The 243,793-nt window shown below is 38.8% G+C and overlaps 2 protein-coding genes and 1 pseudogene across 8 annotated transcripts; 1 reads left to right on the forward strand and 2 right to left on the reverse strand.

Moving 5' to 3' along the window:
• Positions 1-55,597: 55,597 nt before the first annotated feature.
• Positions 55,598-242,597, reverse strand: LOC121820822 (uncharacterized). 7 transcript variants are annotated; one of them, XM_076563829.1, is made up of 9 exons: positions 242,460-242,567; positions 196,436-196,482; positions 181,718-181,810; positions 175,341-175,440; positions 173,160-173,210; positions 139,414-139,496; positions 122,869-122,995; positions 122,615-122,675; positions 119,180-121,476 (listed from the first exon to the last, which is right to left on the reverse strand). In XM_076563829.1, exons 6-9 carry the CDS (start codon positions 139,423-139,425, stop codon positions 120,195-120,197), a joined length of 1,482 nt encoding a protein of 493 aa, XP_076419944.1. In that variant the 5' UTR covers positions 139,426-139,496; positions 173,160-173,210; positions 175,341-175,440; positions 181,718-181,810; positions 196,436-196,482; positions 242,460-242,567; the 3' UTR covers positions 119,180-120,194. The 7 variants fall into 7 exon arrangements, with proteins under 7 accessions (XP_076419942.1, XP_015843689.1, XP_076419944.1 ...); XM_076563827.1 differs by lacking the exons at positions 119,180-121,476; positions 122,615-122,675; positions 122,869-122,995; ... (1 more) ...; positions 173,160-173,210; positions 196,436-196,482 and adding exons at positions 55,598-57,485; positions 58,812-58,872; positions 59,067-59,193 and having other exon boundaries at positions 175,341-175,586; positions 242,460-242,597; XM_076563826.1 differs by lacking the exons at positions 139,414-139,496; positions 173,160-173,210; positions 196,436-196,482 and having other exon boundaries at positions 175,341-175,586; positions 242,460-242,597.
• LOC102916272 (mitochondrial intermembrane space import and assembly protein 40 pseudogene) lies at positions 136,882-137,616 on the forward strand (annotated as a pseudogene).
• Positions 217,794-242,594, reverse strand: LOC102915951 (uncharacterized). Its single transcript, XM_015988200.3, has 5 exons — positions 242,460-242,594; positions 225,122-225,226; positions 223,858-223,984; positions 223,602-223,662; positions 217,794-222,550 (listed from the first exon to the last, which is right to left on the reverse strand). Exons 1-5 carry the CDS (start codon positions 242,484-242,486, stop codon positions 220,858-220,860), a joined length of 2,013 nt encoding a protein of 670 aa, XP_015843686.1. The 5' UTR covers positions 242,487-242,594; the 3' UTR covers positions 217,794-220,857.
• Positions 242,598-243,793: the final 1,196 nt, after the last annotated feature.

Consider the following 243,793-nt stretch of genomic DNA (forward strand, 5'->3'; position numbering starts at 1 on the left):
AAGATGGTAAATCAGCAGGAGAGAAAATAAATTGATCATTCCTTTTCAATTTTGAAATTTATTTCTAAAATTTTCACGGTCTGAAAAAAAGTGGAACAATGTTCAGTTTGGTTTCAATATCATTAGTCCTCTAAGCATTTGTTGTAATCATATGTTAGAACTTTTTACAAATGAATTTTATGGCATCTGGGAGATATATGCATATATGTGTATATGTATTTATGTAGTCATTCTCTTTATTTCATACATGGATATTTGAGACAACAGCTCTCTCTCTGTCGTTTACTCCCATCAAGCTCACAATGATCACATGGGCTTTAGTCACAGAGCAGCTGTCAGGGCAAAAGTAGCACACTGCTGATGTGCTTCTATTATGTAAAAGGAGGAGCTGGAGGAGGAGGAGGGAAGGAGGGGGTATAATAGGAGAAGGAGGAAGAGAAAGCAAAGGAGGAGAGAAAGGAGGAGGAAGAGGATGTAAAGAGGAGAAGGAGGAGGAAGAGAAAAAGAAGAGAAAGCTCATTCAGCTGGAGGAGTAGGAAGAGCTGTTGTTGAGCCAACCCAGAGTTCCAGGTTCAGTTTTCAAGAATTGTAAAACTTTTAACATTAGACCTTTGTTATTAAACAAGTCAAGCTTGAGAGCTCCACAACACATAGTAAGAGGTTTATTTGGAAAGAATTAACAATTTTATGAACTCAAGTAAATTTTAAGTTCTTATCATATAGGCCATCGAAATATACCATTAATACTGGGATTCCACATTCTTAGATTGTCTTGCCTGTCTATTGCAAAATAACAAAGGCAAGGACCTCAATGACAGTGCCACAACAAGGGCAAGAAACAGAAAGGGAGATGATGCTGTTCAGGAAGTATCTGTTTACAAAAAAAGTAAACAACAACAAAAACGTCAGACAGACTCACTTGTTTACAAAACCCAATTAACATGTGAACTAGTAGACTGTGAGGCCTAAATTACTCTATAAGACAGCTACAAATCATATCATAAGTGGTGAAGGGTTCACAACACGCCCCCACGGTTGCATATACCAGGCGAATACTTCTGCCTAGCCAATTCCAGGTCAGGATAGGCATTTCCGGGTCAAGACGTCTCTCGTAACCAGGATATCTGTCAGACCTGGACACCTCTGCCTAGCAAGTTCCGGGTCAAGGCTTCTCACGTAACCAGGATCCGTGACGTTACATGGCCATGTAAGCGCGCAACATGACCATGTGATCTACGCAAAGGCGTGGAGTAGTGACGTGATCTGGCCACGCCCCCAACTGGTTTTAAGTGGAGCGCCATGTTCCCAGTCTCCCTTCTCCACGCACGTGTCTCTCCCACAGGCCTGCGCACTCTCTATCCCTTTATCTCTAATAAAACTCTTATAAGCGGATTCTGTCGTGTTTTGTGACACTTCATTGTAGGGTAAGAACACAACGCAGTCAAATAACTAACATTTTGGTGCCGAAACCGAGCAGGCGCTTCCGGGCGCCCTACGCCTGGAAACCCGCGAACTAGGTAATCTGCTCCGTACCTGACAGACCGCTCTCCATTCGCCTGAACTGTATCCAAATTGCATCCAACACCGCTTTCTTTGATTGGTGAGTTCCCCCATTTTCAGCCAGCGTAAACGGTTTCCTGAATCTGTGAGAATGACCGTTGATCGTCTGGCGCCTCACACGTGTTCTTGAGACCGGGGAACCCCCCGACCACAGTCTTCATTGGCTACGGTCAGCCCCTATTGCAGGCCTAACTTTTCTAGACGTCTCCCACATCTGCAGCCCGAGATATTTCTCGTGTTGGGGCCACTGTCGTGGTGTGTCCTGGGAGCCACCTGGGGACAACGGGTTCATCCCCTCGATGGAGGGGCAAAAGCCGTCTGGATTCCCGGGGAATCCTTTCCCTCACCATGGAGGGGGACACTGCTTCTGGCTGACGAGTGAGGAGCAGCTTGCGCCTGGTATCCGCCCTTGACCTTGGGGACGCCTGGGGTCTTGGCTCCGGATCACGTTTATTTTTTATTTTTCTTCTTATTTTTTTTTTTCTGCCTCTCTGCTGCAGACATGGGAAACAAGGCTTCCAACCCTGTTAGTCCTTCCTCTCTGTTAGGCTGTCTTGTTGAAGCTTTAAAACCTCTCAGTTTAATGCCTTACATAAAGATTTCTAAGCTAACTCATCTATGTTCAAAGAAGTGGCCAAAGTATGCTTTAGAAAATAACAAAAACTGGCCGCCTAGCGGCTCCTTGGATCCCGATATTTTGCGGGAGCTATCCAATTACTGTCAGCGTTCAGGCAAATGGAAAGAGTTGCTCTATGTGATAGCGTTTTTCTTTCTCAGTGCTAAACCGTCTCTTCTAGATTCTTTTTCTCCTGCTCATATGATGTTAGCTATGCCTAAACTGGAGGATTCTCCGACTCCAGAATCTCTAACTTTAGACCCTGCTAGTGAACCTCCACCTATCTGACCTCCAGCTCCAACTCCTAGAACAACCGTTCCTTCCGCTCCCCCTCCAGACTCTTCCTCTTCTAAAGCTGTTTCTTCCTCGGCAGCGGCTGCTTCCAAAGGCCCTGCCCTGGCTCCAAACTTCACTCCCCCTACCACCCGCTCTTGAGCTGCTAAATCGGCTGATTCCAGCCATCCAGAACCTTCCACTGTTCTCCCTTTCCGAGAGGTGGCAGGTGTGGATGGACTGGTTAAAGTTCATGTTCCATTCTCTCTAGCAGAACTCTCTTAGATAGAAAGTAAGCTGGGTTCTTATACGTCTAATTCTGCTTCCTTTATGAAACAATTTCAATATATAACTCAATATTATAGTCTCACCTTTCATGATATATTCATGATACTTTCTAATAATTTACTCCCGGAGGAGCGCAGGCGGGTATGGGAGCAGGCTAGGACTCATGCAGATGAAATTCATCAAACTAACCTTTCACACCCCCCAGGAGCTGAGGCGGTTCCTGACCGAGAGCCACACTGGGACTACAACACCCAGAGTGGCTGTCTAGCCAGAGATAGATTTATTACCTGTCTCCTGACAGGCCTCCGTAAGGCTGCCCTAAAACCAGTAAACTATGAAAAACTAAAAATGGTAAATCAGGATAAGGATGAAAATCCGTCTCATTTTTTAGAGCGGCTCACCAAGGCTCTACTTCAGTTCACCAGCTTAGACCCGGAGAGCCCTGAGGGCAGGCAGCTGCTAATGACCCACTTTGTCTCTCAGAGCTTCCCCAACATTAGAGATAAACTTAAACATTTGGAGAATGGCCCACTGACTCCACAGGCAGATATGCTGGCGATAGCATTTAAGGTGTACCATGGTAGAAATGAAAAAGCCCATAAAAGGAGCTGCCAGATGCTGGCAAGCACTGTCCAACCAGCTCCCCAAAAGCCGTCCGGTCCCTGTTACAAGTGCGGGAGAGAAGGCCACTGGGCACGGGCGTGCACCACCAACTCACAAAAGGCACCAGTGAAGCCTTGTCCAAAATGCTACAAAAAGGGTCACTGGTCAGATGACTGTCCTGATGTCCCAAGCGACACAGGAACGCCAGATGAGGACGAGTACGACCACGACCCCCTGGCTGACTTTGTAGGCTTGGCCTACAGCGAGGACTGACGCTGCCTGGTTTCCGCCTCGGCCACTCCCATCTCACACAGGGAACCAAGGGTAATAATTAAAGTAAATGGACACCCCATCTGGTTCCTTTTGGACACCAGAGCTACCTACTCTGTCCTGAGAGAGTTTTGGGGGCCCACTTCTCCTGCTTGTCTCCCTATTGTCAAAGTTGGGGGACAGCCTTATCTACCTCAGCAGACACCGCCACTTAATTGTATTTTTAGAGGCATCCCTCTCACACACACATTCTTAGTGGTGCCAATCTGCCCTGTACCTTTAATGGGGAGGGATCTCTTAGCTAAGGTAGGAGCGTCCATTTCTTTCACTCCACACATTCGCCTCCTCCCAGACGCACCAGCAGCTCCTCTACTCCTCCTCCTAGCCACTAACTCTTCTGACTCTAACAATTCTCAGGTAGACCCAAAAGTCTGGGATACGCAAAATCCTTCTATTGCTAGACACCATCAGCCTGTTATTTTCCAGCTACAAGATCCTGCCAGGTATATCACCCAAGCTCAGTACCCTCTCTCACTCCAGAGCCTAAGAGGACTTATGCCCATTATTTCTGACCTCCTCAGGAAAAAGCTGCTCCGCCTAACCTCTTCACCTTTTAACACCCCCATACTAGCAGTTAAAAAGTCTAACGGAACCTACCGCCTGGTTCAAGACCTCTGGCTCATTAATTCTGCAGTGGTCCCTCTCCATCCTGTAGTGCCTAACCCTTACACTCTCCTACCCACTATCCCCTCAGGAACCTCTCACTTCTCAGTTCTAGATCTCAAAGATGCCTTCTTTTCTATTCCTCTCAGTCCTCAGTCTCAAAATATCTTTGCTTTCACCTGGACTGACCCTGACACACACCGGTCCACACAGCTGACCTGGACTGTTCTGCCACAGGGATTCAGAAACAGTCCACACCTATTTGGTCAGGCTCTGGCCTTTGACCTGCTTTCTCTGTCTCTCCCTGGTTCTAAGCTAATACAGTATGTAGATGATATTTTACTCTGTAGCCCCTCTTTACAGGTTAGCCAGACTAACACTTCTGCTCTCCTAAATTTCTTATCCAGCCGGGGTTACAGGGTATCTCCTTCTAAAGTTCAGCTCTCAACTCCCCAGGTCACCTATTTAGGTCTATCCATTACTCCAACTCACAAGGCTATTACTGTAGACAGAAAACATCTAATCCAGTCCCTCACAGTCCCTTCCACTAAACAGGAAATCCTGTCTTTCCTAAGAATAGCTGTCTTTCTATGGTCTTGGGTTCTGTCTTTCTCTCTACTTGCTCACCCCTTATATGAGGCAGCTCAGGGCTTGCCACATGAGCCCCTTCTTCATCATGTCACTAAACCTTTCCAAAGGCTTCAGCAGGCTCTTCTTCAGGCTCCAGCGCTCCATCTCCCAGACTTAACCCGTCCCTTCTCCCTTTATGTAGCAGAGAAAGAAGGATTTGCCCTGGGAACTCTAGGGCATCAACTGGGACCCTCCTTTGCACCTGTAGCCTGTCTGTCAAAGAAGCTAGACCTTACCAGTCTGGGCTGGGCACCTTGTATCCGTGCCTTAGCAGCTGCAGAGCTCCTTATTCGGGAATCAAAGAAGCTAAGTTTTGGGTCATCCATTACTGTTTTCTCTCACCATAACCTGTCCCATCTTTTAACTTATAAAGGCTTACAAACTTTACCTCCTTCCCGAGTTCTTTCTCTCCAGGTGGCATTACTAGAGGATGCCACACTTACTTTCCGGACTTGTCCACCTCTTAACATTTCAAGCCTCCTTCCTCAACCTAACGCTGACTATTCTCCTTCTCATTCCTGCACTGAAACTTTAGAAGAGCTGTTACCTCACCCTTCACACATACAGGAGGGCACATTGCCTCGGGCTACTTATACCTGGTACACAGATGGCAGCTCCTTCCTATATGAAGGGACCCGTAAGGCAGCCTATGCCATAGTGTCAGACACTGAGGTGATAGAAGCGCAGGCATTGCCCACACACACCACTAACCAACAGGCTGAGCTGATAGCTCTCACCCGTGCCTTCCAATTGGCACAGGGACAATCTCTAAATGTTTATACAGATTCAAAATATGCTTTTCCTATCCTCCTGTCCCATGCTGCTATTTGGAGGGAGCGTGGACTTCTCACAGCAAAGGGAGGATCCATATCTAACTCAGGTCAAATAATGGCCATGTTGGAGGCTTCCCACCTCCCCAGGGCTATAGGAATTGTCCACTGCTGGTCTCATCAGACTGACAGCTCCATCATCTCTAGGGGAAACAACCGGGCTGACCAGGCTGCCAGAACAGTGGCCCTCCAGGGCCAAGTCTCACCTCACCCACCACAGGGAATCCATACAGTACAGCCTACACCCTCACAGGAAACTCCGGACACCAGACAAATTCTTTCCTATCTACACCAACTCTTTCATCCTAATAATCTTGCTCTGTCTCAATTCGTAAAAGCTCACCTGCAGGCCACCTCTGAGGATCTATAGTTTTTAAGAACGATTACTGCCTCTTGTGAGATCTGCCAAAAAACAGATCCCAATACCAAGTACAGGAGTCAGCCTTTTCCCATCCACCAGGCTAGAGGTTCCCTTCCAGGGACTGACTGGAAGCTTGATTTTACCCATATGCCCACTGTCAGAAAAATTAAATATCTCCTCCTGATGGTGGACTCATTTTCGAACTGGGTGGAGGGATTTCCTGTGTCTAATAAGCGGACCCAGACAGTTGCAGACCTCCTTCTCCAAGAAATTATTCCTCGGTTTGGAGTCCCTGCTTCTCTCCAATCTGATAATGGTCCAGAGTTCACTTCCCAGATTTCTCAGACACTAGCTAAGGTCCTTAATATCTCATGGAATTTCCATATTCCATACCACCCCCAGTCCTCAGGAAAGGTGGAGCGTACCAACCGGTCTTTAAAGACTATTCTTACCAAGATGTCACAGAACTTCATCTCGACTGGGTAAGATTATTGCCTCTAGCTCTCCTCAGGCTCAGGGCTCTTCCTAAAAAGCCTCTTTCAATCTCTCTGTTTGAACTAATGTATGGAAGGCCAGTTCTAACACCAGGTCTTTTTTCCAAGCCTCCAACTGTTCCAGATAGCCTGTTAACTCCTTTTTAATGTCACCTAAGGTCTATTCTATGGAGCTATGCAGACTGTCCGCTGCCTCAGCCATGTGACAATCCTTGCCCATCTCCAATACACATTGGGGATCAGGTTCGTCTCTTTCCTCCAGGCCAGCGCCCTTTACCCCTTTCCCCTAAGTGGCAGGGATCCTTCAAAGTAATTCTTGTAACCCCCACAGCTGCTAAACTCGAGGGCTTTCCTCACTGGGTCCACCTGTCTCACCTAAAACATTTTATCTCACCTCTATCCCAGAAAAATCTCTCTTCATATACAGTGAAACAAACAGGGCCTTTCACTCTCAAGCTCCAGAGGACATCAGGATCCACTGCCTTGTCACCAATTCCAGAGGAATAAGGTATCACCCCTCCCTTTCCCAACCAGGGCCACACAGAGCCGGAGGCAAAAAGGACCATCAAAAATATCCAGGTGGTAAGGAATAATGTAATACAACAATTTATCATTGTTCAATACTCAACAACTGATCACCTGTGTTTCCTAAGTACTAACCTAATAAGGGAAACAGGTGCCTTAAATAAACTACCTCCAGCAAGGCTTGCCTAAGGAAAACAGGTGCCTTAAATAAACCACCTCTAATGAGGCTTGTCTCAGAAATTAAGCAGAGTACTAAGACCAGATCTACCTCAGGTAAATGTCACATGCCTCTATCTGGGCAGGCCAGATCTACCTCAGACAAATGCCAACTCCAAAATAAAATAATAATGATTCTTTCTCTCTAAGCTCTTTCTATGTCAACAGTATCTTGTCAAACAGAAGGTCCCCAGCCACAGCACAGGAGGTCCCCAACCACAGCACGGATGGACAGCTGCAGAACGAGGAGATGGCAAAACGTCATTCCAGGACCTCCACCATCATCCCAGGACTTCGCAAGATACCCCTCACCACCACCACCCCCAAGAGCCAACCAATGCCCACTATTCAGCTGGAAGCAGTCTTTGAGAGAAATGTTGCCCCCATACCCAGTCAACCACAATTTTTTCTTTTTTTAAAATGGAAAGAGTTGGGAATGAAGGGTTCACAACACGCCCCCACGGTCGCATATACCAGGCGGACACTTCCGCCTAGCCAATTCCAGGTCAGTATAGGCATTTCCGGGTCAGGGCGTCTCTCGTAACCAGGATACCCGGTGGACCTGGACACCTCCACCTAGCAAGTTCCGGGTCAAGGCATCTCGCATAACCAGGATCCATGACGTTACATGGCCACGTAAGCGCGCAACGTGACCATGTGATCTACGCATACGTGTGGAATAGTGACGTGACCTGGCCACGTCCCCAGCCGGTTTTAAAGCGGAGCACCATGTTCCCAGTCCCTTCTTCTCCACGCACATGTCTCTCCCACAGGTCTGCGCACTCTCTATCCCTTTATCTCTAATAAAACTCTTATAAGCGGATTCTGTCGTGTTTTGTGACACTTCCTTGTAGGGTAAGAACACAATGCAGTTAAATAACTAACAAGTGGTAGCATGACCTACATGCTTCATACTAGACATCATATCTGCCAAATTCTACTTCCTGACCAACATCACAATGTAACCAAGCTTCTAACACATGCCCTTCAGGAATAAACCACATCCAGACCACACATGAAGTTCTTACTATGAGAACACACTGTTCTTGGGACTTGGCATTTGACCTGTGGGTGAACACAGTTCGTTGACTAATGGGTACCATGTGACCTGATCCAAAGATGAAAAAAGGGTGTTTGGAGGGTGCTGGATTTCAGGATTCCATTTCTAATAAAGGAAGCTGAGAGGAAACTGAAGTTGAGTGTTTCCCTCTTTTTAAGTAAATGAGGTTCTCAATAGAACCTGAATATAAGTCTGTTTTAACATAGTTTCTCCATCAATATGAGGATCTAGAAATCTGAGGATCAGAAAGCACAGAAATGGGTTTCAGATCACAATGTGGTTCAGTTCTAGACAAAGAAGATGTCTGTCTTAGTGACCTTCCCTATTGCTGTAATGAAAAGCCATGTTAAAAGGAATTTAAAGAAGAAAATGCTTAGGTTGGCGCACAGTAGAAGGTATAGTGCATCATGGTGGGGAAGCCACAGTAGGAGGAACTTGAAACATCTGGGTTTTAAGAATACATAGAATTCACCTAGTCAGGAAGAAGAAAGAAATGAATATTCCTGCTTAGCTACCTGTTTTTGACTTATTGTATTCAGGACCCAGGTCCAGTAAATGGTGCCTACCAGTTTGGGGACAGGTCTTCCTACCTCTGATAGTCAAATGCTAATAATCCCTCACATGTTTGGCCATGGCCAAACCCAAGATAATCCCTCACTTTTGTGCCTGGAGGCACACAAATTAACAAATTGATGCTGCCAAATTGACAAGACTATTCATTGTGCCCCTTTCTACACCACACTGCCCTAAAAAACCTAGTCACTAACACACAGATGTTTTATAAAATCAGGTACAACATTGGCATCTTCATCTTTAACCTAGATATGTGTGAATGGTGATGATGCCAAGTATTAACTTTGAGACAATCAAGGGCCTCATATGAAGTGGCTGCCACCTTTAAGGGTCAATGAAGACTAAGGACACAGAATCCAAAAAGGACAAAATATCTCAGAAGTCAGGGGCAATCCATAGAGGCACATATCCTGTATCTGGAGAACAGAAGAAGGCCACTAGTGAGAGCTACCTCTGGGACATAGAGGCCATTCAACAGTAAAATTAGTTTTTCTTGTCTTCCCCTGAAAATAGGAGTACCTATTAGTTTTTCAGGTCAGCTACAATGTGTTTTGTTTCTAATTTCCACTGAAATACTTCACCAAACACTTTTTAACCCCTTGTACAGAGGGAGAAAATGTAAGTCTAAGGGGCTTAACTCAGTTGCCCAAATCCTAGGCATATACTCTTCATAGGTCAGTGTGAATGGGTTAAATTCTCCCAGTTTCACAAATGGGTTTAGGTTCCAGTTCTCTGAGAAGGACAAAGGACCATTTATCTACAAGGCCCATACACTCAGGGTTGAGGGAGAGAACAAACACAGTTGACCTCAGTCAGCCTCACAGTATCTCAAGGACAAACCCAAAAGTCCACCTTCTTAGTCACATCCAAGTTTGTGCTGATGTGTCCAAAAACAATAAGACTAAAGTTTACCTCAGCCAATTAAAGATATACTAGTGTGACCTCTACTTGCTTAATCAATTATGCAGCTGACCCTGAATCTCCCCTCAGCTGTGCTTAAAAGAAGTTTGCACTTCCCTGTGGGGGTTGTTGCTATTTTGTACAGGTTAGTGACTCCACATGCATGATAGTATAATAAACTCTCATTGTTCTTGCATACTATTTGAGTCTGGGGTCTTCCTTCAGCATTTCCTTAAACCTTACATATGGTGCAGTGGCTGGAAATGCTCTGGACCCCAAAACTCATTAGTGGGGTGTTTAGGAGAGCAAGTTCTGTTCTCCTCTGACCTGTGGTCTTTGTTCTGTCTTTATCCTGGTTTGGTGATCAGACAAGAAAAACTGGTTCTGGTTTGGTGGCTGGACAAGAAAAACTGGTTCTAGTTTGGTGCAAACTGGAGACCAGCTCAGAAACGGAGGATGCTCCAATACTTTCCTCCTGGTCAGGAGTCTGAGCACTCTCAGGGAGGATGCTCCAATGCCTTCCTCCTGGTCAGGAGTCTGAGCACTCTCAGGGAGGATGCTCCAATGCCTTCCTCCTGGTCAGGAGTCTGAACAATCTCAGTGCTCCCTTCTGGTGGAACCAGGAGTTTCAATTTGTTGGAGTTAGGAGACTCCAGTTTGAATTTTGTTCTGGTACCTAGTGACAGGTAGCACCCATCAGGCCATCAAGCAGAACAAGGAAGAGACTGCCTTCTGTATCTTTTCAGTTCCTTTTTTGAACAACAATGGGTTTGTTTTGTGTGTGTGTGTGTGTGTGTGTGTGTGTGTGTTGTTTTGTTCATCCTCTTTTGTGTTCTTGAAAAATACTATGGGGCAGTCAGCAAGCTCCACCCGCCCTGGACCTAGTCCGAACCCATTTCAAGGACTTCAAGTGCCAAGAGGAGAGTTTCGGGCTAATTTTATGTCCAGGAAGCTAACGATCTTTTGCAGGAATAAATGTCTGGCATTTCGTGTAGGATGGCCAGAAAGTCATCTATCAGGTTAAAGATATTGTATATTGGAACCCTGGACACCCTGACCAGGTCCATAAATCATCTCACCCAGCAATACCTGGTGGAGAGCCCCACACCTGGTTGAAACACTTCCAGCCACCAGCCCCAATGATCCTGCAAGTGAAGGAGGCAGAACAGCAGAGGGATCATAAGCCAGAGGAGTTCTACCCACCTCCTTATGCTCCAGCCTCCTTACCAGTACCGTCCTCTCTGCCCCCAAAGTAGCTGTTCGTGAGCTCGGCCCTTGGGAAGGGAAGGGAAACATGGCAAGTCCTCCTCATATCCAAGTCTGGACAGCACTTCAAGTAGCACAGACAGATTCCACTGTGGTGGCCCTGCCCCTGCAGACACAATGGGGCCACCAGATCAGGAAGGTCATCAATATATGACCCACATATCCTTTTCTACTAGTGATTTGTACAATTAGAAAATGCAAAACTCCAAATTTTCAGAAAAAGTCTCTGCCCTGCTAGATTTGTTAGATTCTGTAATGTTCAATCACCAGCCTACTTGGGACAATTGTAAGCAGCTTTTGCAGGTACTATTCACAACCAAGGAGAGAGTGGGTCCTAGCAGCTGTCCAGAAGTTGGTTATGGGGGCAAATGGCCAGCCCAAGGCTATTCAGGCTGGCATTGATGAAGCATTCCCCTTAACCCATTTGGAATGGGATCTTAATGGCCCTGCAGATAGGGAGAGGCTGAAAGTCTATGGCCAGATTTTATTGGGAGGTCTCCAGGAAGCTGTAAGAAAGCCCATAAATTTATCCAAGGTAGGTAAGGAAGTTCAAGATAAGGATATGAATCTGGGAGCTTTCCTGGAGCAGCTGATGGAGGCTTACAGAACTTTGACTCCTTTTGACCCAGAAGCAAGAGAAAAGCAGTCTGTTGTGAATATGACTTTTGTGGACCATGCAGCGCCAGACATCTGATGAAAGCTACAATGGCTGGATGGGTTTACAGATAAGAAACTGGCTGAGCTTGTCACAATAAAAGAGAAAGTTTACAACAATAGAGAGACTCCATAAGATAAACAGACTAAGGGGCTTGCCAAAGAGTTGCTGGCAGCCACAGCGAAAGGCCAAATGCAAAAGAACTCAGAAAGACAGTACATGGCAAGGGGAAGAGGACACAACTCCCTTCCCAAGAGGAGCCGTGGCCATACCCCTGCCTTCAGAAAGGCCAGAAGTGCAAGAAGTGAATGAATGCCCACAAAGGCAAAGAGAATAGGGGACAAAGGTCTTAGAGATAGAGGAACTCCACGACTGAGGATGTTGGGGCTCATGTCCCCTCCATGAGCCCTGGGTAACCTTGAAGATGGAGGGGAGGCCTGTGAATTTTTTGGTGGACATAGAGCACAGCATTCCATCTTAAAACAGCCCATGGGACCTTTGTCTAACAAAAGGACCTGGGTGCAAAGGGCCACTGAGACCGACTGATATTCATGGACTACCTGGAGAGAAGTGGATTTAGGAGTGGGATGTGTAACCCACTCCTTTATGGTCATCTCTGGGTGCCCATACCCATGACCTCCTGACAAAAATGGGAGCACAGATCCACTATGTCCCTGAGGGAGTGCAGGTCCTAAGTGAAGATGACCCCATACATGTTTTAAACATGGCACTGGAAGAAGAATATAAGCTCTATGCCATACCACCTCAGACACTGACAACAATCTGTTCCTGGAAAGACTATGGGAAGAGACTCCAGGATGTGGGTAGGAAAGATGGGACTGGCTAAGCACCAGGTCCCAATCGTAGTGCAGCTAAAGGCCAAGGCCAGGTCAGCCAGGGTCCACCAATACCCCATGACCTGGCAGGCCAAGTTGGGAATAACATCACATGTAAACTGATTCTGGGAGCAAGGGATATTTGTCTCTTACCAATCAGCCTGGAACACTCCCCTCCTTCAAGTGAGAAAGCCCCATTCCAATCCCTACTGACCTGTACAAGACTTGTGGGAAGTTAAAAAAAGGGTAGAAGACTTACACCATATAATCTCCAATCCATATACTTTATTAAGTAGCTTGCCACCTGAGTGGGTCATTTATGCTGTGCTGGATCTCAAGGATGCCTTCTTCAGTCTGCCACTGGCCATAGTCAGACAGCCTCTGTTTGCTTTTGAGTGGAATGATTCAGACCATGGCTTTAATGGACAATTGACCTGGACCAGGTTGCTACAAGGATTCAAGAACTCACTCACCATTTTCTTTTTCTTTTCTTTTCTTTTTTGTCTTAATTAAGAAATTTTTTTTATTCATTTAACATACCAACCACAAATCCTCCTCTCTTACCTTCTCCCACTCCCCCCTCAACCTTCTGCCCAACCCACCCCCAATCCCTCCTCCAAAAAGGTAAGGCTTCCCACGGGGAGTCAGCAAAGCCTGGTACATTCAGTTGAGGTAGGTCCAACACCCCGCCCCCCACATCAAGGCTGTGCAAGATGTTCCATCATAGGTAATAGGCTCCATAAAGCCAGCTCAGGCACCAGGGATAGATCCTGATCCTACTGCCAGGGGCCCCTTAAGCAGACCAAGCTACACAACTTGCAGAGGGTGTAGTCCAGTTCCATGCAGGTTCCACAGGTGTTGGTCTAAAGTTCATGAGTTCCTTTGAGCTTGGTTCAGTTGTCTCTGTATGTTTCCCCATCATGACCTTGATGCCCTTTGCTCATAGAATCCCTCTTCTCTCTCCAACTGGACTCCTGGAGCTTGGCCTAGTACTTAACTGTGGATCTCTGCATCTGCTTCCATCAATTACTGGATGAAGGCTCTATGATGACAGGGTATTCATGAATCTGATTACTAGGGTAAGTGAGCTCAGGCACCCACTCTGCTATTGCTAGTAGTCTAATCTGGGGTCATCCTTGTAGATTCCTGGGAACTTCCATAGCACTAGGTTTCTCCCTATCTCCATGATGTCTCCTTCTATCATGGTATCTCTTTCATTGCTCTCCCACTCCATCCCTATTCCAACTTGACCATCCCATTCCCTTAGGTTCTCATTACCCATCCCCTACCCTATATTGTCCCCCTCCACCCTCAGTTTACTCAGGAGATCTCATCTATTTCCCCTTCCCAGGATTATCCATGTGTCCCTCTTAGGGTCCTTGTTAGCTAGCTTCTCTGGAGCTGTGGTTGTTAATATGGCTATCCTTTGCTTTACATCTAGTATCCACTTATGAGTGAGTACATACCCTGTTTGTAGTTCTGAGTCTGGGTTACCTCGCTTAGGATATTTTCTAGTTCTATCCATTTGTGTACAAATTCCATGATATTGTATTTTACTGCTGAGTAGCACTCGTTATTGTATATGTACCAAATTTTCTTTATCCATTCTTTGGCTGTCCATGTACATGTTGACAATTATGCCTCTGACCATCTGAAGGGCCTGGATCAGGGCAATCAGTTCAGCCCATTGGGCAGAGGTCCCTGGTGTCAGAGCAGAGGCCCATTCTATGGAGTCCAATGCTACCACTTCAGCACCTGCATACCTGATTCCATTCTGGACAAAACTCCTCCCATCTGTGAAGTATATTACCTCAGTGTTTGGCCATGGGATGTCTGTCAAATCTGGCCTCTAGCTTTGAACTTGACTCAGCACCACCATGCAGTCATGATTTACATCCAAGTCAGGGACAGGCAAGAGAGTGGCTAGGTTAAGGGCAGAAGAGCTGTGTCGGATCCTGGGTGGATTCAGGAGCAGTGCCTGGCAATGGGCTAACTGAGCATTGGATATCCACTGATATGGGGGCTTTTAAGAATCCTCTCGGTGGCAATGATAAGTTTTTGTCCTATGATGATTTTGTCTGCATCCTTAACTAATGATGCAGTGGCTGCCAATAATGCAAAGGCAGGCTGGCCATCCTTGGGCTACTGGGTCCAGTTTCTTAGACAAATAGGCCATTGGTCTCTTCCAGGGGCCCAGAATTTGTGTTAATACCCCTTTAGCTATACCCTTGTTCTCATCCACATTTAAGTGAGAGGGTTTGCTGTAGATGTAACCAACCATCTTATTAAATAAGAAACACAGAACCAATGCAAAGAAGAAAGCCAAGAGGTCAGAGCTAAGAGCTAAAACCTTACCCTTCCTCCTGTGGTGGTCCTACCTCTCCAAAAGAGAGCTACTTCCTGTGTTAAAGTCTTTATAAAGACTTTCGGTTCTGCCTTCTCATTAGTTGTAAACCCAAACACATGACCGCCTCATCACTGCCTGTCTGTACAGACCTCCAGGTCTTCTATGGTTGGTATTGAGATTAAAGGCGTGTGTATCCAATGCTGGCTGTATCCCTAAACACATAGAGACCTACCTAGCTCTGCCTACCAAGTGCTGGGATTAAAGGCGTGCACCACCACCGCCCAGCTTTCCTATGGCTTGCTAATAGCTCTGACCCCCGGGCAACTTTATTTATTAACATACAAATAACATTTTAGTACAAATAAAATATCACCATAGTTTGCAGATATCTGGTAGGGCAAAGACTAGGACCTTTAGAAGGGCCTCCTTTAGCTTATGGAAAGCCTCATCCATTTTAGGAGTCCAATTCAAAGAGTGTCCCTGCCCTCTAGTGGTCCCATAGATAGGTGTTTAGCAATTTCTATAAATCCTAGTACCCAGAGCCTACAAAATCCTGCTGACCCCAAGAACTCCCAAATTTGCCTCCTTGTCTTAGGGGTTAGGATATTAAGAACTGTCTCTTTCTGATCCTGGGATAACAGATATTAGTGCTTGAATATGAATCCAAGATGCATCACCTCTCTCAGGTTTTACATTATTGGGATCCAACAATGGACCTGACTTCATCTCTGAGGTGATATAGTCACATGTTAAGGTTACGGGGACAGATTGGAAACTCCATTGTGCATACAGTCCCCAAGGTTCTGCACAAGTAGAATATATGAATTGGACTTTAAAGGAGACCTTAACTAAATTAACCCTAGAAACTCGAGGTAACTGGATAGCCCTCCTTCCCTATGCCCTATACAAGGCAAGAAACAACCCCTAGAACACTCCTCCATTGTTGGTGGGAGTGCAAACTTGTACAGCCACTGTGGAAAACAGTATGGCAGTTTCTCAGAAAACTGGCAATCAATCTACCTCAAGAATTAATGATACCACTCTTGGGCACATACCCAAGGGATGCTCAATCATACCACAAGGACACGTGCTCAACTATGTTCATAGCAGCATTATTTGTGATAGCCAGAAACTGGAAGCAACCTAGATGCCCCTCAACCAAAGAATGGATAAAGAAAATGTGATATATATATTACTCATCTGTTAAAAAAACCAATGGCATCAAGAAATTTGCAGGCAAATGGATGGAATTAGAAAATATCATCCTGAGTGAGGTTACCCAGATTCAGAAAGACAAACATGATATGTATTCACTCATAAATGGATACTAGTTGTAAAGCAAAGGATAATCAGACTACAACCCATAGCTCCAGAGAAGCTAGGAAACAAGGAAGACCCTAAGAGGGATGTACGAATCACCTTGGTTAGGGGAAACAGAGGAGATCCCAATGAGGAAACTGGGGATGAGGAGGGGTGCAATAGTGGGTAGGTGATGGGGGATTAGAACATGAGGTAATGGGATGGTCAAGCTGGGGGAGGGATGGAGTGGGAGGGCAATGGAAGAGATATCTTGATAAAGGGAGATATTATGGTCTTAGGGAGAAACCTAGTACTAGGAAAATTCCCAGGAATCCACAAGGATGACCCCAGATTAGAATTCTAGCAATAGTGGTGAGAGTGCCTGAACTGACCTTCCCTGGTAATCAGATTGATGAATACCCTAACTGTCATCATAGAACCTTCATCCAGTAACTGATGGAAGCAGATACAGAGATCTACAACCAAGCACCAGGCCAAGCTCTGGGAGTCTAGTCAAAGAAAGGGAAGAGGGATTATATTAGCAAGAGGGGTCAAGATCATGATGGGGAAATCTACAGAGACAACTGAAGCAAGCTCAAAGGAACTCACAAACTTTAGGCCAACATCTGTGGAACCTGCATGGGACCAGACTGGACTAGGCCTTCTGCGTATAGAAACAGTTGTGTAGCTGGGTCTGTTTGAGGGGACTCCGGCACTGTGATCAGGATCTATCCCTGGTGCATGAGCTGGCTTTCTGGATCCCATTACCTATGGTTGGACACTTTGCTCATTTCTGATAAAGAGGGAAGGATCTTAGCCCTGCCTCAACTGCCTTCCTCCCCAACACACCCTCCATTCCCTCTTATAAGAAGGTAAGGCTTCCTATAGTGAGTCAGCAGAGAGTGGAACATTGAGTAGAGGCAGGAGCAAGCCCCTCCACCTGCCTCAGGGTTGTACAAGTTGCCCCCCCCATAGGTAGTGGGCTCCAAAAAGCCAGCTCATACACCAGGGATGAATGCTGATTCTACTACCAGGAAGCCCCATAAGCAGACCAAGCTACACAACTGTCTCATTTATGCAGAGGTCCTAGTCCAGTCCCATGGAGGCTCCACAGGTGTTGGTATAAATGTCATGAGTTCTCTCACTACTTTCGTTTGGTTGTCTCTGTATGTTTCCCCATGATGATCTATGGTGTTATTTTATTTGTACTGAAATGTGATTTTATTTGTATGTTAATAAATAAAGTTCCCCAGGGGTCAGAGCTAATAGAAAGCCGTAGCAGAGCTGGGCATTCATAGCACACATCTTTAATCCCAGCACTTGGTAGGCAGAGCTAGGTAGATCTCTGCGTGTTCAAGGATACAGCCAGCATTGGAGACACATGCCTTTAATCTCAATACCAACCATAGAAGATCTGGAGGTATGTACAAACAGGCATTGACGAGGCGGTCATATTGTTGGGTTTACAACCAATGAGAAGGCATAACAGAAAGTCTATATAAAGACAAACATACAGGAAGTAGGTCTGTCTTGGCTCAAGAGGCTAGCTGCAGCAGATGGGTAAGGCTCTTAGCTCTGATCTCTTGGCTTTCTTCTTTGCATTGATTCTGTGTTTCTTATTTAATAAGATGGTTGGTTACATCTACAATGATCTTAATGCTCCTTGCTCATTGAATCCCTCTTCTCTCTCTTTGACTGGACTCCTAGTGCTTAGCCTGGAGTTTGGCTGTGGGTCTCTGCATCTGCTTCCATCAGTTACTGGAGAAAGGCTATATGATGACAGTAAGGGTATTCACAGATCTGATTACTGGGGTAAGCCAGTTCAGGCACCCTCTCAACTATTGCTAGCAGTCTAAGCTGGGGTCATAATTGTGGATTCCTTGGAACTACCATAGCACCCAGCTTCTCCCTATCCCCATGATGTCTCCTTCTATCATGGTATCTCTTTCATTGCTCTCCCATTCTATCCATGTTCCAACTTGACCATCCTGTTCCCTTATGTTCACATCCTCCATCCTCTACCCTCCATTACCACCCCTCATCCACAGTTTACTCATGGAAATTTCATCTATTTTTTCTTCCCAAGGAGATCCATACATCCTTCTTTGTGTCCTCCTTGTTAGCTAGCTTCTCTGGTTGTAGTCTGGTTATCCTTTCCTTTACATCTAGTATCCACTTGTGAGTGAGAACATACTATGTTTGTCTTTCTGAGTCTAGGTTACCTCACTCAGCACGATATTTTCTAGTTCCATCCATTTGTCTGCGAATTTCATGATGTCATTGTTTTTTACTACTGAATAGCACTCCATTGTGTATATGTACCACATTTTCTTTATCCATTGTTTGGTTGAGGGGCATCTAGGTTGTTTCCAGGTTTTGCTTAAAACGAATAATGCTGTTATGAACATAGTTGAGCATGTGTCCCTGTAGTATGGTTGAGCATCCCTTGGGTATATGCTCAATACTGGTATAGCTGGGTCTTGAGGAAGACTGATTCCCAATTTTCTAAGAAACTGCCCTACTTGTTTCCAAAGTGGCTGTACAAGTTTGCACTCCTACCAACAGTGGAGGAGTGTTTCCCTTGCTCCACATCCTCTCCAACATAAGCTGTTATCAATGTTTATTGATGTAACCAACCATCTTATTAAATAAGAAACACAGAAACAATGTAAAAGAGAAAGCCGAGAGGTCAGAGCTCAGAGCTAAAATCTCACCCTTCCTCCTGCTGTCCCAGCTTCGCGAAAAGAGACCTACTTCCTGTCGGTTCATTTTTTTATAGTATGTTGTTCTGCCTTCTCATTGGTTGTAAACCCAAACACATGACTGCCTCGTCACTGTCTGAATGTACAGCCTCCTAGGTCTTAAAGGCATATGTCTCCAATGCTGGCTATATCCCTGAACACACAGGGATCTTATGGGATTAAAGGCGTGTGCCACCAACGCCACACTCTTGCTATGGCTCTAATAGCTCTGACCCTGAACACACAGATATCTTATGGGATTAAAGGCGTGTGCCACCACCGCCACACTCTTGCTATGGCTCTAATAGCTCTGACCCTGAACACACAGATATCTATGGGATTAAAGGCGTGTGCCACCACCGCCACACTCTTGCTATGGCTCTAATAGCTCTGACCCCCGGACAACTTTATTTATTAACATACAATCAAAATAATAATTCAGTACAATTAGATTACCACCACAAATGTTTTTGATCTTAGCCATTCTGACAGGTGTAAGATGGTATCTCAGACTTATTTTGATTTGCAGTTCTCTGATGACTGTGGTGGTTGAGCAATTTCTTAAATGTGTTTCAGCCATTTGAGTTTCTTCTGTTGAAAATTCTTTGTTTAGCTCTGTAGCCCATGTGTTAATTGGATTGTTTGGTATTTTGATTTCTAGTTTCTTGAATTCTTTATATATTTTTGAGATCAGCCCTCTGTCAGATGTGGGGTTGGTGAACATCTTTTCTCATTCTGTAGGCTGTCATTTTTTTCTTATTGACTGTGTCCTTTGCTATACAGAAGCTTTTCAGATTCAGGAGGTCTCATTTATTATTTGTTGCTCTCAGTGTCTGTGCTACTGGTGTTTTATTTAGGAAGTGATCTCCTGTTCCAATGCATTCAAGACTACTTCCTACTTTCTCTTCCAGCAGGTACAGTGTAACTGGTTTTATGTTGAGGTCTTGAATCCACTTTGACTTGAATTTCATGCATGGTAATAGATATGGATACATTTGCAATCTTCTACATGTTGACATCCAGTTATGCCAGCACCATTTATTGAAGATGCTCTCTCTCTTTTTTTTTCTACTGTACAGTTTTGGCTTCTTTGTCAAAAATCAGGTGCTCATAGGTGTGTGGGTTAATGTCAGGGTCTTCAGTTCAATTCCATTGGTCCACATGTTGGTTTTTATGCCAATACTAAGCTGTTTTTATTACCATAGCTCTTTAGTAAAGCTTGAGGTCAGGGATGTTGATGCCTCCAGAGGTGGCTTTATTATATGGGATTGTTTCAGCTATCCTGGGTTTTTTGCTTTTCCATATGAAGTTGAGTATTGTTCTTTCCAGGTTTATGAAGAATTTTGTTGAGATTTTGATGGAGATTGAATTGAATCTATAGATTGCTTTTGGTAAGATTGCTATTTTAACTATGTTAATTCTACCTATCCATGAGCATGGGGAATCTTTCCATTTTCTGATATCTTTTGATTTCTTTCTTCAGAGACTTAAAATTCTTGTCATACAGGTCTTTCACTTGCTTAGTTGGAGTTACCCCCAAGGTATTTTATATTATTTGTTGCTATTGTAAAGGGTGATGTTTCTCTTATTTCTTTCTCAGCCCATTTATCATTTGTATATAGTAGAGCTACTGGGTTTTTTTTTTTTGAGTTAATATTGTATTCTGCCATATTACTGAAGGTTTTATCAGCTGTAGTTCTCTGGTAACTTCTTGGGGTCACTTATGTACACTATCATATCACCAGCAAATAGTGAAAGTTTGACTTCTTTCTTTCCCATTTGTACACACTTGATTTCCTTTTATAGTCTTATTGCTCTAGCTAGGACTTTGAGTACTATATTGAATAGACAGGGAAGAGTGCACATCCTTGTCTTGTTCCCGATTTTAATAGAATTGCTTTGAGTTTCCCTCCATTTAGTTTGATGTTGTCTGTTGGCTTGCTGTAAATTGTCTTTATTATGTTTAGACATGTTCCTTGTATTCCTGATCTCTCCAAGAACCTTTATCATGAAAACGTGTTGGATTTTGTCAAAGGCTTTTTCAGCATCTAATAAGATGATCATCTGGTTTTTCCTTTCAGTTTGTCTGTATGCTGTATTACATTGACAAATTTTTGTATTTTGAACCATTCTTAAATCTCTGGGATGATATCTACTTAATCATGGTGGATAATTTCTTTGATGTGTTCTTGGATTTGGTTTGCCAGTATTTTATTGAGTATTTTTGCATCAATGTTCATCAGAGAGATTAGTCTGTAACTATGTTTCTTTAATGTATCTATGTGCGGTTTGATTATCAGGGTGATTGTAGCCCCATAAAAAGAGTTTGGCAATGTTTCTTCTGTTTCTATTGTGTGAAACAACTTGAAAGTATTGGTATTAGCTCTTCTGTAAAATTCTGATAGAATTCTGTACTGAAACATTCTGGTCTTGAAATGTTCTTGGTTTGAAAACCTAATGATTTTTTTTCTCACTCCTTAGGGGTTATGGGTCCATACTTAGCCAGAAAATTTTCCATTTCTTTTACGTTTTCCAATTTTGTGGAGAATAGATGTTTGAAGTATGACCTGATGATTCTCTGGATTTCCTTGTTATCTGTTGTTATGTCTCCCTTTTCATTTTTGATTTTGTTAATTTGGATGTTCTCTCTCTGCCTTTTGGATAAAGGCTTGTCAATCTTGTTGATTTTCTTAAAAAAAACAACTCTGTTTCATTGATTCTTTGTATTGTTCCTTTTGTTTCTATTTTATTGATTTCGGCTCTCAATTTGATTACTTTCTGGAGTCTATTCCTCCTGGGTGAGTTTGCTTCTTTTTGTTCTAGAGCTTTCAGGTGTGCTGTTAAGTCACTAGTGTGAGGTTTCTTCATCTTCTTTATGTGGGCATTTAGAGCAATGAATTTTCCTCTTACCACTGCTTTCATCATGTCCTATAAGTTTGGGTATGTAGTACATTCATTTTCACTGAATTCTAGAAAGTCTTTAAGTCTTTCTTTATTTCTTCCTTGACCCATTGGTGATTCAGTTGAGCATTACTCAGTTTCTGTAAGATTGTAGGCTTTCTATAATTTTTGTTGTTGTTGAAATCTAACTTTAAGACATGGCTGCCTTATAAAATACAGGAGGTTAGTCCAATTTTTTTTGTATCTATTGAGATTTGCTTTGTGATCAAGTATGTGGTCAATTTTAGAGAAGGTTCCATGGGGTGCTGAGAAGAAGATATATTCTTTTTTGTTAGTGTAGAATGTTCTATAGATAGCTATTAAGTCCATTTGAGTCATAACTCTTAAATATTATTATGGACCAGCCTTAATAATATTCTTCCCAGGGTCTCAGAAGAGAGGCTAAGATTGGCGGAGAATTATTTTTGGGAAATGAATCCAAGTACACTGAGCTCTTAGTTCATCTAATTTATTCCTCTGCGATAAAATTCTATCTACAAAGCTTCAATTCTGTTCTCACACCTAGGTCCATTCTTGCCTGATTTCTCTCTACATTTATCTGCTGTTCCCTCTAAGTTCTATCTTAATTCTTTCATCTTATTTCTGTGCTTTCTTGTTCTTTCACATCTCATTCTTACCTATCTTGTTCTTCTTCATCTGGCTCTTCCACATCTTCCATCTCATTTTTCTAGATTTCCATATAGTTCCCCAGTCAAAATCTTCTCCAGTCCAAATCCTCAAAAATCCTCTCTTTGTCTCTGAGGTATACAACTATATACCCATACAATAGCAGTGCTCTAGCCAAAGCAAGGTCACCAGGCTTGAATTCTTAAAGGGTCATAAAGATAGACAAGAGTTTTCCTCAGACAGTGGCGGTAAGACTTTCTTTTGCAACCTAAAAAGGGAGTGGTAAAGGAGGAGGTCAGCTGAGAGCTAAAATTGGTTAATATATCAGAAAAAGAGAAATTATGTGCTCAAACTACATTCCTAGGGGTGGTTAGGTAAATGTTAGGAATCTATAAGTTAGTATAAATATCACTAAGGCTATAAAGAAAAGAGGGCCTGAGCTTAATTTACCTTAATTCAGGAGATCATTTGGCCTTGGAGGCTTGATAGATATTTCAGAAAAAGATACACTGTTTGGAGTTCTTGGAAGCACACACAGCATACCAGAAAATCATTGTAGAAACCAGATATATATATATATATATATATATATATATATATATATATATATATATATATATATATATATATATGCCATGGATTGACCTTCAGAAATGTCCTTGACCTTTCCAAAAAGTAGCCTTTGTGATAGCAGCTGGATTCCAATACATTTTCCCGCAGCTTGCAGCACATAACATCTGTTAGATACCTTATTTCTATGTTAAGTTTCTGTCTGGCAGATCTGTCCATTGATGAGAGTGGGGTGTTAAAGTATGTAATGTCCTTCCCAATCTCTTTTGATTGATTTTAGTTTGAAATCTCTTTTGTTAGATATTAGGATAGCTATATCAGCTTGCTTTTTAAGTCCATTTGATTGGAAAGTCTTTTCCCAGCCTTTTACTCTGAGGTAGTGTCTGTCTTTGAAGTTGAGGTATGTTTCTTGTATGCAGCAGAAGGATGGGTCCTAGTTTTGTATTCATTCTGTTAGCCTGTGTCTTTTTATAGGTGTATTGAGTCCATTGATATATGGGCTATTAGTGACCAGTGCTTGTTAATTTCAGTTATCTTTTGGTGATAGTGTGCATGTATTTCCCTTCTTTGGGATTTGCTGCTGTGGGGTTATCCATTGCCTATGGTTTTGTGGTTGCATTTGACTTCCTTATGTTGGAGTTTTCCTTCTAGTGCCTTCCATAGGGCTTTATTTGTGGATAGCTATTGTTTAAATCTGGTTGTGTCTTGGAATGTCTTGTTTACTCTGTCTATGGTGATTGAAAGTTTTGCTGGGCATAGCAGTCTGGGCTGGCATCCGTTGTTTCTTAGTGTCTGCATTTCATCTGTCCAGACCTTCTGGTTTTCAGAGTCTCCATTGAGAAGCTGGATGTTATTCTGATAGGCCTGCCTTTATAAGTCACTTGGTCTTTTTCCTTTGCTGCTCTTAATATTCTTCCTTTATTCTGTGTGTTTAATGGTTTAATTATTATGTGGCAAGGGGACTCTTTTGGGGGTATAATGTATTTGGTGTTCTATAAGCTTCTTGTATCTTCATAGGTATTTCCTTCTTTAAGTTGAGAAAGATTTCTCCCATGATTTTGTTGAACATATTTTCTGTGCCTTTGAGTTGGTACTCTTCTCCTTCTTCTATCCCTATTATTCTTAGGTTTGGCCTTTTCATTGTGTCACAGATTTCCTGGATGTTTTTTTGTTATGACTTTTTTTGGCTTTGGTGTTTTCTTTGACTGACAAATCTATTTCCTCTAATGTATCCTCTAAGCCAGAGATCCTCTCTTCCATCTCTTGTATTCCTTTGGTTATGCTTGCATCTATAGTTCCTGTTCTGTAAGACAAATTGATAAACAGTCTTATTAATAAAAAACCTGGAGCCAGATATTGTGGTGAAAACTGAAAGATTGGAAAAATAGAACAAGCCACAGCCAACCTCACCATACCAACTCCTCAGCCTCCAGAGAGAGCCACTTCCTGTATATTCAGGCCTGTAAACCTTTCTGTGCCCTGCCATCTTACTTCTTTCTGCCCAGCTTCATCACTTCATCTTTCCATCAAGCTCTATCACTTCCTGTCTGTCTGTCTAGACCTCCAGACCTCTATGGTTAATTAGCACTTCCTCTGTTCCCAGTATGGCCTTGAATTCACAGAGATCTGGATGAATCTCTGCCTCCTGAATGCTAGGAATAAAGGCCTGTACTACCACTGCCTTGCTTCTATGTTTAATATGGTGGCTGGCTTATTCCTCTGATACCCAGATAAACTTTATTAGGGTGCACAAATAAAATACCACCACATTTCCTCTTTTTTTTTAATCTAAAAAAGTTATAACTAATGTAAGAAAAACTATATACAATAAGTACAATAACTATATATAATATATACAGGCAATAAATACATCAACAATGTCTAATCCATTTGCATTTGACAAATTCAGCAAAATTATTACATTTGCATTTGACAAATTAAGCAGAATTCTTCCATTATCTATCCTATCTTTCTTTCTTTTTTTTTTTTTTTGGTTTTTTGAGACATGGTTTCACTGTGTAGCTTTGCGCCTTTCCTGGAACTCATTCTGTAGCCCAGGCTGGCCTCAAACTCACAGAGATCCTCCTGCCTCTGCCTCCCAAGTGCTGGGATTAAAGGTGTGCACCACCACCACCCAGCTATGTATCCTATCTTGGTGAGTCCAAAATGTACCTAATTCACTTTCTATCCTAACTTGTATTACCAACCAAAAACTATCTTTTGATGTCTTTCCAACTTATATACTTTATACCTCTCTAGTGACTTTCTTTACTGAATTTCTTAACAAAGAAAACTATAACTATAACTATCTAATCTTCAACTCCCTCAAAGACCTGAGCAGGAAATAATATTACCTAGTTAAACAGAAAGTGCAAACAAGTGACTTCCCAAAAATGTCAGTTTTGACAGAAACAGCTGGCTGCCTGGACAGTTACCGAGGTTTCTCTGAAACATTGGGGCACCCATCTTTGGCCAACAGGCCTAGTATATCTGACAGACTCATCTGTGAAGCAGGGTTTTCTAAAGAGCATTCCTATCTTGTCTTGGCAATGATCAGAAGTCCTTTCTTTTGTGTTCTGCTTGTCCATTATCGACAGCATACTATCAGCAGTGCAGCCAATGCAAGGGCACTTTCTTGCCCAGTGGCTAACTTTTGCCACAATGAAAGTAAGCTCTATATGGAGTTTCTTCAATGACCATCATCTTCTCTGATGTAGATTGGTGCTGCCAGAGTGCAGACAAGTCTCATTGTCATTAAAAAAAAGAAAAAAATCTGTTATTAAAACATCTAAAATGCCATATTCTGTAGATCTCTGAAGTGTTTGAAGATGACCTGTCTACCTAAAATATATTTCTGTTTGATAGTGAAAACATATCTAATATGACTACAAGTTTAATTGTAATGACTAACTACTAACCTGCATTTCTTTATGTCCTAAATAGTTGGTAATGATTTTTAAGGACCAGAAAATTTCATTAAATTGTTAAATAAACTGTATAGATACAATACCTTGAACAAGATTAGAAATATATGTACAGTATTTTCTAACAAAATCAATCTCAAATTTTTATCAGTATACAAAATTTGTATACAATATACAAATATACAATATACAAATACAAATATAAAAATACAACCTACAAAAGTTCAATCCAATGTAAAATATTTAAAACTTGTAGTTGCTTTCTAAAAGTTGATTTAACAATCAACCTTCTTATCTTATCATATCTATATAAATCAATCTCAAATTTGTAGCAATATACATAATCTGTGTATAATATACAAAAATTCAATATAATATAAAATATTTAAAATTAGTAGTTGCTTTTTAAAAGCAGATTCAAAAATCTACCTTTTTATCTTATCATATCCATATTCTCTCTTTTTTCTTTTCAGAGTAGTGGTGATATTGTATTCTCCAAAATATTGTTTACCTTAATAAACTTATCTGGGGTCAGAGACAGAACAGCCACAATATTAAACATGATAGGCAGTAGCAGCATATGCCTTTAATCCTAGCATTCCAGAGGCAGAAATCCATTTGTTCAAGGATACAGCCAGGCATGTTGACTCACGCCTTTAATCCCAGAAAGTGAGCCTTTAATCCCAGGGAGTAGTGGTAGAAAGCAGAAAGGTATATAAGGCGTGAGGACCAGAAACTAGAAGCATTTGGCTGGTTAAGCTTTCAGGCTTTGGAGCAACACAGTTCAGCTGAGATTCATTCTGGATGAGGACTCAGAGGCTTCCAGTCTGAGGAAACAGGACCAGCTGAGGAATTGACAAGGTGAGATACCTGTAGCTTGTTCTGTCTCTCTGATCTTCCAGTGTTCACCCCAATAACTGACCCTGGGTTTGATTTTATTAATAAGAACCTTTTAAGATTCCTGCTACAGAGTAGATTAATAAAATCTACATTTTATTCTATCATTTATATTTTTTTAGAGTAGATTCAATAATCTACCTCTTTTCTAATCCTCTTTTTTTTCAAACAAGAACCAGGAATCTAATTTGTTTTGTTTAACTTTTTCGTGACCATTAACAACAACAACTCGTAACTAACCATTCTAAACAATGACAGTTATTCATAACCCATTGGATGACAGAAAACCACCCACCCTACATCTTGAGAATGTGGGTGTTGTGTTCTTAAGATTACTTCCTGCTGTCTGGGGCAAAGGCATCTTTAGGGGTTCTTGAAAAGAATATTTTTGAGTGAACTGCCAAGTCCTGGGAGAGGTAGCTGTATCATTTGTTGTTCAGTCTCTGCATAATGCAAAAGTGCAGGGCTTATTTCAAGTCCTTACTCAAGTATTCTGTGATGCTGGATCATCTCAGCTAGCCACCTAAAAATTATCCTGAGCAATTTTCTGTCTAAAGCTGATCTTTGGGTGGTGTTTGTCCTGATGGAATCATCTTTGTGGAGCCCCATCATCTTTTTGGAGACTACAAATTTGCTGTTAGACATGGTCATGTTTCGCTGCAAAAAACTGATAGAGACTCAAACATGAAAACATGTACAGGCACCTTGATGAAGCCTTTTTTCTAGAATTAGTTAGTACTCTATGTGAGCATTAATATCATAACAAAAGTTTAAAATATATATCTTACAAATTTTAATATAATATTCATATCTTAAGAAAAGTTTTACAGAAGCAAAATGCCACCAAAGAATTATGAGATTAGTAGCAGTAGAATAGTCCATTAATTTTGGTTTTTCTTCTGTCCAATATCAGGTGGCTTTTCCAACATGATACAGAGATTTTGCATTTTCTTTTAACAAGCATGCTTGGGTTTAGAAAAGGAAAGAGCCATGCTCCAACTCCAAAGCCAGCTTTAATTTTTAATTGAACTGGGACTACATGAAGACCATTTGTGTTATGTGTCTATAGAGAACAGCAGAAACAAACATTTAGGAAGACTTGTAAAATTTGATCCTGTTAGATATGTGATATACTAATAGGCCAATTTTTTTTCCTTGGGACATTTCTTTTTCTGTATTATTTGTCCTTTTTCTTCAGATGTCTCATTTGTCTACTGTTTTTTAGATTCCTTATCATTCATTCTCCTAAAAGACAAAAACAAAAACCCTTCCCCAATCCTAACTTTTGGGAGGTTTCCTTTTGGTAAGATATATCTGATTAAATGAAAAGCATTAGTTAGTGGTATAAGTTAGTTTAAATTGAATGATCATGCTGGTTGATTAACCATCACCTCTTTTAATGAAGAGGTCTCTCTTGTTCAAATAGAACCTTTATCAATTTTGATGGTATCCATAGCTTTTCTTCTCCTGTAGAAACAAAAGGAAAACCTCATCCCCAATGTAATACATATCCTGGTTTCCATTCTGAGGTCAGTACATCCTTAAAGTATATTGCTGATTTAATTCTGTAGTTTTTTTCTATTATCCAGTGTCTCTCCACAGTTGTTCATTTCTTATTAGCACTGAGAAAATTCAAAGTTAAAAGAGCATTATGTAATCTATTTGGGGGGGTTGTTACCCCTTTCTGTTTATTTAGCATATCCTTTAGAGTTTGACTTGATCTTTCTATGACTGCTTGGCCTGTAGGATTATATGGTATACCTGTAATATGCTTTATGCTGTAATAAGCAAAAAACTGCTTCATTTTACCAGAAACATATGCTGGAGTATTGTCAGTTTTAATTTGTACAGATATACCCACAATGGCCACAACTTAAAGCAAATGCATGATCATAGAATCAGCCTTTTCAGAACTCAGAGCAGGTGCCTATTGAGATCTTTTTGTAAGACTAATTTCAGCTGTAAATAAAATGATATCAGATACAGAAGTTACACACAAATTAATTAAATCTTTGGCTTTTCACAATGCTAATTCAAAATGAAAAAAATGTGATTAGGCCTTTAAAGGCACAATAATCACCTATACATGAATCCAAAATACAGGTGATATTGGATCTCACACTTATGATAATATTTGGATAGCAGAAATGATTTCTAAAATTTTTTTAAAAATCAAATGTTTAGACATTTTTATTGTGGTAAACAAGGTTATGTGAAAAGGGATTATAGGCAAGGTATTCCTAGAAACAATCTTTTTTTTTCCCTAGAGATAATTCAAACAGAAGGTAACAGCCTTCTGGAATATACAAAAGGTACAGCAAAGACTAAAATTGGACTAATGAATAAAGATCAACAAGGGAGAGGCAAAGTAACACTTTGCTATCTGGAAACACCTTAGGAGGCCACTCACAGGCCCCATTGTCCAACTTTGCTCAATCATTCCCTTTCAGCATTGGTGAAACTCCTCCACAGAGTGCTTAAAAAATCTTATGCCTATTGTTAAAAACCATACTGCTCTGGATGATAGAATAGCTTCAGTAAACAAAACAAGAATTTTAGGAGAGAAAATAACACAGGTATTTTGGCAAACATCTATGAATGATCAAAGTTTGAAGCTAAAGACATGAATGAATGATATTATAGTTTAAGGTTTGTTAGACACAGAAACAGATATAACATTAATTTCACTGAAATCTTGGCATCATGATTGGCCTCCTCAGGAAGTAAACGTTCGGCTTCTAGGAATTGGAACTTTATCTCAGGTAAAACAAAGCACAAAGTGGGTCAATTGTATAGGGACAGAAGGAAAAGTGGGAAAATTAAATCCATGTGTGTAGCTGGAGTTTTTCTGGTCCTGCCTGGCTCACAGTGAGGACAAATCTCTCTCACCTGCCCACAGCCGCTCAGACCCAATCAAGTAAATACACAGAGACTTATATTGCTTACAAACTGTATGGCCATGGCAGGCTTCTTGCTAACTGTTCTTATGTCTTGAATTAACCATTTCTATAAATCTATACTTTGCCATGTGGCTCATGGCTTACTGGTACCTTACATCTCCCTTGTCATGGTGGTGGCTGGCAGTGTGTCTTTACTCAGCCTTCCACTTCCCAGAATTCTCTTCTCTGCTTGTCCTGCCTATACTTCCTGCCTGGCTACTGGTATATCAGTGTTTTATTTATTAACCAAACAAAGCAACACATTTGACATATAGAACATCCCACAGCACATGTGTGCTTAACAGCAATGAATTCATGGGGATCTGATTTGTCGCAGCAATTAAAAACACAGATTAATATTCCTCCATTCTCACAAACAAACCATAAAATAAAGAATGCTTCTGATAAAAATAATAAAAAGTACTACCAAGAATAGTTACCTACCATTCAGGTTGTACTTAAGCAGGACTTAACTGCTGGTGGTTTTTCAAAGGTACCAATAGCCCTACCTTTGAAATGGTTAACTGACAAACAAGTCTGGGTGGGACAATGGTCTTTGACACCAGAAGAGTTACAGGCACTAGAGCAGCTGGTACAAAAACAGTTAAATGCTCAACATATTGAAGAATTGACTAGTCCTCAGAATTCTCCTATATTTGTCATTAAGACAAAATCTGGAAAATAGACAATGTTAACAGACTTAAGAGCCATAAATAAGGTAATCAGCCAATGGGCTCTATACAGCCTGGGATTCCCTTGCCTTCCTTATTACCTAAAAGGTGGTCTACCATAGTGAATTATTTAAAAAACTAATTATTTACTTTCCCATTACAAGAACAGGATAGAGACAAACATGCTTTCACAGTGCCTACTTATAATTACCAGCCTATTAAAAGGTATCAGTGGAAAATTCTTTCACAAGGGATGTTGAACATCCCCACCTTATGTGAAATTTTTATACAATAGCCATTAGAAATAATTCATAAACTGTCCTCTCAATTTATGATTTACTATTCTATGGGTGACATCTTACTAGCTGATTCAGACACAGATAGTTTTTTAGGAAAAACTGTTTAAAGAAGTAAAGAAAAATTTGCCTTGTTGGGTATTACAAGTTGCTCCTGAAAAATTACAAAGAGGTGATTCTATTATTTTCCTAGGATATCAGATAAGTTTACAAAAGATTCAACCACAAAATGTACAAACCAGGAAAGATTAATTACAAACTCTTAATGATTTTCAACAATTTCTGGGAAATATTAACTGTTTATGGCCCACATTTGGATTAACAACTCATGAACTAAGTAATTTATTTCAAACATTACAAGGTGATAAGGACTTAAATATTCCAAGCAAATTATCAGCCAAGGCTGAGAGAGAATTGGTTTTGGTAGAAAAGAAGTTATAAGATGTATATGTAGATTGGTTGGATCCAGGGCTTGGTTGTATCTTGAAATACAACCTTCTATGCATTCTCCCACAGGAATTCTTAGGCAGAGAGAAGACAATATCTTAGAATGAATATTTTTTACCACAGAAACAGAGTAAAAGTTAAAAATATATGTAGAAAATGTTTTTGAATTGATTCTGAGAGGAAAATTGAGACATTGTCAATTAACAGGAATAGTGTAAGTATTAGAGCTTGGATGGAAAGGTATCCTGGCAGTTGGTAACCAAAAAAATACCACAAAAACACATGGCACAAGAAACCTCATGCAAGAGATTTATTGGGAAGAAAAAAACAGAATGATGGCTGCCTCTGCTCAGGTGAGAAACAGCAGTAAACTGAACAGGATATAGGGCTTTTATAGAATTTCTTGGGAAGATGGTGGAACTTTTCAAGGTGGAGCTTTCCAGGGTGGAGATTGGTGGGATTTCATGTCCATAGATTAAGCTTTTTACTCTGCAGGAAGGGGGCAGGGTCAAGCAGTTAGGGCAGTTAGAATATTCTGTGGGTGGAACCTGTCAGTTGGAGGTTCTCAGGGGAGGGGCCTTGCTAGTCATGTGACTCAAGGAACTTACCAATAGACCCAGCAGAAATTATGGTACCTTTTACTAATGTTGAAATTGCCTCATTATGGACAGAAAATGAACACTGGCAAAAAAACTTGCAGTAATTTTTTGGAAGAGATTAGCAACAAATATCACAAGAACAAGAGACTTCAGTTTATAAAATGAATTAATTGGATCTTTCTTCACATTGTATAGGATACACCACATTCTGGAGCTCCTACATTCTATACTGATGCAAATAAATCAGGAAAGGCAAGTTATAAGTCAGGAAAAATAAGCAAAATGGCCCAAAGCCCTTATGATTTAGTACAGGAATTAGAATTATCTACTATTCTCATGGTATTATTAGATTTTCCATAACCTCTTAATATAGTTACTGACTCTCAATATGCAGTGTTGTTTTAGATATTAAAACTGCTGCACTTATTCTAGAATTAACTTTCTTCAATACAAGAAAAAATCAGAACTAGAAATCACCCCTTGTAGATACTTGTTATATAACACATAGTAGATCCCATATGGATCTACCATGCTCTCTAGTACAAGGTAATGAAGAAACTGATCAGCTATTGGTATGAAATGTGCTAGAAGCCTTAGAATTTCATATGAAACAACATGTTAATAACAGAGGTTTGAAGAAAAGTTTTTTTTATCACTTGCCAACAAGCCAAAGAAATTATAGGAAAATATCCTACTTTCCTTCATATAACAAAACTGCACCACCTGCAGGAAGTAAGCCCAAGGGTACTCAAAATATGATATTTTGAAAATGGATGTGCTTAATTTTGAGGAGATTCAAAAATTAAATTATATGTGCCATACTATAGATACTTGTTTAGGATTTCAATGGGCAACATCTTTGAGTTTGGAAAAGGCTGATCTTTAATTACACAATTATTAAAGTATGGCCATCAAGGGGATACCTGCACATATTAAAACTGACAGTGCTACAGCATATGCCCCTAGATAAATGAAAATTTTTTGCATATTACAATATAAAGCATATTATAGGTATACCACAATCCTACAAGACATGCAATTACAGAAAGATCTAATTGCACTTTAAAAGATATGCTCAATAAACAGAAAGGGGTAATAAAGACCCACAGAGATAGATTGCATAATACTTTATTAACTTAAAATTTTAAATGCTAATGAGAAAAAAGACAGTTGCCTAGAGACATTGGATAGTAGAAAAAACACCTGCTGAATTAAATCAGTCTGTATACTTTAAAGATGTGTTGACTTCAGAATATATTATATTGAGGAAGAGGTCTTGATTTTGTTTCCACAGGAGAAGAAAAGCAATGGATACCACCATGATTGATAAATATTAGATTCAAATAGGGAAGACCTCTTGATTAGAAGAGGCATTAGTTCATCAAACTGCATGGCCATTCCACTTAAAATAACTTACAAGGCTAACAAATGTCTTTCATTTAATCAGACATAACCTTCCAAAAAGGTAAACTCCCCGAAGTTAGGGTTGAGGCTGGCTTTTGTTTTTGTCTTTCCAAGAGAATAAAACCATTCAACCAAGGAACCTGAAGACTACTGTACAAATGAGATATCTGAAGAACAAATTATCCAATGAAAATGTACCAAGATTAAGAGTAAATTGGCTTAATGGTATAACACATTTTCCAACAGAAAAAAAATGCATAAATCTTCCTAAATGCTTTTTTCTGCTGTTCTCTATAGACATATATGGCAAATAATCTTTTTGTAGTCCTAAATCAAATAAAACTTAAAGCTGGCTTTGGAGTTGGAGCATAGCTCTCTCCTTCTCCAAACCCAAGCATGCTTGTTAAAGTAAAATCTAAAGTCTCTATCTCATGTCAGAAGAGCCACCTGATATGGGGCAAAACAAAGTGACTATTCAATTGTCACTAATCTCCCTCAGATAGCAGGAAGTGATTTTAAGAACATAATACTTACATTCCCAAGAGTTGGGGTGGGTGGCTTGTCATTGAGTGGGTTATGGATGCTTATCTTTGCATAGGGGAAATGGTTACAAGTTGTTATTGGTCATGGGCAGGGAGGAAACTAAGCAAAGGAGATCAGATTCATTCTGAAAAGAGGGTGTATATAGGAATAATAGGATATGAGTAGATTATTGAATCTGCGTTTAAACTAAACAAGCAACTACTAGTCTCAAATATTTTATATTGGGATGGATTGTTGTATATTGATGCAGATTTAAGTTTATTTTTGTTATACCATAAATGTTTCTCCTCTTGTTTAAGGTATCATACCTACATTACCTATTTAATAATAAAAAGTTCTAGTCATTGAAAGCTATTAATGATAGTAAAGAAAGACAGGTTATTAGTCATTTATAACAATCAAACTTATAGTCATGTGAGGTATTTTTTCAAAGTCAAACAGATATATTTTAAATAGATAGATGATCTTCAAACACTTCAGAGGCCTGCAGAATAAGACGTTTTAATAACATAAGTCTTTTCATGAGAGTGAGACACATCTGCTCAGGGTAGCACCAATTTATTTCAGAAAAGATGATGGGCACTGAAGAACCTCCATATGGATTTTGCTTCCATTGTGGCAAACAGCCAATGTGCAAGAAACTGCCCTTGCCTGAACTGTTGACAGCACGCTGTCCAAATTGGACAAGCAAAAGAAGGTGACTGACAAACTTTGTCAAGACAAGATAGGACAGACCTTAAAATTTCCTGCTTCACAAAAGAAGTCTGACAGATATTCTAGTCATGTCAAAGGATAAATATTTACTCCTCAGACACTGCTACTTTAAAATTAGGGATGGTTGAAATATTTTGACCCTGGCTTTGAAATCTGCCTATGTAATGTGTATTTACATTTTCTGAGTAACACAGGAAAAGATACATCTTTTTAATGCATTCATTGTACTACCTACCCAAACTTTAAGAATTAGAATGGATGCTATGGCTTGTTTCTATCATTTGCATACCATCAAGATATCTCTCCTGGTGAAGGAAGCCTTGAGTATACTTCCAATATGCTTTGTTCAAAAGTAAGTATTTCCCATAATCCAATAGTTTAAAATATTTATTGCATACTGATGTAGCATGAATCTTAAAGGTACTTATTAATAAAATCAAACCTAAGGCCAGTTATTGGGGTGAATGCAGGAAGATCAGAAAAGCAGAACAAGCCACAGCTTCCTCACCTCATCAATTCCTCAGCTGATCCTGTTTCCTCAGACTGGAAGCCCCTGCGTCCTCATCCCAATGGCTCTCAGCTGAACTGCTGCTCAAAAGCCTAAAAGCTTAACCAGATAAAAGCTTCTAGTTTCTGATCTTCACGTCTTATATACCTTTCTGCTTTCTGCCATCACTCCCTGGGATTAAAGGCTCACTTTCTGGGATTAAAGGCATGAGTCACCATGCTTGGCTGTATACTTGAACACACAGAGATCCAGGTAGATCTCTGCCTCTGGAATGCTAGGATTAAAGGTGTTAGTGCCATCATTTTCCAGCCTTTGTATCTAGTGGCTGTTCTGTTCTCTGACCCCAGATAAGTTTATTAGGGTACACAATATTTTGGGGAACACAAAACCACCACATATACCAAAGTATAATATTTAGCTCTGCCTTATTTCTCAAACACTGGAGGAGTTGCTATGTGTAATTTAGCTGAGAGGTATAATATAAAATGTTCATCATCCTATACATATGAATGGAAAAAAATGGTCAACTATAATATGGTGACTTGTGCTTCAGATGAGGACATTTTTAAAGAAAAATGGGAGGAAATTATTTTAAATGGAAAATTAAAACTATTTCTGTTGCTGATTTTGATATTTGAAATTCTTGAGGAAAATAATTACAGAATTCAATTCTGAATGAAAATGTGTCAATTACATAAATAAGTAAAGAAAATGTCCATATAAACATATTTCATGTCAGTGATAAACGGAACAATGTATGACAGAGAGAAATATGGCAATTAAGAAGACTCCAGAATTAAAGGAGAACAAAGGAGGCAGAGATGAAAAAGGGGGAAGGGGTCCAGATGATCCTTTCCATGTTCAATAAATTGGACCATCAAATCCTAGCTACTCCCATCATATTATGTTGGAAAGATGCTGGGGGATATCTTTCTGTATGGTGTGAATATGTGTAGTGCCCATTGGTTAATAAATTGACTGTTTTGGCCTATGGCAAGGCAGCACATAGGCAGGTGGGAAATCCAGGACAGAGACAGGAAAAGGAGGGGCAGAGGCAGAGAAGAGATGCCAGCTGCTGCCAGGAGAAGCAAAATGTGAAAGTACCAGCAGGCCATGGCCACATGGCAACTTATAGATTAATAGAAATAATTAATAGAAAGTTATAGGAGATAGCCAGCTAGAAGCCTGAGCCATTAGGACATACAGTTTATAAGTAATATAGGCCTCTGTGTGTTTACTTGGGTCTGAGTGGCTGCAGGACCAGGCAGGACACACGAAAACTTCTAACTACAGGAAGCAAATAGCCAATTTATAAAATGTAATCCTTATTAAACACGAGTTTTCCCTATTTGTGTGATAGTATATGTATCTAGACTTAGAAATATGGTAAATTTAAAGGAGAAAAAGCCAAGTTTATAATTGCTTTTCAATTTTGAAACTTGTTTTCAAATTTTTCATTATCTAGAAAAATTAGGCAATGTTCAGTGTGGTTTAAATATCATTAGTCCTCTAAGCATTTGATATAAACATATTTCATTATATTGGTTAGGATTTTATACAAATAAGTATAGGAAATCTGGGTACTTTTAAATATATGTAGTCAATATTTTTTCTTTTCTATATTGAAATTCAGATTACAGTGTTCAGTAGCTTGCTCCCATCAAGCTCCCTGATGATCATATGGGACTTAGACTCAAAATGACTAATGGAGCAAGAACAAAGGGAGAATGGTAGCACACTGCTCATGGGTTTGTTTACATTAAAAAAAAGGAGGAGACATATGGGAGAATGAGAGAAAAAGAGGGGAAGCAGAGGAGGAGGAAGAAAAGTAAAAGACAGTGCATTCAGCCGGGGGAGTAGGAAGATCTGTTGGTGAGCCAACCAAGAATTCCAGAGACGGTTTTCAAGAATTGTCACATTTTTTAACATTAGATCTTTGGTATTAAACAAGTAAAGATTAAGAGCTCCATGAAACAGTAAGGAAATTATTTGGAAGGAATTAACAATTTTATGAACTGCAGTTAACTTTAAGCTCCTATCATACAGCCCATGATAATATGCCATTAGTACCTGACATTGCACACTGTCTTAAAGTGTTTTTCCTATTTCAAAATAGCCAAGGCAAGGACCTCATTGACAGTGCCACAACAGGGCCAAGACACAGAAAGAGAGACATCTCTGTTCAGGAAGGGCCTTTGTACATGAAAGTAAACAAAAATTGGAGAAGAACCAGACTCACTAGTTTACAAAAAACAACTGTTATGAGAACTAATAGACTGTGAGACCTTAGCCACTCTTCAAGACAGCTATGAATACTCTCATGAATAGTGATACTGTTGTGACCTACATATATTATACTAGATGACACCTTTGCCAAATTACACTACCTGACCTATAGCAACTTGAGACCAAGCTTTTAGCCTATGCACCTTCGGGGACAAACCTCATCTAGACCACAGAGTACACTCCTTACTATGAATACTCACTGTCCTTGGGAGTTGCCACTTGACTCATTAATATAGAGATACTGGCTGATCTGATCAAAACATAAAAAGACAGTGTTTGGAAGGAGCTGGACTTCAGTATTCCATTTTCAGTGGAGGATAATAGGAAAAGGTAGTTAGGTGTTTACCTATTTCTACATAAATCAGGTTCTGGGTGGAACCTGAAAATAAGGCTTTGGTAAAAGTTTCTTCATCACGATGAAGATCTAGAAATCTGCAAATCAGAAAGCACAAAACTGGTTTCACACAGTGTGTTTCAGACATGGACAGTGATGATGTCTGTTTCAGTGGCCTTCCCTAGAGCTGTAATGAAATATCCTAATAAAAGTAATTTATAGAAGAAAGTGCTTTATGTTGATGCACAGTAGAAGGGTATGGTGCATTGTACTAAAGAAGTCACAATAGCAGGAATGTGGAACATGTGACCATATAGTATTCACAAAGTCTGGAAGAAAAGAACAATGAAAGTTTCTGCTTTGGTACCTGTCTTTATGTTATTAAGTTCAGGATCCAGGTCCAGGAAAAGGTGTCTCCCATTTTGGGGGTTTGTCTTCCTACCTCAAATTGCCAAATGATAATAATCTATAGCATATGTGACCATGGTCAAAGCTAAGACAATTTATCTGTGTGCCTGGAAGCCTCTCTCCAGGTGAATGTAGATACTGCCAAGATGACAAGATTAATTATCACACCTCTTCTCACTCCACATTGCCCTATACAAAACGAGTCACTCACAGATGATGTGCTTAGAGACTCAGACACAACACTGGCATCTTCACCTTTAACCTAGATGTGTCTGATTGAAGTGATGATGCCATGTGTGAACCATAACACAAACAAAGGACCCATATGAAGTGGTTACCAACTCTGAGGGTTAATGAAGACTAAGGACAAAGAATCCTAGAGAGGACAAAAGATCTCAGAAGTCAGAGGTAATCCAGAGAGGCACATAAGTAGGTGTCTGGAGAGGAGAAGAAGACCCCTGGTATGGAGCTCACTCTAGGAGATAGGGTCCATTCAACAGTAAAATTGGTTTTTCTTGTCTTCTGGTAATAGGAGTACCCATTGGTTTTTCAGGTCAGCTACAATCTGTTTTGTCACTAATTCCCACTGAAATACTACACCAAAACACTTCTTAATCCCTTTCATGGAGGGGGAAAATATGACTCTAAGGCGTTTGACTGAATTGCCAAATGCTGGGCATATACTCTTGGAAGATCAGGGAAATCATCCTTCTCTCCCAGATCCCATCACTGCAGTGGGGGTAGACTAAAACTCTTGATACAGAAGCATTTAGAAATAAAAATACAGCCCATGACATTCCACAAGAAACTTTCTACCCTATTTCCATCCCATTTGTGGTGGTTTGAATGAGAATAGTGAACTAATATGTTTACATAATTAGTCCTCAGTCAATGAAACAGTTTGGGAAGAATTAAAATGTTTATCACCAGGGGTGGAATTGAGAATTCAAATACTGATGTCATTCCCAGCATGTTCTCATCCTCTGCTTGAAGTTCTGACATGTGAGTTATTAGCTGTTCCTGCTACTATGTTTTTGATGAACCATCATGGATTCCAACCCTCTGTAACCATATCCCATTTAAATTATTTCTTTTGTAAGTTGCCTATGTCATGGTCTTTTACAACAGCAATAGAAAAGTAAAAAACATACAAGTATAACCCGCTAACTTCCCATGCCCTGCATTACTAACTCCCATTATCTTCAGGTTTATCACAGTGCAAATTTGTTCTCTGGAAGATGCCAGGAAGTGATTGTTGTAGGTGGACTTTTCTTTCCTGACCTCCAGTTTCCAAACCAAAAAACAGAGACTTATATTATGAAAGCTCAGGCAATAGCTTAGCCTTGTTACTAATTAGTGTTTGTAATATAAATTAACCCATATCTATCAATCTACATGTTGCCACATAGCTTATGGCTTTTACCTGTCATCTAGCATGTCTTGCTCTCTTTGCATCTGCTAACAACTCCTCTGATTCTGCACTTCTCCTTCCCAGTGTCCTAAGTCTGCTGCTTCTGCCTAACCTTATACTGTCTAGCTATTGGCCAGTCAGCTTCTTCATTAAATCAATCACAGTGACATTTATACATATTTATATAGTGTAAAGGAATATTCCACATTTCCTCCTATTTGTCTAAATGAAAAGGAAGGTTTTAACTTTAACATAGTAAATTTACAACAAAAAGAATTATTAAGTAAGAATTAGTTATAATATCCAGTTCTTTTGTATTTAGCAAATTTAGAGATGAAATACTCTACTATTTCTTACCTTTGTGAGTCTAAAGTTTTATACCTAATTTACCTTTTATCATATGCTGTGGAATGTTCTGTATGTTAAATGTGTTGCTCTGATTGGTCAATAAATATAACACTGATTGGCCAGTAGCCAGGCAGGAAGTATAGGCGGGACAAGGAAAGAGGAGAATTCTGGGAAGTGGAAAGCTGAGACAGAGACACTGCCAGCCACCACCATGGCAAGGGAGATGTAAGGTACTAGTAAGCCATGAGCCATGTTGTAACTTAGAGACTAATAGAAATGGGTTAATTTAAGATATAAAAACAGCTAGCTAGAAGCCTGCCATGGCCATACAGTTTATGCATAACGTCTCTGTGTGTTTACTTGGTTGGGTCTGAGCAGCTGTGGGACTGGCAGGTGAGAGAGATTTGTCCTGACTGTGGGTCAGGACCAGGAAAACTCCAGCTATAATCATAACTAATGAAAATGTTAACTATGACTATCTAGTCTTCAACTCCATCAAAGGCAACAGAAGGGTGAAGTGTTATGTAATGACAGAAACATTTGGGTGCCTAGACAGTCACCCATGGTCCTTCTGCAATGTTAGGGAATCCATCTTTGGGCTATAGACCTAGAATATCTGACAGACATTAATGAGAACCAGGGAATTTTGCAGGACTTCCCTACCTTGTCTTGGCAAAGTTTGGCAGTCACTTTCTTCTGTGTCCTGCTGATTCAGTTTAGACAGTACACTGTCAGCAATTGAGGCAAATACAGCCTCTTTGCCCAAATGGATAGCTTTTCTCATAAAGAAAACAAACTCCATATAGAGATTCTTCAATGCCCATCATCCTTTTTTAAAGTAAATCATTGCTGTCAGGAGCAGACATGTCTCACTGTCATAAAAAATCTTATGTTATTAGAATATTTTAAATGTCATTTCTATAGGTCTTTGAAGTGTTTGAAGATTACCTATATATCTAAAGTATATCTGTTTGACCTTGAAAACCTACCTAACATGACTACAGCTTGTATTGTGATAGGCATTTCATCATTATCCTAAATAGTCCGTAATAATTACTTTCAAGAACTAGAACTTTACATTTTTAAATGAGCTGCATAAGTACAATATCTGAAACAAGAATATAACCATATATACAATATAACAAAAATAACCTTAAATTTGTATCAATATATTAAAAATCCATACCAATATAAAATATTTGAGACTAGTGGTTATCTAATAGTAGACTTAGCAATCCACCCTTTTATCTCATTTCTATACTATATCCCACTTTTTTCCTTCAGAAAGAGATCCTTAAATCTAACTTCATTTAGCTTTTTTCCTGACCATGACCAATAACAAATTGTAACCAGTACTCTGCCAATGATGACAAACACCTATAGCCCATTAAATGACCAAAATTCATCCACCTCTGAGGAATATGGACTTCTTATTATATAGACTGCTTCCTGTTGTTATGAAGTGCTGGGATATTTGAGAGACCTTGAGAAATTGAGATGATGATCAAGTCTGGGGAGAGTTAGCTGTATTATGTGTTGTCCAGTCTCTGAGCAATGGGAAAATTCAAGGCCTAGCTGAATTCCTGGCTGGAATAGTCTATGAGACTGGACCATCTCACCCAGCAGTCTTGAAGCTGTTTTGAATGTATAATTCTGAGGAAACTGCAACAGAGGCAGTCTGAGATGCTGAATCACCTGGGCCATCTGTTTTCATTAGTGTCTCATATCCTTGTTCAGAAAATACATAAACTTTTAAGGTAAAATACATATCTGTATTAATACAAATATAGACTGTGCATTAAACACAAGTTAGTCAGAAATGATTTTTTGTTTTATGCTTGAGCCAATAAAATATACATTATATGTTTTGTTCTTTTCTTTTATCTTTTTTTAGGTTTATTTCTTTATGTTTTTAGTCAGGATTTTCAGGGGTCTTCCTTGACAAAACCTGATCCATATCAATTTGGAATGAATCCACATCCTCTCATTTTCTGTGCAAGTAGAAGTACAACCTCCCCTAAAAAGCAACATAACCTTTGACTTCCATTTTGAAGTCAAGATGTTTTAAAAAATATATATGTTGGTTTAATCTAGCAGCTTTAATAATCCAGTGTCACTTAGCAGTCAAAAAATTTAAAGATAGCACTATAACCTACAGAATCCAGAATTTATTTCCCATCTTTACATGGCTCTTCTCTATTACTTTACTCCCTGTTTAAGGACTTTGTTATTTTAAAACTATATATATATATATATATATATATATATATATATATATATATATATATATATATATATATATTGGTTTTTCGAGACAGGGTTTCTCTGTGTAGCTTTGAGCCTTTCCTGGAACTCACTTGGTAGCCCAGGCTGGCCTTGAACTCACAGAGATCCACCTGGCTCTGCCTCCCGAGTGCTGGGATTAAAGGCGTGCGCCACCACCGCCCGGCAAAACCATATTTTTTAATTAATTAATTAATTTTTTAAATTGCACTCATCACTCATGATATTCATTACTTACACTCATGAAATTAATCACATTTGTGGTATTCATAGATTATATTCCCAGCATTCATTCAATTATATATATATATATATATATATATATATATATATATATATATATATATACATATATTAATTTTAAGTTTCGAATGTCATTTCTTGAAGGGGGTAGGAGGTTAAATACTGGCTTACAGCACAATGGGAGGACCCCGAAGGGCAGAAGTTCGCTACTGATGTTTTACAATCTTGCATCTAAGCTGTTAACGCCCATTATTCAGGATACACAGACAAGGAACTTCCCTTAAGCATTCAGGAGGGTGGAATCTGGCAGGGAGTTAGCATTGGGAGGATATCAATGTCAAGGTCCACAAGCAAGGCAACAGTTACCCAAAATGGGGGCCAGGGCCCTGCAGGTCCCCCTCTTATTAAAAAATAAGCTTCTGACTTGGGTTGTGTGGGATGTCAACAGGTTACCTTACCCATCATGGAGACGCCTGCCCAGGCCACACAGTAAAACCATATTTTTTAAAGATTGTGTATACCCTTTTTCTTTTCTCTCCCAATCTTTTGTACATTTTAAAACACAATGTAACCCATTTAGATGTTTTATTTTCCATCTGGCTCTGTCTTTACTGAGCATCTGCAACCCTTTCTGCTTGCATGAACAAACTTGGAAACCATCACACAGCACACTGGTAAGGCTCTCATTGGCAGCTCAAGCTCACAAGAAGTGGTTGGAAGACACCTACCTGTATCATGTCCCATGTAAAAGACTGTGAGAACTGCCATGCTGCTTAGTCCATGGCATGCTGGTAGCTTCAAGGAGAAGTGTATTTATTGCGGCTGGCATGAGAGGCACAAGACTCAGTTTTTGTGTGTTTAGAAACCTTTTTAAGCTTTCTTGGGTCTTATGTTGATGTAGTTACCCCACATTGGGTGTCATCTATAGATGGATTTTCCTTTCCCACCCACCAGTTCATAAATCATGACACAGAGACTTATTATTAATTATGAAAGCTTGGCCAATAGCTTAGGACAGTTTCTAAACAGCTCTTGTAACCTAAAGTAACTCATATGTGGTGGTAATCTAATTGTACTGAAATATTACTTTGATTGTATGTTAATAAATAAAGTTGTCCGGGGGTCAGAGCTATTAGAGCCATAGCAAGAGTGTGGCGGTGGTGGCACACGCCTTTAATCCCATAGATATCTGTGTGTTCAGGGATATAGCCAGCATTGGAGACATGCCTTTAAGACCTAGGGGGCTGTACATTAAGACAGAGACGAGGCAGTCATGTGTTTGGGTTTACAACCAATGAGAAGGCAGAACAACATACTATAAAAAAAAGAACAGACAGGAAGTAGCTCTCTTTCGCGAAGCTGGGACAGCAGGAGGAAGGGTGAGATTTTAGCTCTGAGCTCTGACCTCTCGACTTTCTCTTTTATATTGTTTCTGTGCTTCTTATTTAATAAGACGGTTGGTTACATCGACATCTGGCGCCCAACGTGACAAGAATCCATTAAAAACCGCTTGGCTTGGCGGCATGTCCGCTTTCCCGCAAGGGCGGCAGACCGGGTGGTTGGCGTCCTAGTCCGAGCACCAGCTTCCTAGTCCGAGCGGCGGCCCCCTAGTCCTTGGCCTCAGGCCGGACTAACTGAGCTGCTTGCTTAAAGCCTGCTTGCTTAAAGCCGGTGCTACAAACAACTCAGACCTGACCTGCCGAACAGGGCCCTGCCTGTAAAGCCAACACACGTGGTTGGAGCTTAAGGAAGTCAGACCCAAGCCTTGACTCGGCACAAGAGGGAACACGTGGCTGCATTTAAACTTTAGCCAGCTACGCTTTCTTGTTCTTTCTCTCTCTCTCTCTCTCTCTCTCTCTCTCTCTCTCTCTCTCTCTCTCTTTCTCTTTCTCTTTGGATTTACACCTGGGACACTAGGTGGCTATTTTGAAAATCCTCTCGGATTTCTACTGTTCTACGCAGATTTGGTAAGTCATAATATATCAGATATTTTAAAGGAAACTATCTAAAAGAGAATTTTTTTCCACATTAAAAAAAAATGGGTTTTATGTGTACATTGGAAGAAAATTGGTTTTTGTTCGAAATTTTAGGCAGTCTGGCAATGGAACAACTATATAATATTAGTATTGGTGGAATTATGCACCTTATCACTATGCTAATCCACATTTTAATATTTAAAAAGATAGTCAATTTAAGTGCCAGGATAACAGCTTTAGAAGAACTTGTTAAACCTGTAAAACTTCAGACAGAAGAAATTAACAGTGAAGTTGTTTCAAGTCGGGATCATAAGGTTGCAGAAAGAAAGCCTGTTTTCACACAGTCACCCTTAATTTATCCTGTAACCGTACAGCAGATGCCTGATCAAATGGCTACACAAAATAATTGGGCTCCAATTGAAATGTTGGATTTAAAAAGGTTTAAGGAGGCAATAGTATCTTATGGCATGCATTCCCCATATGTAAAGCAAATGTTAAACTCTTGGTCAACATATAATAGGATAGTACCACAGGACTGGCGGGACCTTGCACAAGGTGTTCTGGAACCCAGCCAGAGACTTCAATTTCTGACTTGGTTTAAGGAGGAGGCTAAAAACATAGAAAAACAATGGAGGGATAAAGGAATACAAGTTTGCCAGGATCAGCTTATGGGCGAAGGCCAATATGCTTCAGCACAAACACAATGTTTATATGATGTCCAAACCCTAATTTTATGTCGAACGGCAGCCTTGAATGCATGGGACAGAGTTGAGGAACCAGGAAAAAAATCTGAGTCATTTACAAAGGTGATGCAAGGCCCAAAAGAGTCTTTTACAGATTTTTTACAAAGACTGGCTTCAGCAGTAAAGAGAATGGTCTCGGATTCAGAAGCTAGTAAGGCAATAATTGAATCTTTGGCCTTTGAGAATGTGAATGCAGCATGCAAAAGAATAATCAGGCCATTAAGGGCAAGATCTGCACCTATGGAAGATTGGATTAGAGAAACAATTAATGTTGAAGCTGATGAGCATGATGATACATGGGTAGGAGAAGTAATTTCAAAAGGTTTGAGGAGTGTTAGATGTTTTGGATGTGGAAAGCAAGGACATTTGAAAAGGGACTGTAGACAGGTCATTCCCAGAAACAATGTTTCTTCAAGGAACAATGGCAACAGAATGCCCCTTCCTTCTGGAGTATGCAGAAGGTGTGGTAAGGGAAAACACTGGACCAACGAATGTAGATCAACAAAGGACAGACAGGGTAATCCTTTGCCTCAGTCTTTGGGAAACTCTCAGAGGGGCCTCAGGCAGGCCTCCAGTGCAAATCCAGTTCAAACCTTTCCTGTAGCCATAGAGGAAATGCCTGCTCTGGAGAGCGATTAAATAACCAAATGCCTATTGGAATAAATCATGCTGGTCAGGATGATGAAACAGAGAGAATAGAAAATTCAGGAGAACACATAAAGAAAATTTTTTGCAAACTTCTATTAATGAACAAAGACCAAAATTAACGATAAAAATAAATGGTGTTTTGTTGTCTGGTCTGGTAGACACAGGTGCGGACGTTACCATAATTGCACCAGAATTTTGGCATCCAACTTGGCCTCTTCAGGAGGTAAACGTTCAACTGTTAGGAATTGGGACATTATCTCAGGTGAAACAGAGTGCAAGATGGCTCGAATGTATAGGTCCAGAAGGACAGAGAGGAAAATTAAAACCATATGTGGCTAACATAACTATGAACCTGTGGGGTCGAGACTTGTTGCAACAATGGAATACTCAGATTAACATCCCTCCAATCTCAGAAACAAATCATAAACTAGCACATGTTACTGAGAGAAATATTAGAAGATATTGTTCTAATGAGTGGTCACCAGCCATCCATATTATACAAGAACAGGGCACAATAACTGATGATCTTCCAAAGACACCAACAGCTCTACCTTTAAAATGGTTAACAGACAAGCCTGTATGGGTCCAGCAATGGCCTTTAACAACAGAGAAACTCCAGGCTTTAGAAGAGCTGGTAGAAGAACAGTTAAATGCTCAGCATATTGAAGAATCAACCAGCCCTTGGAATTCTCCTGTATTTGTTATTAAAAAGAAATCTGGTAAATGGAGAATGGTAACAGACCTTAGAGCAATTAACAAAATAATTCAGCCAATGGGCTCTCTACAATCTGGGATGCCTTTGCCTACTCTGTTACCAAAAGGATGGCCTCTCATAGTTATTGATTTAAAAGACTGTTTCTTTTCAATACCCTTACAAGAAAAAGACAAAGAAAGATTTGCTTTTACAGTGCCTACTTATAATAATTCTCAACCGGTTAAAAGATTTCAATGGAGGGTCCTCCCACAGGGAATGTTGAATAGCCCAACTCTGTGCCAATATTTTGTACAACAGCCATTGGAAGTGATACGTAAAAAATTTCCTAAATCTATAATTTATCATTATATGGACGATATTTTACTAGCTGACTCAAATGCAGATACTTTAGAAAAAATGTTTGAAGAAGTAAAGAAAATTTTTCCTTGCTGGGGATTACAAATTGCTCCTGAAAAGATACAAAGAGGAGATTCTATTAATTATTTAGGATATAAAATAGAGCTACAAAAAATTAGACCCCAAAAGGTGCAAATTCAGAGAGATAGACTACAGACTCTGAATGACTTTCAAAGATTATTTGGAGATATTTCTCATCTACGAACTATTGTTGGGGTAAAAAATGATGAACTGACTAATTTGTTCAAAACGTTAGAAGGTGACAAGGACTTAAATAGTCCAAGAGAATTATCACCTGAAGCTGAGAAAGAATTAGCCTTGGTAGAAAAGAAAGTGCATGAAGGACACGTGAATCGTATTGATCCAAAGCTGGATTGCATTTTGGTTATTTTACCTTCTAGGCGTTCTCCTACTGGAATATTAATGCAGAGGGAACATATTATATTGGAATGGATATTTTTACCAAATAAACCAAATAAAAAATTAAAAACTTATGTGGAAAAAATCTCTGACTTGATTTACAAAGGAAAATTGAGACTTCGTCAATTAGCAGGCATAGACCCAGCAGAAATTGTCGTACCATTAACTAAGGAGGACATTGAAAAATTATGGACAGAAAGTTAACCTTGGCAAAGAGCTTGCAGTAATTTTTTGGGAGAAATTAACAGCAAATATCCCAAAAGCAATAGAATTGATCTTATAAAGAGAGCTGAATGGATCTTGCCTCAAATTGTACGGCAAAAACCCATATCTGGAGTTCGTACATTTTATACAGATGCCAACAAAGAAGGAAAGGCAGGTTACAAATCAGAAAATTTGAGTAAAGTGGTTCAAAGTCCGTATAATTCAGTTCAAAAATCAGAATTGTATGCTATTCTGTTGGTATTAATGGATTTTTCAGAACCTCTCAACATAGTAACTGACTCTCAGTATGCTGAAAGAGTGGTGTTACATATTGAGACTGCAGAATTTATCCCTGATGCTTCAGAATTAACTTCACTATTTATTCAATTACAAGATACAATCAGGAAAAGGAATCATCCTTTATATATAACTCACATTCGATCCCATACTGGTCTGCCAGGACCTCTAGCACAAGGCAATGATGAGATTGATAAATTATTGATAGGAAATGTGCTGGAAGCCTGAGAATTTCATAAAAAATATCACAATAGTAAAGGTTTAAAAAAGGATTTTTCCATAACCTGGCAACAAGCCAAAGAAATAGTAAAGAAATGTCCTACTTGTTCCTTCTACAATCAAACGCCATTACCAGCAGGATGTAACCCAAAGGGTACTCAGAGAAATGAAATCTGGCAGATGGACGCATTTCACTTTGCAGAATTTGGAAAACTGAAATATGTACACCACACCATTGATACTTTTTCAGGATTTCAATGGGCAACTGCTTTGAGTTCTGAAAAGGCTGATTCTGCAATCACTCATTTGCTAGAAGTTATGGCCATCATGGGTATACCTGCACAAATCAAAACTGACAATGCTCCATCATATGTCTCTGTTAAAATGAAACAGTTTTTTGCTTATTACAATATAAAGCATATTACAGGCATACCACATAATCCTACAGGTCAAGCAGTTATAGAAAGATCAAACAGAACTCTAAAGGATATGCTAAATAAACAGAAATGGGTAACAAAAACCCCCAGAAATAGACTGCATAATGCTCTTCTAACTTTGAATTTTCTGAATGCCAATGAGAAAGGAACAACAGCTGCAGAGAGACATTGGATAATAGAAAAAACTACAGAATTAAATCAGCCTATATACTTTAAGGATGTGCTGACCTCAGAATGGAAACCAGGGTATGTATTACATTGGGGACGAGGTTTTGCTTTTGTCTCTACAGGAGAAGATAAGCTGTGGGTACCATCAAAATTGATAAAGGTTCGATTTGAACAAGAGAGACCTCTTAATTGAGGAGGTGATAGTTCATCAACCAGCATGAACATCCAATTTAAAGTAACTTGTACCAGTAACACATGCCTTTTCATTTAATCAGATAATAACTTGCCAAAAAGGAACATCCCCAAAATTAGTCTTGGGGAAAGGTTTTTGTTTTTGTCTTTTAGGAGAATGAAGGTTAAGGAATCTGAAGAACACTGGACAAATGAGACAACTGAAGAAAAGGGACAAATCATCTATCCCAAGAAACAGAGTGAAACGGTGTATGGGTATATATTATCTAAAAAATTTTATGTCTTCCTAAATGTTTGTTTCTGCTTTTCTCTAAAGATTTAACACTATTGGTTTTCTAACAGTCCCAGTTCAATTAAAATTTAAAGCTGACTTTGGAGTTGGAGAATGGCTCTCTCCTTCTTTAAAATCAAGCATGTTGTTAAAAGGAAAATGCAAACTCCCTGTATCACGCCAGAATAAGAGCCATCTTCTGCTATGGTACAGGACAAAAGCAAAATTAATTAAGGGACTATTCTATTACTAATCTCAACTCTTTGATTCTATTCTGATTCTTTAAACTTTTCTCAAAGTATAAATTTTATATCAAAATTTACAAGATTAATATATATATATACATTTTAAACTTTGTTAAGATATGAATGGTCACATAGAGTACTAACTAATTCTAGAAAAAAGGCTAGCTGCATATATATGTTTTTGTGTTCGAGTCTCTTATCAGTTTTCTGCAGGAAATCACGGCCAGGCCTAACATCAACTGAAGTCTCCAGAAAGAAGATGGGGCCCCACAACAACAACAATTCCACGTGGACAATAATAATATCATTAAGCTGACAAACATCATCCACAGATCATCTTTGAACTACAAGGTGCTCAGAGCAAATTTGAGATGACTAGCTGAGATGATCCAGTCTCAAAGACTACTTGAATAAGGACTTGAGATAAACCCTCAACTTTGGCATTATACACAGACTGGATAATGAAGGATATAGTTACCTCTCCTAGAATTTGACAATTAACCTAAAATTTTTCTTTCAGGATAAAGAAAACTTCGCCCATACCCAGCAGGAAGCAATTTTACGAATACGATGCCCACATTCCCAAAGAGGTAGGGTGGGGTGGGTGGTTTTTTGGTCCTTTTAATGTGTTTTGGGTCTGGGATAATTTTCAGTATTTAGGGGGGTTGGTTACAAGTTATTGTCAAGGGATAAGAAAAAGGCTAAGCAAAGGAGATTAGATTTAAGGTTCTTGTTTAAAAAAAAAAAGAAAGAAAGAAAAGAAAAAGACAATTACTAGTTTTAAATACTTTACATTGGATTGAATTGTTTTATATTGTATACAAATTTGAAACTGATATTGTTAGAAAATGCTATATGTATATTTCTAATTGCATTTATACCATTCATTTAACAATGTAATGCAAATTTCTGATCCTTGAATGCTATTATTACCAACTATTAGGATATAAAGAAGTGAAAGTTAGTAGTTAGACATTACAATAGAACTTGTAGTCATATTAGATATGTTTTAAAAATTGAGCAGAGATGTTTTAGACAGGTCATCTTCAAACCCTTCAGAGATCTACAGAATATGGCATTTAAAATGTTTTAATAACTTAGAAAATTTTTCTTTTTTGAGACATGTCGGCTTCTGGCAGTACTAATCTACTTCAGAGAAAATATGGGCATTGAAGAAACTGCATATGGAGTCAACTTTCATTTTGGCAAAAGTTAGCCACTGGACAACAAAGTATCCTCAAATCAACAGGACAAAATGGACAGACAGATCACGAAACAAGGGACTACTGATTCTTGCCAAAACAAGTGTGGTTATGGCTTTATCAAAAGGCATCTTCTGAGGCCAGGACAATATGGCCCCATCCCTGAAGTGGCCTTCGCATCCGGAAAAGGTACGGTGCCCTTTTCTTCGAAGGCAGCTTAACAGGCAGAGGGCTGATGGATTCTGTTGTACAATGGAACAGCAGCTGAAAGCTCATGCCTCTCAAAAGTAGACTGGCATTTAATAGAGGGATGTGGAGAAGAAGGGGATGCTGAGATGAAGCCATATATACACAGCCAAGAAGAATGGACAGCTGAATTAAAAAACTGTCAACAATTTCCAGAATTTAAAATCCTGAATCATGACAGGACACTAGTGGAATTCAGGTGTTTCTGGTACGTGGACTGCTCTCACCCAATGTGAGGTTGAACTGTTGACCTTGTGTACATCCTACTTCACAAATGAGTCTGTCAGATACACTAAGCCTATAGGCTGAAGATGATGCCCCAACACTACGGAGAAACCTCAGGTGACTGCCCAGGCAGCTGGCTGTTTCTGTCAACTCACAAATTTTTTGGAAGTTGCTTGCATGCACTTCCTGTTTTTTATTTTTGTTAGCTAATTATTCCCTTCTTGGGTCTCTGAGGGAGTTGAAGATTAGTTAGTTATGGTTGAATATTAGTTAGTTATAGTTGAAAATTAATTAGGATAGAAAATACATTAGATACATCTTGGAATTACCAAAATAGGATAGATAATGGAATTATTTTCTCTGATTTGTCAAATACCTGTTTAGGTATTTATTACTTGTATATATTGTATATAGTTATTGTACTTTTGTATATAGTTTTTCTTTTGTTAGTTATAACCTTTTGCTTTTTTTTCTTTTTATTAAAATAGAAAAGGGGAAATGTGGTGGTAATCTAATTGTACTGAAATATTATATCATATCTTCAATCTACATGTTGCCACATGGGCCATGGCTTTTACCTCTCCTCTAGCATATCTTGCTCCCTCTGCATCTGCTGGTTACATCCCTGACTCCACCTTTTTTCTCACTGTCCTTAGTTTGGTTCTTTTGCCTAACCTAATCCTGTCCAGCTATTGTCCAGTCTTTATTAAACCAATCAGAGGGACATATATTAAGACAGTGTAGAGGAATATTGCACAGATTGTACTTGCTGGATCTAGGATTATGGAGTCCAAGTATCCTGTTTGACTATACTTCAATTAAATTTATGAGTATATCAGTAAAACATTGCCAAAGGGGGTCATTTTAAGAGCAGAATTACTTCATTTCCAGCACTAAGAATCTATTAGGAACTTCCGCATGACTTAACTGGGGATCTCCAGGAGAGATGTGGAAGAATAAGCCACAAGTCAGGTACATCTAGACTGTGATGGTTGGAAATCATGGAAATACACATTTCAATCTGTCTCTAATTGGTGAGTTACTAAGACCTCAAGATGTCTTGAAGGGCCAAAGTAGATTCAAAGGGAACTACAGAAGGGAAGAAAGATAATCTCTGCAAAACTCCTCTAAGTCCCTTCCAAATTCACCATGAGTAACCTCTCCCTTGCAGCTTCCTCTATTAAATATTTCTCTTCCATAACCATGTATCCAACTGTTGTTTACTTCTAAGACAGACACTCCGTTTATACTGAAGGAGCCAAAGCACCCCTTCCCTCTAAAGGGCTAAATCTCAGATTCCAGTAGCACTGACACTGGACAGAACAGATTCCAAAAGCTCCATGATACTGGGTGCTAATTCTTGGCTACTTGCTTTTCATAATGTACTGTTATTGCACAATCCTACTTGAACTCACAGATGAATGTCTTCCAGGAATAGAATCTTACATCCTCTTCCCCAGTCCAGCATGCCTCATGGAATGGAGGGACTACCTGTGAAGGGATGCACAGGGCATAGAACATAGAGCCAGAGTCCAGAGCATTGGCACTGTACATCAAACATCTACAGCAGGGGGCCAGAGAATTCAGTTGATGATTCAAATAACATTACTTCATTATATTCTCTCTCTCTCTCTCTCTCTCTCTCTCTCTCTCTCTCTCTCTCTCTCTCTCTCTCTCTCTCTCTCTCCATCTTAAAAACATTTCCCAGAAGAAATGTGTCTAAATTCTGCAACTTTGGGGCCTTTAGCGCCATTGACCAAGCCCAAAATATCTGATGAGGTTGCCTGGCTCTAAGCTCAGTACTCTCTGTTTACTGCCTGAGGATGTCAAGTCTGACTTAAAGCCCCTGTGATGCTGGCAGAGGAGGAGTGTTCTTTGTAGTACAGTCCCTATTACTCATCAGTTGGGTTATTCACTATTTCCTTTGTCCTGCTGCTTGGTGTCCATCATGCTCTGAGTGAGTCTTCTCACCAATGCTTCCTCTTTGAGAGTTTACATTTTTTTTCTTGCTGATACCTGTGATTCATTGCTAGTTTTATTAAAGCAGCAGCTATTCATTTTCCCACAATCCTGGAGCCTAGAAGTATAGATTCAAAGAGTCCACAGAGCTGCTCTCTTCTGTGGCTCCTCTCCTTTCATTGTTGATCACATATTCTCCCTCTGTCTTGACACATGAGCCCCCGCAGTGTATACAGTCTTCACTTCATGCAACCCAACCAGTCATGTTAGACTGAGACCCACCCTAATGATCTCAATTGATCTTACCCTCCCCTATAAAGATTCTACAACTAATATATATCACATTTTGAATATTGGGGTTTGTGGCTCTGACATATGACCTGGATGTTGTTCATCCACATGTCCACACACATGCCTGGTCCTTTTAACTTTCCCACAGGATCCTTTATTTCCCTGCTTCTTGTGGCAGGCAAGATTAGCCACATTCCAGGCCTACTCATCCTTCCCTAATACAATTCACTGTATGCAGTCCTGTCCTGAATCCAAATCCATTGCCTTATATCTGGACCTAACAACTCTTAGTGCCCAGTTTAGTCAGAGGGCCAGCATATACCTTTTAAAAACATTAAAAAATTTTAATTAACATTATTATTTTCATAGCACACAAGGCCACCCCTAAATGATGAGTTCAGATGAATTTAGAATCTTTTACTCCTTACTTGCCAAAGCACCCTCATCTCCCTGCAATAGCTTTTACTATTATTCTGTTCATTTGGGGAAGGACACTGAGGCAGAGAGAGGGATTGCCTACTATTACTGTCTTTTTCATCAAAGAAGCTCAGAAGTAAATCTATGCTACCCAATTTGAGATTTTTTCCCTCTGACTCCTTCCTTCATGCCTTGTTTCCTTACTTTGACTTTAGAGTTGGGGCTTGAAATCATTGCCTCACACATGCTAAATTCATGCTCACTATTGGTTTACAAACCCAGACCCAACACCATCATAGTTTCTTCATTTTTACTACAGTATGCTACTAGGCTTTTTGGAATAAGGTAATTGCAGAAATAATTTTTAAAATGCATGAAAGCAGACAGAAATATTCACCCCTCACCCACACAGGCATTGTTTGTAATAACTGAAGTTCACTGATTTAGAAAAAAAAATGTGTCTTGGCTCTCACTAGCTGTCCAATGTGATTTCTGATTTCTAATACAAAGGCAGACTCAGAAATGGACTTACTAAATTCCAAACAATTGTCATTACAATCAGTTTGAAAATTGTGATTAACCATCATATGACATCAGTCAAACCTTAGTGTGAATACTCACATTCTTGTAAATGTGTTGTCTTTCTCTCAATGCATATACTTTAACAAGATTTCCATAGTGTTAAAGTTCTGTGTACTTTAAATGGCCTATATAGTAGCATGGAAGGGTACAATTTTACATGTTTTATGTGCATGGAATCATATGTGTATGTTTGTGCATTAGTGTACACACAGACAGGGCTTTAAAAATATCTTTACTGTTACTTTAATTTTTCAATTCATATAATATTTACATAGGACTGTAGGTTCAAGTTCTGTTTCACTCAAAATTGTTCCCTACCCACTTCTCCTTTTCTTGTAACTCATAAAACTCACCTAATTGTTTACAGTAGGTAAACTATCTTCTTAGGAAAATAATTTTTTTCTCAAGACTGAACTTCTCTTCATTACTCCCCTTGCATTCATGGAGGAATGCATTGACAAAGAATACAAATGCAATAGTTTGGATATGTTCCCTAATTGTTCATGAGTTTTAATGGGTTGGTCCATAGTGTAGATTTCCTAGAATATTCTGAGACCTTTAAGGGAAGAGAGTGGGAAGGTCTTGTTATTAGGAGTTTCAACATCTCTCAACAACAGCTACTAGAGCTGAGTTCAAATTCAGTAGCCTGACTGTGGTCAGAAATTCATTACTTTTTACAGATAATTTGATCTTTCCTATGAGCTTTCTCCAGTTCTCTCAAAAGGTATTGAGAAGAGTGAACTGAGCATACAGATTATTTTTCTTCTGGACTTTTTCAGTTTCCTCTCTATGTGAAAAATGATTTTCCTTCACAAGGCCATATACACAGAAACTGAGTTTTTGACAAGTTCCATATGATCATCAATTTAAAAATGTACTTCAATGGCATGGGGATGTCACACTGAGCAATTCATATATGATGCAAACTTTTATTGGATACTTACTATGAGCCAGAGGCTATTATAGGAACATGTGTATCATTGTGGATAAAAGAGACAACATTGTTTCCCATATGGATCTTAGGTTCTACTAGGGGGAATGATAGTAATCAAAAAATATGTAAATATAATACTTCCTTAAAAAATGATACATGGTAGGAAAAAAATGTCCAGATGGTTAAAGAATTGAGGAAATCTGTTGGGGAGTCAGATCCTGAAAACAGAAAAATGTGTGTGAGTATAACTGGGAAGAGAACCTTTGAGCAAAGACTAAAATAAAGTCCAAGGCTGAGCCATGTGGACATAATATAAGCAGGCAAAAAGAATTCATGTCCACCAAACCATCAGTACAGAGGATATTGGAAGTGACACTTCAGATTGAGGAGAGGAATAAGTATAGCAAGAAAATATAATATGAAAATAAAGCTATAATTCCTGAAGCACAAAATAGAACCAAGAAAAAAAGACAGCAATAAAATAACAAACAATACATGCCTTTCAACAGTTAAACATTTATCTTTTAGACTTCTCATAGAGCAAAGAGGCCTTTTACCCATAACTGCTTACATAGGGAGTAGTTTTAATAATTGCCAGAAACATGGGTTACTTTACATATTTTAGAGTCCAATACAACTATTTTTATCTAACCATCCAATTCTTCATTTTTTATTTACATGAAGTTAAATAAAGCTTTGTTTTAGCTATGATACATACTGATACCTGTGAATAATTTTCTCCATATCAAAAAGAACCTGCCCAGCATCCTGACTATGTCATCTTATGTAAAGCCCCCTTTGAGAAAAAAACCCTCCCTCTACTTCTCTCTTCCTTCCTCTCTCTCTAGTTATGAGGTAGTGTGCATGTCCTCTCTTCTTTTATTCCATTTTTCTTTCTCTTCTTTCTTCTCTTCCCTTCTCCCTTCCCCCAATAAAACTTTCCACATGGATGCCATGTATATAAGGTGTATCTTTCCCAGAGTTTCTCAACTGCTATGACTGCCACATGGTGTTTTAACATCCAATGTGTTCTTTTATTCATTTGAAGATCACTGTGATGTGTAAAGGCTTTCCAACATTGATTACATTCATGGGTTTTCTCTTCAGTATGTGTTGTCTTATGCCATTGAAGAGTACAGTGTTGGGCAAAGGCTTTACCACATTGATTACATTCATAGGATTTCTCTCAAGTATGTGTACTTTTATGTCTTTGAAGATGACATTGATGTGCAAAGGCATTTCCACATTGAATACATTCATAGGATTTCGCTCAAGTATGTCTTCTTTTATGTATTCGGAGATTACTTTGACATACAAAGGTTTTACCACACTGATTACATTCACAAGGTTTCTCTCCAGTATGTGATCTTTTATGTATTTGGAGACTTCTTTGTTCTGCAAAGGCTCTACCACATTGATTACATGCATAGGGTTTCTCTCCAGTATGTGTCCTTCTGTGCATTTGGAGATTACTGTGACGTGCAAAGGCTTTACCACACTGATTACATGCATAGGGTTTCTCTCCAGTATGCGTTCTTTTGTGCATTTGAAGACCACTCTGACGTGCAAAGGCTTTACCACACTGATTGCATTCATAGGGTATCTCTCCTGTATGTGTTTTTTTATGCCTTTGAAGAGTACAGTGATGAGCAAAGGCTCTACCACAATGATTACATTCATAGGGTTTCTCTCCAGTATGTGTTCGTTTATGTGTTCCAAGACTGCTGTGAGAAGCAAAGGATTTACCACACTGATTGCATTCATAGGGTTTCTCTCCAGTGTGTGTTCTTTTGTGCACTTGAAGAGTACTGGGACGTGCAAAGATTTTACCACACTGATTACATTCATAGGGTTTCTCTCCAGTATGAGTTCTTTTATGCATTTGAAGATGACTGAGTTGTGAAAAACCTTTACCACACTGATTGCATTCATAAGGTTTCTCTCCAGTATGTGTTCTTTTATGTATTCTGAGACTGCTGTGAGAAGTAAAGCCTTTACCACACTGATTACATTCATAGGGTTTCTCTCCAGTATGTATTCTTTTATGTATTTGAAGAGTACAGTAATGAGCAAAGGCTTTGCCACACTCATCACATTCATAGAGTTTCTGTCCAGTACAGGTACTTATATGGATTTGGAGACTACTGTGATGTACAAAGACTTTATCACATGCATTACATTCACAGGGTTTCTCTCCAGTATGTATTCTTTCATGCCTTTGAAGATGTTCGTCATATACAAAGGCTTTAACACATTGAGTATATTCAGAAGGTTGCTCTCCAGTATGACTCCTTTCATGCCTGCAAGGATAATTGGCACATGTAAAAGATTTATCACATTCAATACACAGTTGAATCTTTATATCTGAATTAATTAATTTTACAATTTGGTCCAGTTGTAAAGTGGAATCAGATCTTAAGGTTTTATACTGTGCTTACACTCATGTTGTTCCCCTTCATTAGGGATTGTTTTGAATCTCTGAAGATACCTGAGATGGTAAGAGCGTTTATTACATGGTTCACATTTAAAATATCATTTTCTATATGAAAATTTTCACATATTTCAAGAGAACTGGAAAAACTCTGCTTTACCATACATATTGCTTTCATAAATTTTCTTATACTGTGAGTCATACTACATTTTCTAAGTAAACTATATCAAACAGAACTATTCACACATTCCTAGTATTGACAGGGCTTTTCTGTAGTGTAAGATTATTGATGTGTTAACAGTGAAGCTGAGAGTCCAATTACTTGTATACTTGAATCAAATTCAACATGTCTACTCAACATGGGAACTGCTACATATATTCTAATTATTCTGAGAGGTATGTTACATCCTTCCATATCCATGTTCATGTGGCTTGTATCCAGAGTGACATATGATATACATGGCAAAGGAAGAATGACAAAAAAAGTTCCCACGTTGAGGGCTGGAGAGATGGCTCAGAGGTTAAGAGCACTGACTGTTCTTCCAGAGGTCCTGAGTTCAATTCCCAGCAACCACATGGTGGCTCACAACCATCTGTAATGAGATCTGATGCCCTCTTCTGGCCTGCAGTCATACATGCTGTATACATAATAAATAAATAAATCTTTGAAAAAAAAGTTTCCACATTGAACTGACAGTGTGAGTTTGTTTCTCACAGACATGTTGTATAGGTATTAATGTTTCTCCACAATGGCCCTTGATTCTTGATTCTAAGTGCCCCCTCACTAAATTTAGCAAAGTCACAAATATATGATTAACACTAGCTTTACTATGACTGTTTGCTTATTAGTAGGTTTTTGACATATACCTATTACCTCTAAAATGTGTTTACCTTTTGTAATATATGTGGTACAAAACTAAGTGGATTGGCAGTTTTACAGCACAGCACTCATGGGACTTTGGTTCAAATGGTGACATCTGGTAAGGCATTGTTTTCATGTCTTCTTTCTGAAAAGAATGCCTTGTAAATGTAATTCACCCACCTGAACTTGAGGTTTATAGTGTTGTGAGAATTTAATAACCATCAATGCATTTTAAGCTGTGCTTATTTACACTGTTGCTTTTCTTTGAAACTTTCAGGACACATTACAGTTTCTTCAAAGGCACATTTGTTTCATTTTGCAAATGAAAATTACCTTTCACGTCTTCTAGAACTTTTACAATGTTCTTCAAAATTATGGTCTTCCCAGCTGTATCCTAAAACATAGTTTCAGAAAATGTATAGTATATTATTAAAAATTGTGCAAAATTTAAGTTACTATCTTCAAGAAACCTTAGAACCATGCCTGATTTATTCACCCCATTCTTCTTTCTCAATCAAATTACAGAAGAAAATAAATAGGCAAGGAATAGTTGTCCCCTTCTTTACATGAAGGAAAATTCAGTCTTACCTATAGTAGTGAGGTTCCTGTAGGTCTCCAACATCACATCTTTGTAGAGATTCTTCTGGGAAGGATCCAGCAAAGTCCACTCTTCCCAGGTGAAGTTGACATGCACATCATCATAGGTCACTGCATTCTGAAATATCCCATATATGGGTACAACAGGAAGCATGCCACTGACAACATTGCAAATGTATACTTCTTTGACAGCATAGTATGTAATTCTGGTGCTCCACATACTTATTTCATGACACAGACATTATATTTGAATCATCAAGTCACTCTAGAACAATACTGAATAGGAGGTTCAACTCTGTCATTTCTGTACTTTTTGAATGGGATATGACCTTGCAACAGAAATGTCTATTAACAAACACAGAGAAACAAGTAAACACATCAACAGTACAGACTACACATAAGATAAATTATATTACTAAGCACAAAAAAAGAAAAATAAGATGAACAAGCTGGGTATATTGGCTCATCCTTTAAACACAGCACTCAGTGGGAGAGGCAGGTATATCTGCCTCTGAATTGAGTGCTAGCCTAGTATATGCAATCAGTTCTTGGACAGCCAGAAGTACATATTGGGACCCTGTTTCCTGTGCAAAAATCAATCAAACAGACAAAAAATATAAAAAGAACTCAGAGATTATTTACTGAGTCTCTACAAAGAGTTGTGCATTCATTTCACTTCTGTATTCATATTCTAGAAAGCTGAAGTACCCCACTTTAATCTGTCACATGAATAAGATCTTTCTAAAAGGCACTGAATGTTTAAACAGTTACAAATGGACAGATAAAAACATTAGCAATATAAATGTTGATAATAAATCATCAACACAGGGCACGAGAGGAGGCTCTGTAGTAATGAACTCTTGCTGGTCTTGCATATAGGTGTGGTCAATTGCCAACATTTACATAGGGAATCAAAACTATCCATTATTCCAAGTTCAGGGTTTCTGAGACCATCTTTTGATCAATGTGAGGACCAGTTACCCATATGATGCATATCCATGCTTACAGGCAAAATACTCACATTCATTAAAAAATTTCAAAACAAATACAATAGGCAGGAAGAATGTCGTTGCACCTGAAGTCCAATGACAAAGTCAAGAGCAGTATTGATGTCATGAATACATGCCATCATGGGAAACAGAATGATACCATCTACCAAATTTCAAAATTCAGTATAGGGATGAAGCTCAGTACAACAGCATATGCTTGCCATGTACAAAAACCTGCTTTCCAGGCCCATGACCCAACAATAATAATAATAATAAAATAAAAAAAAAAAAGCCAGGAATTTCGGCCCATGTTTAATCCCAGCACTTGGAAGCAAGAGTCAAGGGGATCTTTGAGATCAGCTGGGTGTACAGAACTACTTTCAGGACAGCCAGGGTGACACAGATGAACCTTGTCATCAAAAACAACCAAACAAGCCGGGCGTTGGTGGCGCACGCCTTTAATCCCAGCACTCGGGAGGCAGAGCCAGGCGGATCTCTGTGAGTTCGAGGCCAGCCTGGGCTACCAAGTGAGCTCCAGGAAAGGCGCAAAGCTACACAGAGAAACCCTGTCTCGAAAAACCAAAAAAAAAAAAAAAAAAAAAACAACCAAACAAAAAATTATGACAGTAGGCTAGCAAACTGGCTTAGCACTAAATAGCAATTGCTTCTACTGTATCTTATGTGATTTAGGCATAGTCTATAATGGTGGTGATGGCATTACAGCACAAGAAAAATGATGACTGATGAATTTCAACCACAACAGAGTTGAAACACAGACCAGGAAATCAGCTAAGTCTATAAATGCTCATAACCCATCCCCAATGTGGAATTTCATCCAGAAATAAAGTCCTCAAGGAGAGAAATACATTCAAATACATCATCCTATCTGGGAGGTTTGTCCTTCAATCAACTACATTATGACCCAGGACAATATAGGCTCATGGTCATTCATGAAAAAAAATGCATTTTGTCACTTCAAAGACATTCATAGTCTTCATTAGCCTCTATAATGTTCAAATGTCCAAAATCTACTCTGACATTCAAGATAATTTATTGATGGTGACTTCTTGTAAAATCAAAAAATAAGTTATATCTTTCCAACATACAGTGACACAAAATATCACTTATTATTCCAAAAGAGAGGAAAGGAGACATATTGAGGAAAGACTGGACAAATGAGAGACTGAAGCACAAAGGAAAACCATCAAATCCTGTAGCTCTGTCTCAGACACATGGGGCTCCAGTTTCAAAGGCTTAGATGGCCCTATCCCTGCAACTTCTCATACATCTCTCTCTGAAACAACAGACTAAGGGTTTGTTACCTAAAACTTTGATGCTTCCTTTTTTCCAGGGTCATGATGGGTGAGTCTGCAAAGTCTGACTTCTTAATTGGGATGGACACTAACATGCTTGGACCACAGGTGCAGCAGGTTTTGTATGAAGTTGCTTCCTGGGACTAGGAATCACTTTGCTTATTTCCTCCATAAATTGAAGCTTTAGCTGGATGATGTCTTACCCTTATGGTATCTTGCTAGGCTTCCATTTGAGATCAAGGGCCTTCTGTATAATGGTGATAAACTCCTTGAAAATTCCTGCCTCTTTGAACACTGTCACCTGAAGCTACCTTTTCATTTTCATTTATTTCTGCCCAACTTGTTTTTTTTTTTTTATTGTAGACCTGAATGAGTCATCAGGAATAACCAGATTCAATATTCCAGAAAAAGAAATTAGCTCATTATATTTTAATTCTGCCTTACTAAATTTTCAGGGTATAGGCAGAATAAGAAAGATTTTGGAGCCAAAATATCACAAAATGATATGATCTCCAGCATATTTTTTTATGGAGTCTACCTATTTCTGTCTGAAATCCTATGATCTCAGCCTTCACTTCCTGCCACTACTCAACAATCTCATCTTCCTGGTCCTGCAAAAACAGTTAAGTTCTGTGTACAATTTTCTATGGTTTTTGCCACCCAAGGTGTTGATATTTTCCACATTCTTCCAAAGGAAAACATTCACAGGTTTTCTACCTAGCAACACAACCAATTTTGGTGTTCCATTTTTTTTTGTTCTTACTTGCTTTTATGCTGCTATTATTAAATACTCCAACCAAAAGCATCTCAAGAAATGAAGGGGTTTATTTGATTGATTTTGTCTGATCACAATCCAACATTTTAGCACCATAGGATAGAAACTCAAGCTAACATTTGAAGATAAAACCCATGGGCAAAGTTTTTTTCTTGGCTTTCTCTCTTGCCTAGTCATTGTTCTATGTTCAAATAGCTCTCTTTTCTATCCTAGAGCCACTTTCTTGGGGATACTGCCACCCTCAGTCAAAAAGCCTTTCTACATCAATCATCAATCAACAAAAATTTCTCACAGACACAGCAGTTCATGTCTATTATGAACAAAGCCACTATGAACTTAGTTGAGCAAGTGTCCTTGCACTAGGATGGAAGAGCATCATTTGGGTATATGCCCAAGCATGTTATAATTGGGTCTTGAGGTTTTCACTTGCAACAGCAATGGATCCCCTTGTTCCACGTCCTTGTCAGCATCAGCTTTCACTTGTGTTATTGATTTTAACAATTCGGACAGATATATCTCAAAGTAGTTTTGATTTGATCTGATGGCTAAAGATGTTGAACATTTCTTTAAGTGTTTCTCAGCAATTTTAGATTCCTCTACTGAGAATTCTGTTTAGAGAGGTACCCCATTATAATTTGATTATTTGGTTTGTTGTCTAGTTTCTTGAGTTCATTATTATCCTGAGTGAGGCAACCCAGAAGCACATAAACAAACATGGTATACTCACTTCTAAGTGGATATTAGCAGTTAATTAGGTATAATCACAGTAATCACAGTTAATCACATAGAGTCCATAGATGAAGAGTGGCTAAGTAACAAGAACAACTCTAGGGGAGATGCATGGACCTCCCTGGGAAAAGGAAATAGATTTTGTGAGTACACTGGAGGCAGGTGAGGATGGAAACAGGAAGGATCAAGTGAGTACAGAAGGGGCATGGGAGAAAATACAAGGAGAGGTGAGTGGAATAGGGCAACTTTCAGCATGGGGTGTGGAAATTTAAAGCATTGCATATGTCCTGGAACCTATAAGGGTGACCCTAGAAAGGACTCCTAGTAATCAAGAATATGGATGCTGAATCAGCCATCTTCTGCAACCACATAAGGCTCCCCATGGCAGTACTAGGACACCAAGCTATCCACAAAACATTCAACTCACATTTGTCCCGCCTGTATGATATGCTGGAGCAATGGTGGTTCAGAACTTCTTTAGTGGCCAACCAATGACTGATCTAACTTGACCAAGTTGTGAGAGGAAGCCCGTGCTTAACACTGCCTGGATGGCCAAGAACCAGTACTTGGATGGCTCAGACAAGTAGGGTAGAACCAAATACACGAGATGAAGAAAATAAATCAGTGAAATGATTTGTAACTATATTCTGCTATAATCATACACTCGTGCCTAGCCCAACTGTCCTCAGAGAAGCTTTTTTCATCAGCTGATGGGAACACATGCAGGGATCTCTACACAAACATTAACTTGATCTCTAGGTATCCTCTGGAAGGAGGGGTGAGGATTGTAGGAGCCAGAGAGGTTGATAGAACATGACATGACCTACAGAATCAACTAAGCAGGGCTCATAGGGTCTCAGAAAAACTGAAGTGGCAATCATAGAGCCTACATGGCTCTGTGCCAGGGCCTCTCCATACCTGTTTTGATTGTTTAACCTGGGGTGTTTGTGAGACTCTTAATTATAGGAGTCGAGGTGTCTTGGACTCTTTTGCCTGTTCTTGGGACCCTTTTTCCCCTACTGGGTTACCTTGTCTAACCTTGATATGAGGCGTATTATACCATGTTATGATGTGTTTGGTTGAAATCCCTGGGAGGCCTGTTCTATTCTGAAAGGAAACAGAGTAGCAGTGGTTCTATGGAAATGGGGGTGGGGGTGCTGGAAGGAGTGGAGGAAGGGGAGGCTGAAGTCAGAATGTATTATTTGAGGGAAGAACTAATATAAAGAAAAATAGCAAAAGTAAAAATGCATTTAGTCTAACTTCAATGATCCTCATAATCTGAAACAGCCCAAACAGCACAAATATCAAAAGTCTTTTCTGACACTCAAGACATTCCCTTTATTGTCACATCTTTTAAAATCAAGAAACAAATTAAGGATTTCCAAATATAATGGCACAGGATATAGTTCCATCCAGAAAAAGAGGAATATGGCTGTATTCCAGCCCCCAATTCATGAAAACATGCCCTGCGCATGTGTGTGTCACAACAGTTCGAACAACAGGTAGGCAGACCACCAGCTCATAAAACTTCCATACTCCCTACATTCTCACAGACAGAATCCCTAACAAGTCATACATATGCCAATCCCAAAGCCATGTACACACCCCCAAATTGGATGGATATCCTCTGCTCATGTGCAGGCCACACCAGCCAGAAGAATAGGTAGACAAACTTAGGCAAAGACTCCCCTACTGGACCAGAGGCCATGCCAACCATCAGAAATCCATATAGACTGCTTACCTGTGGACCTCCTTCCTTCATTCAATTACCTCAGCATTATCCCCAGTCCCACTTCCCTCCTCATCTCTGGGTTGTAGCCTTCAACTTGGGTGAAGACCCCTTGCTCAAGCAAAGCATGCACCATCTGCCAGAAGTCCATGTAGGCTATCTGCCCACAGAAGTCCCTCACTCTCTCTATGCCCCCTCAACACTATTCTCAAGTTCCCTCCCCCTTCCCTTTTTTCAGTCCCAGTTTTGGGCAGATACTCCTTGTTGGAAAAAAGGACACACCTACTGCAACATTTCTAGCCCCCAACTTGGGGTGAGAACCAATGTTCAACCATAGGCCACACAGAGCAGAGGACAAGAGAACAAATAGAAACCAAGGAACAAAACACCCATCCAACAAAGACAAACTGAGAAATTCGCACCTAGACCCACGATCACCACAAACCCAGATACCTGCACACAAATATAAGAACACAATCAACATCAGCAAGAGCAATATGTCACTACCAGATTCCAGCTATCTTACTGTACAGCAAACCCTGATTATTCTAACACAGTTAGAGTGCAATCAAGAAACCTAAAGACAAACTTTATAAAAATGACATAAGTGCTTAAAGAGGAGGTAAATGAATCCCTTAAAGAAAGCAGGGAAAGGACTAATGACAAATTAGAGAAAAAAAATTCCTTAAAGAAAGCTGAAGAAAGAAAAAAAAAAACAACCAACCAAACAAACAAACAAAAAACAAGTGAAGCAAATGAATGAATCTGTTCAAAGCTTGAAAATGGAAATAGAAGCAATTAAAAAATGCAAATTGTAGGAATTCTGGAAATAAAAATCTAGGTAATCAAACAGGACTTACAGAGGCAAGCTTAAACAAAAGAATACAAGACATGGAACATAGAATTTAAGGCTTTGAAGATATGATAATAGAAATGGATATACTGATCAAAGAAAATGCTAAATCAAAATATTTCCTAAAATATAACATCCAGGAACTCTGGAACACTATGAAAAGATCAAACCTAGCAATAACAGAAGGAAAAGGAGAAGAATCTCAGCTAAAAGGCCCAGAAAATATTTTTTTAAAAATTAATAGTAAAAAATTTTCCTAATTTAGAACACAGGAGAATATACCCCCACAAAACCAACTAATCAGGGTTCATAGGTGCTCACGGAACTGAAACAGCAATCATGAAGCCTACAAGAGTCTGTACCAGATTCTCTGCATATATGTTATGGTTGCGTAGCTTGATGTTTTTGTAGGACTCCTAACAGTGTGAACAGGGATGGTGGTGTCTCTGACTCTTTTGCCTGATTTTGAAACCATTTTACTCCGACTTGGTTGCCTCATTCAGCCTTGATATGTGGGTTTGCGCCTTGTCTGTTTTAGACTTGTTTTGTGCATAGCCTTGGGAGGCTTGCACTTTTCTGAAGTGAAATTGAGGAGTAGTGGATCTGGTGGAGAGAGGAGCAATGGAAAGGACTGGGAGGAGTGGAGGAAAGGGAAACTGAAGTTGGGATATATTGTATGAGAGAAGAATAATAGTTTAAAAAAGAAAGAAAGCAAAGTAGAAACAGTGAGGAAAAAATTGGACCAAGGCAAGAATAAAACTTAGGACAGCAAATAACAAATCCTGTAGCTCAGTCTCAGACAGGTGTGTCATCATTCACCAAGTGCTTAGTTAACTCTATCCCTGAAAAATATCATAATAGTTTTTTCTTTGCTACTTCCACTCACTTTGTACAGCTTTCCATGGCAGATGTTTCATAGCTTGGGTATCTCAATATCTTCTGATTTCAAAATACAACACTGGCTTAATCTTCCAAGCTTCATGCAATGACCTCTCACAGTCTCCTCACTGGGTTTCTGACTCTGCCTAACACAGATGGATGCAACAGTGCTCAACTGAAACTACAGAGGAAGAACCTATGACCTATAAATTTTGTATCTTTCTTATTTCCACAACAAGGGTTAACCCCCCAAATTTGGCTTCTAAGTTGTGATGGATGCTACCACACTTGGATTAGAGTTGCACCAAGTTTTGTATGAAGTTGTTTCTTGGGATTAGAAATCAAGTTGCCTATTCCTTCCATAAATTGAAGGATTATATGAAGTCTTACCGATAGGGTACCTTACTAGTCCTCAAATTCTGAGAAGGGTTTCCCTTTAATGGTGCTATTTTTTTTTTTAATTTCTTGCTTCTGCTTCACCACAGGACTATTTGAAACTAGTCCAGTTTATCTCTACAAAACTGACATTTTATTTCTTTCAGCATCACTTGTTTCTTTTCCACTGTAGAACTGATTGAGTCATCATTAATAAAAACCGAACAGAATCAATACATTGTCCAATGAATCAACCAATTACTTTGTAATTCTGCCTTACTCAATTTCTCAGATAATGGACAAAATAAGAGTGATTTGTGGCCAAAATATTATACATATTACACCTATCTAAATTTTTAATGGAGTCTACTTCCCACTGAAATCTTATGGTCTCAGACTCTACTGTCTGCATTACTTTCAACACTCCCATATTCCTAGTCCTACAAGGATAGTTGATTAAGCTCTGTGTGTGGCCTACTATGGTGTTTACCATCTAAAATCCTAATATCTTCAACATTACTCTAAAAGACAACATTCCCATAGTCTACCTGGCAACAAAATCACTTTTCTGTCCCACGTTTTGTTTTAACTTTTTTGTTTCTTGCTGTGATTAAATTGTCTAACCAAAAGCATCTCAAGTAATGAATAGGTTTATTTGGTTAATATTGCCAGATCACAACCCACATTTGTGTGAGCTTAGGACAGAAACTCAAGCTAGGAACTGAAGGCAAAAACAACAGAGAACCTCAGTGGAAGAGCCTTTTCACATCAATCATCTATCAATACAGTTTCCCAAAAACTCAGTAACTAGCAATTCTGATATGTGCCAGTGCCTCAATTGATGTTCCCTCAGATGAATCTAGGCTACATCATTTTGACAGTTGAAGCTAATTAAGACAAAGACACAGTAAATACATGAAAAGGTTTTAAAAACACAAAAATAATGTAGTAGGTATATCAATCACTTAAGCAGCAAAAAAACATGAAGACAGCAACAACTAGAAAACACAGATATATCAAGAAATGAGGAGCAGTGAGCCTCTAAGATTAAGAAAAGAAAACTAAAACTGTCTCTCCACAGAAATTTCACAAACCATTAAAAGCTCAAGGAACACAAAGCAAAATATGTAAATTTTCTGAAAAAAAATGGTGAAGTGCCATCATTTTCCAGAGAAAAAACAATTTTAGCAACATAGATGACACCACTTACCAAACAAGACAAAAAGACATACCTACAAATATATATCACAATTCCTTAAACAAGAACTACAAGATTATAATCAAAATTTAACCACAAGAAATCACTGGCCAGCATTCATCCTGTGCACTCCCATACTCTGCTTTAATAATAATAGAAAATGGATTCAGTGAGGATAGCTGCTCCAACTAAATTGGAGAGATCTGTTTGAAGCTTTCTGATGCTTTGACTTTTTAGAAAATAAGTTTTGATTACTAAAAGGATTTCATTCTCTTATAATAAACAAAAGAATGTTTATTAGGGTCATTTAGGGATCATTTGGTTTCCTATAATTGATGACTGTCTATAAGTCTGCATCAGGCCGAGGAAATTAAAATTTTTCCAAACCAAATGCAAGATAACAACAGATTTTTAAAGAATAGTGTATGATTTGTATCATACACCTAAAGCAACTTGTCTTGCTCTAATTGCTTTATAAGTCAGAAGAACTTTTGAAAAGAAAGTATATCCCCACATTTTGTGTTTGTGTGTGAGAGAGAATGTGTTCCATGTATAAAAGTGACATACAAGAAACGGTGTCAGACCTCTGGGTCTGGAGTAGCAGGTGGTTATGTGTGGGAGCCCACAAAAGCTTTCCAGTGAAATTTGAGCTTGCTTTACACAGCAAGGCTGCATTAGGGGATGGCTTGACTACATGTATGGTCACCAAGTGTATGGGATGGTCTGAACTTGGCTGTCCAGGTGGGAGGTCTTTTGTCCCACCCCGTGGCATTCCTTCAAAAGCCCTTTAGTAGAGACAGAAGGGACTGGTGGGTTTTGACCCAGGCCATCCCCAGGTATACTGTTTCTGACTGTCTCTCTTCTCTATATGTCTAACTAGATCTCTTATCTCTCACTCCTCAAGAATCTGTGAGGTAAATAAATGTGGCAGCTGGTCTCCCACAGATGGTGCCACTGAACAGGGACCCGGGTATTTGGTGAAAGGGTTGACAGGGGCATCACAGGTGTAAGGCATGACAAAACAGGATTTGATAAAGGCGATGGTATTTTATTCTTGGGTGTGAATGTTAGGTGGTGAAATGCTGAAGTCAAAAAGCAAGGCTGCAGCATAGATTTCTCTCTATCTAGGTTTCTTCCTTTTCCTTTCTCTCTTAAAATTCTATCTATGAAAAATAAGGAACATAGAGTGTAATAATATAGTGTAAAAAAAGAAAAATCTTAGAAAAGTAGAACACAGGAAGATAGCATAAGAAAAAAATTAGAATTAAGAAAAGCAACAAGATGGAGGAACTATGTCCTTAATTTTCCAACTATGAGACTATAAATGCAAAATCCTAGGGAAGAATCAGAGATATCTATCAAAGAGGAAAAACAAGGAGAAAAAGATTCCTGTGGGAAGGTTTTGGTCCCAAGCAGCAGAGGGAAGAATTTTCACTGAGACATATGCAGGTGAAATAAAACTTTTCACTTTGCTGACACTACCACTGTATGGAAACACCATACCATCAGAATCAGTTTCCTCTTAACCATGAAGTCAAAAGTTTAGAGAACAGAAGTCTTGAGAAAACTTGGTGGTTTTTCTCTCTCAAAAACTGAAAGTTGTCTTGGGAAAAACCTTAGCAATCTTTCTCTCTCTAAAAAAGTAAAAAGCCTTTCAGAACTTTCTTTCTCAGATTTTCTTTCTGGAAGGGCAAGATTAGATTCACCTGGAAAAGTACAGGAAACCACCTATGGTTTCCTCTAAGAAAAAACAAAAAGATTTCTTGGAATTAGATAAATCCTCTGTGCTAAGCCCTGTCTCTCTTTGGGTAGAGAAAAACAGCAGCCACAGTTCTCTGAGGTAAGGGCCAGGTGAGAGAATGCAGGCAGAACAGAACAGGGACAGATTTCTCCCCCAAAACTGCAGGACCTGGGGAAAGCTGCTAGTATAAAAAAGCACGGTATAAGTTCTGAGAAGCCCCTACCTCCAGAAGCAGTTAGCAGAGGAATAAAGTCAAGACATCTGAGGCTCTGCATCTGAAGGGGAAGGAACAAGCAGGGACAAGACAAAGATCTATCATGGAAAAGTCTCTCTGAAGGGGCTGTAAAAAAAGCTTTATCTTAATTACTTTCATTTTCCCTCACTGACCTGGTAACATAGAAGAGAAAGCCCCTAGGGATTTTGCTGCAGGCACAAAAGGATCTGCCTGAATACATGTGAGTGGGCAGGTATGACTCAGTTATGGGGACAGTATCAGGAAAGAAAAACACCTAGTAATACCAGCTCAGGCAGAACAGAAATCTTTCAATATCCCACGATGAAAAAAGCAAAAAGCTTGTCTCAAACCTCCCATGCTAAAAGCAGAAACCTGATTTTAGCCATGTAACAAGAAATGGAAGTGGCATACTCAAAAGGAATTATGGGAAATGTAGCTCATAAGGTCATGCATAACATTGGGTTGATATAGAGAAATGCACTATGGGAAATGTAGCTTTTCAGATAAAAATGGTGGTACTGCCATTTTCAGCTGAAAATGAAGTTTCTTTTCAAAGCAATGTTAGAAAGTTCAATCTTACCTGCTGAGAACTAAGAACAGGTGAACAACTTGCCTCTAAGGAGATAATTAAAGTGCTAGTACCATTTGTCAACAAGTCACTTTGAAATCCTTAAGAAACCAAGGGAAAGCAGTCCATACATACACTGGAAATTTGTGTTGTAGATGGTGATCAAACTTAAGAAAATGTAGCTGTGTAAAGGATGAAAAGCTACAACTACAGTCTGAGTTAAATAACTCATGGTCAGAGTATATCACAGCTGCTAATAAAATTGGCATCAGGGGTTGAGAAGCTAATAAATGAAGTAAAACTACTAAATCATGAAAATGTTCTTCCTCAGAGTAAGCTAATGAAGGATGTGTTTCATGAAACAACATCTATGTTCTTGACTCCTTTAAACAGTAGCAATTTTGGTGAACTAATAACCTTGCCAGAAATATTGGGCTAATAAAAATCTAGAAGAAACATCAGAATTGTTAAAAGAACTCATGGCAAATACAGCTTTAAAAAAAATTAAGAAGGGGGAAATTGTCTGAGAGTTTGGTAAGGAGTATGGAACAGAGGAATGTCAGCTCCAATGACACTCCTCTAAAGGAACTGGAGTGAAAAGCAACTAAACCAATATTCTAATATTGAGGTTCCAACTTGCAGTCTGGGGATAGTAGGATAAGGAGGCCTCCAGGCTGCTGAGGAGTTTGGAATAAAATTTCAGCAATGTTTTTGGTACACAGGGGAACCTGATGAAGGCTGCAGGTCTGGGACCCCATTCCAAGTTAGACTATTATCTTCTCTTGATGGGAAATTAACTGTTGTGGAGTTACCAGCCAAGCAATTCAGAAACAGAATGTTCTTTAGGAGGTTTTTTCCTCATCCTCTTTTTTCCTTTTTGGGTTTGCTGTAAACTGAGATAGCTCTTTTATTTTATTTATTTTTCATTTTTTCCATTTTTCTTTATTAAGAAATTTTCTACTCACTCTACATACTACCCACAGATCCCACCCTTTCTCTCCTCCCATCTCCCAGCCCTCCCTCCCAAGCCACCCCACATCCCCACATCCCCCAAATCAAGGTCTCCCATGGGAAGTCAGCAGAGCCCTGCACACTGAGCCTAGGTAGGTCCAAGTCCCTTACCACTGTACCAAGGCGCCACACCACAGGTACCAGATTCCAAAAAGCCTGCCAATGCACTAGGGATAGATCCCAATCCCCCTGCCTGGGTGCTCCCCAAACAGTTTGAGCCAAACAAACTGTCTTCTGTATCCAGAGAGCCTAGTCCAGTCCCATGGGGGCTTCACAGCCACTAGTCTACAGTTTGAGATAGCTCTTAATAGAGTTTTTATAAAACATCTGGAATGCATAAAGTACTGTTCAACAAGAGCACTCACTAAATCCCAGGGTTGAGAGAGCCAATGACAAATTAGACTCTTGTTTCCAACTGTCAGGAGAACTTTCATAATGATATCAAAGCTGACTATAAATTCTGAACTTTACTATAAACTCTGAATTTTAGAAATGATTGATGTACTTCTTGTCTTGTTAATAGCTAAGAAATCTCTTATATATATAAGCTTTGTAAATAGTTCTTCTAAGAAATCTCTTCTAAATATGTGCTAAAGATTGTAAAATAGTATTATGAATATAAGTTTGTAAAATAGATCAATAAGCTTATATAAGAAGTATAAAATAAGCTTGTAAAGAGTTGTAAATATGTATAGTGATGTATGTTTGTAAGAAGTGTAAATACATTTAGTAAACAGTAATGCTAGTTGTAAATACATATAATAAATAATCACGACAGTTGTAAATATGTCTAGTAACATTTATACTAAAATTGTGTTGGTGTTAATGAACCAGAGTTTGGTAGAAACTAAGGGAATCTTTAAATTTGATATAATTTATCTGATGCGGCTTGCATCAAAAGTTTATTGATTTAAAAAGGGCTTGGCACAGCTAAGGCTGTTATAGACATCTTAAGACTCATTTGAAAAAAGATATGCTATCTCTATCATCCTCTACTCCTGTACTGGGAGGTGTGGCCACTATAGAGATTGCTGTGGAGGTTGTAAACTCAACTGGAACCCAGGCCAGAGTTGAGTTAAGCTCAGTACTGCCAGAAGCTGAGAGTCAAGATTGGGCAAACTTCCCCTGCCAGCTTTGCAACCTAAACCAGAGGGCACTTGATGGAAAGTGTACCCCCAAGATGGGTAAGGGTTGTCTGGCTGACAAGGATGAACTAAAACAGACCAAGCTTATCTGAGGGGCCTGTGGGAGTCTCCAAAAGCTTTCTAGTGAGATTGAGCTTGCTTAACACAGCAAGGCTGCATTAGGGGATGGCTTGACTATGTGCATGGTCACCAAGTGTCTGGGATGGTCTGCACTTGGCTGTGCTGGGGTGGGGGGGTGTCTTTTGCTCCACTCCTTGGCATTCCTTTAAAAACCCTTTAGTAGAAAGAGAAGGGGATGGTGGGTTTTGATCCAGGCCCTCCCACCCTATCCTGTGTTTCTAACTATCTCTCTCATCTATATTTCTATCTCAATCTCTTATCCATCACTGCTTAAGAGTCTGTGGGGTAAATAAATGTGGGAGCTTGTCTCCCATAGTTATGAGTCTCCCAGTGGGAATATTGAGATATGAAGTCAGGTCATCCCCAAGAAGAATAATGCTGGACCACATGTCTAGCAACAGAACTTTTTATCCAATAAATTAAAAGTCTTTCACAGATTACCAACAACAACAAAACCTAAATAAGCACAGAAGTAAATAAATAATCCATGGGAACATGGTGCATCAATATTAAGATGTTGTGTATATAAATCTGTAACAGGAAATTAATATAATCCAAAGAAAACTCCAACAATTTATAACAGGATACCCAAATCCAAAGCTTTATACAAAGTGAAAACATTCAGAATGCCCAATAGGATTATGAAAAAATAATACACATATTGACACAATCTGACTTCTATATTTCCCACAAAGCTAAAACAATCAAGAATATGTACAATATTTGTGAAAGAATAAAGGAGTGAGAAAAAGCCAAGAACAAAAGCAGAAAAAATATAGTCAACTTTTAGTCAAAAGACCAAAAGAAACTTAGCCACACAAAGTGTGATCTTGACCAATGTTACCAAACTTCATAAATTCTATGTATATAGAAATTAACACAAACTTCAGAATTCTCACAAAATTAACTCAAAGTAACCCTTAAACAGCTATGTTTATGACCCTCTAGCTACTGCTCTTTCTTCGAAACAGAGAGGTCTCCGTTGTATAATATTATTTTAATATGTCTTACATTTGTTTATGCTGTGGAACATTTGATTAATAATGCAAAGATGCATTCTTTTATGTTGAATTGTTTACCTGTGTGAAGCCATGTTACTCTGCCTGGCTAAAACAGTTGATGATCTAATAAAGATCTGAACGGCCAATAGCTAGGCAGGAGAAAGGGTCAGCAGGGTTGGCAGGCAGAGAGAATAAATAGCAAGAGAGAAAAGGAAAAAAGATCATGCAGTGAGAAAAGGTAAAGTTTCAAAATGATTCTTCTAAATCACTAATATTAAATACAAAAATATTTTATACATCCCCTTCTCATAGTAGCCAAAGTATTCCAAGCATTATACTTTGCAAATATTTCTATTAGGGCTACCAAAACAGACTAGTTTTATGAAATCAGAACTTTTTGGAACAGGTTGTCATATCATACAAATAGAAAATAACAAATGGAACAAGAAATTCAATCCTGTGTAACTTTATTCACCACACATATTCTAAACGTTGTTTAAATACCAATACTGTTTTTGAAAGTTTGGGTGTATGTGTTTGGGTATGTGTGTGTGTATATATTTGTGGGTGTATTTGTGGGTGTGGTGTGTGTGCCTGAGTACGTGTGATGTATGTGTGTTTGTGTGATGTATCTGTTATGTTAGTGTGTATGCTAATTTGTATGTGTTTGTGTATGTGTTGGTATTTGTGTGTTTGTGTTTATGTGTGATGTGTGTGCATTTATGGGAATGTTGTGTGTGTATTTGTATAAGTATGACTGTGCGTGTGTGTGACAGAGTGAGAAGTGATTGTGATGTGTCTGTTTGATGTGTACATGCTATACCTCATGGGTACTGGCCAATGGACAATTTCAGGACTTGATTCTTTCTACCATGGGTTCCCAGGAAACAGCTTATTGTGCTTGTACAACAATGTGCTGGCACCTGAAGTCAGTGTAAATATACTGTCTTGTGTGATTGTTTTTCAAACATACAAGAACTAACTCAAGTTTACTACTGAAGCATCCTAGGTCAACTTCATGAGTGGGGAGATTTTAATGCTTAAGATATTTTTACCAAAAGCAACTGTGACTACAATTACCCAAATTCACTATATCCACTGCTCTATGCAGTTGCTAACACCAGTTTAAAACATTTCTAGTGCTAGATGTTAGCTAGGTGCCTTTGCCAAAGGACAAAGTTGACAATGTAAGACATAAACAAATTATAATATCATCCATTAGTATAGGTGGGTAACAGGGAAGTCCTGAAACTTTAAAACATACAGAATATGTGTAATAGTAAATAATCCCTCTAGTGTGAAGATTCCATATTACGCCACATTGAGAGTTCCATCTTCTGTGAAACTCTCTAGAGCTGCAGATTACAATACCTACATTAAATCATTTTTATTTCAGTTTCCATTTTCTAGGCTCCATCTCCACCCTTAAGACTCAGAGTTAACTCAGGTGCTATCCAGTAAGCTGTAGTAAGCTCTTCTTGCAGTCCTGACAAGCAGCCAAATTTGGTTACCATTACTCCACACTTGCTGAGATTTTGTTTTTAAATCCTTCCTATCAACCTCTGCAAATGTGCAAATGGCGCAATGGACGTGAACACATGTCCTCTGTCTCTGTGGCCTCTGCTGTATAGCTCTCTTTGGCTAAAGCACTTTCCCCTCTAATTCTACAAGAAGCAGTGAACCTAGCTCTTCAGATCTGACTCGAACTTTTAACTAGTCAGAGGAATACATAGCATATGTCCCCAGCACTCAGAAGCTGGGAAAAAAAACTGCTATGAATTGGTGGCCAGCCTGGGCTAGATAACAAAACAACAACAACAAAATTCCTTTCAGGAGAGTAAGAGCAGGCCTAAGAATTCAAGCCACTGAAAATCTTTTAAACCTCAGAATGGCATGAGTTGAGCAACTCCATCATTTTAACTCCATCATTCTGGTTTCTATATGGGAAATAACTTTTATAAACTTGTATAGCCACTGTGAAAATCAAAATGGCAGTTCCTCAAAAAAGTAAGAATAGATCCACCCCCAAGTTGCCAGTATACCACTCTTGGGCATATACCCAAAGGATGCTCCATCCTACCACAAGGACACCTGCTCAGCTATGTTCATAGCAACTCTATTCTTAATAGGCAGAAACTGAAAACAATCTAGATGTCCCTCAACCAAAAATGGGTACAGAAAATGTGGTACATTTACATAATAGAATATTACTCACTTATTAAAACAAGGACATCATGAAACTTGCAGACAAATGGATAAACTAAAAAAAAATATCATCCTGAGTGAAGTAACTGAGACCCAAAAAGACAAACATGGTATGAACTTCCATAAGTAGATATTAGCTGTAAAGTAAACGATAATCATGCTATAAACCACAGACCCAGAGAGGCTAATTAACAAGGGGGGCTCAATGGGGGGAACATATGGACCTCCCTGGAAAGAGGAAATAAAATAGATTTTCTGGATTGGACTGGGGGTAGCTGGGGGGGGGGAACAGGAGAGAGCAGGCTGGGGCGGGGAGATACAAGGAGAAAGTATGGGGAGAGACTACTGGAACAGGAGAGGGGGCATTTGGGAGTCAATATGGGAACCTAGTGCAGTCTGTTATATAACCCTCATTGGTTGAACCACTCTCCTTTCTAACTCTAAGATAAGCAGTACAACTCACTCTTTGGATACTCCTTGGATTCTATGAAAGTGACCCTAAAGAGGACTCCTAGGAATAGGGGTTAAGAAGACTGAACAGAGACGCAGGTAGGCCTGTGGCAGCGGCCCGCGGAGGTGGACAGGCCCGGCAGCAGCCGGGGGAGACATTCAGGCCCAGCGGTGGCCCACAGAGGTGGACAGGCCCTGCAGCAGAGATAAGCAGATGGAGGTGGACGGGCCTGGTGGCGGCGGCAGCCAACAGAGACATTCAGGCCCGGCGGCGACGGTCCACAGAAGTAGACAGGTTACACGGCGGAGATAGGCGGACGCAGGTCGGAGACCTGCGGAGGTGGACGGCCCGGTGGCAGCAGCCGACAGGGACATACAGGCCCAGCGGCAACCAGCAGAGACATACAGGCCCGGTGGCGGCCCGCAGAGGTGGATGGGCCCGGCAGCAGTGACAAGCAGAGGTAGGTAGGCCTGTGGCGGCAGCCGGCAGAGACATACAGGCCCGGTGGCGGTCCGCAGAGTCAGAGAGACCCAGCGGCAGTTGACAGGGACATACAGGCCCGGCGAGGGAAACAAGTGGACGTGGGTGGGCCTGTGGCGGTGGGCCACGGGGTGGACAGGCCTGGGGATGGAGAGGGGCGGACGCAGCTTGGAATGGGGACGCCCCTAGCCCCAAGACCTGGGGAAGAGGCTATCTCCGTGGGTCGGAACCAGGGCAGGTCTGGGCACTCCGTCTGGGGACAACCCAGGGCCCAACTGCTGATCCTGTGAAACCCAACAACTTGGAGGTGTTGGTGAGACTACCCTGCTCAGCTGAAACCCATCTGGGAGAGGATTCAGATGCCTACAGTTTGAAGTCTGAAGAAACAAGATCAGCTGAGGAGTTGACAAATGAACAAAATGTGACCTGGGAACACAGAAGAAGGCGCTACCCAGCCACTAAACCAGATCACCAGAATCATAAGTATATAATTCACCGACTGAAATCAGCTGTCCCTGAAGAAACAGCCCAATAGTACCAATTTAACCAAGAACCCCTACTAAACCAAGACTAAAAATTAGAACAAGAGAGGCACTCTCAGACACAGACACCACCTGCACCGCACAGAGGAAAAGATGAGTAGATGCCAGTGCAAAAATACAGGCAACAACATAAAGACCTGTATGGCAACATCAGAACCTAGTGATTCTACACCTGCAAGACCTAAACATACCATGACAGAAGAAATAGAAGAAATCAACCCTAAAAATGACTTTAAGAAGATGATAGAGGCCCTGAAAGAAGAAATAAAACATTCCCTCAATAAGGAAATAAAAACTTCCCTTAAAGAGGAAATGAAAAACTCCATTAAAGAGGAAATAAAAAACTCCCTTAAAGAAATGGAAGAAAAAATGAACAAAAAATGGGAAGAAATCAAATCAAGCCAAGAAAAAGCAATTAAACAGATGAAAGAAACATTCCAAGATCTGAAAAATGAATTTGAGACTATAAAGAAAGCACATGCTGAGGGAATGCTGGAAATAGAAATCCTGACAAAACGAACAGGAACTACAGAAACAAGCATACCAAACCGATTGCAAGAGATGGAACAGAGAATCTCTGACACTGAAGACACGATAGAGAAAATAGATTCGTCAGTCAAAGAAAGCACTAAAGACAAAAAAGTCGTAACACAAAACGTCCAGGAAATATGGGACACCATGAAAAGACCAAACCTAAGAATAATAGGGATAGAAGAAGGAGAAGAATACCAACTCAAAGGCACAGAAAATATATTCAACAAAATCATAGAAGAAAACTTTCCTAACCTAAAGAAAGAAATACTTATGAAGATACAAGAAGCTTACAGAACACCGAATAGGCTGGATCCAAAAAAAAAGTCCCCTCGCCACATAATAATCAAAACACTAAACACACAGAACAAAGAAAAAATATTAAGAGCCGCAAAGGAAAAAGACCAAGTAACAGATAAAGGTAAACCCATCAGAATAACACCAGACTACTCAATAGAGACTATGAAAGCTAGAAGATCATGGACAAATCTCATGCAGACACTAAGAGACCACGGATGCCAACCCAGACTATTATACCCAGCAAAACTCTTAATCATCATAGGTGGAGTAAACAAAATATTCCAGGATAAAACCAGATTTAATCAATACCTGTCCACAAACCCAGCCCTACAGAAAGCACTAGAAGGGAAAATTCAACCCAAAGAAGCTAAACACATCTATGAAAAATCAAGCAATAGATAATCCCACACCAACATACACCACAGAAGGACAACACAACACAACCACAAAAAATTACAGGAATTAACGATCACTGGTCATTAATATCCATCAATATCAATAGTCTCAACTCACCTATAAGAAGACATAGGCTATCAGAATGGATAAGAAAACAGAACCCATCCATCTGCTGCATACAAGAAACACACCTTAACTTCAGATAGACACTACCTCCGAGTCAAGGGCTGGGAAAAGGCTTTCCAAGCAAATGGACCTAAGAAACAAGCTGGTGCAGCTATCCTAATATCTAGAGAAAAAGGATGTTTCAAAAGAGAAGAAGTCTTGTGGCAATGCCTCAGTGGTCCAGGTAACTACCAGAACTCGGAAATCCAGGACGGAGACTAAGGCAGCAGAGATCTAGAGTGGAGTGCTGAGTTCTGGCAAACAGCTGCATCTTTCTTCCGGTGGGTGCCTGGGCAGGGCTGATGTGAATTGTGTACAGTCCAGATTTTGAGACTCGTGCTCTCTCAGGGATCTCCACGGACTAGTGGGTGTCCTCCCTCACTGCCCCTGTGGGACAGTCTCTGTGCGGGAGAGGCCTCGCGTGACTTTGTTTCTGGTGTTCCTCTGGGGACACCTGTGTGAGAGACTCTATGCTCCAGAACCAGCTCTTGTGTCCTTTGGCCAATGCCGGAGTGTGAAATAGTCCAACGTGCAAAACAAAAGATGATCCCAATCGGGAATCGTGACTTTTTTTTTTTTTTTGATGATGGCCATGTTCTGTTTTGAAATAGCCTCTGTGTATTTCATTTGTTTTCTTTTACCTGGCGATCTCTGAGCAGGCTTCAGATTTTGACAGTTGATGAAGGATGCGACAGGCATTAATGTGTGGGTGAAAAGCTTGGTGAAATTCTGAGTGAAGTTTTGGTTAAAGTTGGTTGAACTTGGGATTGACTGGGAGGCCAAAGATTTAAGGAGCGGAAGATTCTCTCAAGACACAGGTTGTGTGATAATGGTGTGTTTTGTGTGTGTGAATGAGAATTTGTGAATGTTGAATTCTGGGCTTCGACAATCATTGTCAGTGCAGATCAAGCTGCAAGTATTTGTGTTTTGGAACTTAAATTATAAAGCTAGTTACGTCTTTCTGACAGCTAGTTTTGGTGTTTGTGAGCATATTTTACCTACATTACCTTTTCAGGATGTTGAGAAAGATGCATCATGGGCACAGACTGGAGGCTGGGGGCTGGATGGTTTTGAGGAAGAGGTCTTGGTGGACTCTTTCGTGGAGCAAAGGGAAGCAATGCCTCCTGGGAAATGAGCTGAGTTTTAATCTAGTCTTTAAGATTAGAAGTCAAAAACAAAAATATTAAGGAAAGGAAAACCTAATTGATCTTTGAAGCATTGTTATGTGTAATTGAGTGGGACTTTTGAGGCCTTTCTTCCAGAAAACAAGGACTTGGTTGTCAGGCCTATATTAGGCCTAAACCTTGGTGCCATGTAGTTGTACTTAAATCATTTCAATGGAAAGTGTCTTAGTGGTTGGAACTTCTAGTGCAGTTTGGAGTTCTTCCATTTGAAAAATGTGATATTTGCATGGGATTGTTTGAATCTTGTTTTCTGGTCCCTCCCCATCACCACCCTCATAGTCTGAAGGTAGATTTTTCTCTTGATAAAGGAACAAAAAAAGTGAACATCTTGTTTGTAAATAGGTATCTAGTAACTAGTGGTAAACTTAAAATGGTAGAATTCTTTAAAGCCTAATTCTAGGTAGCCTTAAGAAAATGTATCTTAATTATTTTTGAACCTGTATTCACCTTGTTTTTTTCAAATATCTTAAGTTATATTTTATTTTTCAGAGCTGCTTCTTATTTGGGGCTACTTTTTTTTTTTTAATTGAGGCGTAATTCATAAAAGGGTATATTGTTTTGATGAGATTTTTTACAACTGTGGCTGGATGTCTTTCTTTAGTCTTCCAAGAAGGGCCATTTTACTTTTTTAGAGTTACTTTTTAAAGTCATGAGGTCAACAACTTGGACTACTATGCATGTAAGTGCTAATGCAAATTAAAACCCAAGTTGACCTCCAGCAGCAGTTCATTCTATGTTGACAGTGAGAGAACACTTTGCCTGTTAGGATACTGTTACTCGTGGATTGAAATGCTGAAGAAACCCCTCCCCGTATTTTGTTTTTTGCAAAAATCAAGGTATATTCTAGGGTTTCCTGGTTGACCTCAATAGATAAACTGAGATGATAGTCTTAGTTCAGAAATGATCTGAATGTAGATTTACAGTCTACGTGTACAGCTGGCTAAGTGAGATCGCTTTCACAGTTCTGCATGTATCCCATCGGCTCCCCATTAGTCACTGAACTCTTAAAACTGGTATTGTAATATTATCACAATGTTTTGCACCAATTTTATAAACTTTACAGTGCAATATGTGTTCCTTTTCTGAGGCAAACCAAAGGTATATTTCTCAAGGTTCTGCTGTTAACAGCAGCGTTGATGGAGGATTTTTTATACATTTGTAATAGATAGAAATAAAACAGAAAAAAAAGAAAAAAAGAAAAAAAAGAAGACTGAACAGCCTTCTCTAACTAGGCAAGCCTTTCAGTATGGGGACTGAGACACCAACCCAGCCACAAAACCCACCTACAATTAGTCCTACTTGCATGATGCTGGGTTTTTGGCGGATCAGAACTTGTGGCAGTGGAAAACCAATGACTGGTCTAACTTTAGGCCCATTCCATGAAGGGGAGCCCATGCCAAACACTGCTTGGGTGAATCTGAAGTTCAAAGGTCCAGAGATCTAGGATGGAACCAAATAAGACTAGCAAAAAAAGTCAATGAAATAATTCCTAATGACATTCTGCTATACTCATAGAATGGTAGCTAGCCCAATTGTATTCAGACAAGCTTAATCCAGAAACTGATGGGAGCAGATGCAGAGACCCACAGCCAAACATTAGGAGGAGCTCAAGAACCCCTGTAGATAAAGGGGAGGAAGAATTGTAGCAGCCAGAGGGATTAAGGACACCAGGAGAACAAAGCCCACAGAACTGAATAACCCCAGGTTATTGGTGCTAATAGACTGAAGCAGCAACCATGGTTCCTCTAGGGGTCTAGGATAACTCCTTTGCATACGATGATTACATACCTTAGTATTTTTGTAGGACCCCTAAAAGTAGGAGTGTGTATATGGCGTGTTTCTTTGACTTATTTACTTGCTTTGAGACCCTTTTCCTCATACTGGGTTGCTTTAGCCAGGCTTGAAATGATGTTTTGTGCCTAGTCTTTTTGTAACTTGCTATACCATGTGTACAGGTGCTTTTGTGTGTCTAGTTGACATCAAGTTAGAGACATCAGAGAGGAGGGAGCCTCAGTTATGAAATGCCTCCATGTGATACACCAGCAAGGCATTTTCTCAATTACTGAACAATGGAGGAAGGCCCAGCCCATTGAGAGTGGTGCCATCCCTGTACTGGTGGTCTTGGTCTCTATAAGAAGGGAAGCTGGGCAAGGCATTTGAAGTAAGCCAGTAAGCAGCACTCCTCCTCCATGGCATTTGTATCAGCTCCTGCCTCCAGGATTCTGCCCTGTTTGAGTTTCTGTCCTGACTTCCTTTAAGAGTGAACATCAGTCTGGATGTGTAATCCAAATAAACACTTTTCTCCCCATCTTGCTTTTTAGTCATGGTGTTTTATCACAACAATAGAAACCCTAACTAAGACAGCATGTCTAATCGATACCTATGAGAGAGGTCCTCCTTTCTAAGGGAAATGGAAGAAGGGTGGTTTGAGTACAAGATGGAGGACTGAGAGGAGTGGAGTGAGGAGACACTGAAGCTGGTATGAAGAAAAATAAATAAAAAATAAATGAAAGAGAGGAATGTGGACAAGTGAAGACCAAGGAAGACTAAAACTCAGCAGGGCAAATGTCAAATCCTGTGGCTCTGTCTCAGATAAATGGGGCTTCATTTTCAAAGGGCACAGATAGCTCTATGCCTGCAACTCCTCTCTCTCTTTTGTTACTTCCAATCCCTATATGCAGCTTTCCATTGCAGATGTCTCACAGCTTACAGATTTCAACAACCTGAGGCCTCAAATTCAACCTATCTTCATCTTTGCTGTTAAATACAATGAAATCTCATACTCTCCTCACTGAGGTTCTGACTCTGTCAAACATAGATGGGTACAATAGTAATGAACTGACCACAGAAAAAGAATCCATGACTTTTAAACTTTACATCTTTCTCATTGCCAGAATAAGTATAACATAAGTGATCCTGCCAAGTTTTGATGGACGCTACCAAGCTTGGACCACAGTTGCTGCAGGTTCTGTATGAAGTGTCTTCCTAGGACTAGGACTCACCATGCTTACTCCTTCCATAAATTAACAGCTCAGCTGGATGGAGTCTTAGCCTTGGTACCTTCCTAGGCTTCCAATGCAGAGCAAGGGCATTCTCTTCAATGGGGCTAAACTCCTTAAAAAATTCCTGCATCTTTTTCACCACTTGATTGCCATATGAAACTACCTACTGCTTGTTTTTCTCTACAAAGACTTTTCATTTCTTTCTAGGACCACATTTTTTTCCACTGTACACCTGAATGAGTCATCAGTAATAATATCCAACAGAAGCAATATTTTGTCTATGAAATCAGCCCATTAATTTTAAATTCTGTGTTACTTACTTACTTACTTACTTAGGACATGGAGAGATTAAGAAAAATTTGCAGCCAAACTATCACACAAATGATCTCTAGCTAAATTTTTCATAGACTCTTATAAGTGTCTGTGTTTACTTACCAGGCCAAGGTCACCTGACAGGCCATGAAAAATGAAATCAGGCTTTGGTTAGAGGGGTCACAGCAAGATGAGGCTATGACTGTTTTATTGATAACAATCAGACTTTTTATGCCTTTATCAGAAACAGAAGATAATGACAATTTCCAGGATCAATGGTTGTAGTTGCCATGACAAAAGGAAGTTTGCAAGGGTACATAAGATTAATGTCTAAGACCAATTGTCCTGTTAAGCTTCCATGCTTCCTTGACTACTAAGGGATCTTACAGAGGGAAACTAAAGGCAGCTTGAATGTTCCACTGCCTGGGGGGTGTATCGGTCTCTCAGGACCCTGAAAACACATTGTTCCCCAGGAGTCATGGACTTTAACCTGAAGAACCTATGACACATGTATCTCCAGGCAGGTAGGCCAGGTAAATTCCATGGTTCCCTGCACAGCCTATTGCCCACTAAAATCCTATGAACTTGACCTCTACTTCTGCCATTATTCTCAACATTCCAATCTTCCAGGTTCTACAAGAACAGCTGATTAAACTCTGTGAACAGCTTTCTATGGCTTTTCCATCTAAAGTCCTAATATCTTCAACATTCCTCCACAAGTCAACATTTCCGGGTTCTTTGCAGAAACAAAATCACATTTGGAATACCATGTTTTCTTCCAACTTTCTTCTCTGTTGCTGTCATTAAATTCTCTAATCAAAAGCAACTCAGGTAATGAACAGGTTTATTTGGTTGAACCCCTAGATCACATTCTCTCCTTAGGGGAGCTAGGGATAGAAACTCAAGATAATAACTGAAGGCAAACCATGGGGAAACATTGTTTACTGGCTTTCTCTCTTGCTTAAACATTGTCTCCTGCTCAGCTAGCTCTCTTATCCAGCCCAGGCCCACTTGCTTAGAGATATTGCCACCTCAGTGGAAGAACCTTCCCACATCAAGCATAATGAACCCAATCTCTCTCAGACACAGTAACCAGATATTCTGATTTGGCAGGCCCTCAACTGCTGTTCCCTCAGATGACTCCAGGCTATGTCACGTTGACAGATGAGGCTAATTAGGACACAAAGACAATAATATACAAGAAGATTTTAAAGATCCAAAGCCAATGTATTAATCATACCAATCACTTCAGCAGCAAAAAACCAAACATGAAGACAGGAACAAATGGAAAATACAAATATGCCTGGAAATGGGAAGAGGCAAGCCTCTAAGATCAAGAACAGAAAACTAAAACTGTCTCTCCCCAGAAAGTTCCCAAACCAACAAAAACTCAAGGAACTCATAACAAAAAAAAAAAAAAAAAAAAAAAAAAAAAAAAAAAAAAAAAAAAAAAAATCTGAATATAAATTGTTAAATGTCCATCATTTTCCAGAAACAATTATTATAATTAAACTACAATTGATAAAATCAACAACATTGATGGAACCACTGACAAAATAAGACACAAAGATAGTCCTAGAAATATATATATTATTCCAAGGAATCATTGGCCACCACATATCCTGTGTACCACGGTTCTCTCCTTTGCCAATCACAGAAAACTGGTTGGTCCACCAAAATGGGAGCGATTCACTTGAAGCCTTCAGAAGTTTTAACTTTGTAGAAAATAGTTTTGACAACTAAAAGGATCTCATTCTCTTATGATAAAGAAAAGATGTCTGTTAGGATCACTTAGACATCTTTTTTTTTTCTATGATTGATGATTGCCTCTAAGTCTGCATCAGAATGAGGAAATGAAATCTTTTTATAACAAAATGCAAGATAACAGATTTTGAAAGAATCAGTGTGCACCTAAAGCAACTTGTTTTGCTCTAAGTGCTTTATAAGTCATAAGCATTTTTGAAAACAAGTTTATTGCTACTTTTTGTATGTTTGTACATGAGAGAGAATATCTTCTATATATATATACTGGTGACATACAAAAATGGATCTACAATAGTAGATAGTTATACGCCTCCCAACCTGAGTGTTGCTATCTGGACTCAAGTCATCCTTAAGAATATGTGCTGACCCACCTGCTAAGACACATAACAGTTTTTAACCAATAAACCAAGAGTCCTTTACAGATTACCAACAAGAACAACAAAAATCTAAATAATCAAGAAGTAAATACATAATCCTTGGGAACATGACGCATCAATATAAGATACTGTATATGGTCAATTTACACCATATAGTGAATACAATCCAATGACAATGCCCAACAATTTATAATAGGGTTGATTACAAAGCTACATTCACAGTGGAAACACTCAGAATGCTCAATGGGATTAGGAAAAAATAGTGCATAAATTGACACAAGATGATTCCTATACTTACCACAAAGCTATAACAATCAAGAATATGTACAATATCTGTGAAAGAATAAAGGGGATGGAGAGAAAAAGCCAAGAACAAAGACAGGAAAATATACTCAACTTTTAATCAAAAGACCAAAGGACACTAGATAGGAAAAGTGTGATCTTGACCAATGTTATCCAGCTCACTATGATTCTATGTGTGTAGAAATTAAATAAACACAGATCTTAAAACTTCCATAAAATAAACTCAATGTGACCCTCACCTGTTATGTTTCTGACCATCCAGCTATTGACAGTTCTTCCAAAGACAGAAGCCCCATGCTCTAAAGTTCACTGTAAAAATGGAGGTGGTCTCCTGCTATGGCTCTGTGACCCCTTATGGCTCCTTGTGGTTTCAGGTAAACCCAGCCCCAATAACGGCCAATCCCAAAAAACCACAGAAGAATAATTTAAATTCTGCTTCCTGCTACAATATGTGGAATCTGCCCTATCTACCTGCACAACACCATGGACACTTGAGGAATCTCTGCAGATCAGAAAACCCCTCTATCCCCTGGAACTGAATTTCACTGAATCACACCTCAGTGGCTGGTGGTAGCAGAAAGTTAAAAGTATTCTAATCCTATGTTGCTGAAGGATAATCCACATCACTTCTGTCTACCAGTTCCTAAACTATTTGTAACATTTATAAGACAAACCTGAAAGTGGAATGCAATATTCAGAACTTATAGAAAGAAGACTTTCAGCTTTCCATCATGCATCATAAGCAATGCCTGTGTGTGCACATTTGACAGTGATATTACAAGCATCATATCCTCCCATGCCAAGCTGTAGGCCTCCCCCTCCCCAGGAAATTCCTCACAGGGAGACTAAGAGGACAAGGGCCACTGCCCAGGTCACCAACCACATGGACCAATAAAACCACTGTCTGGCTGATGATTCATCCAAGTTGCAGTATAAATGACAGCCCAACACACCTGCTCTGAATACCACACAATCATCATGGCCTTAATTGTGGTCCTCCTTTCAACTTCCTACAGCAGAAGCAGAGAAGAATCTTGGAAAGAACCTGCAAGCTAGAACTCTTATTGCTAAGCCTTGCCAGGGTCCCTCATTAACAAGAACCACCCAGTTGGGCCTCAGAATACTAGCAGCTCCTCTACTGGGTGAGCCGAGATCAAATGACTCAGACAGCACAAGGTAGCTCTGCCCTTCCACCCCAGAAGACAAGGCCTTACTCTAGAAAATTTATATTTTAGTAGACATTCTTCGACTCTCCCAGAACACTTCCTGTTCCTTGTCCAAGGCACAGGGTCCTTTGTGTGCACATTCCATTACACACTCAATGTCCAGTGTAGCCAAAGCAGTCCTTTACTTCTTAGTTGGAAAGTCCTACAGCCCAACATAGGTCACATCCAAACTCTGTTATTAAAGCAAAAAAGAGGCCATAAATTAGAAAACAATGAGAGGAGGTCATGGTAGGGCTTAGAGGCAAGAAAGAGAGTGTGGATTGTGGATATGATGTAGTTTTTATGTCAAGTAATTATTTTGAAAAGATGAAACAGGCTTTAGGGCCATGTTCTCCAGAGCCTAGGTATTTGTATGAGAGCACACCAAGGATTACTCACACCTTTTCTCTCAGCCTGTACATCTTAAATCTGGAAAATAATAGTCCTGTTAGGCAGGGCCACAACTTTTTACAGATTCTCTATTTCAGTTGAACTAATGTAACTGCAGTAATTTGGATACATGATAAGGTCAGTCTTTTCCTCAGATTCTTGGTTGTCCTGGTCTGTAGATCTCAAGAAATGGACAGTCAGGACATTTATGGAGCATCTAAAATTGATTACCTGACTCCATATTGCTAATATCAACTATTGCAAAACAGGAAAGCTCTCATCCTCCTTCCTGCCATTCCCTTTCTGTGACTACATCACCTTCAAAGTTGGTCAGTGAACTCAGTTCTTGCATGGGTCCTTCTTCATTTGTAACTGCCCAATAAAAATCAGAGAAATTGGAGGACACTGGTCTCTTATCCTTCTCACTGACCAGTCAAGGTTGAGCCTGGAAGGAATTGCAGGACTGTCTCCCCAGCACTGGGCAGCAGAAGAAGGATTAGGTGTTCAAAGCAATTCTCAACTTCATAGCTCCAGGCAAGCCTGTGCTACAGGAGATATTGCTCTAAACAGAAATAAATAAATAGCACTTGTGAAAGAAGGAATGAATTTATAATGACCAAGAAAAATTGGAGTTTAGAAACAAATAGAGATGAGCACTAAGGCACTTTAAAATAAAGTTAAAAAATGATACCAATAAGTGACTTTTTAAAATGATATGAATGATATATTTTTAAGAATAAAAACCTTAGCTAAATTGATTTGAAAAAGAATAGGCCTTTCCCTAGTAGAGGGAAAGCCATCAATAAGAGACTGATTTTTTCCATATGTACATGTTGGCTGCTGAGACCTGTAACTTGACACAGTGAGTTACAGTCAATGGACTGTTTCTCAAACCTCTAAGCTGACTTAAGTATGTCAAGCAGGATTGAACATATCTGCACTAGAGACCGCCCTAACTGCAAATTCAATATTCACTGGTTCAAGTTAACTTTCTCAAATTGTACACCCACCAATCTGGTCTGTGTTCATTCGTATGACAGGGAATTAATACATGCTGGGAAATTACAAATTAACTCTTTTTTTTTTTTTTTTTTTTTTTTTTGGTTTTTCGAGACAGGGTTTCTCTGTGTAGCTTTGCGCCTTTCCTGGAGCTCACTTGGTAGCCCAGGCTGGCCTCGAACTCACAGAGATCCGCCTGGCTCTGCCTCCCTAGTGCTGGGATTAAAGGCGTGCGCCACCACCGCCCGGCCACAAATTAACTCTTGCTGCCACAATCTGGTTCTTTTTCATAACGGTGACACCAGAAGCTGACTGCCTATCCTGTTTCCCTCTGCCCTGTACACAATAAATTATTCCTCCTATTCTGGTCTGGAGGCAGAAGCCATGCTCCACATGAAAATCCTTTTTCTGTAACTGCAATGGACAGTAAACTACAAGATTCAAGTGAATAATTTTAAAGCTGGAGTGAGGTGGTTTTTGCACAAGCTATATCTCATGCCAAGTAAGCATCTTAAGAAGAAAAGCTTCTTGTATACTACTTCCAGAGGGGAATGCAAGGAAATGGGGAAACTTCTATGAAGTCAGCTGAAACTATCATACAATAGGACCAACTCAGGAGGAGGCTGATAAATAATGCACAGGGGGAACACAGGGTATCCCAGGAACATTACTAATCCTACAGTGGCCTTACGGCTTACAACCATAGCTCCATGTGATGAAAAGGCCATGACCCCAGACCATTACCAGCTCTATATTCCTGGTTTTAAAGAAGGAGTTCTATTTTACTCTCAATACATCAAGGCCTTAGGCAAAGCTTTAAAGGTATAGTCCCCATGCTGTTAACTAGCTTTCCCCAAAATGTTCCTCCTCTATTCCCGAGGGCCTAAATGAAAGCCTTGCTTGACCAGACCAGTCCTTAATGCAGCAGTGTTTTACTTTTCAAAAAGTTGTGACCTGGTGTCAAATTGCCCATCTCTCAGAACTATGCTGTTCTCTAGAAAAAAAGAAAAAAATAAAAACGTAACTTTAAAGCACACCAGGCCTTTAAGGTAGATTGTGACCTTATTGAGCAGTTTGTTAGAGACCTGATTTTTGATATAGGGATGAGCCTAGTGGTTGGTTGCAAATCAGGGGTGTCTCCTTTGTAATAGTTTGGAGCCAAATGACTGGACACTCCTGGTGAAAAAAAAAAAAATGTGTATCCTAGCATTCTTATCTGTAAGACGCCTCGTTAGCATATACTTATCTTTGGAGTGTTTCAGAGGCAGCCAGCCCTCAGCTAAATTCTACTTTGTAAGACGTACTATTTTCTAAGCATTGGTAAATCCTTTATATCACCAATTCTACTCTTCCACTTCACAGCTTAGTAGTGGAGTGCTACCCAACACAAGAGATGCCTTTTACAAAATTAACTGTAAATAGATCTTAAATGCAAAGTGCTGAACTTCTAGAAGATAATGGAGAAACTAGATCTCTCCAAGTTTGGCAAACTGCCTGCCACGGATGCACCAAAAGCATGTTGTTGTTGACTACAAATGTTTCTACACACACAGCTCCCTTCTCCCAATGTTCTGCACAGACGCAGCCCACAGTGCAAAGTTATTCGAGTCCTGTGCCTGGGTCCATGTAGTTGCATGGACTGTATAGAAATTTACAGGACAGGGAATCTGGCTGCAGGTAATCGCCCAGCCCCGGGGGAGGACCCGCCATACCGGCTCCCGCACGTCCCCATTCACTCTTCTCCATTTGTGGAAAGCAGCCCCTAACTCACCATGTTGTGGCTTCCCTGCTCGCCCATGGCCCCCTCACAGATCCCTGAAGTGGCACTAACAACACAGCAAATAAATGCAATGGCGCCAGCTTCGCTGTAAAGCCAAGCCTGTAACCTGGTTCCCGGAAGGGCCCTGCACCCTTCTGACTGGCAGTTCAGCCGGGAAGCGCTGATTGGCTAATGAGGCGTGAGTGACAAGAGCACCTCCCTTAGGGTTACAGTGCACTTAAAGACATAGCACACTGGATCCTGACACTACCTTACACCCCAGACCCAGACCTTTTCCAGACTGCAGAGATTTGCATTTCAGTTAAACTTGCCCCTGGGTCTGATTGCTGACCCTGCTGTCTTCCTGCATTCCATAAGCACTTCCCATTCTTTCTCCTGGACCTAATGCACTAGCTTGCAGACCATTTACTCAGGATGGAGTGCAGTGATTCCCTGTCCCACAGGTAGAAGGGTACCCAGAATATTAACAATTTTAAAGAGAGACTTAAGAACACAAAAGATGTTTGTTCTGTAGCTTCATGCAGAGGTCAGATGAACTGAAGATACTTTTTACCTGTTTGTCAGAGGCACTCAAGAGAACCATAAGAGAAATGCAGGAACCAGATTTAAAAAAACAAAACAAAACAAAACAAAACAAAAAACCATAATGATAAATCTGTCTCCCATCAGAAGGCTGAATGATGGCTTCGTTGCTTTTGAAGTTTTCTTCTGGAATTAAGGGCAAACGCTTGGCAAATGAATAATAAAAAGAGTAGTCTTCATGTTAAGTTGAACACTTAGAGAATAATGGAGCTAGACAGAATGTCTTTATGAGCACTATTGTATGCCCAGTGGGCAGTGAAAAAGAAAATATGGCTGCATTGTTCAAGGTTCTCTGCATGAGCAGGACTGGTAAAAATCAATCTCTACATGTATGTAGAAAGTGGATGCATTAGAATGTCTCACAAGCTGTTGTCCATCTAGTCCAACAATGTCTGTCTACCCATGGAAATTTGAAGAATCCAGTAGTTGCTCAGTCAATGAGGCTGGATGTCTCAGCTGGTCTTCAGTATACACCAAAATTCCAAAGGAGTAGGCTCTAACCCTTGTAAAGGAATGAATTTGGTAGCCAGAGCTAGGGCAAGTGGGCAAAGAAAGAGAGATTCCTTCTTCAATATCTATATATGTAGCCTGCTACAAGAAGGTGTGATCCATATTAAAGGTGGGTTTTATTCTTGGTTTGATTACTTTTTGGTGTTTTTGAGACAGGGTTTATCTATGTAGCCCAAAACTCATATTGTAGACCAGGATAGCCTCAAACTCAGAATAATGGATTGCCTCTGCCTCTTGCATGCTGAGGTTAAAGATGTGCACTGCCACCAAGATGCTACAGGTAGATCTCATCACTTCAAATGATCCAGTTTAAAGATGGGTCTTTAATTTCAAAACCTTTAAAAAAAATCCCTCACAGCTGTACCCAGCTCCTTGGGTTTTAGTTATTTCCAGAGTTAGTCAGTTTAATTACCAAGAATAACCATCACAACAGCCAAGAAGAGAACTGAGAAAGATTTCTTGCCTGCACGAGGCAAGGAAAGTATGGGAGTCATTTCCAAAGCAATGCTTTTCCTAAACAAGGGAAGCATGGGGACTTTACTTAGGGAGTCTGGACACATTCACGTAGAGTTCTGCTTATATCTAATCATGCTCAGTTAGCAAATTCACTTCTAAACATGATCAAAGTATAAAAGCAGGGACATTTAGGGACATTCTTACCTGAAAGTCATACAGGAACATATATAAATTACAAAAATAATGGAAAGAAATGTCTCTGGCATGCTCATTTTGTACCATAAGGTCTTAGCTGAAAATCAAGTAAATGACACTGTGAAAGCAGATTGTTTTGGAGCCTATGCTACATATCAGCTTTGATATTTGATCTAAAAGATACCTGTACCAATGCCACAATTCTCACAGATAGAAAAGATAGAGAACACAAATACAGAAAACATCAAGAACAGCACTGTATATTCTGCTCTTAGATGAATGTTTATGAAGAGCTGTCTTACCCTCAGAACAAAGCTGAGTTTGTCTCTGAGCAGGCTGGCTAGGAGGAAGGCCACAGCTGCTTCCAGGCAAGACCAGAAGGAACTCATTTTAACCAGCTCTGGCTGCTACCTGTCTCAGGGCTGTGACATCACTGTAGATAATTCCATTCATTCCCTTTTCTACCTTTTTAAAAATTTTAGTTATATGGTGCTTTTTTCTAAATGTGTCTGTGCACAGTAACTACAGACATCAGAAGAAGGCAGGAGATGCCTAGGACTGATTTTACAGCAAATGGTTAGCTACCATATAGGTTCTGAAAATGGAACCTGTGTCTCTTGTAACAAAACCCAGTGCTCTTAACCACTGAGCCATCTCTCTAGACCCTCTTTTTAATTTAAAATTTCTTCTATACATTTTTCATTAAAACATATTACATAGATTTCCCCATTCTTGTCTTACCTCTATTTCTGTCCACATACTTTCCTTCCAACTTTCTTCTTTGTTAAGTATGTTTGAATAAGTACACTGAAATATATGAATAAACCCTGCTGAGTCCATATTTATTATTTGTATATTTATGATTTAAGGGCTGACCATGTTGTAATTAGGGAACTCACCCCTGACTGATAATAATCTCTCCCCTGTAGAAGATTTCTACTTTTTGAATCATCATCAGGTGTCTGACCCTGACTAGGCTGCCTTGTTTAGGAAACAATCAAAAAGAGATTGGAAAATAGTCAAGATTTGGATTGGAAAAAACTTTACCAATTAAGAGTACTGAAGAATCTTTCAAAGCACCCACCTTCCATTTCCAGTACATATAGAAGCTCACTACTATCTGTAACTACAGTTCCAGGGGTTCTGTCTTCCGTGATCACCAGGCATGAATTGGGTAAAAAGATATGCATAGAGGAAAAAAACATATGCATAAAATTATGACTGAAATTAGATTTGTAAAAAAAAAAGAAAATCAATAAGAAAAAAACATAAGAAAAAATGAGTTTCACCATAAAAGTTATTTTTCAAACTGTGTATAATAGGGCATTCTTTTAATACAGTTATTCTTAGTTCTTTTTATGTGTAGGTCTTTTGCCTGTATGTGTGTCTGTACACCATGTCCATACAGTGCTCAAGAAGGCCAGAAAAGGACTCTAAATCCCCCGGGACTGAAGCCACAGACTGGTGTGAGCCACCACGGTGGTGCTGGGAATTGAACCCCAGATCCTCTGGAAGAACATCCAGTGCTCTTAACTTCTGAGCCACCTCTCCATCCCCAGAAAAAAAGGTTTTGAAAGCACCCCTTTATTATGTTCTGAATTTCTTGGTGTCTGTTGTAATGATTCCCTGTTCACTTCTTCTTTTAGTTTGTTGAGCAAAGGTCTGTTTATTTATCTTCTTAAAGAACTAGCCCTTAGATTGATTGCTTCTTTTTATTGTTGTATGTGTTTCTATTTCATTAATCTCTGGGCTTGTGGACTTCTTTCTTTGGTTGTGTGCCTAATGTCATCTTCTAGACTACCTTAAATAGGGCCAATACCAGAGCTGTGTGGCCAGATAAAGCTGGTGCATGAGCTACTAGACTGGACTTTAACTAGTAAAGCAAATGTGAGCCATGTTCTGGAGCTATGCCTATGGTTGTGGATATGACAGAGGGGGAGGTGGCAGTAACAAAGGAACTCATTAGCTAAAGTCAGAGCATTAGGTCCAGAGCAGGTCTTTGGGTGTTGAGATGGCAGCTGTGGATGTGAATGTGACTGTTTTCACTTCTTAATGATAGGCCAGTAATTGTGAGTAGCTAAGCATTCATGAGGATATGTAATTATTAAATGATTAGTAGTGTTATGTTTGTCTGTGACAGTATCTGGGTACTGCTAAAAGAAGAGGAGTGATTTGAAGACATGCACCTGAAAATAAAACAAAACAAAACAAAACCAAGAAAGAAACAAAAACCGAGAGTGTAACCTAGGAAATGTATATTCTGTTTTCCCTATAGGCAGAAAATAACCCAAGACCAAGAAAAATAAATGTGACAGTGAATATGCAACTGTCCATTTCCAGCCTCCTTCTGAGGACTCAAGTGAAGAAAAATGGGCCCAGCTAGTTACAACACAGTACTCATGTTTTAACCATTTTCCCAGGGGAAGATTGAAGGAGAGGATGAAAGAAGGTACTGAAAACTCTGAATCTGATGCTTCTTATGAAGAACCACCACCTAGTACCTCTGGAGGAAGAACACACTCAATGGTAAGTAGTTCCCACTAATTTAAAAAGTGCTCTATTTCAGGATGAGGGGAAAAATTAATGTAGATGTTCTTTCTGTGGTACTGAAAAGACTTTCCCGACTTATGTATACTATCATATCGTCTGCAAATCGTGAAAGTTTGACTTCTTCCTTTTCAATTTGTATCCCCCGATCTCTTTTTGTTGTTATATTGTTCTAGCTAGAACTTCAAGTACTATATTGAATACATATGGGGAGATTGGACAACCTTGTCCTGTTCCTAATTTTAGTGGAATCACTTTGAATTTCTCTCCATTTAATTTGAGGTTGGCTGTCAGCTTGCTATAAATTGCCTTCATTATGTTTAGGTATGTTCCTCATATTCCTGATATCTCCAAGACCTTCATAATGAATGGGTGTTGAATTTTGTCAAAGTCTTTTTCAGCATCTAATGAGATGATCATGTGGTTTTTTTCTTTCAGTTTGTTTATATGATGTATTACATTGACAGATTTTCATAGGTTGAAACAATCTAGATCCCTGGGAAGAAGCCTACTTGATCATGGATAATTTTTTGATATGTTCTTGGATTCGGTTTACCAGTATTTTATTGAGTATTTTTGCATCAATGTTCATGAGATAGATTGGTCTGTAATTCTCTTTCTTTGTTGTATCTTTGTGTGGTTTGGCTATTAGGGTTACTGCAGCCTCATAAAAGGAGTTTGATAATGTCCCTTCTGTTTCCATTGTGTGGAACAATTTGAAGAGAATTAGTATTAGCTCTTCTTTGAAAATCTGGTAGAATTCTGCACTAAAACCTTCTAGTTCTGGGCTTTTTTTGGTTGGGAGACTTTCAATGACTGTTTCTATTTCGTTAGGGATTACTGGTCTATTTAGTTTATTTGGCCTTGATTTAATTTTGATATGTGGTACTCATCCAGAAATTTGTCCATTTCTTTTACATTTTCCAATTTTGTGGAGTACATGTTTTTGAAGTGTGACCTGATGTTGCTTGTTGTTGTCCCCCTTTTCATTTCTGATTTTGTTAATTTGGATATTCTCTCTCTGCCTTTTCTTTAGATTGGATAAGGGCTTGTCTATCTTGTTGATTTTCTCAAAGAACCAACTTTTTGTTTCATTGATTCTTTGTATTGTTCTTTTTGCTTCTATTTTATTGATTTCAGCTCTCAATTCAATTACTTCCTGATGTCTATTCCTCCTGGGTGAGTTTGCTTCCTTTTGTTCTAGAGCTTTTATTATGCCGTTAAGTCGCTAGTGTGAGATTTCTTCATCTTCTTTAGGTGGGCATTTAGTGCTATGAATTTTCCTCTTAGCACTACTTTCATAGTGTCCCGTAAGTTTGGGTATGTAGTACATTCATTTTCACTGAACTCTAGGAAGTTTTTAATTTCTTTCTTTATTTTTTCTTGGCCCATTGGTGATTCAGTTGAGCATTACTCCGGTTCCATGAGATTGTAGCCTTTCTGTAATTTTTGTTGTTGTTGAAATCTAACCTTAAGCCATGGTTTTCTGATAAAATACAGGAAGTTACTCCAATATTTTTGTATCTATTTAAATTTGCTTTGTGACTGAGTATGTGGTCAATTTTAGAGAAGGTTCCATGGGGTGCTAAGAAGAAGGTATATTCATTTTTGTTAGGGTGGAATGTTCTGTAGATATCTATTAAGTCCATTTGAGTTATAATGTCTGTTAGTTCCCTTATTTCTCTGTTAAGTTTCTGTGTGGCAGATCTGAACATTGGTGAAAGTGGGGTGTTGAATTCTTTTACTATTAGTGTTTGATATGTGGTATAAGCTTTAGTAATTTTTTTTAACATATGTGGGTGCTCTGTATTTGGGGCATAAATTTTCAGAATTGAGACTTAGTTTTGGTGGATTTTTCCTGTGAAATATGTTATTTCCTGTGAAATATGTAATGTCCTTCATGATCATGAAATCTATTTTGCTAGGTATTAAGATAGCTATCACAGCTTGCATCTTATGTCCATTTGATTTGAAAGTCTTTTCTTATCCTTTTACTCTGAGGTAGTGTCTTTCTTTGAAGTTGAGGTGCGTTTCTTTCTTTTTTTAATATTTATTTATTATGTATACAGTATTCTGCCTGATGTGTCCCTGAAGGCCAGAAGAGGGCACCAGATCTCATTACAGATGATTGTGAGCCACTATGTGTTTGCTGGCAATTGAACTCAGTATGTTTGGAAGAAGAGTCAGTGCTCTTAATCATTGAGCCATCTCTCCAGCCCCAAGGTGTGTTTCTTGTATTCATCAGAAGGATGGATCTTGTTTTTGTATCCATTCTGTTAGTCTGTATCTTTTACGGCTGAATTGAGTCCATTGACATTAAGAGATATTAATGACCACTGATTGTTAATTCCTGTTATCTTTTGGTGGTAGTGTGTATGTATTTCCCATTTGGGGAATTTGCTGCTGCCAGGTTATCTATTGACTGTGTTTTCGTGGGTGCATCTGACTTACTCAAGTTGGAGTTTCTAGAACTGGGCAGCAGAGACAGGATTTAATGGAAATTCTCAATTACATAGTGTGACACAAGCCTGAGCAACAGGAGCCATTGCTCTGAACAGAAATAAATAATGAACAGTGGGGGGACCAGCCCCCACTTTTCCCTCAGGGTACTCTTGAGTAGGAAGAAGTGAGCAATATTTAGATAGAAATATAGAGGGGAGAGAGATGGATAAAAACACAGGATAGCCTTGTGAGGGCCTGGATCAAAATCCACCAGCCCCTTCTGTCTCTTATAAAGGGCTGCTTATAAAAATGCCAAGGGGTGGAGCAAAAGACCTCCCCCTAGCACAGCCAAGTGTAGACCCTTTCAAACACCTTGTAACCATGCATGTGATTAATCCATCCAGTCTTATGCAGCCCTGTTGGGTAAAGCAAGCTCAGATCTCACTAGGAAACCTCTGGGCTCCCACAGGTCCCTCCTCTTAATTTTTTAAAGGTCTCCTCAGATACACTAGGTCTGTATCAGGTTATTCTTCCTGATTATTTCTTCCATTATCTGTCATGGAGATATGTTTTCCATCAAACATATTCTGGGTTAGGGTGGAAGCTATCAAGAAGAAAGATTCCCATCTCTGACCACTAGCCTCTGGCAGGAGTGGGTATAGACACTAACAGCTCTGCCTGAGTTCCCTACTGACCTTGAAAATATCTACAGCAATCTCCTTTGCTACCACATCTCCTTTTAAAGGAATAGAGGATGATAAAGATGGAATATATTTTTTGGAATGGGTCTAATATGATTACAGCCTTAACCCTGTCAAGCCCTTTTTTTAAATCAATAAACACTTGATGCAAACTCTTAATCAAATAAACTGCATCAAACTTAGCTTCACCAAACGTTGGTTCCCTTAGCTTCACCAAACTTTGGTTCATTAATGTCAACATAATTTTAGTATGAATATAACTATATATATTTACAACTAGCGTGGTTATTTACTCTATGTATTTATACTTCTTACAAACTTACATCACTATTCATATTTAAACTTACATTCTATAGGACTACTTTATGAACCTTAGCAAAGATCTAGAAGAGATCTCTTAACTGAATTATTATCACTATACATATTTACATGTTTTCTAAACTTATATTAAACATTTAGACTTACATTCAACATTTACAGTTTTCACAAACTCACATTCAACATATATTTATTTATACTTCTTACAAACTTATATTCTAAAGGAAACTCTATAGAACTATTTTGTAAACTTATAATCATAAGGAAACTATTTTATAAACTTTAGCACATATCTACAAGAGATTTCTTAGAAGAACAATTTACCAAACTTATATTCAAGAGGAAACTCTATAAAACTATTTTACAGACATCTAGAAAGAATCTCTTAACAGAACTAACTTATTTTCTTTCAAGAAGATAGAGAGTACACAAATCATGAGCTACTGTAGTAAAAATTGTAAGTGAACTCAACACTGCTTTATTTGGAGTTCATGGTCAGGTTTGATATGAGTCTCCTGTGGGTAGCCAGCAGGCTTAATTTGATTATTAAGGGTACAATTTTCCTAAGGGTATAATTTCCCCTCCTTTTAATTTTTTAAAGCTGAGTTTTAAGATTACCATGAGAATTTTTTAATGTTGTCAATATTTTCATCTTGTATCTTAAGCACAACTGAATTCTGTTAGTTTTTTTTTTTTTTCACACCTGAAGCAATTTCCCAGTGTAAGGACTGTTTACTCTTTGTTTACTAAAAGATTTCAAAGTAGCTTGTTGACAAATGGTCTTAGCACTTTAATTATCTCCTGAGAGGCAAGCTGTTTACCTATTCTTAGTTTTCAAGAGGCAAGACTGAGCTTTCTAACATTGTTTGGAAAAGAATCTGCATTCTGAGCTTAAAAAAGTTTCGGCGAAGTAACCCCATTTTTGACCTGAAAAACTACATTTCCCAGACTTCCTTTCTCTATAGCATCATGCTATTACTATATTTCCCAAGCTGCTTTTTGAGTTACATTTCTCAGGATGCCTTTCAGGTCCACCACACTTCAGTTTCCACTTATAGTTTGTTTTCATGCTTTTGCTTTTACCACAGGAGATTTTTGAGCGAGGTTTTTACTCTTTTACCATGGGAGATGTATTTCCTTCACTTGACATTGTCCTCAGAGAGGAGTCATACCCACTTACTTGTGCACATTTGGATATGCATTTTGGTGCCAGAAGCAAAAACCCATCTGGGCTTCTGCATCTACATAAATAGGTCAGTGAGAGAAAATGGAAGTACCAAAAAGTTTTTTCAGAGAGAATTTTGGGAACTCAAGACCTGCCTCCCTCATTGCAGGGAGGATTTCAAGGCCTCCACTACTTCCTCTCCACCTGCAGCCTCCCCCCATCTCTGTTGCTGTTATTTGGGGAAGCTGTCCCTGCTTAGTCTTTCTGCCTGTACTTTCTCACTAGGCTCTAGCAGCAGGGAATTCTGATTCTGGCTGCTGTTTTTTGAATAGTGGCTGGAAGGAGAGACAGGACAAGCAAACGGGAGTTGCCATATTTCAAGAGGTTTTTGTTTCGTTTTGTTTTGTTTTTTCCCATACTGATAGATGTTGTTTCCAGGTGAGTTAAATTTTTGGCCTTACAGAAAGAAAAAAAATTCTGAGAAAGAGAAACCTGAAAAGCTTTTTGTTTTTTAGAGAGAGATTTTGCTAAGTCTTTCTCAAATTTTCTGTTCTCTAAACTTTGACTCAATAGTCAAATGGAAACTAATTTTGATTGTCGTATATTGTGATGGTGTTTACTGGCAGAGTAGAGGGTTTTGTCTCTCCTATGTCTGCCTCAGGGAAAATTTCCTCCACATCCCTGGGCTTAGATCTAAACTGTCCCGAATCAGTGCCCACAGGCCAAAAGCTTTCACAGGAATCTTATTCTGCTTGTTGTTTCTCATCTTTGAGAGATTTTACTGAATCTTCTACAGGATTTAACATTCATAGCCCCACAGTCAGAAATCAAGGACATAGTTCCTCTGTCTTGTTGTTTATCTTATTCTAAATTTTTCCTTAAACTATATTTCTAACCCAATATTTCTATATTGCTGTGGATATTGCTCTATATAAATAAAACACTGATGGCCAGTGACCAGGCAGGAAGTAGGTTGCCAGGCAGGAAGTAGGTGGGACAAGGAGAGAGGAAAATTCTGGGAAGCTGAAGGCTGAGGAGGGAGACACTGCAGCCACCACCAGGACAAGCAGCATGTAAAGACTCTGGTAAGCCACCAGCCACGTGGCAAGGTATAGATTTATAAAAATGGGTTAATTTAAGATAAAAGAACAGTTAGCAAGAAGCCTGCCACGGCCATACAGTTTATAAGTGATATAAGCGTCTGAGTGATTATTTTATAAGTGGATTGTGGGACTGCGGGGCTTGGGGAACCTGGAGAGAAGCCCTCCAGCAACACTATATTCTACCTTATTCTACATTTATACAATATTCCTATAGATAGAAATTAAGAGAAAAAAGAAAGAAACTTAGAAAGAAATATATGCTGTAGCCTCATCTTCCAACTTTGGCATTCTACTGTCTATCTTGACTCCCAAGAATAAAATACCCCTGCTTTCACTTTTACTACAAAGTAGATATGCCCAACTCCTTCCCATGGGGCTCTCTCCCCACTTTGGTCAAGTCCCTGGTCCTTTATTCATTGCACCATCTGTGGGGAGACCTGCCCTCACTTTTTCCCCAGGATACTCTTGAGTAGGGAGAAATGAGAAATATAACGATAGAAATATAGAGGGGAGAGAAACAGATGGAAACACAGGATAGCCTCAGGAGGGACTGGATCAAAACCCACCAGCCTCTTCTGTCTCTTCTAAAGGACTATTTATAGAAATGTCAAAGGGTAGAGCAAAAGACCTCCCCCTAGCCAGCCAAGTGTAGACCCTTCCAAGCACCTAGTAACCATACATGTGTCAATCCACCCCTTTATGCAGCCCTGCTGGGTTAAAACAATCTCAGATCTCACTAGGAAACTTCTGTAGGCTCCCACAGAACAGCAGTTGAGAAAAATGTAAAAAATGATTCTTAATGACTGGAATCATTGGAAAATAAATCAAATAAGAAAATGGAGGAGTTATGTATTTAAAGACAATAAAATTTAAAAGTGGAACTAATATTAACTTTTAAAGAAAAAAAATATATATATGTATATATATACATATATATATTTGAAAAAACAAGGTTTATTGATTTTGAAAAAGAGAAAAACATTTCCTAGTAGAGGAAATGGCATTTATAAAATATTATTTCACCCTGCCCCTATGTGCAATGTTAGCTGCTGAGGCCTGTGACCTGACAAAAACAGCTACAAGCTCCTGGACTGTGTCTCAAACCTCTGAACTTATGTAACCATAAAAAGCAGGCTTGACCATATCTGTATAGGAGCATTTTCTGGTTGGAAACTCAATATTCATTGGCTCAAGCTAACCTTCCCAAATTAGACCCACAAATCTGTCCTGTCTTCATTCACATGACATTGATTAATAGATACTGGAAAAATTTCAAGATCACTGATCCTGCCACAGTCAGATCCTATTTCATAATAGTGACTCCAACAGCTGTTTGCCTACCCTGTTTCCCCCTACAGTATACACAATAAACTATTCCCCCATTCTGGTCTGAAGACAGAAGCCATGCTCCACACACTCAGCAGTTGACTACATGACACAAATGTGTAATTTAAAAACTCATCGGTGGTTGAATTCTTTAATCTAAGAATTTAGTTGGTTTAGTTACAAGGACAAGGCCATTGTCCTGGGGAGCAATCGAGTAGGATCAAAGCTACCTGAGTAAACATAAGAAAGTTTGTCTCAGAAACATTTTTCTATAAAATGGAGGAACAGCTGTTCTAGAAATAATATGCCTTCCAAGCAAGAAACCATTACACAACTTTTGTTTAATAAACAAAAATCTCTTTAAAAACAGCACACATCCAGTGGTGACTAATGCTGAAAGAGGAGCCAGTCTGGAATAGATTTTGCTTTCCATATATGCTGTCAACTTTTAAGTCTCTTTTAGGTTAAGGCTTGAGGTTATACTTTGAACAATTTAAATAGGGACAGGAGAATACAAGTATAGCCACTTAGGCAAATGGAGATTTACACAGAAAATTTGTCTTTTAGATAATCTATTATTATCCTACATAAATAGATCATAATATATAATTTAAAAGATAAATAGATCATAATGGATAATCTAAAGGATAAATTTAAAAGATTTATCAGTGCCATAATCCTCACACATAAAACGACATAGAACACAAATACAAAAACAAAACTAAACAAAACTAGGAAAGTAAGTCACCTATCCACACTGTGAACAATGCTCTTAAATCAACAGCTATTCTGACCTAGTATTAGGTTAGCTACTCTAACCTCAGAGGCTTCTCTTGTTCAGAGGAAACCCACAGTTGCTACTATGAAGGACCAGAAAGGGTTCATTTTAACTAGCCCTAACTGCTGTCTCTTTCAAGGCTGTGATATTACTGTACAGAATACCATTTTTTAAACTTTATTTTAGTTTTAGGGGTGTTTGCCTGCCTGTGTCTCTGTGCAGTACCTATAGAGGCCAGAAGAGGGAATCAGATCCCTTGGAACGTGATTTATGTGAAATGTTCAGCTATCATGGTTCTTGGTATTGTAACCTGTGTCCTCTGCAACAGCATTCAGTGTCCTTAATTGCTATTTCTCAAGCCACATTTTTAAAATTACTTTTTATACATTTTAATTAAAATATATTACATCATTTCCCCCTTCCTTGTCCTCTCTTCATCCTTTCCAAATTCTTCCCTTCCAATGTCTTCCTTTTTAAGAATGTGTGAATAAGCATGTGCAAATATTTGAATAAAACCTGCTGGATCCCATTCTGTTGGTTGTATGTTATGGTTTCAGGACTGAGCATGCTGTTTTGGATACACAAATTGGGAGGTTATCACTGCTTGAGGCTAATTCACCCATTTACAGGAGAATTTTAGTCTTTATTGATCAATATGAGTTGGATCCTGATGTGACCAAGGCTGTGTTGGACATGAAATATTATTAATAACAGAAAAATTGGAGTGGTAAATAACTCATCTAACACTTGCTGATACTTTCTGGGGTCATGGCCTTGAAGTTCTAGAGCTGCAAGAAAGACTATAGACATCGTCCTGAGCGAATTACAGTCTCCCTAGTTTGTATGGGCCAACTACCATATCCATTTGGTCTTTCTCATCTCAGATGACTTTGAAATCCTGCAGTTCCTCCCTCCACTTTCTAAGTACCATGATTAAAAGTCTGTGCCACTATGCCTGGCTTAGGTGGTTTCAACTTCATTTAGTAAGTCATTAGAATGATGAGATAAGTAAGATAATCAGTTACACTTAAGAATGTTCAAAACCACTTATCTCTATGAGCCTGGGTTTCATCTGTATAATAAGGAAAGAATTCTGCCCTAGTCCCTTGATGAATTACAAGATTAAAAGATAAAGAAAGACAACATTCCTCAAAGTTGAAAGACATAAGACTTTTAGGCAGGAGAGCTGTATATAATGGGAGGCTTCTTCTGTTCCTGGAGTTAGGCAAGAGCCTGTGTCATAACTACCCTAACCAGCCAGGCTAGGTTGAGAAGCTCAACCACTCACCCTTATTAAGCCAATTAGTAGAATCAAGTTATACTAGGTGGTGGTGGTACATGCCTTTAATCTTAACACTTCTGAGACAGAGGCAGGTGGATCTCTGCATAATCAGTGCCAGCCTGGTCTACATACCTGGTTCCAGGACAGCCAAGGCTACACAAGGAAAGCCTATCTGAAAAAACAAGGGTTTTTGTTTATGTTTTGTGATGTGCTCATCTATAATTTACTTCCTCTAGAGGCAAGGTGGGCAAATGTCTCTGATGTTCTAGAACAAGCCTAGTCTACACAATGAGTTACAGGCCAGGCAGATATTCATAGTGACACTTTTTTTTTTTTTTTTTGGTTTTCCAAGACAGGGTTTCTCTGCATAGTTTTGTGCCTTTCCTGGAGCTCACTTGGTAGCCCAGGCTGGCCTCGAACTCTCAGCGATCCGCCTGGCTCTGCCTCCCGAGTACTGAGATTAAAGGCGTGTGCCACCACTGCCCAGCTGACACTATTCTTTATAATAAAAAACAAACAAACAGAATATTATTAATAGACTATTTTAAACATGACTTTTTTCCATTGTGACTAATTTGGAACAGTGATAAAAATATAAAGTAATTAATCCATCCTTGGGATCATAACAGGTTTGGATAGGAGGCAAGTGATATGCCTAACTATGTAATATAACTAAGCCATATAATGAAGTTTTTCCTATCTCTAAGACCCTTCCCCAACCTCACTTCTGTCTCTCCTGCAAGGTGGTCAGCAAAAGAGTTAATGATTTTTTCAGTAGAGACATTCTCATCTAGAGGGCTCAGGCTTTTCCCACAATGAAATTCCCAGGGAAATTAGAATTTAATGGGGTCCACTGTATCACTAGCTGTTAGCCAAAGGGAGAGATAAAAACACATATAAGAATATCCTTATCCCTGCCAAGCAGGCAGGTTTCAAGGATTGACAGGGTGAAGACTAAGGAGCTTTAAAGTCCCAGTGGGAACCCCAAAGTGGAGAATGTAGGGTATTTTCACTGACAGATACATGAGTTGCCCCAAAAAGCAAAGAGTGGAAGATCTGGAAGAGGCTGACTCACCACTGCTGAGTGGTTACAGAGTACAGTTCATGCCAGTTTGTCCCCAGGCACACCTGAACTATTGCTATCTTGCATTTGATCCTTGGACTCTCATACCCAAAGATCCCTCTCTAATAATTCTTCCTAACTCCACAGCTATTTGTAAATGTCTGATTACCTTAGCCTTAGAGGAACATCAGTTCAATTCTCACAATCTGCTCACAACCTGCATGTCATCTACAGTCACAACCATTCAGAGCTCCTAACAGTAGGTTTTACAGGCATCAAGGAAGCAGAATATAATCCCATTTGGACAAGTCAGTCTTCATGCTGCAAGTTCTTTTTCTGTCCTTATAGGTGATATAAATTCCATGAGGGATATACCAGATATGTGTCCCTGTGGGCTCACACTGCTGCCTATTTACCACACTTGAGATAAACTCAGTTTTGTGGTTTTGGTTAAATGAGCAGCCACATTTTAAAGACATTTAATTTCGTTTCTCTCCTGATAATTTTTTTTGGTAATTTTCTCTCAGTTTGTGGAGATTTGGGTTTAGGAAATTCTTTAAAGAGCAAGACTATATCTGATGCTATAAATCTTATATTACTTCTGAGTCATTGGGGCTGAGGTTAAGATAAACTTAGATCAGCCCTTCATACCTTTCTGCTATTAATGACATGTACTGAATAGAACTCCCAGCAGCTAAGAAAACTGGCTGCTCATCCACAGGGCCTGACTTTGAGTCCCAGTACCCACAAGACAGTATAGAACTGTCTGTACCTCTAGTCAGACAGAGGGTGAGACACCCTCTTCTAGTCTCCAATGATATCTGGCATGCAGTTGGTATATTCACTGGCAAAACTCATACACCTAATTAAATTTCATTCCTTTTAAAGATAGCACACACATGAAGAAAACCCTGTTTACAATATGTAATCACATACATATCTGTCTTTTCACCATTTGCATATCTGGTACCCTAGGCCAGAAGAGTGAACCAGACCTGCAGAACCTGGATGTACAGGTAATTCTGACAAATCTCATGTGGGTTCTATAAAACAACCTTGAGTCAAATCTCTAGGTCTCAAATATGTCATTATAATGCAGAAGATAAGATTGTCCCACTGCTCCTTCTGTCACCTATTACTAGAAGGTGATAAAAGTCTGTGCTAGATTGTTATTGGGGGATTCAGTGGATTTCTAGCACTCTGTGAATGGAATCTCTATATTGCTTCTAATTTCATTGATAATACAGTTATATTGATGTGAGTAGAGATAACAGAAAGTTTTGTTGAAACAAGTCAGAGTCCAGTGTGGAGGCCCACAAATGTTTCCTAGTGATATCTGAGCTCACTTTACCCAGCATAGCTGCATTAGAGGACTGCTTGACCATTTGCATGCTTTCTAAGTGATTGGATGGTTCTACTCTTGGCTGAGCTGGGGAAGGTCCTTTGCTCCACCCCTTGGCATTTCTATAAATAGCCTTTTAGAAGAGACAGAAAGGGCCAGTGTATAAGGATTCAGGCCCTCCTGAGCTATCCTGTGTTTCTGTCTGACTCCTCTCTGTAATTCTACCTAATATTTCTTACTTCTCCTTCCTCAAGAGTACCTTGGGGAAAATGTGGGAGGGGGCCTTCCACAGATTGTAACAGGAGCAGTAGCCAGGTACTTGGCAAATGGGGTGGAAGGCCCCATGGAAAGTTTGGGCATGTCCAATTAAGTTGTAAAGTTTGGGGTATTCTGTTTTCAAGAGTGAAAGTTAGGTGGTGGAATGCTGAAATGGAAAAATGAAGTTGAAGCATATATCTCTCTAACTAGTTTTCTTTCTTTTTCCTCTCACTCTTAATTTCTATCTATAAAAATTAGGAAAAATATAATGTAGAATATAGGAAGGTAGTATAGAAAATGTAAAGTAGAATATAGGAATATAGTTTAAGAAAAATGTAGAAAAAGATAATCAGCAAGACAGAGGAACTATGTCCTTGATTTCCAACTATGGAGCTATGAAGGTAAACTCCTAGAGAAGAATCAGGGAAAAATCTAACAAAGATGAGAAAAAACAGGTGGAAAAAGATTCCTGCAGAAGATTTTGGCCTGGAGACAGATTAGAATCAAGCTCTGAAATGCAGGGGGCAATTTTCCTTGAGGCAGATACAAATGAAACAAAACCCTCCACTACACCAGCAAATATCGTTATGACACCATACAATTAAAATTAATTTCCATATGATCATGAAGTCAAAGTTTAGAGAACAGAAATTTTGGGAAAGACAGTAAAATCTCTCTCTAGAAACTAAAATCTTTTCAGGTTTTTTCTTCTCTCAGATTTTTTTCTCTTTCTGTAGAGGCAAAAATTAAATTCATCGAGAAGAAGCATATATAAAAATGGGAGAATCACTCATAACTGCTCTAGTATAGAAAAAATTCTCTAAAGCATAACTAATTTTTACTGTTAGTGTTGTCTCTCCATTTCTAATGAGCACTCAGAAAGCAATTAGGAAATGGCCAAGGAGCAAACACCTTCAAGTTTGAGTGCATTCCGGGGATATTAGGGTTACTGCAGTTTCAAGGAGCTTCCTTGAGCATGGAGGCAAGGCAGAGGCAGTGCAGGACTGGGGAAAAACCAATAGCATAAAAAAGTGAGGTAAATTTGGCCATACAAACAAGGCTGGTGGGAATGGTGACTGCAAGCCCCGAGGCAGCAGGTGGGGCTATGCAGTGGCTACAGCTGTGAAAAATCTCTCTTTTTTGCCAGGGAAAAGATATTTCAGAAAGAGATTTTATTCCAGGTGCTTTCATTTTGTTTCACTGACCTGGTAATTTGGGAGATAAATTCTTGTCTGAGCACACACAGACAGATGTGACCTGCTCTGGCAACAGTGTCTGGTGAAAAATCTAATTAGATTACCTGTCAAACGGTAATACAGATGTCCTAATGCAAGCTTAGGGAGAAAATTATCTCCTGTGGCAAAAGCAAAACCACTAGTACAGACCATGTGATCAGAAGTTTTGTCCCAGACTTGAAAGGCAGTATGGAAAATGTAGTTTGTTAATCACAGCATGATGATATAGAGAAAGGCACTTTGGGAAATTACATCTGTAACAGAAATAGCAGTACTGCTTTGCCCGGAATATGTTTTTTCAGCTCAAAGTGCCATTTCTTTACCAAGTAATGTTAGAAAAAATGAGCCTTACTTCCTGAGAAATTGGAGCCTGTGAAAAGCTTGCCTCTCAGAAGATAATTAAAATGTTCATAACATTTCTCAAAAAGCTCCTTTGAAATCTTTTACAAAGCAGTGGAAAATGGTCCTTACACTGTGAAATTGCTTTGGGTGTGAAAAAAAAATTACAGGATTCAGTTGTGCTAAAAATGCAAGAGGGAAATATTGACATCATTAAAAAAGGTAATGGTAATCTTAAAAAGCAGCTTTAAGAAATTAAGAGGAGGGAGTTTTACCCTCAGGAAAGCTTAAATGAATTAGGCTCTGAATTCAAACTCTCAAGAAAATTTTCAGAATGATATTAAAGCTGACTATAAACTCTGAAATTTAAAAATGATTTATGTACTTTCTGTCTTATTAATAGTACAGTTAAGAAATCTCTTCTAGTTGTTTGCTAAGAGTTTGCTTTTGATATGTTAGTTCTGTTAAGAGATTCTTTTTAGATGTCTGTTAAAGATCATAAAATAGTTCTATAGTTCCCTTTTGAATATAAACTGTGGAAAATAGTTTTATAGAGTTTCCTTTTGAATATAAATTGTGGAAAATAGTTCTATAGAGTTTCCTTTTGAATGTGTTTTTAAAAAGTATAAATAAGTATGTGTTGAATGTGGGCTTGGGAAGGGTGTTAATGCTGAATGTAAAGTTTGTAAAAAGTGTAAATGTTTAATGTATGTTCATACTAGACTTGTTTTCATTACTCCATTCATCAATGTCTGTCTAGTCTGGACAAATTAGATAACATTAATTTTTGAAGAATAAACCAAATCAATCTCATTAGAAGAATTTTGAAGTTTTTATTATTTTTTTTACCTTCAGATATATTTGAACATTTTTTATGATAGCTTAAAACATAATCTTCTGATCTCAGAGGTCCCTGGAAAACTAAACTGAAGGTGTTATAATTAGGGTGAGTTTTTCTGAATTCTTCATAGAAATTTTCACTCCTGTTTCTGTTTAGAAAGGGATAGGCCTCCCACAAAGGGATAAGCCTCCCACAATTGAGTTAGCTTGTAAAAGTGGCTTTATAATTAGCATGAGTTTCTGTTTACCTGAGTGGATACTTTGAAATGATTTCAAATGACTGTTTTCTTTTGGAAATCAAAGTTGTCTCTTGAAAGTTTTATTGAACATGTTAGCAGAGAGTTTTGATCAAGGGCATGGGGCAACTGAGACCTTAGACTCATTCCAAAATAGCTATTCCATCATTATTATCCTCTACTCCTTTTTGGGAGGTGTGGTAGTTATGGAGATCTCAGTGGATATTTGCAAGCTCAACAGGGACCCAAGTTAGAGTTACACTATGTATCCTTGCCTGAGACTGGTAGTCATAAACAGGCAACTTTCTTCTTAATAACTTCCAACCTAACCCAGATTATGCTTGATGGAAAGTATATCTCCGTGATGGCTAAGCAAGATAATCAGAAGGACAACTCAAAACAGGCACAGTCTATCTGAAGGGACTAGGAGCCCCTTTATTATATCTAGAAAGGGAAATTGTAGAGGCCAAAAAACATTTCCTAGTGAGATCTGAGCTTTCATTAGATAATTGATTGACCATGAGTATGGTTTCTAGGTGACTTCAAGGATTTACACTTGGCTGAGCTAGGGGGAGGTCCTTTGCTACACCCCTTGACAAGTCTATAAATAACCCTGCAGGAGAGACAGAAGGGGGCTGTGGATAAGGATCCAGGCCCTCCCAAGCTCTCCTGTGTTTCTGTCTCTCTTTCCTCTATATTTCTATCTAAATTTCTCATTTTTCCTTCATCAAGAGTGGGAACAGGGTTCCCACAGTACATCCAGAGTATATTATGAAAAATTCAATAATTTGAGATATGCTTTATCATTTTGAAATTTTGTTGAGACAGGACATGTCTACATATCCATGGTTGGCCTCAAACTCACAGATTGCCTTGACACAGTCTTTCAAGTGCTCAGATTACAGGTATGTACCTTTGAGATCAGCTGAGATATGTTTTTTAAATGACCTATCTTTCAATCAGAGAATGAAAGAATAAAAATAAGATTTAAAAAGGGACCATCATACTTTTGATGAAGAATATTTGAAATTCTATAATAATTTAAACTGGAAAATTGTTAAATGAAAATATGTTTTCAATAATTGGGTTATTTTTTCACTTTGTTAATTTATTCTTTTTAAAAATGTTTAAACTGTGTTTGTGTTCATACACAAACTTGGAGATGTCTGTTATCTACATACCATCTGTGAGTTTTTCATATTGAAACTGAAGGAGTCATATGGTTGCAAGTAACCTCAATGGCACTTATTTAGGTTTAAAAATTATTCATGTGCTGATGTAGGAGTGTGCATATGACATAGCCCAAGTGTAGATATAAGAGAAAAACTTGTAGCAGTAATATTGGTCACTGATAGATAAAAATCAGCTCATCAGGCTTAGCAGCAGCCAAATTTACTGACTGAAACATTCTCTGGCATTCAACTGTGGTTCTGAGAAGTGTTAAAAACAAATATTTAGTTCTCAGAATAAACAAATTTTGAAAAATGAATCATACTATAAATACTTTCATATACAAAGAGGATTTGTTATTCAAATTGTTCTGGGTTCCTCTATCCTTGCATGAAAATATGTTTACAATCTGAAGAGAGAGTAGTTTACTGATGTAACATTTCTACAAATCTTATTAGAATATCAGTGAAATGGCTCATTGGGAAAGGTATGTGGTGTACAAAACTGGAACCGTGACCTTGATCACTATATAATGAGGAGCATAAGTAGATATATACATATATATGTATGTGTATATATATGCATGTATAACTTTATAAACATGCTGTGGATATCACTCTGTGTAAATAAAATGCTGATTGGCCCGTAGCCAGGCAGGAAGTATAGGCAGGATAAGCAGAGAAGAGAATTCTGGGAAGTGGAAGGCTGAGGCAGAGAGACGTTGCCAGCTGCTGCCATGAAAAGTGAGATGTAAGGTACTGGTAAGCCACGAGCCATATAGCAACTTATAGACTAATAGATATGGGTTAATTTAAGATATAAGAACTAGATAACAAGAAGCCTGCTGCTGCCATACAGTTTGTAAGCAATATAAATCTCTGTGTTTACTTGGTTGGGTCTAAGCAGCTGTGGGACTGGCGAGTGAGAGAGATTTGTCCTGACCATGGGCCAGGCAGGACTGGAGAAAACTCCAGCTACATAAACATATATACATACACATATATATGTATGTATATCTCTCCATAGCTCAATAATCTATGGAATTAGATACACACTCCACTGCTGATCATCCTACTCTATTACATTTCTACCAGATAAATAAAAAAAACTGCTTTGAAATATACATGAGGTATTTAATATTTCTTATAGTGTCATCTACTCAGCATTGTTACATTGTATTGACAAAAAAGCACTCAATAGTAACATAACATCTACACTTGGACTGGGTAATTAATGCTATCCCAGCCAGGCTGAATAACAACAAAAAATATCTCAAGGGAATTTGTAAAAATATGAAAAACAAAAGGAGGAACAACAACTCATCACCCTTTCATACACACCCTTACTTGAAAAGTCTGATCACACATTGCCTGATATTTAAATAAACAATGGACCACTTAGATGATGGGCATCCCATTCTATCCATTAAAATAGAAAATACCTATTACTAAGTAAATGAATGAGAGAGGATGAACAAAACACATAGAAAGCATATGAGGACAAAAAAAATAAAGTTCACTAAATTGATTTGCCACACATGTTGCACATTTTAGTAAATACCTCAAATGTTTGAAAAGAGAAATCACAATGCAGTGATCCAACATCAGTCTTGAATGACCATGGTAATTTAGTTTTTTCAACACTACGATAAAAATGAAATGAAATGAAAAAAGATCTTCAGCCTCAAGGCTGAAGACAACTGTGATGTCTAAAGTCTTTACCAAATCATTACATAAATAGGAGTTTTCTCTTGTATGAGTTCATCTGAATTTTTGACCTTCAAAATGATATAAATATGTTTTAACATATTTACTGAGATCACTCAGCCTCTAGACTTTGACCCAGGGGAACAGCCCATGACCCCATATCCCCACTGATTGCAGCACCAGTTGCAGGCCAGCAGGAACAGACCCACCCAGTTCTAAGTGGACCAAGAGTTGAAGGCTAGCAGGCAGGACTCCTACAGGCAGGTCAGACTACCACCATCTCCCACCAGACCCTCTAACCTCCAAGCCCCACCTCATCACTCAAACCTATTTATCCTCTAAGATCACAGCTTATCACTGAGACACAGACTCCACCAGTTCTGAGTGGACCAAGAGCTCTGAGTGGACCAAGAGCTCCAAGTGGATCACCATCTGCTTCCTCAGACACAGACTCCACCAGCTCTGATTACACCAAGAGCTTTAATTGGAACAAGAGGGCCAATTGGACCTAAAGAGGTGCCCTCAGACACAGACACCATTAGTACTAATTGGAGGAAGAGATGGGTAGATGCCAGTACAAAAATACATTCAACAGCATAAAGACCAATATAGCACCACTAGTACCTAGTGGATCTACATCAGCAAGACCTGGAAATCCCAACACAGAAGAAATTGATCTTAAAAATAACTTTAAAAAAATGAAAGAGAACTACTGTGGGACGGTCTGTATGTCAAATTGCTCTCATTGGTCAATAAATAAAACACTGGTTGGCCAGTGGCCAGGCAGGAAGTAGGTGGGACAAGGAGAGAGGAGAATTCTGGGAAGTAGAAGGCTGATGCGGAGAGACACTGCAGCCGCCGCCATGACCAGCAGCATGTGAAGATGCCGGTAAGCCACCAGCCACGTGGCAAGGTATAGGTTTATGGAAATGGATTAATTTAAGCTATAAGAACAGTTAGCAAGAAGCCTGCCACGGCCATACAGTTTGTATGCAATATAAGTCTCTGTGTTTACTTGGTTGGGTCTGAGCGGCTGTGGGACTGGCAGGTGACAAAGATTTGTGCTGACTGTGGGCAAGGCAGGAAAACTCTAGCTACAAATGGCGCCCAACGTGTTGGCAAGAGTTTCTACCTAAAACCTGAGAAAAGATTCTAAAACAGAGCTAAAAACAGCTTCTTAATTGTCTCTCTCAAATGAGCGGCAGCCTGCCGGTTTGAGCTATTGGCGGGTTCCTAGCGTAAGCACTTGACCTGCAGTATGGCGGGAATGTGGCCTCTGCAAGTGGCACATTAAGCTGCATGGTGGATTTAGCCTTTACTAGTACAAAACAAAAAAAGGAGGTTTCTGGGCTACATGCTGCTTGGATAAAAGCATAGACCCACGATGGATCCCAGAGCTGGCAGAAAACGTACCACCGCCATGTTGGGAAGCTGAAGTGGGCGGAGCCAGCAGCCACAGCGCCATTTCAGGCTTAGAAGGCTGCAGTTTAAAGCAATAGGCTCAAGGTAATATAAAACATAAGCCACATAAAGATGGCTACCACACAGAGAATCTGGATTATGTTCTCTTTGATATTCGTAACTGAAGAGAAACATTTGATTGCAAAAGCTGTTGAGTTATGCCAAAATGTGTGTTTTAAAGTTACCTTAACTTCAAAATTTGGATGTAAGGATATGTTGCTTTGGAAAGGAGGCTCTGCTTTTGTTTCCACAGAAAGCCAGAGGCTATGGATTTGTTCCAGATTAAGATACATCAGGTTTGACCAGCCAAGACCACCTGAAAGGTCTCTGATGACACCATGTCCCAGATGATCCAACATCCAGAATCGTTTCAAGGCAACTGGCTCAGACGATACAGTCTCACGGACTACTCCATGATCCTAAAATTTTCTTTGTGTCCCCATAAGATACAGCGGCCCCCTCCAGCAGGAAGTAGTAAGAGAAGCTACGCCCAAATTCCCAATATACCAAGCTGACTTTGGAGATATGTAAAAGTTAAAACCTTCCTTTTAAAAAAAAAAGAAAGGGGAAGTACTGTGGGACGGTCTGTATGTCAAATTGTTCTCATTGGTCAATAAATAAAACACTGGTTGGCCAGTGGCCAGGTAGGAAGTAGGTGGGACAAGGAGAGAGGAGAATTCTGGGAAGTGGAAGGCTGATGCGGAGAGACACTGCAGCCGCTGCCATGACCAGCAGCATGTGAAGATGCCGGTAAGCCACCAGCCACATGGCAAGGTATAGATTTATGGAAATGGATTAATTTAAGCTATAAGAACAGTTAGCAAGAAGCCTGCCACGGCCATACAGTTTGTATGCAATATAAGTCTCTGTGTTTACTTGGTTGGGTCTGAGCGGCTGTGGGACTGGCGGGTGACAAAGATTTGTGCTGACTGTGGGCAAGGCAGGAAAACTCTAGCTACAGAGAACTTTAAAGAGAAAATAAAAAATTCTCTTAAAGAAATTGAGGAAAAGATTAACAAAACCTTTGAAGGAATCAATAAATCCCTTAAGGTAAGCCAAGAAAACAAAGAATAAACCAATTAAACAGATGAAGAAAATAGTTTAAGACTTGAAAACTGAAATAGAGTCAATAAAGAAGACACAAACTCAGGGAATATAGAAATGGAAAATCTGAGTAAATGAACAGGAACAACAGATGAAAGCACAACCAAGAGAATGCAAGAAATAGAAGAGAGAATCTCTGGCATTGAAGATACAATAGAGGAAATAGATTCACCAGTCAAATAAAATATTAAAGTAAAAAAAAATCATAAGAAAAAACATCCAGGAAATCCAGGACACCATGAAAAGACAAAACCTAAGAATATTAGGGATAGAAGAAGAATACCAGCTAAAAGACAGAGAGAATATATTCAACAAAATCATAGAAGAAAACTTTCCCAACATAATGAAAGAAAAGCCTATGAAGATACAAGAAGCATACAGAACACCAAATAGACTGGATGCCCCCAAAAGTTCCCTTATCACATAATATTCATACCACTAAACACACATAGTAAAGAAAAAATATTGAGAGCTACAAAAGAAAAAGGTCAAGTAACATATAAATGCAGAGGCATCAGAATAACACCTGACTTGTCAAGGGAGACTCTGAAAGTCAGAAGGTCCTGGATAGATACTATGCAGACACTAAGAGACCATGGATGCCAACCCAGACTATTATACCAAGCAAACCTCTCAGTCACCATAGATGGAGTAAACAAAATATTCCATGATAAAAACCAGATTTAAACAACACCTATGAGCAAATCCAGCCTTACAGAAAGCATTAAAAGAGAAAATCCTACCTAAGGATGTCAGATACACACATGAAAACATAGGCAACAGACAATCCCACACCAACAAACATACAACACTACCATCAAATCATAACAAGAATTAACTATCACTGTTCATTAATATCCCTTAATATCAACGGAATCCATTTTCCAATAAAAAGACACAGGCTAGATCACCAGCAACACCAGTGACCATTGGGGTCATAAGGCCACCCTGCACCATTGGAAAGGATTGGGAAAGACATTACATATTTATCACAAGGAAAATACACCAAGATGAAGTCTCAGTTCTAAACATGTATGCCCCAAATACCAGGGCATCCAAAAGAAACATTACTAAAGCTTAAATAGCACACCAAATCCCACATAATAGTAATGGGAGACTTCAACACCCCACTCTCAACAATGGACAGGTCTGCAAGACAGGAACTTAACAGAGAAATAAAAGATCTAACAGACATCATGACTCAAATGAACTTAATAGATACCTACAGAACATTCCACCCTAACAAAAAAGAATATACCTTAGAACCTTCTCTAAAATTAACCACATGCTTGGTCACAAAGCAAATCTCAACAGATATAAAAAAAATTGGAAACACCTCCTGCTGTATTATATCAGAAAACCATAGCTTAAAGCTAGATTTCAAACAACAAAATTTATAAAAAGCCTCATGGAAACGAAAAGGAGTAATGTTCAACTGAATTACCAATGGGTCAAGGAAGAAATAAAAAAATTAAAGATTTTCTAGAATTCAATAAAAATGAATGTACAACATACCAAAACTTATGGGACACTATGAAAGCAGTGTTAAGAGAAAAATTCACAGTGCTAAATGCCCACAAAAAGAAGTTAGAGAAATAACACACTAGTGAATTAACAGCAAACCTGAAAACTCTAGAACAAAAAGAAGAAAAACTCACCCACGAGCAATAGATGGCAGGAAATAATCAAATTGAGGGCTGAGATCAATGAAATTGAAACAAAGAGAACAATTCAAAGAATTTATGAAACCAAAGGGTCGGTTCTTTGAGAAAATCAACAAGATAGACAAGCCCTTATCCAAATTAACCAAAAGGCAGAGAGAACATCCAAATTAACAAAATCAGAAATGAAAAAAAGAGACATAACAACAGACAATGAGGAAATCCAGAGAATCATCAGGTCATACTTCAAAAACCCGTACTCCACAAAATTGGAAAATCTGAAAGAAATGGACAATTTTCTGGATAGGTACCATATATCTAAGTTAAATCAAGACCAGATAAACTATTTAAATATAACAGTAACCACTAAGGAAATAGAAATAGTCATTAAAAATCTCCCAACCAAAAAAAAAAAAAAAAAAAAAAAAAAAAGCCTAGGACAAGATGGTTTCAGTGCAGAATTCTATGAGAATTTCAAAGAAGAACTAATACCAATACTCTTCAAATTGTTCTACACAATATAAACAGAACTCCTTTTATGAGGCTACAGTTACCCTGATACCCAAACCACACAAAGATGCAACAAAGAAAGAGAATTACAGACCAGTCTCTATCATAAACATTGATGCAAAAAAAATACTCCATAAATATTGGCAAACTGAGTCCAAGAACACATCAAAAAAATTATCCACCATGAACAAGTAGGCTTCATCCCAGGGAGCAAGGATGGTTCAATATATGAAAATCTGTCAATGTAATATACCATATAAACAAACTGAGAGAAGAAAACCACATGATCATCTCATTAGATGCTAAAAATGCCTTTGACAAAATCCAACAGCCCTTCATAATTAAGGTCCCAGAGAGATCACGAATATAAGGAACATAACTAAACATAATAAAGACAATTTATAACAAGCCGACAGCCAACATCAAATTAAATGGAGAGAAACACAGAGTGATTCCAGTAAAATAAGAATGAGATAAGGCTGCACACTCTCCCCACATTTACTTAATATAATATGTGAAGTTCTAGTTACAGCAATAAGACAACAAAAGGGCATCTAGGTGATAAAAATTGGAAAGGAAGAAGACAAACTTTCATTATTTACAGATGATATGATAGTATACATAAGTGACCCCAAAAATTCTGCCAGGGAACTCCTACAACTGATAAACACTTTCAGTAATGTGGCAGGATAAATTATCTTTAAAAAAAAATTAGATCAGTAGCCCTCCTATATACAAATGATAAATGAGCTAAGAAAGAAATCAGAGAAACATCACCCTTTACAAAAGCAACAAATAATATAAAATACCTTGGAGCAACTCTAACTAAGCAGGTCAAAACCTGTATGACAAGAACTTTAAGTCTCTGACTAAGCAGGTCAAAACCTGTATGACAAGAACTTTAAATCTCTGAAAAAAAATTGAAAATGGAATGATCTCTCATGTTCATGGATAGGTAAGATTAACATAGTAAAAAACAACAATCTTACCAAAAGCAACCTACAGATTCAATGCAATCTCCATCAAAATCCCAACAAAATTCTTCATAGACCTGGGAAGAACAACACTCATCTTCATATGGATAAAAACAAAAAATGTAAGATAGCTAAAAACAATCCTGCACAATAAAGCCACATCTGGAGACATCACCATCCCAGACTTCAAGCTCGATGATACAGCTATACTTATAAAAACAACTTGGTATTGGCATAAAAACTAACATGTAGATCAATGGAATTGAGTTGAAGACCACACACTTGTGAACACCCAATTTTTGACAAAGAAGCCAAACTTGTGCAATGGAAAAAGTAAAGCATTTTCAACAAATGGTCCTGGCATAACTGGATGTCAACATGTAGAAGATTGCAAATGCATCCATATCTATCTCCATGCACAAAACTCAAGTCCAAGTGGATCAAAGACCTCAACATAAATCCAGCTACACTGAACTTGATAGAAGAGAAAGTAGGTAGTCTTGAATATATTGGCACAGGAAACCACTTCCTAAGTATAACGTCAGTAGCACAGACACTGGGAGCAACAATAAATAAATGGGATGTCCTGAAAATGAGAAGCTTTTGTAGGGCAAAAGATATGGTCAAGAAGATAAAATGACAGCCTACAAAATGGGAAAAGATATTCACCAACCCCACATCTGACAGAGGGCTGATCTTCAAAATATGTAAAGAACTCAAGAAACTAGGTGAGATCTCCATGAGCAAACTGGGAGCAAGGAGTGGGGGGCAACGGAGGGTAGGGGATGGGGGGTGAGAACATAAGGGAATGGGATGGTCGAACTAGAACAGGGACAGTGTGGAAGAACAAGAGATACCATGATAGAGGGAGACATCAAGGGAACAGGGAGAAACATAGTGCCCCAGGAACACACAAGGATTACCCCAGTTTAGTCTACTAGCATTATTGGAGAAGGTGCCTAAACTGGCCTATTCCAGTAATCAGATTGGTGAATACCCTAACTATTATCATAGAGCCTCCATCCAGTAAATGATGGAAGCAGATGCAGAGATCCACAGCCAAGCACCAGTCCAAAGAAAGGAGTCCAGCTGAAGAGAGAGAAGAGGGATTCTATGACCAAAGGAAATCAAAATCATGATGGGAAAAAATACAGAGACAACTAAAACAATCTAGTGGGAACTCATGACCCAATGGGAACTAGTGGACCAAGAGTTTTGGAGCCTCCACTTGACCGGACTAAACCATCTGCATAGCTGAGACTGTTGTTTACCTTGAAAGGCCCCTGTCAGTGGGTCTGGATTCATCCCTGGTGCATGGGCAGGCTTTTTGGAGCCCAGTGCCTATGGTGGAACACTATACACTGCCTTGGTTCAGGGAGAGATGCTTAGACCTGCCTCAAGTGAATGTACCAGGCTCTGCTGATTCTCCACAGGAGTCCTTGCCTTAGAGGAGTTGGGAATGGAGGATGGGCTGATAGATAAGCCTGGGGGACAGAAGGAGGGAGGAGAGGGGCACTTGTGATTGGCATGTAAAATGAACAAAAAATTCTTAATAATTAAAAAAAAAACATTATCAAGCTAAAGACATGGCTGCACAGTTAAGAAAAGGTCTTTTCCAGTACCAGGATCCAATTTTGGACAACTTTCCATAACTCCTGCTATGAGAAAATCCAAAGGTCTAACCTTCTTGGGCACCAGCATGCACATACATACACAAGCACACACTGAAATCATAATTGAAATTTAAGCAGTTTTTAACAAATGAAAGTTTTCCTCTTTTAAGCATTCATTTCTATAACTCATTTGTTGAAACATCTACAGGGTTATTTACAGAGCTTTTCTTCTATATAAGTAGCTCATGTGACAGAAAGAATGTAGGATTAAAGTCAGAAATACCAATCATTTTAAGCTGCTATTATTATTTGGGAAGATTTATGAAATGCTGCCCTGCTGGAAGAAATATATCACTGGGGGTAGGCTTTGAGAATTTACATCTGCACCCTGTTTCCAGTTCTCACTCTCTACTTCATCTTGCAGATGGAGGATATGAGTTCTTAGCTTCTGCTTAGGCTGCCATGTCTGACACCTGTTGCCATGGAACTTTCATGGTGATCTTTTATCCCTCTGGAACCAAGGGCCAAATTAAACTCTTTTTATAAGTTGACATAGGCAATATATCACAAAAACAGAAAAGGCACTAATACAAATCCATAAAGTTTTACACCCAAATTAGTTATTTCATGTAATTGAAGAGAAGTATAAAATTTAAAAGGAATAAATTTATCATTGAAATTCATAGGGATTCATAAATTCATTTTCTCCATGAATTTGAAGTTACAACAATATAAAGTTGTACATCCTAATGTTTGACCAGACTGATGACACTTTCAAAATTTTTTACAGAATAAATATTTTTGTGAAACTGAATGTAAGAATGTTAGCTAAAGATCTTAACAAATACTTTATAATAAGAAGCCCTCAATATTTTTTTAGGAATTCAAAGACTATTGTAATATACAAAAGCTTTAACACATTGATTGCACACAAAGTTCTTATTCTTGTAGAAAGTGTAAAATTTTACCACACAGACTACATTTATAGGCTTTCTCTACAGTATGATTTTTATTCATGATTTTGTATACTATTGAAACATGCCATTACCACACTTATTACCTTCATAGAGTTTTGCTCAAGTGTATGTTCTTTTATGTACTCAGAGATTATTATAATATGCAAAGCCTATACTGAGTACATTCACAGCGTTTCTCTTAAGTATGTATTATTTTATGCCTTTGAAGAGAAGAGTAATGAACAAAGACTTTACTGCACTGATTACATTCATAGGGTTTCTTTCCAGTATGTATTATTTTGTGCATTTGAAGACCACTGTAACAGGCAAAGGCTTTACCACACTGATTACATGCATAGGGTTTCTCTCCAGTATGTGTTCTTGTATGCCTTTGAAGATGACTTTGATATGCAAAGTTTTTTCCACATTGAGTACATTCATAGGGCTTCTCTCCAGTATGTATTCTTTTATGTATTTGGAGATGACTTTGACATACAAAGGCCTTACCACACTGATTACATTCATAGGGTTTCTCCCCAGAATGTGTTCTTTCATGCACTTGAAGATGATTGAGTTGTGAAAAGCCTTTACCACACCAATTACATTCATAGGGTTTCTCTCCAGTATGTGTTCTTTTATGTATTCTGAGACTGCTGTGATAATTAAATCCTTTACCACACTGATTGCATTCACAGGGTTTCTCTCCAGTATGTGTTCTTTTGTGCATTTGAAGACCACTGTGACGTGTATAGGCTTTACCACACTGATTACATGCATAGGGTTTCTCTCCAGTATGTATTATTTTGTGCATTTGAAGACTACTGTGACGTTCAAATGCTTTACCACACTGATTGCATTCATATGGTTTCTCCCCAGTATGTGTTCTTTTATGTCTTTGAAGATTACTTCGAAGTGCAAAGGCATTTCCACACTGAGTACACTCATAGGGCTTCTCTCCAGTATGTGTTCTTTTATGTATTCGAAGATGACTTTGACATAAAAAGTCCTTACCACACTGATGGCATTTATAGGGTTTCTCTCCAGTATGTATTCTTTTATACACTTGAAGAACACTGAGTTGTGAAAAGCCTTTACCAAACCATGTACGTTCATTGGGTTTCTCTCCAGCATGTGTTCTCTTATGTATTTGAAGTCTTCTTTGCAATGCAAAAGCTTTACCACCCTGATTACATGCATAGGATTTCTCTCCATTATGTGTTATTTTGTGAATTTGAAGATTTCTATAATATGCAAAACATTTACCACACTGATCACATTCATATGGTTTTTCTCCAGTTTGTGCTTTTTTATGCCTTTCAAGATTACTGTGATATGCCAAGGCTTTACCACATTGATTATATTCAGAGGGCATCACTCCAGTATATGTTCTTTCATGCCTGTGAAGAGTATAGTGATGAGCAAAGGCTTTAACACATTCAGTATGTTCAGAAGATTGCTCGCCAATATGAATTCTTTCTTGCCTGCAAGGATAATTGGCACATGTAAAGGCTTTACCACATTTAATACACTGTTGAATCTTTATATCTGAATGAATTAATTTATAATTTGGTTCACTTATAAAGCAGAATCATATATTAAGGTTTTATCACTGTCTTTACACTCATGTTATTCCCCTTCATTAGAGGTTGTTTTGCATCTTTGAAGATACCTATGATGCTAAGAGCCTTTATTACATAGTTCACATTTATAAGACCTTTTTCTACATGAGATTTTTCACATATTTCAAGAAAACTGGAAAAACTCAGAGCTTTACCACATTTATTGCTTTCATAGATTTTCCTATACTATAAGTCATACTACGTTTTCTAAGTGAAGTATCACAAACAGAACGATTTACACAGTCCTAGTATGCATAGGGCTTTTCTGAAGTGTGAGATTGTTGATGTGTTAAGAGTAAAGGTAGAAAAGCAATTACTTGTATATTTGAATCAAATTCAACAGGTCTACTTAATGTGAAGAGTGCTACAAATATTCTAATACTTCTGAGAAGTACATTACATCATTCTATATCCCTTTGTTCACATGGCTTGTATCCAGAGTGACATATGACATACATAGTAAAAGAAGAATGACACATAAAGGTTTCTTCATAGAACTCACAGTTTGAATTTATGTTTCTCATAGACATGTGATATATGGATTAATGTTTCTCCACAAAAGCCCTTGATTCTTGACTCTAAGTGCCCACCTAACTAAATTTATCAAAGTCACAAACAGTATAAGAGTAATACTAGCTTTAATATGGACTATTTGCTTATTAGAAGGTTTTTAACATATACTTAGCACTTTTTCATTGTGTTTCATCTTTGTAAAATGAGTGGTATAAAACTAAATTGATTGGCAGTTCTACAGCATAACACTCCTGGGACTTTGATTCACATGGTGACATCTGTTAAGGCATTGTTTTCTTGCTTAAAAGAATGCCTTGCAAATGTAATTGACCTCCCCGAAGTTGAGGCATATGGTGTTGTGAGAATTTAATAACCATCAATACATTTTAAGCCTTATTATTTACACTGTTGTCTTTCTTTGAAATTTGTGGAACACATTACATTTTCTTCAAGAGCACATTTGTATCAGTTTGCAAATAAAAATTACCTTTCATGTCTTCTAGAACTCTTACAATGATCTTCAATATCATGGTCTTCCCAGCTGTATCCTAAAATATAGTTTCAGGAAATGTATGTTATATTATTGGAAATTGTGCAAAATTTGTTACTATCTTCAAGGAACCTTAGATCCATGCCTGATTTATTCATCCCATTCTTCTTTCTCAATCAAATTGCAGGAGAAAATAAATAGTCAAGAAATAGTAGCCCTCTTATTTTACATGAAGGAAAATTCAGTCTTACCTATAGTAGTGAGGTTCCTGTAGGTCTCCAGCATCACATCTTTGTAGAGATTTTTCTGGGAAGGATCCAGCAAAGTCCACTCTGCCCAAGTGAAGTCAATGTGCACATCATCATAGGTCACTGCATTCTGAAATATCCCATACATGTGTACAACAGAAAGCATGGTATTAACAACATTGCAAGTGTATACCTCTTTGACAGCATAATCATAAAATTGCAGTGCTCCACACATTTAATTCCATGACACAGACATTATATTCAGATCACCAAGTAACTCTGGAATGAAACTAAATAGGAGGCTCAACCCTGTCATTTCTGTATGCTATGAATGGGATATGACCTTGCAACACAAATGTCTATTAACAAACATAGAGAAACAAGTAAACAGATCAACAGCACAGACTACACATAAGAAAAATTATTTTGCTAAGCACAAAAAAGAAAAATAAGATGGACAAGCTGGGTATATTGGCTCATGACTTTAACCATAGCACTCAGCGGCAGAGGCAGGTAAATCTGCTTCTGGGTTGCATGCTAGCCTAATATATGCAATCAGTTCTTGGAGAGCCAGAAGTCCATATTGGAATTCCATCTTCTGTGCAAAAATCAGTCAAACAAACAAAACATATAGGAAGAACTTAGAGGTTATTTACTGAAGTTTCTGCTTCTGTATTCATCTTCCAGAAAGCTGAAATACCCCACTTTAATCTGTAACATCAATTGAGATCTTACTAAAAGGTACCACATGTTTAAACAGTTACAAATGAACAGATGAAAACATTAGCAGTATGAATGTTGATAATAAATCATCAACATGGGGCAGGAGAGATGGTTCTGTAATAAAGAATGCTGGTCTTGCATACAAGTGGAGGTAATTGCCAATATTTACATAGGGGATCAAGACTATCCATTATTCCCAGTTCACAGTTTTTGAGACCATCTTTTTATCACTGTGATGACCAGGTACCCATGTGATGCATATCTGTTCATAAACGTAAAATACTCATATTCATTAAAAATTTTCAAAACAAACACAACAGGCAGGAAGAATGTTGTGTACCTGAAATCCAATGACAGAAGTCTCAGGCAGTATGTCATGAATACATGTTATCATGGGAGACAGAATGATACCATCTACCAAATTTCAAAATTCAGGATAAGGATGAAGCTCATTACAACAGCATACGCTTGACATACACAAAAAACCTGCTTTCCAGGCCCACCACCCAATAATATAAAAACAAAAAAAGCCAGGAATTTCAGGCCACCTCTAATCCTAGCACTTGTGAGCCAGAGTCAAGTGGATCACTGATATCAAGGACAGCTGGGTGTACAGAACTACTTTCAGGATAGCCAGGGCTACACAGACAAATCTTGTCAACAAAAACAAACAAAAAATTAAAGCAGTAGGCTAGCAAACTGCCTTAGCATTGAATATCAATTTCTTCTATTGTATCTTATGTGATTTACACATAGTCTATAATGGTGGTGATGGCATTATAGCACAAGAAGGATGCTAGCTAATGAGTTTCAACCACAACACAATTGAAATCAAGAAGAGGAAATGGGTTGAGTCTATAGATGCTCATAACCCAAGCAAGATGCTCTTATTGGTCACTGTCTTGTGCTCAGCTAGCTTTGTAATCCATCTCAGGCTCACATGATTAGGGTATTGCAACCTAAGTAGAAGATTCTTTCCACATCAATCATCAGTCAACACAGTTTCTCAAAGACACAGTAACTAGCAATTCTGATCTAGACATAGCCTCAATTGATGTTCCCTCAGATGACTCCAGGCTACATAATTTTGACAGCTGAAGCTAGTTAAGGCAAAGACACAATAATACATGAGAAAGTTTTAAAAACACAAAAATAATGAATTAACCATATCAAGCACTAAAGCAGCAAAAAAAAAATCCAAACATGAAGATTGCAACAACTGGACAACACAGATATATTGAGAAACGAGAAGTGAGTCTCTAAGATCAAGAAGAGAAAACTAAAGCTGTCTGTCCCCAGAAATTCCCCAAACCAACCAAAGCACAAGGAACTCAAAACATAATATAGTACATTTAAAAAAAATGGTGAAGTTCCATCATTTTCCAGAGAAACAACAATAAATTTAGATGACAATTAATAAAGTCAATACAAATGGTACCACTGACCAAACAAGACAAAAAAGACATACCTACATATAGGTATCACAATCTCTTAAGCAAGAACTACAAGATTCTAATCTAAATTTAACCACAAGAAATCACTGTCCAACACTCATCCTGTATACTTGAGTACTTTTTCTTTGTTAATAATAGAAAATTGAATTTTGAGGATGGCTGTACCAACAGAATTGGACAGATTCACTTGAAGCCTTCTGATGTTTTAACTTTGTAGAAAATAGATTTGATTACTAAAAGTATCTCATTCTCTTATCATAAAGAAAATTTCATTTCTTCAGGCTGAGGAAATAAAAACTATTCCAAATCAAATGCAAGATAACAGATATTTAAAGAAAGAATATATGATTTGAATTACACACCTAAAGCAACTTGTTTTGCTCTAATTGCTTATGAGTCACAAGAACATTTGAAAAAAGTTTTTCCCCACATTTTATGAATGTTTGTGTGTGTGAGAGAATGGGTTCCGTGTGTATAAAGGTGGCATACAGAAAAATAGGGTGTTAGATCTCCAGGATCTGGAGTAGCAGGTGATTATAAACCTACAAACTTTGATACTGATATGTGAACTCAGGTCATATCCAAGAAGAATACATGCTATGTCACTTGAAACAACCACATATAACTTTTTATCCAATACAATAAAAGTCATTTACATATTAACAACAATAACAACAAAACCTAAATAAGCAAAGAAGTAAATAAATGGTCCATGGGAACATGGTGCATCAATTTTAAGATTTTGTGTATGGTAAATTCAAACCATGAATCGAATACAATCCAAAGAAAATGCCAAACAATTTATAACATAATATACCTGATTCCAAAGGTACAAACTGGAAAATCTAAGAATGATAAATAAGATTATGAAAAGATAATACATATATTAATATAATCTGACTTCTATATTTACCACAAAGCTAAAACAATCAAGAATATATACAATATTTGTGAAAGAATAAAGGAGAGAGAAAAAGGTAAGAACAAAGGCAGAAAAATATTGTCAACTTTTCACCAAAAGACCAAAGGAAACTCAGCCACAAAAGATGTATTCTTGACCAATGTTACCAAGTTTCATATAATTCTATATATATAGAAATTAACACAGAGTTCACAATTCCCACAAAATTAACTCAAACTACCTTTAAACAGTTATGTTTCTGATTCTCCAGCTACTGATTTTTCTTCCAAAAAGAGAGGCCTCTATTGTAGAATATTAATTTAAGATGTGTTACATTTGTTTATGTTGTGGGACATTTGATTAATGATGCAAAGATGCATTGCATTCTTTTATGTTGTATTTGTTTGAATGTGTGAAGCTGTGTTATTTTGTCTGTCTAAAACAAATAATGGTGTAATAAAGAGCTGAATAGCCAAAAGCTAAGCAGTAGAAAGGGTGGGTAAGGTAGGGTTGGCAGGCAGAGAGAATAAATAGCAAGAGAGAAAAGGAGCATGAGGAGCATGATCAAGGAGCAAAAAAAAAAAAAAAAAAAAAATTGCCAACCACCCAGTCACATAGACAGCCATGGACAAAGAATGAAAGAAAGGTTACAGAAGTAAAAAAAGAAAAGAAAAAGACAAGAGACAAAAGGTAGATAGGATAATTTAAGTTAAGAGAAGCTGGTTTGAAAAAAAACCTAGAGAAGGCCAGGCATTTGTACGTGACAGTAAGCCTCTGTGTGTGACTTTTGTGGGAGCTGGTGGTGAGCCAGCAAAAGAGCCAACACAGCCAACAACAGACCCCATGCTCCAGAGCTCTCTTGGCAAATGGAGGTAATCTCCTGCTATGGCTCTTCAAACTCTCATGTCGCCTTGTGGTTTCAGGAAAACCCAGCCCCACTGATGCCCAATTGCAAAGAGTGTAGAAGAATAATTTAATGTATATTTCCTGCCCCATGTGTTATGGCACATGATGTAGAATCTGCCCTATTCATCTGCCCAGCAACAAGCAAACCTGAAATATCTCTGCAGCTCAGAATCTTCTTTGTTTCCCCTGGAACTAAACTTCTCTGAATCAAGTAAACTCTGGTAGCAGAAATTTTAAAGCATGCTACTCAAGTGTTGCTCAAGGATGTCCCTATCACTTCTTTCTACCAGTTTCTAAATCAATTGTAACATTTATAAGACAAACCTGAGACTGGAGTGCAATATTAAGGACATCTAGAAACCAGAGCTTCAGTTATCCAATCCAACTTCTCACTGCACACTCAATGCAGTCAGTGCCTGTGTATACACACTAGACATATATATTAAAAGTATTACAACAGCCAGGTGGTGGTGCATGCCTTTAATCCCAGATCTCAGGATGCAGAGACAAGTGGATCTCTGTGAGTTTGAACCCAGGCTGGTCTACAAAGCAAGTTCCAACACAGCTAGAGCTATACACAGAGAAACCCAGTCTCAAAAACAAACAAACAAACAAACAGCATCCTCCCATAGCCAGGTCATCAGAGTCTCCCCCTCCCCAGGAAATTTACACTCAGGGAGTCTCAGAGCAGAAGGGCCACAGCCCAGGACACACAACATTGATCAAGAGAACCACAATCTGGCTCAGAGTCTATCTCAGTTACACTGACTCTGACAGCTCAGCAGAATTGCTCCTCTTCGTCTGGGTTCAGTTGTCGCCACACTCACCATGGCATGGCTTCTGGTCTCCCTCACAGGTCTCTACAGCAAAGCCAGAGGAGAATCCTGGAAAGAATCTCCAAGCTATTTCCCACTGGTACTCCTTATTGCTAAGACTTCCCAGAGACCCACATTAGCTAATACCATTCAGCGGGGACTCAGGACAGTAGCAGTTCCCTTACAGGCTGCTCAGAGATTAAGTGACACAATCATTGGAAGTCTTCCTAGCTCTATCTGTTCACCCTTGGGGCAGAAGGGGCCCTAAACTGGAAAATCTGCATTTTAGTGGACAGTCTTCTAGTCTTCCAGAGCACTTCCTGTTCTTCTTCAAAGGCACACAATGTTTTCTGTACTAATTTCATTACGCACTGATTTTTCCAGTGCAGCCAACCCTTTGCTTCATAGCTGGGAAGCCCTGCAGCCAAACACAGGTCACATTCAAACAGTAACTTTTATTACTGTATAACTGTTGTTAAATAAAAACAGGCTATGAATTAGAAAACCATAGGCAGTCAATGGTGGGGTTGGAGGCAGGAAAGAGACTGTGGCCATGATGTAGTTATAACCACAAGGAATTATTTTGAAAAATTGAAACAGAATTTTTGGCCATGTGTTCCAGAAAATAGGGATTTATATGAGAGAAAATCAAGTATTACATTCCCCCCCCACACACCCCGAGGCTATACATTTTAAACAAGAAAATAACAGTCCTGTTTGACTGGGCCACACCACTTTACCCAGATCTTCTATTTTCATTGAACTAGTTTAACAATAGTAATTTGATTACATGATAAAGTAATTTCTTTATCCAGATTCTTGATTGCTCTGGTCTATGGATCCTGGGAAGTGGACAGTAATGAATAAAAACCAAGAATAAAAATTCGGTGTCTTATTTATTAACCAATCAGAGCAACACATTTAACATACAGAACATCCCACAGCAGCCTTGGGAGATTTTAATGCTTTTAGCCCTATTTCATTGTCCAATGGTCCTGGCCTCTATTTTCCACAAGGTACTCCACTATAATTGAGGACCAGCTTCCAATATTACTATAGCCATGTCTTGCCAGTCTTGTGGGAGAATTTTGGTACTAGTTGACCATGAATTTAACATCTGTTAACAAAAGATGAATGCATACCATAGGAAACAATCGCTTCCTTTAATCTTCTCAAATCAAACATTTTCACAGGAATCTAGTCAACTCTTACACAGTCTTAGGGATATCTGTCATTTTGCAATTGTTCCTTTAAGGTGAGTAGATAATATATTAAGGTTGTTTGTTTGAAAACCTAGGGGTGTTCCTCTCTAATTTGATAGTATAATGCTGAGGTTGGTTCTCCTTTAAGTTCCTCTGTCTGGGTCTGAATATCTCTATGATCTTTTTTTTAAAGATTTATTTATTTATTATGTATACAATGATCTGCCTGCATGTATGTCTGCAGGCCAGAAGAGGGCACCAGATCTCATTACATATGGTTGTGAGCCACCATGTGGTTGCTGGGAATTGAACTCAGGACCTCTGGAAGAACAGTCAGTGCTCTTAACCTCTGAGGCATCTCTCCAGCCCTCTATGATCTTTTTTAATAAGTTTTTCTAAGGCCTGCTTCTTGGCACTCACATCAACCAACTTTTTTAGAGATAAACCAAGAATTATCAAACCAACAATAAGGATTATCAAAATGATAATTAACATTATATATGTATGTATGTATGTATGTATGTATGTATGTATGTATATCCCTGTTAAGTTGTTACCCCTTCATTTAATTGTTCCATTTTTAAACCATTCATTGTATAACCATACAGACACCTCCTTCCATCATAATAGTCTTTCCCATTTTATAATGTGGGAGAAACCTCTCTCTTTTAACTAACCCCCCTTAAGAATTCCCAATGTCTCACCAAATCTGCTGATGACAATAGTGAAGATAACAGTGAAGTGTGAGGCTGACTGCTGCTGCATAGAATAGTAGAAGCCAGAGCGAGTGTCAAGGCAGCTACCTAGTTTGGCAGCAGCCCAAGGAGAAGGTCCAGTGAAAGCCCACAACCCACCTTGGGAGAAGAAGCCAAAGAGCCAGCTGTCTGCATAGGGGACCATGCAATAGCAGCTAATTCCTATGGCATCTGGAGCCCAAGCTCCTGTAGAATTCACTGCAGAGAGGCTGCAACCAAAAAATCACAAACTCACTCAGGGGCTTAGGGAAAAAAAGAAAAACCTAGCTGGTGGGACAGTGACTCAGGCAAGAGCAAACACTTTCAGCTCCAGCATGTGCCAGTGGCTACAAAGCCACTGGCAAGTGGCTTTTTTGTGAATTCATGCCCCCAAAGTTGGATGTCTGATGATAAACAATCCTAATTAGTCTTAACAATAAAAATCTGGAGTCAGATGTTGAGGGTAAAAGCTGAAAGTTCAGAGAAGCAGAGTAGCTAGTCACCAGAAACTTCTTGCCTCTATAAAATCTTAGAACTGAGATTTTTATATTAAGATTTCTTCTTTTTTTTTTCTTTTTTGTTTTTTTCCAAACAGGGTTTCTCTGTGTAGTTTTGGTGCCTGTTCTGGATCTCGCTCTCTAGATTAGGCTGGCCTTGAACTCACAGAGATCCACCTGGCTCTGCCTCCCGAGTGCTGGGATTAAAGGTATGCACCACCACCACCACCACCACCACCACCACCACCACCCATTCCAGAAATCTTATATTCCTGTCTCCACCTCTCAATTATGCTGGGATTAAAGGCATGATCCTTCTGTATACTGTGATTAAGGGCATGATCCTTCTGTGTGTTGGGATTAAGGGCATGATCCTTCTGTGTGCTGGGATTAAGGGCATGATCCTTCTGTGTGCTGGGATTAAGGTCATGATCCTCCTGTGTGCTGGGATTAAGGTCATGATCCTCCTGTGTGCTGGGATTAAGGGCATGATCCTTCTGTGTGCTGGGATTAAGGGCATGATCCTTCTGTGTGCTGGGATTGAAGTTGAGCTCCCCTGTCATTTGGCTCTGTTTCTCTTTTAGACTGGTTCAATCTTGTGTACTCCAGAATGGCCTTGAACTTCTGATCTTCCTGCTTCCTCCTCCCAAGAGATGGGATTAAAAGTGTGTGCCACCACTGCTTGACCTGTATGATTAACTACTGACCACCTCCACCCTCTGATCTCCAGGCAAGCATTATTTGTCAGAGCACAAACAAAATATCATACATTACACTGTGCAACTTCTTATACTCTTAATGATATTCTGAACTCTCATGGACTTGGGAAGGTCCATGTTTCAGAGTCTAACATCCCAACCACACACAGATTTTCTACCATCCAAGCTCTACTCCACACCAGGAACTGTGCTTTATTATCCTATGACTCTAGAATCAACCATATCTTCAGGTGTCCACTGTAACCAGTTTCTGCTAGGGACCTCTCGGCAGGTGTTTCAAATCAGTTACAGGGTCATCATCTCTCCATGAGCCCTTCAATCTTTGATTGGCAGCCCAGACACCAAAGCAGAAGAATACCAGAAAATTTTCAAACAGTCTGGGGGCTAGACACATAACAAGCAAAGTCTCCATTTTTTCAGTCTACTGTATGTTGATTTTATTAGTAACATGAGAACTTACTGAATTTGAGGAGATGCAGAGGGGGAGAAGAAGAGACCCAACAGACAGGAGGAAACCTGAAGGAGATGGGAAAGGACAAAAGGAAGGAGAGGATCTGAGAGGCCCGAGAGCACTGGACTTGCTGGTAGGTCTCTGAGTCCCAGTAACAGCTCCCTGGAGACTTTGTCAGGACAACCTCGTCATGCCCTCCTGAAGATGGTGCCTGGAGGAGTGTCTCTTGGCTGAGTCTAGATCTTATCAAGTTGAAAATCAATATTAACCATCAAACAAAATTAATAAAATTTGCTGTGTAAACTGAAAAACATTCCCTTTTTTAAAGTGATATTTCAATTACCAATGAGCCATGTTTGAGAACAAAGTATATGAACCTTTTGAGTATGAACTTATTCCTTTCCCAGATGTAAGCAGCAAATTTCTGAGGATTTCCAGGGTAGGATTATGAACTTCATGTAGAGTAAGGGATAATGCAGAACTCTTCTGACATATGCTTTTACCTTATTAAATCAGAATCTTACCCAAGCCACTTCAGGAACTGACCTAAGATCTCCTCTTGTTACCAAAGAGGAGAGAGAGGCAGTGAGACAGAGAGACAGAGATAAAGAGAAAAGAGAGTTAAATACACACACACACACACACACACACACACACACACACACACACATACACGAGAGAGAGAGAGAGAGAGAGAGAGAGAGAGAGAGAGACCCTTAGAACCCATTGAAATGGAATTTACAAAGTCTAACAACAAAGTCTAACATGACTTTGTATCAATTCTTACATGTAGCTCTCCCTCAAAGACCACACATTCCCAAAGTCCTTCTTTTCTACTAGTATCTGTGAAATCCATGCTAAACATCGCTTTTCAGGTGTGGTCACATGAGGCAGAAGCAAGTGGATTTCATCAAGTACCAGGTTCAGGCTATTTATTACATAGTGAGTTCCAGGCCAGAAAAGGTCAGAAAGTGAGACTGTGTCTCAAAACAACTCACTCCAAAAATCTCTACTTAATAAATTTTAGGGCTCAGAAAATGGTTTAACAGATAAAGCACTCACCTTGCAACTATCTGTATACTTCTGTGTTATAAAGCCAGTTGCAACAGCGCATGCCTATAATCCAGTGTTTTTAAGACAAGAAAAAAGGCAGACAGGAGAAATCCTGCAAGCTTATGGACAGATGATAGCAAACTAAAGACAAGGTTATTTCTAAGTGGACAGGGAAATGAATGAGGCATTTCTTTAATACCAGCTATGCTTTTCCAGATGTCCATTTTAATAACTTTGTTTCTCATATCTTGTACAGGGTAAACTTTTATTTTTCCCAATTTTTTTTTCATTTACTCAATGAAAAGCTTTACCATTGTTAATTCCAAGGCATCCTGGTGTATTTATTATTCATGGCCAAACATATATGTGAATCAGAAGTCTCCCTGTAATGAGCATACTAAGAAAATATCTTCTGGACATGTAAGAATAGCTTAGTCAGGAACCCCACCACTAAGGCTGTACCTGATAACCAGAACCCAACGATATCACTCAACAATAAGCAGACACAGTCTTAGAACCACATGACACACAAGGGGCAGTCTGTAAGCAGAGACCAAGAGGAATGCTCTGCTCTGCATACATGCAGAGAGATCACCTTGATCTGCCCTACAGCAGGAGAGTTCCCTGCAGGATTACAATTCCTGAATCAGAGACCTCTGTTAGTGACTGGACCTCACTATCAGCTAAGGTACTTGACAAAGGTGAGCAGCCATGGGGTGATAGGCGTAGGAACTGAGTTAGGGATTGAGAGAGTGAACCTTGTGTGATGACCATCAGCATTAATAAAGTATAACCATTGTTGTACTGCCTAGGCTTATCTACTTTCCTGCTCATGATGTTTCTCTTTTCCCCACGTGCTCTCCAGCATTTGTTGTCCATTTAGTGGGTCTTTGCCATTCTCATTGCAATTATCACAATTCTTAACAACAGACCAAAATCACAATCTATACAAACAGGAACAATTTATAATATCAACCTCCATAATTCTGATAATAGCCAACATAATAGTTTTAAAAATACAAAATAACAAATGACTCGAAAGAATAGTTATGAGTTTGTGTGTGTCCTAACATTTCCAGTTTTACTGAGAAGTTTACCTATGATGATTCGCCAGGCTGTCCCATGAACATTTCAAGAATCTAGCAACTCATATTTTTAATTGTGAGTCCAGCTTTCCTACTAGAGCAGGTCCTGAATATTCCAACATAGCTGAAGCACAAGAAAAAAACCTTAACACCAACTACATAAGATAGAGGTCTTTAAAGAGAAAATGAATAAATCCCTTAGAGAAAGCCAGGTAAACACAACCAAAGCATTGGAAAAATGAATTCTTGAAATAAAGCCAAGAAAAATGAAACAAAACAGTTGAAGGCATTGAATAAAACCGTTCAAGACCTCAAAATGGAAATAGAAGCAAGAAAGAAAATACCCAACAGAGGGAATTCTGGAAATGAAATGTTTAGGAATGCAAACAGGAACTACAAAGGAAAGTTTCATCAACAGAATGCAAGAGATGGAAGAGAGAATTTCAGGAACTTAAGATAGAAGAAATAGAAACACTGGTCAAAAAAAGTTAAATCTAAAGAAATTCCTGACATAAAATATCCAAGAAATCTAGGATATTACATAAGAACAAATACAAGAACATAAAGAATAAAGAAAAAAGAGGAAAATCAGATCAAAGGCACAGAGAATATTTTCAAAAAAAATATAGAAGAAAATGTCCCTACCCTAAGGAGAAGCCTACAGAATACCAAAAAGAATGGAAAAAAAGTCTCCTTACCACATTACAATCAAAACACTAAACATACAGAAAAAGAAAGAATATAAAGCTTCAAGGGAAAAAACATCAAGTAACACGTAAAAGCAGACCTATTAGAATTACACTAGATTTCTCAATGGAGACTAAAACCAGAAGGACTTGAACAAATGTGCTGCATACCCCAAGAAACCACACATGACAGCTGAGATTATTATACATAGCAGATGGAGAAAGTAAGATATTCCATAATAAATAAACTTTTAAAAATATCTATCTACAAATCCGGCCCTACAGAAGATGCTTCTTAGAAAGAAAACTCAAACACAGAGAGGGTAACTACACCAATGAAAACATAAGAAAGAAATAGTCTCACACCAGCAAAACCAAAAGAAGGGAAACACACTCTGTCTCTGTCTGTCTGTCTGTCTGTCTGTCTGTCTGTCTGTCTGTCTGTCTCTCTCTCTCTCTCTCTCTCTCTCTCTCTCTCTCTCTCTCACACACACACACAATATAACCTGTATCAACAACCGTTGATTATTGTTATCTCTCAATATAAATGGTCTCAGTTGCCCAATAACATGACACATACTAACAGAATGGATGCGAAAATATGGTTGATACTTCTGCCTGCATATAAGAAACACACCTCAACAAAAAAGACAGACATTATGTCAGGGTAAAGGGTTAGGAAATGATAGTCCAAGCAAATGGACCTATGAAGCTTGTTGGTGTATCCATTTTAATATCTATCAAAATGTGCTACCATCATTCCAAGTTCCCTACATATCCTTAAAGGCAGACTAAAATCCACAATTGTATTTTATTCTTTTTGTTTTGTTTTGTTTTGTTTTTTGAGACAGAGTTTCTCTGTGTAGCTTTGCACCTTTCCTGGAACTCACTCTGTAGCCTAGGCGGGCCTTGAACTCATAGAGATCCACATGCGTCTGCCTCCCGAGTGCTGGGATTAAAGGCATGTGCCACCACCGCCCAGCTTATATTCTTAGTTTTGATAGTCTGTTTTCACACTCATGATCCAGGTATATACTTTGCCAATAAATATATTAGTATAAAGGCATATATTTTGATATTACTATCACTGCATTATCACTACGTTTTATAATTTGCTTAAATTTTATCATAAAAATACAAACCACAAACAAAATGTGCCTCTAAAAATAGTAGCAAGAGTCTATAATATAAAAATTAAAAATGCTATTGTTGTATTATATGTGCATGTATTGTAATTGCTCTAAATATATAATGACCAAACATTAAATACACACTATCCAAGAAGAGATCTTAGATTTTATGAGCAGAGTGAGAAGCAAATGTGGTACGCTTAATGTTACTGCACACCAGAAACAAATATTGTTGTTTTTATTTAACACAGAAATGGAACTCCTTCTCTTGAAAATGTTTAAGTATCCACACAATGACCTATAGAAAAGTGTGCTTAGAGAAGGTAATAACAAAATTATGTCATAAGCAATAATTTTAAAACAGCTTGATTCTGAAAACACTGAGGATATTTCTATGTCCACATGATCGCCAAGACACCTGTACATGAGTACATAAATAATAAAACCCAGATACAATCTACATGATTATATACTATGGAACTGAGTAAAAGTTATGCTGGACTGCATTAAGTCCTGGGAAGGCAAGCAAATCTATGTATGCTTAATGCTCTAAGGATAGACAGACAAGACCATCTGAGTCAGATCCTCAGACACACATGCAAATTATCCTGACAAATAAATAAAAGGAATAAATACTAAGGAGTTGCCTCTGACAATAAAGGCAATTGCAACCAAGGCTAAAGACCTAGTTTGATCCACAAGACCCACAAGTCAGAAGAAAACAAACTTCCTATGGTTGTCATCTGGCTTCTATGAAAGCACTGTGGAGTCTGTGTGTATGTGAACAGTAGAACACTGAACACGTGTGTTTACATTAAAGATACAGGTGGTGTGTTTTTATTTCTTTCATTCCTCTAATGATAGGACACTTTCTGGTACCTATAGACATTGCTCCTAACTAACCTCTGTCCCACTAATTTACACTTAAACATTCCTACTAATGCTCTCAACTGAAATAGCTCTCCTGAACCTTATTCCTCTCTAAGACTTCAATCAGCCCACTTAAGTCACAAAATTCAACTTGCCTTTTAGGAACAAAAGTCAGTCATATTAATGAACTCCTAGACATTTTCACTTCTCACTATTCCTAAACATTCATTTTTCTTGTGTGTGTGTGTGTGTGTGTGTGTGTGTGTGTGTGTGTGTGTGTGTATTCATATAAAGGTGCACATGTGTGTATGGGGTACAATATTTATGAGACGACCAGAGGAAAACTTTGGGTGTTACTTCTCAAGTGTCATCCTGAGATTTGCTTCAAGAATAAAGATCAAAGTGTATGATACATAGAGCAGGTTCTACCCACATCCAAAATTTCTCTTTTACACCTTTGAACAAAATTATCCAAGTGGTTAAAATCAAGCTTATAAAAAGACAAAAATACTAGATGCTTTCATAACCACATCTTCCAAAGTGTTAAGAAGATAGTCAAATTATTTGAAAAGAGTAGTGCTAAAACTTGAACTAACTATGAGGGTTTGTTTATTGTGTGTTTGTTTTGTTACTTCATTTGATTTTATTTTCAGAGAGGGTCTCACTACACAGCCCATGCTGGCTCTAAAGTCACAATCCTTTTCCTGTCTGGCTTCTCCTCAACATGGCACAAGAGGAATATTTGGGAGCAGGAACTTCAACTATAGGGTGTTTTCTGGAGTGATGACCAATGAGGGAGGGTCCAGCCCACTGTGGAGCTGCATTATGGGCAGGTGGTACTGCGGTGTATAAGAAAGCAAACAGAATTTTAGATGACTGTTTTCTACTGAGAGGGGGAGAAAAGCGAAGTGGATTTGGATGGGAGGGTAAGATCTGGAAGGAGTTGGGGAAGGGGAAATAAATTGAAAATATATTGTCTGGAAATCTACTTTCAATTAAAAATGGAAAGAAAAGAAAAATGAATAAGGCGGCCTCAGTGCCTTCCACCAGGCTTGAGGAGAGAAGGGAGGTCACGGTGTGAAGGTGTATCAGCTACGGCCGCGCTGGCATCGGGAGCAACCATATCCTACTGCCGGCAAGAAGGGAAGGATCGGATCATATTTGTGACCAAAGAAGACCATTCAACTCCTAGCAGTGCAGAGCTGGTGGCTGATGATCCCAATGATCCCTATGAGGAGCACAGATTGATAGTGCCCAATGGAGATATTAACTGAAATTGCCCATGTCTTGGGGGAATGGCCAGTGGCCTCTGTGGGGAACAGCTCAAGTCTGTCTTTTCCTGTTCCCATTACAGCAAAGAAGAAATCAAGGAATCAGACTGTAGAGACCAGTTCCGGGCCATGCAGGAGTAGACCTCTATCCCTAAGACAAGGAGGAGGAAGAGGAGGCAATGCCAGCGGAGCAGGTGGAGGAAACTGCTGCTCTGAAGGCCTCTGCAGCCAAAGAACAGGGGTCAAGCTCCTGAAGGCCACAGGACTTTGTGTACAATGGCTTTTGGTCACCTCTGTGAAAGCTCTTTCCCTCTATGCACTGTAATGTACAAAATAACTTATTTTAATGATCAGGGGTCTTAGCTACTTGCCATATACACTGAAGAAAGGCAGGGGGTGTGCACCTATGTCTTGCATAAACCTGTCCTTGAGCGTTAAGTTACCGCTGGATGTACTCAGTGTTTGCTCTGTATTTTGCCACTTTGAAACACTGTGCTGAGGCTTCTCAGCAACCAAAAGTTGTTACTCAGGAAAGTTTATCACGAGAGAGCTGATTTATTCTGACTCATTTTATCCCTCTTGGTAGATTTTACACTTCTTTGGGAAATTAAGTAGATGCTAGAACTCCTTCAAGAGTGTCCATTTCTATTGGAAGAGGTTGGTGGTCAGATCCTTGAGCTGGAGTACATGGGGCTGCTGCCTTGATCCTGGCACCCAAGTTTCTGTGTTAGCAGCCCAGACTCCAAGGTGTCTACAGTTGCAGGATGGGATTGGACCCTGTGCCTCCAGTCCCTCCTAAGTGAAAGGAGAGGCTTGGTTTTTGGTTTATTGTTTTGCTGTTCTGAAAGCCCTGGTTTGGAGCCCATGTTCACTCAATCCAGTCTGTTGTGATATTGAGGTGGGGACCTAGCTGCTTCCAGAGCAGAAGCCAACAGAGGAAACATCTGAATAAAGTACTCAGCTAAAAAGAAACAATTTTTGTCTGAAAAAAAAAAGAAAAGAAAAATGAATAAGCCAGGAAGAACACGATAGGAAGCTGCATTCCTCCAGGGTGTCTATTTCAGTACCTGTCTCTAGGCTTCTGCCTTAAGTTCCTGACTGACTTGCCTGTATGATAAACTATGAACTGGATTTGCAAGCCAAATACTCTTTTCCCCCAAGCACTAAGTGAACTCAGTGAGTCTAAAATTAGCCCATGAAGTAGAGAAAAGGAAACAAAAAGAGAAAGGCGTACAGAAGAGGAGGAAATAAGAGGTGGATTTAATCAAGGTACATTATATTCATGCATGACATACTCAATAATAATGGGTGGCTTGTGTAGAGCTAACAAACCTAAACCTAAGTGTCTGTGAGTCAAAAACACTGAATTTCTCAACATGATTTCGGTCAGTTATGAGCCAAGGTAGAAGAAAAGCAACTGTAACATGATATAATACCACTCTAGCACCTATAAAGTAAATGAATTCTTCTTAATCCAGAAAACAGCTTTCCCAGCAAGGAGCTCAACATGTTCTTAGGGGCCTAAAAGAACACAGACTGGAACTGTAGGAAACTTTATTCCTTACTTGATATTTCTCTGGACCCTCCCGGTACATTGTTACTGTTATATAAAAGTAATAATAGCTTCACTTAGCATAAACACACATAATGTCTCCATACTTCCATAGGACTGAAAATGTATCCTGCATTTAAGTAATCTGAACTCAAAAATCCTAATTTCTGCCAGGCAGTAGTGGGCATGCCTTTAATCCCAGCAATTAGGAGATAGAGGCAGGTGGATCTTTGTGAGTTTGGAGCCCATCCTGGTCTACAAAGCAAGTTCCAGGACAGTTAGAACTGTTACACAGAGAAACCTTATCTCAAAAAAAAAAAAAAAAAAAACAACCCTAACTTCTAACTGAAAAATAGAAAACATTGATTCCAATGATTGTCTACTTGTAAGCAAGAGCTACATTTGTTAGATTTCACATATGCTGCAATACACAATGATTAACAGACATATATTAGGGGAGAAAATAATTGAGAGATAAATGAAATTTTACTGGACACACCTGTAGTCCCATCTCTAGGAAAGGGAGCAGGATTACCCCAAGTGAGAGACCAGCATGGCCTACACAGGTGAACTCCAAGGAACCTGCCAAGCAAAACCGGATGGAATATATTGATTAACTCATTAATTAAAACTTTAAAAACAGGGCAAATGTAAGTTAGCTGAAACATTTATTAGGCTTTTTGATAAAAAAGAAAGACAATTCCTTACACACAGTCTTAATACTGTCCACAAGAAAAGCTTGAGTCTTTATTCAAGGATAGAATACATGAAACAAAAAAGGCCTTAAAAACTCAGAAATGGCCGGGCAGCAGTGGCGCACGCCTTTAATCCCAGCACTAGAGAGGCAGAAGCAGGCAGATCTCTGTGAGTTCAAGGCCAGCCTAGTCTCCAAAGCCAGTTCCAGGAAAGGCACAAAACTATACAAAGAAACCCTGCCTCAAAAAACCAAAAAAAAAAAAAAAAAAAAAAAAAAACTCAGAAATGAAGTCATCTAACAGTGCAATTATCCCACAGAGAGAAAACCCACAGCTGAATAAAAAAAAATAAAAAAAAAAGATTTATTTAAGAAAGGGGCTTGATTATTTACTGAAATCATAACAAAGAAGAATATTTTCAAACATCAAAGCATTTCTAAGGAAGGGAGCAGCTCCGTGGTAGGGCAACTGCCTAGCATGTGCCCTCCCTGGGTTTCACTACCAGCATAAAAACTATCGACAATAATGGAGACTCTAAGATATGTAAAGAGATCATAATTGAAAAAGCAAATAAACTTTTTAAAAGGAAAGCTGAGTATAAATGACGATTTAGAACTAATTCATGTACACTCATGCCAAAAAGGACAAAACGCAAACAGAAATCTAAATGAAATCACTTAGTGGGTCTAATATGGTGGATTTTCTGAATGAAAAACAAGACTATTCTCCAAAACTGAATCAAAACCTATACTGTATGAACAAAGGAGCAACATTTTTACATTTTACATGTTATATCATAAGCTGGACAGTGGCTTGTGTGTGCGTAAGAGCATTAAGACAAGGCCATCCTCAGGTGAATATGGAATTCAAGGCCACCCTGGCTTACTAAAGACCTGTCTGCAAAATAAGTAAGGAAAAACCACACAAAAGCCACAAGATTACAATTCACATACAATTTCATTTCGATTGATTTATATCTAGAGGCTAATTTCACAAGATCACAGCCTGATCACAGGGTGGGTACAATGGTTTTCCCTTTAAAAGTACCTATGTGGCTGCAGTAGGATGCGACTCTTGCTCTCAGGACAAGAGTAGCCTGACTGTATAGTCGCATCAATAAACCTCTTGCTGTTTGCATCAACTGGACCGGAGTCCGGGTTCTGGGGGCGCCCACCCGAGAAGGTAGTACCCTGGGTCTGGGGTCTATCACCATGGGGAAACATTGTTTACTGGCTTTCTTTCTGGCTTAGAAGCTGTCTCATACTCAGCTAGCTCTCTTATCCAGCCCGGGCCCACTTGCTTAGGGATATTGCCAACTCAGTAAAAGAGCCTTCCCACATCAATCATAATAAACATAATCTCTTTCAAAGGCAAAAACACAAACATGAAGACAGCAACAAATAAAATACACAGATATGCCAGGAAATGGGAAGATGCAAGCCTCTAAACTCAAAAAGAGAAAATTAAAACTGTTTCTACAAAGAAAGTTCCTAAACCTCAAGGAACTCATAACAAGAAATTTTCTTTTTCTTTCTTTCTTTCTTTCTTTCTTTCTTTCTTTCTTTCTTTCTTTCTTTCTTTCTTTCTTTCTTTCTTTCTTTCTTTCTTTCTTCTTCTTCTTCTTCTTCTTCTTCTTCTTCTTCTTCTTCTTCTTCTTCTTCTTCTTCTTCTTCTTTTTTTTTGGTTTTTTTTGAAACAGGGTTTCTCTGTGTTATTTTGGTCCCTATCTTGGATCTCACTCTGTAGACCAGGCTGGCTGGCCTCAAACTCACAGAGATCTACCTGGCTCTGCCTCCCATGTGCTGGGATTATAGGCGTGTGCCACTGCTGCCCGGCAACAAGAAATTTTCTAAATACAAAATTTTTCAGGAAATAAACAATATATCTAGAATACAATTAATAAAATCAACATTGATGGCACCACAACAAAACAAGACACAAAGACAGACCTACAAATATATATTATGGTTCCTTAAACAAGAATTACAATATTCTAATCAAAATCAAACTCCAAGGAAGCACTGGCCATTCCTCATCCTGAGGAAGCACTCACAGCCCAGAACAGCACATGAAGATAATGGCACCAGCTCCTCTACAAAGCCAAGCCTGCAACCTGGCTCCTGGAAGGGCCCTGCACCACTTCTGACTGAAAGTGTGGCCTGTGGGCGCTAATTGGCTAATGAGGCATGAGTGACAAGAGCACCTCCCTTAGGGTTACAGTGTGCTTAAAGACACAGCACAATGGTTTCTGACCCTGCCTTCGACCCCAGACCTAGACCTTTTCCAGATCAGCAGAGATTTGCAGCATTTCAATAGCACTTGCCCCTGGCTCCAATTGCTGATCCTGCTATGTTCCAGCTTTCCATAAGCACTTCCCATTCTTCCTCCGGGACCTAGTGCAACTAGCTTGCACAGCCATTTACTCAGGGTGGAGTGCAGCAATTCCCTGTCCCACAGGTAGAAGGGTAACCAGAATATTAACAATTTTAAAGAGAGATATAAGAACACAAAAGGAGATGTTTGTTCTGTAGCTTCATGCTGAGGTCAGGTGAACTGAAGGTACATTTTACCTGTTTGTCGCAGGCACTAAGAGAACCAGGAGAGAAATGAGGAACCAGATTAAAAAAAAAAATGAAAAATCTGTCTCCCACCAGAAGGCTGGATGATGGCCCCATTGCTGTTGAAGTTTTCTTCTGGAATTAAGGGCACACTCTTGACAAGTGAATAATAATAAAAAGAGTAGTCTTCATGATAAGTTGAATATGTAGAGAGAAATGGATCTAGAAAGATTATCTTTATGAGCACTATTATATGCTAGCATATCTTCCTCAGTGAGCAGTTAAAAAAAACATCGCTGCATTATGTAAGTTTCACTACAGGAGCAGGACTTGTAAATATCAATCTCTCTGTGTATGTAGAAAGTGGATTTATTAGAATGTCTCATAAGCTGTGGTCCACTAGTTCAACAATGGCTGTCTACCCATGGAAATCTGAAGAATCCAGGAATTGCTCAGTCCATGAGGCTGGATGTCTCAGCTGGTCTTTAGTATACACCAAAATTCCAAGGGAGTAGTCTCTAAGGTTTGTAAAGGAATAAACTTGGTAGCAGACCTAGGGCAAGCAGGCAAGAAGAGAGAGCTTCCTTCCTCAATATCTGTAGGCTGTTACTAAAAGGTGTGATCCAGATTAAAGGTGGGTCTTATTCTCTGTTTGATTGCTTTTTGGTGTTTTTGTGACAGTTTATCTGTGTAGCCCTGAAACTCATTCTGTAGACCAGGCTAGCCTCAAACTCAGAAAAAAAAAAGACTGCCTCTGCCTCTAGCATGCTGGAGTTAAAGGTGTACACCCCACCAAGTTGCTAAAAGTAGATCTCATCACTTCAAATGATCCAGATTAAGAATGGGTCTTTAATTTCAAAACCTTTAAGAAAAATCCCTTACAGGTGTACCCACCTTTGGGGGTTTCAGTTAATTCCAGAGTTAGTCAGTTTGACTACCAAGAACAGCCAAGTTGGAGAACTAAGACAGATTTCTTGCCTGCAGGAGGCAAGAAGACCATGGGAGTTATTTCCAAAGCAAAGCTTTTCCTAAATAAGGGAAGCATGGGGGTTATACTTAGGGAGTGTGGACACGTTTAAGTAGAGTTCTATTTATTCTAAGCATGCTCAGTTAGCAAATCCACTTCTGAACATGATCGCATTGTAAATGCAGGTACATTCTTATCTCAAAGTCCTGCAGGAACATATATAAATTATAAAAATAATGGAAAGAAATGTCTCTGGCATTTTGTACCACAAGGTCTTGGCTGAAAATCAAGTAAGTGGCATTGTGCAAGCAGATTGCTTTAGAGCCTGAGTTACTATCAACCTTGATATTTGTTCTAACAGATAGCTGTACCAATGCCACAATTCTCACAGATACAAAAGACAGAGGACACAAATATAGAAAGCATTAAGGAATAGTCACCCAATAGCACAGTATCCTCTGCCCTTATGTGAATGTTTATGATGAGCTCTATTATCCTCAGAACAAAGCTGACTTTGTATCTGACCAGTCTGGCTATGAGGAAGGCCACAGCTGCTTCTAAGCCAGACTTGGAAAAAATAATACTTAACTTTATATGGAAAAACAAAAAACCTAGGATAATGAAAAGAATCCTGTATAATAAAGCAACCTCTGGAGGCATCACAATCCCTGACCTGAAGCTCTACTATAGAGCTATAGTAATAAAAACAGCTTGGTACTGGCATAAAAACTGACACATGGACCAATGGAATCGAATTGAAGATTCTAACATTAATCCACACACCTATGAACACATAATTTTTGACAAAGAAGCCAAAACAGTACCATGGAAAAAAGAAAGCATCTTCAGCAAATGCTGCTGGCATAACTGGATGTCAACTTGCAGCAAGATTGCAAATAGATCCATATCTGTTGCCATGAACAAAACTCAAGTCCAAGTGGATCAAAGACCTCAACATAAATCCAGCTACACTGAATTTGATAGAACAGAAAGTAAGAAGTAGTCTTGAATGCATTGGCACAGGAGACCACTTCCTAAATATAACACCAGTAGCACAGACACTGAGAGCAACAATTAATAAATGGGACCTCCTAAAACTGAGAAGCTTTTGTAGGGCAAAGGACATGGTCAATAAGACAAAACGACAGCCTACAGAATGGGAAAAGATCTTCAACAACCCCACATCTGACAGTGGGCTGATCTCCAAAATATAAAAAGAACTAAAAAAGCTAGCCTTCAAAATACTGAACAATCCAATTAAAAAATGGGCTACAGAGCTTAACAGAAAATTATCAACAGAAGAATCTCAAACAGTTGAAAGACATTTAAGGAACTGCTCAACATCCTTAGTCATCAGGGAAATGCAAATCAAAACAACTCTAAGATTCCATCTTACACCTGTCAGAATGGCTAACATCAAAAACACTGAAGACAGCTTAGGCTGGAAAGGATGTGGAGCAAGGGGAACACTCCTCCACTATTGGTGGGAATGCAAACTTGTACAGTCACTCTGGAAATCAGTATGGTGGTTTCTCAGAAAATTAAGAATAAGTATTCCTCAAGACCCAGCTATACCACTCTTGGGCATATACCCAAGGAATGCTCAATCTTACCACAAGGACACATACTCAACTATGTTCGTATCAGCATTATTCATAATAGCAAGAGCCTAGAAACAACCTAGATGCCCCTCAACTGAAGAATGGATAAAGAAAATGTGGCACATTTACACAATGGAGTACTACTCAGCAGTAAAAAACAATGATATGAAATTTGCAGGCAAATGGATGGAACTAGAAAATATCATCCTGAGTGAGGTAACTCAGACTCAGAGGGACAAACATGATATGTACTCACTCATAAGTGGATACTAGATGTGAGGAAAGGGATGGCCTGCAACCCACAGCTCCAGAGAAGGCTAGTTAACAGGGAAAGACCCTAGGAGGGACACATGAATGGCCCAGCAAAGGAGAAGTGGATAAGATCTATGTGAGTGGACTGGCAGTGGGGGGGGAGTGAGGAACAGGGGATGAGAACATAGGGAAATGGGAGGGTTGAGCTGGAACAGGGACAGAGTGGGAGGGCAGGGAGGGAGATACCACGATAGATGAGGTATGGGAACATCAACTGCAAATAAGAAGAGGCAGGGTGCTGGGGAGACTCAGGAATCCACAAGGATGACCCCACCTGGGAGTGCTGGCAGTGGTCTAGAGGGTACCGGGACTGGTCTACTCTGGTGACTGGTCTAGTGAATACCCTAACTACCATCATAGAGCCTTTGTCCAGTGCTGATGGAGGCAGATGCAGAGATCCATGGCCAGGCACCAGACTGAGCTCTGGGAATCCAATCAATGAGAGAGAGAAGGGATTCTGCAGGTGAGGGACATCGAGATCATGATGAGAAGACATGCTGAGATGACCAGCCACACTGGTGGAAGCCCATGGATTGTAGACTAGTGGCTGTGGAGCCCCATGGGACTGGACTAGGCTCTCTGGATATGGAAGACGGTTGTTTGGCTAGAACTGTTTGGGGGGCACCCAGGCAGGGGGATGGGTATCCATCCCTGGTACATGGGCAGATTTGGGAATCCAGTGCCTGTGGTGTGACACCTTGTGCAGCAATGGTACATGGGGAGGGTCTTGGACCTGCCTAGGCTCAGTGTGCAGGGCTCTGCTGACTCCCCATGGGAGACCTTCATTTGGGGGATGTGGGGATGTAGGGTGGCTTGGGAGGGAGTGCTGGGGGTGGGAGGAGAGATGAGGTGGAATCTGTGGGTGGTATGTAGAGTGAGTAGAAAATTTCTTAATAGAGAAAAATGAAAAAAAAAAGAAGCAACCAAGTCAGGCAGTGGTGTCACATGCCTTTAATCCCAGCACTTGGGAGGCAGAAGCAGGTGGATCTCTGTGAGTTTGAGGCCAGCCTGGTCTACAGAGCAAGATCCAGGACAGGCACCAAAACTACACAGAGAAATCCTGTCTCAAAAAATAAAAAAAAAAGAAGCAACCAAAGGGAATTTAAAATCCTGAGCTTGTAGCTATGATATTATAGTGTTTAGGACTCTGCTATTAAAAATTTATAGGTTAGTGTTAAATTATTGGCATCATATAGTTTGAGAAAAAAAGTAATCTAGAACATGATTTATTTTTTCTATTATTACCAATTAGGTTTCCTATCTTCATCTGAGAGAAACCTTAAGGCACCTGTTTCCTTTAATTATCTCAGCATCATTTCAACATCCAAGAGACACAGGTGATTGATTGCTGAGGGCAGTCAACAATAATAAACTGTTAGATTGCAGTCTGTTTTTCAGAATCCAATCCCTTTTAAGTCTAGGTGTGTGAATACCTCTAGAGTGTTACTGTTACTCACCACCTGGGTATGTTTGATAGTACTTATGCCTCCACCTCTATGGCTGAAGGTGGTCCTTTAACAGTCAGCTGAGTAGTTAATTAGAAATTTGGATATATTATTAGAGACACAGAGGGAAACTGATAAAGTTGACTGTGATCAGTAGAAACAAGAGAACATATGGGATAATCAGGAAGAAAAATATATGGGGTTCCCAATCCAGTGGGGGTGGTTACACTTGTGGGATGAAAATGAAGCCTCATTTTTCCAGAGGCTGGTAGTCAATGATGGGTAGGTCATATACTGTTTTATAGTCACTTGATTCATTTCCTTGAATTATGGGAACTACTGCCCTTTTGGTTTACTATAGTGAGGCACATATCTAATATTGATATTCTAGGTAATTATATTTTTGGCTTATAATACACTCATTTGCACATTAAACATGTTAGTTCCTTTCATTTCAACTGTAACTACTCTAGAAATCTTTTATCATCATTCCATTATTATTATTATTATTATTATTATTATTATTATTTATCTTATAAGAATTCTCATTTGTGTAAAAAAACTTGTTAATATCAAGTTTGTTATATTCATAGTCTAATTTATTTTCACTTAAAATTTTATGGATTAGTGAGAAGGATGCAGCTGTGACCCAGGGTGTGAACGAGGTGAGGGATACATACAAAGCTGGGGTCCTGGTGTGTGGACACTCTGCAGTACTGCAGACATGGGCTTGCAGATGCATTGTCCTCAAAATGAAATATGCTGGGTTTTTTTTAATTAGAATTACCCTCAATCTTATTTTTCCCCTAGATACAAAAGGTAGTCCTTCTTCCTTAGAGCAAATATTATTTTTATTTTTATAAGCACTTTTCAAATTTTCACTTTTACATATTTTTTAATGACTTCCTCAAGATGCATGTACTTTATTTAATTCATTGTGTTCATGCTTTATTTCCTTCACTCTCTTGGTAGCAGGCTGCTTTGGATTTAGGGTCTTGCTGTTATATTTCTTCCTTAGTTTTTTTTTTCTGTAGATATTTTCTGAATATGAGAAGTTGGAATGTTTTCAAAATGACTCTACCCTTACATATTACAGTATATGTAAGAAGAAAAAGGAGCAACTATTTAATAATTAGCTAAATATCTTCATAAATGCCCTGCTACCTATACCATCACCAGTTTAATAAGAAGTGAAACCAATTTACTTTCATTTAGAGTAGGAGAAAAACATGAACCCATTTACTTAGTATTGATAGCAGTGTTGACTACAATAAATACATCTTACTTGTTAAATCTTCAAACAAATGATTACTTGTCTTTTAGCACCACAAAGGATGACTTGTGTAAAAGATATTACCTTGCATTACCTAAAAGTGTTGAGCCCCAACAGTACATTTAAGGCTTTTTTCCATTTATCAATAAATATCTAGTAGTCAAGCCTAAGTTACTGAAAACCTAAACACCATTAAAAAGCAAAAAAAAAAAAAAACCTGCTAAATTTGACTTTATATTATATACTTTGTAGTTTATAGTTATATGATATAATGTGTAGTTTACATTAACAAATCATAAATTATAAAAAATTAAAAATGAATTTGCGTCTTCTAAGAGGAAAAATAGGCAGTAATAAATATTTGGGGAAATGATTGTGTGTGGGGGGAAAGCCACAGAAAACCACTACATAAAAAGCTTTTAGAAGCCGGGCGGTGGTGGCGCACGCCTTTAATCCCAGCACTTGGGAGGCAGAGGCAGGGGGATCTCTGTGAGTTCAAGGCCAGCCTGGTCTCCAAAGCGAGTTCCAGGAAAGGCACAAAGCTATACAGAGAAACCCTGTCTCAAAAAACCAAAAAAAAAAGAAAAAAAAAGAAAAAAAGAAAAAAAAAAGCTTTTAGAAAAGCAGATAACCATGGAGGCATTGATAGAATAGAAAAAAAATCAAATTGAAGAATAGCTCAGGTTATGACAAAATCACCCTTAAAAGTTTAAAGAGGGAAGAGAGACAAATAGAACCATCTTACTAAAGGGACACCAGCTGGCAGGCACAACAAAGTCAAAATTGTATTTATTTATACACTGTGAGAATATCGTGCATACATGTAGTCTATCCACATTGAGTCATGTTCTAACATGCTGTAATGTCCACATGAGATAATGAACAAGGTATCTGATGATCACTACTAGTTTTCCTCAGTACAATAAAATAAGAAAAATGATATGGTATGTGTCTTTAAATCATTAAGTGAATCTGTTCTCTGCGGAAAGAGACATATCTTGAAAACAGAACTTTGTGATTGATTGGGGTTTGGAAGCAGGACTGGAGTCCAGGTCTTCTCTACTCCAGTGTTTCAATACAATTTACCAGCTGCTATTTACTAGAATGGAGATAAGAGCAGACAGCTGCTGTGGGATATCATTCTGTATGCTGTGACTATGTTTTGCTCAATTTGGTTGATAAATAAAATGCTGATTGGCCAGTAGCCAGGCAGGAAGTATAGGCAGAGGAAGAGCTGAGTCAGAAGTCTCCAACAGACACAGAGGAAGCAAGATGACAAGGCAGAACTGAGAAAAGGTACCAAGTCACATGGCTAAACATAAATAAGAATTATGGGTTAAATTAAGTGTAAGAGCTAGTCAGTAAAAAGCCTGAGCTAATTGCCAAGCAGTTATAATTAATATAAGCCTCTCTGTGCTTACTTAGAAGATGCAAGTGGGAGAGATTTATACCCGACCACTGGCCGGCCATGACACAGGAAAACTTCTAACTACAGACAGCTCTGTCAATAGTCAGCCAAAACACAGGGAATGGTGAAGGATGTTTTCAGTTTGTAATATGAAATTTAGGTACACAGAAGCCTCGGAACACAGAACTGCACGGACAACTAAGAAGAACATGACGTATTTTAAAGCATGTGAATTCAAGAAGATAAATATTCATAAATATGATTAGGTTAAAAATACAAGCTTACACAGACTTGTGAAATATTTAAGGAGAATATCAGAGGCAGAAAAGCCCGAGGATTAAATTGCTTGGTGATATAGGGCTTTCCATTAGAATCACATGCTGTTGTTAAAGTTACATGATTCCTATCTTTGAATTGCTGAGACCACGGCCCTTTCATGTACTAGACTTAAGTACATGTCTAAGACTGGATTTCCTGGTCATTATATTTGGTTATTTGCATAGAAAATATATTAGTTCCTTTCTGTCAACTGCAAATCCTGCAGCGCTCTTTATCATTATTTTTCTGTATTATTATTATTATTATTCAAGAAGTTTCTTTATCTATCTTAAAAGCATATTTGTTATAGTCTAACTTTTTTTTTCATTTAAGCATGAGATGGTAAGTGGGAAGGGTCCTGGGTCTTGGGAAGTGTGGGACATGTGTAAGGTTGAAGTCCTATTGTCTAGATGTTCTATGCAACATGACTGACAAGGGCTCACAAATGCATCTCCCCTGCCCCCAAACAAAATACATTGCTTTCAAGGAATTACCCTTGGCTGTTTTCTTTCCTTAGGGATATGAAGTAATTCCTTCTTCAAACAAATATCACTTATACATTTCAAATATTTTATGAAATGCTTCTTTCAAATCTTCCTTCATGAGTTCCTTTAGAGGCATATATAATGGGAATCACTCTGACTGTTCATGATTTCCTCATCAGTTTTCACCAAGGGCTTTCCTGAATGTGGAGTGGCACTGTCATGGTCACCTTCATATTTTTTTAATTTTTTTTCTTGTTCCAGGGCTGTTTTCTTCAGGAGGGAAGGTAGAAGGTTAATTTGGATGATTTCCCAACAGAAGTTCTTCATCTTTAGGTGCTTGTTTTCAAAATTATTTTATCTTTACAAGTCACAAGGTATTCACCAAAGAAAGAAATAAGTTCTCAATATTCAACAGTTAAATGTCTTCATATGAGATTTAACATGAAAAAACAATTTCTAAATATTTGACTTTGCCTACTTGTTTTCTCAGAGAACTTGAAATATTGCTCCCTAGAAGCATCTGTTAAACAATGATTTTCTTCCTAAAATTAATGATTATTATATCTCAAATTGATGACTATCTTAACTACACATACAAATGGAAGAAAATGTTTTTCTACAGTGATCATGTAGTATTTTTACTTTATTATAATAAATTTAGGTTAACTTTTTTTAAATTTTAGCATGTTTATATGTTTTTTCTCATGAAAAACTCCTCAAGGGGTAAAATCATACATTATTTTTAATAGTATATATTACATTGAGTTGAGATCACAGACAGTAGAACAGAGCTATTTACTGTGTCAAACAGCTACAGACGTACAATAATATGAATTCAGCTGCTTCTAATAGAGAAGAGGCAGTTGATAATAAAGCTTTGGGAACAATAATTGATAAATAAAGCCATATACACCTATTACACAGGGAGGCATAGCTAAATTAACCAACAGTAGAAACCGAAACTGTCAGAAAGCAAATGTGTTCTGCAAAAATAGCTCAATGTCAGTGTAAAGCATTTTTAAAAGGGTAGGGAGGAGAGACAAATAAAGCTCTCTGTCCAAAGTACAGCAAGCAGCAGGTATGAAAAACAGAATTTTATTTCAAACTACATGCTGTATCTGAGTTGTACATGTTAATGGGCTATCCATGCTACCTCAAGTTCTAATGCAGTCTACCCTCGTCTTGTGACAGTAAAATAAGTAAATAGAGTGAAACACCAACTTCAAAGGTTCCATTCTGGAATTGAGATTCTCTCTCTAAGCATTGGGCTTGATCCAGGAACCTGTTCTGTGTTAACTAAGAAAAGTTAAAATCAGAGTTGTCAGTTGATAATTTGAGGAATGACTGGAGCCCAGAACTTTGCCAACTTCAGTGTTTCTGTGCTATGACAGCAAACAAGTTTCAGAGAATGATAAGTATGTTGCCTGAAATTAAGACACCCAGAAAGCTTAATACGCAGGACTCTATCCATTCATTAGGAGGAAGAGATGGCTGCACTTGGAAAAAGAAAATGATTTAAGAAGTAAACATTTATAAAGTATGCTAAACCTGTAATTAAGAATGCAAATATATACAGAAGTCTGAAACATATAATATGAAACAAGAGAGAAGAAATAGCTAAGAATTCTCTATTGAAACTCCACAGTCTGTCTCTATCTGTTGAAATACAGTGTAATTTTATTTTAGTCATTTGATGTAGGACTTATAACTACATAAAATTTCAAATATGAAACATTTGAAAATATGCAAAATATGTCTTTTCTTAGACTTCAGCATTTATTAATTAATTTTGAATTCTGCTTTTGTTTATACACTTACCATTTGCATAGCTAAACAGGTCTTTTTTTTTTTTTTTTTTTTTTTTTTTGGTTTTTCGAGGCAGGGTTTCTCTGTGTAGTTTTGGTGCCTGTCCTGGATCTCGCTCTGTTGAACAGGCTGGCCTGGAACTCAGAGATCCACCTGGCTCTGCCTCCCAAGTGGTGGGTGGGATTAAAGGTGTGTGCCACCACCACCCTGCCTATAACAGTTGACTGTCAACTCTAACTACTCTATGGTTTTTTATTATTCTTTATTTTATGTACTATTAAAGAATTGGCTCATTTGTTTTGACAGCATGTTCACTTCCTGATCTACTGTTTCCATAGTTCATTCACACTGGAACCTCAGAGGATAATTGGCCACTAGATTCTTGGGAAGGGGAGCATGAGGGGCCAGGACATGATCAATGTTGGGCCCCTGATAGGGAACTATCTGCATCACTGAAGACTCAGGCACACAGATGCATCTTTCCCCTGTCAATCAAACACAGTTATATCCAGTGAAAGACCTACCTGTACATCTACAGTTCCTTTAGAGTTATCAGGTAATGGTTATTTTGACAAATGATAATTTTGGAATTTTTAATGTGCTCATGAATCATCTATTTTAAGTACCTTCTGAAGACATCCTTCAGCTGTAGGTACTACAGATTCCAGGGCTCCTGCTGTGTCTCTTTACAGCTTTTTCATCCAAGCCACCTGCTCCATACATATTTGCCTTAATTTTTGTGTAGTTCCTATTTTCCTTTACATCCTTTCTGGGGAGTTTCCTTATCTTTGCATGCTCTGCAGCCAACTGCTCCTTCAGTATTTCCTTTTCTTTTTCAATATATCATTCCTGAGGAGTTCCTTCAGTCATGTGTGGTGACAATCAGCTTACTCCTTCATGTCCTCCTTCCTCTTGACCAAAGGATGTCTTCCATGCACATATGCATCTCTTCTATCATGTTTCTTCTTTTCTTCAGTCATTTTCTACTGATGAGAGAAAGTAGATTAGTTTGTTTGTCTTTATTCTCAAATTGAATGTTGATGTTGTTTGGGGATACTTCTTTCCAAAGTAACTTTGTCCTTGTAGGTTGTAGTCAACAGATGGAGAAAGCAGAAAGCACATTTTAACAGTTCAGTTTCTTCATAAGTTTGGCTATTCACAGATCACTAGGCTATCATTAGCAATTGAAAATGATTTACCTTCACCTGGAGTAGGAGAAAAACCATGACCCAACAAACTCACCCAAGTTCGACTGTAATAAACATATCTTATGATATGTTAAATTTGCAAAAATAATAAGTTGCATGATTTTTAATATTACAAAGCTATTCTTGAACACAAAGATTTTTATCTCTCCCTACCTAAAAAAATTTGAACCCAGACTCTACATGTACATATATGTCTGGAACTGGTAAACTTTAAATTATGTAAATGATTAATAATCTATATTAGTAAACCTATTCAAAACACAAAACAAATTCTTAAATTTACTTTAAGTGACATATGTATATAAAATTCAGTTTAGAAAATATTCTAATTTTAGTGAGGAAAGTTCATGAACACTTTCATTTGATAGCAATAGCCCATAACATTTGAGAGTCTACTATACATCACTGTCCAACATCACTGAAGTAACTGCTTCCTGGCAATGGGCTTTGTATTTGTTTGCCTGTGGTGTCTAGTAGGATCATCATTCCTCTGTTATAGATAACTCCATTTTATCTCTTTTAATATATGCACATGTGTATGTATAAAAGGTGTGTTTGTGTGTTGTGTACTTTAGCTGCTCTTTCTGCAGTGATACCTGGCTAAGTATATCTGTGTTGATTTTATCTCTCAGTACAGGCACTAAAGACCATTAGAAATTGAGGTATAACTCATTTTTTTTTTTGTTTTTTTGAGACAGGTTTCTCTGTGTAGCTTTGCACCTTTCCTGGAACTCACTTGGTAGTCCAGGCTGGCCTCAAACTCACAGAGATCCGCCTGGCTCTGCCTCCCAAGTGCTGGGATTAAAGGCGTGCGCCACCACCGCCCAGCGAGGTAGAACTCATTCTATAAACTTGGTCTGAATGTGACTGGCAATGATATTACAGTTTTCAGTCTCAGGGAATGACTTTTTTTTTTTTACCTTTTGGAGCTTTATTAGAAGGAGAGAGAGAGAGACAGAGACAGAGACAGAGAGACAGACAGAGACAGAGAGAGACAGAGACAGAGAGAGGTGCAAAGAGGGGCAATGAATTTTTTTGACTCATCCTAACAATGGTTATTACAGACACATTGTGCATAATGCCAATCACTTAATCAGGAAGCTTAAACTTATACATGTATCATTAGGCGACATTATACAAGTAAGAGTGTGCAAATTTTTCAAAATGAAATTTATCTCAATTGTAAAAATAATCTAAAGAAAGTTTTCACAGAAAAGGACTAGATTCTAAGAGTCTATGTTTATTTTAACTTGTTTATGTTCATGCATGCCTCACTGTCTGTATGTGTACCATGTGTGTGCTGGAGCTCTTGAAGATCTGTATTAGATTCCTTGGAATTGGAGTTACACATGGTTCTTTGTTACTATGTATGTGCTGGGGACTAATCCCAGATCATTTTAGAAGAACAGTAATAGCTTTAAATACTGAATAAGCAGTCCAGCCCTTTTATAAAAAATAAGTTTTATAGTTTACATATAAATATTTTATGCTTTTTAATATATTTCTAGATAAATTTTAGGCAAAATGTTAGAAATAAAGACAATGGTTTATGAAGGAAAATTCATATATGATTGATATGGGTTGATTACAGAATGATAAATCTGCCAGGTCATATACACTTTTAAGGCATAAGAATGAAGAGTGGGCTATAATATGTTTGATAGTAATGCATAACCTGAAACCCACCCACCCTCTGATACTGCAGCTGCTCCCTCAGACAGTGCCCACCAGCACTGATTGGACTAAGAGGTGAGTCTTTGTTCTCATAGCCAAACACCCTAGCCTCCAGGCTTTTGGCCAGGGGCACAAACCTGTGCCCCCACACCACCACCCATTGCAGTCCCAGTTTCAGGCCAGCAAGCACCTATCCTGCAGGCAGGTCGGACTATCACCATCCCCCACCAAACCCTGTGACCTACAAGCCCCACCCTCCCAATCCCACCAACCCTGCAGCTGATCAGACTGCAGCTGATCCCTGAGACAGAGCCAGACAGAGCCCATTGAACTAAGAGGTGCTAACTGAGACACAGAGTCCAATAGCACTGATTGGACCAAGAGCCCCGATTAGACCAAGAGTTCCCATTGGACCAAGAGTATTGATCAGACCAAGAGAGGCTCCCTCAGACACAGACACCCCTTGCACCCAGTGGAGGAAGAGATGGGTAGATGCCAGTACAAAAATACAGTCAACAACATAAAAACCAATTGGCACAATCAGAACATAGTGGTTCTACATTACCAAAAACTGAACATCCCAACACAGAAGAAGCAGAAGAAATTGACCTTAAAAATGACTTTAAGAAGATGATAGAGGCCTTTGAAGAGGAAATGAAAAATTCCCTTAAAGAAATTGAGGAAAAGACAAAAAATTGTAAGAAATCAATAAATCCCTTAAAGAAAGACAAGATAGATAGGTGAAGGAAACAGTTCAAGATTTGAAAACTGAAATAGAGCCAATAATGAAGACACAAACTGAGGGAATGCTAGAAATGGAAAATCAGCAAATGAACAGAAACTACAAATGCAAGTATAACCAACAGAATGCAAGAGATGGAAGAATCTCTAGCATTGAAGATACCATAGAGGAAATAGATTAATCAGGCAAAGAAAACACTAAAGCCAACAAAGTTATACTACAAAATGTCTAAGAAATTTGGGACACCATGAAAAGACCAAACCTAAGAATAACAGGTATAGAAGAAGGAGAAGAATACCAACTCAAAGGCACAGAAAATATATTCAACAAAATCATAGAAAACTTTCTCAATCTAAAGATGGAAATGCCTATAAAGATACAAGAGGCTTATAGAACAACAAACAGACTAGATAAAAAAAAATCCCCTTACCACATAATAATCAAAACACTAAACATACAGAATAAAGAAAAAATATTAAGAGCTACAAAGGAAAAAGGCCAAGTAACATATAAAGGCAGACCCATCAGAATAACATCTGACTTCTCAATAAAGACTCTGAAAACCAGAAGGTCCCGGACAGACATAATGCAGACATTAAGAGATCATGGATGCCAATGCAGACTATTATACCCTGCAAAACTCTCAATTACCATAGATGGAGTAAACATTCGTGATAAAACCACACTTAAACAATACCTGTCCACAAATTCAGACCTACAGAAAGCACTAGAAGGAAAAATCCAACCTAAAGAAGTTAGGTTGAAACACACATGAAAACAGAGACCATAGACAATCCCGCATCAACACATACCAAAGAAGGGAAACACACAACACTATCACCAAAAAATAACAGGAATTAACAATCACTGGTCATTAATATTGAATAATATCAATGGTCTCAATTTGCCTATAAAAAGACACAAGATAACAGAGTGGATATGCAAATATTATCCATCCTCCTGCTGCATACAAGAAATACACTTCAACTTCAAAGACAAACACTACCTCAGAGTAAAAGGCTGGGAAAAGAGTTTCCAATCAAATGGACTTAAGAAGCAAGCTGGTGTAGCTATCCTAATATCCAATAGAATAGACTTCAAACTAAAATCAATTGGAAGAAATTGGGAAGGATATTACATATTCATCATAGGAAAAATCCAATAAGGTGAAGTCTCAATGCTAAACATTTATGCCCCAGATACCAGGACACCCACATTTGTAAAGGAAACATTACGAAAGCTTAAATTGTACATCAAATCCCACAGACTAGTAGTGGGAGACTTCAATATCCCACTCTCAACAATGGACAGGTCTGCCAGACAGAAACTTAACAGATCAATAAGGGAACTAACAGATATTATGACTCAGATGAACTTAATAGATATCTACAGAACACCCTAACACAAAAGAATATACCGTCTTCTCAGCACCCCATGGAACCTTCTCTAAAATCAACCACATGCTTGGTCAAAAAGCAAATCTCAACAGATACAAAAAAATTGTAATGACCTCCTGTACTTTAATCAGACCACCATGGCTTAAAGTTAGTTTTCAACAACAAAAATTACAGAAAGCCTACAATCTCATGGAAACTAAATAATGCTCAACTGAATCATCAATGGTTCAAGAAAGAAATAAAAAAATTAAAGATTTCCTAGAATTCAATGAAAATGAATATACAACATACCCAGACTTATGGAACTCTATGAAAGCAGTGCTAAGAGGAAAAATCATGGCACTAAGTGCCTACATACAGAGGATAGAGAAATCTCACACTGGCAATTCAACAGCACACCTGAAAGCTCTGGAACAAAAAGAAGCAGACTCACCCAGAAGGAATAGATGCCAGGAAATAATCAAGTTGTGGGCTGAAATCAATGAAATTGAAACAAAGAGAACAATACAGAGAATCAATGAAACAAAGAGTTGGTTCCTTGAAAAATCAACAAGATAGACAAGCCCTTATCCAAGTTAGCCAAAAGGCAGAGAGAGAGAGAGAGAGAGAGAGAGAGAGAGAGAGAGAGAGAGAGAGAGAACCAAATTAAAAAAAAATCAGAAGTGGAAAGGGAGACATAAGAACAGACAATGAGGAAATCCAGAGAATCATCAGGTCATACTTCAAAAACTGTACTCCACAAAATTAGAAAATCTGAAAGAAATGTATAATTTTCTGGATAGGTACCACGTATCAAAGTTAAACCAAGACCAGATAAACTATTTAAATAGACCAATAACCCCTCAGGAAATAGAAACAGTCATTAAAAATCTCCCAACCAAAAAAGCCCAGGACCAGATGGTTTCAGCACAGGATTCTACCAGATTTTCAAAGAAAGCTAATACTAATACTCTTCAAGTTGTTCCACACAATAGAAACAGAATGAACATTACCAACCACTTTTTATGAGGCTACAGTTACCCTGATACCCAAACCACACAAAGATGCAACAAAGTAAAAGAATTACAGACCAATCTCTCTCATGAACATTGATGCAAAAATACTCAATAAAATATTGGCTAACCAAATTCAGGAACACATCAAAAAAGTTATCCACCATGACGAAGTAGGATTCATCCCAGGGATGCAAGGATGGCTCAACATACAAAAATCTGTCAATATGCCAGGCGGTGTTGGTGCACGCCTTTAATCCCAGCACTTGGGAGGCAGAGCCAGGCAGATCTCTGTGAGTTTGAGGCCAGCCTGGGCTACCAAGTGAGTCCCAGGAAAGGCGCAAAGCTACACAGAGAAACCCTGTCTTAAAAAAAAAAATCTGTCAATGTAATACACCATATCAACAAACTGAAAGAAAAAAAAAATCCCATGATCATCTCATTAGATGCTGAAAAAAACCATTGACAAAATCCAATAGCCCTTCATGATAAAATTCCAAGCCTGATCAGGAAAACAAGGAACATACATAAACATAAAAAAGGTAATTTATAGCAAGCCGACAGCCAACATCAAATTAAATGGAGAGAAACACAAAGTGATTCCACTAAAATCAGTAACAAGACAAGGCTGTCCACTCTACCGATATTTACTCAATTAAGTATTTGAAGTTCTAGCTAGAGCAATAAGACAACAAAAGGAGATCAAGGGGAAAGAAATTGGAAAGGAAGAAGTCAAACTTTCACTATTTGCAGATGATATGATAGTATACACAAGTGACCCCAAAAATTGTACCATCAGAGAAACATCACGCTTTACAATAGCCACAAATAACATAAAATACCTTGGGGTAATTCTAACTAAGCAAGTGAAAGACCTGTATGATAAGAACTTTAAGTCTCCAAAGAAAGAATCAAAGAAGATATCAGAAAATGGAAAGATCTCCCATGATTATAGACAGGTAGGATTAACATAGCAAAAACGGCAATCTTACCAAAAGCAATCTACAGATTCAATGCAATCTCCATCAAAATCCCAATACAATTCTTCACAGACCTGAAAGAACAATACTTAACTTCATATGGAAAAACAAAAAACACAGCATAGCTAAAACAATCCTGTATAATAAAGTCACCTCTAGAGGCATCACCATCCCTAACTAACCTCAAGCTCTACTACAGAGTTATAGTAATAAAAAAAAGCTTGGTACTGGCAAAAAACTGACATGTGGCCCGACAACTTCCCTTCTGGACCAGAGGTGAGTGCCTGGGTCCAGCCCGGACCCCATCCCTGGCCACTAACCACTCCTGAGAGGCCTGCCCAACTTGGCACCAGGTTCTGGCCACCGGGCAGCTCCCCTTCTAGCCCCACCGGGAGGAATCCCCATTTCCAAGCCCCCGGCAGCCCCTGCAGTCTCCGCGCCCTGCCCCCACGCCCATCTGCCCAAGACCCCACCCACTTCCTGAGACTTAGAGACCGGCCCCCAGCTCCCAGCCTGCCCCCGAAGACTTCCCTCCTGGACCAGAGGTGAGTACCCTGGTCCAACCCGGACCGCATCCCTGGCCACCAGCCACCCCGGGAGGACCTCCCCAGCTTGGCGCCGGATTCTGGCCACCGGGCAGCTCCCCTTCTAGCCCCACCGGGAGGGATCCCCATTTCCAAGCCCCTGGCAGCCCCTGCAGTCTCCGCGCCCTGCCCCCACGCCCATCTGCCCAAGACCCCACCCACTTCCTGAGACTTAGAGACCGGCCCCCAGCTCCCAGCCTGTCCCCGACTGCCATTCTGGACCAGAGCTTGCCCCTGACTTCCCTTCTGGACCAAAGAGTTGGACAAGAGAACTCCCTTTTGGACAAGAGAGAGAGTCCTCCTGAGTCTGTCAGATCTTTGTGAAACAAGTCCACTGATAAGACCAAGAAGGAATCACAAGGAGATGGGCAGACGTCAAAGCAGAAGTACATACAGCAAAATGAAGAGCAATACAGCATCACCAGAACCTAGCTCGCCTCCAACATCTAGACCTGAACACCAAAAATTGGAAGAAGCAGAAGAAAGTAGCCTTATGAGTAACTTCATGAAGAAGGTAGAGGCTTGTGTAGAGGAAAAGACAAGAAAATTGGAAGAACGCTGTAAACAACTAGAGGAAAGGGCAAACAAATTAGAAGAAAACAATAAAGCCCTCCAAGAAAACAATAAAGTCCTGGAAGAAAACATTAAAATCCTGGAAGAAAACAATAAAGCACTGAAAGAAAATCATGAAAAAGCAATGAAACAAACAAAGGAAACAGTCCAAGATCTGAAAAGGGAAATTGAAAAAATGAAAAAGACACAAACAGAGGGAATGCTGGAAATAGAAAACCTGAGTAAAAGATCAGGAACTTCGGATGCAAGTATAACCAACAGAATGCAAGAGATGGAAGAGAGGATTTCTGGCATTGAAGATACAGTAGAAGAAATAGTTCCATCAGTCGAAGGAAACACTAAAGCCAACAAAGTCATGAACCAAAATGTCCAAGAAATCTGGGACACCATAAAAAGACCAAACTTACGAATTATAGGGATAGAAGAAGGTGAAGAATACCAACTCAAAGGCACAGAAAATATATTCAACAAAATTATAGAAGAAAACTTTCCCAACTTAAAGAAGGAAATGCCTATGAAGATACAAGAAGCCTATAGAACACCAAACAGACTAGACCCCCAAAAAAAGTCCCCTCGACACATAATAATTAAACAACTAAATGTACAGAATAAAGAAAGAATATTAAGAGCAGCCAAGGAAAAAGGCCAAGTGACCTATAAAGGTAAACCCATCAGAATAACACCCGATTTCTCAATGGAGACTTTGAAAGCCAGAAGGACCTGGACAGATGTAATCCAGACACTAAGAGACCATGGATGTCAGCCCAGACTAATATACCCAGCAAAACTTTCAATCATCATAGACGGAAGGAACAAGACATTCGAAGACAAAACCAGATTTAAACAATACCTATCCACAAACCCAGCCCTACAGAAAGCACTAGAAGGAAAATTCCAACCGAGGGAAGTCAGATACACACTTGAAAACACAGGCAATAGATAAAGCCACAACAGTAAACCCCAAAGAAGAGAAGTACACACACACTACCACCAAAAATAACAGAGATGAAGAATCACTGGTCATTAATATCCCTTAATATCAACGGACTTAATTCACCTATAAAAAGACATAGACTTACAGAATGGATACGAAAGCAGGACCCATCCTTCTGCTGCATACAAGAAACACATCTCAAATTCAAAGATAGACACTACCTAAGAATAAAAGGCTGGGAAAAGACTTTTCAATCAAATGGTCTTAAGAAACAAGCAGGGGTAGCCATCCTGATATCCAACAAAATAGACTTCAAACTAAAATCAATCAAAAGAGATCAAGAAGGACATTACATCCTCGTCACAGGAAAGATCGACCAAGATGAAGTTTCAATTCTGAACATATATGCCCCAAACATAAGAGCACCCACATATGTAAAAGAAACATTACTAAAGCTTAAACCACATATAAAACCCCACACATTAATAGTGGGAGATCTCAACACCCCACTTTCACCACTGGACAGATCTCCCAAATCGAAACTTAACAGAGAAATAAAGGACTTAACCGATGTCATGACCCAATTGGACCTAATAGATATCTACAGAACATTCCATCCTAACAAGAAAGAATATACTTTCTTCTCAGCACCCCATGGAACTTTCTCTAAAATCGACCACATACTTGGCCACAAAGCAAATCTCAACAGATACAAAACAATCAGAATAACCTCCTGTGTTCTATCAGATCACCATGGTTTAAAGCTAGATTTCAACAACAACAAAAACTACAGAAAACCTACAACCTCATGGAAACTGAATAATGCTCAACTGAATCACCAATGGGTTAAGGAAGAAATAAAGAAAGAAATTAAAGACTTCCTAGAGATCAATGAAAATGAAGACACCACATACCCAAACTTATGGGACACTATGAAAGCAGTGCTAAGAGGGAAATTCATAGCACTAAATGCCCACATAAAGAAGTTGGAGAAATCGCACAATAGTGAATTAACAGCACATCTGAAAGCTCTAGAACAAGAAGAAGCAAAGTCTCCCAGGAAGAATAGACGCCAGGAAATTATCAAAGTGAGAGGTGAAATTAATAAATTAGAAACTAAGAGAATAATACAAAAAATTAATGAAACAAAGAGTTGGTTCTTTGAGAAAATCAACAAGATAGACAAGCCCTTATCCAAACTAACCAAAAGACAGAGAGAGAAAATCCAAATCAACAAAATCAGAAATGAAAAGGGGGACATAACAACAGACATTGAGGAAATCCAGAGAATTATAAGGTCATATTTCAAAAACCTCTACTCCACAAAACTGGAAAACCTAAAAGAAATGGACATTTTTCTGGATAGATACCACATACCTAAGTTTAATCAAGACCAGATAAACTATTTAAATAGTCCAATAACCCCTAAGGAAATAGAAACAGTCATTAAAGGTCTCCCAACCAAAAAAAGCCCAGGACCAGATGGTTTCAGCGCAGAATTCTACCAGATCTTCAAAGAAGAGTTAATACCAATACTCTCTAATTTGTTCCACATAATAGAAACAGAAGGAACATTACCAAACTCCTTCTATGAGGCTACAATTACCCTGATTCCTAAACCAAACAAGGATGCAACAAAGAAAGAGAACTACAGACCGATCTCCCTCATGAACATTGATGCAAAAATACTCAATAAAATACTGGCAAACAGACTCCAAGAACACATCAGAACGATTATCCACCATGATCAAGTAGGCTTCATCCCAGGGATGCAAGGGTGGTTCAACATACGAAAGTCCATTAATGTAATACACCATATAAACAAACTCAAAGAAAAAAACCACATGATCATCTCACTAGATGCAGAAAAGGCATTTGACAAAATCCAACACCCCTTCATGATAAAAGTCTTGGAGCGATCAGGAATACAGGGAACATACCTAAACATAATAAAGGCAATATATAGCAAACCAACATCAACATCAAATTAAATGGAGAGAAACTCAAAGCAATTCCACTAAAATCAGGAACGAGACAAGGCTGTCCACTCTCCCCATACTTATTCAATATAGTACTTGAAGTTCTAGCCAGAGCAATAAGACAACATAAGGAGATTAAGGGGATTCAAATTGGAAAGGAAGAAGTCAAGCTTTCCCTATTTGCAGACGACATGATAGTATACTTGAGTGACCCCAAAGATTCCACCCAGGAATTGATAAAGCCTATAAACACCTTCAGCAACATAGCAGGATACAAAATCAACTCAAAAAAATCAGTAGCCCTCCTATATACAATGGACAAAGAAGCTGAGAAGGCAATTAGAGATACATCACCCTTTACAATAGCCAAAAATGACATAAAATACCTTGGGGTAACACTAACCAAGCAAGTGAAGGACCTATATGACAAGAACTTTAAGTCCCTGAAAAAAGAAATTGAAGAAGATCTCAGAAAATGGAAAGATCTTCCATGCTCATGGATAGGCAGGGTTAACATAGTAAAAATGGCAATCTTACCAAAAGCAATTTACAGATTCAATGCAATCCCCATCAAAATACCAACACAATTCTTCACAGATCTGGAAAGAACAATACTCAACTTCATATGGAAAAACAAAAAACCCAGGATAGCTAAAAGAAACCTGTACAATAAAACAACTTCTGGAGGCATCACAATCCCTGACTTCAAGCTCTACTATAGAGCTACAGTAATAAAAACAGCCTGGTATTGGCATAAAAACCGACATGTGGACCAATGGAATCGAATTGAAGACCCTGACATTAACCCACACACCTATGGACATATAATTTTTGACAAAGAAGCCAAAAGTGTACAATGGAAAAAAGAAAGCATCTTCAACAAATGGTGCTGGCATAACTGGATATCAGCGTGTAGAAGGCTGCAAATAGATCCATATCTGTCACCGTGCACAAAACTTAAGTCCAAGTGGATCAAAGACCTCAACATAAATCCAGCTACTCTGAACCTGCTAGAAGAAAAAGTAGGAAATAGTCTTGAACGCCTTGGCATAGGAGATCACTTCCTAAATATAACACCAGTAGCGCAGACACTGAGACAAACAATCAATCAATGGGACCTCTTGAAACTGAGAAGCTTTTGTAGAGCAAAGGATACGGTCAACAAGGCAAGGCGACAGCCTACAGAATGGGAAAAGATCTTCACCAACCCCACATCTGACAGAGGACTGATATCCAGAATATATAAGGAACTCAAGAAATTAGACATCAAAAGGACCAACAGTCCAATTGAGAAATGGGCTTTAGAACTAAACAGAGAATTCTCAACAGAGGAATCCCAAATGGCTGAAAGACATTTAAGGAATTGCTCAACTTCCCTAATCATCAGGGAAATGCAAATCAAGACAACTCTGAGATACCACCTTACGCCTGTCAGAGTGGCTAAGATCAAAAACACTGAAGACACTTTATGCTGGAGAGGATGTGGAACTAGGGGAACTCTCCTCCACTGCTGGTGGGAATGCAAGCTTGTACAACCACTTTGGAAATCAATATGGCGCTTTCTTAGAAAATTGGGAATCAATCTCCCCCAAGATCCAGCTATACCACTCCTGGGCATATACCCAAGAAATGCTCAATCATACCACAAGAGCACTTGCTCAGCTATGTTCATATCAGCATTGTTTGTAATAGCCAAAACCTGGAAACAACCTAGATGCCCTTCAACTGAAGAATGGATAAATAAATTGTGGCACATATACACAATGGAATACTACTCAGCAGAGAAAAACAACGACATCACACGGTTTGCAGGCAAATGGATGGATCTAGAAAAAATCATCCTGAGTGAGGTAACCCAGACTCAGAAAGACAAATATGGTATGTACTCACTCATAGGAAGATGCTAGATGTGGAACAAGGATGACTAGACTGCTACTCACATCACCAGTGAGGCTACCTGGAAAACGGGACCCCAAAAAAGACACGGAGAAATGGACAAGATCTACATGAATAGCCTGGTCATGAGTGGGAACAATGAAGGGCGACAGTCGAGGGAAAGAGTGGGAGATCCTAGCTGGATCAAGAAAAGAGAGGGAGAACAAGGAATAGGAGACCATGGTAAATGAAGACCACATGAGAAGGTGAGAAGGGGAGGAAGCAGAGAGCTAGGGAGGCCCACGGAGATCCACAAAGATACCCCCTCAAAAGACTGCTGGCAATGGTCGCGAGACGGCAGGAACTGACCTACTCTGGTGATGGAATGGCCAGACACCCAAATAGTGGTGCCATAAACCCCATCCAAGGACTGAGGAATCTGAAGGCAGACATCCACGGCTGGGCCCCTGGTGGAGCACTGGGAGTCTAATTAGTGAGTAAGAAGAGGATTTATATGAGCGAGAATTGTTGAAGCCAAGGTTGGATAAAGCACCGGGATAAATAACCAAATGAATGGAAGCACAGGATCTATGAACCAAAGGCTGAGGGGCCCCCAACTGGATCAGGCCACCTGAACGGGTGAGACAGTCAGTTGGCTTGATCTGTTTGGGAGGCAGCTGTGCATTGGTGCCAGGTCCTGGGCTCGTTGCATGAGTTGGCTGTTTGAATCCTGGGACTTATGCAGGGACACTTGGCTCGGTCTGGGAGGGGGGAATGGACCTGCCTGGACTGAGTCTACCAGGTCAACCCCGGTCCTCGGGGGAGACCTTGATCTGAAGGAGGTGGGAATGGGGGGTGGGCTGGGGGAAGGGGTGGGCGAGAGGGGGAGAACAGGGGATTCTGTGGCTATTATGTTGAACTGAATGGTGTTGTAAAATAATAATAATAATAATAATAATAATAATAATAATAATAATAATAATAATAAAAAAACCAAAAAAAAAAAAAACTGACATGTGGACCAATGGAATTGAATTGAAGACCCTGGCATTAATTCACACACCTATGAACACCCGATTTTGACAAAAAAGCCAAACAAATGGAAAAAAGAAGGCATCTTCATGCCAGGCAGTGGTGGAAAAAAACCTTTAATCCCAGCACTCGGGAGGCAGAGCCAGCCAGATCTCTGTGAGTATCGAGGACTAAGGGGGTCCAGCCCCTCAATAGTCCCCTCCCAGGGTCCGGGAAGAATCTACAACCAGCTGATAATTAATCTTTGATGAAAAGAAATGAATTTATGTATACAAAACTCCTTAATTCATACACTTTATTATTCTGTGATAGTTCTCTCTTTACACAGCTTCTATTCTGCTCTCATGTCTAGCTCCTTTCTTGCCTGATTTCTCTATATTTATCTACTGTCCCCTCTAGGTTCTATCTTAATTCCTTCATCTGGTTCTGTCCCTTCTAGGTTCTCATCTATCTAGTTCTTTCCCCTATCAGCTCCTCTCCCGTCTCCTTCTCTCTCATCTGCCTCTTCCTCATTTTGTTCTTCCTCATCTGGCTCTTCCTCATCTTCCATCTCGTTCCTCTAGTCCTCTCTTTTAGCCCTTCAATCTAGTTCTTCCCCATCTCAGTTCGTTCCTTTAAAGTTCTTACCCATCTAGTTCTTCCATTCTTTTTTCTCTTCTCCGTCTCCCCATGCCCTTGGGAGTCCTGGTATAAAGACACTTACAAGCAGTATTCCCTTAGCAGTGCAAAACCAGGCTTCCAGGGTCAAATGGAGGGGTGATAAGAATCACACAGGGAGGAAATAACTGTTAATTATCATTTGCAACCCCAAAGGGAAGTGACCAATAGGGAAATGAATTAACTAAAGGCTAAATTCAGGTAATATCTAAGAAGAGGGCTCTTACGTGTTCAACTATAATCTTAAACGTGATTGGTAAAAAGTGTTAAGAATCTATAAGTTGCTAGGTCAATGGGAGAATATAAAACTGTCTTCTTTTTTCCTGTGGCTCCTATCTGTCCAAGCTATCTGGCGTTTTTCTGCAGGGTGGGGGAAAGTGTGCTCAGTTGCTAGGCAACCTGTGTACAGCTAGAGGCCTCTGGTGATAGTTAAAGGGAGATCTGGAACTGGAGGTAAGGTTTGGGAAAGGAGGAAGTAAGGCTTAATTGGCACATCCACCAGGCCTTCTCAAACAGGTACCCTGGATGATTAAGTCTGTTCTTAGAGAGTACAGAGGTATCTCTGATAAAGTACTTCCCTCCATCTGGGGATGGACCTGGCCAGATGCTGCTAATGATAATTACAGGGAGGCTTGAGCTGGAGTTCTGGCTGAGCATAGCTGCCAGCGCAGAAGGTTATCTAAATATTCCTAGAACTGGAATATTTAGGTTAAGTAAGGAGTTAGCGTTCTATAAATTTGGTAAGGCTGTAAGAAAGGAGGGTCCAAGCTGAATTGTGTAAAGCTATTACTTAACGTCCACCTGACCTAGGTGATGTCTCCTTGTGGAATTTATCTTAAATCAGGAGACTTGCATGTGGACTGTTATTACTGCTAGTCCTTGAAAGTAGCCAAGGGAGATATCTGATTCCGGAGAAAGCCTTTCCTAAGGCAGTTCTCCAAATACCTGGAATGTGTATGTCCAGAGAGTGATCAGTCCACACTGTTAGCCCTTCTTAGGGAAAAGTCAATTGGGAAAACTATGAAGGCACACATGATTTTCATAACAGAATACAGCTGATATATAACAAGCCAAATAACACCAAAAACTCCTTGGGATTTGGCTTCCTCTGGAGGAATTCCCTGATTCCTCCAGGTAGTGACTTTGCCATAACTAGCTGAGTTCTTATGATATTCCTGAGGCATGTGAGTGAGTTCAAGGCCAGCCTGGTCTACAGTGTGAGATCCAGGACAGGCACCAAAACAACACAGAGAAACCCTGTCTCAAAAAAAAAAAACCAAAAAAAAAAAAAAAAGAAAAGAAAGAAAAGAAAGCATCTTCAACAAATGGCGCTGGTGCTGGCATAACTGCATGTCAACATGTAGAAGAATGCAAATACATCCATATCTTTCACCATGCAAAAACTCAGGTTTAAGTGGATCAAAGACCTCAAAATAAATTTAGTTACACTGAACATGATAGAAGAGAAAGTAAGAAGTAGTCTTGAATGCATTGGCACCAGAGACTACTTCCTAAATATAACACCAGTAGCACAGACACTGAGAGCAACAATTAATAAGTGGGACCTCCTAAAACTGAGAAGCTTTTGTAGGGCAAAGGACACGGTCAATAAGACAAAACAGCCTACAGAATGGGAAAAGTTCTTCACCAACCCCACATCTGAAAGAAGGCTGATCTCTAAAATTTATAAAGAATTCAAGAAACTAGATATCAAAATACCAAACAATCCAATTAAAAAAATGGGCTACAGAACTAAACAGAGAATTCTCAACATGGCTGAAAGACATTTAAGGAATTGCTCAACATCTTTAGTCATCAGGGAAATGCAAATTAAAATGACTGAGATAAAATCTTATACCTGTCAGAATGGCTATGATCTAAAACACTGATGACAGCTTATGTTGGAGAGGATGTAGAGCAAAGGGAACACTCCTCCACTATTGGTGGGAGTGCAAACTTGTACAGCTACTTTGCAAATCAGTATGGCGGTTTCTCAGAAAATTGGGAATCAAGACCCAGCTATACCACTCTTGGGCATATACTCAAGGAATGCTCAATCATATCACAAGGACACATGCTCAACTATGTTCATAGCAGCATAGCCAGATCCTGGAAATAACCTAGATGCCCCTCAGCCAAAGAATGGATAAAGAAAATGTGGCACATATACACAATGGAGTCCTACTCAGCAGTAAAAAAAAAAAAAAAAAAAAATCATGAAATTTGCAGGTAAATGGATGGAACTAGAAAATATCATCCAGAGTGAGGTAACTCAGACTGAGGACAAACGCAGTATGCACTCACTCATAAGTGGACAGTAGATGTAAAGAAAAGGATAATCAGACTACAACCCAGGGCTCCAGAGAAGCTAGCTAACAAGGAGGACCCTAAGAAGTAAGCATAGATCGCTCAGCGAAGAAGAAATAGATGAGATCTACATGAGCAAACTGGAGGTGAGAGAGTGTAATGGAGGGCAAGGGATGGGGGATGAGAACATAGGGGAACCGGAGGTTCTAGCTGGAACAGGGACAGAGTGGGAGAGCAAGGAAAGAGATACCATGATAAATGATGACATCCTGGGAACAGGAAGAAACAGGGTGCTAGGGAAGTTCCCAGGAATCCACAAGGATGACCTCACCTTAGACTACTAGCAATATTTGAGAGGGTGCCTGACCTGGCCTACTCCAGTAATTAGATTAGAGAATACCCTAACTCTCATCATAGAGCCTTCATCCAGTAACTGATGGGAACAGATGCAGAGATCCACAGCCGTGCACCAGGATGAGCTCCAGGACTACAACTGATGAGAGAGAGGAGGGATTCTATGAGTAAGGGACATCGAGATCATGATGGAAAAATGTATAGAGACAGCCAGCCAAACTAGTGAAAACTCATGAACTGTGGACCAATAGCTGTGGAGCCCCCATGGGACTGGACTAGGCCCTCTGGATAAGCGAGACAGTTGTTTAGCTTGAACTCTTTAGGGAGTCCCCAGGCAGTGGGATCTGGATCCATCCCTGGTACATGAGCAGGCTTTTTGGAGCCCAGTGCCGATGGTGAGACAACTCGCACAGCCCTGGTGCAGGGGCGGGGGGGGGGGGGGGGGGGGGGGGAGGGGCTTGGACCTGCCTCAACTGAATGTACCAGGCTCTGCTGACTCCCTATGGGAGACCTTGCCTTGGAGGAGGTGGGAATGAGGGGTGGGTTGGAGGGGAAGGCTAGGGGGTGGGAGGAAGGAGGAGAGGGGAATCTGTGGTTGGTATGTAAAATGAATAGAAAATATCTTAATAATAAAAGCAAAAATAAAGTAATGCATAACCTACCCAACAACAATCACTATATGCCTCATGGGAATATGTTTATAGTATTAATGATATATAAGAATTTTTAATGTTGGAGTCATGCCCATTGGTTCATGCTGGGAAAGAATTCCAACACTGAGCAATATTCATTGTCCTGTTAGCAAAGTTCTCAAATTAACAACTTCTAAAACCTTGTATGCAGTCTTATATTCAAGAATTAACATGTAATTCAAACTTCCTTAACATAAATTACTACAAAACATCTTGAAAACACTACAATAGTTATTGCAGTGTACAACAAAGCAGAGTATTAAGTTCAGAAACTTAGAGAGGGAGAGTAGATGACATTTGCTGTGAGATTGTGTTTGTAAAAAGATCAGAGTAGCTACAATCTTCGCATTTTTTTATTTTGTTTTTCAGGTTTTTTGTTTTTGTTTTTGTTTTTCAAGACAGGGTTTCTCTGTGTAGTTTTGGTGCCTGTCCTGGATCTCACTCTGTAGACCAGGCTGGCTTCAAACTCACAGAGATCTGGCTGGCTCTCCCCCCCCACCCCCCCACCCCAAGTGCTGGGATTGAAGGCGTGCACCACCACCATCACCACCACCACCACGACCACCACCACCCGGCTCAATCTTTGAGTTTTATCAACACGACTGCCTCCATATGATCTGAACAAAGATGACAGCAAGACTTGAAGGAGGGAAGCTCTTGGGGCCTCAACTCTATATAAAGAACTGTGGGCAAGTGGGGGATGCTGAGAGGGGGAGAAAGTGTCTTCCCTAGGAAAAAGCCTCACCCAATGCTAATGCCAACAATTAGCCCTGAGATTATATAAACACGTAACATCATACTGATTGTGCATTAACATATATAGGGATGTGTGTCTGTATAATAACAAAGAAAAAGAGGCTATGAATTTTAGAGCATGGCCTGATCTATGGGAAGAGCTGGAGTTTGGGGGAGAAAGGGAAGGGAAGAAATGATGTAGTTAGGTTATTTCAGAAAATATTGAGGAAAGAGTACAAATTGGATCTTTTGCAAACCAGTATTCATGTGTGCCTCATATAAAAGGGAAACCTTCTGCATGGATACTGATCAATGGCATGGCTCAAAACACACTGGATTCAGTTCTGTATGGGTAACTGAAAATCCAGATAATTGAAGAAATCTCTGGAATTTTTACTGTGAATTCAGTTTAAGTAAGCAACTATGTGTATGCACTCTGGGCCATATGTCTCTTTTGGTGACTTAATTTTGAAATAGTGTGTACAATGTAAATATATGCATGTGAAATATTTTCTTGTTTTAATATCCAGTTTTCTCAATAAAGCTGCAAGATGAGGCTAGGGTGATGGCTTAATGGATGTCTTGGTTTTCTTTCTGTTGCTGTGACAAAACAATATGAACAAAATCATCATGAGAGGAAAAAAATTATTTGACTTCTATACCCTGGGTCACAATTCATTATGGGAAGTCAAGACAGAAACTGAAAGGTAGGAATTCAAGAAGGAGCCATGGAGACTTAGCTGCTTGCTAGTTTGCTCCTTATGGCTTTCTCAGCCTGTTTTCAGGTACAACCTAGGACTGTCTGCCCAGGGGCAGCACTGTCCTTCCTGAACTGGGCCCTCACACATCAATCATTAAGCAAGAAAATGCTCCACATTCTTGCCTACAAGCTATCTGAGGGAGACATTTTCTCAGCTGAAGTTCCTCTTCAAAGTCATGGTGTTATTTACTTGGATGGAGAAAACAGGTAATAGAGCAGAATGATGTGCAGGCAGGAATCAGGCTATGGTATAAACTAATGTCTACAGTTTGTTAGCTGAAATCTGAGGCACCCAGAAAACTTAGAAGGGATAACTGAGTCAATATGCATATAGTGAAAGGTGGACTTCCTTGTAAAAGGTGCATATGGATTGAAGAAGGTAGATACATGTCAAATTCAATAAATGTATACTTTTAAAATGCAAATTTATACAAATTCTGGAATATTTAAGTAAAAGCAAGGGAAGAACATGCCAGAATATTCAATTATTCCAGGAGGTAAGTCTTCAGTGGGAAAACATGTTGTCATGTTTATTTCAGTCATGTGACCCTGGAAGGCTGGGTGCCTTTGATTTCCTGTACTTTGTCTTGTGTCTGCTGGCTAATTTCCAGTTCCTTCTGACTTGCTTTGTTCTGTTATTACTTGCAGAACCACCATGTTGGTTATTTTCCTGTCAGCTGTAATGACTCCTGGGTCTAGATTTTTACTATTATTTACTCAGCATTATTGTATTAATTTACTTTATGTTGTTAAAAACAAGTTTGCTTTTGAGTTTGTAACCCTCAGAATGTAGTTCATTTTTTTTTCATAAACCTTAGATGATGACTAGCCAGTGTACTCCTGGGACTAGGATCATAGAGGAAACACAAGCTATTTTCATGATTTGGGTTTGCTGATATTTGGAAAGTATCCACCATACTGCAGAGACAGTCAGTCCAGATGCAACTTTTCCTACACAATCAAATATGCTATTTTTTAGATCAGAGGGAAGAGAATTACCTTTAGGTGTGCTCTCCCTTTAGGCTTATTGGGAACTGGGACTTTGTTAGGACAGACGTTACTTTCAGACTTTTCATACATTTTACATATTTTCTTCTTTAAATCTTGCTGAGAAGTTTGTTAAAAAATACATACTGGAATGCATTCAGGTGGGCCCCCTCGTCCTCCTCACTCTTTTTTGCAGAGAGATGCTCTGATTGTACAGGTGTATATTTTATTTACATTTATTTACATTATAAGTATGTATTTATATTACATTTATCACATTTATTTCTTACTTCTTGTTTTTGGGACATTTTCCACTGATGAGAAGATGAAAGATTAATATGATATGTTTCAGTTTCAGTGTTCTTTATTTAGGGTGCTTGTGTTTTAAAATGACTGTAACTTTATAAACAATGTTTATGGACACAGGAAAAATGGAAATAATTGGTAATTAAAAGTTAAATGTATCCATATCTGTGCTCAGGCACTAACAAATCACTAGGTTATTAAGAGCTGAAATAATTTACATTAGGTAAGAGTCTATGACTTCTGCATTGGTGATTCAGTGATATTTACCAGGTACTACTTATTATGATAGAGAAAAATGATAACAGAGCAGAATACTAGCCAGACAAATATCAGGAAACAATAAAGGGCAATGTCTTCAGGTTGTTCTACAATGGCTGAGGTACTCAGAGTACTTGTAAGGCATAAGTCAATAATATATGAGGAAAAGATAACTTTAACTACAAAATGCATATGTAATAAAATATTACTGTAGACCTGTAGCAATAAAAACAATATGGTGCTGCCATGAAGACAGTCATCAGTAGAATAGAATTTGAGGGCCCACATATAAGCCTACGGCCTATGCTAGTTCAGGCACATATTTTTTTGACAAAGAGGCCAACAACACACCTTGGTGTAGAGACAGCACCTTCAACACATGGTCCTCGTAAAACAGGGAAGCTGCAAGTAGAAGAATGAAACTTGATTCTTATTATTTTACCTTGAGTGAAACTTAAATCCATAGGAATCAAGGATCTTAATGTAAGATCTGGCACCCTGAATTTTGTAGAGAAAAGAATAGAGAATACACTTGAATTTATAGGCACCAGAAAGGATTTTCTGAACATGACCCTGATTGTACAAACACAACCACCAACAAAAAGCAATGGGAACACATGAAACTTAAAAGCCTCTGTACATCAAATGACACCATAATCGGAGTAAAGAGGCAGCCTACAAAATGTAAAGTATCTTTACCAGCTATCTGTGTGGTAGAAGGCTGCTGTCCAGAATGTAAAAAGAAACAACTAACTAAAAAACTAACTTTAACTATCTAGCAAACAAACAAACAAAAATAAACATGAAGAAAAAACACAATTTAAAAAAAAAATAAGGCATTGAACTAAACAGTTCCCAAAAGATGAAAAACAAATCGCCAATAAAGTTTTTTAAATTTTCAATATCCTTATTCATCAGAAAAATTCAAACTAAAACTACTTTGAGATTTCATGTTTCCACAGTCAGAATGACTAAGATTCTTAAAATGACAACAAATGGATGTGGGGAAAGAGAAACAGATTTTCACTGCTGGTGGGAGCACAGTTTGGTGTAGCCAACTACAAAAATCAGTTTACATGTTCCTCATAAACCTAGAAATAAATTTACCACGTGATCCTGCTATACTCACCTCTGGGCATATACCCAATGATTCTATATCCTTTTACAGTGATACCTGACCATCCATATTCATTGCTGACTTATTCCCATTTCCAGTAAATTGGAAAAGACTTAGATGTGTCCATCAACTGATGAATAGAGGAGAAATATGTAGTGTATTTACACAAAGGGATATTATTCAGTTGATAAGAAAATTAAGTCATAAAATCCACATGGATGAAGCCAGGAACAGTCATTACAAGTGATTCACAACTGGTCTTTGCAGAATGCTCAGACATAAATGAAATACCTATTTCATACCCTCTCCTAAGGCTCAGGCATCATTGCAGAAGATGGGGCTGAAAGACTGTAGAATCTAGAAGCCATGGATAACTACATGTTTTCTGGACAGAACAGGGTAGTTGCACATATGAACTCCACAGAAGTTGCAATAGCATGTGCAAGACCTGTGTGATCTCAAACTAGAGAAAAATGCTGCATGAAGAGGTGAGGTGAATACCTACTGAGGAGGTATTGGCAATAATTGCTGCTAGGAGAAGAAAAGGTAGTTTTCTTTAAAGGTCTATGAAGGCCCTAGTAGGTGGACCATGCTCAAATATGTGGCAACACAAAGGCCACTCAATAGAATTTAAAAAAAAAACCTGCAGACACAAAATTAGGTGAGTAGGGAGGGGGAATGTAATCTGTGAGGAGCTGTGGGATGACTGTGATCAAAATACACTGTGTGAATTTCTCAATGAAATGAAAAAAGAAATGCAAATCTAGACAAATTTCTGAAACATTTAAAGTAAAAACAGGATAAAGAAAAATCTGAGAATTCAATTGTATATATATATATATATACACAATTTATTATATATATGTATGTATTATATATGTATATATGTATTATATATGTGTATATATATATAATTATATATATAATCTTTAACTACAGATATATGGTGTCTTTTTATTGGAATAAAATAAAATAATTTCTTTGAAGTGCATAAATGACTGTATTTTGGCTTTATTAGATTTAGGAATATGTCTAATATCACATTTACAATTGCTTTGCTTTGGTTTACATACATCAAATATCACTTCATCTGTATCAACTCCAAGTTCCCTCACTACTACTGTTGTGGTTATTAGCATTTATTTTTGTGTCAGTGCTAGGATTCTCATGTGTTTAAACCACTGCAGATTTAACGTGTATTATTTTTCAAAGTTTAAATTATTTGCATGTAAAGCTTGGACAATGACTAACAAGAGTATTCCCATGACTAAGAGAACAAGGAGGTGCTAGTGTATACTGAAAGCTGGGTTTTTAGTCTAGAAACTCTCTGCGGTACCACAGAGAGAGCACCTACATTCATCTTTGTCCTCATCATGAAATAGAGCACTTTTTTTAAATAAGTGGGGACTACTTACCATTGAGTGTGTTCTTTTTCCAGAGGTCCTAGGTTCTTCATCAAAAGCAACAGATTCAGAGTTTTCAGTACTGTCTCTCATCCTCTCCTTTACTCTTTTCCTGGCATAATGGCAAAGAAATGAATACTGTGTTGCAGCAAGTTGGGCCCATTTTTTTTTTTCATTTGAGTCCTCAGAGGGAGGCTGGAAATGGACAGTTGTATATTCACTATCACATTTAGTTTTTTCTTGATCTTGAGTTATTTTCTGCATATAGGAAAGAGAAAATATACATTTGCTTGGTTGCACTCTCATTTTGTTTTCATGTGCGTGTCTTCAAACCACTCCTTTTCTTTTAGTAGTAACCAGATAATGTCACAGAAAAAAAAAAAACTTCTAATCATTTAATTATATGTCTCACAATTATTGGTGTACATTAAAAAGTGAAAATAGTCACATCCACACCCACAGCTGCCATCTCAACACCTAAAGACCTGCTCTGGACCCTCAGGCTCTGACTTTAGCTCTTGCATTCCTCCCTTACTACCATCTCCCCGCTCTGACATATCCACACTCATAGGCATAGCTCCGGGTCATGGCTCACACTGGCTTTGCTAGTGAAAGTCCAGTCTAGCATCTCATATGCCAGCTTTACTGGCCTACTTCTCACCTCACAACTCTGGCATTGGCCCTATCTAAGGTAGTTTAGAATATGACATTAGACACACAACCAAAGAAGGAAGTTCACCTGCCCAGAGATTAATGAAATAGAAACAAATAAAACACTAAAAAGAAGCAATGAATGTAAGAGATGGTTATTCAAGAAGATAAATGAACAGAATTTTACCTAACAAACTAAAAGAAGAAATGAACAGGAAATCATTATAGTAGACACCAAGAAATTCAAAACTTAACATAGGGATGCTTTCAAAGCCTTTTTTCCGGGGATGGAGAGGTGACTCAGAAGTTAAGAGCACTGGTTGCTCTTCCAGAAGATCTGGGGTTCAGTTCCTAGCACCTGCATGGTGGCTCATACCAGTTTATGAATGCAGGCCCTCTTCTGGCCTCCATGGGTACTGAATGAACATGGTACACAGACTCACATACAGGCAAAAGAACAATACACATAAAAACATCTAAGAAATGAAGTTGTCAAAATTATTTCAAAAACCTGTCCTCTATTAACTTGGAAAATCTAAAAGAAATGTACCATTTTCCAGATTCATCCAAACTACCAAAAATAAAACCAAAATGAGATCATCAACCTGAACAGAACAATAACAAATAAGAATTTTGAAAGAGTAACAAAAAGACTTCCGACTAAACAAAACCCAGGCAGAGAAGGATTCACAGCAGAATCCACCACACTTTCAAAAATTTACAGTCAATCCTGTATTATTAAAAATTAATATTTTTAAATTGTTATTATTACATTAACAATTAAAAATCAGAAGTAGAAGAAGCCATTTCAAATTCCTTTAATGATGCCAATAGTAATAAAATACCAATATGCAGGAAAGATGCACAAAAATAAAAACTACAGAAATATAAAAAAACAATACAAATACAATCAATAATAATCTTAGTTAAAGAGGAACATTTTTATGTACCAATATCAAGCATGCAGAGAAAGACATCAGGAGAACATTCCCATTCAAAATAGCTTAAAAAAATATCTAGGAGTAAACCTAACCAAGGATGTCAGAGTCCTTGTCAATGAAAATGGTAAGACACATAAAGGAAAAAAATTGAGGAAAATACTAGAAGTAGCAAACATCTCTCATAGTCATGGATTGGAAGAATTTGATATTGTGAGAAATGACTTTTTTACCAGAAGCAATCTCGAGAGTCAATGAAATTCCAGTGGCATTCTTCATAGAAATAGAGGAAAGAATTTTAAGATTCATATGGAAGCATACAAGACCATGGATAGCCAAAATAATCCCAAGTAAAACAATTCAGTGCTGGGGGTGTCACCCTGTGTGATTTCAAGTTATGTTGCAGAGCCATAGTGATAAAGCCAGAATGGTGCTGGCACAGAAGCAAAGTCAGAGAACACTGGAATAGAAAAGAGAACCAGGTTATAAGGCCATGCAACTAAAGCCACGTGCTTTTCAGTGAAGACATCAAAAATGCACATTGGTAGCCGGGCGTTGGTGGCGCACACCTTTAATCCCAGCACTCGGGAGGCAGAGCCAGGCGGATCTCTGTGAGTTCGAGGCCAGCCTGGGCTACCAAGTGAGCTCCAGGAAAGGCGCAAAGCTACACGGAGAAACCCTGTCTCGAAAAACCAAAAAAAAAAAAAAAAAAAAAAAAAAGATAAAAAAAAAATGCACATTGGTGGGAAAGTGGCCCAAAATTTAAGGTCATATGTAACCAACCAGTTTTGAATATGATCTGAGACCTGTTCCATAGGTGGGAATTCATGCCTGGTAATGTAAACTAGGCCAAAAGCCCTTGGTTTGGGAAGGCACAGGCCCTAGAGAGGAAGTTAATACTGTTGTCTTGCTAACTGGACATAATCTCAAACTGCTTTTTAATATTAATGCTCATTCACATAGAATAGTAATTTTCACATCAGTGGGGAGTACCATGTAGTGTGCTCTTCCTTTGGAGGTACTTCCACAAGGACATTAACATTAACTTCAGTTTTTCCAGAAAGTCCACAAGCTATCTTTGCTTTTTTTTTTTTTTTTAGATGGGGTTCTCATCCTGTGCATAGATTTGTCCCACCAACAGATCCTCACTTCTGTTCGCAGGGGAATGTCCTAGAGGTACAAAATTCTCTATCAAGTAATTTTATTGATGGGTCTGGAGAACCAGTCTGCAGATGAGAAAGTGGATTACTAGTTTTCTTGATTTCAGTCAAACATTGTGTTGTTTCCATTTAGGAGTACTTTGTCTTCAAAATGACTTAATTCTTCAGAGTCATGAGGTATGATCAAAGCAAAAGTAGAAACAAATAAGTATTTAACAGTTAAATATCTCTATATATGTTTTGCTATTCACCTGAGGCTCTCATTTAGAAGTCAGAATATATATAAAGTTTATATATATAATATAAATAAACTTAATGTATATATATATACATTAAGTTTGCAAAACAAAATGAATTAGATGATTTTTAACATGGAAAAGCAATCCTTGCATTAAAAGATTTTACCCCACTCTATCTGAAATGCTGAAAACTGACTAAAAACACTGAAGACAGAACTGCAAGGCAGAAGTAGTTCTATGAACTTAGTAGGAGTCCCTCAGAACATGAAACTAGAGATTTAAGGCATCTAACCCACTAGCTACCTGTGTCACATTGCTCAACTTCAACCATCTAATTCATGTCTCAAAGTTAATCACCCTTCATATTATCAGGAAATAAGACACATGAATGCAGAGTCTATCCAGGAAAATAAATTGGCCTTGAGTCTAAAGATGTTTCTGAAAATAAAATTTACCTTGAAGTAACCATAGATTACTATAGTTTATGTTTACCAACTGTTCCTATGCTATAGAGGATTTTAACCTAAAATAAAAAAAAATTAATTTAGTTCTTTATTGGAAATTTGAGATGAATGTCAAATCTGTTTTTAAACGTGAAAATGAAACAAAATAATATATTCGATATTTTCTTGTATTTTTAAGATTTATTTTTAAAAAATGATGTCTGTGGATATGTGTACCTGAGTACATGTGCTTATGGAGGCCTGAGGTGTTGCTTTCTCTGAACCTGGAATTCCAGGCCGTTGTGAATCAACTGACATGGGTGCTGGAAACAGAACTTAGGTCCTCTACAAGAGCAGTAAGTGCTCTGACCCTCCGAGCATAATTCTAGTTCTTTAGAGTCTTTAACTAACCTAGATACATTCTATAATTCCTTCTTCAGTCTTCAGAGATTGAGGAAAACATGCCTGCCAACCAATAGATCATTCACTCTGACTTACCTAGACATAATTGATTCAGAAGGTGTTTATGATTTCTTTCTTTTTTTTTTTTTGTTTTTTGTTTTGTTTTGTTTTTTGTTTTTTGAGACAGGGTTTCTCTGTGTAGCTTTGGTGCCTTTCCTGGAACTCACTCTGTAGACCAGGCTGGCCTGGAACTCACAGAGATCCACCTGCCTCTGCCTCCCGAGTGTTGGGATTAAAGGCGTGCGCCACCACCACCCGGCCTGATTTCTTTTCTTATGAATAGTACTTGAGATCTATCTCCCTGCTAAGTGATCCCTTAACCAAAAGTTATTGAATTTGATCACATATTGTCTTAGGGCTTTATTGCTGTGACAAGAGACCATAGTCATGGCAACTCCTATAAAGGAAAATATTTAATTGGGGCTGACTGAGAGGTTCAGAGTTTTAGTCCATTACTGTCATGACAGGAAGCACAGCAGCACTCAGGCTGACATGGTATTGGAAAGGGTAGCTGAGAGGTCTATATCTGGAACCACAGGCAGAAGAAAGGAAAGGAGACACTAGACCTGGTTTGAGCTTCTTAAACCTCAATGTCCACCCCTAGCAACACACAGTATAATAAGGCCACCCAACGAAACAGTGCCAACCCCTATGAATCTATCAGGGCAATTTTCACTCAAAACAACCACACATATACTACCTAATGTTAATTTGGACTCTAATTTATATTAGGCTTAAAAGAAAGAACATTTCTTTTTGATTTTTAACCATATTAAAGTCACAGTGAGTAATGGTTTCATTAGGTGTCGTGATTATATCTAATCTGCCCCTTTTCTCTCCTAATATTGAGGTTAGATAATTCAAGGCAATTAATTAGTTGCAGTGGAGATGAGAATTTGGTATAAGTGAGGTCTGCAAAAAAAAAAAGCTGTCTCTTTTCCTGCTTTATACTTTTTGAGTGTAGTATATTAAAACAGAAAAGAGAGCTGTTGCTTTTCTAGTTGTTTTTTTACAAACATCTAACCGAAATTACTTAATGAAGGAAGGCTCATGACTGTCAGGAATTTCAGTCCAATACAGTGTGGAAGGAAAAGGGGGTGGCTTGGTCTGTTGCTTCTCACATTGTGGTATGCCAGGCAGCAGCCAACTCAAACTAGTGCCAGAAGTGGTGGTGACCATTAAGACCCATCACGGGCAACTTTCTTCTGCTAGCTAAGCTAGCAAAGTTAAACCATCTTCCAAAACAGTAGCCAAGTGCTCAAATACATTAATCTCTCTCTCTCTCTCTCTCTCTCTCTCTCTCTCTCTCTCTCTCTCTCCCTCTGTGTGTGTGTGTGTGTGTGTGTGTGTGTGTGTGTGTGTGTGTGTGTGTGTGTGTGTGTACTGATGAAATATTTTTACTCAAAGGGTAAATCAGAGAGCCATGAGATGGATAAGTGGATAAAGACACTTGCCAACAAGACTGACAACCTAATTTGATCCCTGAGACTGACATGGTATAAGGAGAAAACTGACTCCTCAAAATTATTGTTTTTAACTCCACACTTCTGCTATGGCACACATGTGCTTTGAATTCCCCCATCCCTCTAAATAAATTGAGACCAGGATGTGCTTGTACTCACAGAGACCTGCCTGACTCAAGAAAGGCATGTGCCAACACGCCCAGGCTCCTATTGCTTTTCTTCCTTCCTATATGTTCACTGCATTTCAATGTATAAAACAGGCAAGCTGATGATGCCTGGGCTCTAAGAAGTTGGCTAACATCCTGAGACTGGCTACTTATTTTCACTAATGATATCTTGGCTAATACTATAACCATTAGTATATTAAACATTTGTTCAGGGGGCTACAGAGATGGAGCAGCAGTTTAGAATATTCATTACTATTGCAGGGGACTAGATTCAATTCACAGCATCCACTTGGTAGCCAACAACCATCTGTAAGTTCAATTTTAGGGGGTTCAAATGCCCTCTTTTGACCTTGTGGGTAGCACACACTCATGGTACACAAACAGAATGCAGGAAAAACATCCATATACATAAAATAAATGAATTTAAAGCACACAAACATGTTGGTTACTTTCATGTTGACTGTAAATAATCCACAAGCCTTTATTATTTATTCTTTGTATTTTGATGAATTCTCCTGACTTGGGTTAAACATATATTCACCTTCTGAATTTTTATTTCCATATTTTAATTTATTTTCAGTTACACATTACAAAGTGACTAGCAAGGTGTTCCTGGGAGGGAGGGGGTGAAGGAGTTACAGCACACGTTTGAGGCTGAGCTCTTCTTTTCTGACACCATCTGCAAAACTGCAGACATAGGAACACAGATGCATCATATCCCTGACAAGCAAGACATAAGAACACAGATGCATCATATCCCTGACAAGCAAACATTTTACTTTTCCAATTAGTGGTATTAAGTAGTCACTCTCCCTGAGGACAAACAACTTCATGTCTCCTAAATGTTTTCAAACACTCTCCTTTACCTTTCTTCTCCTCTGACACAAAAACTGTGATGAAGTCTCCACAGGGATACATTCTCTGTCATTTATCTTCATTTCTGCATTTTAACGTATTTTCTGCAATGAAAACATAGAGGATTAACTTTCTTGGATCGGTTCTGAAACTATCTTTTTTTTTTCATTTTTGTTTGGGGGGATGTTTTCAAAAGTACTTTATTCTTTTGTACTCATAGGGTATTGACACTTAAAGAGTAGATACTAATGTTTAACAATGAAATATCTTCATATATGCTTACTGATTCACTAATTACTAGGACATCATTAAGAAGCAAAAATATTTATGCTAGCCTAGAATATGTGAAAATCATAAACTAAGAATCATAGCCTTGCCATTGTGGTTGGAACAAACTTAATTCAATATGTTTTAATATTTCTGAATTGTGGGATGACTCATTGCTAGCAGGGTTGAGGCCCAGTCAAGTAAAAAAGATACTTTCTGAGAGCCAGCCTGGATCTGCCTAAGGGCCTTAGCAACAGCAGCTGAAACATGATCTGGAGATTACTTGGATCAATGAAAGACAGCCATGTCACACCAGCTAATGCATATTCATCAGACCTCCCCTCAGGGAGGGGTGGAGGGTATGTAAGGCTTGTCTCTAACTAAATACACTGAGCTTGTTCTTTCAACATTCTCTTGGAGTCTCTGCCATTGACTCTGCACCTACTTGGCCCCCTCCCCCAAAGGGAACAACAGAAAGGTCTCTGTTACACTAAATCCTGTATAAGATAGTTGATTATTAGTGTTAATAGTCCCACTTTCATAAATATTTATGTTCTTTTATGGTTGGGAAATAAAAATGCACATTATTTTCCATTTATGTTCTTCTTTTAAAAATAAACACTGAGCCGGGCGGTGGTGGCGCATGCCTTTAATCCCAGCACTCGGGAGGCAGAGCCAGGTGGATCTCTGTGAGTTCGAGGCCAGCCTGGGCTACCAAGTGAGTTCCAGGAAAGGCGCAAAGCTACACAGAGAAACCCTGTCTCGAAAAACCAAAAAATAAAAAAAAAAAATAAAAAAATAAACACTGATTTAATTACTAATGTTACATAAATTACAGTACCTGTGAAAATGCTTTAGAAAACCTATTTGTCCATTATTCACATTCAAACTCTTTAAAAAGCAATTATGATCCACACAAAACCTCACTCTAGGGCTCCAATTTACACACACCTCTAGGAGCTCATGATTATGGAGTAGTTTTAATATGAGTATTTATTTATCTAAATAAAAGCCTTCTTCTATCTAATACTAGAATGCAAGTATCTGTTATTTTAAAATAAAACAAAAATCAAAACTTAAAATGTTACTATGTGCTATGAATCATCAATTCCAAAATGGGTTTCTAGCTGGGGAAAATTACAAATTGTCTAACTAGATGAAGAGTTTTAAATATATTCTTAGTGGAATCAAATAGAAAACATGATACAATCTCTTTGTAATGCAAATTTTGATGAACAGATTACACATGTCAAAATGTCCACTATTCTTGTAAGTATAAATACACAAGCTGAAACATAAACAGAGGACACACTCTCATATATGGTCATAAAATAGGAGTGTCCAAGGTAACATAAAACCTACTGCATTTATACTAAAATTGAAGACAACTGAGAGATTCCCAGATCACTGAAATTACTAACTCTAACTATTAAAATGTATTTAGGTGTATTGTCAGAGTTATGTTTTAAAATCACTCTAATGTGCATTTATTTCTGCAAACAGTCTTTGATCAAACATCAAACATCAAGCATCTTCTATTATGGGAGAACAGCACTGAGTCTTCTACTCATTACACATTTCCAGGCCATTCTCTGAATTGGCCACCACTATCTGAAAGTACTGACTGCCTACTTGAAGGTTAACAAAAAGTTTAAGTAACAAAGTTTCAGACTTACAAAATGGTGTCCTCAGACCAACTTTACATATGAAAGTGTGATAGACTACTGCATTGTAACAAAATTTCACAAATTGCCTAGGAACATCAGGGTCAGGTTTGTCAGAGAGCCTTTAGGATAAGAACATGCAATGGGAGGATTTAGTCATTTGAGCAACTCTGGTGAAAGATCCATTACTTACACAGTGACATTTCTGCATTTATAAAATAGAAAGTTGATTTCTGTTTTAAAGCTTCTGGTTGTCTTTGTGAGCTTTAACTTATTTCAATCCATAAAACATTCAATCAAGACTCACTCATAGTTCCAGTTTAAAAAAAAAAAAAACTCAGCAATTTAGGAGATGGCTCAGAAAACAAGAGTGCTTGCTGCCCACATACAATGACCTGCATTTGAATCTGCAAGATGCACATAAAAAAATGTAGGCATGCACTTGTAGCCCCAGTAATGTGGATGGCAGAGAAAGGGGCATCATGGGGGCTTGTTGGCTGTAAGTCTAGCTTCACATTCATGAGACCTTAAATCAATTGGATATGATAGAACAAGATATCAATATCCTTCTCTTACCTGCAAGCCAGCACAGACATATGCAACACACATACACATACACACACACACACACACACACACACACACACACACACACACACACAGAGTGAGACAGACAGAGAGAGAGAGAGAGAGAGAGAGAGAGAGAGAGATCAATAGCCAATGTATTGACTTTTGCCTGTACAAATTGCCTCTCTTAAAGTTGAAGTTTCCCCTAACAAGAACATACATTTGCTACCTGAAATGAAATGAATCCACTGCCTAAAACAAGACAGAATATTGGCTGTATCTTATCCAATGTCTGACTCTGGTTGAAGACTAGTAAGTACTTTTTGACCTTTCCATTTTCTATACCTGGATAAAGACTAATTCCTTTATTTATGAAAATTGATAAGGAATATAGCGTTATTTCTCTGTTAAATTTCTGTCTAACAGACCTGTCCATTGTTGAGAGTGGGATGTTGAAGTCTCCCACTATTTATGGGCGGGGTTTCATGTATGATTTAAGCTTTAGTAATGTTTCTTTTCCATTTGTGGGCTCCCTTGTATTTGGGGCATAAATGTTTAGCATTGAGACTTTATCTTTATCCTATGATGATTATATAATGTAATTCTCAATCTCTTTTGATTGATTTTAGTTTGAAGTCTATTTTTTTAGGTATTAGGATAACTACACCAGCTTGCTTCTTAAGTTCATTTGATTAGAAAGTGTTTTCCCAGCCTTTTACTCTGAGACAGTGTCTGTCTTTGAAGTTGAGGTGTGTTTCTTGTATGCAGCAGAAGGATCAATCCTGTTTTCCTATCTATTCTATTAGCCTGTGTCTTTTTATAGGCAAGTTGAGTCCATTGATATTAAGGGATATTAATGACCAGTGATTGTTAATTTCTGTTATCTTTTGGTAGTAGTGTGTGTGTGTATTTCCCTTCTTTGGGGTTTGCTGCTGTGGGGTTATCTATTGCCTCTGTTTTCATTTGTGTATCTGACTGCCTTAGGTTGGTGTTATCATTCTAGTGCATTCTGTAGGGCAGGATTTGTGGACAGGTACTGTTTAAATCTGGTTTTGCACTGAAATGTTTTGTTCAATCCATCTATGGTGATTGAAAGTTTTGCTGGGTAAATTAGTCTAGGCTGGCATCCATGGTCTCTTACTGTCTGCATAACATCTGTCTAGGAACTTCTGGCTTTCAAAGTCTTCATTGATAAGTCAGCTGTTATTCTGATGGGTCTGCCTTTATAAGTCATTTGGCCTTTTTCTTTTCTGCTCTTAATCTTTGTTCTTTATTCTGTATGTTCAGTTGTTTACTTATTATGTGGCAAGGGGACTTTTTTTGGTTGTCTAGTCTATTTGTTATTCTATAAGTTTCTTGTACCTTCAAAAGTATTTCCTTCCTTAAGTTGAGAAAGTTTTCTTCCATGACTTTGTTGAATATATTTTCTGTGCCTTTGAGTTGGTCTTCTCCTTCTTCTATCCCTATTATTCTTAGGTTTGGCCTTTTCATGGTGTCTGAGGTTTCCTGGACATTTTGTGTTATGGCATTTTTGGCTTTGTGTGTTCTCTGACTGATGAATCTATTTCCTCTATTGTATCCTCCATGCCAGAGATTCTCTCTTCTACCTCTTTTATTCTGTTGGTTATGTTTGTATCTGTGTTTCCTGTTCATTTACTCAGATTTTCTATTTCCAGGATTCCCTCAGTCTGTGTCTTTTTCATTGTTTCTATTTCAATTTTCAGTTCTTGAACTGTTTCCTTCACCTGTTTAATTACCTTTTCATGGTTTTCTTGCTTTTCTTTAAGGGATTTATTGATTTCTTCCATTTTTTGCTTGTTTTTTCCTCAAAATTTTTAAGGAAAATTTTCATTTCCTCTTTAAAGGCCTCTATCATCTTCATAAAATAACTTTGTAAAGTTATTTTTAAGGTTGCTTTCTTCTGCTTCTTCTACATTATAATGTTCAGGTCTTGGTGTTGTAGAACCACTAGGTTCTGGTGGTACCATATTGCTCCATATATTATTGTATGTATTTTTGCACCCATCCCTTCCTCCAATAGGTGCAAGAGCTATGTGTCTGAGCAAGCTGCTCTTGGTCCAATCTGTGCTTGTTATGTCTGTGTCTCAGAAGGCTGGCTACCTGGGGTCCAGTCTTAGCTCTGGGTCTAATTGGAACTGATAGATTCTGTGTCTCAGGAAGCCCCTCTTGGTCCAATCTGAGCTGGCTGAATTGTTGTCTCAGGGAGCCACTCTTTGTCCTGTCAGAGCTTTTAGTCCAATCAGAGCTGGTGGATTCTGTGTCTCAGGAAGCCCCTCTTGGTCCAATGAAAGGTGGTGGGTTCTGTGTCTCAGGAAACTGCTCTTGGTCCAATGAGATCAGGGTTTCTGTGTTTTGGGAAGCCACTGGGGTTATACGGAAATGTGTAGGTTTGGGGTAGGGTATGAGTCTTATAGATTGTAATGTCTGATGAGGGGTTTTGTGGGGGAGCCTGCTCACAGGAGTCTTCCCTGCTGGCCAGCAACTGGGGAATTGATGGGTCAAGACATTTTTTAAAATCTATTTTATTTATTTGTTTAAAAAGGGATCTTTCAATGTACCCATGGCTGTCTTGGAACTCACTGTGTAGGTCATGCATGCCTCAGATCCACAGAGATCTTCATGCCTCTGACACCAAAGTCCATGCCTAGCTAAAATTTGTAATTATTATGTTATTATAAAACCATTATTATTAATGTGCTTGTATGTGTGACATGTAACATGGCATGTGTGTGGAGATCAGAAAACCACTTTAGTGTCAATTCTCTCCTCCAACTGTTGGTTCTCAGAAGAAAACTCAGGGTGTCAGGCTTTCAATGTGAGCATTTTAACACCATACTGATAGCCTGAGAACTCTTTTCTTTATTTTGTGCAAATCTATGGATCACCAAACTCCTAGCTGATAGTGTCAGGCTTGCTTGAGACTACAGAGCTCTCGCAAGGCTAGAAGCTGCCTCAGGCCTCTCTAAGTGCAGAGATTATAAAGCTACCACAACAGGCAGGCAAGTGTTGTCAGGCATGTACCCTTTTGATGTTAGTCAGTGTGTGTTGCTCAGTGGTGGAGTGCTGTGGATATCATTCTATATAAATAAAACATTGATGGCCAGTAACCAGACAGGAAATATAGGTGGGACAAGGAGAGAGAAGAATTGGGGAAACAGGAAGAAGGAGGGAGAGACACTGCAGCCATCGCCAGGACAAACAGCATATAAAGACACCGGTAAGCCACAAGCGATGTGGCAAGGTATAGATTTATAGAAATGGGTTAATTTAAGATATAAGAACAGTTAGCAAGAAGCCTGCCATGGCCATACAGTTTATAAGTAATATAAGTGTCTGAGTGATTATTTTATACATGGATTGTGGGACTGCGGGGCTTGGTGGAACCTGGAGAGACGTTCTCCAGCAACAAATGGTGCAAGCTCTCCAGCAACAGTGGAGCACTGTTCAGTTTTGTGCTCAAACTGTGTTCAACTCCTGGCACCGAAAAAAAAAAAAAAAAAAAAAGGAAAGAAAAAAAAAGATATCCAAAATTCTGTATGTCTGTTTCTCTTGAGTCTTCCTGTGAAGTCAAGTGTTAATGTTGACTTTAAAAAACAAAACAAACAAACAATAACCACCTCAACTCACTGCACTCTACTGTCCTGGAAAACCACCCGAAATCCAGGGTGAGCCATTATTTGAGCAGCTTAGGTAGATAGATGCCTCTTGCATTCAGGAGAGAATTCTTGGGTGTAGATGTAAAAAACCCAGTGTTATGCAGTGCTTTTGTTATTATTGTAAAGGTTAAAATGACCTAGTAAACTTCTGCAATGAGAAGGGATCCTCGAGACTTTCTGTGGTTGGGGAGATGGTTCAATGGGTACACAAGTGTGAGAATGTAAGTTCAAACACTCAGCAGCCATATAAAAAGCCATGCACTGCCAAACACACCTGTAACTCCAGGACTGTGGGAGGCAGAGGCAGGAGGACTGCTGAGCTTTGCTGGCTGCCACCCTAGCCACCCGTTCACTAGGAGACCCTTTCTCAAAAGACTAAGGCAGAAAGTGATGAAGGAGAATATACTCTAAAGAGGTGCATAGAAATATGCACATCAACACACACACACATACACACACACACACATACACACACACACACACATTATTCCTCAGGTGGTGGTGACCCCCAACCATGAAATTATTTTGGTGCTCCTTTATAACTGTAATTTTGATACTGTTATGAATTATAATGTTAAATATCTGATAAGTGACCCTTGTGAGAGTGCCATTCATCCCCAAAGGGCTCATGGCACACAGGATGAGAACTGCTGCAGTCTAAACCAAGATCCTTTGCTGGAAAAATGGGCTCCTATCTCTCTAGATCAGGTTCCCAGACTCAAGTGAGCTCAGGTACTCAAAACCTTTGTAATAAACTTTACATACATTTTTATCAACAAGCATAACAGATCTCCTCAGCTGATACCTCCTTTGAAGATTTATAACCCTCTTAATCCTTGAGTTTAATATCCAATTATCTTGCTCAAGCACTGTAATCAGTGAAAATGTTCCCCCCTTCCTTCCTACTTAATTTTCAATGTTTCTTAATTGCCTCCAGTTTTTCATTATCCCACTGAAGGCACTGATACAGCTTAATAGTAACCAGCCAGTTCAATTCCCTTGTATGTATTGTTCTGGTATTAAAAGTCTTATTGTTTTATAACTGAGTAATACTCACTCCATTGTGTATATATACCACATTTTCTTTATCCATTCCATTCTTTTGTTGAGGGGCATCTAGATTGTTTCCAGGTTCTGGCTATTATGAATAATGCTGCTATGAACATAGGTGAGCAAGTGTCCTTGTGGTATGATTGAACATGCCTTGGCTATATGCCCAGGAGTTTTACCATTGAGTCTTGAGGTAGATTGATTCTCAATTTTTTGAGAAACCATCATACTGATTTCCAAAGTGGATGTACAAGTTTACACTCCCACCAACAATGGAGAAGTTTTCCCCTTACTCCACATCCTCAACCAAAGAATGGATAAAGAAAATGTATTACATATATACAATGGAGTATTATTCAGCTGAAAAAATGACATCATGAAATTTGCAGGCAAATGGATGGAACTAGAAAATATCATCCTGAGTGAGGTAACACGGACTCAGAAAAACAAACATGGTATGTACTCACTCATAAGTGGATACTAGATATAAAATAAATTTAACCAGACTATGACCCAGACCTCCTGAGAAGCTAGGTAATAAGGAGCACCCCTGAGAGGGATGCATGTATTGCCTTTGGAAAGAGAAATAGATGAGATCCCCATGAGTAAATGGGGGGGGGGCAATAAAGGGAAGGGGATGGGGAAAGAGAACATGAGGGAACAGGATAGTTGAGCTGAGAGAGGGAAAGAGTGGAGAACAATGAAAGAGATATCTTGATATAGAGAGCCATTATGCATTTAGGGAAAAACCTGGTGTTAGGAAAATTCACAGGAAACCACAAGGATGGCCCTAGCTAGCCTAGACTACTAGCAATAGTGGAGAGGGTGCCTGAACTGTCCTACTCAGTAATCAGATTGGTGATCTGAATACCCTAACTGTCATCATAGAGCCTACACCCAGTAACTGATGGAAGCAGATGCAGAGACCCACTGCCAAGCACCAGCCTGAGCTCTGGGAGTCCAGTCAAAGAGAGGGAAGAGGGATTATATGAGCAAGGAGTGCCAAGATAATGATGGGGAAATCTACAGACATGACTGAACCAATCTTGTAGGAACTCACAAACTTTAGACCAAGCCGGACCAGAACCTCCACTTATGGGACATAGTTGCATAGCTTGGTCTGTTTGAGGGGCCTCTGGTAGTGGGATCAGGATATCCCTGATCCATGAGCTGGCTTTTTGAAGCCCGTTACCTACAGTGAGAAACCTTGCTCAGCCTTGATGTAGGGGGAGGGGCTTGGTCCTTCATTAACTTAATTTACCAGGGATTGCTGACTCACTATAGGAGCCCTTACCATTTTGGAGGAGGGGTGAGGGTCTGAGTCAGAGGGGGAAGGCTGGAGGGGAGAAGAGATGATTGGGGGATCTGTGGTTGGTATGTAAAATGAATAAAATAATCTTAAATTTAGAAAATAAAAGCCTCATTAACTGAAAAGTACAGGCCTACCCATCCTCTGAAAAATTAGTTCAAATCAATGAGTGAATTTTCTAACAACAGAAACATATTTTTCTGATAATCTTGGTGCCTGATATAACTCAACCTGCTGAGTTAGTTTTTGTGTAAATGGTTTCAGAGCTGACCACTCTGCATTGGAAAACCAATAAGGAGGCTCTTTCCTGTGAAAGGTTAATTCTCCTTCTCCTAGCAGTCATTAGTTGCCTACACTTCTTTGTCTAGGGGTGGACCCCATGAAAATTTCTCTTTCCACGTTAACATATTCATTGATCTTGCCATTGACTGGTCTTGTTCATGCAGCCAATTCTAGTAGAGACTGTTTCCCACCAGACTTCCTTGTTTTCTGGCTCTTTCCATATTTTTGTGACCTTCTTCTACAATGTTGGTTGAGCCATAGATGCAGGAACTGTCTAAGTAGACATAAAATCCTGTCGAAAAGTATGAAATTATACCTGAAAGGAAGCCAGTTTCCTGAAGCTAGCGAACTCATGGACCTTAGTATTTAATCATATACATAATCACATAGCCTCTAGCTTGACCAGCATAATCCCTAACTACATTCTAAATCTTATCCTTATATCAACAAGTAAATACAGCTCTCACTCCCTTCTCAAAGAAGTCTCTTCATACAGCAAATGGAGACCATATGAGAAACGATGACTGGACATAATGATGGGATCTAATATGTAGACCAGCTCCAACACATATACCATGCAGGTTTTGTTTGTTGTTGTTTTCTTTTTTGAGGCATAATTTCATGTAATATATAAGCTGGCTTTGACCTTTCAATGTAGCACAGGATGATCTTGAACAGCTGATTCTCCCACGTTTGTCTCCCCACAGATGACATTACAGCAAGAAAACACCACATCTTGCTGCAATGTATTTCTGACAACATTTCAATCATCCCAAATAAGACCTTTTGAGTCAAACAGTGAGAGCTCATTTATACCTCAAGTGACCGAGCAGAGTATGATCTCAACTCCATAGGAGAATCAGATCCAGATCGGGTCATTGTTGAATGTGGTCAGCTAACTGCAGCTGTTGAGGGTTAGAGACAAGTTCTATTTTGAAGAAAAGAGAACTCAGTGCATTCTAGCCATGTATTGACCTTTGTTCTTTATGTGTTTGTGGTGGTATTGTGTCCCCCAAAATATTGTGCACCCTAATAAACTTATCTGGGGTCAAAGAACAGAACAGCCACTAGATACAGAGGCTAGAAAATGGTGGCACTCACACCTTTAATCCTATCATTCCAGAGGCAGAAATACCTCTGGATCTCTGTGAGTTCAAGGCCACATTGGAAACAGCCAGGCATGGTGACACACGCCTTTAATCCCAGGGAGTGGTGGCAGAAAGCAGAAAGATATATAAGGCGTGAGGACCAAAACCTAGAAGCTTTTGATTGGTTAAGCTTTTAGGCTTCTGAGCAATAGTTCAACTGAGATTCATTCTGGATGAGGACTGAGAGGCTTCCAGTCTGAGGAAACAGGATCAGCTGAGGAACTGTCAAGGTGAGGAAGCTGTGGTTTGTTCTGCTTCTCTGATCTTCTAGCATTCACCCCAATAACTGGCCTCAGGTTTGATTTTATTATTAAAACCATCAAAGATTCGTGCTACATGTGTTTAAGGCTGTCTTGTGGCCTTCGTATAATATAATATCTGTAGATATGTTATCAATATGTTAAAATGCATTTCATAAATGACAAGAATAAAAGGCAATAAGCTTCATTAACACCAAAAATATTTGTCTTGCAATATAGTAACAGAAAGTCCTAAATGATAAGTGTAAACAATTATTATCATTGTTGCAAAAGAACAAATTAATAATGGTATTATTTGAGCAGTAACATTTGGAAAATTTTGATTTCTAGTTAAAATATTTACTTATGTAGCCTTTATTTATGCTTATTTTTCATATGAAGCCAGATTTATCAGGTAGGGTAATAATTATCTTCAAATATTAAACTAGGTTTTCTTTTTACACATTAAAATTGACTAAAGAATTTTAGAAAATATAATCCTAACTGTATCTCTTTGTGAAACATCAAATTAAACATGAGATCCATTAGAAATATGCATTTCCCAAGAAACATGACCAGCCCTAATAGCTATAATTAATTCAAGAGTCTGGGCATATTTGTTAAGGAGAACAGGAATACTGGTTTTTGTATCATTTTCTCACAAGCCTCATTATTTGGAAGCAGGCCTTCTCAGAGTTTTTAACAGTTCTGCCTTTCCCAATAGTAACATTTGCAACTTACGAAGGTCCTATATGGTTCTCAGTACATTTTCAGCAAACCAGTTAAACCTTAAGGTTCTGCTGTGCAACTGAGCATCCATCAGATGGCCTGCTGTTTCCTCTAAGATGAAGCATCTTCTCCTGAAGACAAAAGGGAGGCTCTTTTGTTAGAAAGCTTCAAAAACTTGCTAGTCTCTGAAAGTTGCCAGAGTCATAGGCATCTCTACAAGATTAAACAAGTGGTAACATTGCTCGAGAGAGAAGGCTAACTGGACTAGCTCCCTCCAAAATCAGCAGGAAGTTCCAAGGATTCCAGCTTCATGAGTCATCATGCATAGTATCATGGACATTTCTATAAGGGGCTCCTGTGAGTCACTGGTCACATATGTTATTGTAAGTAATAGCAGTATAGTCGCTGGTTCGCTAAGTGAGACTTAGATGGGCTTGTTTCTCTGCATTGTCACCAATACTGGAGCTTTGGTGAACAGATATATTTATGTCCTCCAATGAACATACTATACAGAATGGTCCTTAGGATATATTTGCTAGCATCAAATGCAGTACAAATAATAGGATCTTTTATCCAGAAAAAGCATGGAAAAGAGTCAGAAATAATATTGTTAGTAATCTGTATATATACATAACTTAGAGTCAGTTAACATTCATGACATCTGTTCATTAGTTTGTAATATCTATCTATCTATCTATCTATCTATCTATCTATCTATCTATCTATCTATCTATAGGGAAAGAAGTTAAAAGAGACCATATATACACATAATATGCAATGTTTGCTCAAGTTTAATCTGTATAGTTGATAATGTAAATTAAACAATGGCACATGTTATTGAGATTAATGCCAGCCTCTATAAAAATGTTTTTATTAGCTCAATACAGATCAAAACAGAGTGGCTGCTAATATTATTTTTAAGTAAAACAATGTTTTTTTAAACCAATTCCTAAATTTTGGTGAGATTGAGTGCTTAGTGCTGAGAGTACTGAAATATACCTGCCTCTAAGGAAATTGTCACCAAGGTTAATGTTTGGAGATATTGTTGTGCTGATTTTACTAACAATGAACCTGTGCTGAGAGTGTTGACAGATTATTACCACAATTTCACTACATAAGTGGGTATTTAGTCTCAGTGTCTTGCAGGCTTGTGTTTGGACTCTAGAAGATGCTGTGTCTACATCACCACTGTATCGCAAGGCAGTTTCCCCCTCTTTTCTCCCTCCGAGTTCTTAGAGACCACATCTGCACAGATCTGATTACTACACCCATAGCATTATTCACCTTCTCTCTAAATGAAAAACTCCTGCAAAGTGACAATTTTAATCATCTATACATTTTGGATGTTGCCATTTTTTTCTATAATAAGACATTCTGACTTAGGCTTTAAATCTCAACACTTGAAAGATTGAGGTAGGAGGTTCAGGAGCTCCACATCATCCTTAGTGATGTAGCTATTATTTCAAGGGAAGTCTGAGATAAATAGGACCTTCTCTTTAAAAGCAGAAAATATTTTTCTGCAGATAGTGATATTTTCTCTTGCACTTTCTTTTTAAACAGTACTTCAAATACATTTAGTGTAAGCAGAATGCATAGTGGTCACCACTTTTTTTATTTCTTGCATTTATGATATTGCTCCTTGACCATTTTTACTTTCATTTCACAGTTAAATGGCCTTTCCTCTAATTTAGTTTGGACTCAGTATCTAGCCAGTTCAGGAATTCTTTCCAAAGCTGAAGTCACTTGAGGATCTGCAATCTTTTCACAGCTCACTTAAGACTTCACCATGTCTCACCCTATATTATTCAAATCTTATTTATGTTTAAGTGACTTGCGAGGAGTGGTGGGATATCTTAGATTTTTCTTAATTGTCAAACTTCATTGTTCTTTGTTATTAATTGAAATGGAATATTTTTCATATTTTCTCAACCTACCCACATGATATTATATCACTATTTATTAGATATTTTACTTATGTAAAAATTTTACCATTGTAACAATTTAATAGGAATAAAAACATATATTAGCTCATGGTTTTAGTGGGCTTAGGCCATGGTTACTTGGTCCAGTGCACTTGGGCAAAACATCGTGCTGGCAGATTATATGAGAAAAGAGAGCTGTTCATATCATGCTATTTATGGAAGTAGAATGAAAGGTGACAGGCATAGGATTATTTGCTGAATGATGCAATTTTAGAGACCCAGGTCCTCCAGTTATGTCTCATTTTCTAAATTAGGATTTATAACATCTCAAAGCAGTGCCACCAGTAAAGGAACATGCACTCAAAACATGAGGTTTGAGAAAAGAATAGTCTTCAGTCATAACACAATGACTTGTGCTGCAGAGGGTATTAGGTATCTGTATATCATTCAATAATTAGCCTAAAATGTAGTGATGCAAACCTAGTAGACTTGCAGTTTCTTACAAGTCTGCAGATTTACTAAGATTTCTGGATTATATTGTGAGAATCTCACTGATTCCCATGGACTCAATAAAGCATCTCTAATCTCTACCAACACAATTGGAAAATGGAAATAGAAATAATAAAGAAAACATAAACTGAAGCAATCCAAGAAATAAAAATTTTAGGACTATAAACCAAAATTACACAGGCAAGTTTCACAAACTGAATACAAACAAAGGAAGAGAAAATATCCGGCATTAAAGATACAATAGAATAAATGGATATATTTGTCATTAAAAATATTAAATCTAAAAAAAATTTTGACACAAAACATCTAGGAAATCTGGGGCATTATGGTAAGACCAAACCTGGGAATTATAAGAAGAGAAGAATACCAGCTCAAACTCTAAGACAATATTTTCAAGGAAATCAGAGAAGGAAATTTTCTTAGTCTAAAGGAGGAGCCTATCAAGGTATAAAAAGCATACAAACACCAAATAGTTTGGACCAGAAAAGAATGTCCTCTCATTACATAATAATCAAAACATTAAATATACAGAATCAAGAAAGAATATTAAAGGCTGCAAAGGAAAATATAAAGTAACATATAAAGGCAGACCTATTAGAATTAACCTGACTTCTCAATGGAGAATCTAAAAACCAGAAGGGCTTGGAAACTTTTGATATAAGCTCTTAGAAACCATAGATGCCAGTCAAGATTACTATACCCAGCAAAACTTTCAATCACTGTAAATGGAGAAAATAAGATATTCAATGATAAAGTCAAGTTTATACAACATGTACAAATACAGCACTGCAGAAATGACTAGAAGGAAAAATCCAACCCAAGGAGGTAAACTACACACATGATAACACAAAAAACTAATAATCTTACATTATCAGGAAAAAAAAAACAAAAAAGGAACACCCACACTCACATACACACAAACCACCATCACCACCACCACCACCAACAACAACAAAATAACAGGAATTGGCAATCATTGTTCATTGATATCTCTCAATATCAGAGGCCTCATATCCCCAATAAAAAGACAAAGATTAGCAGAATGAACCAAAACCAGGATCCATCCTTCTACATCATACAACCAACACACCTGAATATCAAGGATAGCTATTACCCCAAGGTTGTAATAAGATATTCCAGGGAAATGGACCTAAGAAACAAGCTGGTATATCCATTTTAATATCAAGCCAAATAGGCTTTCAACAAAAATTAACTCAAAGATATGGGAAAAGACACTACATATTCATCAAAGGAAAATTCAAGCAAGATAACATTTAAATTATTAACATCTATGTCCCAAACACAAGACCACACACCTTTATAAAACAAACACCTCTGCAGCTTAAATCACACATTGAAACTCACTCACTGATAGATGCGGACTTCAATCTCACTCTCACTAATGTACTGTCCTAAAAAAAAGGAGAAATGTGGAAGTTACCTGATATAATAAACCAAATGAACCTGATTCTTTTTTATTTTATAATTTAATTTAATTTTACACATCAGCCACAGATTCCCCTGTTCTCCCCCTCTCGCCCACCCCTCCCCCCAGCCCACCCCCCATTCCCACCTCCTCCAGATCAAGGTCTCCCCCGAGGACCGGGGTTGACCTGGTAGACTCAGTCCAGGCAGGTCCATTCCCCCCTCCCAGACCGAGCCAAGTGTCCCTGCATAAGTCCCAGGATTCAAACAGCCAACTCATGCAACGAGCCCAGGACCTGGCACCAATGCACAGCTGCCTCCCAAACAGATCAAGCCAAATGACTGTCTCACCCGTTCATGGGGCCTGATCCAGTTGGGGGCCCCTCAGCCTTTGGTTCATAGATCCTGTGCTTCCATTCATTTGGTTATTTGTCCCGGTGCTTTGTCCAACCTTGGCTTCAACAATTCTCGCTCATATAAACCCTCTTCTTTCTCACTAATTAGACTCCCAGTGCTCCACCAGGGGCCCAGCCGTGGATGTCTGCCTTCAGATTCCTCAGTCCTTGGATGGGGTTTATGGCACCACTATCTGGGTATCTGGCCATCCCATCACCAGAGTAGGTCAGTTCCTGCCATCTCGCGACCATTGCCAGCAGTCTTTTGCGGGGGTATCTTTGTGGATCTCTGTGGGCCTCCCTAGCTCTCTGCTTCCTCCCCTTCTCACCTTCTCATGTGGTCTTCATTTACCATGGTCTCCTATTCCTTGTTCTCCCTCTCTTTTCTTGATCCAGTTAGGATCTCCCACTCTCTTTCTCTCGACTGTCACCCTTCATTGTTCCCACTCATGAATGGGAAAAGATCTTCACCAACCCCACATCTGACAGAGGACTGATATCCAGAATATATAAGGAACTCAAGAAATTAGACATCAAAAGGACCAACAGTCCAATTGAGAAATGGGCTTTAGAACTAAACAGAGAATTCTCAACAGAGGAATCCCAAATGGCTGAAAGACATTTAAGGAATTGCTCAACTTCCCTTATCATCAGGGAAATGCAAATCAAGACTACTCTGAGATACCACCTTATGCCTGTCAGAGTGGCTAAGATCAAAAACACTGAAGACACTTTATGCTGGAGAGGATGTGGAACTAGGGGAACTCTCCTCCACTGCTGGTGGGAATGCAAGCTTGTACAACCACTTTGGAAATCAATATGGCGCTTTCTTAGAAAATTGGGAATCAATCTCCCCCAAGATCCAGCTATACCACTCCTGGCCATATACCCAATAAATGCTCAATCATACCACAAGAGCACTTGCTCAGCTATGTTCATATCAGCATTGTTTGTAATAGCCAAATCCTGGAAACAACCTAGATGCCCTTCAACTGAAGAATGGATAAATAAATTGTGGCACATATACACAATGGAATACTACTCAGCAGAGAAAAACAATGACATCACACGGTTTGCAGGCAAATGGATGGATCTAGAAAAAATCATCCTAAGTGAGGTAACCCAGACTCAGAAAGCCATCCACATTCTTAATACTTGGAAATCCTCAAAGTAACCTTCTTCCTGTATACCCATGCCTATATGCCTTTCTGTTCAGTATCTCACTTCTTCTCTCCACCCAGCTGCATCAGTTCCTGTCTGTATAGACCTTCAGACCTCTATGGTTAGTGCTGGGATTAATGGCATGTGCCACCATGCCTGACTCTCTTCCCCAGTGTGTCCTTGAACTCAAAGAGATCCAGATGGATTTCTGCCTCCCGAATGCTAGGATTAAAGGCATGTGCTACCACTGCCTGACTTCTTTGTTTAATATAGTGGCTGACTTTTTCCTCTGATCCTCAGAGAAGCTTTATTAGGGTGCAAAATTTATTGGTGGACACAATATATCACCACATTTTCTTAATTCAATCCTACTTAGTGGGACATCTTTTATGGGAATATAACAATATATTCTGTGTCACTCAACCATACTATAGTCATATTCCTATGTCTGCATACATTATTTCAAATCGGTCTCATTTTCATACTTTTACTGTAGTTTGCTAAACAACTATGTAGAATAATATCACTTACCCTTTTATATTTTGAAAACAGCACCATTAAAATGATGTATTTTCAAAAACAACAAAAAGATGTTGGGTATGTTCAATTTGCAGCACAAATCCACTAGATCCACTAGAATCCACAGAAAATTCCCTACAAATTATAACAGGAAAGCTGGTTCCAAAGTTATGTGCCATGTGGAAAAACTCAGAATTCTCAATAGGGTTACGAAGAAATAGTACACACAGTGACACAGTGTTACTTCTGTATTTATCACAAATCTACAACAATCAAGCATGTGTACAGTATTTTTGGAAGAATAAAGGGATGGAGAGAAAAATCCAGGAACAACAGCATAAAAATGTGGTCAAGTCTTCATCAAAAGACCTAAGGAAACTGAACCAGTAAAAATGTGAACTTGACCAATGTTACCTATGATTTTATGTGTACAGAAACTAAATAAACACAGACTTTACAACTCCCACAAAAATAACTCAAAATGACCTTTAAATGCTGTATTTATCACCCCCCAGCTTCTGCTCTCTCTTACAAACAGAGAAGCCAAATGCCCTAGAGATCTTTCTGGAAATGGAGGTGACCAGAAAAGTCAGCTGAGGCACAGCATTCCCTCATTCTTCCTTGTATTTTCAGGCAAACCCAATTTGACTGATGCCCACACAAAAACAATGTTGAAGATTAATTTAATGTCCAATTCCTGCTACATGTATTATGGCACAGGATGTAGAATCTACCCTATCCACCTGCCGAACACCAAGCACATCCAAAGAGCCTTTAAAATTCAGAAACTCCATTTGTTCCCTGGAATTTACTTTCCTTGCACCATGCCATTGTGGCTGGTGGTAGATGAAAATTAATAGCATTCTAATAAAAGATGATCCCCATCAGCTACTTTCTAACAGTTTCTAACGTATTTGTAAAACTTATCACACAAAACTGAATATGGAATGCAATATTGAGAATTCCTAGAAACTAGACCTTCAGTTTTTCAATCTGTCTTCCCACTGCACACCAAAAGCAATGTCTGTGTGTGCACAGTGAACAGTGATATTGTATTCACCACAGGTCCCATGGCCAGGCCTGCAGAGACTTCCTGTTCCTAGGGAATACACACTCAGGGAGGCATAGAGGCTAAGGGCCACAGTCAGTGTCACCACATTAACCAACAGAACCACAAACTGACTCATGGTGCATTCAATTACCAGCAGGTGTGACAACTCAGTCAATCTGCTCCTTCTGCCCAGAAGGAAATGCCCCAACTCACCATGGCACGGCTTATGGTCTCCTGCACAGCTCCCTAAAGCTGCATTGGAAGAAAAAACAAAATATACTTCTCATTGGTACTTCTGATTTCAAGGCCTGCCAGGGGTCTCTAAACCAGCTGGGACTCAGGACAGCAGCACCTCCTCCACTGGATGAACAGAGGCAAAATGACCTAACAGCCTTGTTTATCACATTGCTCAAATTCTGAGACTCTTAATGATATCCTGGGCTATTGGAGACTGTAGAAGCTCCATGTTTCAGGCTTTGTTATCCAAGGCATATACATTTTTCCTACATTTGCTAATCAACTCCACACCTGGAGCTCTCCTTGGCCTTCCTAAGGTTCTAGAATCTATGACACTTTCAGGTGTCCACTGTAATCATCAACTTTTCAGGCCCTGTCTGTAGGTGTTTGAAATCTGTTACAGGTCATCATTCAATCTTGGATTGGCAATCAAGACATTCAGGCAGAAGAATCACAGCAAATTCCCAAACAATCTGGGCTTTATCCAGATAAACAATGGTATCATTTCTATTCTTTCAGTGTACTATATGTTGATTCTACTATTTATCTGACAACTTACTGAAATTGAGGAGATGCAAAGGGGGGACGAGGAGACCCAGTAGATAAGAAGAGACATGAAGGAGACGGGGAAGAATAGGAGGACACAGGAGAAAACCTGTGTAGCTCTGGGCAATGGAGTTGCTGGCAGTTCTCTGAGTCCCAGTATCAGCTCCTTGGAGACTCTAATGTCTGAGCCATCTAGTCATGACCTCCTGGAAATGGTGCACTGGAAAGAGCCTGATAAACTGCTCCTGTTTCCAATTTTGTAATTATTGTTTTTGTCTCAAACTAGCCTGGCTTGGTTTTTGTCAAGTAACAAGGAGACTGAGATGTGAGTTGAAAAGGGGCAGAAAGCCATTAGCTGCATTCAATCAGCAGCCTGATACATTATCCTCCCCATTCCCTATGCCCACACATCCTGAGACCCTGCCATTACAGAAATGTTGTGATCTTGGATTTCAAGGAACTGGAACTCACATCTCCCACAGCTCAGAACTTTGGGTTCAAATGCTAACTGAAGAATACACCTTTAGCCTTGGGAGTGAGATTATCCAGAGGCCAAAAGGCTTGCTCTGCTCTGGAGAAGACAAGGGACTCTTGCCTGAGCCCATCATTGTCACATCTGTTCCTTCAGGCCTACTTCCAAATCCCATTGTAGAACTACTCCTTGGATGATATTGGAACCCTTAAACTCTGGCCTCTGCCTCGTAAGTTCTGTGATCTCAGGATTGTGACACCATGACTGGTTTGGATGATTACTTATTTAGCTTTACTAAGTTCCATAGCATCAACATGTGGACACTCAAATATTAACAAATTATTTATTTATTTATTCATTCATTCATTCATATTTTTATTTTTTTGAAGACAGGGTTTCCCTGTGTAGTTTTGGTGCGTAGATCAGGCTGGCCTCAAACTCACAGAGATCCTCCCTCCTCTGCCTCCCAAGTACTGGGATTAAAGGCGTGCACTACCACCACCACCACCACCACCACCACCACCACCACCACCACCACCACCATCTGGCTCAAATATTAACAATTTAAAAGTGAGTAAAGAGAATGTTTATAGAAAGTAGTCATTGTGGCAGGTAATGGTGGTTGATCACAACCATATCCATAGTCACGAAACAGACTGTATAAAATGTTGGTCCTTATTACACAATCTAGTACCAAGACAATGGAATGAAATGGTGCTATCACTTCTGGAATGGAGAAGAGTCTTCTCATTCCAACGAAGTGAATATATAAGCTAATCTCTCATAAGCACACCCCAGATAATAACATGATCTAGATAAGCCCTGACAGGTATGCCTGGAGGATTGTCCCTTGGCTGATTCTACAGCTTATGAAGTTGAAAATCAGTATTAACCATCACACAAAATTTGCTGTGTAGCTTGCCCATGTAGACAGAGAAAACATTCCTCTTTTTATTGATATCTCAAATACCAATAAGCATGTTTGAGGCTAAAGTATATAAAAATGTTTGAGTATATACTTACTTCTTTCCCAAAGAATTACTGTAAGCAGTAATTCTTTGGTGATCTCCAGGACAGAATTTATGAACCTCATATAGAATAAGGCACAGTGAAGAACTCTTCTGACCCATGCTTTTACCTTATTAATGCAGAACCCCACACAAGCACCTCAGAAACTCACCTATGATCTTATTACCAAAAAGAAGTAGAGAGAGGGAGGGAGAAAAGGAGAGAGAGAGAGAGAGAGAGAGAGAGAGAGAGAGAGAGAGAGAGAGAGAGAGACTCTTTAAGAATCCATTGAAATGGAATTTAGGTCACCAAAACTGCATACATGGCTTTGTATAATTCTTATGTGTGACTCTCCCTCACAAGACCACACTTTCCCAAAGTCCTTTCTTTCTACTAATATCTGTGGTACGTCCATGATAAACAAACATCTCCTTTTAGCCAGTTGTTGTCATATGAGGCTTAGGTGAGTGGATCTCTGGAAAATCCAGGTCTTGCATATGTACTATCTCGTGGTTTCCAGGCCAGAAAGGGTTAGAAAGTCAGACTGTGACTCAAAACAGACTCACTCATCAAAATCTCTACTTAATAAACTTCAGGGCTAAGAAAATAGTTTAACTGGTATTTTTGTTGAACCATTCCAAAGTTTCACTAAATAGTTTTAGAGGAAGCCACTAGAGCCATAAATGGGGTGCAAGCCTGTAATAGTAACACTCTAGAAATAGAGGCGGGAAGATCACTGTCAGTTTGAAGAACCTGTGCTATATAGTCTCTCTTCCCACACCTACACTCACACACACACACACACACACACACACACACACACACACACACACAGTATAAGAAGAACAAAATTGAATAGTAAAGAACACAGGATATTCGGGAGGATATCTCTTAAAGTTATTTCAGGTGTCAGCCACTGGTCCCTGCCAAATCATTCTCAGAAGGGAATATACCTGACTATGGTAGCAGAGCCAGCTAGTTCCCCTTGAATTCCAGCCTGCTCAGTCTACATAGTGAGTATGATAATGGAACATGTCTCAATAACACACACACACACACACACAAATATAGTTAAATATAATTTTTCTTTGTTGTTATACACAGGGTCTCATAAGAAAGCTCCAGCTGGCTGGGCGGTGGTGGCGGCAGCGGCGGCGCACGCCTTTAATCCCAGCACTCGGGAGGCAGAGGCAGGTGGATCTCTGTGAGTTTGAGGCCAGCCTGGGCTACCAAGTGAGTTCCAGGAAAGGCCCAAAGCTACACAGAGAAACCCTGTCTCGAAAAAAAAAAAAAGAAAAAGAAAAAAGAAAAAAGGAAGCTCCAGCTGGCCTAGAACTCACAATGTTTAATGAATATTATATATTGAATATTTTAAAACAAATTCCATTAAATGTTTATTTCTATACCAATGGCTCATTATTCAAAGCAAGACAGTTTTCTATACTAGAGGGAGTTTCCAAGTAATTTTCTTTACATTTCCTTAAATTTGAAAAGAACTGGAAGTTGAAAGTTTCACACTGTTAATATTCCTATGCTGTTTTCCTTCATCCACTCATTCTATGAAATCAATATTAATCTCTTCTTGAAATCTATTTTATAAATATTTTAATTATATTATTTGTAAAATGAGCTTCTTTGTACATTCTGTTTTAATGATAAGACTCTAAATGTGAAAACTCAAAAAAATGACTATTAAGGTATTCTAGCTACCCAATGAATTCATAAGAATGTTTTTCTAAAATTGTTAAAAATTTTTCAAGTATTGAATTGAAATTTTTGGAAGACCACTCTCACTCTTTTTACAATTTTCCTGGGATCCAATAAATAGAAGGAGGTTGTTGAAATACAATTATAGTATTTGTTGTCCTATTAACACATTGAGTTAAATAGAAGTTATTATATATTATGAAATAAAAATGACTATACTGGATTACTAGGCTTTCTATAAATAACATATAAGAAGCAACAATGCAAGCTTGTGTGTATTAGGATTCATTGTTCATCGTATCAAAAGTAAAATTTGCAGTGTTTTCTCATACTGTTCCTCTCAGAAAGGGTAATGAATCACGTTTTAATTATTAATGTTCACAGGAAGTATGACATGTTCCCCTGTATTGTAACCTAGGTGAGGAAACAGTGAAGCCTTACAGTTAAGAAAGGCTAAAAGTATGTTGGTTTCTATACCATAATTTATTAGACCATGAAATTTTTGGTGGAGACCACCCAAGGCCCCATGATAGATTATATGAAGTATTCAGTGTAGATGTAACCAACCGTCTTATTAAATAAGAAACACAGAAACAATGTAAAAGAGAAAGCCGAGAAGTCAGAGCTCAGAGCTAAAATCTCACCCTTCCTCCTGCTGTCCCAGCTTCGCGAAAAGAGAGCTACTTCCTGTCCGTTCGTATTTTTAAAGTATGTTGTTCTGCCTTCTCATTGGTTGTAAACCCAAACACATGACTGCCTCGTCACTGTCTGAATGTACAGCCCCCTAGGTCTTAAAGGCATATGTCTCCAATGCTGGCTGTATCCCTGAACACACAGAGATCTTATGGGATTAAAGGCGTGTGCCGCCACCGCCACACTCTTGCTATGGCTCTAATAGCTCTGACCCTGAACACACAGATATCTATGGGATTAAAGGCGTGTGCCACCACCGCCACACTCTTGCTATGGCTCTAATAGCTCTGACCCCCAGACAACTTTATTTATTAACATACAATCAAATTAATATTTCAGTACAAATCAGAATAATATTTCAATACAATTAGATTACCACCACATTTCCCCTTTTCTATTTTAATAAAAAGAAAAAAAGCAAAAGGTTATGACTAACAAAAGAAAAACTATATACAAAAGTACAATAACTATATACAATATATACAAGTAATAAATACCTAAACAGGTATTTGACAAATCAGAGAAAATATTTCAATACAATTAGATTACCACCACAATTCAGTTTACATTTAACCCAATGAAGATATAATGATGAGGCTGCTCCTTGTTCTCCAATTGGACAGGGCAGCAAGTGAGGCACTTCTCTAATACTGGTAATGTGTTTTGAGATGCCTGTTTTAGTAACTCTGCTTCCACTAATGGTTACAGGTAAAACTTTTATTTTCCCATTTTTTCAGTTGCCCAATGAAAAGCCATACCATTATTAATTCCAAGGCATCCTGGTGTATTACTTGTTATTCATGGGCATACATGTAAGTGTATCAGAAGCCTTATTGTAATAAGCGTAGTAAAAAAAAAATGCCTTTTAGACATATAAAAAAAATAGCTTAGTCTGAAACCCTACTACACCCAAGGCTGCAACAGATAAGCAGAACTCTGTGATATCACTCAATGAAGATTACCAGAAACAGTACTAGAACCCCATTATTCCAACTGGACAGTACATAAGCAGAGACCAAGAGCAATGCTCTGCTATGCACATCTATAGAGATATCACCTTGATTTTCCCTGTAGCTGGTCAGACTTGCTCAGAATCCTGACCCTTGAATCAGAGACTTCTGTTAGAGACTGGACCTGACCTTCTCCTAAGATTTGTCACATAGCTGAGCAACCTTGGGGACATAGGCTTAGGATGACAGTTGTAAATATAGAGTGTGAACCTTCTCTGATGACCATTAGCACAGTAAAGTATAACTTTGTTAAACTAACTATGCTTATCTACCTTCTTGCTGGTGGCACGAGCTGTATGAGGATACTAGCTGAACATGAGCCTTGCAAGCAAGTCAGTATGCACCATCACTCCATGGTTTCTTCTGTACTTTCCGGGCCCTAAGTGAGATTTCCTACCACAACTTCTTCTTTCAGCAGAGGAACTGTGAACTGGAACTGTAAGGTGAAATATACCATTTTCCCCTAAATGTTCTTTCAGTCATGGTATTTGCCACACATCAGAATAAAATTGGGGACCTTGTTGACTCACGGAATCCCAAGCTATGTGAACAAAGACAGATCTTCAAATAGTTTTGCTCTACCTTTGGGATTGATATTGAGTTGTAGAAGCCTTAAGGAATTGATTAAGCTATCTTGCCCAGCCCAGAAAACAAATTTTCACAAAAATGTTGAGATTATTTCAGCACTTCAGTGACCCTGTTGAACTTCCTCATGAAACCACAGCTGAGAACTTCTGGTCTTATGCTCTTCCCATCCCCTTTCCCCTTAGAAAAAAACTAGATGAGCAAAGGTAATTGGTTCTGTGCTACCTTGAGCATCATTCTGAGACATGGGACAACTTAAAGCCACAGTATTCTTATTCTAGTCACTACAGAGTGTGTTTCCCATAAATAAACAAAAATTTTCTCAAAGAATTGGGATATAAAGATGCCTTTTCTTTGTGTGACAGTGCCATAGAGTTCTTGGACAATCTTAGCAAGTGAGTCAATGGTGGTAATGCAAGGTTGCAATGTAGATAGAACCTCAGCAGCTGCTCCTTCTTTACCTGAAGGAATTCTTCAGGCTGCAACATTCTGTCAACAGCTCAGATGAGTAGCAGCTCTGTGAGGCTACTCCAGAGTGCCTGAGGCCCCTTCTCTCTGAAGGTCACTAAGCTGAGTGAGGACCTGGTCATGGCTTCTGCTCTACCAGTATGGCAAGGATGATACCTTCTCAGCCCATGGGGAAGGAACCAATGCCTGGAGCTCAATTCACATCTATGCCTCTGTCCTGAGAGTCGCTGTGAACAATAACACACTACCAAATGCCCTATCTTCCCTGTTGTGGTTGCCACTGCCACAGGGTCCTCAGGAAGTCCACATTTCCAGTAGATCAGAGGTTGGAGGACACCTTTGAAGGACGTGAGTCACCATCCCCTTTTCAAAGCTTCTCACTCTTTGTTAGACCACTGAGAGTCAAAGGTTGTAAACAGTAAGAAGGGAATCTAGGCCAGGGGTAGAAAGCCTAAGTTTTAATCTCTGTCACCCCATTTTAGGATCACAAATGCCTTTTCACTTTGTGGCTGTTTCCTTCTCCCTTTCTGGAGCTCAGTCAATAGCTGGCCCAGATTTATTATGATTTATGCACAACAATTTCTTAAGAAATTAATTGCCCAGGAAATTCAAGGAAGTTCAATTGCACCATGGGAAAAATCTAGTAGTGGTTGGTGAAGCTCAATTCCCTTCCTGACAGCTGAGTACTCTCTGGAAAAGAGCTGGTGACTTACTCCTCTGAGTGGTATCCTTTGTTCTTGCTGTTGGAAGTGAGTGATATGTAAGTGTGATTAGGGGAAGAGGTATAAGCAGTAATAGTAATAGGCTTGTTCTGACTGAGCTGAGGAGAGAAGCCAGCCTTCTAGATAAGCAAAAGGGCACAGTGCAGAGGAAGGATGCCATATATGGTGTCTGTTGTAGCTAGAATTCTAACTTGTCACATAGATTGCTATTAACAGCATGTGCAGTATCTATTATTCCTGCTTTTCTAGAGAGAAAACAGTGGTTGCAATGCTTAAGATACACAGGAAAGAGGGCTTGCCAGGAGTTTTGATCTATTGTCTTTCGCTTTACTAACACATTCAGAGCCTGGAAATATTGTGTGTGTTGTATCGGCCCTGCCTTTATTTTAAGTGAATTAATAAACAACAAAATCAATAAAAACACATGTATAAGGAAAGACAATGAAGAGAGCTGAGAAAGACAACAAAAAAAATTCTTAGCAACTTGTAGACCATATTTCAAAGAGATCAGTTATTGTGGCTGATTTAAAAAAAAACATAAACAAATGAAGTAATTTTATAAAGTGTCCTTGGTGGCATCTCTCATGCTCATGGGTCATCTAAACCAAATTTTCTCTAGCTGGAGGAAACTGACACACAGAAAGGCTAAACTGCCAGCCACACATCAGGGAATTGCAGCATGGGAGCCCCTGGCTGTCCCCTTCCTTTGGAATTGTCGCTTTTGCACTCTGTTCCTCAAATCTACTTCCCTTCCCTATAAATGTGGTTACTGGGGCTCCTGGGCAAAGCCGGTAGTCTCCTTAGCTAGCCCTATGAAGTTGCTCATAAACGGCTGTCACATGCAAGTTGGAGGTTAAAGACCACATCAGAATGACTTCCATTCTGATTGCTTGTATATATTTTTAAAGGAAGAAGTTTGTCAAAGATCAGTTTCCACAGGCCTTTCTGTGAAAGCACAGAAGTTAGAGGTCAGCCTAGAACTAAAGACACCAGTGGACAGATTGCCACTTATTATGTCCACCTACCACCTGGCAGGTAAAGTGCCTCTTTGGTTTGACCTTTAAGGTGTCTCTCCTGATCTCTAAGGAAGGGTACACTATAAGGTTGAGATTCATCTTTAGGGCTGTAATTCCAAATCCATTTCCCCACATTTCAAAAATTTTAGGGTCAGGAAATCCATAGAAAAAAATAATTTCCAATGAAGTTGACCTTGTTTTATGTAATAGAAGAAATTATGGTAACACTTGATATGGCAAGACACTATGTTGAGCAATTTCTGGATAGGGTAATATGCTGTCTGAGTCAAATGGGTGTCTGTGTGTTTTTGTAATATAGTGACTTGAGAAACACAGGGTTGAGCTCAGAAGGAAGAAGGACTGTAGGCTGGAAGCTTTTCTATACAGAAGGACTTGCAAATGAATATCCTGAATGTCTTTTGCCCATAAGGAAGCTTGTATTAGGGATAGTAGATTCCAGATCTCTGAGGACCTTCAGTACAGAGTAAAAGCAGACCACTTTGAACTATAATAAAAAGTGGACATGACCCTAAGACACACACACTGACCACACAGAATTTAGTCACACTGTGAGACCCTCTGACAATCTCACTCTTCTACTGGTATGTGTTCTAAGTTGTTCCAGGATCTTTCTCTGGCACAAACAATATCTGCTCATTGCTATTTCTATACTAAAGCCAACAGAATCTAAATATTTCCTTTTAAGAAGCAGTATCCAGAAGTCTGTCCCCAGCATTGTTGGGGAACTTTTCTTTGGTGCATCCTATCCTCTTCTGTTCCCTTATTTCTGGAACACAGATGGAGCCAGGATCTGCAGTGAGTGCTCACTGTGCACAGAGAACTGTCAAGAAAGGCACGGAGATTACCCTGAACACCCTGAGCCTCCATGAACATCACCCTGGGTATTCCTCCACAAAAAGAAATCATCCACGCTTACAAGGCCATCAGGTTCTGTGGTGGTAATCTAATTGTACTGAATTATTATTTTGATTGTATGTTAATAAATAAAGTTGTCTGGGGGTCAGAGCTATTAGAGCCATAGCAAGAGTGTGGTGGTGGTGGCACACGCCTTTAATCCCATAGATATCTGTGTGTTCAGGGTCAGAGCTATTAGAGCCATAGCAAGAGTGTGGCGGTGGTGGCACATGCCTTTAATCCCATAAGATCTCTGTGTGTTCAGGGATATAGCCAGCTTTGGAGACATATGCCTTTAAGACCTAGGGGGCTGTACATTCAGACAGTGACGAGGCAGTCATGTGTTTGGGTTTACAACCAATGAGAAGGCAGAACAACATACTATAAAAAAACGAACCGACAGGAAGTAGGTCTCTCTTTTCGCGAAGCTGGGACAGCAGGAGGAAGGGTGAGATTTTAGCTCTGAGCTCTGACCTCTCGGCTTTCTCTTTTACATTGTTTCTGTGTTTCTTATTTAATAAGACGGTTGGATACATCAATAAGGTTCTCTGACTTGTTTCTTGAGGACCAGTGCTCCTTGTGTTCATAAATGCCTGTGATTTGATAACTAGGCAATGTGTGGGGTTCAGAGGGCAGGTTTGCTGTGTTGATCAGAGTTTTTTAAAGTTGCTAAAGTCAAAACTAAACACACCACAAATTAAATATGTGGTCTTCATTTAGGGCTATCAATAAAATGACTGAGAAAATATTAAAGGAACTAGAAATACTGAGTCGTAACTGTGCTGTAGCTATTTCATCACTTGGTGTCACTGTTCATTCCCAAAAAACCCTGTATCATATTTCTCCAGCTTGGTTTGAAGCCATTCTCTTAATTGATTTAGTTGAGTTTTCAAGAGACCTGAGATTAGAACAACTAGAGATATATTGCATTGCTTTATGGTTAAAAATCATTTCACCTATTCTCTATGTCTTATGAAAGAACATTAAATGAAAAATAGCTGCTGCTGCTGCTGCTGTACTGTTATCAATCAAAACATTCCTCTGAATTTCATATTTAATTTTCAATGTTTCATAGTTGCTTTCAGGTTTTCACTATCTCACGGAGGTAACCAACGCAGCTTAATAGTATCCAACCAGTTCAACTGTCCTTGTATGCACTGTACTACTTTAAAAAGCCTTATTTACTAAAAAGTACACACCTGCCCTTCATCTGAAAACTTCTTCCAAATTAAGGAGCAAGAGCCTTTAATGGGGATTATCTTGAAAATTCCTGCCTGATTCACTATTGGACTTATATCTGAATCTACCTAGTGCTGTTTTTCCTCTACAACCACAGACTTTGCATTTCTTTTTATCTCACTTGTTGCTCATGTTCACTGTAGACCTGAATGATTGATCAGCAGTAACCATCCAATAGAATCAATATTCTGTCTAAGAAATCAGACAATTGCTTTTGAATTCTGCCTCACTCAATTTTGCAGGACCTGTGCAGAATAAAAAACATTTTGGGTCTACGGCCATACCACCCTGAATGCGCCCGATCTCCTCTGATCTCAGAAAAAACATTTTGGGCCAAATATCACATAAATGACTGCTAGCTTAATTTTTCTTGGAGACTATTTCCCAATGAGATCTTATGATCTTGACCTCAACTATATGGATTAATATTGGCCCTCCCATTTTCTAGGTCCTACAGCAATAGCCATTTAAGCCCCATGTACACTTTCCATCCTTTTGTTATCAAAACTCTTGATATATTTAACATTCTTCTACAAGACAATATTTCCAGGCTATTTGTTGTAATAAAATGACTTTTGTGGTACCATTTTTCATTCTAATTTGCTTCTTTGTTGCTGTGATTCAATTCTCTAACGAAAAGCAACTCAGGTAATGGACGGGTTTATTTGCTTGATACCCTCAGGTCAAAGTCCATCACTATGGGAACTTTGGATATAAACTTGTTAGTAACTGAAGGCAAAACCTCATGGAAACATGATTTCCTGGTTTCCTCTTGCTTTGTCATTGTCTCATGCTCAGCTAGCTCTTATCCAGCAAAGCACAACTTTCTTAGTGATATTGCCACCCTCAGTGGAAGTGTTGCTTGCTCTGCAAGTAGAGTCTCGCTGTCTCTGATCCTGAGGGCAGAGTGTTGACAGATGCAGAATCAACAGCACAGATTCTGGGAGATTTGCAAGCAATCTCATTTACTAAACAAAGGGGTGAGGTATTTATGTGTGTACTTTTTGGCAGGCTTTGCTTCCAGCTGGTGTGGCATGTCTAGTTTGGATCTGGGCTGCATGTCATCAGATTTTGGTCTGGAGCTTATGGGTCAGGTTTCTCCTGGCCAGAGTGTCCTCTACACATGTCACAGCTCTTTGTTTCCTTAAGGCGTGGCCCAGTGCTTTTGGCCTTATTTGCCTCAGTGGAAGAAACTTCCCCCACCAATTATTAATCTCACAGTCATTGCAACCAATCAGTATGATATGATGAATACCCTGTCATCATAGAGCCTTCATCCAGTAACCAATGGAAGCAGATGCAGAGATCCACAGCCAAGCACCAGGCCGAGTTCCAGGGGTCCAGTACAAGAGAGAGAAGAGAGATTCTATGAGCAAAGGGCATCAAGATCATGATGGGGAAACATACCAAACCAAAGTAGTTAGAACTCATGAACTGTGGACCAATAGCTGTAGAGCCTCCATAGGACTGGACTAGGCCTTCTACACAGGCAAGCCAGTTGTGTAGCTTGATCTGCTTACAGGGTCCACTGCCAGTGGAATCAGTATTCATTCCTGGTGCATGCGTGAGCTTTTTGGAGTCCACTGCCTATGGTGGGAGACCTCGCACTGCCTTAATGCAAGAGGAGGAGCTTGGACCTGCCTCAAATGAGTGTGTCAGGTTCTGCTGTCTCCTCATGGTAGGCCTTACCTTGGAGGAGGTAGGGATGGGGGGTGGCTTTGAGAGGAAAGGCTGGGGGTTGAGAAGAGGGAGGGGAGGAGGTTCTCTGGTTGGAATGTAAAACAAATAGAAATTTTCTGAATAAAAAAAGAAAAAATAAGAAAAACTTAAAGAAATGTCCAACACTGTTAGCCCTTAGGGAAATACAAATCAAAACAACTCTTGAGATTTGATCTCACACCGATCAGACTAGCTAAGAGCAACAACACAAGTGACAGCTCATGCTGGTGAGAATTTGGAGTAACTCTACCATTGTTGGTGGGAGTAGACTTTTACAACCACTATGAAAATCAATATGGCAGTTACTCAGAATCAATCTACCTCAAGACCCAGCTATACCACTCTTGGACATACACCCAAAGGATGCTCAGTCATACCACAAAAACACTTGGTTAACTATTTTCATAGCAGTTCTATTTATAATAGCCACAACCTGGAAAAACCTAGACATCCCTCAAACAAGGAATGGATGCAGAAAATGTGGTATATTTACACAATGGAGTATTAATTGGCTGTTAAAAATAAGGACTTCATGACATTTATAGGCAAATGGATACAACTAGACTACAATCATTTTGAGTGAGTTAACCTAATCCAGAAATAGAAAGACAAATGTAGTATGTATTCACTAATACATAGTTATTAGCTATTAGGTAAATGTTAATCAAACTTCAGTGAACAAACACAGAAAGGTTCAGTATAGAGGAGAGCTATAGGAGTGAATTATGGATTCTAGAAAGGGTAACTATAATAGATTCTGTGGGTGGGCTTGGTAGTGAATGAATGAGAGCAGGAACAAGAGGGATCAGGTGTGTATATGGAGAAAAAGTGCAGAGACAGGCACATGGAATTAGGGGGGGGGCAATTAAGAGTTAATGTGGAAACCTAGTGCACTGGTAAATTCCAGGAATCGGTGAGGGTGACCCTAGTGAGGACTACTAGTAATGGTGGTACCTGGTTTTGTAAAATGAAGTTGTTGGCTGATTTCTAAAGATTCCTAAATGATCCAGACTAAGGCTAGGAGAGGCTGCTCTCTGAAAAATGACAGCATGGACTCAATTCCCAAGATAACTTCCACACAGCTCACTGAATATCAAGAGGTTGCACAGGTGCAGCCTTGGAGCTTTCATGCCTATGTTCTAGTCTCCTTGACACGAGATACACTAGAGATTACAGAAAAAGCAATCTGGACACCAACCCAGCTACCAAACCCACCAATTATACTGTCTTGCCTGCAAGACATGTAAAAACATGGTGAAATAAAAGATGTGAGAGGGCCCAACCAATGGTTGGTTTAACTTTAGGCCTACACCATGGGAGGAGACCCATGCCTTACATTACATGGATGACCACAAATTCACAGAGACTCAAATAGCAATTATGAGGATTACATGGGTCTGCACCAGGCACTCTGCATATATAACTGCTAGCTTAGTGTTTTATGGGAATCCTAACAGAGGTAGCAGGTATCATTTTGAATTTTTCTTGCACTTGAGACTCTTTTCCTGCTATGGCCTTGCCTTTTACCCTCAATGTGGAGGTTTTGCTTTGTTTTGGATTTTACTGTATCTTGTTTGGTCATGTTTGTATATTCTCTCTTGGAGGTCTGTTTTTTTTTCCAAAGAGGAAACAAAAGAGGGGAAGTAGATCTGGGGAAGAAGGGGGGTGAACAGGTGATAGGAGTGGAGGAAGGAGAAACTCTGATTAGAATGCATTGTGTGAGAGAATAATCTATTTTCAATTAATAAAGAACTAAATGTTTTCTAACTGAAAATGCAAACAAGGAAGGAATCAATCATGAAAAAAGAGAAGTAACGTAGTGAAGAAAGGGACAGAAACACAGTTCTTGTTCTGTGTGTGTAGATGGTGACCATGACATAGGAGCTTATTTCAAGCTCATTATTAGGCCTTGTCCAGATCTGCGAAATAAGAATTTTTATTGTCAGCAATGTGAAAGATACACCATGCAGGAAACAGAGATCATTATCTTGTGTTATCTTTTACTACTCTGGATTATAGAATCAGAGGTTATTGCTCATTTAAATCTAAAAAAAAAAAACTCTTGATTTTCATTAAGCAATCTAATGTGTGAATAAATATTTAAAATATATGAATACATATAAAATGTTATGAAGTAATGCTATATAAATTATATCATACACTAAACATATAAAGACTGATATATTAAAATGTTAAATATTTAAGCACATTCTCCAATCTAAAAATGAATGTGCTACCATTTAAGAAAGGTTATTTGATAAGAAAATAAACAGATGAGTTACTTGTCTAAGCATATTACATATTTGTTAGACTATAATTTATTGTCATTATTTAATTTAAAACAAGTCAGTCTGTTTCTTAACCTCACTTTTACTTTTTCATGTAGTATGAATCACTAGCAGATAGCTCTCATTCCATTAAAATAAAGCAAAATTTTGCATTTTTACAAATTTCTAAAATAGTTCAATTGCATCTCATCTCTATAACAACTCTTGCTACAAAAAGCTTGATGTTTAATAGTTCTTCACCTAACTAAATAAATGTTGGGAAAACCCTCTGAAGAAGATTGCTTTCAAGATTCTGTCTTCTTGCTGCCCTTAATTTCCATTTGCCACCTGTAGTATAGACAAGATGTCTGGAGCTCACATCACCTTGACAACTGAGAGTGCATTAAAGATGAAAATCAGAAAATCAGGTGGGACTAAGAAGTGAGGTAACATAGCACAAGTTGTTATTATATGCAGTTTCATGACCAATAAAGCACTGATTGCGAGTCCTTTATAAGTGTACAATCCTTTAGCCATTGCTATTGTCTTTATTTATTTAGCACTTTGTCTTCTTGAAGCCCCAAGCTTATCATCAACAAATGAAACTTCAGATTATTTTCAGCCAGGCGGTGGTGGCACACGCCTTTAATCCCAGCACTTGGGAAGCAGAAGCAGGCGGATCTCTGTGAGTTGGAGGCCAGCCTGTTCTACAGAGCAAGATCCAGGAAAGGCACAAAGCTACACAGAGAAACCCTGTCTCGAAACCCCCCCCCCCAAAAAAAAAATTAGGTTATTTTTATATTTTGACTGCCATCGATAAAATAGCTTTGAGCATAAAAATTCTGATACTTGTTAATATTAATTTTAATTGTATAGAAAATATATTGAGAAGAATGCTGGGATCCATAGCAATTCTGTCATTTTATGAGAACTCTGTATACTGTAAACACACATCACCACATGAAAAAAGAATGCCTGAAGAACATGGTTTTCTGTTTTGTTTTAGTAACTGGGCTGCCTGGGTGTCAGTAATGTGTCCAAATGCATCAGAATACATACACTAAATATGTGTGATTTTATATCAACTATTACAAAGAAACATGATTTTAGCTAATTTTAGTTGATATCTGTAGAAAATTCCAAACTACTATTATCAAAATTTACTTTGCATGCTACTATATAATCACATGTCATACTCATATTCGTTGATAAATTCTGGAGCATGTTTCACTTTCATTCTTTTTGCTATCTCAATTAAGTTATACTTAGTAGGATATCTTTTATAACATAACAATGCATTCTGTGTCATGAAACTACTGTAGCCCACTTTCTATGTCTATTTGTTCATTGTTTCAAAACAGTTTCATTGTCAGTTACTGTAGTTTGCTAAAAAAATGATTATATAGAATAATATCTTTGCCATTTTATAATTTTGCAAAGAACACTATTATATTGTCAACAACAACAAAAAGATGTTGGGTATGTTCAATTTAGAACATAAAGTTTATACAATACACAGAAATTCCCAATAACTCATAACAAGAAAGCCAATTCCAAAGCTATGTTCCATGTGGATAAACTCAGAATTCTCAATAGGATTAAGAAAAAAAAATGGTACACATGTTGACATGTGACTTTTATACCTAACACAAATCTACAAGAATCAAGAATGTGTGAGAGAATAAGGAGATAGAGAGAAAAAGCCAAAACCAAAAGCACAAAAATATAGTCAAGCTTTCATCAAAAGACTTAAGGAAACTAAACCAAGAAAAATTTACAAAAAAAAAAGGAACTTGATCAATACTTATGATTTTATGTGTATAGAAACTAAATAAACATATACTTCACAACTCCCACAATAGTAACTTAAAGTGATGCCTAAACTGCTATATTTTTTTTATCTTCCAGCTACTACTGATTCCTCTTCCAAATAGAGAGGTTGAACTCTCTCTGGAAATTGAAGTGGATCAAAAAGGTTGGCTATAACCATGCATCCCTTTATTCCCCATTGTGGTTTTAGGCAAAAACTAAACTAACTGATGTCAAAACAACAAAACAAATTTGATGAATAATGTGTGCTTCCTGACATATATATCAATGCACAAAATGTGGAATCTGGCCTATCCACCTGCCCAACCCCATAAACACCAAAGATACCTTCACAGCTCAGAAATTCCATTTGTCCCCTGGAATTTAATTTCCCCGAATCATGCCATTGTGGCTGGTGATAGAGGAAAGTTAAAGTATTCTAAACAAATATTTCTGAATGATGACCCCCATTACCTTCTTTCTACCAGTTTCTAACCTATTTGTAAAGCTTATAATGTAAAACTGAACGTGGAATGCAATGTTGAGAATTTCTACACACAAGACCTTCAGTTTTTCAATCTGTCTTCCTGCTGCACACCAAAGGCAATGCCTAATGTGTACACACAGGAGAGTGATACTTTAAACAACATATCTTTTATGGACAGGTTTGCATAGCCTCCCTGTCCCTAGGGAATGCACACACAGGAAGGCTTCAAGTTCAAGGACCACTTGCCAAGTCAACACAAGGACCAACAAAACTAGACTGTCTCATGGGCCTTTAACTCCAGGATATCTGACAGGGCAGCAAACATGCTTATCCTGCCCAGAATGCCATGTACTCCCCAGTCACCATATCATGGTTTATGGTGACCCTCATGGCTCCCTAAAGCAACACCAGAGAAGAACTCTAGAAAAACAAACAAACAAACAAAAACACAAATATACCTCCCACTGGTCCTCTTTATTGCTAAGCTTGCCCATAGTCCCTCAATAGCTAGTATCACCCTGCTGGGTCTCAGGACAATAGCAGCTTCTCTACTAGATGAGCAGAAATCTAATGATTGAGTCAGTATAAGCTTTCCCAGCTTGGCCCTTCCATTCTAGGTGATTAAATTTCTATTTTGTAGAAAGTCTTCCAGTTTGTCAGAGCAATTCAATTTCCATTCCAAAATACAGTGTCCTTTGTATCCATAATTCCATTACATAGTCAGTGACTAGTGAAGCCAACCCTTTGCTTCCTAGTTAGGAAGATCTTCAGCTAAATATAGGTCACATTCAAACAGTAACTGCTGTTAAAGTAAAAAGAGGCCATTAATTGGAAAACAGTGATGGGAATATCTGAGGGCTTAGAAGCAGAAATGATCTAAGGGCCAACAAAGCCTCCACAGTGTGACCTTATTTAATTTTGGCTCAAGGTCAGACATGCTATGCTTGTTTTGCCCCGTATGGCTGAATAATAGGATGTTTTGGCCAATGGCATGGTTACCAGGTATATTATACTTCTAGGCCTAATTATAGTATGTTTTTCCATAAGGAGTGGATACTAGATATTTTGAGAATTAAGGAGGTGTTTACACTTGTTTGTACTTTGAACCATTGTGTCTTTGAAAAAGGGAGGTCTTTTGCTTCTCTCTTTGCTGATGGATAAAAATCCCATGAAGAATAAACTTGGGGTGACTGCTTTAGTGACCAGGAGCCCTCCCAATGATATTCTGCCATGGCTCACAAAGCCATAATCACATTAAACACATACTATTAATGTTTGTTAAAAACATATATTTTATTGCTATTATATTATCTGGCATCTCTCAAGAAATTCCTTAGAAGGCAAAGGCAATGCTTCAAGTTGAAATGCCAAATGGTAAACTAATAGGGACAAGAATAAGAATGAAATATACATTATAAACATATATATACATGTGCATAAATGTATATATCTGCATAGCACAAAAATCTATGGTATTCAATACACATTTGATTGATTATTCTACTTTATTACATCTCTACCAGATAAAAAATACTGCTTTGAAAACACATGAGGTATTTAATGTTTCTTACAGTCTCATTTTAACATTAACACTATTATATAGTGTTTACAAAATAGCACCCATTGGGAGTATATACCCTTGGACTGAGTAATTACTGACATCCAAGCCAGGCTGAATAACAAAGAAAATCTCAAGTGAATTGGTGAAAATATGAAAGAAACAAAAGCAGGAACAACTACCCACTACCCTTTCACACACATCCTCTTACTTGAAAAGTATGATCAAACATTGCCTGATATTTATATAAACAATGGACGACTTAGATGAAGGGCATCCCATTCCATCCATTACAACAGAAAATACCTATTACTAAGTAAAAGCACAATAGTTTAAAAATTCCACAGAAAGAATATAAGGGCAACAAAATAAACATCATTAAATGGATTTGCCACACATATAGCACACATCAGTAAATACCATAAATGTTTCAAAATAAAAATCACAAGGTAATGATCTCCACTGGCAGTCTTTCTTTTTTTTTTTTTTTTTACTTTTATCTGCATTTATTTTATGTGGAATTTATTCCCATGCCATAAGTTTTTTTTTTTTTTTTTCTCCCGTTTCTTCTGGGATATCTTCTTCTGCGCAACCTCCTCTTCTGGCATTGGAACAATTTGTTCCTTTTCAGTGAGGATCATCTTGATGTGGCAGGGGGAGCTCATGTATGGGTTAATCCAGCCATGAGCTCTGTAAGTCCGTCGCCACATCTTAGGTGCTTTGTTCACCTGGATGTGTTCAATGACTAGAGAATCAACATCTAGACCCTTCAGTTCAGCATTACTCTCTGCATTCTTAAGCATGTGCAGCAAAAATTCAGCACTCTTTTTAGGCCACCGGCCCTGTGTCCAGCCCCACTGTTTGGCCTGGGCGCACCTACCAACTCCACCATTATACCACCAGAAAGGCACACATTGCTTCTTTAAAGTGACATCTTTCAGATACTTGGTGGCTTTTCAGATATGCATACCCTTGATGGCCTGGGCAGTTTCACGGGTGTTCTTAAAGTGAACCTGAAGATTTGAACCTCTCGTTTTGCATGATTTTGTAGGGTTTTCTGGGTCAAGCGAGTAGCGAACCATCTTCACGGGTCACCTTAGGCCGCTTACAGGAAGAGTTCCGCTGACAGTCTTGAGTGAACATGGTAATGTACTTACTTCAAGACTATGATGAGGGGGCTGGAGAGATGGCCCAGTGGTTAAGACCACTAGTTGCTCTTCCAGAGGACCCAGCTTCAATTCCCAGCACACACATGGCAGTTCACAACTGTCTGTAATTGCACTTCCAGGAGATCTGACACCCTCACACCAATGCACATAAAATAAAGTTTAAAAAATTCTAAAAAAAAAAAAAAAAAGACAATGACAAAAAAGAAATAAAAAAGGGTTTTTTTTCCACGATGCTGAAGACAACTGTGATGTCTGAAGTCTTTATCAAATCATTTACACAAGGTTTTTCTCTTGTTTAGGTTTGTCCCTATTTCCTGACATCAAAATTATGTAAATAAGCTTTTAAATATTTACCAAGATAGAGACCTGGCTAGGGAGTTAAGAAAAGTTCAATCCCAGGACCAGGGTCCAATTTTGGACAACTTCCTACAATTCCTGCTACAAGAAGATCCAAAGGTCTAATCTTCTTGGGAATCAGCATACACATACACACACAAGCACACATTGGCATCACATAATTGAAATTGAAACAGTTTTTTAATCATAGAAGTTTTCTGTTTTAAGCATTCATTTCCTTAACTTAGGTGTTGAGGCATCTAAAGGGTTACTTACAGGTTTTTGACTATATGAATTGGTTCATTAACAGAAAACAAGAATTCAGGATTCAAGAAACCTTTTCAGCTACTGTTATCATTTGAGGAGATTTCGGGAATGCTGCCCTGCTGGAGGAAATATATTGCTGGTGGAAGGCTTTGAGAATTTCTGCACACCATTTCCACTTCCCAATCTCTACTTCATGCTGCAGGTGGATGACACAAGTTCCTAGCTTCCTACTTAGGATGCCATGTCCAATACCTGTTGCCAAGCCACATTCATGGTGATTCTGTATCCCTCTGGAACAAAGGGCCAAACTAAACACTTTTTATAAGTTGATGTAGACATTATATAACAAAAGCAGAAAAGGCACTAATACAAATCCATAAAGTTTTACAACTGAACTACTTATTAAATATAATTGAAGAGAAGTATGAAATCTAAATCTAAATCTAAGAGTTATGTTATCATTGAAATTCATGAGGCTTCATGAATTCATTTTCCCATGTTTTCAGGTTCAATAATATAAACACAGACATCATAATGCTTGCCAGATTGTTAACACTCTCAATTCTTGTGTAACAGAAGGTAAGGGTGTTGACTAAAGATCTTACCAAATGATTTATAACAAAAAGCCCTCAGTATTTATTTCAATTATTCAAAGACTATTGTAATATGCAAAGGCTTTAACAGATTGATTGCAGACAAAAAGTTTTACTCCTGTATGAAAAGCAAAACTTTATCATAATGACTTATTCATAGCGTTTCTCTATAATGATTTTTACTTGTGATTTCTAATACTACCAAAACATGCCAAGGCTTTACTATACTGACAACCTTCATATGGTTTTGCTCAAGTCTGTGTTTTTTATATATTCTATTACTATGACATGCAAAGCCTTTACCACACTTATCCCATTTATAGGGTTTATCTCTGGTATCGGTTCTTTTATGCCTTTGAAGATCACTGTGATATATAAAGGCTTTAACAGAAATAAAATTCACAGGATTTGCCTCAAATATGTGTTGTTTTATGCCTTTGAAGAGAACTGTCATGAGCAAAGACTTTACCACACTGATTACATTCATAGGGTTTCTCTCTATTATGGGTTCTTGTATGCCTTTGAAGATGACTTTGAAGGGTAAAGGCATTTCCGCACTGAGTACATTTATAAGGTTTCTCTCCAGTATGTGTTCTTTTGTGTACTCGAAGATGACTAGAACTTACAAAAGCCTTACTACACTGATTACATTCATAGGGTTTCTCTCCAGTATGTGTTCTTTTGTGTATTCGGAGATGATTATGACATACAAAGGCTTTACCACACTGATCACATTCACAAGGTTTCTCTCCAGTATGTGTTCTTTTATGTATTTGGAGACTTCTATGTTCTGCGAAGGCCTTACCACACTGATTACATTCATAGGGTTTCTCACCAGTATGTGTTCTTTTGTGCATTTGGAGACTACTCTGACGTGCAAAGGCTTTACTACATTGATTACATTCATAGGGTTTCTCTCCAGTATGTATTCTTTTGTGCATCTGAAGACCACTGTGACGTGCAAAGGCTTTATCACACTGATTGCATTCATACGGTTTCTCTCCTGTATGTGTTCTTTTATGCCTTTGAAGAATATAGTGTTGAGAAAAAGCTTTACCACAATGATTACATTCATAAGGTTTCTCTCCAGTATGGGTTTTGTTATGCATTCCAAGACTGCTGTGAGTAGCGAAGGCTTTACCACAATGTTTACATTCATGGGGTTTCTCTCCAGTATGTGTTCTTTTGTGCATTTGGAGACCACTGGGGCGTGCAAAACCTTTACCACACTGATTACACTTATAGGGTTTCTCTCCAGTATGTATTCTTTCATGCAGTTGAAGATGACTGAATTGTGAAAAGCCTTTACCACACTGATTACATTCATAGGGTTTCTCTCCAGTATGTGTTCTTTTATGCACCTGAAGAACACTGAATTGTGTAAATCTTTTACCACACTGATTACATTCATAGGGCTTCTCTCCAGTATGTATTCTTTTATGTATTTGGAGTCTTCTTTGATTTGCAAAGGCTTTACCACACTGATTACATTCATAGGGTTTCTCTCCTGTATGTGTTCTTTTGTGCAGTTGGAGACTGCTCTGACGTGCAAAGGCTTTACCACACTGATTACATGGATAAGGTTTCTCTCCAGTATGTGTTCTTTTGTGCATTTTGAGATCACTGGGACGTGCAAAGACTTTACCACACTGATTACATTCATTGGCTTTCTCAACAGTATGTGTTCTTTCTTGCAGTTGAAGATGACTAAATTGTGAAGAGTCTTTACCACACTGATTACTTTCATAGGGTTTCTCTCCAGTATGTGTTCTTATATGCACTTGAAGTTGTGAAAATCCTTTATTACACTGATTACAACCATAGGGCTTCTCTCCAATATCCATTCTTTTATGTATTTGGAGTCTTCTTTGGTCTGCAAAGGCTTTACCACACTGATTGCATTCATAAGACTTTTCTCCAATATGTGTTCTTTTGTGACTTTGAAGATTAGTGTAATACACAAAGCCTTTACCACACTGATCACATTCATACTGTTTCTCTCCAGTATGTGTCGTTTTATGCCTTTGAGAAGTACAGTGATGAGCAAAGGCTCTAAAAGATTGAGTAGATTCAGAAGGTTGCTCTCCAGTAGGAATTCTTTCATGCCTGCAAGAATAATTGGCACATGTAAAAGCTTTGCTACATTCGATACTCTCTTGAATCTTTATACCTGAATGAATTATTTTTACAATTTGTTCCAGTTGTAAAAAGGAATCAGGTCTTAAAATTTTATCACTAATTTTACACACATGTTGTTCCCCTTTATTAGGAGTTGTTCTGCATCTTTGAAGATACCTGTGATAGTAAGTCTTTGTTACATGGTTCATATTTACAGGACCTTTATCTATAGGAGATTTCTCACATATTTCAAGAAAACTGGAAAAAACTGATCTTTAATGCACTTATTGCTTTCATAAATTTTCTTATACTATAAGTCATACTACATACTACAGTGAAGGTGGAAAACCAATTACATGAATCAAGTATATAAGTATATTCAATGTGGGGACATCTACAAATATTATAATTGTTCTGAGAGGTATGTTACATCTTTCCATATCCCTATGTTCATGTGGCTTGTATCCAGAGAGACATATGATACACATAGTAAAAGGAGAATGAAAAAAAAAAGGTTTCCACATTGAATTTAGTTTGAATTTCTGTTTCTCATAGGCATGTGATATAGAGATTAAGGTTTCTCAACAATGGCCCTTGACTCTTGAATCTAAGTACCTCTTTCACTAAATTTAGCAAAGTTACAACAAGTAAATGAGTAACACTAGCTTCACTATGGACTATATGCTTATTAGGAGGTTTTTGACATGTACTTATTACCTCTTCATTGTGCTTACCTTTTGTAATATGAGTTGTATGAAATGAAATGCATTGGCAGTTTTACAAGCATAGCATTCATGGGGCTTTGATTCTAATGGTGATATCTGTTAAGGCACTGTTTTCTTGTCTTCATTCTTAAAAGAATGCCTTGTAAATATAATTAATCAGCCTGCAGTTGGGTTATATAGTGTTGTGAGAATTTAATAATCATAAATGCATTTTAAGCTGTGCTTATTTACACTATTGCTTTTCTTTGAAATTTCCAGGACATATTGCAATTTCCTCAAAGGCACATTTGTATCAGTTTGCAAATAAAAATTACCTTTCATGTTTTCTAGAACTTTTACAATGTTCTTCAATAAGATGGTCTTCCCAGCTGTATCCTAAAATTTAGTTTCAGAAAATGTATGTTATATTATTGAAAATTGTGCAAAATTTAAGTTACTATCTTCAAGGAACCTTAGAACCAGACCTGATTAATTCACCTCATTCTTCTTTCTCAATCCATTTACAGAAAAGCACAGATAGTCAAGGATTAATTGTCCCCTTATTTTACATGAAGGAAAATTCAGTCTTACCTACAGTGGTAAGGTTCCTGTAGGTCTCCAACATCACATCTTTGTAGAGATTCTTCTGGGAAGGATCAAGCAAAGTCCATTCTTCCCAAGTGAAATCGATATGCACATCATCATAGGTCACCGCATTCTAAAATATCCCATATATGTGTATAATTGAAAGCATGATACTGACAACAGTGTAAATGAATACTTCTTTGACAGTGTAGTCATATAATTCTGGTGTTCCACCCACTTATTCCATGACACAAATATTATAATCTATTCACCAAGTCAATCTAGAATGAAAGTGAATAGGAGGATCATCTCTGTCATTTCTGTACCCTTTTAATTGGATATGACCTTGCAACAGAAATACCTTTTAACATAGACAAATAAACAGATCATCAGTATAGACTACACATAAAAGAAGGTATTTTACTAAGGACAAAAAGAATAAGATGGTCACGCTGGGTGTATTGGCTCACGCCTTTAACCCTAGCACTCAGAAGGTAGAGGCCGGTATATCTACCTCTGAGTTGAATGCTAGCCCAGTATGTGCAATCAGATCTTGGACAGTCAGCAGTACATATTGGGACCCTGTCTCCTGTGCCCAAATCAGTCAAACAAACAAAAAAGTGAAGGAACTCAAAGGTGGTTTGCAAAAGTTTCTACAAAGAGTTAATCATTCATTCCACTTCTGTATTTATCTTTGAGAAAACTGAATTGTCCCACGTTAATCTGTAACATCAATAAGATCTTACTAAAAGCCATTGAATGTTTAAACAGTTACAAATAGACAGATAAAAACATTAGCAATATAAATGTTGATAATAAATCATTAACACAGGGCAGGAAAAATGGCTCAGTACTGGTCTTGCATATAGGAGGGATCAATTGCCATTATTTATATAGGGGATCAAAACTATCCATTATTCCTAGTTCAGGGTTTCTAAGACCATCTTTTGATGATTGTGAGAACCAGGTAACAAAGTGGTGCCTATCCAGGCATACAGGTAAAATATTCATATATGTTTAAAAAAAAATCAAAACCAATACAACAAGGAAGAATAATGTCATGCACCTGCAATCTGATAACAGAAGTCTCAGGCAATATTAATGTCTTGAATACATGCCATCCTGAGAAGCAAAATGATACTATCATCCAACTTTAAAAATTCAGGATAGGAGGTGAAGCTCAGTGCCACAGTATTTGTCTGACATGTACAAGAACTCCAAGCCTATCACCCAATAATATAAAAACAAAAAAGCCAGCGATTTTGCCCACCTTTAATCCAAGCACTTGGAAGCCAGAGTAAGGGAGGTCTCTGAGTTCAATGCTAGCTGGGTGTACGGAGCTACTTTCAGGACAACAGCGGCCACACAGGCAATTCTTGTCATCAAAAACAGACAAAGAAAAGTTAAAACAGTACTCAAGCCAGTAGGCTTGCCATGAAGAGCAATTGCTTCTTCTGTATCTTATGTGATTTAAGCATAGTCTATAATGGTGGGAATGACATTACAGTACAAGAAGGATACTGGCTGATGAGTGAAACTGAAAGCACAGAGGAAAAACCTATGATCTATAAATTTTATATCTTTCTTGTTTGCAGAACCAGTACAATAAGGGTTACTGCCCCAAATTTGGCTTCTAAGTTCTAATGGACTCTACCACACTTGGACCAGTGCTAAAGCAATTCCTGTAAGAAGTTGCTTCTTGGGATTAGGAATTAGGTTGTCTATTACTTCTATAAATTGAAGGCTTAGATGGATGAAGTCTTACCCTTATGGTACCTTCCTAGGCCTCAAATGCCAAGAAGGGCATTTCAAGATGTTAAACACTTCTTTAATGGTGTTTAATTTCTTGAAATTTCCTGCTTCTGTGTCACCACAGACCTGTTCTTTGAAACTACCTAGTTCTGTTTATCTCTACAATACTAACTTTATTCTAACTTTATTTCTTTCTGCTATCACCTGTTTCCTTTCCACTGTAGATGTGATTGAGTCATCAGTAATAAACACCCAAGAGAATCAATATTTTGTCCAAGAACTCAGCCAATTACTTTTTAATTCTGCCTTACTCAATTTCTTAGGGAATGGAGAAAATAAGAATGATATGGGACAAAATATTATACAAATTACCTCTAGCTAAATTTTTAATGGAGTCTATTTCCCGCTGAAATCCTAATTGCCTCAACCTCCACCCTCAGCATTACTTTCAATACTCCCATATTCCTATTCTACAAGAATAGCTGACTAAGCTCTGGGAGCAACTTTTGTTGGCTTTTGCCATCTAAAGTCTAATATCTTAAACATTACCCCAAAGACAACAGTCTTACATTCTACTTGGCACCCTTATTACTTTTGGTGTACCACACTTTGTTCTAACATTTTTTTCTTGCTGTGATTAAATTGTCTAACTAAAAGCATCTCAAGAAATGAACAGGTTTATGTGGCTGATACTGCCAGATCACAACCAACAATTGTAGCATCTTAGGCTAGAAACTCAGGCAAGGAAATGAAGGCAAAAACCACAGGGAAACTTTGTTTACTAGATTTCTCTCTTACTTGGCCCCTGTCTTGTACTCAGTTAGCTTTCTTATCTATCTCAGGCCACTACTTACGCACTGCAACCTCAGTGGAAGAGCCTTTCCACAACAATCATCAATCAACACAGTTTCTCAAGAACACAGTAACTAGCAACTCTGATCTGGGCACGGCCTCAATTGATGTTCCCTCAGATGACTCCAGGCTACATTATTTTGACTACTGAAACTAAGTAGGACAAAGAGACAATAATACACAAGAATGGTTTAAAAACACAAAAATGATATCTTAACCATATCAATCACGTGAGCAGTAAAAACCCAAACACCAAGATAGCAACAACTGAAAAATATAGACACATTAAGAAATGAAAAGAGGTGAGCCTCTAAGACCAAGAAGAGAAAACTAAAACTGTCTCTCCACAGAAACTTTCCAAACAAATGAAAGCCAAAGAACTCACAGCATAATATAGAAAATTATCTGGGGGTAAAAAAATAAAATTAAAAAAGTGAACTTCCATCATTTTCCAGAGAAAAAAACAAATTTAGATGACAATAAAATCAACAACATAGATGGCACCACTGACCAAACAAGAGAAAAAGAAATACCTACAAATATTATCATGGTCCCATAAACAAGAACTGCAGAATTCTAATCAAAATTGATACACAAGAAATCACTGGCCAGCCCTCATCCTGTGAACTCTGATACTCTCCCTAGCTAATAGAAAAAGATTGGATGAGGATGGCTGTTCTAACAGAATTAGACAGATTCGCTTGAAAACTTTTGATTTTTTTAACTTTATAGAAAATATATTGATTACTAAAAGTATCTCATTCTCTTATGTAAAGAAAAGGGCAATTGTTAGGATCATTTATAAATCATTTATTTCCTATAACTGGCAATTGCCTGTAAGTCTGCATCAAGCTGAGGAAATGAAAACTTTTCCAAACCAAATGCAACATAACAGATTTTTAATAAAATAGTGTATGATTTGTATTATACACCTGCCGGGCGGTCTCCCATCCAAGTACTAACCAGGCCTGACCCTGCTTAGCTTCCAAGATCAGACGAGATCGGGTGCGTTCAGGGTGGTATGGCCGTAGACTCAGGGTGGTATGGCCGTAGACTGTATTATACACCTAAAGCAACTTGTTTTGCTCAAATTACTTATGAGTCACAAGAACTTTTGGAAAAAAGTTTATCCCCACATTTTATGTATGTTTGTGTGTGAGAGAGAATTTGATCCACATCTACAAAGGTGGCATACAAGAAAATAGGGTGTCAGATCTCCGGGATCTAGAGTAGCAAGTTGTTATAAGTCTCCAAACTTGGATACTAACATATAAACTCAGCTCATCACCAAGAAGAACACATGCTTTGCCACCTGCCCAGCAACATAGAACTTTTTATCCAATAAACTAAAAGGCTGTCCCAGAATAACAACAACAAAACCTAAATAAGCATAGAAGTATATAAATGATCCATAGGAACAAGATACATCAATACTAAGATATTGTGTATGGTAAATTTGCAGCATGAATTGAATACGACCCAAAGAAATTTCCTAACAATTTATAACAGGATACCTGACTCCAAAGCTATTACAAAGTGGAAAAATTCAGAATGCTCAATAGGATTATGAGAAAATAATACACATATTGACATACAATCTGACTTCTATAATTACCACAAAGCTAAAACAAACAAGAATATGTCCAAAATTGATAAAAGAATTAAGGAGAGATTCAAGAACAAAAGCAAAAAAATATAGTCAACTTTTAACCAATACCAAAGGAAACTAAGCCAGGAAATGTGTGATCTTCACCAATGTTACCAAACTTCTTATAATTCTAGGTGTGTAGAAATTCATAATTCCAACAACATTAACTGAAAGTGAACATTAAAGATTTATGTTTCTGACCCTGAAGCTATTGATCTTTTTTCCACACAGAGAGGCCTCTGTTGTAGAATATTATTGTAAGATGTGTTACATTTGTTTATGCTATGGAACATTTGACTAATGATACAAAAATGCATTGCATTCTATTATGTTTCATTTGTTTAACTGTGTGAAGCTGTGATATTTTGTTTGTCTAAAATAGATGATGGTATAATAAAGAGTTGAACAGCCAATACAGGGGAAAGGCTAGGCAGGGTTCACAGAGAAAGAGTAAATAGCAAGAGAGAAAAGGAGCAAAAACAGAAGTTGCCAGACACCCAGCCACACAGCCAGGCATGGAGAAAGAATTATAGAAGGGAGAAAAAAAAGGCCCAGAGGCAAAAGGTAGATGAGATCATTTAAGTTAAGAGAAGCTAGCTAGAAATAAACCTAGATTAGGCCAGCCATTTATTAGTAATAATAAGCCTCTGTATGTGATTTCTGTGGGAACTGCATAGAGAACCTCCAAGAGCCAAAACAGCAAAGAATAAAAAAACCAACAACAGGCCCCATGCTTTACAGCTCTCTTGGTAAATGGAGGTAATCTCCTGCTACGGCTCTGCAAACTCTCATGTTGACTTGTGGTCTCAAAAACCCAGCCCCACTGATGCCCAGTTGCAAAAGTGTAGAAGAATAATTTAACGTATATTTCCTGCCCCATATGTTATGGCACGTGATGTGGAATGTGCCCTATCAATCTGCCCAGCACCAAGCAAACCTGAAATATCTCTGCAGCTCAGAAACTTCTTTTCTCCCCTAGAACTAAACTTCCCTGAATTAGGTAAAGCCTGATATCAGAAATTTAAAAACATGCTAATCAAGTATTGCTGAAAGATGCTCCCATCACTTCTTTCTATCAGTTTCTAAATTATTTGTAACATTTATAAGACAAACCTGAAACTGGAGTGCAATATTAAGAACATCTACAAACCAGATCTTTAGTTATCCAATCCATCTTCCCACTGCACACTAAATGCAGTGCCTGTGTATGCACACTGGACACATATATTAAAAGCATCACATCTGCCAGGTGGTAGTAGTACATGCCTTTAATCCCAGCACTCAGGATGCAGAGGCAAGAGGATCTCTATGCGTTTGAGCCCAGCTGGTCTAGAGTTCATTCCAGCACAGCTAGAGCTATACACAGAGAAACCTAGTCTTGAAAACAAACAAACAAAAAAATCACATACTTCCCAGAGCCAGGGCAGCAGATCCTCCTCCACCCAGGAAATCCATACTCAGGTATTTCAAGGAAGAAAGGCCATAGCCCAGGTCACAACATGGACCAAAAGAACCACAGTTTGGATCAGGGTCTATCTCAGTCACACTGACTCTGACAGTTCAGCAGAACTGCTCCTCTTGGTCTGGGTTCAATTGTGCCCACACTCACCATGGAATGGCTTCTGGTCTCCCTCACAGGTCTCTACAGCAGAACCAAAGGAAAATCCTGGAAAGAACCTGCAAGCTACCTCCCACTGGTACTCCTTATTGCTAAGACTTCCCAGAGACCCACCTTAGCTAAGGCTACCCAGCTGGGACTCAGGAAAGTAGCAGTTCCCTTACAGGCTGCTCAGAGATTAAGTAACACACAGAGCAGAGGCCTTCTCAGCTCTGTTCATCCACTCTAGGGGCAGAAAGGGAAATTTGTATTTTAGTGGACAGTCTTCCAGTCTTCCAGAGTATTTCCTGTTCTTCAAAGGCACACAGTATTTTCTGTACAAATTTCATTACACACTGATTTTTCTAGTGCAGCCCACCCTTTGCTTCATAGTTGGGAAGCCCTGCAGCCAAACACAGGTCACATTCAAACAGTAACTGTTGTTACTGTATGACTGTCATTAAAGAAAAACAACAGGCCATGAATTAGAAAACCATGGGCAGGGTTTTGAGGCAGGTCAATGATAGAGGTTTGGAGGCAAGAAAGAGACTGTGGCCATGATATGGTTATAATCACAAGGAATTATATTGAAAAATTGAAACAGAATTTTTGGCCATGTGTTCCAAAGACTACAAATTTATATGAGAGCAAACAAAGGATTACTCACATTTTTTCCCCAGAGGCTATACATGTTAAAGCTGGAAAATAACACTCCTGTTAGGTTGGGCCACACCATTTTACCTGCATCTTCTATTTGGTTGAACTCGTTTAACAAAAATAAATTGAGCTGGACAGTGGTGGCACAAGGCTTTAATCCAGCACTCTGGAAGCAGAGCCAGGTGGATCTCTGTGAGTCTGAGGCCAGCCTGATCTACAGAGTGAGATCCAGGACAGGCACCAAAGCTACATAGAAAAACCCTATCTCGAAAACAACTACAAAAATTCATTTCATGATGAGATAATTTCTTTATCCAGATTCTTGGTTGTTCTGGTCTATGAAACCCAAGAAATGGACAGTCAGGACACTTGTGAATCATCTAAAATTGATTACCTGACTCCACATTTGCTAATCTCAATTACTGTTGAAGCAGGAAAGCACTCACATATTGACACAATCTGACTAGCAATTTACATTACATTGCTAAATGAGCTGTATAGAAAAAATATCTTGAACAAGAGTAGAAACATATACAGTATGTTCTTAAAAAATAACCTTAAATTTGTATCAATATACAAAAACCTATAAAGTATAATATTTAAAACTAGTAGGGTTTTTTTGGTTTAAAAGTAGATTCAATAACCTACCATTTAACCTATCATTTCTACAACATATATACAGTATGAAAAAAAATCAAATTTGTATCAATATACAAAAATCCAAGCCAGTATAGAATAGTAAAGCTATTAGTTGCATTTTTGGTCTAAAAGTAGATTTAATAATCTACCCTTTTATCAAATTTATATATCATCGCTTTTTCCTTTCAGAATGAGATCCATGAATCTAATCTCCTTTTTCAGCTATTTACTGATCATTACCAAACAACTTGTAACCAACCACCCTAAATGATGACAAACATACATAACCGATAGAACATCCAAAAACCATCCACCCATCTTCTTCGGAGTCTGGGTACCATGTTCTTAAAATTACTTCCTGCTATCTTGGGGTGATAGCATCTTAAGGGGATCCTGAAAAAAATTGGGATAATTATCTAGTCCTATATCATTTGTTATCCCATCTCTGTGTAATGGGAAAGTGCAGGGTGTGTATCAAGTCCTGCCTAAAGTAGTCCGTGAGAATGGATAATTGCAGCCAGGCACCTTGAAATTGTACTGTGTAGTTTGTAGTCTCAAGCCGATCTTGAGGTGGTATTGTCAGCTTGGTGGCACTATCATAGTCCAGGTGAAATTGTCATTGTGGGAAACCCCTCTTCCTTTTTGGAGACTTCAGAGATGGCATTTGACCAGGTCATTCCTTTTCTTGGTAATTTTTTGCCAGTACTTCTCCTTTTTTGGATGCTTATTTATCCAATGTGGGAGCCCGTTTTCAAGTTCCTTGTGGTATTACCCAGCAGGTCCTCATAGAGAGGATGATTAGGAACACAGGCCTGAGTGCAGGTGTCTGAAATAGTCTGCACTTGACTGTGCAGGAGAGGTGGGGAGGTCTTTTGCTCCTCCCCTTGGCATGTCTATAAATACCCTGGGGCAGAGACAGTCAGGGCCCATTGGTATAGGTTCCAGGCTCTCTAAAGGCTATCCTTTATTTTCTATCTCTTCATCTCCCCAATCTAAATCCTTCTATCTAATATTTCCTTCTGCTCAAACTCAAGAAAACTCTGGGGAACTGTGGGGTTGGTGGGTAAATGCCCCACAATACAAATGTCTTTAAATTCCTCAAGATGGTTGATTTTATTTTCCTGGAAAGACTAAAACAAAACCTTGTCCAAACCCAAACATGGAGGTGCTCTAGTATGGCAAGTTATATCTGATCAAATGAAAAGTACTTATTAATCTTAGAAGTTAGATTAGATTGAATAGTCATGCTGGATGATGAACTATATCACCTCTTCTAATCAAGGGGTCTTTCTTGTTCAAATCTAATCTTCACAACATTTGCTTTTTTAATTCTAAAATTTTTGTTTTACTTTCTAAAGCTCTTCTGTCATCCAGAGAAGAATGCTTTTTCACAATAGACAATAGGTCCTTTAATTGCTCTGTGGAGGAGTTTCCCTCATGGAGAATGACTGAACCAAATTTGACATGGGGGCCTGCAAGAAGCCCTCAGAGGCATTTCTCAAAACAGCAGAGGGTTACCCTGTCTGTCTCTTGTTGATTCAGATTCATTGGCCCAATCTCAGCTTTTGTCTCACCTTCTACCTACTCCAGTAAGAGGCAGAGGCAGGCAGATCTCTGTGAGTTCAAGTCCAGCCTGGTCTATAGTGACTCCTAGGACAGGCTCCAAAGCCATACAGAGAGACCCTGTCTTACAAAAAAAAACAAAAAAACAACAACAACAACAACAAAAACCCAAACAAACGAATAAATATACTCCAGAAGGGAGAAAACTTCTGTTTGGACTATTCCTAGAAAAAAAAAAAAACATTGTTTCTAGGAATGCCCTGTCTACAATCCCTTTTTAGGTGACACATAGTAACTCCCTTCTTCTTCTTTCCAATCACTTCATGCCCCTGCTTACTCTGTCTCAAATTGGTTGTCCTTCTTCCTTTTGTTATTATTATTACATATATATTTATATATCTATGCACATAAATAATTAAATATAAGCTGTTCAGTCCATTTGTTATTTCATGTGTTTATATGATTTCAGGGCAGACCTCTTTGATTGAATGGCTCATGTTGAGGTGATGACCATGTAATAGATTTGAAACATCTGCAGAGAAACTCTGTGAAGACACTGCTTACAGTGGACACCTGAAGTTGTAGATTCTAGAGGCATAAGATAATAGAGCACATCTCCAGGTGTGGAGTAGATCTTATATGGTAGGAAATCTGTGTGTGGTTGGGATGTTAGACTCCAAAACATGGACCTTCCCAAGTCCATGAGAGCCCAGAATATCAAGAGTCTTAAAATTTTGCACAGAGTGATGTTGTATATTTTGTTTGTGTTCTGACAAATAATGCTTGCCTGGAGATCAGAGGGTGGAGCTAGCCAGTAATTAAGCATACAGGTCAGGAGTTGTGGCACACTCTTATCTCTTGGGAGGAGGAGGCAGGAAGATCAAGTGTACAAGGCCACCCTGGATCATGCCTTTAATCCCAGCATAATTGAGAGGTGGAGACAGGAATATAAGATTTCTGGAATGGGTGGTGGTGGTGGTGGTGGTGGTGGTGGTGGTGGTGGTGGTGCATACCTTTAATCCCAGCACTCGGGAGACAGAGCCAGGTGGATCTCTGTGAGTTTGAGGCCAGCCCGGGCTACAGAGTGAGTTCCAGGAAAGGCACCAAAACTACACACAGAGAAACCCTGTCTCAAAAAAAAAATATATTCCATAATAAATAAATTTAAACAATATCTGTCTACAAATCCAGCCCTACAGAAGGTGCTTCTTAGAAGGAAAACTCCAATACATAGAGGGTAACCACACCCATGGAAATACAGGAAAGAAATAATCTCACACCAGCAAAGCCAAAAGAAGGGAAACAGTACCTGTCTGTTTGTCTGTCTCTCTCTCTGTCTGTCTCTCTCTTTCCTCTTTCTCTCTCACACACACAAAAACAACAATATAACTCACATCAACCATCATTGCTTATTGATATCTCTCCATATAAATGTTCTCAATTATCCAATAAGAAGACACAGACTAACAATGGATGCGAAAACAAGGTTGATCCTCCTGCCTGCATAGAAGAAACACACCTCAACAAAGATGACAGACATTACCTTAGGGTAAAGGGTTAGGAAAAGATAGTCCAAGCAAATAAACCTATGAAGCTTGTTGGTGTAGCCATTTTAATATCTATCAAAATATTCTACCACCCTTCCAAGTCCCCTAAATATCCTCAAAGGCACACTAAAATCTAGAACTGTATTTTATTCTTAGTTCAAGAAGTCTCTTTTTACATGCATGATCCAGGTATAGACTACTAAAAATAAGTAAACAAATAAATAAATAAATATAAGTATAAAGGTATATACCTTGATATCAATAACACTGCATTATCAGCACTTTTTACAATTTGCTTACATTTAATCATAAAAATACAAAGCACCAACAAAATGTACCTCTAAAAACAAGGTAAAAATAAAAAAATGCTATTAATGTACTATATGTACATGCACTGTAATTGCTCTAAGTGTGTAATGACAAGACATTAAAATGCATGTTATATAAGCAGAGTATTTAGATTTTATGAGCAAAGTAAAAAGCAAATGTGGTACACTTAATGTTACTGCATACCACAAACAAATATCACTGCTTTTAATTAACAAGCAGAAATGGAACTCCTTCTCTTGAAAAATATTTGAGTATCTACACAATGACTATAGAACAATATGATTAGAGAGGGCAAAAGCAACAAAATTTTGTCATAAGCAATAATTTACAAGCAGGTTGATTCCAAAATCTGAGGATATTTCTATTTACATATGATCACCAAGATACCTGGGAGTACACGAATAAAAAAACCACCCAGAAACAATCTACGTGGTATATACTGTGGAACTCAATAAAAGTTATGCTGGACTGCATTAAGTCCTAGGATGGCAAGCAAATCTATGTATGCTTAATGCTCTAAGGATAGACAGACAAGACCATCTGAGTCAGATCCTTAGACACAAATGCAAATTATCCTGACAAATAAATAAAAGGAATAAATACGTATGAGAGCTAAGGAGTTGCCTCAGACAATAAAGGTAATTGCAACCAAAGCTAAAGACCTAGTTTGATCCACAAGACCCATATGTCAGAAGGAAACGAATTCCCTGTATTTGTCATCTGGCTTCTACGAAAGCACTGTGGAGTCTGTGTGTATGTGAACAGAAGAACACTGAACACAAGTGTTTACATAGACAATATAGGTGGTGTGTTTTTGTTCTTTCATTTCTCTAATGATAGGACACTTTCTGATACCTATAGACATTGCTCCTAACTAATTTCTGCCCCACTAATTACACTAACTCATTCCTGCTAATGCTCTTAACTGAAATGGCTCTTCTGAATCTTATTCCTAAGACTTCAATCAGCCCATTTAAGTCACAAAATTCAACTTGCCTTTTAGGAACAAAAGTCAGACATATTAATGAACTCCTAGACATTTTCACTTCTCACTATTCCTAAACTTTATTTTTTCTTTATATTTTGCATATATTTTCATATGAAGGTGCACATGTGTGTATGGGGTGCAATATTCACAAAGGGGCCAGAGGACAACTTGGGGTGTTACTCAAGTGTCATAATGAGATTTGCTTCAGATATAAAGATCAAAGTGTATGATACATAGAACAGGTTCTACCCACATCCAAAATTTCCCTGTCTTACACCTTTGAACAAAATCATCAAATTAGTTAAAAGCCAAATTTAAGAAAAGAATAGGTGCTTTCAAAACCAAATCTTTACAAGACTTAGGAAGATGGTCAAAGTATTGAAAAAGAGGAATGCTAAAAGATGAACAAATCATGAGGGTTTATTTATTTGTTTTTATATTTTGTTACTCTGATTTTATTTTCAGATAGGGTCTCACTACATACTCCATGTTGGCTCAAAAGTCACAGTCCTTTTCCTGCTTGGGTTTTCTTCAACACTGCACAAGATAGGAATATTTGGGAAGAGGAACTTCAACTAGAGATTTTTTTATGAGGGAGGGTCCAGCCCACTGTGGAGCTGCATTATGGGCAGGTGGTACTGCGGTGTATATGAAAGCAAACAGAATTTTTAGATGACTGTTTTCTATTGAGAGGGATAAAGAAGGGATATGGATTTGGATGGGAGGGAAAGATCTGGGAGGAATTGGGTAAGGGAAAATGTGAAAATCTATTTTCAATTATAAAAGGAAAGAAAAAAGAAAGAAAACTGAATAAGCCAGGGAGAACAAGCCAGTAAGCAGCATTCCTCCAGGGTCTCTATTTCAGTTCTTACCTCTAGGCTTCTTCTGCCTTGAGTTTCTGACTGACATTAGCCCATGAGGTAGAGAAGAGGAATCAAGAAGAGGGAGGGGTACAGAAGAGGAGGAAATGAGGGGTGGTTTTGATCAAGATACATTATATTCATGTGTGAAATTCTCAAATAATAAAGAGTGCCTAATGTATGGCTAACAAACCTAAACCTAAGTGTCTGTGAGTCAATCACACTGAATTTCTCAACTTATTTTGGCCAGTTATGAGCCTAGGTAAAAGAAAAGCAACTGTAAAATGATATAATACCACACTAGCACCTATACAGTAAATGAATGCTTCTTAAACCAGAAAACAGCTTTCCCAGAAATGAGCACAAAATGTTCTCTCAAGGGCCTTAAAAGAACACAGACTGGGACTGCAAGAAACTTTAATCCTTACTTGATATTTGTCTGGACATTCCTGGTACATTGTTACTGTTATACAAAAGTAATAATAACTTCACTTAACATAAACACACGTTTCCATGCTTCCATAGGACTGAAAATGTATCCTGCATTTAAGTAATCTGAACTCAGAAATCCAAACTTCCAAATGAAGAATAGGAAATGTCCATCCCAATGATTATCTACTTGTAAGCAACATTTGTTAGCAGATTGCACATTTGCTGCAATACACAATCATTAATTTAGACATATATTAGGAGAGAAAACTGGAAGGTAAATGGAATTTTACTGGGCACACACTTGTAATCCCAGTTTTTGGAAGGTAGCAAGATTACCCAAGTGTGCGATCAGCCTGGTATACATAGATGAATTCCAGGGAAGCTACCCATCAAAACTACCTGAAATATATTGATTAATTCATTAATTACAACTTTAAAAATATAATTTAGCTAAAATATTTATTGTGCTTTGTGACAAAAAGAAAGACAATTTCTTACATGCAGTCTCTCAATACTGTCCACAGGCAAATCTTAAGTCTTTATTCAAATATACATGGGAAAAAGGGGGCTGAAAAATTCAGAAATGAAGTCATCTAACAATACAATTATCATCCTACTGTGAGAAAACCCACAGTTGAAGTAAAAACTAATACACAACATTTATTAAGCAAAGGGCTTGATCTGTTCACTACAATCATACCAAAGAAAAAATATTTCAGACACCAAACAAATATTTCTAAGGAAGGAACAAGTCCGTGGTAGAGCAGCTGTTCAGCAGGAGCCCTGCCTGGGTTTCACTCTCAGCACAAACATTATCGAGAATAATGGAGACTCTAAGATATGTAAAGAGATCATAATTGAAAAAGCAAATAAGCTTTTTACAAGAAAAGCTGAGTAGAAATGATGGTTTAGAACTAATTGTACACTTGGGCCAAAGAAGACAAAACACAGCCGGGTGGTTGTGGCACACACCTTTAATCCCAGCACTCGGGAGGCAGAGCCAGGAGGATCTCTGTGAGTTCGAGGCCAGCCTGGGCTACCAAGTGAGTTCCAGGAAAGGTGCAAAGCTACACAGAGAAACCCTGTCTCCAAAAAACAAAAAAACAAAAACAAAAACAAGGTCTCTTTTCATTACATCAAAATATTCAAGTTCTTGACTACTTAACCCCTCAAAGGTCTTTAAATTTCAAGTATCTACAATAGGGGCATCCTTTTATATTATTGATACAGATTCAAAATGATTCTTCTAAACCACTAATATTAAATACAAAAATATTTTATTCATCTTCTCCTCATAGTAGCCAAAGTACTACAAGTATCATACTTCGCAAATATTTCTATTATGGCTACCTAAACAGACTAGTTCTATGAGATCATAACTTTTCAAAACATACAGTTATATCATACAAATAATGAATAACAAATCTAACAAAAAATTCAATCCTGTGTAAATTTATTCACCACACATATCCTAAATGTTCTTTAAATACTAATACTGTTTTTGAAAGTTTCACTGTGGGTGTATGTGTGTGTGTGTGTGTGTGTGTGTGTGTGTGTGTGTGTGTGTGTATTTGTTTGTGGGTTTATTTGTGTGTATGGTGTCTGTGTCTGAATATGTGTAATGTGTGTGTGTTTGTGTGTTCATAGCAACTCTATTCTTAACATCCAGAAACCGAAAACAATATAGATATCTCTTAACCAAAGAATTGATCAAGAAAATGTGGTACATTTACATATTAGAATATTACTCAGTTATTAAAACAAGGACATTATGAAACTTGCAGACAAATGAATGGAACTAGAAAAATATCATCCTGAGTGAAGTAACTGAGACCCAAAAAGACAAACATGGTATGAACTTCCATATAAGTAGATATTAGCTGTAAAGTAAAAGATAATCATGCTACAACCCACAGACCCAGAGAGGCTAATTAACAAGGAGGGCTCAAGGGGGAACACATGGACCTCCCTGGAAAGAGGAAATAAAACAGATTTTCTGGGTCAGACTGGAGGTGGCTGGGGGAAAACAAGAGAGGGCAGGCTAGGGGGGAGATACAAGGAGAGTGTATGGGGAGAGACTACTGGAACAGGGGAGGGGGCATTTGGGAGTCGATATGGAAACCTAGTGCAGTCTGTTATATAACCCTCATTGATCAAACCACTCTCCTTTCTAACTCTAAGATAAGCAGTACAACTCCCTCTTTGGATACTCCTTGGATTCCATGAAAATGACCCTAGAGAGGACTCCTAGGAATGGGGGTTAAGAAGCCTGAACAGCCTTCTCTAACCAGGCAAGCCTTTCACTATGGGGACTGAGACACCAACCCAGCCACAAAACCCACCTACAATTAGTCCTACTTGCAAGATGCTGGGTTTTTGGTGGATCAGAACTTGTGGTAGTGGAAAACCAGTGACTGATCTAACTTTAGGTCCATTCCATGAGGGAGAGCCCATGCCAAACACTGCTTGGGTGAACCTGAAATTCAAAGGTCCAGAGATCTAGAATAGAACCTAACAAGACTGGAAAAAAAAAGTCAATGAAATGATTCCTAATGATATTCTGCTATACTTATAGAATGGTAGCTAGCCCAATTGTATTCAGACAAGCTTAATCCAGAAACTGATGGGAGCAGATGCAGAGACCCACAGCCAAACATTAGGAGGACCTCAGGAACCCCTGCAGATAAGGGGGAGGAAGAATTGTACCAGCCAGAGGGATTAAGGACATCAGGAGAACAAAGCCCACAGAACTAAATAACCCCAGGTTATTGATGCTCACAGTCTGAAGCAGCAACCATGGATCCTTTATGGGGTCTGTGATAACTCCTTTGCATATGATGATTACATACCTTGATATTTTTGTGGGACCCCTAAAAATAGGAGTGTGTGTATATGGGGTGTTTCTTTGACTTATTTTCTTGCTTTGGGACTCTTTTCCTCATACAGGGTTGCCTTTTCCAGCCTTGAAATGACAGTTTGTGCCTAGTCTTATTGTAACTTGTTAGACCATGTGTACAGGCTAGTTTTGTGTGTCTAGTTGACACCAAATTAGAGACATCAGAGAGGATGGAGCCTCAGTTGAGGAAATGCCTCCATGAGATACACCGGCATGGCATTTTCTCAATTACTGAACAATTGAGGAAAGCCTAGCCCATTGAGAGTGGTACCACCCTGTGCTGGTGGTCCTGGGTTCTTTAAGAGAAGCTGAGCAAATCATTTGAAGTAAGTCAGTAAGAAGCACTCTTCCATGGTGTCTGCATTGGCTCCTGCCTCCAGGATCCTGCCCTGTTCTAGTTTCTGTCCTGACTTCCTTCAGTAGTGAACATCAGTCTGGAAGTATAATGCCAGTAAACCCTTTTCCCCATCTTGCTTTTGGGCCATGGTGTTTCATCACAACAACAGAAACCCTAGCTAAGATACTGTGTCTAGTTGAGACCTATGAGAGAGGTCTTCTTTTCTAAGGGAAATGAAGAAGAGGGGGTTTGAGTACAAGATGGACAACTGACAGGAGTGGAGTGAGACACTGAAGCTGGTATGAGAGAAGAATAAATAAAAAATAAAAAATAAATCAATGAAAGAGAGGAATGTGGACAAGTGAGAGAAGACTATGGTGAGACTAAAACTCAGCAGGGCAAATGCCAAATCCTATGGCTATGTCTTGGAAACATGGGGCTTCGTTTTGAAAGAGCACAGATGTATGACTGCAACTTCTCATGTATCTCTTTTATTACTCCCAATCCCTATATGCAGATCTCCACGGCAGATGTCTCATAGCTTGTATATCTCAACATCCCATGGCCTTAAATTCAACCTATCTTTGTCTTCACTGCTAAATACAATGAAATCTCATACTCTCCTCACTGAGCCTCGACTCTGTCAAACATAGATGGGTACAAAAGTGATGAGCTGACCCCAGAAAAAGAATCTATGACCTTTAAATTTTGCATCTTTCTTGTTTCCAGAATCAATACAACATACATGATCCTGTCAAGTTTTGATGCACCAGTCTAGGCAGATTTAACATTCCATATATGTTGTCATCCGTAAGTGTCTTTTAGATTCAAACTCCAGGTTATACTTTGAATAATTGAAATAGGAACAGGAAACTGCAATTCTAGCCTCTTAGGCAGATGGAAGGCTTACACAGAAAAGATATTACCAGAATTATTTCTGAAGTACACCTGTGACCTGAAAGAGCAGGTCATTCTTCAGTGACAGGGTCCTGAGGTGCAGGTGTCAGGGAATGAGAAAGACAGGAAAAGTAGAAGGTAGGAAAGATAAAAGCTGGGGTGAGGAGGTTTTTGCACAAGCTATGTCTCATGCCAAGTAAGCTTCTTAAGAAGAATAGCTTCCTGTATGCTACTTCCAGGGGGAATAGAAGGAAAGGAGAAACTTCTATAAAGTCAGATGAAACTATCATACAATGGGATATACTCAGGAAGAGGCTAATCAAACAATGCTGCACAGGGGGAACACAGGGTACAGCAAGAACATTACTATTCCTACAGTGGCCTTATGATTGATAACCATAGCTCCATGTGGTGGGAAGATCATGGCCCCAGACCATCATCAGCTCTACACTTCTGGTTTTAGAGAAGGAGCTTTGTTTTATTCTAAATACATCAAGGCCTTAGGCAAAGCTCTGAAGGTCTAGGCCCCAACTATGCCAAAAATGTTCCTCCTCCCTGCCTGAGGGCCTAAATGAAAGCCTTGCTTGACCAGACCAGTCCTTAACACAATGGTGTTTTACATTTCAAATAGTTGTGAGCTGGTATCATACTGCCCATCTCTCAGACCTATGCTTTTCTCTAGAAAAAAAAAAAAAAACTGGAACTTTAAAGCGCACCAGGCCTTAAGGTAGGCTGTGACCTCACTGAGCAGCTTGTTGGGAGGCCTGTTCTTTGATAAATATATGAACCTAATGGCTGGTTGTAAATCAAGGGTGTCCTCTTTGTAATGGTTTAGAGGCAAATGTCTGGACACCCCTGGTGAAAAAAAAAGGGGGGGTATTCTAGTATCCTTAACTCTAACAGGCCTGGTTAGCATATACTTATCTTTGGTGTGTTTCAGAGGCAGCCATCCCTCAGCTAAATTCTACGTTGTTAGAATTACTATTTTCTAAACATTGATAAGTTCTTTATATCGCAAATTCTACTCTTCCACTTCACAGCTTAATAGTGAAATGCTACCCAACACAAGAGATGCCTTTTACAACATCCACAAAGTTAACTCTAAATGAATCTTACATGTAAAGGGTAAATGCAGCCGGGCAGCAGTGGCACGTGCCTTTGATCCCAACACTCGGGAAGCAGAGCCAGGCGGATCTCTGAGTTTGAGGCCAGCCTGGTCCAGAGCGAGATCCAGGACAGGCACCAAAACTACACAGAGAAACCCTGTCTCAAAAAAAAAAAAAAAAGTTAAATGCAAAGTGCTGAATGTCTAGAAGATACTGGAGAAACTGGATCTCTCCAATTTGGCCCACCTCCTGCCGCGGATGCACCAAAGCATGTTATTATTGGCTACAAAGGTTTCTACACACAACTCCCTGCTCCTAGTCCTCTGCACAGATGTAACCCACAGAGCAAAGTTATTTGGAGGCTTGTGCTTGGGTCCAGGAAGTCGCACAGACCGCATGGGACAGGGAATCTGGCTGAGATTCTCTTCCCCGGGAGGACCCGCCACACTGTCTCCCACACCTCCCCATCTGTTCTTCTTCATCTGCGAAAAGCAGCCTCTAGCTCACCATGTCGTGAATTTTCTGCTCCACCATGTCCCCCTCACAGCTCCCTGCGGCAGCAGTCAAAGTACAGCAAATAAAAGCAATGGCGGCAGCTCCTTTTCAAAGCCAATTTTGCAACCTGGCTCCGGAAGGGCTCTGCACCGCTTCTGACTAGACGTTCATGCTGGGGTCCCTGATTGGCTAATGAGGCATGAGTGACAAGAGCACCTCCCTTAGGGTTACAGTGTGCTTAAAGACACAGCACACTGGATCCTGACACTACCTTACACCCCAGACCCAGACCTTTTCCAGACTGCAGAGATTTGCATTTCAATGACACTTGCCCCTGGGTCTGATTGCCGACCCTGCTGTCTGCCTGCATTCCATAGGCACTTCCCATTCTTCCTCCTGGGCCTAATGCACTAGCTTGCACAGCCATTTACTCAGGGTGGAGTGCAATGATTCCCTGTCCCACAGGTAGAAGGGTACCCAGAATATCAACAATTTTAAAGAGAGATTTAAGAACACAAAAGGAGATGTTTGTTCTGTAGCTTCATCCTGAGGTCAGGTGAACTGAAGATATTGATATGTCTATATTGAGAGACCCTCAAGCAAGACCATCACAGAGCCAATATCCGATGCAAATACAAAGGGGTTTATTGATAATAAGCAAGCCAGGATTGGTCCTCTCCAACACTCTGGCTATCCAGATGAAGGAGGCTGGCCCTGAGTTCTCAGAGTGTATAAGCCTTTGCATTCCAGGGTCATACTTCAGTTAACAAGAACAGAACTACAGAACACAAAATACATTTGTAAACTCTCCCAGAACTATAGAGTTTGATGGATTAAGCCTTTGTTTTAGTTTCAAGGCTATTTCTTGACCATCAGTCTACCCACCTTGGAGAGGTCACCTTGACCAGGACCCTAGCTAGTTCTCTGAAACTTGGTACAGCTTCTATCTTAGAGCTGTTAGGTAAGAAAAAATGGAGTTTGTCCTGACTTCACATTATTTTTTACCTGTTAGTCACAGGCACTTCAGAGAAACAGGAGAGAAATCCAGGAACCAGATTTAAAAAACAAAAACAAACAAAAATAATGATAAATCTGTCTCCTACTAGAAGGCTGGATGATGGCTCCATTGCTTTCAAAATTTTCTTCTGGAATTCAGGAAAAACTCTTGACAAATGAATAATAATAAAAAGAGTAGTCTTGATAGTAAGTTGAATACTTAGAGAAAAATGGAGCTAACAAGAATGTCTTTATGAGCACTATTGTATGCCAGCATATCTTCCTCAGTGAGCAGTGAAAAAAAATATGGCTGCATTATTAAAGGTTCTCTGCATGAGCAGGCCTGGAAA

Source organism: Peromyscus maniculatus, chromosome 2 (assembly GCF_049852395.1).
Source record: "Peromyscus maniculatus bairdii isolate BWxNUB_F1_BW_parent chromosome 2, HU_Pman_BW_mat_3.1, whole genome shotgun sequence".
NCBI classification, from domain to species: domain Eukaryota; kingdom Metazoa; phylum Chordata; class Mammalia; order Rodentia; family Cricetidae; genus Peromyscus; species Peromyscus maniculatus.

What these genes read in the sequence shown, in the direction of transcription:
- LOC121820822 (XM_076563826.1), bottom strand. Translation starts at nt 181,789, where the DNA reads ATGAAGATAAATGACAGAGAATGTATCCCTGTGGAGACTTCATCACAG. An exon ending in GAAAAAGAACACACTCAATG is followed by an intron (nt 122,996 to 175,340) that starts GTAAGTAGTCCC and finishes GGGATATTTCAG; the next exon opens with AATGCAGTGACCTATGATGA. An exon ending in AGTTCTAGAAGACATGAAAG is followed by an intron (nt 121,477 to 122,614) that starts GTAATTTTTATT and finishes TTATCCTTGCAG; the next exon opens with GCAAGAAAGAATTCATATTG.
- LOC102915951 (XM_015988200.3), bottom strand. Translation starts at nt 242,486, where the DNA reads ATGGTGGAGCAGAAAATTCACGACATG. An exon ending in TCCAAGTGCTTGGATTAAAG is followed by an intron (nt 223,985 to 225,121) that starts GTGGGCAAAATC and finishes GGGATATTTTAG; the next exon opens with AATGCGGTGACCTATGATGA. An exon ending in CAGGAACCTTACCACTGTAG is followed by an intron (nt 223,663 to 223,857) that starts GTAAGACTGAAT and finishes ACTAAATTTTAG; the next exon opens with GATACAGCTGGGAAGACCAT.